The sequence below is a fragment of the Microtus pennsylvanicus genome, chromosome 3, assembly GCF_037038515.1.
Source record: "Microtus pennsylvanicus isolate mMicPen1 chromosome 3, mMicPen1.hap1, whole genome shotgun sequence".
In the NCBI taxonomy this organism is placed as follows: Eukaryota; Metazoa; Chordata; class Mammalia; order Rodentia; family Cricetidae; genus Microtus; species Microtus pennsylvanicus.
This window is the reverse complement of record NC_134581.1, coordinates 61,983,600-62,271,957: the sequence shown is the minus strand read 5'-3', so window position 1 is coordinate 62,271,957 and position 288,358 is coordinate 61,983,600. Positions and strand designations below refer to the sequence as shown.

Below are 288,358 nucleotides of genomic sequence, written 5' to 3'. Positions count from 1 at the left end.
GACTCTGCACAGCTGCGGCTGGGTTGCTGCAGGTCTTCACACTGAGTCCCTAGGGCAGCGGTTCTCAACCTTCCAAATGCTGTGACCCTTTAATATACCTCATGTTGTGGTAAATTATTTTTATTGCTACTTTATAACTGTACTTTTGATACTGTTATGAATTATAACGTAAATATCTGATATACAGGGTATCTGATATGTGATCCCTGTAAAAAGGTCATTCGATCCCCAAAGGGGTCTTGACCCACAGGTTGAGAATCACTGCCCTAGATGGTTAGACAGAAGCTCCCTTGTAGCTGAGGTTGTGTGTGTGAATCGGGTTCCAGCAACTAGATACATAATGATGAACTTTGGAAGATGGAGCTGGAGGTTGCCTATGGCTGCTTTGGGCTGCTTTCAGCCAGCAAAACTGACCATGGACATGAAGCAGTGTTTCTCAGTTACCTGGGTGCTGGGAAGCAGGGGCAACAGATCTTTGATGTTTGACAGGCTAAAGCTCTCTTTGTCTTCAGCCTCTCCAGTTCTGGGAATTGAGGTGGGTGCTACTCTTCCTGGTTGGAAGTGTATTCTGATCGTCTTACCTCTGCCTTCGAAGTGCTGGGATAGCATGTGCCACCGCGCCTGGTTTGATGTGGTGTTGGGGAACTGACCCAAGAGCTTTCTGCACAGTAGTTTCTCTACCAGCCGAGCTACACCCACACCCAGGAAGCATGGTCTTAAACTCAGCAGTTCCAGTGATCTCTCCGACATACTCATATTCCTTTGGCTACTGTAACGAGTCACCATGAACCCTTACAGTTCTGCAGACCAGAAGCTCAGAACCCTTCTGCTAATGTCAAGGGCTAAGCAGAGGTCTGCTCCTTCTAGAATGTTTTAAAATTCCTTTATTCCCCTTTAATTCTCAAGGGAATTTTTAAAAAAATCCACGTTGATACTTTCTGCAGGCTCTAGATGCCACCCACACTCCTTGGCTAATGGCCTTTTCCTCCAGCTTCAGCCCAGCTCTCCTTTCAGTCCCTGTTGTCCTGCCTCCCTCTTCCAGGAAGACTTATGATGAGATTGGGTGCACGCTGGATGATCCAGACAGGGTCTTAAGACTTCTTACCTACCAGACAGGCACGTCTAACCTTCTGACATCACAAAATTGACGATAATGTCCTCTATGAAGTTCGCATTCAAGAACCACATAACCTACTTACAAAAAAAAATATTTCAAAAATATCCCATCATGTTTTAAGTAAGTCTTGTGCTGGCAACATTCATAGTTATCTTTGGGCACAATAGCTTATGTTTCACACTGGACAAGCTTGAATCTCTTTTGCCCTATGAAGTGGTTCCACAGGCTCCAATACTTCCAACATGGATGCCTTAGGGGACCGGTCCTCAACCTACACTGGTTCATTCTGTGGTATTCTGTGCTCTGGAAGGCAATGCTGGAGACCCAGCCTCAAGCTCCTTAAGATCCAACAATCTTCCTCCTCCTCCTCTTCCTTTGGGGGAACAGGGTCTCGTGTAGCCCAGGCTGGCCTCAAGCCTGGTATGTAGACAAGAGTGACTATAAACTTAAGACCCCCCTCCCCCAGCCTCCCCCTGTCAAGTGCTGGAGTCATCATGTTAGGAACTGAACTCAGAGCTTTGGACATAGACAAGCACTTTACCAACCAAGCTACATATTTCATCTCCTCTAAGACTTTTGAAAGCATCCAATACCCTATAGTTAAATCCTTTTTATTTGAAATTCAGTGGCTTCTATTCTGAAATTTTGTTTTCGTTTTTGTTTCTCAAGACAGGGTTTCTCTGTGTAGCTTTGGAGCCTATCCTGGAACTCACTCTGTAGACCAAGTTAACCTTGAACTCACAGAATTCCGCCTGCCTCTGCCTCCCAATGCTGGGATTAAAGGCGTGCGCCACTACCACCCAACTCTTCTTAAGTTCTTTGTTCCTCCCTTGGGGCCCAACCTTGATCAGATTAGAATAAAAGTGTAGTTCACCTACTGGCTCATGGCTTACCCTCTACAATAGCAAAGAACCTGACGTAAAGAAAGGCTGCATGGAGAAATTAGGTAGGAGGGGCAATAGCTTGGAACAAGTTATCTTGGGCTGAGTATGAAGCTCTTGGTGCAGCAGAAGCAGGGGATTAGCCCGGGATAGGAAAGCCATCACAGCCTCACTAAGTACCCCCAAGACTGGACACATGCCAAATCATGTGTTCTTCAGCGTCTAGGCTTGTACCCAAAATGTACAAATAGCATGCAACCGACCCAGTATACAGAAGATTATCAGAGGTCGAGTCTAGTAAACAACCAATCAGCAGCAGGTCAGCTTTCTTCTTCAAAGCTTGCCTGTGTGTGTGTGTGTGTGTGTGTGTGTGTGTGTGTGTGTGTGTGTGCATGTGAGCATGTGTGTATGTACATGATTGTATGTGAGCATGTGTTCTAAAGCCCAGAGGAAACCTCAGGTATCATCCTCAGAAATACTGTCTATCTTCAATGAAACAAGGTCACTTTAGATTAGATTAGGCTAGCTACTCAGAGAGCCCCAGGGATCTACCTGTTCCTGGTTCTCCAGCACTGGGATTACAACTATAAGCCTCGTGGGGATTGAACTCAGGTCCTCAGACTTGGAAGGCAAGCACATTACCAAATGAGCTGTCTCCCCAGCCCCAGGATGAACATCTTTTGACCAAGGGCAGGAGAAGAAATTGATAAGATGTCCTCAGTCCCTTGTATCACTGTATGCCTGAATGTATGTCAACTGAAACAAGTGTGTGACCCCCAGAACCCAGAAGGACATGCCTAAGCCTGGGGGTAGATAGAACAAAGAAACTGCTCCCTCTGTGTACCAGATGGAGCTGGGGAGATGGCTCCCCAGGTGAAATGCTTGTCTTGCAAGCATAAAGAGTTATGATTCCCCTGAACCCATGGACTCTCAGTGCTGAGGAAGTTGAGGCAGGAGGATTCCTGGGCCTCACTGGCTATCCAGTCTAGTCCTCTAGGTGAACCCTAGGCCATTGAGAGACACTGTCAGAAAAGGTGAGCAGCACTTGAGGAGTGGCAGCCTCCCTGTCACACGCACACACACACATACACACACGCACACACAGGGACATACACACCTGGACATCCACAGTCACACATAGAAACGCACACTCACAGAGGTGTCAGATGTATTCAGCAAACTGAAGAAACGTTGTCACTTTAGATAACATGGATGACTAGATGGCACTCAATAGGTGAGCCACACTTCTCTCAAAGGCCACCTCCTCTGACGGGCAAGCACTGAAGGAAGACCCCCAAATCAGAAAGCCTGAAGGTTCTGCTCATGTACACATCATGTACACATCAAGCGGACCTCTGCCCTCCTTCGGCTTCAGCCTTCCTTATCCATCCAACATCCTCGTGCACATGGTAAAATGAGGAAAGAATGGGGCACAGTGAGAGATGAGGAAGGTCAAGGGAGTGGGGTGATAGAATCTGGGGCTGGGGCAGGAAAGGGGCTCCGGCTGGGGAGGGGAGATGGGAGGTCAGAGGTGTCAGTAACGAGGTCCCAGCAGCCAGGCCTGGGCACGGAGAACCGACCCTCCTCCTTCCCAATGTCAGTACACTTCAAATTAATAATTAAAACGCTTCCTGTCAGATACCAGCCGACACATAATTAGAGCAACTCTGGGCTTCAGGCGACAGAGGTGAAAACAGCTCTCATTAGAAAGGGACTTTCCTGAGGATCAGGAAGGTGAAGGTGGAACCCTCCTCCCAGATTCTTCACCAGGGCCTCCCTTCTGTCGACACAGGGATGAGGTTTCCTTTCTGGCTGCGGAGAGGCGGTGGACCTTGATGTCTCCACCTGTCCCTGGAGGGCGGATGAGATGCCATCCTAGACAGATCTGAAAGGGGAATCTCCAAGAGCTAGGCAAGAAAGCGGGCACCTAGGAACTGCATACAGCTTCCAAAGGCCAGCGGGTCGCGTCTGTGGCCATGTGCAGATCCCTAGCCAACACCACGACCCGTACTCAGGAGTTGCTACTTTGACCCTTCCAGCCATGGCTACTGGAGATAGCTGAGCCCAGCCACCAATTCTTCAGGATTAAGACTACCCAAACCCCTCCCCACCAAGTCATAGCACCCATGACTTCCTTCTAGAATATAGTCTTCCTCCAGTCCTAACCTCCAAAGCTGTGGGTTCCAACCTATCTCAGCCCCTAAGGATCATAGCCAGGACTTGCTGTCCATGGCTCTAAAGTCCAATCTTCAGTTCTTCCAGAAGCCTGGCTTGTCTCCCCACCCCCTCAAACACTAGCTCCCGAATCATACTGTCTTGAGTCACACTGTCCGCACTCCAGGCCTAGACACCTATCCCCACTGCAGGTTGGGTAATGGAGAGACCTGAGTGCCTACCACACAGGGCTTCACCAAGTGGGGCCACCTTCTAAGAGCTGAGTAATGGGAGGGAGTCTGTGCTCAAACTACCTATTAGAAAAAACTCATTTTAAAGCCATGTTGTGCGACTTCATTGAAGTTGCCTTCATAAATATTTCAGAGGTGTTTATTAAGAAAACCACAGGAGCGGAGAGGAGGTTGGTGAGGCTGGGAGGGGAGACGGCTGATGGAATTTCAACTGTTGCTGCCACCAAGTGACACCAAGACCTGGCCCTGGTGGCTGCCAAGGGGGAAAACCCTACTTAGAGAGGGCATTGGCAGCTCAGACGTCCCTACTTTCGTTCTTTGGGTAGAGCAGAGTCCCAAGGACACAGTATTGAGCTGGGGCAGGTACCCCCTGGGTCCTTCTCAGCTTTGTCTCCAGTGACGTGATAATCCCATCCTTCCTCTGAGCTGAACCACACACAGCAGAGATGGGGACGGTCCTTTCAGACTAGCTGATGTTCCCAGAATGTTTTATGCTCTCCTTGGTCCTTCTCTCTCACACTCCTACCCAGTGCACGCACCTATCCAAGACCACCACCGCATGAGAACCCTTACAGGACCCAACAGAGCACCATCCCTAAAAGACCCTAAGCCCAGGGCCTGCTTCATTCCACACACAGGCAGGGAGGATCCTCCTGGGGCCTGGAGAGGTCAGTAGCCTGCTGGAGAGGTCAGTAGTTCCTCCTTAGAGGAACGACAGGAATGGAAGTCCAAAGACCGTCTTTGATGATGCTCCACTCCTCAAGAAAGCTTTCTTCCCCGAGGCCGAGCCAACAAGGCAATTAAACTCCAAGAGTGTAGAATCGATCTGCAGGTCAAGAAATGACATTGATTCGTGTGCTGGTTCTCCTGGGGCCATGGCTGCTTCTCTCAGGTGCTCAGATCTCTGACTGTCACCTTTGGCTGAGCAGTGGGCTTTCTGCTCCCTCCAGCCACTCTTCAGCTCCCACTATCTGACTGTGCGTGCGTGTTACCTCTATCAAGTTCCCTAATGCCTCCTGTTTGCCCACCTCTATCAAGTTCCCTAATGCCTCCTGTTTGACCTGGCTTTGCCTGACTCTATCAGGGCAGATCTGCCCATTCATACTGGAATGTGCCGGTCATGTGGCCCCAGGAAGGCTCTGCCCATTTCAGTCCTTTGGGGAAGAGGGGTGCTTGCTGACCCCATTTTCCAGCAGCAGCCTACAAGGACACAGAAAGATCAGTACTCAGCTCCTGCGGGAACAGCGCAGGTGATCCCATCACAGGAAGCGGGAGTGGGCCATCAGCCTTCTGGCGCCTTCTCTGGTAAACAATAATAATAATAATAAAAAGAATTATTTGCAATTACCATGTCAGTTGTTTCTGGGTAAATAAAGGGCTTCTAAAAGATTTCTCAAGCAGCTTATTCCTTTAAGTAGGTTAAGGGCCCTTCGTAGTCTCATTTGCATTATTCATTGCTGGGAAATCCTTTTTTTCATGGAGATTGCAGAAGTAAACTCCAGCCACAGTCAGTCGGTTCAGAGAACTGAATTAATGTGGTCTGGGTCCATCTGGAGAAGGGTGGAGCTGGGGGGTGGTGCACAGTCTAGACCAGCTGCTGGGGCGGGGGCGGGGTGTCTCTGGGAAAACAATAGGCAGCCCTTTGTGTGGCTGGGAAACACTGAGTGCAGAGCTGGGTTGGGAAGGATGGGGGGAGAGTATAGAACCAGAACAAGCAGAGAAGGGAGGGCAGGTGCTGGATGAGCCTGGGTGAATGCTGAGAGACACAGTTCTGTGAATAAGAGACTTATGAATCCGAGCCAGGCTGCTTCAGCCACTCTGCCCTCTTGTCCTTCATGATCACCCCTCCATTCCCTCGGTATTGCCCCCCAGATGGAAGGAATATGGTCTCTCTATATACTGCTCCAAGGTCTGAGTGCTCAACCCAGGCCACTAACACACTCTCTTGCCAGGCTGACCCAGATCTTCCTGGACACAGCCCACAGGACCCGCAGAAGAACAGAAGACAGACACCAAGGAAATCTGCACTCTGGCCATGCCTCCCAGGGCATTAAGGTCCTGAGCCTAATCTCCTAAGGAGGCCAAGCCACCTCTACAAGCTGGCCAACATCATTAGCAGTGACAAGGACTTGGATGCAGTTGCAAAAAGCATAGAGACATGGGACTGGAGAGATGGCTTTGCCATTAAGAGCACTTGCTGCTCTTTCAGAAGATTGAGTTCAATTCCCAGCACCATCCCTCTTCTGGACTGTGTGGGCATCAGGCACAACAGTGGTACACAGACATACGTGCCAGAGGAACAAGAAACAGTGCATCCACTGGGCTGGAGAAATGGTTCGATGGGTAAAGTCCCTGCTGTGCAAGAGGAGGACCTAAGTTCAGATACCCAGAACCCACATAAGAAGCTGGACATAGGAAAGCATGCCTATAACCCCAGCCCTGGGAGAGGCAGAGACAAGTAGGTCCCAGGAGCTTGCAGTCTAGCCCCAAAGAGCAAGTTCCAGGTTCAGCGAGAGATCCTGCCTCAAAAAATAAGGTGGAGAACAATTAAGGAAACTACTCTGAAACCACCCTCTGCCGCTTGTGCATGCATGGCTAAACACACCTACATGCACACGAGTACATACATACATATAGTTACAGACACACACACACGAATGCATTGCTTCATTAGTAGCAATTCCACTGCACTGCTTTAGCAAATAAGGCTTTGTAAACAGGTAGGCCTCTCTTCCTTACCTCCAACAGTAGGAGCAACACAGTACAGGGACTTTCATGGCGGGGATATAGTAACACAGGGCCTGGATGTAATTAGGCCAAACACCTGGATCTGGGAGCATACTGACCTTGAACCATGAACCTTGATGGCAAGTCTGGAGCCTAAGGAGGAACTAGGCCTGCAGGAAGTTGAAGGGGGCGGAGGCCAGTTGGAGTGGTAAGAGCCAGAGAAGAGAGACACTAAGCTTAGTCAGTCTGGCTAGTGTGGGTCTATAGTACAGTGGGGACCCCAAGATACTCTGGAGTAGGGCCACCTCTATGATAAGGGTCAGGAAGAGAGAGAAGGCTACTTCCCTAATAGTGTGGGCACAGGCTCACAGACTGACAATTGCTTACAGGAGGGAGACAGATGGTTCCTCCCCATGCTGAGCATACAGTGCTGGAGAGAGGAGGGAGCCAGAATCAGTCACGTGACTGTGCACATCTGGAGGCCCAGGAGGGTGACACGAGAGAGACCCAGAGGGAGGAAGTAGAAGTGGGAAGGAGACCCCCATCTGCTATCAGAACGCTGAAGGGACTTGGCCATCACGCATGGCACCACATCCCTCTTCTCTCCAGGGCCTGGATCTGACTGGTGACAGGAACGTGGGGTTTCTGCTAACCTCCTGGGCCCCACAATGCATTTGACCACTTCTGCTGGTCTTCCTTACTCCAGTTTTCTGAGCTTCTGGCCACTGGAAAACAAGGATCCCTTGGTCAGCTACCATGGCGACAGAACAGCTGGCTTGCCTTGGTGCCTCCTCTCAAAGCTCAGGGGTCTCTCTCAGAATTCCATTTTGCATTAACTTGCGAAGTCTGGTTAGAGCCCCAAGAGGAGAACACGCATCAGCTGTTCAGCAGTGACCTCAACCAATTGCATCAGAACTTCTGGGGACGGAGCCCAAGCACCAGTGTTACTAAAACCTCCCTAAGTGATTTCAGTGAGCAGCCAGAGTCCGCTGGACTTAATGGGGCCTGGAGCTTTGTCGCTGGCGCATCGTGTTCAGGATCAAGAAGGTTGCTCTCTTAGGAGTGGATACATATGAGCTCAGCCAGGGCTTCAGTCTGGAAAGGACAATAATAAAACGTGTTTTGAGGAGGGCAAAGGGAAGTTTGGGGGTGGGGATGTTTTGCAGCACAGATGTTTGGGAAAGGTAGGAGGCAAAGATCACAACCTTTCCATCTAAGGGTTAGGGTCTGTCTACCCCATGAGATCTAGATTTCCCCCTGCTCCAAAACGCCCTGCCTCATTTGTGATGAAATAATGTCATCGGAAGACCCTGGAGCTGGTGGAGCCAAATGGCAGGTTATGAATGCCTTGGGATTTAGTGCGGGCAGATGATTGCACTTCCCCCAGGCATCTGAATCCAAGATGCTGATAAGCCTTCCCATCAATTATGGCCAAGAGTTCTGCACTCAGAGCCCAGCCTGATATATTCAGGCCAGAGGTCTGCATCCACATATCTAGTGGGTGGGTAGACATATTTGCCCAGGTTCAAGAGCCCAGAAATGGACACAGCTCCCCAAAAAATGCTGAAGAGTTCAGAGCAATAACAGAAAGAGGCAGCCACAAGTCCTGGACACTGATTTAGAATCTACTTTGCTAGTGACCCTGTATTCTCCTCTTGCACGGGCCCAGCTGGAAAGGCAGCTCAGACAGCAGGCAGCTCCACCAGCGTTTCAGATGAACTCAGAGAACCAGGGATGTAGCTCCTCAACAGTGCTTGTTTGGCATGCGTGGAGCCCTGGGTGCTATTCCCAGCACTGTATATGGTGGTTACAGTGGCGCACACTGTAATGCCAGCACCTGAAGGCTAGAAGCAAATTCAGAAGTTTGAGGTCATCCTTGGCTATACAGTGAACTTGAGACCAATCGAGGATACAAAATGTTCTGCCCCTGCAACCCAAATAAAATAAAAGGTGCCTAGCAATCCCATGTGCAGAACCTCATGGTATTGAAACCTGTATTAGTTGTGTCCAAAGTACAGGAACTGTACTTCTAGATCAAGCACTAGGAGCTACCACCTCTCTGCTTACAAGGAATGAAGGAAATCTTTGCTAGAAGCTAGATACAAAATAACATCACTGTCTATTCAGCTACTAAGTTCAAGAAGTAGGGCTAATTCACCCAGAAAGCAGCCAGATGGTACCCCTGGGTGGGGCTGTTGCCTGCGGAAGGACATAAGGGAACTTTGTGGGGTTCCAACATTGTTCTAGATCTTGATCAAAGTAACAGTGACACTTGTGTAAAGAATCCTGAACCCACATACTGAGGAGGAGCAAAATTTAGATGCCGGATGTGTCGAGTATCAGTGGAAAGAGAAAAGAGGAAGAAGGAAGAGACTTGGGAAATGGTAAAGAAATTCAGGAAATGTTTCAGAATAACTATGTCACCTGGAGAAAAGTCTGGAAGAAAAGCAAATTGTAGCTGGTCAGTGGTGGCGCACGCCTTTAATCCCAGGACTCAGGAGTCAGAGACAGGCAGATCTACGTAGACCACCCTGGTCTACAGAGCAAGTTCCAAGACAGGCGCCAAAGTTACACAGAGAAACCCTGTCTCAAAAAACAAAAAAAAAAAAAAAAAAAAAAAAAAAAAAGAAAAAATAAATAAAAAATCAACCATTTGCCTGAGTGGAGGACAGTGGGAGAACAGCCCAGTTCTCCACCTCTGTGTTTGCCTCTGTCCTATCAGCGCCCAGCACGCCTACGAGGCACCCCAGCCTGGCGCCTGCTTCTCTACAGAGCCCCTTGAGGAGTTTTGGTTTCTCAGGACAACACTGGCTTCGTGGCGCAGCTTAAGACTTGGCTTCACTGGCTGGAGAGGTAGCTCAGTGGGTAGAGTGCCATACAAGAACAAAGGCCAGAGTTCAGATCCCCAGAACCCTCATAGAAGGGTCGCCTATAATCAGTCTCCTGGGGCAAATGTCCTAAAAGCCTGGCTGAAATGGTGAGCTGTTACCCTGCCTCAGAAGATAAAGTGGAGCGTGATGGAGGACGACAGCAGATGCCAGCCTTGGGCCTCCACATGTGAGCACGCACAGGTGTGAACACACATAGACACACACGTAAGGGGGGAGGGGCTTTGCATCTGGAGCTCTAGAAATGGCTCTGCTCGGAATCTCCGGAGTCTCTGCTCATGGACTCCCAGGTTCCCATTCAATATCCACATCCTGGAACTGAACAAGGCCAAGTGCTACTCTGGGAACAGCCCATCCCAAGCCATCATTCAACTCTATATGCAAGCAGAACCATCTGTAACAAGCTATTAGAAGAGCCGGGGACTCAGGGCCCTGTCCACACCATTCCGACTCTTCCTGTTCCCTCCCCATGCGTGACTGAGTGGCCAGATCCAGGTTACAAATGGTGTGAGGGGCGAATTCCGGTCACACCTCCAGCCAGGCAAGCGAACCCTTGCTCTGTCCTCTCTTTAATATGAATGTGACACCTGCAGGCTACAGCTTGTCTCACTGTGAGAATTATTTCTCCATTAAAATGCAGGAATTGGAGCTGTGCCCAGGAAGGGCAGCTAAAAATACTGCTCTCCAAGGCACCTGCCATCAGGGGCCTCAGTGGCCACTTCCCTCACCCTCAGCTTCCAGGCCCATCCCACACCCGCTAAGTCTCTCCTCAAGCACAGGATATCGTCACATCTGACCCTCACCTCAGCCTGACAGGAAGAAAAGACACCAGCTTTCTCTCTTCATGCAGATGGGAAAACAGGGGCAGATCGTTGGCCCAGGGTCGCTGCACATCCCACCAAGTCAGCAGTAGCGTGGCAGGGAAGTCTCAGTCAGCCGTCACAGGTGCCCAGCTACTTTCTCTATCGCTCTTGCCCGAACCTCACAATGAACCTCCGAACCTCCAAAGCTGTTGTCCAACCCCAGGTGGGACTGAGGTCCAGGGAGGGGACCTCACAAAGGCACCGAGAGTCAGGGGAGGCAGAGCTTTGAGATTTCAAAACCCACCTAAGAGCACCAGTGTAAGACTTCAAACAAGGCAGATCTTTTTGTTACCGGAGCCTTCAATTTTATAACAAATCCTCCAGTTTAGGTTGTTACTGTTTTAAGACAGGATCGCAGGTAGCCCAGGCTGGTCTCGAACTCAGAACGTAGGTCAGATGACCTTGAACTCTGATCTCCCTGTTTCCAGCTCCTGAGTGCTTAGAATATACATGTGCAATACTATGTCCCGTTTACACAGTGCTGGGCATCAGGACCACGGCTTTATACATGTTAGGTAAACACCCTGCCAACAGAGCTACACATCCCCGGTCCCAAATCACCGAGTTTGTAAAGAATGTCACCCGCTTTTCGTGCAGGACTCTTCACCCTATTCAGTAAAGAAATCCTCAGTGTTGAGATTTGAGGGATATGGTCATGGTAGTTGTGGAGCAGGAGTAAAAAAAAGCTCAGTAGCCCGAGCCCCACAGCAGCGCAGCCTCCTATCCACGGCTCGGGGTACTCTGACAAGGCCTCGTGCTGAAGCTATTTCCCGAGGGAAAGGGATGCAGGACATTTTGCAGGCTCCCCTGTCCCTGAACCTGGTTCCCTGGAAATTAGTTTGTCCTCCAAGTTCACTATCCCCTCAGACCTCCTAAGTGGAAGGTCTCCAGAAGTGAGCCCAAAGGTCAATATCCTGCTCCGTGTCACAAAGCAGAGCCAGATCCTGGGCTATTCCACATTCCACTGGGGTCAGCCAGGAACGGTGTGCATGCTCATTCCTCTATAGCAGCTGCTTCCTCCTGCCTCTCTGCCTCTTAGGGTTTTTTTATTTGATTGGTTTTTGTTTGTTTTTGTTTTTCTCCTCAACTTGACAGAAGCATGAGAAGAGGAACCACAGTGGAGAAAAAGCCTTCATGGTAAGGTAGGTAGCCCTATCCCAGCCTGAATGCCCAGGACGGATTCCTCCCCTCTAGCACCAAGCCGCCCTACTGTTCGCACACATCACAGGCAAGAAGCTATTGAAAGACAAAGGCATTTATTTCTCCCACAGTGCACCCCGTTAACAGAGTCCCAGATTTACTTCTTATTTTATTTTTGTTTTGTCTTTTGAGATGGTTTCTCTGTGTTGCCCTTGTTATTCTGGAACACGCTCTGTGGACCAGTCTAGCCTCAAACTCAGAGATCCTCCTGCCTTTGCCTTCCGAGTGCACCCTGACGCCTGGCCAGAGTCCATGTAGATTATCCTCACATTCTTTAGTCCTGGGGTGGGAGAGATGCCTTCAAGGGGACACCAGAAGTTCTGCTCTGCAAGAAGCCAGGGCTGTCAGAGACAAGCCAGCTACAAGCCCCAGCTCCAGAATAGCACCATGGTAAGGAGCAGTCCTTTCTTGTCCTCGGGGGCTCCAGCTGTTGAGACGGTCCCAGTATGACATAGGCTGCTGCCCCGATCCAGGTCGGCATGGCTGTGGCCACTTGCCTTTCAGTCCACATCTAGAAAAATTCTAGAAACACCCAGTTCTCCAAGTATGGCAAAGGGCTGTGCTCTCTCCTGGTTTCTGCCCCTACTCAGAGACAGTGTGGGCTGAGAGTGAGGTATCCAGAAACTGTGGGCACAGATGGGTACAATAGGGAACCATTTTCCAGCTGGAAGCTGAGGTCTCGAGGGAAACGGACTCTGATTTTGCTGTAGGACCTTGGCACCCAGTTCAGCACTGATCCCTATGATGGCCCTACAGACGTTAATTTAACTAAGAAAGTAAAAGTAACAAAGATTTCAAACTTGGGAAAGCAGAGGGATGAAGGCTGACCCTCTGAGGGGCTCTGAGAACCAGGGCAACCAGTACCTGCTTCCTGTGGGGAGAATGGGCACAGCCCAGGGCAGCCAAGGACACCATGCAAGGCAAGTCTGTACGTGGTCCAGCACGTACAGCTGCAAGTATCACTGTACCTGTGTGTGTTGAGGAGCGATAAGTGAGCTGTATCAGGGCCTTGGGAAAAACCAAGAGATGACTGTGCAGCTGGCTTCAGATAAAGATGGCAGGGGTTCATCTGAATCGTTAGTTATGTGCCTTGGAGACCAACAGCAGTTACACAGTCTGTGTGACTTTGGAGGAGCAAGGAGGTGGGGTGGTTTGTGTGTGTCCATAAGACATAAGGCCGAAGGAAGGCTCATGTGTGGTGTAACTGGAGAAACAAGGCCACCGGATGACTCTAGAGGAACAACGAGGTGGAGCGGTCTGTGTGTCGCGTCCTTAAGAAATAAGGCCGCAGGATGGTTGCGTATCGTGTCACTGGAAAAATAAGGCTGCAGGCTGATGGGAATCGAGTCCATCAGAGAAATAAGGCTGTGGGTGGCCTAGGTACCACATCCTTTGAAGAATGGTGTGGAGCAGAACCCATGCGTTGGGGGTGGGGCTCACACTGAAGTTCAACACAGCCAGAGAGTAGGTTCCCCACCTGGGAAAGGCAGCAGCTCCCAGTCAGGCTATTTCTTGTCCATCATCTGCATTTCATGGTAGGATGAAAGAAAAAGGGGAAATGCGTTAGAAGCTGGAAGTTCTATTCCTGGGAATACATCCAAAGTCACTTACCCAGGTCAGGGGTGTGTGCCCCTAACCTGTGCACAGGACAGATAGAATAAGGAGTGTGTCTTCTTACACTGCTATGCTGGAGGCCAGTATGTACACAGGAACCAGGTAAGACAGTCACTCCACACACTCCCTCCTACTGGCCTGCTTGGTCCATCTGACTCACCCTTCAAGGCCTGGCCCAATTCCCTCCCCTGGCAGGGCGCCTCTTCCCATCCTAATGACCTGGAGAGTAATGTTGCAGGGAACCTTCTCCCTCTGACCTTGCCTCCCTATGGAAGAGCATTCAAATCTGACACCCCTGGCCCTGCTCCACATCCCAGCTTGCACTAGCAGTTTAGAAGGCTTTGGGTATGTGTGGCCTTGCTCTTCTCCCTTCCTTTGGGTTCTGCCTATGTCCTCAGGAAAGGAACTGTCATATCCTGTGTCTGCAGTCATCCATCTTGGACACAGACTAAAGTCAAGGTTCACCTATGGGGTTACTCTGGGTAGCAACTCTCTTCAGCTGATATTCTCATCAGCAGGGCTTCACTCTTCTGCGCTCACTGTTTCCCAATGACAGGGGGATGGATCTCTCATTTCCTAGGCTTCCTAATAAACCCGCGAACGTGAGTAATGATGACTGCTGTACCGACTGGCCACCTCCTATGCACCAGAAACGTGGCCGCCCAGACGAAAGCTACGTTTCTAGGCTCACCCGAGAAACAGGTCACGTGACTAGGTTCTGTCCAATGGGATGTATCTAAAGTGACAGCAGCTATTTTTGGCCAAGCCCTAGAAAGATGTTCCCTGCCCTCCTTCTCATCCCTTGCCTCTGGAGGGGGCATGGCAGCCACGGTAGCAACCCCTTGGACCCAGGGATGGAGGCTTCATGTTGCAGGGGACAGAATCCAGGCCCCAGGCTACCTGCAGCTTTCAGACCATCAGACAGGAGAGGCAGAACTGCCTGGTATAGGTAAGCCTGTGTCTGACATCTGGGTCCTACTGGAGCAGCTGGGACCAGGGTTCCTCTACCCTCCACTATCTCAGCAGGGGGTGAGTGAGTGCTGTTCTTCTTGGGGGGACACAGGTCAGCAGCAGAAGGGTGATGATGGCTGCCCCACTCCCCAGCTTCCTACACAGACACACAAACACACACATTCCATTTCAGGTAATAATATAGCTTTACCTTCTTTGTTTTCAGAGTGTTTCAGAGGCCGCAGAGCTGAAAAAAAAAAGGGAAGGAGCATGTGATGAGAGAGGAACCCCAGGGAGGCAGGCAGAGGAAGAAGTAAGGGTGAAGACACAGAAGGAATGGGATGAGATGGGCAGGCTGGGGGCACCATCACAGTGCCAGGGGAGGAGCCCCTGACAGCCATCCCAAGCCTCAGTCCCACCTCCACTGTCTCTGAATAAGTCCCGTGTGTCTTTTCTCTCTGAGCCTCTGTTTCCTGTTACTACAGACAAGCACCCGTGCCCAGACAAGCTGGAGATGGGGCAGCACACAGAGCCCAGATCATAAATGAGGTGAAATAAGGACCAAGGGAGGCTGGCATGGTTGCTGGTGCCTCCAGAGGCCCAGGGTCACGTGGCCTAGAGGCTAACTCTCCAGCCCATCCTCTCTCCCTTCCTCCCTCCCCCTGCCAACATCTGTCTCTAAGCATGAGACATGGGGCCCGATCCCAGGCTCATCGCCACGCCTGCCACACACACACACACACACACACACACACACACACACACACACACACAGGCGCCAACAGGTGGGTGGTGATTTACAGCAGCCCCAGGCATCGCTCCCGCCCTTCCTTCTACTGGGTAGGGAGGGCACTAGTGTCAACTGGAGCAGGCCAAGATGGTCCGTGGAAAACCTGCCTTTCTCAGCCTGGTTACTCCTGGTCCTGCAGCTCTGGGGCACCAGGACCTCAGTACCCGCCCTAGGACCAGATCTCAGCCAAGGACCCCCTGCAAAGCACCTGCCTCTCTGGGCTCTGGAGAGAGCTTTGGAACAGCTCTCAGGTGCCATTAGAATAGGGCCAAGATGGTAGTTTACAGGTGAGACCTGGAAGCCCAGAGCGAAGCACTTCACCGAAGTTGCACAGCCTAAGAACAGGGCAGCTGTTTGCTGGATCACGACAGGGCGCCACTGCAAGCTCTGAACAAGACATCAGCCGTGGTACTGCTTTCTATAGAGATTATCTCATTTAACCCAACCCAGAAAAGCCTAGAGACCTGTTCTCATGCCCACATATGGGAAAAATAGGCCAAAGAGACAGTTATTTGCCGAGGGCTCCTTTGTTTATTATAAGAGACTGCCTCTCTCCTGAAGCCCTCCTCTCCTCCCACTCCTAGAAAGTTCTCAGTTGGTATAGTCCTGATGGACAGGTTAGGGTAGGCAGGAGATGCCTGTGGCAGTCCAGTACTCTACCTCCGGACCCTTTCTGGTTTGGGGGCTCCATCAGAGGGTATTTCATGCAAATCTCAGAGCATGAAGTCCTGTTCTCCTGTCCCTGGTGCCTCCCAGTGAAGAAGGCCAGACTCACCTGTCTTGGAGCCTTCTCCATCCCCGTCCTGGTCCTCAGCGCCTAGAAGGATGAATAACACTTTCTCAGTGTTTGCATTCCCACACTTCCACACCTGGCTGAGCAAATGTGACTTCTGGTCGGAATGCTTGAGACCAGAGCAGAGCTGAACCTAGGACAGAGCGGAAGGGCCCAGCAGAAAGTCCAGCACTCCTCTGGCCAGGGACCATTTATCCAGCTTTCTACACACTGGGCCTAGCGCTTCGCATACCCACTCACTTGCCACCAGTCGACATCACCACATCTGCCCCCCACTTCTGTTATGTTTTGTATGTGTGGGTGTATGGTGTGCGTATGTGCACATGTGTGTACATGCGCACCAAAGCCAGAGGTTGGCATCAGGTGTCTTCCTCAATCACTCTCCACCTTATCTGAAACGGGGTTCCTCACTGAACATGGAGCATGCTGACTGAGCTAGACTTGCTGCCCAGAGAATATCAGCGGGCCTCTTGTCCCCCTAACCCCAGTGTTCCAGAAGCAAGCTGCCACGCCAGACTTACGAGGGTGCTGGGGACCCAAACTCAAGTCCTCATGCTTGCACAGCAGGTCCTTTACTGACAATCATCTCCCCGTCTCTCCATACCCCACTTCTGTCTGTCTGCGCATCCTCTACCAGCCTCGTACAGCCCAATTAACCATCCAAGTCACAAGCATCACTTACCCACACCAGACCAAACTCCCCGCACTTCCTCCTCAAGCCTACTCTCCTTCCAGCCTCTACTCCCGTCTGCTCATGTGCCACCCACCAATGTCCACCCACTAATACCAATTCGTAACCCCCTCCCCCAGCAGATAGTAGTATCCGAGGAAGACACACACTCTCTTGACACACAAGCTAAATGCTCACAAGGCCCTGAACCTTTTCTCACTCACAGACACACTCATCCCTTGCCACACTGCATGCAGCCTTACACACTACCATCTTCATGACACATCACACTCTTGTTTACACCCATCTGCCATGTTCACGCACGGACAGGCAGGTTTTACTGATTCACAGAGGACAATTAGCCACGAGGACTCAGGCTATGGTCCTCTGTGTACCCCCTTCCTGTTCATTCTGTCACAGACACAGCAACTGCTGTGTTTGAAAGTCTGTTCCCTCCCAAATGCACACTGAAATCAGCTGCCATCCAACAGTGTCAAGGGGCGTGACTTGTGGGCTGGAGAGTTGGCTCAATAGTTAAGAGCATTGTCTGCTTTTGCAAAAAACAAGATTCTGTTCTCAGCACCCACATGGCGAGTGTAATAATAATCTGTAACCACAGTTCCGTGCATACATGCAGGTAAAACGTACATACGCAAAAACTTTAAATTTAAATTTTAGATTAATTTTATTTTATAGAGGTGACACTTCTAAGGGGTGACTCTTGCAGATGGCACTGCCACTGTGACCTTTGCCCTCTCATTTTCCACCATCTAACAATCAGCAAGGCCTCAGCAGATGCTGGTGCCTGGATATGGTACTTACTTTGTGCCTGTGTCTGTGTGTGTTGTATTCGTGCATGCCTGTTCACATGTGTGTGGTTGCCCATGTGGGCATGCACGTATGCGGAGGCCCAAGGCTGACAGCAGGAGGTTTTCTTAATCATGCTCCCTGTTATCCATTAAAGCAGGGTCTCTCAATCGAAACCAGAGCTTACTGATTTGGCTAGTCTAGCTGATCAGTTTGATCAGGGGAAGGCCTTTACTTCTTCTTCTAAATGCTGGAATTGCAGACAAGCTGCCATGCCCACTAGATATTTAGGTGGGTGCTAGGGTTCCAAACTCCAGCCTTCCTTCTTCTATGGCAAGTGATTTCTCTGTTCTCTGCTACCTGGATACGATACTCCAAGCTTGAGAAACTCAAGCCAGTAAATTTCTGTTTTTTATTCGATCCTGTCTCAAGTATTCTCTTACAGCTGCACCCAAGAAACTAAAACAGTGACTTGCCTTAAGACATGTGGACATGTATGCACATGTGCATACCTGCATGTACACACACACACACACACACGCACACGCACACGCACACACACGCTTACCTTCATTCTCCTCTTCGCAGCTCTGCTTGATCTTTCTCCAGCACACAAAGGCCAGGGCCACCAGCAGTACCACAAGGCAGACAGAGAGCCCCACAGTCACCCACAGAGCCTCAGGGGGGAATGTCATAGGCTGCCCTGGAAGAAGACAGAAGGATGAGACCATCTTGTTCCGAGGTGTGAACAGGGGCTCCTAGTCACTGTGCCCCACTGAGATGAATGAAGCTCACTCAGGCTCCTGCGGCCATAGCTCCATTCACCCTACCAAACCCTGCCACTGTGGCTATGGGTGATGGAAACATGCCTCAGAAGGGAGGGGGTGGAGCCAACAAGACTGAAGGTGACTAGTGACCACGGATAGGGCCCCACTGACCAAGGATAAGCTTTCTGTCTTCTAAGAGTGGCTTAAAGATCTCTAAGCTGAACAAGCATCCAGTCTCCCAGCTTTTCTGTGTGATGTCACCACAGGGAGTCCCACTTCAGCCATTCTCTGCAGAGATCCTGACACCTGCTGGCCTCTGCCCATCCCCTGTCATTTTCCCTTCCTAGCAGGGGTTCCCAAATTCCCCATCTGGCTTAGGAATCATCTCTCCAGAGGCTTCCCTGGTGGTTGCATTCCCATCTGGCTTACATCATCCTGAGGGTCTGACATCATCCTGAGGGTCTTACATCATCCTAAGGGTCCAACATCAGCCAGCTACAGCCCTGGAGCCAGGGTGTGGCCTGTTTTTGACAATCCATGAGCTACTATTCGCTTTTATTTTGTAAAAAGTTACAAAAAGAAAAGAGAAAGAAAGGAAAGGAAAGGCAAGAAAGGAGAAACACAGAAGAACAGAAAGAAAAGCTTCAGGGCTCTGGAGAGGCGACTCAGCTGGCAGACTGCCTGCTAGAATACAAGAAGCCTGGGGTTCAGTTCCCAGCATGACATAAACTAGCCATGGATTCCCATGCCACCTGTGCCCCAGAACTAAGGAGGTAGAGATGGGAGAATAAGAAACCTAAGGTCATCCTCATTGCATACTGAATGCAAAGTCCACTAAGACAATGAGATGCTGACAATAATAAATAAACAGACTAATAAACAAACAAACAAAATCAGCAGCTTTCAGAAAAGTGGCACGTGGCCCACAAAGTGGGCACATGGCCCATAAGGTATTCATTCTCTGTCTCATTACAGAAAGTGTGACTAGTTCTAAACACAGATAAGGGCTAAGCCACTCAAGGACTCGTACAGATCTGGGGGAGCCTTACCAAGGGAACATTCACGTGCAGCTCTGAGGCTGCCCCCGTTGGATACCTCAGGTCAAGAGAATGAGTGAGGCCGAGGAGCTCAAGGTGGGGCTGAGGCCAGCAGCTGCCCTAAGCACAGCCCACAGGACTCCAGCATAGATGCCACCCTCGCCTAGAGCCACACTGGCTGCTGGGCAAAGCCTTGGCCTTGGAGGGGGAAAAAACCTCTAACAAAGACAGCTGATTCCTTTTGCCCTCTGGGGGCAGCCTGCAGCCAGGGCATCAGCAGCCTCTGGAGTACACAGGCAGCGGGGCCCTGCACCTGAACCTGCAGAGGCCCAGACCCAGAGGAACTGGGGTAAGTCCTTGCAGCAAATACGCGTTCCATAAGTATGGGCTGGGGGCAGGGCACGCGGCTGCTCTGGACCCTGGAATCTGAAGAAGCCATCACCCAGGAGAGCAGGAACAGGAGCGGAAGGCCACAGCGAAGGCCGACAGCTAGAAGGCCAGCCCAGAGCACTTATGAGAGACCCCTGGAAATTTCAAGATAGGGTTCCTGCAGCAATGGACAGGGCAGAGCAACAGAAATGCCCAAGGGACTCCATGCCTCCCTGAAGAACCACAGGCAGCTAGTGGTTGCTAGGGGAGGGAGAGACATTTTCTTCAGCGACAGAGCCCCATGACAAAGTGCCCAAGCTCCTCTAAGCGATCCCGCACATGTGCCCCTGTAAGCAATCCTAACCAAAGTCACTGTGTCCCAAAGAATAGACAGTAAATGGGAGGGGGACACCAAGATGGGTCAGCTGGTAAAGAGTCTTCTGGGACTGCCTGATGACCTAACGTGCTAGCCCAGAGCCTTTGGGGAAGGGGAGAACCGATTCCCAAAAGTTGTCCTCTGACCTTTGTCTACACACACAGTAAATAAGGCTTTAAAATAATGAAAGTAGGAGGGGACTAGCTGGGCAGAAGAAGGGGATCAGCAGGAAAGAAAGCGGGACGTGAAATGGTATTAAAGGTGACTATCATCAAAATGCATTATACACACGCATGAAATATCACAAGGAATCTATTCAATATCTAATTAGTATAAGCTAATTACTCAAAGGGAAAATCTCCCCGTGCTCGCCCCTAAACTGCCTGAAACACTGCCAGACTTCCTTCGTGCCTCTAGCGAAGGACACTGTCAGCTGGGGCTCAGACCTATATCTCCAGTTCTCGCTCCAGAAAGCCCTCTCCAGAGAGGCCTGGCACAGCATTCAATGTCACTCACCCCCATCAGGTGGAGGGAGAGCAGCTAGAGGACTGAGCTTCGAAATCCCAGAATGCTGTACAAGGCAGAGCTGCCCGAAGCAAAATGCAGGCCAAGGGCTCCAAGGCAAGCCAGATCTGTTCTAATGAAAACAGGAGGCCAGCCGCGGGGAGGAAGGGAAACTGGGCTAAGAGGCCAATGCTGGATTCAGATCCCGGCTTGTCTCTTGCTGCAGAATGTGGGAAGCGGGATGCAAAGTGGTCCTCGAATAGAGTTTGGAGAGGGTGGGGACCCTCCAAGCTATGGGCAAATCATGGCCTCTATCACTTGTCCAATTTTCTAAGTGGTGTCTGGCCCCCCAAAATGTATGGAGCCACTGTGCTAGTCTCTGGTCTTGGGAGGAGTCCCTTTTCACTGGGTCTCATCTGAATTGTGCTTGGCAACACAAGCCCAGATGAAATTCTTTCCGTGCTAACTACAAAGGTGTAAAGAATGTTCTCTGAGGTGGGGCGAATGCTCTTTCCACATGCAAGTCCTTGCTTCACAGGGTCAGTGCACAGAGTCCAGCCCACCTGGTGCAAGATGCCATGAGTCCTCTGTCCTCCCTGTCTCACGCCACAGTTCTTGGTCTCTCTTGTGAACAAAGTGATTTAGTGTGTGTGTGTGTGTGTGTGTGTGTGTGTGTGTTCCCACGTGTGTGTGAGGGTACCCACAGAGGCCAGAAAATGGCATGTGACCGCTCAGAGCTCTAGGCATTTGAGAGCCACCTGATCTGGGTGCTAGGATGTGAATTCTTGTCTTCACAATAGAGCAGTCAGTGTTCTTAATCACCGAGCCATCTCTCCAGCCCCGGTGAAATATTTTTTTTCCTATGGTGTTCTCTACAAGGTCAATGTGGTACTTAGGACATGAAGGAACACAGGAAGTGACTCCCTTAGATGACGCATAGACTGGCTCCCTACAGACAAGCCTAAGGTTTACCCAGACACCAGCAACCATTGGAAGTAAAGAGCTGGGTGGGCTGGGGGTGTCGGGCAGAAATTGTGGGATGAAAAGACAAGGACCAGTGATGGACAACCTGCTCTCCTGATCTCAGAGATGTAGGTGGTCCCTGGGAAAGCTCGCACGCCCCTGAGGTAGGACCTAGGGAGCTAGACCTAGCACACAGACCTACCAAAGCACTGAACTGGGACATGTCAGGGACAAATACAGACGGTGACTGCCTACCTTGGTAAGAAGATGAGCCTAAGTCCTCTTTACAGCCTAAAGCACTGGAGGTGCCAACCTGGGCTAGAGCTGACCTGGAAACCAGAGATGAAGTGACTTCTCCAATATTAGAGGTTCAATCTGGCATTGACCACATGGGGGCAGTAGAGACAACTCTGGCTATCTAAGGGCCCAATCTACACAGGGAGGGCTGCCCTTGACCCAGGTGAGTAGGCTCCACCTGGGAGGCCCCACAGTCTCCCAGGGCTTCACAGTTGCAATTCCTTCACACACCAAAGAAGTGTGCGCTGGAAGCAAGACAAACACTCTTGTCTCTAAGCAAGCCTTGCGGCTGCTCCAAAATTCTACCCACCCTCTAGATTCCAGGCAGGTACTTTGCGGTCCATGTAGTAAGAGGCGTAAGAGCTGTGGGAAGCATGTTCAGGAGAGCAAACGCTAGAAATGATTTCCATCAGTTCAAGGAAACAAGGACCTTAAAGACGTCTCACTGGGGAAGCTCTGGGAATGTTTGAAATCGACACCCTAATGAGTGTTTTTATACTGATATTCAGGTTAGGGCCTAGAGAGGAGGTAGCTGCTCCCTTAGTCCTTCCCTGGCTAACCTTCTCCCCTTACCTGTGATGGTGACTGAGCCGTGAGCATCTTGCTGCAACACGGGGTTGCGTACCAGGCAGCTATAGGTACCATTAGCACCCAGCACCACTCTCAGCACGCTGTGGACATCAAACAAGCCCCGCTCATTGGCCATCTGGGATGTGGTCACATTGTCAGTCAAGGGCAGTCCCTGCCCATCCTTCCAGAACACCTCAGCCTCGGGATAGCCCTGGTAGCTGGAGCACGTGATGGTCACCATGTTCCCCGGACGCAGGATCTTATTGGGCTCCAGGGTCATGCTGGGCTTCGAGTAGGGGGCTGGAGGGTGGCAGAGGGGAGAGATCAATAACGGTCAGGTCAAGAGATACAGTGGAGCAAGGACACATGGGCTGTTAGCTAGGACAGCCTGGGGTCCGATGGTGGGGTCAGCAGGGGACAAGCGGGTGGGCTGCATGCAGACTGGGTAAGGGACGGACAATGCTCCCTCCTGGTACTGAACTGCCACCTGCAGGCTAGCAGCAGCACTGACAAAGTCCCGGATGTTCACAAAGCTGCCCTCATCGGCTACATACGTGTGCGCGGTATCCTCAAGAACACATGGCCCTAAGCCAGCAGGTCAGGGGAGAGTGCTGGACCCTGGGATAGTCCCAGCCCTGGTCCCAGCCCGTGGGGAAGCGGCACACCAGCTAGTTAGTGCCCGTCAGTTACCCGATGAGGTTAAACTGTGCCAGGCTGGAGCCAGGCTGGGGGAGGAATGGTCTAGGGTGGTGTCACTGTCCAGCAGGGCCACCACGGATCTTCAGAACCTGGACCTCCAGAATCATGGAGACAAAGCAGTAAGAAAGGACAAGGCCTCTCCAGCTGTTCCGCAGCCTCTTTGACCATCCCAAAATCCAGGCCTTGTTCCTTCCCATTCTCTAGGCAGATCGTTTCAGATCTGACCTCCACAGCAGGCTGGCCTCGTCTGACAAGAGCCATCCCTGGGGTCCAGACTTGGGCAATGACATTGTCAAGCGCTCCAGCAAGAGCAAACCCCTTCCCCATCAGAAGTTCTGTGGCTCTCCTGTCCCGTGGCTTTCTGCTGACCTAGATGCATCTCCATCCTTTCCAGAAATTTCTATAGCCTTGGAGCTGGGGGGTGGGGTGGTCAAGAAGGCCTTTGCTCAGTGACTCCACACTACTTGTGTCCTGCCCATTTTCTCCTATCACTCTCAGCTATCTCCATCGTCTGGGAGACTGAGGATAGGGAACTAACTTCCTTTAACTTCAAATGCAATCGACGGAACTATAACCTCTCTTTAAGGTGCCACTTGAAACCAAAAAATAAAAATCCATGGGGCTTCTAGGGGTTGTCATGGTGACTGACCTGTGCACATGTTACTGCACCACCAGGTTGCGTACCAGGCATCTGTAGGTGCCATTAGCACCCTGCACCAGCCTAAGAATGCTGTGCAAGTCAAATAAGCCACAGTCCTTGGCCAGCCAAAAGGTGGTCACATGATCAATCAAGGTGATCCCTGTCAGAACACTGTGGCCTCAAGGCACACAGGATTGTCACCTCGTCCCCAGGTCGTTGTGGGGCTCCAGAGTCATGCTGGACTTTGAGCCGAAGGCAGGAGGGCAGCAGAGGGCAGGGGTTAGCAGCATCATCAGTGCAGGAGATACAGTGGGAGAGAGGCTGTTAGGACACGAATGAGATCTGTGGGGAGCAGTGTATGAGAGGCCGCGTGCAGAAGAACGGAGCGTGGACGTGGAAGGCGACCCCCTCGCCACACTCACCTGCCACCTGCAGACTAACAGCAGCGCTGTCAAAGTCCCGAATGCTCACGAAGCACGTGTAGCTGCCTTCATCGGTGACTCGGACTCGCTGCAGCCGCAAGGATGCGTTGCCCTGTACCAACAAGTCAGGGAAGAGTGCTGTGCGGTTGGCATAGGCACTGCCTCGGTCCTGGCCCTCAGTGAAGCTGTGTACCAGCTGTTTGGTGTCTGTCAGCTGCCAGATGAGGTTGAGCTGTGACAGACTGAAGCCAGGCTCCAGGGAAAAGGAGCAGCGGAGGGTGGCATCAGAGTCCACCAGGGCCACCACAGGGTCTTCAGAGACCTGGACCTCCACAGCTCCTGGGGGTGAGTCAGAGGGCAGTTAGAGTGGGATTTTCAGGGTCTCTCTCCTTCCCCAGCTATCTCTAGGCTTTGCACAACCTTCCTTTTAGGTCTGTGGCTCAAAGAAAGTTACACATCGGGCTGGAGAGATGGCTCAGCAGTTAAGAACATTGCCTGCTTTTCCAAAGGTCATGAGATCAATTCCCAGCAACCACATGGTGGCTCACAATCATCAGGAATGAAGTATGGTGACCTCTTCTGGCCTGCTGACATACACGCAGACAGAATATTGTGTATATATAATAAATAAATATTTAAAACAAAAAGAAAGTTCCACATCTATGCTCCTCACCGTCAGCAGCTATTCCATCAACAGGAATTAGGAATGCGACAAGGACCGAGACCAGGTCACACCCTAGAGCCTGTTTACATCCTAATAGAAGAGAGAGGCAGTTTGTGATGAACAAAGATAATTATCAGCTTCCATTAGACTATGGGGTGGGGGAGGGTTGGAGAAGTGGGGCTGTGGCCGTACCTCAGTGTTAGAACTCTTGCCCAGTTTTAGATCCACTATGTCCCAAAAAATGAGAGAAAGAAGAGAGAGGAGGGGGGGGGAGAGAGAAGAAAAACAAAAAGAGGAAGTACTATAAAAGAGAAAAAGAGAACAAAAGGGACTTGGCGCCAGGTCCTCTCCACCTGCCGGGTCATTTGCATTTCCCACAATTACATACTATTTGGATAACAAGGCAGGGGTGCCTATAAAAAGTGAACACCTAACGTCCTCAGTGATTTTCTTTGGGTGAGAGAAATTCATGGGTGCTTTTCCTTTGCTTCACTTCCTAAACAGACATACAAGAAAGAACACCCCTGTCTTTAAATGAAGTGCAAAGCATGCGCTCTGTGAAACACAGAGCCTATATAAGTGGGCGCCAGGAAGGGGAGTCAGCAGACAGAAAGGCCCCGAGGTAGGGGTCAGTGAGAGCCTAAGGGAAGGCAACCCATCGGGAAAGCCCTCTGAGGGGGGCAGACAGGCTTTTGAGAGACTGGAAGAAGCCTGGGGTTTCTGCCTTCGAGGGAACAGCATTAAGGAGAACAGTAGTTTTTAAATGTTATGTGGGCAGCAAAGCCCGAAGCTTGCCCTGGCTCCTCTACACAGGGAGACTATATTGTATGTAGAAGGGTAAGAGGGGAGTGGTCAGGGGCCACCTCAGAGGTCCTCATAAGAAGCGATAGTGAGGGCTGGAGAGATGGCTCAGCGGTTAAGAGCTGCTCTTCCAGAGGTCCTAAATTCAATTCCCAGCAACCACATGGTGGCTCACAACCATCTGTAATGATATCTGGTGCTCTCTTCAGTCCTGCAGGCACATGTGCAGACAGAACACTGTATACATAATAAATAAATAAAAATGTTTAAAAAAAGAAGTGATAGTAAAACCAGCCAATGATGGCGCACGCCTTTAATCCCAGCACTCGGAAGGCAGAGACAAGTGGATCTCTGTGCGTTCGAGGCCAGCCCGGTCTACAAAGTGAGTTCCAAGAGAGCCAGAACTGTTACTCAGAGAAACTCTGTCTCGAAAAACAAAAAAATAAAATAAAACTGTGGTAGTGATCCAGTAGAAGAAAGGGCACGTGAGGTGGTTAGCACAGGAGTCAGCTACAAGGATGACTCCTTTACTCCCAGCACCATGAGGCAGAGGCAAGAGATCTCTGTAAATTCAAGCCTGCCTGGACTATATAGCAAGTTCTAGGCCAGTCAGAGCTCCATAGTGAAACCTTGTCAAAAGAAAAAAAAAAAAAACCAAAAACTGAAGAGTGGCCATAGAACCAGCCAGATCTGAGATGCAGTCAGAACTATCAATATTTGCTGATTGATGACGGGAGAAGGAATGTGTGGTGGTTTGGATGAGAATGGCTCCCACAAGCTTGTATGTTTAAATGCTCCATTCCCAGCTGGTGGAACAGTCTGGGAAGGGTTAGGAGGTGTGGCCTTGTCAGAGGAGGTATCACTTGTCAGAGAGGTCTCTAAAGCCCATGCCATCCCTCACTCTGCTGTGTGCTTGTGGATTAGATGTAAGCTCTCAGCTGCTGCCCAGTGCCTGCCTGCCTTCCTGCTGCCACATTCCCCGCCTTGATGACCATGGACTCCCCACCCCCTACACTGTAAGCAAGCCCCCAGATGGAATCCTTCTTTTTAAAGCTGCCTTGGCCATGGAGGCTTTTGTCACAGCTATAGAAAAGTAACTATGTAACAGAATGTAAATCATCCTGCAGGAAACCCTGAGTTCCCAGAGAAAAGGGCCCTGGGGCAGGTGCCGCTGTGGTCACCTGTGCCCTCTGTCCCGTGGGCTTCCCGGCAGCTTCCCTGCCAGGAACCTCTGTTTGCCCGTCATCTCTGCTTCCGCAGCTCTGAGAAGTCAGGAAGGGTCTGGGGAATGGACGGAGGGATTAGGTGAGAACTCTGCCCACAGGAAGCAGGCACACTCAAAATATGTGAAGCACAGCCTTCAAAGGAAGCTAACTGAATGTAGCACCCACAGAGGGCTTAGAAAATTGTATTCGTTCTGTGGTTAGTGTTTTATTAGGCATTCCACACTTTCTCAGTACATGATGTCTAGAGGTTGAAGCTGGGCCTGGCTATTTTTCAGTAATCCCATGAAATCTTAGGCCAGTTCCCATCCTTGCCAACTAGACACCAAGGTGTCCCTTGCAGAGGACATCTGGGACATGGAAATTAAATCACCCAAAACCCTTTCTTTCTATCAAGAAGTGAGAATCAGGCTGGGTGTGGTGGTGGTGCACGCCTTTAATCTCAGCACTCAGGAGGCAGAGGCAAGTAGATTTCTGTGAGTTTGAGATCAGCCTGTCTACATAGTGAGTTTCGGGATAGACAGCCAGGGATACATAGTGAGACTCTGTTTCAAACAAACAAATAAAAACAAATCAAAAAAGAAGTCAACCCTTAGTGGCAGAGATGGGTATTGCCTCCTGTGACCACTAGATGGCACCAGACACTCGGCTTTGTTTTCTCTATGGGTTGACGGACTATACAAGTAGGGCATTTACACAGCCAGGTACTATCCGGGAAGTACCTACCTTCATCATGGAGACTGAGCACTGACTATATAGCAAGCATCCATCCCCTCCCTGAGGACAGACCCTACCTTCTGAACAGGAGGACAACAAGAAATAAACAAAGGAACCATACGTCAAGTGGAGGCAAAAGCTAGGAAGAAGGTGATGAAGCACAGGGACAGGGAGGGAGAGAGGGCTATGCTTTTATGCAAAGCAGCCAAGGAAGCATGCTGAGGATCTGCCATCTGAGCAAAGGCTTACAACAGAATACAGAGCGGAATCACGCCTCTGTCTGAGGGTAGAAAGTTCTGGGCAGAGGAAGCCCTAGGCACAAGGGTCCTGAAGAGAATTTACACAGTGCGTTCAGGAACCTGAATTATCATAGTACACAGTGCTCAAGTCCCACTTCCCAGATGGAAAAGTACAGACTAAGGTGAAGAAGGTTGCCTGTGAATCCCAGAGACGGAAATCAGTGAGATTCTTCACGACAGAGCCAGCCTGGCAGTAGCCCAGGAAGGAGTAGGCATGGTCACACACCATCATGACAACGATCTTTCCCCTCACCTGTGAGGCAGAAGTACAGCACTCCCAGGGCTGTGCGCATACACACACCCACACTGGGGCCGCCCCATCCACGCAGCATCTTCCTGTCAGGCAGCTGACAGCTGGGCTCTCCGTGGCGGATGGCTGCTCCTGCCTGTGGAAGAGGAAGAGAGGCCTTTGTCTCCAAAGTTCCTCCCCAACACCTTCCTAATTCCTTAGAACCATCCAAATCCAAGAGGGAAGAAGTCAGGTAGCCAGCAAGACAAGGTTGATGAAGCTTGGGGTCCGGGCTGTGCCCAGGTCACTTTGGCTGGTGGGAGAGTAAAAGAGAAGGTTTTAGAGAAACTTGGGGTTTAATCTGAAAAGTACACTCTACCCTAAAGATAGCCAGGAGCCACTGAAGGTTCTGGGATAGATAAACAGCATTGTGAGGGCTAATTTGATAGCATCTGCAGAATAAATGAGAGAAGCCAACCAAGGGGCAAAGCAGGCGTGGATAGAAATAACTGCATTTAAGAGTGTGAGAAATGAGGAAGAGAGCAGTCAGCACAGTTGGTTCGGAGCCCTCATCCCCGGGACAGGAAGTGTGGAACATTTGGTCTAGGGTGTGTTAGGATAGGAGCATGTGTGCAGAAAGCCCAGGGCAGAGTTCTAGGAGCAGCTGGATGTGTGGATGTGGAGTTTGGGAGGGACATCTGCCAATTTAATACATGTACCAAGCAACCAAGACCCAGCAGAAATGAAGGGGGTGGCAGAGCTGTGTCAGTCGGACCTGAGCCAGAGCTGGATCTGTTGCAATAGATCCAGGCCTGGGTCAGAGGGGTCCCAGACTTCCCTGGGTTCAGCATGTACCCCGGCTTCCCTCAGGTGCCTGACTCAAGCAGGCTGCATGCACCACTTCTTATGTCCCTCACTGTTGCCTGCTCAAGCCATGCGACCCACGTCCATCTGTCCCACCTAACGATGATTAGCAAGAATATGAACATTTCATACACCCCCCCTCCGGCCATTCCTAGTGGCAGATTGCATCCTTGGTCACATTTTTTTTTGCAAGAGAAACAAATAAATACATACATAAACCCAAACACATGAGTTTCTTAATGTCAAATCATCTGTCACTGAGCAGAGCTGAAAGGAGCCCAATCCTTCATGGAGCAAATCCTATCTACAGCCAAGCATCTTGTCTAGCCTCGGGTACCTGGGGACAGCCCTTCCATCCTGTTCTAGCCTATTGTGCACCCCTTCCCCCACTCCCGATGCCAGGAAGCTGCACAGAGGGAGTCCCTCAGCCAAACCCAGCATCCTGGCTAGCCACCCGCTTCCCTGGCTGTCGACAGCCCATTGCGGAGAAGCCCTGGGCAGCCACTTCCTTTCCAGGTGCTTCCGGTCCAAAGTCTGGTGGCTTCAAAGCCTCCCTGTCTGGGTGCTGAGTCAGCAGCGCCGAGCAGCTCCGATTCATAGCGGCATCCTTGGGGACACCACTTCCTGCCTGATAAATGGGCCACAGTCAGCCTGCAGGAAAACCTAGCAGGCAGCTGCCTGGACTACTGGCTATGTGCCATAGGAAGCTAAAGCCCACAGAGTTGCCAGTTGTCTTCTGTCCTCTTTTACCCCCTAGATGGAAGCAAAGCCTGGGAGCTTGGACGTGGCTCAGTCGGTTGAGGGCTTCTGAAGCTCTGGCTTCAACCTCCAGCCTCTCCCAAGCCAGGTGTGATGGTACATGCCTGTAATCTTGGCACTCTGAGGTGGGGGCAGGAAGATCGGGAGTTCAGGGCCATCCTTAGCTACATAGTGAGTGCTAGGCCAGCCTGGACAATAAGAGACCCTGTCTTAAAACAAAAACAAACCCTGAGTTGGTCGGTGCTTCTCGGGCCCCATGTCTTTCAGTCCTTCTCACTGCTGCTTGTGCCTGTCGTCGAGGGCCACCTCGGCCCTCGTCACTGACCCCGTAAGCCCCACATATCATCCCCACCTAACTCATTCTCTCAGGTGCCTTCGCCTCAGTCCTAAAACAGGAATCAGGCTCATGTCCTCCCCGCTGACAAATCCCCCACAGTACGCACAAGAAAAGTCCTACATTCCTCTACCTGATACTCAAGGCTCTTCTTGGGATGTCTTCCCATGCTTCAAGCTACTTTCTGTTACTGGGGTTTACCCTAAGGATCACTTGTGAATGTCTGCTGAATAAGTGGGGAGCCAGGAGTTCCCTCCTGATCAGACTAATCATGTGTCCCCAGAGCACAGCTGTCCCTCACTCCAGAGGGTCCATGAGAGGCTTCCAGAGTGGACGCCAAGCTTACTCCCTTTCGTTCCTTTTCTTCATTCTGAACCCAGGAAGTCCACCACTGTAATTTCAGCCTAGAAACTCCATTGAGCCCCTGCCAGAAAGACTACAGAGTGCCCTGGCCTCCCGGAGACACTGTAAAGACCAGCCACCCTCACCTTGAAGCTACTGCAAGCTTATTGAAACCCAGCAGAATCAGGACCCAAGGATACTCTCAAGACATCACCCAAGACTCATTACCCCGTACATTCAGAACAGCAAACCTGACTGCTTATGAGCTCTGGGCCAAGATACCTTGGACCCACGGGTACTCGATAGGGATTCTTCTCCCACCATATCCACTGGCATCACTCCAGTCTCTTTTTAAAAGATTTTTTTTATTATTATTATTACTAAAAGAGTGCTGGATCCCCTGAAACTGAACTCAGGTCCTCTGCAAGAGCAGCAACCCTTAACCACAGAACCATCTCTCCAGCCTGATTTGTTTGTATGTGTAGCTGCATGTTTGTTTACACATGTGTGGGTGCAGGTACCCACAAAGTCTAGAAGAGGGTATCAGCTCCCCTGAAATGTGGCTTACAGAGAGCTGTGCGCCACCACGTGAGTTCTGGGAACCGAAGTCAAGGTTACCTGCAAGAGCAATACATGCTCTCAACTACAGAACCACCTCTTTAGTCCCACCCTATAGTCCACTCCACACCCCACTAACCTCCCATAGAGAGGACAGAAGGCAGAGTCGCAGAACTCTAAAAATATCAGCTAAGTTCCTAGATCCAGATATGTCTGAAACAAGCTGCAGACCTAGATGGACCAATCTTCATCCAGTTCCAGCTAAGTTTCTATCCTATGCAACTGAAGGACAAAGGTGGCTCATCTGTGTGTATGCTCTCAAGTAGCAGACCCTGGGACAGCAGGTGGGTATGCCTTTCAGTAGAGCCCACTTTAAGATACCACGAGGGCTGCTCAGTGGCACCTGAGAGCCATCACAGTGTCCACGTGCATCCTGAGGGTCTGGAGCAGCTCTCCAGGTAAGGCTGGGAAAGGTGAGACTCAGCCCCGTCTGCTGCCTTTCAAGCAGACCTCCTTGATATGAAAGCAAATGAAGACCAAGGCCTCGAAAGCGGGAGGAACTGAGTTTGATCTTCAGAACCCAGCGGGAGTAGCAAGCATGGTGATAGCTGCTTGTAATCCCAGGGCTGAGGAGATGAAGACAGGAAGATTCCTAGGCTCACTGGCGAACCAACCCAGCCTATGTGGTGAGTTGTGGGCCAGTGAGAGCCTGTCTCAAAAAAAAAAACAAACAAACAAAAACCAAGGTGGATGACAACTAAGGAACAACAGCCAAGGCTGTCTTTGGCTTCCGCAGATAGCAACCACACAGGCACACAAGCCTGCACACACATACACAATGGCAGAAAGTGAGCCCAGGGTTTGGGGTTCGTAGCTCTACCACTTCACTGCAGTCTTAATAAGGTCTCCCACTGTGGTGGTTTGCATGAAGATGTCCCCCACAGATCACATAGTTGAACCGTTGGTAGTTGTTTGGGAAGGATTAAGAGGTGTAGCCCAGGAGAGCTGGAGAGATGACTCAGTGGTTAAGAGCACTGACTGCTCTTCCAGAGGATCAGGGTCCAATTTCCAGCACCCAAATGGCAGCTCACAACTGTTCTGGAACTCCGACACCCTCACACAGACATACATGCAGGCAAAACACCAATGCATGCACACACACACACAAAGACACACAGAGACACACACAAAGAGGTGTGGCCCTGTTGGGGGAGGTGTTTCACTAGGGGCAGGCTTGAGGTTTCAAAAGACTGGCACCATCCCCAATGTGCTCTCTGCAGCCTGCTTGTAGCTCAAGATGTAAGCTCTCAGCTGTTCCTGCTCCTACCACACCTTCAGTCTGCCTCTGCCTCCGCTTCCCAAGTGCTGGGATCAAAGGCGCGCACCACCATACCCGGCTCTTATGCCCTTCCTTTTATAGGCTGCTTTGGTCATGGTGTTTTTATCACAATAGAAAAACAATGACTACACTCACCTTTCTTTAACAACAACATGAACAAAAAGTACAGGGCTGGAGAAGGCTCAGTGGTGAAAGCACTGGCTGCTCTTGCAGAGGACCCTGATTCCCAGCACCCACATGGCAGGCCACAACCATCCAGTTCCAGATGTGACCTCCTCTGGTACCAGGCACACATATGGTGCACACATATACATGTAGACAAAACATTCATACACATAAAATAGCTAAATCCTTTTTAAAATTCTGTAATTGCTTATACCCATTTATGGCGTGCAGAAAGAAGTGCATGCCAGAACATGTGTCCGGAGGTGAGGGGACAACTTGTGGGGGTCAGTTCTCTTCCTTCACCGTGGGGGTGCTGGGGACTGAACTTGGATCCTCAGGTTTTGAAATAAGCGCCTTACCACGCTGAGCCATCTTGTTGGCCCAGGTTCCTCTCTCTGAGTTCAATGTTTATAAAAGAAACTTTGCCAAACCTGATGGACCTTCTTCAATATTTTAATCCTTATGGTGTACTAACTATCATGCAACTCACACTGAAATTCATGCAGCCATGTTACCATAGAAGCCACCAATTATTTCCTTAAATCTGTTCTCCCCTTCTGTAGCATTTAGTCAGGCATAGGACCACTCAGCTAAAGACTACAGATCCCAGACTCCTTTTCAGCTGGGTGTGGCAACATGACCCTTTTCTGGCTAATCAGATCTCAGAGGAACTAATATGTACAGTTTCTGGGTCGTGTCCTTAAAGATGGAGGGCACCCTCTTTTTCTCCTCCCCCTTCCAATGCATGGAATAGAGAAGTGGCAAGCCTGTAGGCGCACACTGCCAGGGCAACACCCTGCACTACAAAGCAGGAGGGCAGAGGGTCCACGGGGCTATGGCTTCAGCCCTGGAAATAGCCAGATGGTCACATGGGTGAGAAATAAGCATCTGTTCTAGCATAAGTCACTGTTATTTTGGTCTTTCTTACGGCATCTGAATGAACTAATTTAAGGAGTCCTCTGTTTGTCTCTTCTTTCTCTCTCCACCCGAGGAAAATTGCTAGTGCTCAGAGCCACAAAAGAAACCGTCCAAAGTCGCTGTCTCAAAATTTGAGCTACAGTCTCAACAATCGCCGACGATGTCAGAAACCAGTTAAGAGATATTTCAAGGATGGAAGTGACCCAGGGATTGTACAGAAGGAGAGAAGAGTAACGCTTGGGACAAGTGGGTGAATGCGGGCCCGCAGACTAGGATGTAGAGGAGATGGAGAAGCATGTTTCAGGGGAAGAAGAAAATCAGATTGAAATTAAACTAGGTTCATCCACAGCACAGTGAGAAGCAGGGGAAGTCATTCACACACTGGTGAACACAGAAACCAAAGCTGGGATCCCTGAGGGAGACCAATAGAATGAGAAGAGACTCTGGAGCAACTGCAGAAGTGATGGTTAGGTACCAGAACAGGGGACCTTTCCCTGGCCACCCTTGCCAGCTTGTATGTTCTCTCTGGAGACAGGAACCAGCTGCCCCCAACCAGAGGCAATCTGCTTGCTTTGAGGCAGCTCTTATTGGTGGAAAATGCTTCCTTACTCTGAGCCAAAATCTGTCTCCCAAGACAGCCTATGTCGGTTCTCAAGAAGTCCCTACGACCACACAGAACAAGCACGTGCCCTTTTTCATGGCCCTGCAAGTATTTGTTTTCCTTGACAAGGTCACCACTGGGCAGCTGTGCCACACAATTTGCCAAAACAATAGATTATCAAATGTGCGGCTCAAAACTATAAGTCCTTGAACTCAGGGCCACCTGCCCATGCCAGGCCACCGCTTCTGATGAAGCTGGAGAGGACTGGAACTTTCAGGTTCTCTGTGTTGCTCTGTTAGTTCACTGGGTCCACCCAACCCCTCTTCCCAACTTCCACAGCTGACTAAGTTGGCTGGTCAGTAAGCCTCTGGAATCAGCAAACCTGTCTTCACCTCCCCCGGTGCTGGGGCTGTAGGGGTACCCCTGCACCTGGCTTTTACTTGGGTTTTGGGGATCAAAACTCAGGTCATCATGTTTGTAAGGCAAGCATCATCTCCTCTGACCCTAAAATACCACATTTTCATAAAAAAAATATAGGGCAAAGGTTTGGGGGAAAATGGATAATATGACCAGTTCTTTGGTACAGGTGTATACAGGTGATATTGGCATGCTGGATTAGCAATTCCTTGACGGCTTTCAGGGAGGCCTAGGAAGGATTGCGCAAGAGAAGGGGACATTCCTATCTGGGAAAGGAGGTGGCAGAGAAGGTGATGGAGGAGTGAAGGAGTGAACGTCACGGCATATTCTGGGAAGACGGCGCTCTGGAAGAGGCTGTGGGAAGATGAGGCAGAGGTCACTTAAGGATTCCAGGTTGCTTCTGTACAGTGGGGAGCTGGGATGCTGTGGCCCACACCTCCGCCCCCTCTCCCCATGTTCTACCCCAGACTGTCTTGAAATATCCCTGACAGCTTCTTGGAGATAGTGATTTTAAGTTCGTTCAGCATGGCTACAGCCAATCCCAGGGGCCAGATACAATTCAAACAACAGACCACCCCTTTTTCACCTGACTTGCTCAGATCCTCCTGGGTATCTGTGCTTCCCTTCTTTGGCAACGGAGTAACACACACACACACACACACACACGCCAGATACAACTCAAACAGACCACCCCCTTTTCACCTGACTTGCTCAGTTCCTTCTGGGCATCTGTGCTTTCCTTCTTTGGCAACGGAGTAACACACACACACGCACACACACACGCACACGCACACACACACACACACGCCAGATACATTTCAAACGGACCACTCTTCCTCACCTGACTTGTTCAATTCCTCCTGGGCATCTGTGCTTTCCCTCTTTGGCAATGGAGTAACACACACACACACACACACACACACACGCACGCACACACACGCACACACACCTCTGAAGGGCGGATGCTTATTTTCTCCACAGCCCTTAATGAGTTCCTCTTTTATTCTCAATGGCTTCTTCTGATACCAGGGATCAACCCCCTTGTAGGGAATCCAGCCTGTATGATACTGGAAGGATGTGGCCCCAACCTCAAGCCTGGGCTTGTGACCTGATCTGACTCAGGGAAGAACCCTTGCCCCACCCCTATTTCAGGGAAGGGAAGTGAGCCAAGCCATAACCAATCAGAGTCTTTCCTCAGCTTTTCTGCAGGAACCCTCAGTAAAGATTTTCTTACTGAAGTTGCTAGGAAGAATATGGTTTAGGCTGCTAGCAATCAAGTTATTATCTATCACCAATCTGAAGGAACTGATCCAGGGGCTGTGGAGATGGCTCAGTGGATAAAGTGATCCTCACACAAGCATACGCATCTCAGCTTGACACCTCCATGCAAGCAGGATGTGGTGGCGAACCTACAATCCCAGAGCTGGGAAAGGGCCCCCTGGCCAGTCAGGCTGACCAAATTGGTGAGCTCCAGGTGAAGTAAGAGACCCTGTCTCGGAAAGCAAGGTAGGTAACAACGGAGGAAGACACCAAGGTTGACTGCTGGCTTCCACTTACACACACGCGTGTGCCTATACACACACTTGCACTTAGATGAACACACTCATATACATAGACACGGACTCATAAAACATGCACCAATCCACCCCCTTCCGCGGAGAACCCAGGCTTGCTCATCCATTGGAGATAATGGTTCAGCTCCAAGGGAGCCTTAACTGACCCAGCTCTGCCCACCTCCCCACGTTCACTTCCTGGGCTGCTTCCAGTGTCTACAGTACACGACCCTCTTTCCTATCACATAAGAGATTGTTTTTATCGCTGCAGTCCCTTCTTCTGAGATGACATGGCTAATACCTCTTTACCCTGAAGGTGCCCTTGACAGCAAAGCCAGAACAAAGTCTGCTGCTCGACCGTGCCTGATCAGCACCCCAGAACCTCCCTGAGTGGCAACCATGTGTGCTTCCTTTAATTTTGCATCCGTAATCCCAGCAAAGGCTTGGCCCATAGGGAGCTCAGTGCTCTCTGCTCAATGATGGATGAATGGACAAACACACCTGTGCTTAGATGGACAGACAGAAGGACAGACAGATGCTTACAAATGAAGAAGGGATTTAGAAGCTTGATGGTGAACCCACCCCCCGAATGTGGGAATGAGGGTCAAATCCACTTTGGTTTTCTACTTGATCACATTCTATTTTTGTTTGTTTTTACAATGACTGTGTAATTCTTCTGCCATAAGCAAATGGAAAAGAGAAAACAGCAATATCAAAGATGTACAAAGCTTTAAGTCCTGGCTCTACTGCTTACTTGCTAGGCTCTCATTCTTATTCCCTAAGAAGGGTCCGGGTCACTGATCCCTGCTGAGATTACAATTGCATGCTGGACTGGAGACATCACTGAAGGTCTGGTGGAAGGGAGCCTTAGTGTGGCTTTGGAGTTGGAGGTTCAAATCCATACTCTGCCATTCCCATGTGACTTTAGGGATAGAGGCTAGTCCTCAGTGTGCTCATTCATAAAATGGGAGTAACATCCTCTGTCCTCACAGGGCATGGCTGAGTAAGACGATGTAAGCTGACCTAAGAAACACCAGATGCTCTGTAAGTGGGCGAGGGACCTGGGCAAGGGAAGAAGGGTCTCTAGAATTCCCTGGGGAGATGCTTCCAAGATGGCTTTGTTTTCCTGACAGTGAGTCATTTCAGGCCTTTTGTGTCCATGGCTACCCACTGGATACAATGCCCCAGCACTGTGATTCCACCCAACAGAACAACCCGACTTCCTCTCAAAATGAGTGTGTGAGTCGAGACTGCGGCCAGCCATCAGAACTGCCTACAAAACGGCCTAAGGTCTTTCCAGCATCCTCAACCCATTTCCCCCTGGGCCTGCAGGAAGCACACAGAAAGAGGAGACAGAACCCAGGACGGGGTGACTGGCCTCCCCAACCACATGATCGCGACCACACAGACATCAAGGCTCCAAACCCAGAGAAGGCAAACCACAGGCCTTGGTAGACAGTGTATTCATGGCGAGGCATGCGCCACAGCGCTGGCCCACAGTTCTCACTCTTCTGCTCAGGGAGAGCCCCTCGAGTGATGAGCATCTTCTAGGACCCAGCAGTCACTTAAAGCAGTATGATGCCACCTGCAGAGGTGGGAAGCTGACCTGGACACTCACAAGGGGGCACATATGTGCACAAATACACACCACCAGAGGCTCAGAGCTTAGAAAAAAATGTGAAAGTCATTCTGGACCGGCCAGAATGGGGAGGAAAGAAGAGATAGGAACATAGGAGCCCAAATCAGAGGGCAGATCCTAGGCCAGATGCTGGCAAGCCATGAAACATACACCTGAATTCACGCAACATCTGTGGAGCCCTGCCAGGTGTCCATCTAAACATGTCTGGCAATGCCAGCCCAGACAGAAGTCAGGCCAGACTCCAGTAAGGGTCCACTTGTAGTCCATTCAATGCTTTTCTGCCTCCAGATCCTTTCTGTTTCTGCCCTGAAAGAGGCTCTGGCTAGCAGAAAACTCCCTCTCTCTGAGCATGCCCCATTGCCTCTACCAGGGCAGGTCTCAGCAGTGTAACAGGCTCTGCCAGTCCTGAGGTGGAAGACCTTTGGAAATAGATGTGGCCTGGGGCCCATGGCCAGGTTCACATGAGAATGTGAGCCCAGAAGGGAGGCTGCTGCCAGCAAGGGTGACTAATGAGTGTTGAACTAGCTCATGAATGCCCTCAGGTCTTCATTCCTCACCTGTTAGCGGGGATTCCCAGGCCGCTTTAACTGCCCAGGGCACAGCATAGGCTCAGGAGTAGCCCTGGGTTTAAATCCTGACACAGAAGCCCGGCTACAATCACAACGAAATGTCAATGACAGTGACTACCTATTGAGACTCATCTATAAAATAGGACTGACAATTCCTAACCCACAAAGCTGCTATGGGAATAAAGACAACAGGGAAAGACCAGTTAAAGTGTTTAAATACCAAATCAGTGGTACATTTTATTGTGTGTGTGCGAGTACTGTGTGTGCACACGTGATGCAGACACACTGGTGTCATGGCACACATGTGGAGATTAGAGGACAACCTTGGGTGTCCGTCCTCGCCTTTGACCTTGTTGGAGACAAGGCTAGCTTCTGGGAGTTATTCAGTCTCCACCCCCCATCTCACCACAGCAACTCTGGAATAGCAAACAAGGCCAGCTTTAGTGGCTTGTGGGAATGCAGAGTCAGGTAGGTCCTCAGGTTTCTGGGGCAAGCACTTCCCTCTGAGCAATCTCTTCAGTCTGCTTATTGCTTTTTGAGTCAGAGTTTCCTATATCCAGGTCTGACTTCAGATTTGTTATATAGCTGAGGCTGGCCTTGAACTCCTGATGTTCCTGCCTCTATTTCCCAAGTGCTGGGATCATAGGTACACATCCTCTGCCCAGCTTCACAGAGGTAATTATTGTCATTACTGCTATTACAGCCACAGGCATGAGCTTCTGCACCTCTTCCCAGCCAAGATCTCCTCTATAGGGCTATCCATCTAGGCACTGGAGACCGTTAGTCCTTCTGAGTGCTCTTCTTTGCACCGAGACCCCACCATCACCAGATTCCAGAGGAGCCAACATACAGTTCGACTTCACCTCTCGGTCTGGCTCATTCTATTTTCCTTTCCCTGTGCTTCTCCCAGAAACTGAGTTGTAGCATCAAGAGTTCCAGCCCCAAACTGGGTGGTGGTGCTGCATGCCTTTAATCTCAGTACTCGGGAAGCAGAAGCAGGCAGATCTCTGTAAATTCAAGGTCAACCTGGTCTACAAAATGAGTTCCAGGACAGCCTGGGCTTTTTCACAGGGAAACCCTGTCTCAAAAAAAATAAAAATAAAAAATAAAAACAAAACAAAACAAAAAAACTGCTGTCACCCCAAGACCAGAGCCTCTTCAGAAGCAAATATTCCAGTATTCCCCAGGGAGGGCTAATGCCAAAGTTACGAGGGGTGTGGGGGTATCTTTCCCAACACCACAGAGACACTGAGAGGAGAATGGGGGCTGCCAGCTGGAAGAACTAGTCAGAACTGGAGGGCACAGGCAGGTCTCTTCTCCAGTTGAGAGCACCAGTGTGACAAAGATTAGGTCTCTGACAGCATAAGAATATTCTATCAGGGTCCACAAGTCTCTGTGGTCAGGTCTGTTCTCTCCCTGGCTCACCAGATGAGTTCTCTCCGCCCCAGAGGACCCCTGGCACATTTGCTGGGGTCTAAAATGAGTCAAACTTGAAGCTGCCCCTGGAGTGGCAGAAAGAGCCAGTTCTGAAGGCAGACAACAGATTGCCCTCACCATTTGCCCATTGTACGTCTGTGGGTATGTGACTTGCTAGGCTTGCATTTCTTCTTCTCTTCAATGATGTTAAGATAATCACATGATGTTCATTCTGCATAGTCCCACCCCTAAATCCTGAAAATCCAATGCTCCTGCCCTGAACACTGCAAGAATGGACGTACAGGTAGTGGCAAGGGCTGTATATGTGGCCCTCTCCCATTGTGTGGCCATGCTGAGTCCCTCTCCCCAACCAAGGCCCTCCTTTTGCTGGTAGATTTCCCTGACACTCCTGCCCCAGGGTGTGGAGAAGGACAGCAATCAAAAGTCCCCACCCTCTCAGAGGATAAGCTCCTGGGCAGTGACATCATCCTCCCTACCCTCTTCCTCCTTTTCCAACCCTATGACTCAGATTCACAGCTCAATAGTCCCCATGTGGTCATAATCTCAGAGGATTTGGGTTGTTTTCTGCCCATGGCTCAACCCAGAAGCATCGGGCTACAGGTCAGTCACTTAACACTTTCTAGGATCTGGGTGGTGGTGGCGCCCGCCTTTAATCCCAGCACTCGGGAGGCAGGGACAGGTGGATCTCTATGAGCTCGAGGCCAGCCTGGTCTACAAGAGCTAGCTCCAGGACAGGCTCCAAAGCTACAGAGAGAAACCCTGTCTTGAAAAACCAAAAAAAAAAAAAAAAAAAAAAGCAAAAACAAAAACCCACTTTCTAGTTTCTAGGAGTCTCTCTGAGGATGTGGAGTCTCTCTGAGGATGTGAAATGGCCAACTCACAGTCACACTGCATCCCAAACTGGATTTCTCATCTTGGTGTCCAACCCAAATCCCGCCAAAAAAATCGAGGCTTCCACCTAGAGGTCAGCTTTGGAGGAGGGTAACTCCTACAGAAAGCATAAGGTGTGGTCTCTCCAGAGTAAGGATGCCGGCCCCCCAGAGGGCTGTTCTGAAAGGCCACCACTTCTACAATGTTCTGAAGGTAAACATTAAAGCACCCAGCCTAGCTGCCAGGCACCCAGCTGCCAGGCCGCTGAGCATCTTGGACATTCAGGTGCCCTGTTCCTATGAGGTGCCTGGACAAGGGGGACAGGGATGGAAAAGAAAACTGGGACAAGAATTCCAGCTCTCTCCTGAAACCCGAGGCTGGCATGAAACCAGGCTGCTTCCTTCTCAAGGCGCAGGGTCCACCCTTTGGCAGCACAAGTCTGGAGTGCATATGCAACACTCTGCACGCAGGAGGAAGCCACCATGGATGCCGGGGCCAGTCATGGGACCAATGAACTCATCACCAGGGCTACTCCATACATGGACAAATGCCCTCTCTTTTCTGTCCCTTTGCCTCATGACACTTGGTGGCAAAACTGATGTTCTCAGGACTAACCTAAAGCGATGACGTAATGGAAATCTTTCTTTCGGACACAAGTCTCACGTATCCCAGAAGAGCTTTGAACAATGTACCCTAGGATGACTTCTGAGCCTCCTGCTTCTGCCCCCAAGCACTGAGATTTCAGGTATGAGCCACAACAACCAGTTTATGCGTTGCTGGTTGCTGGGGATCTAACACAGGCTTCGTGCATGCTAGGCAAGCATTCTATACACTGAGCTACTTCCCCAGTCACATGATGAAAATGTCAGTGACATCAGGACACACTGTGTCAGCTAAATGTGATGTATTTGTAATACCAGGAGACATCCATGGGCCACAACTAGCCAAGAGCTAGTGCTTCAGAACTCCAGCTACCAGGAAAATGCACACATGCAAAATAGTCTCATTCCCAAGCAAGTTGGAAATATAGGCCACCACTCCATACCGCTTAGCTCCCCAGCCCTCCACTCTTGCCTGTCATTCAATCAGCCCAGGTTTCAATTCAAGTACACGAATTCAAATTCCCTATTTGCAGGTCCCCAAACTACAAGGAATGCTGTTGCTCAGCAGCAGCCCTGGGGACTTCTGGGCAGTCAGAGGGGATGAGAAAGGAGGCTCAGCTAAATAAATAACTCTCATACAGGTCAAATGGCTCCATTAGTTTCTCAAACTGAAGAGCTACTGCACACACTTAAAGGAAAAGGACTTGAGCCTGGCATGGTAATGCGCGCCTTTATCCCAGCACTTGGGAGGCGGAGGCAGGTGGGCTTCTGTGAGTCAAGGTCAGCCAGGTCTACACAGTGAGACCCTATCTAAAAAAAAATTAAAAAGGACTTGGATTTTAATTTAATCAATATTCATTTAAAGATTATCCGCAGTCTGAAAAGAAATCGTTTTCACAATTAAGTCAGTGCAGTCCCAACACATACACAAAAACCCCAGATGCACATACACAAACTTCTGATTTAGTATTTGCTTAATAGTTCCCTTCGATGATAAGCTCTCAGGTCTGAGTCATCCATCATGCATTTCTCATTAAGGCAGGTTTGGTTTGAGGGGGAGAAAAAAAAAAAAGAACCTTTTCTGCCAGTTCACTGCCTTAAGTTCCCAAATCTGGAATTGGTTGGCTCAGCCCTAGTGAGGAAGGGCCTCGGGGAACTGGATTCAATCCTCTGTCCTCTTTGTCCCATCCTGGACCTTCAGCTTCTTTCCACCTTCCTCCGGATCTCCCCTCCGTCCTTCTCATTTACCTAAGACATCCCTATTTGCACTTCAATCTTTAATTTTGGGGAGAGCCTTCCCTGAACCTGTTCCCGAGTGCTTTTCTGCAGCATGTAGAAGCCCGCCAGTCATCGCCACCTTCACCCTTCAGAACCAAGCACAGGGGGCCACCCAACCTCGTGCTCCCCTCCCGCTCAGCTTCCCTTCTCAGAGCTGGCATTCATGGTGTTTTCCTCCTCAAAGTCGGGGGAATGCTTCCCTCCTAGTCTTGGCTAGCAGCTTCCTTAAGCTTCCAGAACCATCAACCCAGTGACCTACCTGCCTTCATGCCCACTCCACACCCAGGGCCTGAACAGTCACCCACCCAGTCCTGGGCCCCACAAGTCCCAGACTCCGGGAGTCTTCAGATCCCACAAGTCCCAGCGGGTCTCAGCCCCAAGGAGGGAGCGGCCAGGCAGGGGTGCTCTTAGCTCCTCGGGGCCCTAGAGCCCTAGCGGTGTCCTGGGATCAGGGAACTGGTGCCTTATGGGAAAGGGCCGCGGGATCCCAGCTCCAAGCACCCGGCGCCCCCAGCGCGCGCGGTGCAGGCGCGGCCGCACACAAAGGCAACCCCAGCCCGCGCCGCCCCGCGCCACGCAAGCACTCACCGCGCAGCGCCGACTCCCGGGACTCGGGGACACGGCGGGGCGCAGCCCAATCGCTGCTACCATGGGTGTCGCCGCCGCCGCGAGGCCCGGCCAGACTAGGGCCGAGGGAGGGGGGCGGGAGCGCGAGGGGCTGGATTGCAGGAGGAAGCTGCGGCCCGGAAAGGCCACCCGGGTGCGCCCCAGAGGCAGAATTGGCCCCGAGAAAGAGATCCTACGACGTTGAGGCCAGAGCCCGCCTGCTGGGCAGGGCCCCGGGCCTGGGCCCGCCTCCAACCCGGACCCCAGCTCGACCCTGACCGGGGAAGACCTGGTGCTCCAAGAAGGGGTTGTTGGACTACTCACTGCCCATCCCCCACGCGGATCTTCACACTTCCAAGAGCCAAAGTTTCTTTTTCGGTGAGAGAGGACAGGTGACTGACCATTGACCACTCCCATCCTCCAAGCCGCTGGCTCCAAGCCCTGTTGCAGTCCAGCTGTCCCATCTCAGTCCTGTATTTCTCCCCCTCCGCACCAGGCTGGCACCGCGGCTCGGAAAGGGTTAACTCGACAGTGAAGAATTCCAGAATTGCCGGGAGCTCTCTATAAATACAGTGCTGTGGGCGCCTGAGCCAGCCGCAAGGCAATTTCCACTGAGAAGGTTTTCCTCTTTTTCTTACACCAACAGACCGGACCAACCCTGCCCCCAAACCCCCAACCATGCTCCCAGCCCTATGCCAGCTGTAGGCCCGACCAGGTTCCAAAGGGAAGAGTAAGCCTGGCTGGCCCCCACGCTCCATCTTTGCCACCTATCCATTCCCACCCCCTTGGACCAAGTCCTTAAAAGATCTAGCTTCAGCCTGCTACAAGAGGAAGGCAGAAGCGTGTATAATCCTGCCCGGAATTTGCCAACATCACTACACCTGTGCTTGGATCACAGACAGGAAGTAGCAGCAGTGTAGAGGGCCTTCTAAGGACTCAAGTCTAGGCAGAGAGCTTTCCATGCTGGGCTCTATAGATCTTCCCCCAGGGCCCCCGCCAGGTAGATATTTCCATTTTACAGATGGAAAAACTGAGACTTGAGGGATGAAGAGACACTAACCTTGTGCTGCTGCCAGTCTTAGCACCAAGTGACGGCAGCTCTCAGAGAGGGCTTAGGGAATATGCATGAATCCATGTGAGTCTCCTTGTGTCTGCTACTATTTTAAGTTCTTCACGATTTATCTCATTTAATCTTCAAAATTCAGTGAAGGGGATGCTGTTATCCTCATTTTTACAGATAAGAAGACTTAGACACAATGAGATTTTATAGTAACTTATCTGAGGACACCCACCTATTAAGGGAAGAGTCAAAATTATTTTACGTCTCAGAATTTATGTGCTGAGGTCAGGCATAGCTTCTCTATGTTTCTGAATACAAATTTGGTATTTCAAAAAATGCATGTGCATGTTCCAACCTGTATGCCACAGCTCTCATGTGGAGATTATCCTCCTCTCTGTCTGTGGCCAACAGAACGGTCCTTGATTTCCACCTTGCTTAAGACAAGATATCTTTGTTTTTCTGCTGTGTGCACCAGGCTAGCTGGACCATGAGCTTCCCAACTCAGCCATGAGAGGTGATGAAGGGACAATTTATACTGGGGAGGCTTTTCTCAGCCTTGCTCTAGAACACAGTCCAAGAGGGAAGAAAATAATGAACACTGGTTCTCAGTTCAAGGGGCTCTGACACCCGGGAAAGGCAAACAGCTTGAGCAAGGTATAAATGGTCTCAAGGACCGTTCTGTTGGCCACAGACAGAGACACCTAGGGTGACCATTCTAGCACCCAAGAGTTTCTCAGTTCAGAAGATGTGGCTTTGGTATTTCCAGGAGGTTGAAGTTGAGAATGTTTCCTACAGTGTCCAACCTAAAGCAGAGGCATCCAGGATAGAGGGTTTTCTCCATACATTCTGTCTTCACAAGCATCCTCCCACTCCTCACCTCTGTTTCCTGGGCTAGCACTGCAATGATTCGAATGAGAATGGCCCCATTGCTCATATGTTTGAATGTTTGGTCCCCAGTTGGTGTAATTGTTTGGGAAGGATTTGGAGGTGTGGATCTGTTGAAGGAGCTGTGTCACTGGAAGTGGGTTTTGATGGAATGCAGGTAATCCTCAGGAATGGATGAAGCCTGAGACTCCCTTCCGATATTGCTGTGTGAACTGTCTCAATTTTTCCCACGCCTCCACGCTGGTCCAGAGAGGGAAAAGTTGTTTATGTTGGGGCATCAGACCCCAACAGCCATGGTGTCTCTTCACCCCTGTAGAAAAGTAACTAAAACAAACACAGAAACGCATGATCCAAAAAACCTCCAGTTTTGCCTTAAAGTCCCTAAGGAAGTGAGAAATCAATTCTGAAAGACTCAGATTAAGACAGATAGTCCTTCAATGCCTTAGCTACCTATACAGCCTGCAGGCTCTCTAGACTCAACAGTACAAAAGTGAGCTATCACATGTCCTTGAAACCTGTTCCTTAGAAAACCAAGAAGGACCTGAGACTCAAACCAGGATTCAATCAACACTGTTCTTATATCGCCTTGCATTCAGAACCCAGACAGGCATTAAAGGGTGCCCCCCCAAACATTTTCAGAGTCTATCCCTCCCCCAAATACCTTCTTCCCTGTTCACCCTCTTCTGGGTCCCCAGTGTTCCTCACTGGATTGTTGTAGGGTGGGATCTGTTCACTGATTCTCCTGACTCTGCTCATCAATTCTCATTTGCCAGAGATTTTTCTAAAATATAAGTTCTCCTACAATGTTCCTTTTCAACCTGCAGCCCTTCCTTCTGTTCTTATTTTCCCTTAGGCTGCTAATTGGCTAATATTTATTCTCCTCTTATTCCTTAAAATAGGATACAGTTTTTGTTCTCTGAAGTTCTAAGTCAAGCTTGTGGATGTAGCTAGGTTGGCACAATGCTTGCTTACTGTACACAGAATCCTGGGTTTAACCCCCAACATTGTATAAAAACCAAATGCCAGCACTGGTGTGAGTGGGGGATCAGAAATTCAAGGACGTCCTATGCTAGGTATCAAGTTTGATTCCCACCCTGGAATACATGAGATCAGAAAAAGAAGAGGAGGAGGAGGAAGAGGAGGAGAAAAAAAAGAAAAAAGGTTCTATGCTTAGTTATAAATGTTTCTTTTCTCAGACTCCCTTGCAGCTAGGAGTGAGCATGTGACCCAATGCAGCCAATAAGATGAAAGTGAAACTCTCTGATTAGGATTAAGGGGGAAAAAGTTTGTTAAAGTAGTAGGCTTGTACTGGGGGGGGGGTTAGTTTCTAAATAATTGAAATAGGATTATACCATAGAATCCAGAAATTCCACTTCTGAGTTTATCCCCCCCCCCAAATTGAAAGCAGAGTCTCAAATCAATACCTACATATTTATGTTTTAATAGCACAATTCACAGTTGCCAAATGCAAACCAAATTTCCACTGATGGTTAAATGGGCAAGCTAAATGTCATTCCATACTATGAAACCCACTCTCGTTACTTTTCTCAGATACTTTCCTTGAGAGCTTGAAAGGTGATGAAAGCTTTCAGAAATAGATCACGTGGGATGTTTACACTCTTTAGAGGCAAGCCTTTGAAAGTGATAATGGGATCTCCTCCATGTACTTACCACCATGATGTGCTGTGCCCCACAGGCTCAAAAGCAATGGGCCAATTGACTATGGTCAGAAACCTCCAAGACTGTTAGCCAAAATTAACTATATATCCCAGACTGGCCTCAAACCCCAATCCTTCTGCCTCAGCCTCCTAATGGCATGTTCTACCACACCTGATGAACCTTTTCTCTTTATAAATGTCTCAGATGTTTCTCATGGTAACAGAAAGATAACACACCAAGACAGATATTATGAGCTAATGGCGGAACTAAGAAATAACTTCCTTTGGCATCACATTCTTCAAAAGGACAAATATCTCCCCCATCTATTTAAATTTGCTTAAACCAAATGACTTTCTTTACTTAGCTTTAAAGTGAAGGCTATGAAGATGTTTCTGGCTCTTTATAATAGCTAAGTGTCCCAACTTTGTTTGTTTGGCTGGTTGGCCTCAAACTTGCTATGTAGCCAGAGATAACTGTTAATTTCTGATCCTTCTGCCTTTACCTCCTGAGTGATAAGATCATGGATTTGTGCCATCAGTTTTATGCAGAGCTGGAGATCAAACCCAAGGCTTTGTGCATGCTGGGCAAACACTCTACTGCTGAGCTACATCCCAATCCGGAAGTAGCCCATCTTTAAAAGCCTCAGTACTCAAAATATATTCGTTTTTTTTTTCTGCTTATATAAGAAAGAAAAGTCAAGCCTTGGCAGTGCCAGAACCCTAGGCTTTTTCTAGAGAGTCACTGTGACACTTAGCCAATACCTTGGCCCTGGCCTCCAAGCTCAGCCTGAAGTTGTTTACATTTTCAGGCCCCACATCCTCAGAGTTTTGTCAAGGGCCACCACTCCACCCTGTCAACTCAAGTAGGGCTCACAGGACTGCCCTCCAACATCCAACCCAGACCGAGGCAACCACACTTCCCCAAATGACCAAGACCAATGCAGGGCTGGAAAGAGTAAGTGGCAACCACTGCAGGCTCCTTTCTGGCTTCCTATTGCTGGGAACTGAATCTTGGAACAGGCTTCAAGTTTCTAGGTCCAAATGCTTCCAGATGGTAGCAGCTGTGCTGAAGGCAAAATAGCAGAAGCAACCCCATGAAAGAACTGATCACCCAGAGGGGATCATCTGAGACACTCCACTCCACCGCAGTACATACACTCAAAACAACAAACTAGAACCCAGCTCGTGTAACTATCTGCTGCCTTGTGACTCACTATCCCCTCTCCTTTCTTGTTCACCCTCTTCTATATCTTTCCTCCTTCCCCATCCTCGGTGAAATCATTCATTCAACCCTCTCTTGCTTTCCCCAAGAGTTTTTCAGAGCCCAGACTGATAACACTCCCCCTACCAGGAATCCATTTTAGACTCTCCTAGAGGTTCTATTGCTGGAGGTTTAGGGCACCCTCCAAATCAGAGGCCTAGGACAGTGTTTAAAACACAAAAGGACAGGGGTTGGAGAGACTCAGCTGGCTAAGAGTTTGCTGTTCAAGCGTGAGGGCTTGAACTCAATCTCCAAGTTCTGCCTGAAATGCTGGGGACAACATTGTGCAGCTGTAATCCCAATGCTGGGGAGATGGAGGCATAATGGCCCCTGGGGTTTGCTGGACAGCCAATCAAGCCTAAGCACTGAGCTCCAGGTTAAACAGGACACCTAGTCTCAAAATATAAGATTGGAAGCCAGACATCATAACCCGAGGCTTTTCTATCCCACCCAGCCCTGTAGCCATTTCTAAATAATTACTCAGAGACTTAATATTAACTATAAATCTTTGGCCAATGGCTTAGGCTTATTATTAGCTATCTCTTACATTTAAACTAACCCATTCTAGTAATCTGTATATCGTCACATGGCCCATGGCTTACGGGTGGTGCTCTGGCATGTTGCTCCTTGGAAGGCTGCTGACATCTCTCGGACTCAGCTCTTTCTTCTCCTGTATCTCTGCTTGGATTTCCTGCCTGGCTCTATCCTGCCTTGCCAAGTAGCTTTATTTATCAATCAATGAGAGCAACACATATTCACAGTGTACAGAAAGACATCCCAGATCAAGACATGGTGGTACACACCTTTAAACCTAGCACTGGAGAAGCAAAGGCAAACAGATCTCTGTGAGATCAAGGCCAGCTTGTTCTACATAGAATTCTAGGCCAGCTAAGGCTACAGAATAAATTTATATTCAACAAAACAAAACAAAAACAAACAGTTAGAATTTCTATTTCTGTGAAGAGACACCATGGCAACTCTTATAAAGAAAAATATTCGATAGGGGCTGACTTACAATTTCAGAGGTTTAGTCCATTATCATCATGGCAGGAAACATGGTGACATGCAGCCAGACACGGTGCTGGAGAAGGAGCTGAGAGCTCTACATCTGGATCCTCAGGCAACAGAAGTGAAAGTGACATCAGGCCTTCTACGCAGATGTTTCTTATACTGACTGCCTGTTCCCAACTACCTGGCAGCCTTTTCCTAAATTACCACACAGAGGCTTATATTAATTGTAAATGCTTGGCTGATAGCTTAGGCTTATTTATAACTAGCTCTTGCATTTTAAATTAACCCATATGCCTTATTTATACTCTGCCATGTGACAGTAGCTTTATTAGCGTGGTATGTTCATCTCCCGTTCCTTCTGTGTCTGGCTGGCTACTCCTGATTCAGTCCTTCTTCTTCCCATCATCCTTAGTTTGGTCACCCCACCTATACTTTCTGCCTGGCTACTGGTCAATTAGCATTTTGTTATACCAATTCGAATGACAAATCTTTACAGCATAACTTGAGCATCTGAGACCTCAAAGCCCACCCCCACGGTGACACACTTCCTCTTACAAGGCCACACCTTCTAACAGGGCCACCCCCTATTAGTCAATCATTCAAATACACGAGTCTATGGAGGCCACTCCTATTCAAACCACCACACAAACAAAAAATAAAGTAATAAAACGAGGTTAGAAAGTGATTGTAGAAGATAACTGATATTGATCCCTGGCCTCCATAGGCATGTGCACACATATACATGTACAACCCCAAGCAAAAGCATACATACACAAGCCTGTGCACACACAAATACAATCAGACCAAAATGAAATCCATATTATAGTCCAGAGGCGAGGCTTCCTTCCATCTTATAGCTGTCAGTTTCTAGCAACTTCAATATATGAATACTGAGTTACTCGAATAGGCTCCTTGTTTGACCTGAAAGTGAGAATCTTCCTTGATTTCGAATTCTAAGGGGGTCTCACTTACTTCACAGTGGCCTTTCCCTTTTTCTGAGGTTTGGTCCATGACAAGATCCAGAAAGACAGCACAGAATAGAACAAGAACAAGACCAAGTGTCTTGGAGAACAGAGGTCTAGTATATGAAGCCGACAATGATGATCCTCTTACAGAAGTGGATAAGCCACAGGAAATCCAGAGATTCTGAGCTCAAGCTTGGTGCTGGAGCTCCAGGGCTAATACTGGTGTGTGCAGAGTAACAGGGTCCCTTTGAGTTAGCTGTTTCCAGATAGGCTTGAGATACCGTGCTGGAGCATCTTTAGGCATCTTAGCACAGCCCTGACCCTCAAAGGGAGGCACCAGGCTATCCCAGTAGGAAGACTATTCCTAGTCCTCCCTACTGGACCATTCCTAACCTGCTGGTCCTCACACACTCTTCCTCCTGCCCTCATCTCCCACCAGAAGTGGGACTTTCTGCCCACTTGAAGTTACCACAATAGACGCGGGGCATTATTGCTTAACTGCACCTCCCACTGTTGTGGTTAGCAGTTGATGAATACAATCTTATGTTTGTTTTCTTAAAACATAACTCTTAGCACATTAGTGGATTTGGCATTTCTTCCTCTTTCCTCATTTCCCACGAGATCATCACAAGCATGCCTTCTAAAATTCTCACAGTCATTCTTTCAGAGGAAACACAGCACTCTCCCAGGCAAGCATTGGGCCTCTACCCTCCCGAGGGAACTTTAATTGTGGTGGACTGTTCTCTCCTAGCTCTAAAAGTCTCCCAGTTAGGAAAACGGATGTAGCTCAGTTGGAGCACTGCTTGCATGAAGGTTTCAATTCAGTCCCAAGCGCTGTATAAACCGGATCGCTAGCACACCTGTAACTTTGGCACTTGGCAGGAGGATAAGAAGTTCAAGGTCATTTTTGGCTACATAGCAAGTTCAAGGACAACCCCATTTCACAAAAATGTCTCTACTCAGTCTCTCAATACACTCTTGGGGTCTGTATTGCTGTCACAATGTGGCTTCTCATTATCCCTCAACATTCCTACCCCGCCTGTTTCCTCTCCCCTCAGGGAGGAAATCTGTCATTGACAGTTGATAATCTCACTAGCTGGATAAATTCACTGTCTTCAGGTGCTGTCTTAGTTTACTTTTCTATTGCTGTGACAAAACACCATGACCATTGGAGCTAGTAAAAGAAAGCATTTAATTGGGTGTACAGCTTCAGAGGGTAGAGTCCGCTGTGGCTGTGTAAAGGCTTGGTGGCTGGAACAGCAGAGAACTCACATCTTATTCTGAAAGCCAAAGGCAGCAGTGCCTGGGAGGAGCACCTCAAAGCCCACCCCCAGTGACACCTCCTCCAACAAGGCCACACCCCCTAGTCCTTCCCAAATAGCTTCACCAACTCCTGACTACATAGTCAAACACATGAGTCAAAGGTAGTCATTCTCATGCAAACTGCCGCAACTCCCAAATTTAGCCCTGCTCTGCTCAAATATGTATTTCCCAGGGTTCTCGGTTCTGTATTATTCATGTGACTTACATTTCAGCATTTTAAATTTGTTTATTTATTTGATAGGGGTCTAGATATATAGCTCTAGTCGATCTTGAACTCATGTAGCCCAAGCTGGCCTCAAACTCACAGTGATCTTACTCCCTCTGACTCTTGAGGATTACAGGTGCGTGCCAATATGCCTTTTGGCATTTTAATCATCTCCTGAGGGTACTGGGGTTGGCAAGACGGTTCGGTGGGTAAAGTGCTTGACACCAAGCCTGACCACCTGGGGCTGATACCCTAGACCCACATGGTGGGAGGAAAGAACCGACTCTGGCAAATTGTCTTCTGAGTTCCCCATATCATGGTATACATGCATACTAGTGCATGCACTCTGATCCAAATACACACACGCTTGCGCACACACACACACACACACACACCACTAAACAACTAAATAAATACATAAATATATAAAGAAAGAAAGAATTTCCTGAAGGCAGCGACCCTGGTTCACCTCCTCCATTCCCCACATTCCACCCACCCTTCCCTTCCCCCACACTAATGCCACAGCTACCCAAAAGTTCACACTCTGGAGGGAATGCCCTACCCTTTACAGGTGGAGGATAGGTAATTCAGCAAACTGGAGATCAGAGTACTAGGCTGTAGCGCGAATCTAATTGGTCTTAATAATTAAAACCCTGAGTCAGTTATCGGGGTAAATGCTGAAAGACCAAAGTAAAGAAGTTGGCCACTAGAGAGACCTTACTGAACCCTCAGACCAAATAGGTGAGATACGGTCTCCACCTCCCTAGTGCTGGGATTAAAGGTGTGTGCCTCCCAAGTACTGGCATCAAAGGCATGAGATCCCAAGTGCTGGACTCAAAGGTGTGTGCCACTACTGCCTGGTTTCTATGGATAAGCTAGCTCCACCCTCTGATCTTCAGGGAAGCTTTATTTGTTAGAGCACAAACAAAACATCACCACACTAGGCTCACCTCTCAGGCCTGCTATGGAGGAGCTACGTGGCCAGGGTAAAGAAGTGGATTGACTGTGCTGGACCACTGTCTCCTTTTCTTTTTTGCTTTCTCCCCAGACTTGCCTACAGACTGTTAAGTCACTGGCCTTTTCTCACCAAGAGCACCAGGAGGGTCTTTTCCTTGGCCCTAAAGCATGAGACCCAAGAAGCAGGGCAACACAGTGGGCAGGCAGCCTGTAAGGCCAGGAATAGATGAAATTTATTTCCAACTTTCACTCCAAATTCTTGCCAAGATTGACCAGTATGCTTGCTCCTGTGAGTCCCCTAGTGGTGATAGGTGAAAATGCAACTGAAGAGGGTTTTTCTCACTCAAACTGAGGCTGCTAGGTCAACCTCTCAAGCCACTGGAGATTTCCGCACTCAGAACACCGCACTCACTTGCTTTCTCCTTCTAGTTCCTATGCTGGGCTCTTCTCTCCATAGCCCCTTAATGTTGGGGAATCCCGGGACTGAATACTCAGATTTCTTTTCTTTGGGGGTTTTTGCCCACTCCTTTGTTGTCGTCTGATGACTTTAACTGAAATCACAGAGGTTTCTCTAAGGAAAATCTCTAGCTAAGATCGAGCCCTTGAGATTTGCATATTCAAAGGCTTACTTACATCTTCACTTAACTTCTGTCTCCCAGAACTTTCACCGTGCCAACCATGGTTCAAAGACAGAAGAAGCCATTTGCGGTGTGTCTTCCCTGCCTGGCAATGGCAACCCCATTTTCCCAGCAGCTCAGACTAAATACTTTGCCCTCATTCTTGCTTTTTCTCTTTCTTGGCAAATCCACATTTACCACTCTTACTGTAAGACTCTTAATGGTGAAAAGGTGTGATGATCAGCATATAGGTCTTGACCCATGAAGGGGTGTGATGATTAGCATACAGGTCATGACAATGAAGGGGTGTGATGATCAGCATATAGGTCATGACCCATGAAGGGGTGTGATGATTTGCATATAGGTCTTGACCCATGAAGGGGTGTGATGATCAGCATATAGGTCTTGACCCATGAAGGGGTGTGATGATCAGCATATAGGTCTTGACCCATGAAGGGGTGTGATGATCAGCATATAGGTCATGACCCATGAAGGGGTGTGATTTGCATACAGGTCATGACCCAGGGCCAATGAGAACCTTCCTTACATGGGCTAGACGGAATGGAAGAAGATGGGTAATAGAATGTGAAAAGGGACATTGATGGACCAACTGGTAGCTTCTTTTCTTTCTTCTCCTCTGTTACATATAAGGCAAAGCCATCATCTATTGAGAGCAAATAAAATATAGGTTCAGAATGGCAAGACATGAAGATTTTGGGTAACGGCTCTAAGAAGCAGAAGAAATTGATATCCCACTATACATTGCATGTTTGTTTTGTTTTGTTTTGTTTTTTTCTGAGACAGGATCTTGCAGTTCAGCTAAGGCTGGCCTCAAATTTATTATCCTCCCTCCTAAGTCTTCCAACTAGCGAAGTTGATAGGCGTGTGTCACCATCCCATCTCATGGCATGTGTGGTTAAAAAATGTTTTATATGTGTGGGTATTTTTCATCATGTCTTGTGCCCAGGATGGCCTGATCGCTTGCCTAGCATTCAAAATACATAATGCCTTGGATGCAATCTCAGCACTAAAGAAAGTAGCAGGGGGTGAGGGACACTCTGTAATATATAAAGACAAAATCGGACAGTGGTGGCACACACCTTTAATCCCAGCACTTGGGGGAGGAAGAGGCAAGCAGATCTCTTGGAGTTCGAGGCCAACCTGGTCTACAGAGTAAGTTCCAGGACAGAGAAACACCCCCCTCCATATATATATATATTAGCAATGATAATGAAAAAAGAGCCTTATAGGCTGACACTTGACTAGAACAAATTGAAGATTAATTGAATCCAGTGCAGCAGCAGTCCACAAAAGCAAAAATCAATGAATAGAGACGGCATTAATGAAGATGCAATTACATGATAAATAGATATAACAGAGATTTAAATAAGTTTTTTTTAGATTTATTTTATGTGGTAGTTTGAATGTAATTGGTCCTCATAAGCTCATAGTGAGTGGCACTATTGGGAAGTATAGCTTTGTTGGACTAGGTATGGCCTTGTTGAAGGAAGTATGTCACTGTGGGGGTGGGTTTTGAGGCTTCCCTATGCTCAAGTTTTACTCAGATTACTTTCTGTTGCTGGAGGATCAAAGACTAGAATTCTCAGCTCCATCTCCAGCACTGTGTCTGCCTGCATGCTGCCATGTCCCACCATGATGATAATGAACTGAACCTCTGAACTGTAAGTCACCCAATTAAATGTTTTCCTTTATCAGAGTTGCTGTGGTCATTATGTCTCTTCACAGCAATAGAAACCCTAAGACATTTGATATGTTTTAATGTTTTGTCTGCATGTATGCATGTGCCTGGTGCCCATAGAGATGAGAAAATGTTATTAGATTCTCTGGCACTAGAGTTACGGATGGTTGTAAGCCGCCATGTGGGAACCTAACCTGGGTCTCCTACTTTTAACTACTGAGCTATTCCCCCAGCCCAGGTTTTTCCCCCCAAAGATCTTCACGGGTCAGTCAGGGCCAGAAAGAGGAGTAGAACCTGGAGTTATTAATTAGAGCTCTGCTCCAAAGAGCTGGCCAGGCCTTCTCTCTCCTGCCCCTCCCTCAATCTTGCAGTCACCAGTCACAGACCTGGAGCTTAAACTGTCGAGAATGAATGAATAGAAATGAACCATCAGTTCTAGTCTGACAAGTATGAAATATAAAAAGCAAGGACCAGTAGATAACTGGGTGTCATGCCTGTCATCTCAGCACCGCAGAAGCCAAGAAGAATAGAGTGACCCAAGTGCAAGTCCACTGAACTATATTGTGGGTTCCAAGGTGGCCTGAGCTACAGTGTAAGGTCCTTTCTGCCAACAGCAAAGCCAGAAGAGCAACAGACAGGTGACCAATAGTATAAATGAGAAGAACTGGGTGAATGAATAGGTCTTCAGCCTGGAAAGAGCCATAGCTATTTCAGTGAACAGAAGACCATTTTTTTTCCAAGGCAGTGTTTCTCTGCAGCTTTGGATCCTGCCCTAGAACCAGCTCTTGTAAACCAGCCTGTCCTCAAACTCACAGAGATCTGCCTGCCTCTGCCTCCCAAGTGCTGGGATTAAAGGTGTGTGTCACCACTGCCTGGCCCGAGCAAAAGAACTTACTAAAAAATGTTTTCAAGTTGGAGTTGGAGATATAATTCAGTTTGCAGAGCACCCGGTTGTCCTGCATGAAGCTCTAGGCTTAGTGCCTAGCAGTAAGTAAATCATATGTATTGGTAGATGCCCCTAATCCCAGTAGTCAGTGGGTAGTTACAGGAACATGAAAAGTTCAAGGTCCTCCTCAGCTGCGTATCAGGTTTTAGGTCAACCCGATATACATGAGACTCTGACTCCAAAAAAGCATTTTTAAGTGAATTAATATCTTGAGAGAGAGTTAAGAGGAGCTTGGTAGTAATGGGAAAACAGGAAATATTGACGTTTATAAAATGAATTACCTATCTGGCCTAGACCTGTAATATCAGAACTTGGGAGGCAGAGGCAGAAAGAGGACCAGTTAGTTCACATAGAAAGCTCCAGATCAACCACAACTACATAGTCTGTGTCTCAACTTTCCTGCCCCCTTACAAGTAATTAACATAAAATTTAAGGGTAAATATGAGAGGCCAACAATATAATAAGAGACAGGGTTTGGAGGTACGTGTCTACAATCCCACCCAGAACTAGAGAGTTGGAGGCAGTAGATCAGGAATTCCCGGCCAAAACCAACAGACAAAAAACAAACAAGCAAAGCATCTGGGCATGGTTGAAGACCAGTTAAACGTCTGATGGTAAAACCAAAGACATCTCTCAGAGTGCATATCATGAGGGACTAGGGAGATGGCTCAGAGGGTTAAGAGCTCCTTGTCCAAGCGTGAGGGCCTCTCACAGGCCCACATTCTGTTGTTTGTCTGTTTTACATAAAAACAATGGGATTTTATCCAAACAGAATAAAGAACTAAATTAGGTTATTTTGGGGAGATAAATGAAACTGGAGGTCATCTTATCAAATGAAATAAAATGGCCTCAGATAGCACATGTTTTTTCTAATCTGTGGAGCCTAGATTATATATATGCAAACAAAAACCAAAAAAAAAAAGAAAGAAAGAAAAAGAGAGAAAAGAAAGACAAAGACAAAAAAAGAAAAGAAAAAAGAAATCCTATAGAGCATTTTCATTTTAAGAGATGCATATAAAATAGTAAGAAATGAGGCTGGAGAGATGGTTCAGTGAGTAAGAACTCTTGATGCTCCTGCAGAGAAACTGAGTTCAATTCCCAGCACCCACATAGGGTGGCTCACCATTGCCAGTAATTCCAGTTCCAGGTGATCCTATATCCTCTTCTGGTCTCTGCAGGAACCTTCACTCAGGTGTAAACACACACACACACACACACAGTTGAGAAATAAAAATAATTCTGTAGTTGGGAGTAGCGGCATATGCTTTTGATGTCAGCATTGGGAGGCAGAGGCAGGTGGATCTGTGAGTTCTAGACCAGCCTGGTATTCATAGTGAGTTCCAGAATAGCCAGAGCTACACAGTGAGACCCTGTCTCAAAAAAATAAAATAATAAAAAGAAATCTTTAAAAAAAAATAGAAACAATTGGTAAAGAAGGCACACAAGTTTGTCTTTTCTTTCTGCTGAAACTGCATTAGGATGATAATACAGTGAATGAAACTTGTGCCACAAAGAGAATGGGAGTGAAATGAATACAGAAAGCTGAAGAGGCTGAAGAGGAAGCCGACACTCCCAGTGTAGCCCGCACATTTGCGGGTAGAGAAGAGGTGAAGCGGACATCTTTCCTTAAACAACTTCCCGGTGACAGCTGCCCCTTGCCCCCTCTTCTCACACAGAGTTCAAACGGATGGGATTCAGAAAGAAAATAAAGGTTTCTAGGTGGATGTCCTGGTTTCATTTCTGCTGCTGTGATGCAATATTCAGTCAAACAGCAACTTATGTAAGGAAGGGTTTCTCTGTCTTACAATCCCAGATAATAGTTCATCGTTGTAGGAAGTCAAGGCAGAAACTCGACATAGCTAGTCTCATCATCTCCAAGAGCAGAGAGAGAATACATACACATATGTCTTCTTGTTCTCAGCTAGATTTCTCCACGTGTGTGCAACCCAGGACATGTTGCCTAGGGTGCTGCTCACACTGGGCTGGGTCCTTCCACATCAGTTAACTTCTCCTGCCCCTCAACAGGCTAGCCCACCACCAACGATTCATAGTACCCATCACGATGGATACCTGTATTTCAGAATAAAGCTTCTCCTTTTGGAGGCATTCCCTGTGTAAGCAGAGTATAGTCTTTTCTGTCAAAGGATTAAACTAGACAAAGATCCATTTTAAACAGTTGTAGCAGGCCAGAGAGGTAGCTCAGAAGTTAATAACCCTTGTTGGGCTTCCCAAGGACCTGATTCAGTTCCCAGCACCCACATGGCAATTCACAGCTATCTGCAACTCCAATTTTAGAGGATCAGATGCCCTCTTCTGGCCTCCATAGGCACTAGGCACACATGTGGTGCACCTACATACATATAAAATTAAAATAAATAAATCTTCAAAAATTTGTGAAGAAGTTACTTTGCAGAAATTCATATCTCACCAGGGTCAGCTCTTCTTGGAATCAAAACATGCTTGTTTGATTTCTTCCTAGAAATGGCACTGTGTTGTATTAAGTCAATCACATAAGAATACAAGGCAGAGTTCTGACCACGCAGGCAGGCACAGGACATTTCTCCTTAGGAATAAAACCCCGAGGGCCCCCTACTGTGTGTGCTCACTCAGTTGAGTATGGCTACAACCTTTCTGCAGAAATAAAACATTTTTCCTTGTCAAAATACTTTGGACTGCCGGGCGATGGTGGCGCACGCCTTTAATCCCAGCACTCAGGCGGATCTCTGTGAGTTCGAGACCAGCCTGGTCTACAAGAGCTAGTTCCAGGACAGGCTCCAAAACCACAGAGAAACCCTGTCTCAAAAAACCAAAAAATAAAAAACAAAAAATAAAACAAAATACTTTGGACTGTGTAGTTATCTTCTTGAGACCCTGGATCCACTTCTTACACCACCACCATTTAACCCCCAGTGCTACTCTTTCAAAAATGACAAACCGTGTTCAGACAATCTCAGGGAGGCATGTTCTTTTTGGTGGCATAAGACAGAAAAATAGACAGACTCATAGAACATATAAGAAATGTATACCGTCATCCCAGGCACACACACACACACACACATACATATATATATGGTATATATATATATATATATATATACCATATATATATATATATGGCTTCTCTTTTAATATTTATTTATTTTGTATACAATATTCTGTCTGTGTGTTTGCCTGAAGGTCAGAAGAGGGCACCAGACCTCATTACAGATGGTTGTGAGCCACCATGTGGTTGCTGGGAATTGAACTCAGGACCTTTGGAAGAGCAGGCAATGCTCTTAACCACTGAGCCATCTCTCCAGCCCTTGTTTCTCTTTTATAAATATAAAACAGCAATGTGATTGACAGATGTGTGGCTGGGGCAAGTCTTTGAGGCCACTGGTAGTGGGACCAGGATTTATCCCTACTGCGTGTACTGGCTTTTTGGAGCCCATTCTTTTTGGAGGGATACCTTGCTCAGCCTAAATATGGGGAGAAGGGAAGACCTTGTTCTGCCTCAAAGTGATGTGTCTGACTTTGTTGACACCCATGGGAAGCCTTACCCTCTCCGAGGAGTAAATGGGGGTGGGGGGGGGTAGATAAGAGGAGCAAGAGGAGGGAAGAGAGAGGGAACTGGGATAGATATATAAAATGAGAAAAGATCATTTTAATTAATTAATTAAAACAATATAAAACAGCAAATGAAAACCACTATACAGACAGTAAGTAAAAGCATTGCACTGAAATATTTTTAAAACTTCTAGTCCAAGAGAAATAAAGAATATGGAAAATGGAAAATCTTAATTAGAAAGATTTTAAAGTGATAGCTTATAACATGAGGGTCGGCTTGTTGGGGTTTATGTCCTGCCCAGTTCCCACAGCCAGTAAGCCCCAAGGAAAATCACACAGAGAGTCTATATTAATGATAAACTGATTGGCCCATTAGCTCAGGCTTTATATTAGCTCTTATAACTTATATTAACCCATTATTCTTATCTATGTTAGCCACATGGCTCAGTACCTTTTTCAGCGGGGTAGGTCACATCCTGCTTCTTCTGTGATCTGGGCAGGACTGGGAGGAATGGGCTTCCTCCTTCCTAGAATTCTCCTGTTCTCATCGCCCAGCCTCTACTTCGTGTCTGGTTGACCCGCCTATACTTCCTGCCTGGCCATTCAGCGCTTATTTAAAAACATGATTGACAGAATACAGACAATTCTCCCACACCAATAGCTCACCCACAGGATGGCAGAAATTGCTATGATAAAAGAACAATTATTGAGTAAGAAATTGCTTAGAATTTTAGGCATAACTGCTAAAGTTAGAAATGTCATAAAAGAATTGGCAGATAAAGGAAATCTTTTAGAATAAATCAAAAAGTAAAAGTGGTGGTAATTGTGAGATAAAAGATAAAATAGAGAATGGATTCAGAAAATCAAACATTTCAGAAAGAGAACAAAGAACATGGAATGTTAGGATCCATCTTGATTGTTAGACATTAATTTTCAGATTAAAAGATCCCAGAAGTATTGAGCAGAAGAAATGGAAAAACATTAAAGGCTAGTCAGTCTAATTTCACACTTTTATTTACTTTGCATGCCTGTGTGTGGGCACACATGCGCTCTAATGTGTGTAGGACAACTTGCAGGAGTTGGTCCTCTCCTCTCACCATGTGGGTTCTGGGGATCAAACTCAGGTTATCAGGTGTGGCAAGAGCTTTTATCCGCTCTCCAGGTAAGATAGTGGCCCAGTGAAGGAGACTTAGGGTAAGAAACAGAAGCATCCAGTGTCTGACTTTTTATGTAGATGCTGAGGATTTGAACCCAGATCCTCATATTTGTGCAGCAAACACTCTTTGTTATTGTTTGTATAATTCATTTTTAAAACTTTTGTTTTTAGTACAACCTGATCACAGTTTTCCCTCCTTCTATTCCTCTAAGACTCCCCTTCTACCTCCCCTCTCCCCAGATCCACTCCTCTCTGTTTCCCTTCAGAAAAGAGCAGGCCTCCCAGGGATGTTAACTGAACACGGGATAACAAACTACAGAAAGGCTAGGCACAAATCCTCATATCAAGACTGTGAGAGGCAACCCAATAGGAGGAAAAGGGTCTCAAGAGCAGGCAAAAGAGTCCAAGATACCCCCCACTCCCACTATCAGGAGTCCCCAAAAATATGAAACTAACAACCACAACACACACATATATATTTTGGATATTAGCCCTATATCTGTTGTAGAGTAGATGAGAATCTTTTCTTTTTCTGTATGCTGCTGTTTTGTGCTATTGATGGTATCCTTGGTCTTACAGAAGATTTTCAGTTTCATGAGGTCCAATTTATTGATTGTTGATTTTTTTTAAGATTTATTTATTTGTTACATATACAGTGTTCTGTCTGTCTGTATGCTTGCTGGCCAGAAGAGGACACTAGCTCTCACTACAGATCACTGTGAGCCACCATGTGGTTGCCGGGAATTGAACTTGGGACCTCTGGAAGAGCAGTCAGTGCTCCCAACCTCTGAGCCATCTTTCCAGCCCCTTGATTGTTGATCTTAGTGCCTATGCTCCTGGTGTTCTGTTCCCTAATCTGTCTCCTGTGCCAGTGCAGTCAAGGTTATTTCCCACTCTCTCTTCTATCAAGTTCAGTGTGTCTGGTTTTATGTTGAAGTCTTTGATCCACTCGAGTTTTATGCAGGGTGATAGACATGGATCTATTTAGATTCTTCTATATGCCAATATCCAGATAGACCAGCACCATTTGTTGAAGATGCATTCTTTTTTTCCATTGTGTATTTCTGGCTCCTTTATCGGGCATTAGTAGATCTGTGGATTTATGTCTGGGTCTTCAATTTGATTCATTGATTAATATGTCTGTTTTTACGTCAATACCAGGCAGTTTTTACTGTTACATCTCTGAAGTATAGCTTGAAATGAGGGATGGTGATATCTCTAGAAGTCCTTTTATTGTTTAGGGTTGTTTTTTTTTTTTTTTAGCTATCCTGGGTTTTTTGTTTTTCCATATGAAGGTGAGTATTGTCCTTTTCAAGGCCTGAAAAGAATTGTGTTGGAATTTTGATGGGAATTGCATTAAACCTCTAGACTGTTTTTGGTAGAATTGCTGTATTTTTTTTTACTATGTTGATCCTAGTAATACATGAGCATGGGGGATCTTTACATCCTCTGATGACTTCTTTGGCTCCTTTCTTGAAAGACTTGAAGTTTTTTTTTTCATACAAGTCTTTCACTTGCGTGGTTAGAGTTACTCCAATGCATTTTATAGTTTGTGGTTTATTGTGAAGGGTGCTATTTCCCTGATTTCTTTCTCAGTTCATTTGTCATTTGTGTATAAGAGGGCACTGAGTTTTTGAGTTTACCTCACTTCACAGTAAGCACTCTTACCCACTGAGCTATCGCTCCACCCCAGGTTTGAAATCATTTAATAGTTCTCCAGTTGCTCTAAGGTGCATCAAGCCTTGAAATGCAGAGCATTTGCACAATAGCCCATTTCGGATCATTATGTATCTACTTGAACTGGGACCCACCTCAGACAATGCAATTGCAATCTCCTGAGCCTAAGATCTGAAAGTTGGTGTGCCTATTTCTTTAATGCTGGCATTTTATTCACGCTCCCCAGTTGATTCTAATGTGTAGCCACAAAAGATCATTTCATTATTGTAATTCTCACAGCTTCCTTTTATTCAATTCTCACCCTGTGGGCTTGAGTGAGGTTTCTGGTAAACCATTGTGGGAAGGAAATGAATAAGTTTGAGACCTGCTATCTACAGTGGGTATGTAAGTGTCTGGTTTTTATTCTCTGTCATGGCCTAAGTTTCCATGTGGTAACTTGGTAATGTAGTAACTTCCTAATGGGAAGATTAGGGTTGTCACTTACTGCTGGTGCCTCTGACTGTACATATACATGCTACATTCAGCAGCAAACTGTTCCCAAGCTGGTGTGGCAAGCAGACGACTGGATGTTATCCAATGTAACCTTTAAAAGGGGATTTTTTTTTCGAGGTTGGATTTATCAGCAGCTATGGAGCGAGTCCTGGAACTCACTCTGTAGACCAGGCTGGCCTTGAACTCACAGAGATCGGCGTGCCTCTGCTGGGATTAAAGGCGTGCGCCTCCACCGCCTGACTAAAAGGGGATATTTTAATTTCTATAGATATACTCTTATGTCTTTCATTCAATTGTGTCCAAATCTCAGCAAGGATTAACCCCTAAGATCCAACCCCAACCATAGAGAGCCTACCCTAGCTGTTACACTTCTCTGCCTCATCCCTACATTCGTCATCAGGTACCCAGAGTTCTTCTTAAAGAAATGATAACCATCCCATGCCACTGCCAAGTGAGTAAACATTATCCTAACTTCAACAGATCTTGAATGGAGAGGTTGCCCAAGAAGGTTACTTTACTCAGACAACATTCATGCTACACGGAGAGGGCCATTCATTACAAGAGACTGTCTTCCTCTACATCAGTGGTTCTCAACCTGCCGGTCATGACCCCTTTGGAGGGTCGCCTACGGCCATCAGAAAACACAGATATTTACGTGATAATTCATAACAGTTGCAAAAATTACAGTTATGAAGTAGCAAGGAAAATAATCTGGTGGTTGGGGTCACCACAACATGAGGAACTGTATTAAAAGGGGCACAGCATTAGGAAGGTTGAGAACCAGTGCTCTAAGTGGTGTTTCAGTCATCCTCAGTATATTCCCTGTGGGTTCAAATTCTGCCATGGTGGCCTGTCAGGTGGGAGCTGAGAAGTTGCTCTCCTTTCTTCCTTTCTTTTTCTTTTCTTTCTTCCTTTTTTTTCTTTTCTTTTCTTTTTTTTTTCATGACAGGTTTCCTGTGTAACTTTGACGCCTTGTCCTGGAACTTGCTCTATAGACCAGGCTGGCCTTGAACACACAGAGATCTGCCTGCCTCTACCTTCTGAGTGCTGGGATTAAAGGCATGAGCCACTACTGCCCAGCTTTTTTTTAAATTTATGTTTACCCTTTTTAAAAATATTTATTTATCATATACAGTGTTCTGCCGCCATGCCTCCATGTGCCTGCATGCCAGAAGAGGGCATCAGATCTATAGATGGTTGTGAAACACCATGCGGTTGCTGGGAATTGAACTCAGGACCTCTGGAAGAGCAGTCAGTGCTCTTAATTTCTGAACTGTCTCTTCAGTCCTGTTATTCTCCTTTCTATGTGCTGGTTGTCTTATGAAAATGGTCATAGTGATAATCACATGAGATAATATGGAAATGCTTTGTTTGTTTGTTTTTTGTTTGTTTTTGGCTTTTTCAGACAGGTCTCTGTGTAATAGCCCTGACTGTCCTGGAAGTCTCTTTGTAGACCAGGCTTGCCTTGAACTCATGGAGATCCATCTGCCTCTGCTTCCTGATTTGCTAGGATTAAAGGCGTGTACCAATATATCCTGCTTGGAAATGCTTTCTCAACTGTAGGAAGGTTCGACAGATAAGAGGCTGTTAGAATAAGCTTGACGTTCTAGATGGGAAGTGGGGATGTGTAGAGCTGACCTGTGCTATTCATGGCTCGGTACTAGTTTTCAATGGTACAGAGAAGAGGGAGGAACATGGAAGGCTGGTAACCCAGTTATTAACAGTTTATGAAGGCAGAACCATCCCTCCCTCCCTCCATCTGTGCTTCATTCCCTTTCCCTGTAGAGACAGCAGTCCCTATACTATGGCCTTAGGGGAGGAAGACACATGCCCCTTCATGTTTTAACCCAAGGGATAAATATCTCTTCTCTCAATTCCTGGAGACTAAATCTGCAAGAGACAGTGAAACAAAATGCTATTGCTAGAAGAGAATGTAGTGGAGAAGCCCACCATCAGGCTGTCTGAGAGAGCGCATTGAAGGTTGATGGTCGTGTTTTGTTGGGAAAAGGTTCAGGCAGTGGGAAGAGTGAGGCAGTTGGTACTTGGAACCATGGATACTAAACTTCTTGAACTGTCTTCTATATGTTCTAGGCTGAGGCCTTCCCTTACCTGAGACAGGAAGACAAGTCAATGAACTCCAGACTGCAACTTACTATGAAGAGGAGAAAATGCATGCTAGGCTACAAGTCTACTCAGAAGATAACAAGACAAGGCAGGGCCATGCTGGCCACTCTCAGCTATTCGCTGTCCAGCAGCAATAACATTGAGATGATCTCAGTATCAGAAAAATACAGAATGTGTACACTGGTGACCACAGACACTAGTAATTCTGACATAAGAAGTATGCCAGGACCAATGGTGGGAAGAAAACTATCAGAGCTTATTTTTCTTATTCTATTATTTTTGTGGTGCCGGGAGGGGGGTTGAACCTAGGACCTTATGCATTCCAGCATAAAGTCATTTCCCCAGCCTCTCAGGGCACAAGTATGTGTACGTTGCTCTCCCCAGGAAAAGTATCTTAGACAATACTACCTCATGCCAGGTACTTTATTAGGCACTGGGTCAAGAGTACATCCTTATGGAAGTTTAGAGAAGAAGTCATATGCAAGTGAAATTGTTCCATGAATAAATAGCAGATCCCGGCTGCAAAGAGATAGAAGGAACAATGAGTATGTACATCGGGGAGGCTTAACTGAGCTAGAGCAGCTAGTCAAGGCTTCTCTGGCTATGAGATTATTTCACTTTCATTTTAAAATTGGGTCTATCTATCTATCTATATATATATATATATATCTATATATCTATAAATAGATAGAAATACAGGTATAGATAGTCCCAAAATGTCTCCAATGTAGTTTTGTTAGGGCAGGCATACTATGTATATGTGAGTTCTAGTTTCTACACAACTCTAAAACACTTGGTATTGCCAGGTTTTAAAATGGCTAAATGAATGCACATGATACATTACCTCCTTTAGGTGCTCATTTTCATAGTAGAAGGAATGATACCTAAAGGACAAGAAGATAGAATATTGTGGCTTTCACACATGCCTCCCCAAATACAACGAGGCTTTAAGGTGGGAAGAAGCAAAGCAATGACAAAGAACAGACAGGGAGTGGGGTGTGGGGTGGTTAACACTGAAACACTTGCCTTCAGGAGACTGTGTGCATCTGGCAGTGCACACATCAGCCATAACCAAAGTTAACAACAAAAAAATAAATGTCTGGGCTGCAGAGGTGACTCCATTGTTAATAGCAATGATGCTCTTCCACGGGACCCCAGCTTGATTCTGAGCACCCACAAGGCAGTTCACAGCCATCTGTAACTTCAGTCTTAGGAAATCTGATGCCCTCTTCTGGTCATTGTGGATACTGGATGCACATGCTGCACAGACATAAATGTATGCAAAATATCTATTTACATAGAATGAAAAAATGAAAAGGTAAATGTCCTACAGACTGCATAAAAATCAAGGAATAACCAGGACTGCTGGTGCATGAATTTAATTCCAGTACTTAGGAGGCTGAGACAGGAGAATTGCAAGTTTGAGGTCAACCTACAGAGCAAGACTGATTTCTTTTCATTTCTTTCTTTCTTTTCTTTTCTTTTCTTTTTTTTTTTTGAGACATGGCTTTTCTCAGTGTAATGGCTTTGGTCGTCCTGGACTTCATTTGTAGATCAGGTTGGTCTTGAATTTATAGAGAGCTGCCTCCTGAGTGCTGGAATTAAAGGCATGTGCCACCACTGCCTGGTGTAAGACTGAATCTTAAACTACCACCCAAAACAAAATAAACCAAGCCAAACAAACACATGAACAAAAACCAATTGACAACTGCAAACCAATGAAACAATCAATCAAAGAGCTTGGACCTGTGGATCAGCATATTCTCCTGCACCAAGAATTTGATCTTGGGAAACCTTGACACCTTTTGCTCTTCCTTGTTGTTCCATATGTTTGGATTCTTCTCTGAAATAAATTCCAAACATCAAGGAAGGTCCATTATCTAAAACTGCAGACACTAACTGATGGAAATCATGGGGGGTAGCTCTAGCATTAGAAGCCCAAGTCCTTATCATTTCCTTTACATATGCAGAGTGCAAGCCAAAATTAACAATAGCTTGCTTAATTTTTTTTTTAGATCATTCATTGCTATTGGCGTTCATCTAGCTTCTCTGACTCCCTTTGAGCCTTTAGAAGTTGACACTTTATCAGAATTAAGTATAGGGTATGCCGCTAAAACCCTGGGTAAGCCAGTTCTAATAGCTGGTGTTGGCATTGTATCCTGTCCTTGTGCCTTCTTACTCTGTTCACCAGCTCCAATAATTTCTTCAATCATTTCAAGTCTTTTTATTATTGTCTCTTTTGAATCCTGAATCTCTTGACCTGCATGAGTTTCTAGTAAAGATTGTATGGTTCTTAGGAGTGCCATGAGATGGGATGGTGACACATGCCTATCAACTTCACTAGTTGGAAGACTTAGGAGGGAGGATAAGTTTGAGGCCAACCTTGGCTACACTGCAAGATCCTGTCTCAGAAAAAAACAACACAACACAAAACAAAACTAAACAAACATGCTATGTATAGCGGGAGATCAATTTCTTCCATTTCTTAGAGCCGTTACCCAAAAATCTTCATGTTTTGCCATTCTGAACCTATATTTTATTTGCTGCCAATATTTACCATATTGCAATGTATATTTGTACAGTGTTTATATTTGGAGGTCATTATCCTCATTTGTTACACAGTTGTTTATTGTCTTAGTCTTTAAGTTAGATAGATATTGAGAATTATATAGATTAATAGTCATCTAAGTTTGTCATTTATAATTAGACTAATCAGGTTCTTTAGATATGTAGAGATTATACTCAGTATAGATAGATAATTGATGTGGGAGTGTCATATATCAATCCGTTTATTTCATTGGTTAAGCAATAAAGAAACTGCTTGGCCCTGATAGGTTAAAACATAGGTGGGAGGAGTAAACAGAACAGAATGCTGGGAGGAAGAGGAAGTGAGCTCAGACTCAACAGCTCTGCTCTCTGGAGAGATGCCATGCTCCCCTCTCCCGGGTAGACGCACGCGATGAAGCTCCGACCCAGGATGGACATAGGCTAGAATCTTCCAGGAAAGTGCACCTTGGGGTGCCACACACATGATTGGAAATGGGCTAGTCCAGGTGCGAGAGTTAGCCAAGAAGAGGCTAGATATAATGGGCCAAGCAGTGTTTAAAAGAATACAGTGTCCGTGTAATTATTTCGGGGTATAAGCTAGCCAGGCGGCCGGGGTGCTGGGGACGCAGCCCCACCGCTCCTATTTACAACAGATAATCTTCAACCTCTTCAAAGAGCTGTAGAAAATGGCCTTTAATCCAACTCAGAGTTTTGTGATAGTGAGACACAATTGCTCCTGGCAGCACCAATCTATTCCCGAGAGAATGTTGAGCACCAAAGACACTCCACCTGGAGCCTTTCTTTTTGGCAGAACTGGCCTTGGGGCAAAGAAATGCCCATACCTCAACCACTGACAGAGATACAGAGCGTGCATCAATGGATAAAACAGGACTGTCATATCCTGCCAAGACAGGGTAAGATAGTTTTGAAAAGTTGCTTGCCTTTGAAAATGGTATGTCAGTTATGTTAGCCCTTAGCCAAAGTTGGTTGCTTCAACGCTGCAAACATGACTTTGGGTGATTGCCCAGGTAGCTAGTTGTCTCTGTGATTTGTTGCATGTTTTGGAAGTTGTTTTACTGAACTTCCTAATTACCCAGGTAACATTATTTCCCTTCTCAGATCTTCGATGGGGTTGAAGACTATATAAATGTAGTTACTTTTCTCTCATGACTTGGCCAAGTTATTTATTATACAAGACCTAAGCTAGTTAGAATAGGATATTTGTACTTATTGTATATAATTTTATAGTAGATTTAGAACTCTCTTACTTAAACAAAAGGGGGAAGTGTTGCGGGAGGTCCTTCCGCTCCTCCAGCCTATAGCCGCTGAGATACCAGCCCATTGGGGCGTGGTCTCTCTCCCTTTAAAAAAACAGCTACTTCCCTTCTCGCTCTCTTCGCTTCCTGCTCCGTTTCTGGCGACTAGACTCCTTCCTGATTGCGCAGAGGGCTGTTGTCTGGGACGGTTATCTGTAAGTTTTTTCCCCTTTAAATAAATACCACCCTATTAATCATAATTCCAAACTGGTGTGGCATTGTTTGTGACTTCCGCCTTCATATACAGTATTCTCTCTGCAGGCCAGAAGAGGGCACCAGGCCTCATTACAGGTGGTTGTGAGCCACCATGTGGTTGCTGGGAATTGAACTCAGGACCTTTGGAAGAGCAGGCAATGCTCTTAACAGCTGAGCCATCTCTCCAGTCCTAAAATTGTTTTCTTTAATAAAAGAAAAAAAAATCACACTCAGGTGCAGGCATGAAAGCCCCTTTCAGACATTAGTTCTCAGTCAAGTTGTGGTTGTCTCAGGAAGTTACTGGAGATTGAGAGGGGGATGTAAGCGGTTATAGTGATGAACCCAGGACTCACTTCATCCAAACTTGACCAAGAGGGAAAAGTAGAATGGGAGGAAGAGAACTTGGTGGGATCTGTGGATCAGCAGTCTCGGTGAAGTGAAAGTGTAGGTGTCATTTTACAGAGAGTAGAGCACTATGCTTTCACGGTCTCCTTTGAAGGGGATGATTAAAGTGTTTCAAGTGAAACCTTGGTTAGTTCCAGTGAGAAGGTTGCTGAAAATGAAAAGGTAAAAGAACAGAGACGCCAAAGTACTGAAGAGATTGTCCACACGATCGTTGAATTCATATATGGAGTTCAGAGGCAGTGCAAGGAGCGGGAAAGGGCAAGGAAAAGATGACATTGATTGGAAGGTCAGATGACAGCAATCAAGATGAGTCGGACAGTATATATGAACAGAAAAAGATCTGTGCAGGACGAAGAGAGAAACCATTAGGAAGTCCAAGGTCACCTCTAGGAACTCTACTTCCATTTCCTTTTGACCAGCCTTCCAATGGCCAACTGAATCAGTCAAACCAAACCAAGGGAAGTCCAGTTGGGAATTACAGGCTTCCCCACAAGGGGGCGCTACCAACACTGGCAAGAAGACTTCCGAGGGAGTCCCTGGAGGCGGTACTTGTTACAGTTTGAGCTCTGAAGGTCTCTAGGGCTCTTCTGATACATTACAAAGAACTTAAAAATCCTGCAGTTGGAGTTTTCTTAGTGTGTATAAATAATTACTGGTTTAATTTTTAGACAGGGTTTCACTCTCTGAAGTCTAGCCTGACCTTGAACTTGCAGTGATTCTCCTGCCTCAGCCTCCCAAGTACTGGTGTGAGATACTATGTCTGATTTCAGCTAGTTTGTAAGCCATACACAACAACAAAACCCCTATATTTCTAAATTCCTTTAACAAAGCTACCGAATCAATAGGAGATTTTAGTTATGTATTTTAACCAAGAAAGGAAACCGATACTACTGCTGTCAGGTGGGCCTTGCTGACATTTTCTTCTAGGTAAAAGAGTTCTCTATAACGGAGTGTTTTTGAGAGCTGATTGGTAGCACTCATAGTTAGGAGGTTTCTGATTCACTTTTTGTAGTCATGACATCGCGGCAGTGGGGAGGGGAACTGTAGGCTGGAGTCTGAGCTGTAGTAGTGTCATGATCAACATTGGAATCTTGCCACACACCAGAAATGGCTCAAAACATTGCACATAAACTTACCCAGTTTTTCTTATCACAGTCTTTTGAGGTTGCAATGATCATTGTCTCTATTTGACAGATAATGTCAAGAGAAATTATTAGGCCGCTTGGGCAAAGATGCCTAACTCATAGAACCTAGTGATACAGTAAGAACAACCCTGAGAGCTGGAGAGGCAGCTCATTGGTTAAGAACACTTCCTGGGTTAAGGACCCAGGTTCAGTCCTAGGCTCTCATGTGGATGCTTACAACCATTTGTAACTCTGGTTCCAGGGGTTCCAACGCTCCCTTGTGGCCCCCACAGGTACAGCATGGTCACACACATACATGCAAGCAAAGCATTCATATACATAAAATAAAAAAAAATTGAAGTGAAAAAGAACAAACATTCTTGAATCTCAATAGTTAACTCGAGAGATGCTATCTGTTCTGTGCAGGTGGACATGAGGGTTCAGCTTATTGTGTTAACTCAAGGATCTAAGTGGATAACATTTCCTGTTGACATGCATTTTCACTATCATAATCATTACTCATTATTACCAAGGCAAAGGAGTTTGAAACCCTGGAAATGAATGCTTCAATTGGAAAATGATGCATGCCACATCTCAAATTTCATTGGCTGAGTCAGTCACATGCCACTCCCGACTTAAAGAGGGCAAGGAAATGTGCTTCTAAAATAAGCCTGCCAGTGAAAATAGACTGCCTGGTATCAACGGTTATGCTTGGAGATCTTGAGCAAACCATGCCATCTCTTAGCCTCAGTTTCCCCTTCTACAAATGATAATTCTGTAAGGATTTCTCATTGTAAGGATAAAATAGGTATGTTTGTTATGGTTTCTAGGAGGCAGAACGGTTGCATTCAACCAAAGCTTCCATCAGCTAAGAATCTTGGCTTCACTAGAGGCAGCCAGGATAATTGTCCTTACAGGATGTCAGCAGAATGGCCTTTGTTCAGACAAAAATACCTGCCAGCCTTTTATTGCGCGCCAGCACACACACACACACACACACACACACACACACACACACACACACACACACACACACGAGGTTTTGAACAGCTTTTCCTCTGTGAGCATACTGCAGTTGTAGCATTAGCCCTTTAGCCCTTGCTGGAAGGCTCAGTCTGTAACCACCAGTTTCCTGGGAAAGCTGGAGAGATTGTGAGGGTCTCCTTCCTCCAGATTCTCTATTCAAAGGGTTAAAGTCAGGTCAGTAGACCAGCTCACCGGTTCTCATGTTTAAGTCACAGACACGCCCGAGGACGCCTGTTGTGACTCACTCCTTTGCTAACCACAAGTGCTGAGGGTGGTACAGAAAACAAATTAGCAAGCCAGCTCCTCAAACCTGTGCTTGTGTGTGCGTGTGTGTGAGCAAGCCTGCCCGTACTTGGAGGTCAGGCCTCTTCTGGGTATCTGCCTAAGTTATCCTCCACTTCAGTTTTCGAGGCAGGGTCTCTCTCACTGAAGCTGGAGTTCATCCAGGTACTCCGGCTCTCCACCTCTCCTGCCTGGGATTACAGCGGTGGCCCTGTGGACACCTTTTTCCTTTTATGCTGGGGAATTCAGGTCTTCATCCTCGTGCAGCAAGCATTTTACCGACTACGGCATCTCCCCAATATCTTCTTTCTCCAAAGGCGACATTTCTCTAATTTTCATGCAACATGGCTAAACTCCTTTTTTTTTTTTTCTGACCCCTTTCCTATGAGTCATTAGACTCTTTCTAATCGCTGGTAGACTAGACTAAACTGTGAACCGAGTGGAAACTATTACGGGTTTCTCTACCAAAGATTCTGCTATTAACTTGATACATGACGACTTCCTTGTAGAATTGTATTTATGGCCCTACAATTAGACTAGTTAACTTTGGGCCCTCAGAGCCTGTGAAGCTAAAATAAGGCCAAAGGGGGGTGGGGAGGGCATAGGTAGGGAGAAAAAGGAGGACACTCTAAGGCAGAGGGAACAGATGTCCGCGCAGGAAGGCACAGCAAGCGTGTAACACTGTCTGGGAGGGAAAAAAACAGGAGGCAGAGAGGTTGTGGCCAGACACCTCTAGTGGTCTCTGGTCAGAGTCCAAAAGGAAGAACAGCAGGTTTTTCATAAGGGACAATGACGGGAAGCTTAAAAGCGGGGTCTGGTGTATCCATTCTGAAGCTTAGAGCGGTAACGCATGAAAGGCAGGATGGGTGGAGGGCAGATTTTGTTTTCACAATGCTTCCTCTCATTTACGGGCACTAGGATTCCACCAGGTGAAAACTGTACTCTCCCGTGTTCTCCTCCGTCCTCCCCCGTGGGAGAGCGGGCGGGTGGAGTCCCCGCCTCGCCCCATCACGTGGCCAGAAGCGCCCTTTGCACGTGACCTCCCTTGCGCTAGGCCAATCAGCCTCCGCAGGGGCGGGGACTTCGGGCGAGGGCCTCTTCTCGCGAGCCTTGCCGCCGGAGCTCCTGGACCGCCCACGGCCGCCAGCGGAGGTCTCGCGAGGCTTAGGCGCTGCGGCGGTAGGAGGAGGACGGGGAAGGACGGAGCTCGGCCGCGGCAGCCTCCCTCGCTCACTCCCTCGCGCGCTCGCCCGCCCCCTCCCTCCCTCCCCTCCCTTCCCCGGCCCCGGCCCCGGCCCATTCGCTGCGCGCTCTCCGGCTAGGGAGGATGTCGGGCTCTTCGCTCCCCAGCGCCCTGGCCCTCTCGCTCTTGCTGGTCTCTGGCTCGCTCCTCCCAGGGCCAGGCGCTGCTCAGAACGGTAAGCCGAGGGGCCGGGGGAGGCCGGGCGGGGGCGCCTGGCTCCGGCAATCAGAGGGGCCGGGCCCGGGCCTGAGGGGGCTGCCGGAGCCGGGAGCGGGCGGCCGGGCTGAGGCGAGGAGGCGCTTCGTCGAGAGTGGAGGCGTCGCTTGTGGTGCGAGCCCGGGGCGCTGGAGACAGGTCCGCGGCGTGGGGCTCTGCGCTCACCAGGAGCTGGAGTAGCGGGGGCGGCTCTGGAGAAGGCGGCGGGAGACAGGCGTTCGAGTTCGAGCCGGCGGAGGGGTGTTGGCGGCGAGAGAACCGGGTTCCGCGGGCGCTGACACCCGGGATTCTACTGGGGCTCCGGAACCCTAGTGACATCCTGAAAAATGGGAGGCGGGGGAAGCTGGGGTGAGAAGGGTCCTGAAGAAAACCTAGCGGAGCTGACTGCTTGAGTCTCTAAGGAGAGGGGTTATAAGGGATTAGGGGAATCTTGGATTGGGGGGTAGAGGGAAGGTGGGCGGAAAGATGATGGAGTGGGTTGACTGCAGTGGGGGACCTGGAAAAGAGAAGCAGCAGTGTCTCCAAACGAGCGGGGGGAAGAGGGCTGGGTTTTGCCAAAGAGGGTGGAGTGCTGGGCATTCTAGGGTAGCGGTTGGGAAAGCAAAAGGGAGTTTCTAAATAAGGAGAGGAAAATGAGCAGAGGATGGGGGAAAGCATGAAAACTGAGGTAGAGGAAACATCAGAGAAGTAAAGGGTGCCTGGGTATAGAGGTGGGTGTGGGGGAAGACGAAAAATAAGGGAAGGGAGTAAAATGCAGGAAGTCGGGGGTGTAATGTTGCTTTGCAGCGTGGTGGATACATTGGAAGGGGATGAGTTGTGCCAAATGCTGTGTGGTGTTGGTTCGGCCATTAATTAGGGAGGGCTGGGGCACAGTCTCATCCGCAGTGGTGGGATTGAGGGCAGCTGAGCGTTGGCAGCGAAATGGAGTTAAGTGGGCTTTTGAGATCTGAAAGTTTCAAGACTATGAATAAATGTTATTTCTGAGGGGCATGGATGTGGCCTTTGGGATGTGTTCATAGTACAGTGGAAGTGAGAATGGAGTTTTGAATTGAAGCGTTTTAGAGGGTGAAAGATAATAGACACCGTGGAGCAAAATACGACAGATTCTGATTGACAGCATTGTCACAGAAACAAACTTAAAAGGATAATGAACCTATTTCAGCTATTGTGGAAACAGCTGTTAAGAGATTTAAGGTTTTTTTTATATGAAAAAATTTTAAGACGTGGATTAGGGATAGGGACCCATGAATTTGTTTTAATCTCGGTATTCTTCGTTGTTACGCTAAAACAATTAAAATTGCTCTTGTTTGACCTTAAAATGGCTTTCATTAAAATAAAATCACTCAGAGTCAGTGGAGTTGAATGTTCTGAAGAGAAACCAACCTTAAATGCTAGAGGTTACCGTGAAAATATATCACAGTATTGAAAAAAATCACTTTAAGTATCAAATTCCACTAAGGGGATTTTATGCGCTATGGCTTTGTTTCTGCATGGGTCAGAAAGGAAACGTTTTTCTGTCTCACACCGAACATCCTAAGAATGTGGGTGGGCATCCCCACCCCTGCCCCCACTCCTTCCTCCTTAAGTGGAAAGGTCTGAAGGGAAATGGTAGCGTCAGCCCGATTGCTTGCTCTTTCAGTCATCTGTGTAATAACAGTATGAGTTAAACTCAGATTTCAGTTATGTGTGGAAGAGATGTTTAATCTCAGCTGGCATAAAATTGTTTCTGATGATTTATAATACGGTAAATTGTAGTTTCTTATCAACTAAGTCTAGGTTTTTGGATAGGCCTAAAAGACTCATCTGGCTGCTCTCAGTGGTAACATGTTCTAAATACAGCATAGTACAGCTTTTCCCTTGAAATGAGCTTGGATTTAGTCATGTGACAAGACTGGTAAAGTGAGGATGAGCCCGTAGTTGATCCTAATGAATGTAAATTGAATTCAGGAAAGAAATGGTTACTTTTGAGTTAATATGGTTAAGGATGCCATTTTAAAGCTTTCTGCACTGTGTCTCAGTGATAATATTTAAGCTTCTACTGATAATAGTCCTGTAATAGTCTGATTTCATGTCCTATAAAGGTTTACTCTTTATACAGTGTTTCAGAAAGAGATACCGTGTTCCATATAATATTGATATGTTAGACATACAGATTATCTATTTAAAATAATGCTTTGGAAAATCAGTGGTAGAGTCACTGCTTCTGAGTCAAAAATGTGGCAGTTTAGGTTAGGCATGTAGAACTTTTTGAAAAGGCTTCAGTTTTCATTATTCCCAAATGAAGAATTTGGTTTAATTTAGATGACCCACAACATCTTTTTTAACTCCACAAGGAATCTTACCCATTATTGCCACAGGGATTTAAGTAGATTTCATTTTCTATATAAATATCTAGACTTGTAAGACCACAGTTTCAGGTACCCCCTTTTTTGTATGTTTCACCTACCAACAATACAGTTGTAAGGCATAGATTTTAAATATTCAAAAATGTTAGGTTAAAATTGAATGTTAAACTAAGCAGTATAATGTGATCTAAAGCACAAGCTTTGAACACACTTACAGCCGTTATTTTGTTTGTTTGTTTGCTTGTTTTTGTTTTGGTGTGCGTGCGCACGAGGGCTTGGTTGGTCCTAGGGCGCAAACATTTGTATGTACTAGGCAAGCATGCTGCCATTGAGCTATATCTTTCCAAGAACTGGGTTTAAACTCTGATTCTTAGAGCCGAGTGATGTGAGTAAGGCAAACCTTAGTTTGAGCTGTGAAAGGGGGATTACAGTGTTACGCCCTTAGGGATGATGTAAGGATTAAATGAGGCGAGTTGGATTTCAATTTGGCAATATCTCAAGTCTCAGTGACAGTCATTATCCTTAAAAAGTAGTATGATTGTACTGGGCAGTGGTAGCCTTTAATCCCAGCACTTGGGAAGCATAGGCAGGCAGATTTCTGTAAGTTCGAGGCCAGCCTGGTATACAGAGTGAGTTCCAGGACAGGTACAAAAGCTACAGAGAAGCGATGTCTTGAAAAACAAAAATTAAAAATAAAACAAAACAGATTAAAAAGTTGCATGATTGTTTTTATTCTTGTGACTATTAAACACTTGTTAAGGCTCGTGTCATCAGGAATATAAATAAATAGGTCATTTGAAGGTCCCTTACAGAGATTTATGCCAAACATGTGGCTGCAATTGAAGTTCTGGTGAGGAAGTCCATATTTCCATTTGATTGGGAGATTTTTCCACGACCCCAGGAAATAAACACGTTTTCATAATGGCCAGGTGTTGCCTTTTCATAGAATATCATTGTTGTAAGAAGTAAAATGTACCTCGAAGACACTCAAGAGGTTTACAGATGTTAGCTGAATGAATGAATGTGAATGGCGTGTAAAAATGTAATATGTTCATCTTGAAATTTATCAGATTAGATAAATAATACTGTTAAGTGGGAGCAAATAGAGAATCTAATTAATTTTATTGTTAGCAGCTGCATTTGAAGAACCCATTTTGTTTAGGTGATTCTTGCTAGTTGTGAACATCATGCTCATAACAATGCCAGTATCTGCACTAGGTGATTCAGGAATCTCTGTCAAGTGCTGTTTGCTTCACTTGTGTGACAGTTTGCTATTGACTATCTTCCCTCTTAGCGAGAACTAAAATGAAGAGCAGAGAGATAAACCTTATCAGTTGTAGCCATGGCATAAATAATATGACAAATGTCAAGTAACAGATTTAAATGTAATTCAACTGTTATTTGACCAGAATATGGAACCTGCCTTTGAATAAAGTCTTTCCTAAGGAGATCATATATCTTTAATCTTTTCATTGACTGAATGAAATACCAGACAGAAATTTGTCCAGGGCCTGGGAGGAAAGGCCGTGTGGCTATATTAGAACATATTTCTTGGCTTGTTTTATATAGTTATTGAGTCTGTATTAGAGAGACAGATTTTTGTGTGTATGTGTTGACAAACAGAGCTTAACCTGTGAGTATGCCAAAGTTTAACAGAAAATGAAAGAAAAATCCTTAAATATAAATGTGCTGCACAGTTAATTTACTTGCTAAAAGTTAAGATTATTTTGCATGAGTTTTATTTTCCTGAGAATTAGCCTGTTACAAGAAATTTCTTGCTTCTTTTTCAATATAGTTTTGCCGTGAAACATTTCCTTGTCGGCTCTAAGGCAGTGGCTTTTGGGTCGCGACCCCTTTGGGAATCAAATGACCCTTTCACAGGAGTTTTTGCATATTAGATGTCCTGCATATCAGATATTTACATTATGATTCACAACAACAGCAAAATTATAGTTATGAAGTAGCAAGGAAAATAATCTTATGATTGGGGTCACCATAATGTGAGGAGCTGTATTAAAGGATCATAGCATTAGGATGGTTGAGAACCACTGCTCTAAGGTAATGTTTCTGTACATTCATTTTAATTTTGTTAAAAAATTTTTTTAATGGCGGTGAGATTAAATTTAGGGTTTCACACATGCTAGGCAAACCCCTGGTCTTATTTGTTATTTAAAACTTTCTTGGGACGGTTCATGGCTTCTCTTTCAAATGTTCAATTCTCAGAACCTACATAGCAATTCACAGGGATCTGTAACTCCAGTTCCAGGGGATCTGGCATCTTCACACAGACATATGTGCAGGCAAAACCCCAATGTACATAATAAATAAACATTTTTTTTAAAAAAAAACTTTCTACACTTACTTACCTGTGTGTGTGTGTTTCTATGTATATGTGTGTGGGCATTCATTCTTTGGTATGCCTGTGCAAGTCATCTTCCATGTAGATGATCTTGGAGAGTGAATTCAGGCTGTTAGTCCTGGTGGTTTGGTGGCAATGCTTTTACCCTCTGAGCCATCTCCAGGTCTATTTTTAAAATAAGAATTAAACTGGACTTCAAAGGTGTGACTTACAAAAATGCTCTGTGAGTTTGGATGTTTTTAATTAAAGTGTTCTTTGGAATTGGGAGCTAGGTAAACTGTTTGTTTCCCCTTTGTCTCATTTTGCTTTGTATTTTGAGACAGGTTCTTACTGGGCAGCCCAGTCTGACCTTGAACTCAGACCCTCTTACCTTTGCCTGAGTGCTAGACTGTAAAGATTTTTATGCTTTGGGAAGGAGATTGGGTGCTGTTATCTGTGAAAATGAAACATAGAAAAATGAGTGGACATTTTGGATACTAGATAAAAGGTGTCCAGTGAAATTTTGATAAATAGTTTGATAATAAAATTACACAGAGAAACTTTGGAAAATGAAAAAAAAGCTTTGTGAAATAATTTCTGATTTTTTTTAAAAAGATTTTTATTTTTATGTATACAGGGTTCTTCCTGCATGTATCCTACCTACAGTACAGGACACCAAATCTCATTAACAGATGGTTGTGAGCCACCATGTGGTTGCTGGGAAATGAACTCAGGACCCCTGGAAAAGTAGCCAGTGTTCTTTACCTCTGAGCCATCTCTCCAGCCGCCAATAATTTCTGATTTTTAAACTCACTGTTTAACTCATTGTTTATAACAAGGGCACAATCTGGACAGGATCAAAAATAATGAATGAGGTTTTGAGACAAAGGAAAAGCCAGAAGGTTACAGTAGGACAAGAAAAATGTTGAATGTATGGATCTTCATTTGAGGAACATTTGGAGCAATAGAAGCTGCTGGAAAGAATTGTAGAAGAGGGACTAGAAAAATGACTCAGCAGTTAAGAATATCTACTGCTTCTGGCAGTGGTGGTGCATGCCTTTAATCCCAGCAGATCAAAGGAGGCAGAGGCAGGTGGATCTTTGTTTGAGGCCGACCAGGTCTACAGAGCAAGTTCCAGAACAGCTAGGACTGCATGGAGAAACCCTGTCTGGGGGCGGGGTGGGGAGGGAATGAAAAATTAAAAAAAGGATGCATAGTGCTCTTCAGAGGATGCCGGTATCTCACAACTGCTTCTGACTCGTAGTCTAGAGAATACAAAAATCTTTGGCTTCTGTGGGCATATACCCCATAAAAATAGTAAGAATAAATCTTAGAAAAAGAATAGTAGGGACATTTAAGTAAATTGACACATCAAAATTGTATAAGTGGTGCAGAAGCACTTCCTGTGAACAAAAACAATTTACATAAATGAGCAAATGACATTGATACTTTAATTTTTTAAATTAATTTTAATAATCTTAGACCATACATTTTAAAACTCACTTGTGAGGCTTTTAAGAGTACTTTTTTTTTAAGTTCTTAATTTTAGTTGATAAGCATTAGTTTTAGGAATACAGAAAACTTACCTATAAAAATGAATTGATTATAAACTGGTACGTTTTATAGGCTTATATACACAAATAAACTCACTTATTTAAAAGTGATCATGTGTAAAAACATGTCTAAACTTAAAAGTGAGTATGTGACTTGATTTTCTAGTGGACTTTTTGTTTTCCTTTTCATACATACAAAGACAAGACAAACTGTATTTTAAACCTAATTAATTAGAGGTTATTTTGAATAGATTTCGCATAACTTTTAATTAGTATGTATGGAAATGAGGTTTTCTGATGTTAAATTTCCCAAGTGTCTACATTTTTGGTCAATATAGTAAGTTAGGGGACAGTATTTACGTTCCTCAGTACCTGGTGGCTTTTTGATTTGTTTCTTTAATTTTTTAAAAATATTTATTTATTTGTCATGTATACAATATTCTGCAAGCCAGAAGAGGGCACCAGACCTCATTACAGATGGTTGTGAGCCACCATGTGGTTTCCGGGAATTGAACTCAGGACCTTTGGAAGAGCAGGCAATGCTCTTAACCACTGAGCTATCTCTCCAGCCCTGTTTCTTTAATTTTACACACTAAAAACAAAAAAGCTCACATCTGGCCTGTCAATATAATCTACTTGATGGTAATACCCTGTGCTGTCTTATGCTAATAAGTACTCATTAGTATCATTGCATTTCTGAAAAACAGTTATATGTTTAAAAACTAAGCCTTATTAAACAATGTCAATTTTTAGTGTTTTATGCCTTTTCCAGATGTGTATCAGTTTGGATATCATTTGCTTTCCTTTGTATTAAATATTATTTCAAATCAGATAGACATACGAGATGATGTGAAATTACTGTGTATATTATATAAAATTATGTTGCAAAACATTAAATATCAGATTACACCAACAGTTTTAACCACATTCTGGTGTATCCTCATATTTTAAAAATGATTAAACAAAATATATGTCAAAACCTTTCCTGATAGAATGATGATCATTGGTGCTCATCTAGAAGAGTTACAAGTAAAACTATAAGAATGCTGCATGTTTGGCTTATTATTAGTGACTGTTCTTTCCTTCCCTCCTGTCTTTTGTTGGTTTCTGGGTTTGATGTCTCAGCTGTCTTCCAGTTCTAAAAATGACTTAGTTCTGCTGAGTTTACTGTGTAGGTACTGCCTCTAATGGGTTTTTATAAGCTTTTAGAAACTTAGTTTAGGGAAGATGATAAATATTAAGACATGTATTGTTTTGAAATCTGACTTTCTCTGAGTATACTTCAAATAGTACTTGTAGTTTTTGTTTTAAGGAAGGCAGAGCAGTGTCTGTAATAGTGCAGAAATTGCCAGTGTCTATTAAAAACAATTAAGAAACAAACATTCTTGCCAGATAGGTATTTTGTATTTCTTTTCGTTGAAAATTGTTTGGCTAATGAAGAGACAATGAAATGACACTTAACTATGATTATTGTTTAGTGTTATCCTATGAGGAAGTCTGTTTTTGTATATGACTTCTTTTCAACAATTATTTATATATCTAAAATAGGCTCAACATTTCTTTGTTGTGGGTGAAGAAATTACATATAAAACTGAAATATTTTGTGTGTATGCACATGTGTATATATGTATAGTGTACATATATGAGCACTCATGTGCCTCTGTGTTTGTGTTGAGGTCAGAGAACAACTTGTAGGAACTGTCTACTTCCACCAAGTGGATTCTAGGGATTGAATTCAGGTTGTTAGGCTTAGTGTAAAGTACCTTTACCCGGTGAATCATCTTGCCAGTCCAAAACATCATAGTTAAAGGACACAGTTTATCACCTTGTTAGGTCTGGTTTTTCTTTCTCATTTTTGTTAGAATTGTAAACATACAACAATAACTAAATGTAGTGACACATGCCTATAATCACAGCAGTTGGGAAATGGAGGGAGGACAATCAGGAGTCTAAAATCTTCCTGGGCTATGTAACTAGTTGGAGACCAGCCTGGGCTCAGAAAAACAAAATCAATCAGCTCAACAAAGAAACCAAAACTAAGAGAGCATGTACTAAAGTCCCATGTACTAATTTAGTTTCAGTAGTTGTCAGCCATATCTTTGTTACTTATTAACTGGAAATATCTAAGAAATGGCAATTTTGTGTTACAAACTAGAATTTTTCATGATCTAAAATACAGTTAGGATTTAATTTGTAGTAAAACGGTGTATTTGACTCACAAGATGTTGAAATAACTCTAGGATTGTAAGAATTACTGTTGGTAGGCATGTTGGTATGTTTATAATCCCAGAACCCAGGAGGTTGAGACAGGAACGAAAAGAGTTTGAGACTAGCCTAATTTACACAGCAAGACTCTTTGTCGCCAAATGTGTGTGTGTGTGTATGTATGATTGTCTGTCTGTCTATATGTCTTTGACTCAGAAGAGAAGTTTATTAGGCCAATGAGATGGCTCAGTGGGTAAAGTTGGTTGCTACCAAGACTGGCAATCTGAGTTCAATTCCCAGAACCAACTCTTGCAAAAACTGTTCTTTGACTTCTTCATAATGTACACTGTGATATGTAGATGGAAGTTTCTGTCCCGCCTGATTCTGCAGCTGTTCAGTCCCAAAGAAACACACAGAGGCTTAATATTAACTATAAACTGGCCTGTTACCTCAGGCTTATTATTAACTAGCTCTTACAACTTAAATTAACCCATAATTCTTATCTGTGTTTAGCCACGTGGCTTGGTACCTTTTCTTCAGGGCAGCATTTTCATCTTGCTTCTTTTGCATCTGCGTGGTGACTGCAGACTGAAACTTTCTTCTTTCCAGAATTCTCCTAGTCTGGTTGCACCGCCTATTCTTCCTGCCTGACTACTGCCTAATCAGTGTTTTATTAACTCAATACGAGTGACAAATCTTTGCAGTGTACAAAAACATTATCCCACAGCAGTCCCCCCTTTTTTCTTTTCAAAACAAGACCCTTAATCTAATCTCTCTTGTTCAGCTTTTTTCATGACCATTATCCGTAACAACTTGTAACTAACATACCAAACAAAGAAAACCATCTGTAATCCATTTTTTTAAAATGTGGGTATAGTCTTCTAGGCTACTTCCTGCTTATTGGGGTGCTTATAATCTTATGGGGACCCAAAGAAAATTTAGGATTATGGTCAAGTCCTGAATGGAGCATTCTATGAGTCTGTATCATCTCATCCAGCAGTCTTGAGGCTGTTTTGGATGTAGATCTCAGAGGAAAGTGCAACAGAGGTGTTCTACACGTAGCCTCTCCTCCGTGCATGCAGCCACATAAATAATATAGTAAAGTTCACAACTAATGCAGTATATTTAACACCTGGTAAAGTATCACCTCAGTTGATTTAACAGTTCATTAATGGGTCATGACATTCAGTTTGAAAATAATATTTTCAGTAGAAATTGTGGCATCTTGAATACTGTCTTTATTTGCACTCTTTCAGGACATCAAGATTCCTGTATATTTTGGAGTATAATAAAACACAGATGAGACTTGTGTTTAATGAATAATGTATTTGTATCTGTGCATACTACTTAAAAATCTATAAAGTTTCTAGGGCATAGACTACTAGATTTTAAGCATTTTTTTCTAAAATATTTACAAAGTTATAAATATAATCTCCATCTTTCCTTTATAATATAAAGAAGTGATGAACCCTTCCTAATCAACAGTAGTAGAAGGATAAATATGCATTTTTAAGACCATAGACTCCATTTTCTATTGTACCTTTTGAAAAAAGAAAACTCAAGAATTCTAAAAGTATAGGATATGTGTGCTTTGTCCTTCCTTTTAGGAGTTTTCTTCTGAATTCCCTGAGGGAGTTTTCTAGATTTTCAGAATTGAAAGAGTCCTGAGGTTAACCTGTTAACAAATGCAGGCTTCCCTTCTTCAAGGTTGTCTTTCCACCTTGAACATTTGCAATGGCTCTGACCCACAAACTATATATTCATTGTTGAGCAGCTCTGTTAGGAGGGCTCCTTAACGGAGTTGAAGCCTCCCTCTCTCCTTCCCTTCGGGTAACTTCTGTCCACTCTGTGTCCTCCAAGAGAGTGTTGGAAGGATGAATCTTCCACCTTCTACCACATCTTCTCTCACCAGCTGTTGATTCCTTTGCTGAAGTGATTTCCAGAAGGACTTGTTAAATACATTGTCTCTACATCTAATGAAATCCAAGGTGTAGCTATAAAAAACTCATTTTCATTTACCCTCATATGTATGTAGAGAAGGCAGATAGATCCTGTATCATTTTATGTAAATGATGCCGTAACTGAAAACTTTACAGAGATGGTTTGTGCTGTTGCCAGCCGACTAGAAAACCTGTTCCTTTGCTTTGTGTTGGTAGTTTGTCCCTGACTTCACCAACCCACTTCCTTTAGTGTGTACCAGAACAGGGAATTTCTGAAGTACTGTCCCAGAAACACTGGTTGATCAACACCAGTGTTTGGAGTAAATACACGAACAAAGCTCAACACTGTAAGTTATTTTATAGTTACATACACCTAGTGTGGGAAAAGCACTGGATCTGGTTTTGTGTGTGTGTGTGTGTGTGTGTGTGTGTGTGTGTGTGTGTGTGTGTGTATGTGTTTTACCTTGTCCAAAGAGAAAAGCTTGTCAGCCTTTAACTTCTACGTGAAAGGTGACATCTAAGATATGTGTGTATCAGCTTTTTCTCAAAAACAACTTTGGGAAAATAGTGGTGATGGGTGATGTTGAACAATGGCATTTAGTTCAGGAGATCTCTAAATGTGGCTGTAAATTTGGGGGTAATTTGGCTTTGTATATTGGCTCTTTAAATTCAGTAGTTCTCAACCTGTGGGTTGCGGCCCTTCTCTCTAGGGGTCACAAATTAGATATCCTGTGTATCACTTATTTACATTATGATTCATAACAGCAGCAAAATTATGGGTTTGAAGTAGCAACTAAATAATTTTATGGTTAGGGGTCACCACAACATAAGGAACTGTATTAAAGGGTTGCAGCATTAGGAAGATTGAGAACCGCTGTTTTAAGTGAAATAAAGTTTTTTCCTTTTCCTTTTTTTAAAAAGATTTATTTATTTATTTATTTATTTATTTATTTATTATGCAATGTTCTGCCTGTGTGTGTGCCTGTAGGCCAGAAGAGGGCACCAGATCTCATTATGGATAGTTGTCAGCCATGTGGTTGCTGGGAATTGAACTCAGGACCTGTGGAAGAGTAACCAGTGCTCTTAACCGCTGAGTCATCTCTTCACCCCTCAAAGTAAAGTCTTTTAATGCAAAAAGAAGAAAAAATATATTTTCAGGTATGGAGACATTTTAGAATTATTTTAAAAATTTATTTATTATATATACGATATTCTGCCTGCATATATCCCTGTGGGCCAGAAGAGGGTACCAGGTCTTGTTACAGATGGTTATGAGCCAACATGTGGTTGCTGGGAGAATTGAACTCAGGACCTCTGGAAGAGCAGCCAGTGCTCTTAATCTCTGAGCCATCTCGCCAGCCCCCTAGAATTTTATTTACTTTTTTTTTTTTTTTTTTGGTTATTCGAGACAGGGCTTCTCTGTGGCTTTGCAGCCTGTCCTAGAACTAGCTCTTGTAGACCAGGCTGGCCTCGAACTCACAGAGATCCGCCTGCCTCTGCCTCCCAAGTGCTGGGATTAAAGGCGTGCGCCACCACCGCCCGGCTATTTACTTATTTTTAAGCCCCTTTCCACTTCTTGACTTCCATTGCAGTCTGACTTGGAACTTTTCATCCTTCTTTCTCTCCACTTTTTACCCTCCTGCTGGAATTACAGAAGAATGCTTCCTCATTCAGTTTTTTTAAAAATATTTATTATGTAGTGTATTCTGCTTACATGTGTGTACACCTGCACACCAGAAGAGGGCACCACATCTCATTACAGATAGCTGTGAGCCACCATGTGGTTGTTGGGAATTGAACTCAGGACTGCTGGAAAAGCAGCCAGTGCTCTTAAACTCTGAACCATCTCTCCAGCCTCCTCATTCAGTTTTGTGGATTGTTTGCTTGTTTTTTGTTTTTATTAGACAGTGGAGTGTTGCTATGTAACCAAGGCTGGCCTCAAACTTGCAGTAATCCTTCTTCCTTAGCGTCTTAAATATTGGGATTACATGGATGTCCCTTCATACTTTTATTTATTTGTTAAAAATTTGTATATTTCTATTTTATGTGTATGTGTATTTTTCCTACATGTGTGTTTGTGTACTGTGTGCATGCCTGGTATCCAGAGAGTTCCTTAGACCTCAAGTTACTGACAGTTGTGAGCTTCCATGTAGATGCTGGGGATCAGTAAGTGCTCTTAACTGTTCAGCCATCATCACAACCTGTTTTTGTATGCCATCTTAGTCTTGAACAATCTGATGATTTTCACAAGGCTTTTATGAGTACTATCAGCACATACTGTTACTAGTATTTTTCTGGTAAAGTAAAGGATTTTAAAAGTTGGGTTTTTCATCCTCCTATTTGAATTTGGTTCTGGAAAGGTAGTGATAAAGTGAAGCAACAGTACTTTGAGTACTGCAGTGAAAACAACTTTTCTTCCAGTATGTTTAGTTGTCCTTAAATTGGGTTTGTGCTCCTTGTGCTCTATCCTCCCCACCCCAGCGCACCTCTTATTTTTGTTGGTGAAGGGGTTCAGGACTAGAAGCGCTGCTATCTTCTGAACTGCGTGTTCACTGGGTTGCTGCTGCAGAGAGGTAGACAGACATATGGGCACCTCCAGTTTGTCATTGCAGAATTACCTCCTTTCATGAAAAGGTCTTAAGTGCAGGACCATTTTCTTCATTTTAGGTGTTGCTGCCTGTAGGGGGAAATGCAGTAAAATGTCCTCCCTTCTTTGGCAACTGTCAGATAAATTCTTTTCAATGTATATTTGAAGGAATGTGGTAGGTTTAACTTTATATTTTTAAATTATGCAAGTTTAGCCAGTTTGGGGACCATTAAAGGGCAGAAGGAAAAAATAGCACAGCAGTTCCAGCATTGAAATTATATTCATTAATGCTGTATCTCAAGTCTTTCACCAAGGGAGATAAGTGAATGGCCTTAATGCAAAACCAGGAAACTGCTACCTGGAAAAGAGTGAGTACAAAGAGGTTTCAAATAGCTGGTAGTGAACTGTCATTGAATTACCCTTAGACGAGCAGCATAGTGACCACATAACAAAACAATGGTACAGTAGCAGTAGTGTTACTGTTTTCTTATTATGGTTGAACTGCAAATAATTAAGAATATCTTCTAGACACATTTAGGAGAGAGTGTGTATAATTCTGCATTGATGGTAGTTTAAGATTCAGGAGCTAAACTTAGGAAAAGGGAGCACTAGGGGCATGTGGTTGTCTATTAATACCTTCAAGGTAGCAGTGTAAATGAAGTAAGGGAATTAAGCAGTCTCCAAAGATGGATGGGCCATATGAAAGAGCAAAGGCCTAGAGCTTGGGGAAGATAAAGAGAGGTTTAGTATTTGATTTTTTTTAACGAAACTAGGAGAATATAGTTATTGGTACTTTGTCAGACTCATCATAAGTAGGGCAAAGGGCTGCTTGAAGGGGGCAAAACAAATCAGATAGTGCTTGTTTTGGAGTTCAGTAGGAGAAAAATAATAAAAATAAAATGGGCTTTCCCAAAGTTTTAAAGGGTCAGTAATTAGTTCTAGTTCTACAGGTCTATGCCTAAGAATTCAAGAAAAATTTATTAGTTTGTAGGAAAATCATAGTACATAAAGCAAGATTTTAAGTATAACCTTCATAAGCAACTTATTTGTTCAGTTATGTTGTAACTTGATTTTTGTGTGTATATTAAAGAAATCCTGTGTGTAGTCTCAGCAAGTAGTAAGGAGGGAGCAGAAGGATTAGAAGATCAACGGCATTCTCGTTTTTGTATATGGAGTTAGAGGCCAGCCTGGTTTACCTGAAACTCTGAAACAAAACAAAACCAATCTAAAAAGTCATCTACAGTAGATTAATATGGGCAAAATTACGTTACATTGGATGCTTTGTATGAGAAAATACATCTTAGATACCATGCATTTGTATTTGGGTTACATTTTAGTTCTCTGTCTTCAGCTACCTTGTTTGGCAGAGTCGTTTTTAAGTTCTGTGAAAACTAAAGCTGTTTTCATGAAGATAAGCAGAGGACCTCAGTGAGCTCTACCCACACTCTACTAATTCTGTCTTTTGCTTGCCTAAAATACTTTAAAATTCAGAACAGCATTGCTTGAGTAGGTAACAAAGCTGTTTCTGGGACTGTTGGTTCAAAGCTTGCCCTTTTTCATAAAATGTTTAGATGTTGGAACTTGCCATATATCTGTTACTGACTTTGCAGAAAGAAAAGGTTTATACAAACATGACTGATCACACCCCTCTCCCTTTTGAGGGTACAGAGTAATTTTTACTTGCTAAAATATAACCAACCATTTAATCTAAAGAATCAGAGTAAGTGGAGTTAGCTCTTGGAAGACTAGGGATGTAATTTCTTTACAGTTAAAATTAACTGTAAGAGAAACCTTGATTTCTGAGAGTTTTTTGTTGTTTGTTTTTTTGTGGTATTGGGCATTGAGACTAGAGAGGATTTGCACTTGTGCAAGTGTTTTTCCCTGAGCTGTATCTCTAGCCCATAAGAGTTTGATTAATAAGGTCTTTTGAGTAGCGGCGTGTCACTGTATGTCAGTACTCTTAGGATTCTTCTGGGAGCCTGGAAGAGGATGGTGAATAAGGAATAAGTAACATGTTTCCAGAAAGATTGGAATTAGGCATAACTTGAAGCATAACCACAGCTGAACTTTCACATGGTTTTTGAAATTATTTATTGCAGTTTTAAATATTTAGTTAAATAGTGTTTTTATGAAACTGGGAAATTATGCTATAAATTTGTTGTCTACACTCAAAGACAGTGTTATAGAAGAAACAAACCGACACACTAATGATAACTGTAAATGTAACACGAGTAGGAGTTCTGTTAGGAAAGGTCATCCTGTGAGGTGGTGAGCTTGAGAAGAAAGGCACTGCACAGAGTAGAGTCTGAAATTTTCTTTTTCCACGTTAATTCATATGTCATTTTAAGAAATTAGTGTAATATTTAGTTTATAAAGTTTTGTGAGAGCAAATGATAATGTATAGAAAGGTACTTAAACTGCTCTATGTTTTGAAATGGCATATTTATATGGTTTTTAAGATTTAGGGCCTCACTGGCCAGTGGTGGCGCACGCCTTTAATCCCAGTATTCGGGAGGCAGAGGCAGGCGGATCTCTGAGTTCGAGGCCAGCCTGGTCTACAGAGCTAGTTCCAGGACAGGCTCCAAAGCCACAGAGAAACCCTGTCTCAAAAAAATAAAAAAAAAAATTTAGGGCCTGGTAGTTATGGTCTTGGGACATAATATAAGCAGTACTATTTGATCCACATACACTGACCCTCCCGGGCTTGCTTTTCATCCTGTTAGACATGCAACTCAAGTAATACTAAAAAGTTATCTTAGCCAAACCCACACTGCAACACTGATAGTTCAGAGAAAATGATGTATTAATGAAGAGAACCAGATTTTTTTTCAGTGTTTGTGTTTTGAGTCTCACTATGTAGTCTGAGGCTGGCCTAAACAAATGATGATAGTATAAGGTTGCACATTTTATATGGTTCTTGATAGACTAATAGACTTGCCATACCAAATGTGTGCTAACTGATACAGTTGTGCTGTGATGGTGACTTACATTCATCAGGTAGCATCATTGTTAATAAAGTGATTTTTTTCTTTTTTCTTTTTCTTTTGGTGTTGGTGGGGGACAAAATAAATAGTTCTAGATGAAAGCTAGTATTGACTTCACCTCACACAAGAATTTTGTTCCTAAAAAAATGAGTGGTGATTAAAACCAAGGAAGTATACTTGTATTTAAGACAGTGAAAGTTCTAGATTTCTAGCAAGTTTTTCATCTTCTTGGCTTTCTTTCAAAGCTGTGTATAACAATTCTTTGTTGTGTAGCACCCCCCCCCCCCCGCTTTGTAGCATATTGAGGATCCTTGGAGACTGTCCTCAATTAAAAACACAACCCACAAATTTCCAAAATGCAATATAAAAGAGTGGGTCCCATTGAGAATAGCTCTCTTTTGTCCCTGTATTTTTAAGTATATGCCCATGTAAGAATCAACATTTAGTCCCCCACACAGACACTTGTCAGAGCTATACTTTTTCTAGGAACAGAAAGACAAGAATAGTTGCTGTTGGCTTGTCTTTATTCTCTTGGAGAACGGCAGTGAAGTAGGAATTGCAAATTCATTTACCTTTGGATCAAAGATAAATGCCATTTGGTATATTAGAAAGTGCTTACTTTCACTCAGAGTATAAGTTAGACTTAATCCTGACTTTTGACAAATTCTCTAATCTTCAGCCTTTTTTTCTGCAATAGTTGTTAGGCACAATGTACATTTCATAGGATGGTAAAAATAACATCATATACGTAAAGTATACCTGCACAGTGTCTGACACAACATGTGCTTGATAGAATTTCTCTTTGCCATTGATAGTGCTTTTTGTATTGTTTTGTTGAATGCTAGCTATGAGTTATATAGGAAAATTATTAAGAAAATTTGAATTTTTAATATAGGGAGTGTTAGTCACCTTCCTATTTGTTTTTAAAAAAGTTAAATATAGAAGACAGGAGCTCATGTAGACTAGACTGGCTTTGAATTTATCATGTAGCCAGTGTATTTTAAAATTTTAACAACAGAATTTTTCTGTTTTAACTTTAATAAATAAGACAATGATCTAAATGATAACAGCAGTAGAAACTTTATCCCAGTTTTCATATCTCTGTTGTTCATTTTCTTCCACAGTATGACTTTTGAGTCCTATTAAAGAGTTTTCTGTACCTTAGTTATATGTATATTTTATTTTTATAAAGTATTTTTCCTCTTGTTTTTCCTATTTAGATTTTATTTCCCCTTTCCATACTTAAGAAATTCTTTTCTTTTATCTTTCATTATTTCTAGATAAGAGTTCCATTTTTAATTTTTATTTGGCTATTTTAGGTAGAAGGTGACATTGTATTATACTTGTAACAGACATTTAATTTGCATCTTTGGATGCTTTGAGTAGATTGTGACATTGTTCTATGTATTTGTAATGTGCAAGCATTTAGTTTATTTACATCATTGGGTGTTTTGAACAGGAATGTTAAGGCATTTTATTTTTTGTTTTCTACTGGGTTTTTAATGGTTTCTTTCTTGGTATTTTTCTAACATGCTTTTCTAATCTTTTAATCCCCACAGGGTCATAATGTTCATATTCTCAGAAACAGCTCAGCTAGTCTTCGAGGCGTAGTCACAAAGAAAATTAATTCCTGATGGAACTAAGGACCTCAAGGCAGAAAGAATTCCAGGCAGGCTGCTAGAAGTGAATATTGATTGTGAGCTATGAGGTACTTGCTATGGGCTGGTCAATTTTAGTGTTTCCCTATAAGGTTATTATATCCTATTCCTATGAACTGTCCTGTGTGTAGCATATAATTTGCTACTTAGATATAAAAATTTAGTTATGGGATGGGGTGATATTGGTGAGTAACCCAGTTTCACAGCTGAAAGAAGAAAAGGACAAATTCTTATTTTGCATTAGAGGAAAGAAAAATCCACCAGAGTGTACAGAGTGGTACTTCTTGTGCAAATAACCAGAGCTGAGTTCTTTAACATTTGTATTTCAATATCAAGTATTTGTATTTTAGCATCTTTTCTAAGCAAGAATGGAAGCTATATGGAATGTGTTTTAGTGGTAGTGAGGTGTCATTTACCCTTCTGTAACATAGTATCTTTTTGTCACTGAAAGAGCTCAAGAATTGTATCAAGTCTTAAACTCTTAAAATAACACCACTGGAAAAACTTGACAGACCTGGCAGCTAGGTGAGCTTTAGGTAACCAGATATACAAGCTTGCCATTAATTCGGTGCATAGAACTCTAAGGTTTCATCGGGTTGAACTTTTAGAGTAGAAAGAACTCACCGGGGATATTAGCAAACAGCAAGGATGAATCCTCCTGCATTGAATAGTGGTGAAACAAACTTTCAGCATGGCATTATTTCACTTTTTCAAGACAAAGGAGAAAGGTTATTGGATTTCTAAAAATTATTAATGCAAACATGAAAAATTCAACATGGAACTTGTAACAGGGCAATTTCAACTGCTTAAAGTGAAATAATTGAACTTCTCTCCTTTCCCCTCATTACCACTCCATGGTAATAAACCTTTGCAGTGTGTTGTTATTTATATACGGTGATACTTTATATTATATGTCACAATTTATACTATTATATATAGTCTTTTGAATACAGAATTGGAGTGACTTTTCATTTATATACAGTTAGGGCAGTTCTAGTATACATTTGTTCTTACCCCTGAAGGAAATGAGTGCATCCTTGATACTGAAATTTGCCTCCTGAGAGGGCCTTTAGTATCCCAAGAAGAAAGACTTCATTTAGTGGAAAAGAACACACACACACACACACACACACACACACACACACACACACACACACACTCTTAGTTGTACTTTTGGGTAGAAATTTAAATGTTTATTCACACATAAGAACTTAGCTATGTGAATAATTTGCGGGGGTAACTGCTAATTTTTGGCAAAAACATTGTAGAAAATTTGCTGTTTCTTTTCTAGAGAAACAGTGTTGTTTTTTTTTTTTGCTTATGCAAATAATACTGGTTATAAATGATCAGAACTAAAAGTTCCTTGGTGTTTGTATTTCTATACAAGTATGTCTATATTTTAGCAAGTCTGGGATACTAGGTAAGTAATAAAACTTGACCCTCTACCTCATTGTAGAGGCATAAAGAGATTCTAGTGTGGCGGTAAAGTAAGGAAGCCCAAAACAAGTGCAAATAAGTAATTAGGAAAGAAAAATAGATGTGGATAGTTGACTGGCTCTGGGGATTCTCAAGGGATTAAGGAGGAGCGGCAGGTTTTAGTACATTTAGGATATTAGTGAACAAAGAGTATTTAAATATTGTGTAGAGTTTTGCCACTAAATCAGAATCTGGGCACTAGGTTTTTCCTCTAAATGCTAAACCTTTAGAATAATAACTGTTTTGTTTTTTAATGTAACAGAGAATCTCACTTTTTGTTTTTTAAATAACAGAGTTTCTCTATTTAACAGTCCTGGCTGTTCTGGAACTCACTAGGTAGACCAGGGTGGCCTCATACTCACTGAGATCTGTCTGCCTCTACCTCCCAAGTGCTGGGAATTAAGGCATGCACCACTTAAGGTGTGTGCCGCCACTGCCCAGCTGAATTGTTAATTAGATAAAAGTTTATCTGACATAGTGTTCCAGAGTTTGAGGAGTTGGACTTTTTAATTGTAGAAATGGAGAATTTCTTTGAAAGCTTACTCTAAAGTCTTTGGACAAGGATGTTTTATACCTTTGGTTTATGATCTGTTTGGCCAGCCTTGATGTCTTCATAGACGTGGTCATAGGCATATTTTTGCAAAGTCATTGATTATATACTTATGTCCATGGTTGGTTGCACTTTGAACAAAAGGATAAGCAAACCCTTTAAAGCTAAGGCAGAATCTATAGAAAAACATGAAAATAATTTCATGCAGTAGATTGAGTACATTTTGTTTTACATTTTGGTGATACTATAGATTTAATTTGAGGCCTTGCACATGCTAGGCAAACACTTTTATAACTGGTCTGTGTCCTCACACTTCCCTCTTTAAAAAAAAACTTCAAAAACGAGTGCATGAGTGCTTGCTTGAACTTGGTTATATGACAGTCAGAGGCAAGGTGAGTACTTCTACCCACTACGTCATCTATCTGGTTGGCCTTTTTTTTAAAAGTTTACTTTATATGTATAAGTATTTTACCTGCATGTATATATGTGCACCAAGTCTGTGCAGTGCCTGAAGAGATTAGATATTGGATCTCCTGAAACTAATAAGAGTTAGAGATGAGCCCGGTGGTGGTGGCACACACCTTTAATCCTAGCACTCAGGAGGCAGAGACAGGCCGATCTCTGAGTTCGAGGCCAGCCAGGTCTACAGAGCAAGTTCCAGGACAGGCTCCAAAGCTATAGAGAAACCAGACACACAGACAGAGTTAGAGATAGTTGTGAGCTGCCGTGTGGGTACTAGAATCCAACCTGGGTCCTCTGGAAGAGCAACCATTGCCTGTAACTGCTGAGCTACCATCCCATCCCTATTTGTTGTTGAGACAGAGTTTCAATCTCAGCCGAGACTGGTTCCAGATTTACTTGGTAATCCAGACTAACTTCAAACCACAGCAACGACTTAGTGTCCTAAATTGGAATTACACATGAGCTATCATGCCCACCCCGTAGTCCCTATTTTGCTTCTTATTTTTGATAAAAGATCTTGCTAAAATACTCAGGCTGGCCAAGTAGTTCGGATTCTAGGTCTGTGCCTGGTGAACCAACCAACCTGACTTTGAAATCTAATAGTATCCACATGATAGGAGAGTACAGAAGAATATTAAGTCTCTGCTTGGGAAAGGGCAGAAATAATATTTTTATCCCATTGTAATGGGAAGAAAGTCTTTGTAAGTATAGTTTGGCAACCTTCTGGGAGATATACCAGTAAGAACTAGATGGAGATCTAACAAAGTTCTAGTTTACTGGCTAGTAACACTTGTTCAAGAAAATTGGAAATAATTGGTAATGCCAACCACTCTTTAAACTCTTATGCCTGCCAAGATTTCTGTAGTAAAGACAATCATGGATGAATCTAAGGTTCCGTGAGAAGAAAGCGGTGTACACCATGTCAGTCATTCTAAGATTTGGATTTAACTTCCAATGTTAGATAACTAGTTAGTTCTAGTTGTCCACAGTAAATAAGTCATTGCTGTCAGGCTAGTATTTGTAAACTCTAAAATAGGGCTGTGAGAATGAGCATCCTATCTCTGTAGTATAAGAAAGTACTGTTTTCTATGCTTGTTTGTGTCAGTAACACAAGATAGTTGGACTTGCCTGAGGAGAATCAGTTCCATTGCTTTAAGAATGGTTTTCCACGGTGGTGGCACACTCCTTTAATCCCAGCACTCGGGAGGCAGAGGCAGGTGGATTTCTGTGGTTTTCTCCATGTTTCATTTTGTTCATTTGAATTAATAATCAGCATATTTAGACTCAAGGAAGATAACTCTTAGAACATTTTTCAATTCATTTAAAAATAAAATTTATTTTTAAAAGAATGTTTTTGGGCTGGGCGGTGGTGGCTCACGCCTTTAATCCCAGCACTCGGGAGGCAGAGGCAGGCAGATCTCTGTGAGTTCGAGGCCAGCCTGGTCTACAAGAGCTAGTTCCAGGACCGGAACCAAAAGCTACGGAGAAACTCGGTCTCGAAAATTCAAAAAAAAAAAAAAAGAATGTTTTTGGGTTCACAACAGAATGAGAAGGTATAGACAATTCCCTTCCCATTCTTGTCCCTTTACACACATAGTCTCTCTTACTGTAACATCCTCCAATAGGCACATTTGTTACAGTTGAGGAACCCCAATTCATTATGATTAAAAGTCCATAATTGATTTTGGGATTTATGCAGATGTTTTGCATTTTATGGGTTTTGACATAATTTTTTAAAAGATTTTATTTTTTGTTTTTTATTTATGTATATATGTGTCTGTGTGCCATATTCATAGAGGTGCCTGCTAAGGCCAAAAGAGGGTATCTGAACTCTTGGAGATAGAATTAGAGGCAGTTGTGATCTTCCCAGTGAGTTCTGGGAGCTGTACTTCAGTCTTCTTAAAAAGGAGCAAGTACCGTTAATCATCGACCCAGCCCCACATAATATGTGTGTGCGTGGGGGGGAGGTGTAGTGGCTTCACTCCTGTAACTCCAGAGCCTGAGTTTGCAGAGGTAGGAAGATCATTAGAAGTTTAAGACTAGCCTGGTCTACATTGTGAATTTAGGCCCACTAAGGCTATATAAAATATTGTTATTTTAAAAAGGAAAAAAGAATTAATGAGGGCTGGGGAGTTGGCTAAGATAATAAAGTGTTTGTTAGGCAAACATGGAAACCTGAGTTTAAATTACCAGTAGCCAGGTACAAGCCTGGTGTGGGAGTACCCCTCTGTAGTGCTGGGGAGGTGGAGTCAGGCAAGATCTAGCTCATTCAGCCAGTTGTAGCAGCTGAATTGAACACCTACAGATTTAAATTTGTTTTTTATTATCTCATGTGCATTAGAGTTTTGCCTGCATGTATATCTATGTGGAAGTGTAGTATACTCTGAAACTGGAATTACAGGCAGGAATGAGCTGCCTTGTGGGTGCTGGGAATTGAACCCAGGTCCTCTGCATGAGCAGCCAGTTCTCTTAACCACTGAGCCAACTCTCCAGCCCTGAACACCTACAGATTTAGCAATAGACCCTGTCTCAAAAATTTAAGGGAGAGACTGATAGGGATCGACATCCACTGTTGACCTCAGGTCTGTATGTATATATATGCACACATATATGCACAGATGAGCATACACCACACACACAAAATAATTAAGACTATAGCAGTGATACAATTTTTATTATAAATATATTGATATGATTAACATGGTTATATATAAATATAAAATGTATTTAATAAGTTATTTACATACAACTATGTAGAGTGATTATATATGTATACAGTCACATATGTGTGTTCCAGTATTACAGGACCAGAGAGTAGATCCACTGCTCTAAAATCCTCTACACCTATATACCTCCTTCCATTTACCTCTTGGAATCCTCTGATCTTTTTACTGTCTCCATAGCTTTGCTGTTCACAGTGTCATTTAATTGGAATCATTCTATGTAATAGCTTTTTCAGACTGACTTCTTCCAGTTTTCAGTACACATTTAAGATTTCTCTGTCTTTTAATGCCTTGGTACCCCCCCCACCCCCCGTGCTGAATAAGCTCCTCCCCTCCCCTTCTTTTTCTTGCTCTGTAGACCAGGCTAGCCTTGAACTCAAAGATACTCCTGCCTTAGCCTCCATAGTGCCAGGTTTAAAGGCCTGTGCCACCACTGCACAGCTATGTTTAATTTTCTATAAGTGTGTTAAATTTTAAGGAAGTGTTACTAATTGACTGTAGATTTAAATAACACATTTTGTAAGTAGGATCTGTTTAATTCTTTTAGCAGTGGGATGAATATATGATAAATTCCTATTTAATGAGTGTGAAATTGTTTTATTCAAACATGACTTGCCATGTTACTGAATGAACTGTAATTGTATACATTGTTGAGAGTTGAGAAGAAATACAGCTTTTTATAAATAGTATACTATGCCAAATATTCTTGGAATCTTGCTTAATTTCATCATCTAAAAATAGTTGGCACTCTAAAGCATAAAGTTGTGGTAAAATTTGATATTTTGATATTATTGTTAATGTGGTCTTTTACATAAAGGAGACAATATTTTTTCATTTTATATTGAAAAGGAGGCATTGTTTTTTTAAAGGTTGATTGTGTTTAGAGGGGTCAGATGTGTAGCGGTCATAAGACAACATTGTCGAGTTGGTTTTCTCCTTCTATCATGGTGAACTGAACTTGGGCTTGAGTAGTAAGCACATATTCATGTTGTGCCATCTTACTGGTCCATTATAACTTACTCTTAACCATTCAGAGTAAGCCAGGCTAGTAATCCCACAAAGACAGGAGGATAGCAATTTCAAGGAAAGCCTGGGCTGCAGAATGAATTCATGACCAGGCCAACCTGGGCAACTTAATGAAACCCTTGTCTCAAAAATTTTTAAAAAGGAAGAAACAGGCCCAAGGATATACATCCCAGTAGCATAGCACTTCTATAGTATGCATGAGGTGTTATCATCTATCTCCAGTACTGCAGCCCGTCAGTATTATTGTTCAATTTCAACGTAACAGTTGATAAAGTCCTGTTGAATAGACTCAGTTTTTAAAATCAAGAGGCCATGGGAGCCTAGGAGGGGAAAGGAAACTCCATTCTGTATCATTATTGAAACAGAGTCTCCTGGTCAGAAGCCTGTGTCACATCATTTCGCTTTTGTTTGGGACAGGGAGTGGGGGAACACATGTATGTGCATGTTACACATATGGAGTGTTCATATATGTATGCAGGTGCATTGTATTTGTGCATGCATGTGGAGGCCAGAGGTATTGCTCCTCAGTCTGCGGCCACCCTCTGTTTAGCCCCCCCCTTTTTTTTTTTTTGGAAAGGCAGAGTTGTCTACTAGTCTAGGCCTGGCTGGCTAGCAAGCCCCAGAAACCCACTGGTCTCCATCTTCACAGTGCTAAGATTTCAAGCATAGATCAGTGCTCTGTTCTCATTTTGAATTTTTCTTTTTTTAAATGCACATACACATATACTTAGCAGATATTAAACTTACGGGCTCCTCATGATTTTGTAACATTCAGTTACTTTGCTTTAACATTTGAATCATTTCACCAACTTTCTTTACTTTTGAGAAAGGGTTTGTGTAGTCTAGGCTGCCTCTATCTTGAGTGCTGGGATTCCAGGTGTGTACCACCATGCCCAGCATATCCTGTATTTTTCAAAAATCATATTTAGTTAATCTTTGCAGAAATATAGATGAGGCCAAGAAGGTAGGGAAAAAACACGTAAATATTCCAATACCTGATGAACTTTTTAAAATTACTATTTAAGATAGAAGTTACGGTTTCTCTAGATGTTTCCCTGAAATATTGTTTGTTTTTCTTTTTCAGTCTTCTTTAGAGTGTAGGAAGGAATTTGTTTAGCCCTGGGTTTTAGGCTGAGTTTCTATGTATTTTCTTTCTTACAAGTTGGGATGATTTGCCGGGCATGGTAGTCCATGTATTTAATATCTGCACTCAGGAGGATGTCTCTGGCTGCAAACCTAGCCTGGTCTACATAGCAAGTTCTAGACCTGCCAGGGCTACATAGTGAGATCCTATCTTTAAAAAATAAAAGCTAATAATTTTATCATGTATTCTACTCAGGTGAAGTTCAATAATGTTGTTTCCTGTTTAGATCAATAATATGCCTTATATTTAGTCACAGGCATCAAGTACATGAAAAGTAGCAGAAAAATGTAACTTATTATTAAAAGTGTTGTCTAGAAAGGTAATTCCCATTTTAATGCATTTTATCCTGCAGCGAACTTCTCGATCAGTGAGAAAGAACAACCACCACACAAGGATTCTTCTCAGATCACGCTTTACTGGAGTACCCTTGGTTGAGGGAGCAGGAAGCGAGGGGCAGGAAACGAGGGGGCCCCAAGAGCACTAAAGCAGCTGCTTATATAGGGAATTGGCACATGGGTCGCCCCGTAATTGGCTGCCACCATCAGCTGACACCAGACTGCATCGGGATAGGCCCAAGGACCCTTATCCACCTCGCATGTGGGAAGCGGGGGACACGCAGCTCCCAAAGGCAGAGCCAAAATATGGAGTTGTTTATTTCCAACAAGACAGGATGTCGGCGCCATCTTGTAATGGCGATCCTGTCCGGCTCACTACATTATCCTAGTGAAAGTATTCTGTATTTAGGGGTAAATCTTTGTTTTAGAAAGAAAGACTATGTAAAAAGTTCCATTCTGTATACCTTTTCCATTCTCCCTAACTGCCACCTCTGCTCATGGCTTCAACTACCCTAGAGCTGACCATCTGCTAGTCTCCTAGTGCACATTCCCACCTGCTTCTGCACTTTAGCTTCTTACTACTTCTGGACATCTCAACAGGCTAATTTGTCGTGTGTGTGTGTGTGTGTGTGTGTGTGTGTGTGTATGTGTGTGTATGTGTGTGTGTGTGTGTGTGTGTGTGTGTGTGTGTGTATGCCTCCATACAAACCTAAGACTCCCTTTACTCCATTATGCTAGAATGTTCTATTCAGTGGTCATCAGTCAAGTTCATCTGATTCTGTCATATAAACATTTCTCACATCCCTGACATTCTTGACACCTCCCCAACTATTTTTTAAAATCTTTTTTTTAAAAGATTTATTTATTATGTATACAGTGTTCTGTCTGCTTGTATGCCTGCAGGCCAGAAGAGGGCACCAGATCTTATTATAGATAGTTGTGAGCCACCTTGTAGTTGCTGAGAATTGAACTCAGGACCTCCAGAAGAACAGTCAGTGCTTGTAACCTCTGAGCCATCTCTCTAGCTCCTGTAGCCAGCTACTATTATTTAGTTGAGACTCATTTTCCCATTTGGGTTATTGAAGGAGATTCAAAACTTTTCTGATATTGTTCTTTATTTTTGACATATTTTGTGCTGTCATCATTCAGATCAGAAACTTTATTCATGGAAAGGAATTTCAGGCTGTTCTTCAAAGTCTACAAGATGCTTTTCATTATTATTTTTTTTTTGGAGTAAAATCAACAACTAGCAGGTACTTGGGGTGTAATAGCACTCAAAAAAGGATGACCCTTTGCCACCTTTCTTTAGAACTGGACATCCCTAACTCTTTTTAACACTCACTGCTCTGCTGTTATTTCTCTCCAAGTCAGTCTTTCGTCTGCAGTGACAAGGCTCCACTCAGATTTTTATCACATTTAAACTGCACGTACTGGCTTTGTGGGAGCCTAGGTAGTTTGGATGCTCACCTTACTAGACCTGAATGGAGGTGGGTGGTCCTTGGACTTCCCACAGGACAGGGAACCCTGATTGCTCTTCGGGCTGACGAGGGAGGGGGACTTAATGGGGGGGGGAATGGGAGGCGATGGCGGGGAGGAGGCAGAAATCTTTAATAAATAAATAAAATAAAAATTAAAATCTTGGTAATGACCATTATTATTTGTATTGTATTTTGATGAGTACTGTGGGATTTTTTTTTAGATTTTTAAAAAAATTCTTTCACCGTTTCATAGATGTGTACAATGTTTTTTAATCATATCTACTCCTGATTTCCCTCTCTTGGTATCATCCATGTCCCTATCCCACCTTTTTACCCCCCACCCCTAAACAATCCTCTGAGTCCAGTAGGTGCTTCCAGCTGGAATGTTGACTGATGTTGTTGACGTGCTCTTGTGCAGATAACCATAGGTGCACTGACTCATGAGTGTAATAGCTATATCATGTCCAGAAGACAGCATTTCTCAGCACGCCTCCTTGTCCTCCCAGCTCAGGCAGTCTTTCCATCTTCTCTTCTGAATTGCTTTTTTTGGAGGTCATGATAAAGATGTCCCATATAGAGCTGATCACTCAGCAGTGATTCTCAGAACTTTGACCACTTGTGAATCTTGACATTAAGTGCTGCTGTCTATTGCAGAGAGAGTAGCACTGATCTGTGGGTATAATATCCATTTAGTACAACGGTAGTAGGTTCCCCTGCCTCAGGACCTATGATCTCCTCAGCCATGGGACTTTTTACCAGGTTTATAGTGTGAATTCTCTCTTGTGGCACAGGTTTCAAGTTTAGTCAGAAATCATTTGTTTTCTCCTATGACTTTCATGCCACTCTTGGGCCAGTGGGTGTATCTTACCTGGCAGGTTCACCATTCATGGCTTTTCTCCTCTAGCTTCTAGCACTATGAAAGCTAGTCAGCAGGAAGCAAGTTTTCAAGTGAATAACAACTAGATTTCTTGATGACCTGTAGACAAAAAGTGTGTTGTGTCTTTAGCAATAGGGTTCTATTCTATCTAGTTATGGTAGACAACCAGGACCAATAATAATAATAACCTGTGTTGTTTTGGAGGCCTCTGGCTTTCCTTTGGCCAGTATGTTATAGGGCAGTCTCCCACACCTGGCACTGAAATTTTCATTTGATACTTGTGTCTATCCATGCAAAGTAATTGTGTCCTCCCCCTTCTCTCTATATGTGTGCATGTATGTATGTATATATGTAATGTGTATATGTATGTATTCAATACATATATACATATAAAATTAGCTTGCAAAGTAATGGGCTTTCATAGGAATTTTCATAGTACCTTCCAGCAGTATGAAAGCTAGCCAATAGGGATGAAGTTTCCTGGTGAGTGCCAGCTTGATTTCTCCATGTTCTCTGACTCAAGTGTCCTCCGCAGTAGGACCTTACTGTCAGATTCTTGGATAACTAAGAACATTGGCGCATTCTGTAATGATGAACACTTTTTAAAATGTTTATTTGCCATTTTTATTTCTTTTGAGAACTCTATTCAGTGCCATGACCCATATTTTTTGAGTTGTTTGTTTTTTGATGTTGATTTTGATTATATATATATATTTTGGTGTGTGTATTTTAGATACTAATCCTCTGATAAATAGCTGGTGAAGATTTCTCTCATTCTGTAGGCTGTCTCTTCACTTGATTGGCATTCGCCTTTGCTCTACAAAAGCATTTTAATATCATAGTATCCTAATTGTTGATTACTGGCCTTATTTCCTATTCCTAAAGTCCTTGCCTGTGGAGTATCTTGAAGTGCACTCTCTGCTTTCTTTCTCTAGCATTGTCAAGAGTTTCAGGTCTTCTGTTGAGGTCCTTGATCCCTTTGGAATTGGCTTTGTGTAAGATGAGAGTTAAGGATTTAATTTCATTCATCTACATCTCAGTTTTCCTGGCATCTTTGCCAAAAAATCAGGTGGCTGAAGCTGTGTGGTCTTATATCTAGGTTCTTTTTGGGGGCAGGAGTTGTTTCAAGACAAGGTTTATCTGTGTAGTTGTGGCTATCGTGGAACTCACAGAGATCTTCCTTGCCTCTGCTTCCCTAGTGCTGGGATTAAAGACATGTGCCGCCATATCCACTTATGTCTAGGTTCTTTATTCTGTTCCATTGAGCCATGTGTTTGTGCTAATACCATGGTATGTCTCTGTAGTAAAACTTGAAATCAGGTATATAAATCGTTCAACAGCATTCTTTTTGTTCAGGATTGCTTTGGCTATCCTGAATTTCTTTTTTCATATGAATTTAAAAAGATTGTTGGAGTTTTTTTTGCCCCTATTTTGGTGAATGTCACTGAAAATTTGATTAGGATTGCATTGAATCTGTAGATTGCTTTTGGTAAGATTTCACAATATTTTTACAATTTATTAGCATGAGAGGGTTTTTTTTTTTTTTTTTTGAGACAGGGCTGTAGAAGGAGCTGTGGGCCTGCTTTTTGTCCTGCCTGGCTTCCGCACGGCTAGCTTTACACCCAAAATAACAACAGACAAACTGTATTCTTTTAAACTCTGCCTGGCCCATTAGTTCCAGCCTCTTATTGGCTAATTCTCACATCTTGATTAACCCATTTCTAATAATCTGTGTAGCACCACGAAGTGGTAGCTCACTGGGAAAGATTGAGCATGTCTGACCTGGCGGCTGGCTCCATAGCCTCTGTCTTAGAGAGGAGAGGCATGGCGACTGCCTCACTTCCCTCTTCCTCCCAGCATTCTGTTCTGTCTACTCCACCCACCTAAGGGCTGGCCTATCAAATGGCCAGGGCAGTTTCTTTATTAACCAATGAGAGTAACACATAGACAGATGACCCTCCTCCATCACAGGGTTTCTCTGTGTTGCTTTGGAGCCTGTCCTGGAACTAGCTCTTGTAGACCAGGCTGGTCTTGAACTCACAGAGATCCGCCTGCCTCTGCCTCCCAAGTGTTGGGATTAAAGGCGTGTGCCACCACCGCCTGGAGAACATGAGAGCTTTTTATTGATTAGTGTTTTCTGAATTTCTTTTTTTAATATTTTACAGTTTTTATTTTTAGAGTCTTTTGTAGTTTTGGTTAGGTTTATTCTGCAGTTTTCATTTTTGTTTTTGAGGTCATTGAGAATGAGATTTTTTTTCCCTGATTTCTTTTTCAGTTTGTCATTGGTATATAAGGCAGCTACTGATTTTTGTGTGTTAATTTTGTGTCCTGCTATGTTGTGCAAAGTGTTAACAGTTCTAAGAGTTTTGAGTTTTTAGGGTCTCTTATGTATGGAATATGCAATACTATCTGCAAATAGAGATACTCTGATTTCTTCCTTTCTTGTCTGCATCCCTATTATTTACTTCCCTTGTCTTACTACTCTAGCTTAAACGTCCAGTACTATATTGAATGAGAGTGGAGAAAATAAACATCTATTCTATGCCTTGTTCTTGCTTTTAGTAGAAATGCTTTCGAGGTTCTCCACCCACCCCCATTCAATGAAACATTGTAGGCTTGTAGTGTATAGCCTTCATTATGTTGAGATGTATTCCTTCTATTCTGAGTTGTAGTTTTTTTTTCTTCAGGAGATCCCTATCCCTCATTCCCCCGATCTCACTGTGTAGCTCTGGCTGTCTTGGAACTCACAGTGTAGAGCAGGCTGGCCTCAAAATTTACAGAGATATGCCTCCTTCTGCCTCTTCAGTGCTGGGGATTAAGGCATGTGCCACCACACCCAAGCCTTTCAAGACTTTTAACCAGATAGAATTTTTTGTTGTTGTTGTTGTTATTGTTATTTTTTTTCCTGACTCTGTCAACATGCAGTATCTCAGATTTTAAGCGACAAAGTTTAAAAACTGTTCTTATACACTTGGAAAATGAGTCTTCAGCAAACAAATTATATTGCAGGTATGTTCTCAGTTTATAGATTAATAAATTGAAAAGACAAGACACACCAGGGATGGCAGCATTTGTTTTTAATCCTTACCCCTCTGGAAGCCAAGGGAGGAAGATCAGGAGTTCAGAGCCAGTGCTGGCTACGTTGGTAGTTTGAGGGCCATCTGAGCTGTGTCAGACCCTGTATCAAAACCAAACATACAACTACAAAGCGAAAGTCATGGCTTTGGAGTCTTTTGTTTTTACTTTTGGTCTTGGAACATAAACTCACCTTCTGGAAGAACCTTTATATAGTTTTTAAAATAACTTTGTGGCTTAAATTCTCTTACTTTCCTTCTGTTTGAACAACTTGGGTTTGTAGCCGTTTAAGAGTATCTTAGACATTAAAGTTTGGTCCCTGGACCAGATGTATGTATTAGCATCAGAATTTGAACATATTCTCTCAGGCCTCACTTCATATTGACAAAGTCAGGAACTCTGGGGTTGGAGTAAGCAGTCTGTTTTAGTAAGCTCTCCAAATGATTTTGATACATGAAAAAGTCCAAGAATCACTGCTCTCCAGTTTTATCATCTAAGGAAATTTTGCCTTTGGTCTATAGCAACAAAATTTCTGTTTAGAAAAAAGTTCAGTAGCTGAAGGAGAACTACTGTCACCTAACAGCCTAAAAGGTGAATAAGAAATTTCCCACTGTACAATGTAATTGAGTGCTGAATGTTTTAAAAAAAAGAGAAAGCAGTCGATGGTGGCAAAGGCCTTTAATCTCAGCTTTCCAGGGAGGCAAAGGCAGCTGGATCTCTGAGTTGAATGCTGGCCTGGTCTACAGTTCTACAATGTACGTTCCAGGACAGCCAAGACTACACAGAAAAACCCCATCTCCAAAAAGCAAACAGAAACCACTCCCGTCTCTCTCCTCTTGAGCCCCCCTACTCACGCACAGGTTTGCTACTTCTTTGAACTAAATATTTTCCTAGATTATCTGATCAGTTTGAACAGCTGGTGTTATGCTCACGGGATTTGTTGTGATGGCAGAATGAGATGAATTGTGTGGTGTTGGATTTTTTTTTGTTTTGTGTTTGAGGCAAGGTCTCCGTAGCGCCAGCTGGCCTCATAGCACTCCTCCTACCTCAGTCATCAGAATTCTAGACTTCTAAGTGTGAACCATCAGATCCATCATAAACTGTACCTTTATGATTTAAAACTGATTGTAAGAAGTTGTCAGAGACGTTGAACTTGTTATTAGAAGTTAACACTGTAGAAAGTTATGCCTCACAGAAAAAGTAGTGGAGATGAGCTTTTTAAAATTTCTCATAGTTTCTGAGAATGGTTTGTTTAGACTTTGTTTAGACAGTAAATACAGGGACAACTTCAGTGGTACTTTACAGTAGAGGGTTAGGTTCCACCCTGAATACAGCACAGTAAGCTGGAATTTATAGCTGAGGAGAATGGTGGGGGATTCAGAACAAACCAACCTAACAGGATTCTTTTATTTATTTGTTTGTTTGTTTGTTTATTTATTTAAGATTTCTGTCTCTTCCTCCCCACCGCCTCCCATTTCCTTCTCCCTCCCCCAATTAGGTCCCCCCCATCAGCCCGAAGAGCAATCAGGGTTCCCTGCCCTGTGGGAAGTCCAAGGAACCCCCACCTCCATCCAGGTCTAGTAAGGTGAGCATCCAAACTGCCTAGGCTCCCACAAAGCCAGTACGTGCAGTAGGATCAGAAACCCATTGCCATTGTTCTTGAGTAACAGGATTCTTTTTAAAAAACAGTTTCTAACTATGTAGCCCTGGCTGTCCTGGAACACATATGCAAACTGGCCTTAAAACTCAAAGAGATCCACCTGCCTATGACTGCAAGTAGTGGAATTAAAGTCGTGCCCCCTTGCCTGGTTTTAAACAGAATTCTCCTGAAGATAGACTAGAGTGGTCAAACCTTACCTGAGGCCTGGTAGAGGATGCCTGATCATGTATTGAGGGTTGGCAGATACTGAAGACAGGTGTATTTGTTGCTGTTGTTGTTAAACTGACAGCAGAATTCTTTGCTAAAAGTGAATCTTGCAAGGGTGTACACAGATAATCCTAAAAGAATCAGAAGCATGACTTAATGTTAGTCATGCAAAAAATTAGCAAGTTGGTATATTCAACCTTTATAGCATATCATTCACATTTTGTTTTCAATAAAACCTAGCCATAGGTAAAATAAAAAACACCAATGATAGCCTTTGCTGGAGAGGTTGTGGAGAAAGGGGTACACTCACCCATTGCTGGTGGGAATGCAAACTTGTGCAACCACTCTGGGAAGCAGTGTGGCGGTTTCTCAGGAAATTCGGGATCAACCTACCCCTGGATCCAGCAATACCACTCTTGGGAATATTCCCAAGAGAGGCCCTATCATAAAACAAAAGTATATGCTCAACTATGTTCATAGCAGCATTGTTTGTAATAGCCAGAACCTGGAAACAACCTAGATGCCCTTCAACGGAAGAATGGATGAAGAAAGTATGGAATATATACATATTAGAGTATTACTCAGCAGTAAAAAACAAGGACTTCTTGAATTTTGCATACAAATGGATGGAAATAGAAAACACTATCCAGAGTGAGGTAGCCAGACCCCAAAAGAGGAACATGGGATGTACTCACTCATATTTGGTTTCTAGCCATAAATAAAGGACATTGAGCTTATAATTCATGTTCCTAGAGAAGCTAAATAAGAAGGTGAATCCAAAGACAAACACATAGGCATCCTCCTGAATATTAACCTTCATCAGGCGATGAAAGGAGACAAAGACAGAGACCCACATTGGAGCACCGGACAGAAATCTCAAGGTCCAAATCAGGAGCAGAAGGAGAGGGAGCACGAGCAAGGAACTCAGGACCGCGAGGGGTGCACCCACACACTGAGACAATGGGGATGTTCTATCGGGAACTCACCAAGGCCAGCTGGCCTGGGTCTGAAAAAGCATGGGATAAAACCGGACTAGCTGAACATAGCGGACAATGAGGACTACTGAGAACTCAAGAACAATGGCAGTGGGTTTTTGACCCTACTGCACGTACTGGCTTTGGGGGAGCCTAGGCAGTTTGGATGCTCACCTTACTAGACCTGGATAGAAGTGGGTGATCCTTGGACTTCCCACAGGTCAGGGAACCCTGATTGCTCTTCGAGCAGATGAGGGAGGGGGACTTGATCGGGGGAGGGGGAGGGAAATGGGAGGCGGTGGCGGGGAGGAGGCAGAAATCCTTAATAAATAAATAAATTTAAAAAAAATTAAAAAAAAAAGAGCTAGTTCTGGGACAGGCACCAAAGCTATAGAGAAACCCTGTCTCGAAAAACCAAATTAAAAAAAAAACAAACCTAGCCATAGGATCAGCTGAAATTTATTTCTAAAATGCTCTTCATCTACAATTTTTTCCTTTTTTTAAAATTGCTTCTGTTCTCAAAGAGTACCATTTTGTTGGTCTTTTGGGATAAAAAAGCTTTTAAAATAAGCATTTGCATAAGTATGAGAGGGTTTACTTTTTGAGCCAAACCTTTCATTATGCACGTTCTTTGGCTTATAAACAGATCAGAAAACAAGCTCTGCTGGGCTCAAGTACCCTAGCAGCTTGAGAGTTATTTGTGGAATTAAAAAATGAGTCACCTTTCTGCTAGGTGGCCCACCACTATAATCCCCCACTCAGGAGTCTGAGGCAATAGGATGGTGAGGTCAAGGCCAGCCTGGGCTAACATAAACAAAACCTCCCAATAAAGTGGGTTACTAATGCTTCAAAGGAAAAATAGCTTGACAAATGCTTGTGGCTGCTTCATTTCCCCACCTGAACTTGTTACTTTCATAAGGAGAATATGTGTTCTCTCTCGCTCTCGCGCTCTCTCTCTCTCTCTCTCTCTCTCTCTCTCTCTCTCTCTCTCTCTCTGTGTTTCTGAGGCAGGGTTTTATTTGTAGTCTGGACTGGACTAGAATGTTGTACTAACTCTGCTCTTACTGGATTTCCCCCATTGTTCATAATCTTTCAGGTTCAGTGGCTTATATCTCTGAGCAGCTGCCAATTTCTTGTATCAACATTCCTGTGTCTATTGTTTTTTTTCTATTTATTTATTATGTATACAACATTCCTTCCATGTATGTTTGTATGCCAGAAGAGGGAACCGGATCTCATTATAGATGGTTGTGAGCCACCATGTGGTTGCTGGGAATTGAACTCAAGACCTCTGGAAGAGCAATCAGTGCTCTTAACCTCTGAGCCATCTCTCCAGCCCCCTCCTGTGTCTATTGTTACCACTGTATCAAGTCTAGTTTGCTCTAAGAGTAGGAAGGATTGAAGAATTCTCTTACTTTACATTGTCCTGTTTACATTGCCACAGTGGTCCTCATTTTATTTGAAAAGTTCGTTACTTTTTTAAAAAGTTGAATTCTAAGTTAAATTTATCGTGTTTGTGATGTTCTGTTTCTTAGGCTGTTGTGAAAATAATGCTGAAGGTTGCTGTATGCAGCCTGTTCAGCATTTATTTCTTTGGAGGCTTACAATAATAGGTAACATTATTGAGTGCTTAGTATGTGTCCTGTGCTGTTTGTTGTAAGCTGTGTTGTTTTATTTAATCCTCACAATAACCCCCCAAGGAAATTGCTATTATTAGCTCCTTTTTACAGATTAAGCAGATGAAGCTCAGAGAGGTTAGGCCACTTACCTAAGGTTAGACAGTTAGTAACAGGACCCCATGTGAACCCAGGCATTTTATTTGTTAAATTTAATCACTACACTATGCAGATTTATTATCTTTTGGGATCAACTAGATTTCCCAATTTTTCCAAATCAGAAAAGCTAGTTAATTTATGCTAGCCGAAGTCCTGTTGCTATTTTGGATGGTATAATTTTAGAATCAAAGGTAGGCTTTGGCTTATAATGATCTTAATACACTTTTGACATGTTTGCTTGATTGAAAGGCACAGGCTTGAATTTGGAAAATGCTTTGTGATGACTGACATCTCTACCTAGTACTAATGATCAGGATAATCCAAGAGTTCACCAGCATTCCCTCCTTCCCCAACATCTTCTGTTGTCCTATTTGAGGTCTTCAGGACTGCCTTATCCTTGGTTGGAATACATGGAATGAGTGCCTGTGGACTTTTGACCAGTTTGGTGTTAAGTGATAGTGATGCACGGTCTGCTTAATTAACAGTAAAGATAGGTCTGTGACATTTTTATGGTAATCCATGCAGATTTGAAATACTCATTCCCTGTAACCACATTGAGCTATCAGTAGGTCCTGCTCAGTGTTTTTGAGGTAGGTGATTTGAATTTGTCTGTGTATGAGAGAGAAGAGAATAGACAGTTTCTTGAATCTTTTGCCATCATTTTTTTTATTTTGAGATATGAAGGAGAGAACAGCATCTCCCTCCCTCCCTCCTTCCCTCCCCACCCCCTTTTTTGATACTGTCAAGTATAGGCAAGATTTAAAGGCCTGACCTTGGCAGTAGTCAGTTAATGTTACTTGTACCTTGGTTGCCTTGAAGGCAAGTGAGAATTTGGTGTTAAAAATTCCTTTTTCTTTTTTTAAGGTGTATGTGGAGATAGTTTTCTTGAGATTGGGTTTAGCTTGGGTCTTCTTCTGTGTTCCATTTCTCTTTGCACTCTGTTCATATCTACATATCCAGTTTTTCCTGAGCTGAAGAGCTCCTCTTTTTCCCTGCTGCTAGCCCCAGCTGTCATTTCCTTCCCATCCCCCAACCTCAGCTATGCAATTTTTCATTACACTTCTCTGGGTTTTGCTGCCCCCATTTCACCCCACTTTAACACCAGCTTCCACTCCCTCCTTTCCTCCCTAAAATATCTGTATCATTGTTCAAATCACTGCTTCTGATGGTTCCTAACTTCAGGCAGTTGTGTACTTCCATGTTGAGGGTAGTTTGTTTGAAAGCCCTTGGTGATGAAAGGCAGGGCAGTGAATCAGTTTCTGAGCTGCTTCTGAAAGCTAGTTCGTCTGAATTGGACCTAATTTTGGGTTGATGATGAGAATTAGATGATTGCTAATAACTTTCCCTTGCAAATTATGATTTATTTCCCAGTGCTTTACAGAGAAGTTGTTCTTTCTTTTCCCGTTTGGAGAGGAAATAGACATGCTTTTTTGAGAAGTGTTCAGCCATCAAGGAATATTGTAGTTTCTGTGGAGTCAGTACTGTTTGTGGGAAGGAGCCTTGGAGTCAGAATTAACGACACTTTAGTCCTAGGTACGCTCAGGCTTAGCCACTAAAGTGGTATTGGTTAAGTCATTCTAGTGGAGGCTGTCTAGTGTTTTGTGTTCAAGAATAAACCAACTAATTTACTAAATTAAATGATAAAGTATATCTTTAATTTACTTTTAAATGATTACAAAAACTTGTCTAACCTTGTAAGACACATTGACTGCATTTGTAGACAGTGTTAAGATACCATGCTTTGACTTCAGACATACCTGGGTTCTATGCTAGACTCTCTTGATGATGGGCAAAATATTCTTCCCCCACTCTTTCAGTGCAAGGGATTCAAACCCAAGTAAGAGCTTAGGCAAGCACTCTTAGCACTGAACTACACCCCCAGCTTTGTAACACTTAGCATTTTTGGACCATAGTTCAGTCTGTAAGGGTTTCAATAATACCTATCTTATAAAGCAGAAAAGTTGAATGTGGTGGTGAATGACTTTAATACCAGCATTCAGGAGTCAGAGGGGGACTGATTCTTAGTTTGAGGTCAGCCTGATCTACAGAGTAAGTACCAGGATAGCCAGGGCTAGACAGAGAAACCCTGTCTCCAAAACCAAACAAACAAAAGGCAGTATTGGGAATAATGTAGAGTGCCTGCAATATAACACATACTTAGGAAATGTTGCCTTGGATCAGGAAGGAGCTCATGAACCTCCATCCTTGACTAAGGAGTTATTTAAAGTTAATGGCTTCTGGAGGAGAGAAAACTCTTTGGTTTTTTGTTTATTTAAGAGTATGGCTCAGAGGTTAAATAAGAGCCTTATTTAAGAGTATGGCTCAGAGGTTAAGAGCACTGACTGCTCTTCAAAGGTCCTGTGTTCAATTCCCAGCAACCAATTGGTGGTTTACAACCATCTGTAATGAGATCTGGTGCCCTCTTCCAGCCTGTAGGCACACAGAATGCTGTATACATAAAAAAAAAAAAAAAGAGTATGGCCCCTTGGCCAGGCAGTGGTGTGGCACATGCCATTAATCCCAGCACTCGGGAGGCAGAGGCAGGCGGATCTCTGAGAGTTTGAGGTCAGCCTGGTCTACAAGAGCTAGTTCCGGGACAGGCTCCAAAGCTACAGAGAAACCCTGTCTTGAAAAACCAAAAAAAAAAAAAAAAAAAGTATGGACCCTTGCTAGATAGACCACACTCCAATAGATGGTCCCACATCCATAGGCATCTCAAAGTGGAGTGGAGGTCATTTTAAAAGAGGCAAGGGGTGGGTACTGGAGAGATGACTCAGCAGTTGAGAACACTGGCTATTCTAGATGACACAGGTTCAATTCCCAGCACCCACATGGCAGCTCACAACTGTCTGTAGCTCCAGAGCTAGGGTTTCTGACACCTTCACACAGACATACATGCAGGCAAAATACCAGTGGGCATAAAATAAAAATAAATTGTATTATTAAAAAGAGAAAAAAAAGAGATAGGACTGAACCTGGGAGATTAAGGGAATATAGTGAGGAAAGAGTAAATATGATTAAAATAAAATTTTCAAAGAATTAAGAATATATTAAGGAAAGAAAATATTGCCTATTAATATTTATTAATAATAGTGGCTTTAGAATGTAGAAGGTTAGCCCTTGTTTGTGTTGTCACTGTAAGACCGACAGTAGAGTGGACTATAGAGTTTTCTAGCCAACTCAGAGGAAAATAGAGGAACACACAGAAGAAGTGAGGAAGGGCTTAAAGAGATGAGCACAGCAGTTTCTTTCGGGGAAGGTGGAGAAGAAGGTCAGGTGATGTTTCTTCTGTGCTCTGGGGATCTCTCGGGTTTTTTCTCTAATATTTAACCCCTGTATTTTATTTTTCAATAAAAGCACAAAAGAAGCCCTTATATAAATCCCTTGTCTGTTTAAAGATAGTTTCATTCTTTTTTTTTTGTTGTTGTTGTTGTTTGTTTGTTTTTTCGAGACAGGGTTTCTCTGCAGCTTTGGAGCCTGTCCTGGAACTCGCTCTGTAGACCAGGCTGGCCTGGAACTCACAGAAATCTGCCTGCCTCTGCCTCCTGAGTGCTGGGATTAAAGGCGTGCACCACCACCGTCTGGCTTCATTCTTTTTTTTAAGGACTTATTTTATGTATATGGTTTTGCCTGCGTGTCTGTACAATATGTGAATGTGCAGTTACTGATAAGGCCAGAAGAGGGAGGCTGATTCCCTGGATTTTCTGGAACTAGACCCATTTGGTTTTGGAAACCAAACCCAGGTCCTCTGTAAGAGCAACAAATACTATTAACCACAAAGCCCTATTTCTAGCTCCTTCAATTTTGTTGATAAAAGTTTGCATTTTATGATCTACCAATTCAAATAATAAATTAGACTTGGGCTGAATGATATGGGTAGACTTTTTTTTTTTTTTGAGATAGGGTTTCTCTGTGTACCCCTGACTGTCTTGGAACTTGTTCTGTAGACCAAATTGGCTTCAAACTGAGATCTGCCTGCCTCTGCCTTCTGAGGGTTGAGATTCAGATTATGTGCCACAAAGCCTTGTCTAAACCTGACCTACAAGTAGGCATTTGAACTGGATTAGATTAACATTTTTTTCCCTTCTCAGTAGGAAGTCTTGCCTGGGGGTGACAGGACCAGGCTGAGTAATCTGCTTTGTTTTCTGCAGTGGGAATCATGTTTACATCCTTTTCTCGATGCCTTTGAATTGTGTGCTATTGAGATTTGGGATTGCACTGGAATTTCATGGACTCTCTTGGTTTGGATCATCCTTTTTATATTAGCTTGGTCAACGGATTGTTAAGCAGGTTTTAGTTTAATATCTTTGTGCTATTCAGAAGAAAGTAGAAAATAATGCAAGTCCGCTAATAGTTTCTAGGACATTATCGAGTACATAAATATAGCATTTGAGGGATGTAAGAGCTCTACCTTCATGGACAGTACCAGAGAGAGTAAGATGTGATTTATTAAGTTGTCAGACTTATAAGTAAAACAATCTTCACAGTTTTTCAAGAATTTACTAATAACTAGTTTTCACTGGGGATTACACTGATAGTAAAAACATCTTTCGTAATCTCTCCCTTCTATTTGTAGGTGTTGGCTTTTTGACAGTTGGTAGCAGTTCATGAGGCTGACTGAGACATGGTCTTTTAGATCAGTATTTTATCTAGCAGCAAGCTCAGCTCTATATAGAACCTTTGGGGCTCTTTTCTATATTTATTAAATAACTTCTGCATCTGAGATTGACATTTGTTTGGCCTGTTGGGTCTTGTATTAGATAGTTTATTACAAGAAATAAATCCTAGATACAAAGGGGAAGTTTCAAATAGCATATTCAAAGTATAACATACAGTGTAACCTGTTGATTATTGTATTTCTCTACTATTCACTCTGAAAGCTAGTTGAAAGGCTAGAATGAATTTAGAGTCTTGACGTATACTTGAATATGACAGTCAGCACCTCCATAGTATTCTTGGATCCACAGAGTAGGTTTCATTTCCAAAGACAGATACTGCAGTGGTTATACACAGGAATATTTCTACTTACTAACCTCTGTTTTCAGTTAGCTAATTACATCCTTGGCTTCTAGACTATAGAAAAACTTGAATTTTCATTCTCCCTGTCCTCTGGAGTGTTCTTAAGTCTAATATTGGCAGATTCTAACCTGGTAATTTATGAGCCAAGCCACTCAGAATGCCTTCCTCTAAATTCTTGACTTACACCTTAGGGCATTGCCTAATGGGTAGAAATTTGAACAAACCTGGGTAGTGAATGAGTGAGTGCATGGTTGCAGTGTGGTGTTTTTTCTACAATAGGCTCTACTCCAAGTTTTAAAATAAGCCTGGGTGATGATAATAATTTAAAAACTATAGTAACAACAACTCCTTCTGCTGTTACTACCTTGCCTTATAGACAGCAGGTTATGGGCAGGTAGACGTAGGCATCAGCTTTAGCTGAGCAGTGCCTCGAATGCAAGTTGAAGCATAACCTTTACCCTACAGTTTAATTCATTATTGTCAGTTCTCAAACTTTTTGAATTGACTGTTAGCAGCCAGACAAATACCCTTTGTAGGGGACCCTTTCAAGAACCACAAGTATTTTCAGACCGACTGTTTAGGTGATGTTACTAGTAGAATTTACAGGGTCATGAAGAGCATTGTCCCTCTCTTGACTGGCATTGATTGGGTTGCCATTAGTGTTGGTTCAGCTCCTGAGCTGAGCGCAATAGTTGTCACTTTGTCCTGTTCCTGAGGGTCTGTATTCAGATAGGTGAAATAGACGGCTGGGCTGTCTGTTTGCTGTGGGCCGAGGAATGATTAAGAGATGGGAAAAGACTAAACTAAGGATAGTATCCTGCTTGTGAGAATTTTACTGCCCTTCAGCTGAAATTTGGACTCCGAATAACAAGAGAAGGTACCAGCACATTAATTAATACTTCTTCTTGAGGCCTAGGAAAGATACTGGATCTCTAATGAAATGTTTACTCATTCAAAAAGATCCTGACTTGGCATAAAAACCCATTGCCACTTCCTGTTATCTTCCATCATTTGCCTGAGTTTGGAAAGGTAATGGTTTTGTGCTCGATGGAAGGATGCTCTTTCCAAGACCTAAGGCTTTCTCATTCCTACCAGCTGGGCCCATTGCTAAAATGCTTTCCAGTGGGCTTGCTTCTGCCTGGCCAGCACCTGGGCTGCCCCAGCTTGTAATTGGCCTGCCTTTGCTTCATAAGCTTCCCAGGGTGGTTCTTCTTCTAAAAGCTTGTATGAATTGCTATTACTGTCTCTTTATGGTTTAAAAATGAATCCTTTTTTTTGTTCTCTGCAACTCATTTGCTTTTTTCTTTTCTTTTCTTTCCTTTAAATTATTAACACCTGTTGATTCTTTTGTTTTTTTTTTCTGGTTGGCCTGTCACTTCATTCCTGCTCCCCCTCCCTCTAGCTGGGTTTGTCAAGTCGCCCATGTCAGAAACTAAGCTCACGGGGGACGCCTTTGAGCTGTACTGTGACGTGGTCGGGAGCCCCACGCCAGAGATCCAGTGGTGGTACGCAGAAGTCAACCGGGCAGAGTCTTTCAGACAGCTGTGGGACGGTGCTCGGAAGCGCCGTGTCACCGTAAACACCGCCTACGGGTCAAACGGCGTGAGTGTGCTGAGAATAACCCGGCTCACCTTGGAGGACTCTGGGACTTACGAGTGCAGGGCCAGCAACGACCCCAAGAGGAATGACTTGAGGCAAAACCCTTCCATAACATGGATTCGAGCCCAGGCCACCATAAGCGTCCTTCAGAGTGAGTCCAGCACCCTACAGTAGTAGTACTGTAGTCTTTAGAGGTGGCCCAATGACCCTTCCCTTCTGCTTCCTTTCCCTCTATCCCAGTATGATCGCTAACCCTACCCCTTGTCTTTGTTTTTTCAAATCCACGACCCTTCTGGTTGTAGTGTATGAAAACATTTGTGGCATTTTTTTTTTTTTTAAATTTGCCGTCCTTTCTACTTCCCTTATCCCCCAACCCTTCTCTGTGTCTTTCTCCTCAGGAACAAAGAACTTGAGGAAATCCTGACTAACCAAAGTCAGCTGCGCTGGGAAGAGGTGGGGAGGGAGAACTGGGGAAGCAATTTTTTTTTTTAAAGCATAAATGCCAGGCAGTCAAATGAGGGTAGTGTTGAAACTGTTTCTTTCCCTCCTCTTTAATTTTGTAGTAGGTTTCCTGCTATCCTTTTGCTGATTGCTTTTCTGGTGCCTTTCTATTTTTGTTTCTTTCCCCACTCTAACTACTTTTTATTTCCCCTGTTCATTTGTTGGAAGTTCTCTGAATAGCTAGCTGCCTTCACCTCTATGGTTTTAAGTTTGTGTCTGCCCAGCTTTTTGCCTCCCTGTGACTTGGTGTTATCCTGTTCTGTTGATGGGAATGTTGCCATGGTGCAGTGTAGTGGTGTGTGTTTTGTTGGGTGGCATGTAAGCTTGAATATTCCATAGCTCCAGCTCTTTTTCTTTTCTAAAGCAGTGGCATGTGCTTCTCTGACAGCAGCCCTCAATGCAACAGCACAGTTCTTACTGAAACTGTTTTCTTTAAAGTAGCTGCCTGAGATTCTCTCCCTTAGTCTTACTCTGAGGAGGTAGGTGGTCTGAAGCTGCAAATTACGTTGTTTTTTAAAACTATCACACTGTCTTAAAAATCAGAATTCCATCTGATTGCTATTCACAGACAGCTTGACTCTGATATTTGCAAAAAATTCCTTTATCCTATAAACCCTAAGATAGTTAAAAAACATTCTCACTGTCTAGAAAGAAGGAAGAAAGAAAGAAAAGGAAGGAAAGAGAAAAAAAGAAAAAAGATAAAAAGAAAGGAGAAAGAAAGACCTACCTTAAATCTCAACACCAATCCTCTTGAGTCCTTTGTCTGTTGTACAAGTTAGGTTTGGGTGGCCAGTTCTCTTTCTGAAACTCTTCCTGCATGGCAGGAAACAGAGAGCCCACCACAAAATCAGTGCTCTCTCCAGGAAGGGTTCTAATCCTGCATTTGGCTTGTTTATGATTGAGGGGCATTCTCAGTTTCTTGGAAGGGCCTCGTATGAATGGCTCAGTGAGAGACCTATAGCCATTTTTAGTATGAAGAACTGACTTATTTAGAGAGAATGAAGTTCAGTATTTTTTTGTGAAGTTTGGTGATAACAGCAATAGGAGAGGGACTCTGAATATATATATATTAATAGGAAAATAGCAAATTAGTGTCTGTTTTGTATCCACTTGGAAAACAGGGAGAGGGGTCTGAAAGGGAGACTGAGAAGCTATTGCAGTTGTCACTGCTGAATCAGAGAACCTGCTTCTGTGACGGGGAAAAGAAAACCTGTCTGTGAAAATGGGAAATATTAACCCAGCAATTTTTCTTATTCTTTTTATTTTTAAAACAATTTTTCCCCTTGCACGCATCCTTCTCCTGTTCCCGTGCTCCTTTCCTTAAACAAAAGCCGAATTATCCAAATGGCCACAAAGGTTTGTAGATTATAGTCATAGACTGGATATTTGGTAGTTTTATTTCCACTAACCTTAACTTGTAGCTAAAAAGACCATGTCTAGGGGGTATAAAAATAGGTCTTTGGGGTTACCTATGTATTAGTTCCTTAGAGTATATAGTACTTCCCCAAATTACTTAGAAATAATTTTATTAACTTATAGGTTACATAAGTTAAGCTACAACCTGCCTAGCTAATCTCTTCCTGAATATCCACATTAGTTGATTAACACAAATTAGCTATAACATCATGAATTTAACTTTAATTGAATTGTTCTGTAATTTTAGGCCTCCCTAGAAACATTGCTTCCACAGGGAGATTGGACTCTTCTAAAATTGGCATACCAGCCGTACTTTTTCCAAAGGTCTTTGAATAATGTAAACCAGAAGAGAATGGGTCCAGTTTTTAGGCTTTCTTTGCCATATGTTCTTTACACACACATGGTGACTAGGGTAAGGGTCCTACCTGACACTTCTAAAATAGGAGTCAGTGACAGATAAAAATATTTGAATTTTTAAATGTTCGTCTCTCTTGGACTTTTCACTGGGTAGCACTGGGCCACAGAAATAAATGTCTCACCTTCATCTTGGTGTAGAATACAAATGGAGTACTGTAGCCAAGAAACTCAGCAATCAGGAGTCAGGTCACCCCACCTATAATCCTCCTTTGATACATAATCATATTTAAAGCTAATCAACTTGCTCCTAGCTGACTCTCTCCTGGATCCTTAACATTTAAGGGAAAAAGTACTTTCTTTTGCCTTCTAAGATTTCTTGGCAGAAAGTCTACCAGATTGCTTTCATCACCTTCTTAATTTCCCTGAGCTGCAATGACCATTTGCATCGTCACAGGTAAGAGTAGCATTTACTTTGCCTCCTTGTATGTAAACATCTGGAAACTCTTGGCCTCATTCTCAGAGTTCACCCTTTCTCAGTGCAATCTGAGAGGAAGAACCCGGAGATTCCCAAGTGGGACAGAAAGTGAAATTGGACAATAAAAATTTAGTGAAAACTTAAAAGTGTGTTTGAGTTTAATGTTGCTTTTGATACATATACATATATATTTAATTTCTCTTCTGTGGAGTACTGGTTCTAGCTTTTTCTCTTCCGTTTTTGCTTGGTTTTAATTTTTCTTGGAATTGTGATGCTTTCTGCTGATGGTGTATGTGCGCCTTCCATTGCAGGGTTTGCAGCTGTTCTGCTCAATTTATTAAAGCCCGGGTATTGGCTTCTGTCCAGTGTGTCTTGAAACCATGGGACACCACTGCGCTAACGTGTTTACATGCATCTGCTTTTGTCTTAGTGCCTCTATGCCTCCATTATTTGTATATAGAGACCTTGTTTGTTGTTACTAAATAGGACCAGTACTGAATGGAAGATAACCGTTATCCTTTTATCAGAGTTGGAAATAAGTTAGAACCTGTTTGTTAACTGAGGCACTTTCAAGATTTGCTTTATCATACGATTATAAAAGATACTAACATTATAAGCAGAAATGTTACATGGGTTAGGAAGTCATTAAGGCATTACATTTTCCAAGTATCTTGTAACTTCTCCATCTTCTTTTCTCCTCTCAACTATAAAAAGAAGCAGTCTCAGAAGAGGGAGACAGTTTTGTCCTCAAGATTTAGAACTATTCTTTATAAAATGATGAGGGGAACTGCTGTTGAAATATATACTAGAAGTAGCCAGATACAAGGAAGTGGGAAATCAGCCATGGGTATTTGAGAAAGGGGTGTGGGGAAGAGACAAATACTTCTTAATGTGAATGGGGAAAGGTGATTGGTTGAGATTTCACCTGAAAGAAAATGTTTGATCCAAAATAGCAAAAAAGTTGGACCTGGGAAAAGATAAAACACAAACATTATAGTCCTGATTATAATATGGAAATAAAAAATTAAAAGTTCTTTCAAGATAAGCCTTCCAGAGACCATTCAAAGTGATTTATAAATTTTCTGCTTAATCGGTTCTATTTAACAAATTAAAGGTTATTTTTATAGACAAAGTGTTAGCTTAAGTTATCCAAGCCCAGAATAAAACCATAAAGAAAAAAGTCTTCATTTTGTGTTGAGGTGAAGGTTTTGAGGGTCTAGGTGGTGTTCAGAGTTGGGGGCAGGATAGGAAACTCAGTCAGATGTATTTTATAGGGACATTTTTGCCACTGATGGTAATTATGGCCTTGTACAAGTCATTTTACTTTTTCTAGCCCATTAAAGAGAGGAGTAAAGTCTAAGGACTTGCAGTTCTGAAGTTTTTAGGAACTCATATGCCAAGACATACTGCACTGTAGTATAATTGTGTTGTCTTGCAGTGAGTGTGTGTTAAAGTGCAATTCTGAAAAGGTTGTTTTGGGAATAAATATGGGCTGGAGAAAGAGTGGTTCTTTAAGAAGTTACCCTCGGCAAAATTTGAAAGAGTATAAGAGAACAATGGGACGTTTACTTTTAAATCTAGTACCTTTCCTATATGAAGGCCATAGTTGGTTTGCTCTAGGTTAACAGCTTCCAATGTGGGAATAATCATATATGTGTTATGTGTTGCTGTTCCAAGGCCAGTAACTTAGTAAGGAATCTATCACGTAAATGACACACTGCCTTTGCATTCAGAACTGCAAGGTAGAGCTCCATTTTTTTTTTATAGATGCTGAATTGTCTGGTGGTTCTTACTTCATAAAATTGTGGTATTCAAAAACTGTAAGTGAATTGTTACCAGTGCAAGCACATGTAATACTCTCATTCTTTCACGTCTAGGCCAACTGGTCTTCAGGCTGTTGTCTGCGCTAGTGGTCATTTGCTTATGATCATTGTTTTTCCTTTTTTAACTTCCTCCAAAGTGGTAAAGTGAAAGTCCTACTGTAGTCTTGTCTGCCTTCCCTCTTTTTCTAGTCTCCCCGTCCTACCCCATTCAACTCTCAGGCCAGGGCTGCAAACAATGAAAAGCTATGGAACTCTGTCATTGTGTACTCTAATTACAGAGCCAAGAATTGTCACCAGTGAAGAGGTCATTATTCGAGAAACCCTCCTTCCTGTTACCCTGCAGTGTAACCTCACCTCCAGCTCTCACACCCTTATGCACAGCTACTGGACAAAGAATGGAGTAGAACTCACTGCCACACGTAAGAATGTCAGCAACATGGAATACAGGTGAGAGGGACTAACATTCTTAAGAAGGGAGAGAGTATGGATAAGATTACTTGTTCATAAACCTTGATCATTTATATGATGTAATTATGACTATGAAAATGCTACTTAAAAGATAATTTTTGGAATTGGTGAGATGACTCAGCAGTTAAGGGTGTTTGCTACCAGACCTGATAACCAGAGTGTAGTCTCTGAAATCCACGTGGTGGAAGGAAGAACCAACTCTGGCAAGGTGTGTGTGTGTGTGTGTGTGTGTGTGTGTGTGTGTGTGTGTGTGTGTGTGTATACTAAACAATTTTTTTTTAAAAGATGTGGGTGTAATCCTAACACTTGGGTGGCAGAGGCAGGCAGATCTGTGTGAGTTTAAAGCCAGCCTACTTTCCACAATGAGTTTCCGGACAGCCAGAACTATGTAGAGAGACCCTGTCTCCAAAAGACAACAGAAAAGAGTGAAATGGGGTGGGACAGAGAGAAAGACAGACACATTGTGAATTATTTTATTACAGTGAGTTGAACTGGTTCCTAAACCAGACCTCTGCCTCTGTAATGATGTGTTTCCATGCTTCTCTTAAAGGCCTTTCTATGTGTCTTAGCCTCATTAGGAATTTTACGTGTACATGTTGAAGAGATGAATTTGAGAATATTTCTGTAAAAATTTCAATATGATCTTATTTATTTCAATGGACTAAACTCTTTTCCAAATTATGTACTTTGACAAGATGCATTTGGCCTTCTCCTGATTTTATGTATGTGTGTGTGTGTGTGTGTGTGTGTGTGTGTGTGTGTGTGTGTGTGTATATATATATGCATGTATGTATGTATTTTTTGAGACAGGGTCTCTTTATGTGGTCTTGGCTGTCTTGTGTAGGAGAAGGCTGCTTATTCATCCTGGCCTCCCAGAACTGAAATAATCACACAGAAACTGTATTAATTAAACCACTACTTGGTCCATTAGCTCTAGCTTCTTATTGGCTAACTCTTATATTAATTTAACTCATTTCTGTTAATCTGTATATAGCCCCGTGGCAGTGGCTTACTGGCAAAGATTTGGCATGTCTGACTGGCCGCTCCATGGTGTCTACCTCTGCCTCTTCTTCTCAGCATTACATTTAGTTTTCCCTGTCTAGCTCTGTTCCCCTATAGCTCTGCTATAGGCCCAAAGCAGTTCCTTTATTAACCAATGAAAGCAACACATAGACAGAAGGACCTCCAGTCTTGGTCTTCTCTATGTACAGGCTGGCCTCCAACTCACAGAGATCTTCCTGCCTCTGCCTCCTGAGTACTGTGATCAAAGGCATGTACCACTGTACTCAGCATTGGCCCTCTCCCGGATAGTCTAGTCTGGTAAGATATAGGAATCTGTCAGAGATTTCTAAATGATTCTAGTGCGCAGTCATGTTGAAGGCCATAGATGGTCCTCTCACTATGATAATTAAGAAACTGAAACTGAGAACAGGGAATTATTTGCTCAAGGAGTCAGTATTAGTTGAGCCTTAGTTAGAATACAGGCCCCTCGACTTACTTCAGTAGTTTGAGAAGCAATTAAAGTCACCTTTGAAACTCAACTCTTGGAACAGGGGATCTTTCCTGTGGATAGATGTTCTAGTGAATTGTCTTCCAAGAATAATGACACCATAACCTAATCAGGACCAGTCGATAAAGTTATCTTAGGTGAGGGTGGTAGTGTAGAGACACCCTCTGAATAAAGGCATTTGCTGGTCTTAGTTACCTGGAATGCCAGTGATTTGGTGTCTTTTAGAGTGTTGAGAACACTTGGTAACTCATCCTTTAGGAAAGTTTGTTTGCAAAGAGATCTGGAAAAGGATCAGCTAATCTTGCTTGGCAGGATGACACTATATAAAGAAATAGTACTGAAGGGAGACCAGGAAAGGCTGTGGACTTAGCAGCAAGGACATTCTGCAGTATTTCACATCACTTAGATTTCCATGCCCTTTGTTTAATTGATCTACATGAGTTTGTAGGTCCTCATTCCTTTTTCAGAAGGGAAAACTAAGGCTCAGAGAGTAGTAGGTCTTGGCTGCCTTTTAGGTCAAGTATTATAGTTTATTTATTTCAGTACCAATGTTAGATTCCACATCTACTTTGAATTGTTTCTGGAGTACTTTCCTTCCCAACTGTACCATACGCTTAATTGTTGTTGATCGTTTTTTTGTTCTTTACTCTTTGTTCTCTTTAGGGGGGCCTGCCACCCAACTCCCAGATAATACACATGAAGGCTTATTTTTAGTTATGAATGCCTAGTTTTAGCTTGACTTGATTCTTGCCAGCTTTTCTTAACTTAAATGATTACCTTTTGCCTCTGGACTTTTTTCTTTTCTTACTTATGTTTACCTTATTTTCACTCTTACCCCTGACTTCTCCCTTTGTTTTCCCGTTGCTTCCCTCTTCCTTGTTTCTCCTCTTATTTATACTCTGCCTACCAGCCCCATCTACCCTTGCTATTGGCTGATCGGCTTTTTATCAGGTGTTTTAGACAGGAAAAGAATCACAGCTTCACAGAGTTAAACAAATGCAGCATAAACAAAAGCAAAACGTCTTTACATCATTAAACAAATATTCCACAGCATAAACAAAAGTAACACAGCATACAATAATATTCTCCAACACTTAGTGGCAACTTAATCTGTCTCCACTGTGGTTTCTTCTGATGCTAATTGAGAATTTAGCTTTGACTGAATTTTCTTAGTTTGGAAAGTGTTAACCATTTGGAGTTGTTGGTTGGTATTTACTTCATACCTCTTTCAAGGAAGCAGGTATCAGTAATCTTTCCCTGGGTTTTGTGTTCCCCATATAGCTGCCAGCTGTTAAGTAAATGATGTTTCTGCTTGACTTTTTTTTGTTGTTGTTGTTTTTCAAGACAGGGTTTCTCTGTAGTTTGGAGCCTGTCTTGGAACTAGCCCTTGTAGAACAGGCTGGCCTCGAACTCACAAAGATCTGCCTGCCTCTGAGTGCTGGGATTAAAGACGTGCGCCACCACCACCCGGCTCTGCTTGATTTTTAACTGTCTCTTTGCCTCTGTTTTCTTTTTGCCCCAGTGTACTTGATATAGATGGAATAACTGCTTAGATATTCTTGGGCTACTCAGGAAGTCAGCCATTGAACTAGCTTCAGAAGCCTGTTCTACCTACCCTGAAGGGGACATTTTCTGTTTGCGTTAGTTGCCTTCCCAATAGTTAGTCCAAGGGAATGGTTTTGGGAGATAAACACATAGGCATGTCTTTGAGCTTGGGAGTCCCCATCCCCCAAGTTTTCCTTATGGAACTTAGAGTCAGCCAAACCCTGAAGGTATGGCTGTTACTCATTCCTGAAACTCTGCAGTACTTCAGAACAGCTGATTTGTGTGTTTCTTTTGAGAATGTAGATACAGAGTCAAAGTGGGATATTTGTGTCAAGTTGAGAAGATATCTTAACTGTGCTGACATTGGTATGCTGAGTCAGTTCCTATCTGTGTCTCTCTCTCTTTTTTTTGTAATGAACAATAAGATGGGTAAATTCATTGGGCCAGTAATAGGTAAAATTAGGAGTTTTATTAAACATTAATTTCTGCAGTGGAGGTTTGATTAAGTTATGTTCAGAAGAATATGAATCTAGCCCTGTATTAGCATTTATCCTCTAATCTGGGGGTAGTTGATTTTGTTTGTTTGTTTGCTGCGGTTAGTCTCTGTGTGCCTCACCCTCCTGTGTGTAGGATGGTGTGTATTGAGGCTGTGTGAGGTGGGCATCAGCTGTGAGACTTAAGAGGAACTAATATCCTGGCCACACGTGCTTTTTACAGTAATTTTTTTTTGAGGTTTTTCAAGACAGGGTTTCTCTGTAGCTTTGGTGCCTGGCCTGGAACTAGCTCTTGTAGACCAGGGTGGCCTCGAACTCACAGAGATCCCCCTGCCTCTGTCTCCCAAGTGCTGGGATTAAAGGCGTGCGCCACCACCGCCTGGCTACAGTAATTTCTTATCTTGATCTGAGTCCATACAGTTGTTTGCTCTGACTTTGTGTTTGTTCATTTATTCACTTGTTTATTCATTTCTCTACTACAATGTGACTACCAGGTAAGGGCTGAATGTAGAATTGTGTACCAGTCAAACAGTGTATTACATAGAACTTAGTCTGTTATGGATAACAATCAAGCAATATCATAAGTACATGAGTATACATTGTGGATGAGTGCTGTGAAGAACCAAATTTTAGTGTAATGGAGGAGGAGGATATTTAGATGGGCTGGATGTGAGATATAAGCCCAGACCTGACAGAAAAGGACTTAAGTCTGCTGGGTGATAGGAAGAGCAGTAAAGGAGCATTGTATGGAGATTTTGAGGTGGAAGCAGTTGTGGCATATTGAAACACTGCAGAGTGCCTAGCAGAGCTAGAAAATAAAATGATAATTTTTTTTTTTTAAAAGCTGGATTTCTGGCTGGAGAGATGGCTCAGTGGTTAAGAGCACTGGCTGCTCTTCCCAGAGTTCCTGAGTTCAATTCCCAGCAACCACATGGTGGCTCACAACCATTTGTAATGAGATCTGGCACCCTCCTCTGACCTGTGGGCATACATGGAGGCAGAATGTTGTATACATAATAAATAAATAAATCTTTTTTTAAAAAAAGCTGGATTTCAGTGAATAAATGTTCTTTTGGTAGGTTTGGTTGTTTGCCTTTTTAAAAAGAAAACTATGCTTGGGCCTCTTTGTGTGCTGAGTTCCTGAAAGGCATGAAACTAAATCAGATCTTCAGAGAAGCTCAGCAAGGCTGTGAAACACCCCACTTCATTGTCTGCCTGGAACCTCCAGGAGAGCACATTTTTATTGATGGTTTTTCTGTATTTCAGTATAAATTATGCTTAATAAAGCCTTCCATTTTTGATTGCTTGTTTTGTAGTTTGTTTCTCCCAATAAATAATAGCATCTTAAAGTTAAGGACCAAAATCCATTCCATTTCTATTACTGGAACCCAGCAGGGAGTAAAGCATTAATATTTGGGAATGCATACAGGAAGGCTTTTATGAAAAAGAGGTGAAGAACAATTTGGAAAGTATGGTCCCATCTTGTTATGTGTTTGACTTGCCTTCTATTATATTTTGATCATTCCCAGTTACCTCATTTCATTTCTCTCCTTATTTCTGCAGGATCAATAAGCCAAGAGCTGAGGATTCAGGCGAATACCACTGTGTGTATCATTTTGTCAGCGCTCCTAAAGCCAATGCCACCATTGAAGTGAAAGGTACAACCCATCAAAGGCTTCGTGTTAGCCTCTTGTTTCTTCTAAGATACCATCTTATTCTGGGTGCCTGGTCTTCAAATTCTTTTTATTTCTATTTTGAGAAGCAGTGTAATTTATGGCTAATACCAAAGGATTAGGAGCCTGACTGCCTATTTTTAAGTCCCAACTCTATTATGTACTAACTGTATATTGGCAAGTTCCAAATTTCTGTGCTTCTGTTCCCTTATTTGTAAAATAAGGATGTCAGGAGCACTTGATACATTTTGTAGGAGCATTAATTATAATAGACTTACTATATGAAATTACTGTTTCACATGTCAGAATGTTTAAGTGGTATCTTATATAAAACATTGTGTAAACTTTTAAAACATTTTATAGGTGTGACTTCATAGGTCTTCAGTGGACACTAGTAGCCACATTGGTGAAGAAAGTACATTGTGCAAGGCTAATATAAAGATATTTTTTTTTTTTAAGAAAATCCTGTGTGGATATGGCATCTTAAAGATGAGGCTATAGCAGAAAGTTTTGTGGGCAGACAGAACTATATAAATTGGAGCTACTTAGTAGCATTAATCTGTTTTCATGCAATACGTGCAAGGAGAAGCTGAGGCCCAAACGTGAAACTGTTGTGTCCTGTAGTGAGTTTGTGTCAGAGCTAGCCTAGAGCCCAGGTCTTGACTCCTTAACACAATATTTTTCCCATTGTTATAATGTCTAAGAAGAGGCAGAACTACTGTTTAAGGTCCTACTTAGGAAACCAGGTTTTAATTTATTTTATTTTGTTGAGGAAGGACTATAGAAAGACAAACTTGTGGTGGAAGGACAGATTTGGGGAAAAGAAAGGCCTAAACAGTTTCTTAGCTCTTTTTTAAGATATTTGGATGATTAAAAATGCAGATTGAAGAAAAAGTTAGCCATGTTCAGCACCCACTGAATGTGAAGGGAAAGTCGTGTTGTGATGATGCAGTCCTGACTTAGGAGCTGATAAAGGCTCTGTCAGATGAAATTCTGACTTAGGGAGTTACAGTGGTTACAGCAGGTCACAACAGGCTTGATTCCTCTCTGCTTTTGTTTAACATGAGGGAAAACATTTTCTCTATGACAGTAGTGGACCTTCCCAACGGGAAGTGAGCTGAGCTATGTGGGGAGACTTTCTCTCTGTAATTGAAGCCCTGCACATTCCTGTTGAACTCTTAGTACAAAGCCCCAAGCAAGAGCTGTGGGACAAGATAGGTGTATTTAGCTGATGTCCACCCCATGCCTGTGGGATAGTGACACACAATTGTAAGTATTGAACAACTTATGGATTTGACAATCATAATTTATAAGCAGCATTTCAAGAATGCAAAAAAAAAAGTTTTTCTTCTTTGTTTAGCCAGCTTAGATATAGGGTTCAGGACCGGTCAGATGACTGAGTGGTAAAATTGCTTTTGTGCTAATCTGGTGACCTGGTTCAGTCCCCAGAACCCACATAAAGTTATAAAGAAAACACCAGCTCCACAGTTGATTCTTTGACCTCCACATGCTCACCATGTCCCCAATGCACACAACAAACACACAGTAGTAAATAGATCTTGTTTTCTGTTTGTTTTGTTCTGTTGTTTTAAGGTGGGAGTCAGCAGTCCCAGAGGTAGCCTTTTTCATATTTCTGTAGCAGATTTGAAGAAATAGTGAGGAGGGGCAGAACATAGAAGGCAGCTGGCTTAGTGTTTTGAGACAGAAGTTACAACGTGTAGGTTTGGGGAAAGGCTCAGTAAAGTGCTTGCTATTACAAACATGAGAATCTTAGTTTGACTCCCCAGAACTCACATGAAAAAGAGGCATGACTCTGCAATTCCAGCTCTATGGAGGCAGAAATGGGAGGATCCCTGGCTTTGATCCTATCTTAGGAAACTAATGTGCAGAGTAGTTGAGAAAGATACCAATATTGACTTCTAATCTCCACTTGCATGTACACCATTGGGCATGTATCTGCATGCTATTTCATATGCTATCATGTTCAAGTTGTTGACTTCACTGTTAAAGTTTTTTTTACTGAGGAAGACAGGTGATGGTATCCTGGTTTAAAAGACTGAGACATTTCTGTTATATGAAATCCTAAGGTGTTGTCTGTGGCTACATTGGTTAAATACACAATTCATCAACAGTCTGTTAGAATTCTTAAGGAGTTTTAAAGGTTTCTGTATTCTCTTCCTTAACATGTGGATAGAAAACAGTGTGTGTAATATGTTGAGTCTTTAAGGTTGTTGATGATTTAGTCTGATAAAGATTAGGAATGTTGAGTTTTTTTTATTAAAAGTTTAAAAAGCTTTGAATAAACCCAGGATCATATTCTAACCTAGCTTCCAGTTGTGTTTGGGTGTGAAAACTGACTTAAATTTAGAGGGGAGTATGCTTCAATTCCTAACCACTGTCATACATACTGTATTTTATTAGTGTCTCTGGGATAGGGCTGGAAGCAGGTGCCATTTTATACTGTAGAGATGGGAACATCTGCAGAACAGAAAGAGGTTATTATACTGGAAAAACTCAAGATTTGGGGGAGCATAAGTCATCTCTTTGCTGACAGAATCTCTTAGGTTCTTCCTCATGTTTGGAATTAATTGAACCAGCACTTCGGAACAATGAAATTCAGACCATACATAAATATTTGTTCTCTGAATGACAGTCATTTTTCGTCATAATAAAGGAAGGAAATGTTTTTCACTCTAGTCTATAGATTGCTTTTAAGTAATTTAGGATTGAAAGATGGACTCGGTGGGTAAAGTGCTTGCTGTATAAGCATGAGGACACAAATTGGGATCACTAGTACTTATAAAAAGCTGGGTATGGTAGTGTGGACCTGTATAACCCCAGCACTGGGAGATGGAGACAGAAAGATCCCCGGTGGCTTGCAACTAGCAGTTTTAGTGAGTTAGTGAGCTCTAGGTTTAGTGAGACAAACCCTGCCTCAAAAAATAGATGAAGTTATAAAAGACAGTATCCAGTGTTGACCTCTGATCTCCATACATGCTCCTGTGGACATACATTCATGCATAGATCACCCACACACAAATACTCAGATACACATGAGTGAATTCCCAAAAGTAATATTTATTTCCCCATTCTCCTTGTAGTATCTATAGCCCAAACTGACTTTTGTGATCCTCCTGCCTCAGAATCCCAGCATAGCTTAGGTATTTGAAAAGCAACTTGAACAACTGTGGGTGCAGAAGGAACAAGACTGGCCAGGAAAGGGGAAAGAGTTGTGATAATTTCCTGGGTCTGTCTTTCATGGGATCTGCCAAGCTCGTTCAGAGGAGAGCACATTTCTTCTGCTTCTTGACTGTAGAAACTGTGGCTTCCAGGAACTGCATGTATAAAGGATTCATTGAAGAATAGATGTTCTATTTTTTTTTTCGTACAGTTCCTCAATCCTTTGCCCCTTTCTCTTTTTGATCTACCTTTCTTTTCTAAACCAGTGTCTTTTGCCCTCCCTTCTTAGCTTTCTTTTCACGTCAGTATTTTTTTGAGGATGAATTCCCAGGATTTCTGGAAGAACATGTCCTGCTGCCAGTTGGACAAGATACTGTGTGGTGATGATGAGTGTCATTATTGAAAGGAATAAGAATATCTCAGATCCGAATAGCATCTTGAACAAAAGTAGCATTTTCATGATCTTTCATTCTGGAGGCTGCCCAGAGGCATCCTTTAGGCTGCAACTGATGTAAAAGCTGGTTTTGACTCCCATGTTGTGTCCACATGAGAAGTCTTTGAAAGGTTAATCGTAGTATCACTGGGGCATTAATGAGCATCATCTTCAGCTCAGATATCTGTTCCTGCTCTACTCTCAGGGTGCTGCTGACCTTTCATGATAAGAACAGCTCACATTGTATACTTACTGTTTGCCAGACATATAGTAATGGTTGTTTTTCTCCTCTCCTTTAGTCTTCACAAGTGTATGTTGGTGCGGGACAATTCTATATTCTGTCAATTATATTTTAAATAAAAGCTGATTGTCTGATAGCCAGGCAGGAAGTATAGGTGGGAAAATCAGACAGGAAGTAGAGGTGGGGCAAAGAGAACAGGAGTATTCTGGGAAGGAGGAAACAATTTCCTGCAGTCCTGCCAAGACCATGGAAGAAGCAGAATGTGACCTGCCCCGCTGAAAAAGGTACTGAGCCTTGTGGATAAGGATAATGGGTTAATATAAGTTATAAGAGCTAATATGAAGCCTGAGCTAATGGCCCAATTTTCTTTGGGCCTTACCAGCTGTGGGAACTGGGCAGGACAGAAACCCCAACTAGCAGCCCCACATGTAGAATATGTAGTAAGTATTATTTTATCTACTAGCCAGGCGAGAAAATGGATTTTTTTTTGTGGTATTAAATCACTGGTCTAGTGTGGCTGAGTTAACTAGTGGAGCCAGATTTTCACCCAGGCACTCTAGTCCCAGAAGAGTCTAAGCTCCTAAGCACAGACTATGCTGTTGTGTTCAGCACAGTACAATTGAAAAGCCTTTGAGAGTTAGAGGAAATGGATTCTAATCTTGTCCTGTCATTAAACTCATCATAAGCTTGACCAGTCCACTTTTCACCTCTGGACCACAGTTTCTTCTAGTGTTAGATGAAGTAAAATGAAAATAGTAATCTTTAAGGTTCCTTTATGGCTTTTAAGTCTGTGGTACTCTCAGTTGGACACAGGGGAGAGTTTAATACTGAAGGGAATGAATTCTGATCTTATTTTCCACATGGAAATAAACAGCTTCTCAAGATGGGGAGCACTAAACTCAATGTACTTTACTTGTGTAATGTTAGTTCCCAACTTCTAACACTGGTGCCAGAAATGGTTTTATTTATTTAATTATTAGTGGGGTGGTGGTGGACAGAGTCTCTATCCCAGCTTGGTCGCTAACTCCCTGTGTAAAGAAGGATAACCTTGAACTTCTGATTCTTCTGTCTCCCGCCCACAGTGCTCAGATTACAGGCATGCATCACTGTACCTTTTAATGTGCTGGGGATTCAACCTAGAGCTTCATGCATGCGGAACAAGCAGTTTGCTGAGCAATGCCTCTTAATAAGGAATAATTAGACTAGTGTTCTCAGACTTAATTTAGCTCATCTGAAATGTTTATATCGGGCCCTTTAAAGCACTCCAAGAATCCAGTCATGGTAGCACATGCCTGCAGTCTCAGCTACTTGGGAGGCTGAGATAAGAGAGTCACTGTTTGAGACCAGCCTGGGCAACATAGTTAAGACATTTAAAAAAGAAAAAAAAGGGCCAAGGTTAAAGAACCACTGTCTTAGAGTGTTATCTTAGTGGTGTTACAGAATGCAACACAGACCCTAGACTAAACCAGTCTTCACACCAACAAAGCGTCTAGTGTGGAGAAGACTGGCTGGACCAAAACCTATATCTTTGCTTCAGTGGGACCGGTCTCATATTCCTTAAGGCTCTTGGCCTTAAATTAAATCTTAACTGTTTCTCTGCCTTCTGTTAAAGTCTTTATTTTGCTTGTGGCAGAGATAAGATGTCTCTGGGATTGGATAGGTTGCATAAAGGAAGCAGAAAGATTGTTTATGTAGAAAAAATGTGTTTACTTGGAAACAACTCATTTGCTGACAACACCTTTAAGAGTAGATTTTCTTTGAAAATGAGTTCTGTATAGATTAGAAGTTTACTTAGAAAGGTAAATACCAAAAGGTCCTACATGTGAAGCCTTATACCTTTCTCAGATTTATTCTGTTAGTTAATATGCATCCATCTGAACGTGCTTCCCTTGCCTGAATTGACACTTTTCTCCAGCCTGCAACCTGGTATGATAGAGAAGCCTTGAAAAGATTAAATCACATCTCTACACTAAACAGAAGGTGAGAACTCAGTCAGAAGTAAATACTAAGGATAGGCATAATAGTGCATGCCTATAATCCAGAACTTGAGAAGAATAAGAACTGTACCATATTTGAGGCCAGCCTAGTCTAGATTTTATTTTTTTTTAATTTTTTAAAAAATTATTTATTAAGGATTTCTGCCTCCTCCTCGCCACCGCCTCCCATTTCCCTCCCCCTCCCCCGATCAAGTCCCCCTCCCTCATCAGCTCGAAGAGCAATCAGGGTTCCCTGACCTGTGGGAAGCCCAAGGACCGCCCACCTCTATCCAGGTCTAGTAAGGTGAGCATCCAAACTGCCTAGGCTCCCCCAAAGCCAGTACGTGCAGTAGGGTCAAAAACCCACTGCCATTGTTCTTGAGTTCTCAGTAGTCCTCATTGTCCGCTATGTTCAGCTAGTCCGGTTTTATCCCATGCTTTTTCAGACCCAGGCCAGCTGGCCTTGTTGAGTTCCCGATAGGACATCCCCATTGTCTCAATGTGTGGGTGTACCCCTCGCGGTCCTGAAGTTCCTTGCTCGTGCTCCCTCTCCTTCTGCTCCTGATTTGGACCTTGAGAAACTTGAAATATTTTAAATGGCCGGTGTTAGGTTGCTCAGTAAACTAGTAGAGGCTTGGTAGCATCTAGGTATCTTTGATTTCCAAATTCAAAACTTTTGCCTTTTATATTATATGGCATAGTTAGACTCTGGGAGGTTAATCAGTCTCACTTTATATTCAATATCTTCCAGCATATATACAAATAAGAATAATATGAGAAATTGGTTTTGCAGTTTTTACTTATTCATATAATATATTATTTTTTTGCATAATCTGTTCTGATTTTTCTCTCAGTACAGTGCAAAATGCATGCATGATCTCTGGAGTCAATTATGCATTAGATTCTAGCTTTGCCTTTTACTAGTAGCCTAATTGGAGACATCAAATGACTTCCAAACTTGATTTTTCCAATTTATGTAGGTATTATATGGGGTAATGTCTGCTTTATTATTTGGAATAGTTATCTGTTACTTGTTCTGGTGTTACCTGAAGGCTTGACTAAATGAGGCTTAAGGATATATTCTCAGAATGGCTCACTCATATTTGTTTTCACAGGCTCTCCTTCTGAGGGCCTCCAAAACTGACTGTTCCCTATCATGACACCAATGCCCCACCCTCAGAGTGCAAACAAGGGGAAACAGAGTGCCTTTTCTAAGTAGTTTTTAGAACTATCTACCTTTACTTACCCTTTTATTTTGTTAGAAGGGAGTCATTAAATCCAGTCCCAATTCAGCAGAAGGAAAAGAAGTTTTTTTAATTAATTAATTTATTTATTTATTATGTATACAGTATTCTCAGTATTCTGTCTGCATGTGTGCCTGCAGGCCAGGAGAGAGCACCAGATCTCACTACAGATTGCTGTGAACCACCATGTGGTTGCTGGGAATTGGACCTTTGGAAGAGCAAGCAGTGTTCTTAACCACTGAGCCATCTCTTCAGCCCAGGAAAAGAAGTTTTATTTTTTAAATGGCAACATCTGAGAATTTGATTGGGCTGAATAGGCTCTCATTGGTACTCATATAGAGTATCTGGTTGTTTTGCTGTGGATGTACTGTCCTGCCCAGCAGGTGAAGCTGAAGCAGACTTGCTGATTGAGCTGCTACTATAAAAGATAAAGTGATAGGTCTTTGTATTGATCCAAGGTTAAAGTCATTGTTATTAGAGTCATTGCTTTCAGGGATGGAATGGTTTAGCTTGGATTGACTTTCTCTCTTCCTAGTGTAGTAGTGATGCTTCTACCATCTAAAGGGTGAATAACCAGGGTCTTACTCTTCTTCCCTTTTTTCCCTTTTCTTTTTCGCTTTTTCTCCTCCTTCTCCTCCTCCTCTTCTTTCTTCTTCCTTCCTCCTTCTTCTTCCTCATTTTTTTTATTTTAAAAAAAGAAAGGGTTTCTCTGTAGCTTTGGAGCCTGTCCTGGAACTACCTCTTGTAGACCAGGCTGGCTTCTAACTCAAAGAGAGCCACCTGCCTCCCAATTGCTGGGATTAAAGGTGTGTGCTACCTTGGAATACATTTTTATGCAGTAGTCTTAGATAAGATGAGGAGAAAGCAGCACTTGATCTAACCATTGAGCAGTCTTTTTTAATAGTCTTACATCTATGAACACGACTAGTAAAGCACAGTTGGGGTTATCTAAACCAGCAGTAGCCTTTAAGGTCATGTATGTAAATAGAAATTTCTGTAGAATGCCCTTACTAGGTGAATGAAACAGAAAGTGGTACTGTCCTTTTTTTTTAAACATCAGTGCAGTAGTGATGACCATTTTTATCCTATCTGTTGGGACCATTTAATTTTGAGGCCTTTCAGAATTGAGATTTGATAAGAGGCTATGGAGCTATATACCAAATCAACTTTTAGTCTTCTATGTCAGTAGTTCTTAACCTGTGGGTCATGATCCCTTTGGGGGTCAAACAGTCCTTTCACAAGGGTTAAATATCAGATATTTACATTATGATTCATAATAGCAGCAGAACTACAGTTACCAAGTAGTAATGGAAATAATTTTTTTTGTTTGGGTCACCATAATATGAGGAATTGTACTAAAGGGTCACAGCATTAGGTAGGTTGAAAACCACTGTTCTAGGTGGTTTTGATATGTATTTTAGAAATGAGTTCCTGTATTAGTTATTTTTGGTGGTTGTAATCAAAATACCAGTCAGAAACAATGTAAGGGAGGAAAGGTTTATTTTGCTCATATTTTCAGAGGAATTTCAGTTTGTTACAGCAGGGAAGTCAGGGTGAGATAGTCCCATTTGTGGTTTTGCAAGCTTGAGCGTTGACTTGTTCACATTGGCAAACAGGAAACAGTATTTAGGCCAGAACCAGGGGTGGGTAAGCCCCACCCCTAGTGACCTGTTTCCTCCAGCAGACTGTCCTAAAGGCTCTGTAGCTTTAAAAACATTCTCAGAAGCTGGGAATTGAGCATACAAAACATGAAAAAACATGGGAAATATTTCAGATTCAAACCACAACAAAATCACTAAATTCACATATCTAAGGGCATTAGACAGTAATGGTCCAGAGTAGAGACCAAGTCAAAGAAGAATAAAATGAGAGAAAAAAAATTAGCCTGTTTGCTGATATTTGTCTGTCTTAGACCATTCCCATAAGCACCTGAAGATCCTACCTGATAACTCAGCTCTGATGGACACATAGATCTGTAACAGAGTTTAGTCTTGAGCTCCTGGTTTCATTATCACAGTTGCTATTTTCTTTCTCAACGTAACAGCAAACAAACAAAAACCAAGTTTCCTCCTGTGGTCTTCTTACCATAGTAATTGGCATCTATACTACCATCATGTGAATCTCACTCTTGTCTGAATGCCAGGTACTCTTCTGATTGGTCATACATGTTCTTATTTACTGTAACGTGTAAACTCGTAGTGAAACAAGTACATACCTGCCTCAAGTTGTCTGTGTTTCCCTCTCTTATAGTGTTTTTCCCTCAAGATACTTATGACCTATTCCCTAATTTTCAGAACGGTGCTAAAATACACCTAAGCAGAATGGCCTTACTTGACTTCTGTAAGGCATGTCTTGGGCTTGTAGGAGGTACTAAATAAATGTGTCAAGTCAGTAAAACTCAGCTGGAGAAGATGCTAGCTCTTCTGTTCCTTGTTTATCTTGGTTTCTCAGGTAGTGTCTTGGTTGACACATAGCTATAGAACCTTCCTTACCTTGGAATGCTTATTTATTTATTTTTTGGTTTGTAATTTAATTACAACACTTCTTCCTTTTCTCTTCCCTTAGGCTCTTCCATATAACCCTCCCCACTATCTTTCAAATTCATAGTCTTTTTTTTCATTAATTGTTATTGCATGAATATATGTATTTGTATATACATATATATTCCTATATTGGGCTGAGTGTTTAGCACTGGACAACCAATTAGTGTGCTTTTCTCCAGGGAGGACCACCTTTCCAGCACCCAACTTTACTTAGTTGCCTGTGGTTCTTTGTGTAGGGTTGAGGCCTTGTGGGCTTTTCCCGAAAAGGGTTGTCATGTTCGTTGGTGTTATCCTTGTTCAGCTTAAGTTTGGGTGTTTGTGTTGGTGAGACTTAACAGTTACAGCTTCTGATGCTGCTAGGAGACATAATTTCATAACAAATGCTCCGATTCTCTGGCTCATAGAATCTTTCTGCTCCTTCTTCTACTGTGTTCCCTGAGCCTTAGGTGTGTTTTGTAGATGTATCTGTTGGGACTAGGTTCCACAACTCTGCATTATGATTGGTTGTGGTTTTTCTGTAGTGGTCTCTGTTGTAAAGAGAGGTTTTCTTGATAAGGGGTGAAGACTACACTTACCAGGTTAGACCGTGGAAGTAGGATGCAGGAAGTTTGGATATGGAGTTGGGTGGTGGTGGCCCAGTGTGAGTCCTTAATATTTTTTGACTGAAAAAAATTTATGAGAAAAAGTTATCAGTAGACTAAAGAAATGGCAGAGTAGCTGTGGAGAAGTGGAGCGGTAGAGGCAGCCTGATATTCCTTGGGTAGTGAATTTTTCATGGAAAAGTAAAAACAAAAAACACATTTCTTTGATAATACCCAACCTAGAAAGCATTTCACAGAATGGTACCAAAGCAGACTTGGGTTTGGCAGGAACCCAATACAGTTTGGGACCTTACCTATTCCATTCACATTCTAGGTGCCTCTGAAAATTGTAGGCACCAGTCTGCCTGGGAAGCAGTCTGTGTACTGTGGAACTTTGGATTGTTTTTAAACCAGAAAAATGAAGTAGTTAAGGTCATCAGACCATGAGATAATACAGTTCTCCAGGATTCTACAGTTTTAGTGGATATTGGACATCTTACCTTCTTGTTTAAGACTACTGGAACTAGGCAGAATTCTCTCCATTTGATAAGCATAGATCAAAGCACAGAAAGAAAAAAACAAAACCCCAGCTCAACTGGAATTTGGATCAGTGCCTTTTGATTCTCTTTCCAAACCTGGCCAACAAAGAGGTAGCTGGCCTACTTTGAGTTGCATTGCTTTCAGATGTCTTGTCAGGTTCTAGTGGAAAATATAATTAGGATAAAGAAATTTAAATTCAGAGGATTAGCTCCACATTAGGCTTCTTGGATTCTTAAAGCTTATCTGAAACAGGTACTGTGTACTTCTTAAGTGAGTCCTAAAAGTGAACTAGCATAGTCTCTAGCATACCTAGATCTTGAAATTCTCCAGATATTGGGCTTAAGATTGTTATAAAGTGACTAGATATGGAGAGTCATTGTTTTTGTTCCCCTTCCCCAACATGGTCTCATGTATTTGAGGCTGGCTTCAAGTCCCCCCCCCCCACCTCCTAAGTGCTGAGAGCGCAGGCATGAACCACAGCACTCAGTATTATTATTTTTGTTGTTACTGTTAGTTTCTTTTTTAAAAATTTCTTTTGAGATTATAATTATGATTTCGCTCTTTCCTTTCTCCAAACACCCTTTCTTGCTTTCTTTCAGATTTATGACCCATTTTCATAAATAGTTGTTATATACATGTATGTATATTTGTATATGTATATTCACACACACTTGCATAATAAATAAAACCTATTCGATCTGTATAATGTTACTTGCATGCATATTTTCGAGGCCCGACCAATTGGTGTGCCCTTTCCTGAGGAAAGCTATTTCTCCCACTGTCAGCATTCCTTAGTTGGCTTTAGTTCTTTGAATAGGGTGAGAATTTGTAGTATTTTCCCATCTACTCTGGCATATCTGTTGTCCTTGTTCAGCTCATGTTTAGGCAGTCATGTTGGTGAGACTTTATGGGTGTAGCTTCTGGCATTACTATGCAATGCAGTGTCAGCAAAGATCCTTTGGCTCTTAGCATCTTTCTGCTTCCTCTTCTATAATGATCCCCAAGCCTTAAGTGCATGGGTGTTTTGTAGATGTATTCATTGGTACTTGGCTCCACAGCTCTGCATTTTCATCAGTTGTGGTTTTCTGTAACGGTCTATCTGTTGCAAAGAGAAATTTTCTTGATAAGGGGTGAGGACTAATTTATCTGTTGGTATAAGGACAAGTATTTACAGTGCAGCTAGAGCTTATGCTGGTTTAGTAAAATGGTGGTTGAAGGCTCTCCTCCAAGACCCAGAACTTCACTAGCTCCGTGGGTAGTTTGCTAGGTTTCTAGTACCAAGCTTGGTGTCTCCTGTTGAACGGTTGGTTCTTAAGCCTTATTAGAGAGTTAGTCGTTGGTTACTGCTAAGCCACTACTGCACCGTTACGGTTAGCCTGCCTTGCTGGTTGCGTGTTTCATAGATACCATAGCTGGGTAGGATTCTTGATTGTTTTCCTTGTTTGGAAGTTTGCATGGCACCTTCTGATACCATGAAGGCTAGTCCTCTGGGGAGAAATAATCAGTTCAGTTCTAGTTCAGGGGCCTCTTGGCCTTGTGTGTGAAGTATATCTTCAGTGACAGTCACATAACTTCCACTTTTGTGGGGCAATGAAGGGCAGTAGCCTGTATGTTTTGGGAGTCACATGGACAACCCTGACTAATGTCATGCCTGGTACTGGAGTTTGTGTTAACTGATCTTTCCCTTTTGGAGGGAGAATTGTCAGCCCAGATAAGAAAATTTCATTTAAATTATTTATGTATATTTATACAGACTTACCTGTATTAATATTTTTTAAGGTAGTTAATAGTATGATTTCTTATAACTTTTTAGAGTTCCTTACTGCTATTTCATCCTCTTTCCTCTCTAATTAGAGCCCCTCTTCTTTCTCATTTCCCTGATCAAATCACTTGTACCCTGCTATTTCCTCTCTCTCTACTGTTCCCTACCTCCTTCCCCACAGCAGTCCCTTTTTACTTTCCTGGTTTCTATAGTTACTGCAGGATAAGTCCTCACATCTATAGACTTTGAACTTGGAGCTTCCAGTGAAAGAGCTCTTGTGATGATTGTATTTCTGGATCTGGGTGACCTCACTCAATGTGAATTTTTCTAGTTTTTTCCATTTACCTGCAAAGTTCATTATTGCATTTTTATTTGCAGCTGGATAATATTCCGTAATATATATGTACCACATTTCATAATGCGTTGCAGTGGAAGGACATTTGGGTTGTTTTCATTTCCTAGCCATAGCAGATAGAGCAACAATGAATATGGCTGAACAAGTGTCTGTGGAGTAGGATGTCACGTCCTCTGGGCATATGTGCCAAGGAGTTGTACAGCTAGGTCATTATTGTTAGTTTTTTTGATTTCTCCACATTGATTTCCATAGTGGCTGTACTAGTTTTCAGTCCCAACAGTGAATGAGGGTTTCCCTTTTTTCTTATTTTCCCTTCAGACTTTGGTATAGGTTTGTTTTGTTGATCTTTGCTATTCAGACTGGGGTAAGATGAAATCTTAAAGTTGTTGTGATTTCCCCAATTGCTAGATATGATGAATAATTTTTTAAAGCTATTTCTTAGCTGGTTTGTTGTTGCTGTTGTTTTGAAAACTTCTAGTTAGACCCAGAGCCATTTTTTGAATGAGTCTTTTGTTGTTGTTTTGAGTTCTGGGTGTTAATCCTGTCAGATGAATAGCTGGTAAAGATCCTTTCCCATTTTGTGAGCTTCCTTTTCACTAGTTGGTTGTTTCTTTAGCTTTCAGGAGCTTTTTAGTTTTAGGAATGTCCCACTTGTCAGTTGTTGCCTTTAGTTGGTAGGCAAATGGGGTCCTGTTCACAAAGTCCCTTTCCTTTCCTGTATGCTTATATTTTCTCGTAGCAATTTCGGGTTTCAGGTTTCAAGTTTAGGTCTTTAGTCATTTAGAGTTAGGTTTTGTTCAAGGAGATAGGCACAACTCTAATTTCATTCTTCTACATCTGCTTTTTACAGCTCCATTTGTTTAAGATGTTTTCTTTTACTCAGCTTGTTTTTGGCATCTTTATCAATTATAAAATGACTGACGTTATGCATGCTCATACTTGGCTCTCCAGTTTTGTTACATTTATCTTCATAACTATTTTTGTGCCAGTACCATATTGTTTTTATTACTGTGCTCTGTAATACATCTTAACATCTGGAATGGCAATCCCTCCAGTATTGTTTGTTTAGGATTATTTTGGTCATCCAGGGTCTTCTGGTTCTGTGTGAATGATAAGACAGTTTTTGTTTGCTTGTTTAGTTTTGTTTAAATGTGAACATGCGTGTATGTGTGTGTATATTTGTGACTGTGCTGTGGGGAGACTATATATGTGTGGTTCTTTCCTTCTACTATAAGTGCTGCAGGGAATCTAAGTCAGCCTGTCAGGCGTGGCAGCCTTGTTGTTTCCTTTTTGGAGAGAATGCCTTGCCAGTAGCCCTAGACTGCCCTTAAACTCTGTATACCTGCTTCCACTTCCCAGTAGACTTGCCTCAAGTCACGTTTTTATTCTGCTAACAAGACCCTTGGGGATCTTGGTTTGAGGCCTCTGATTATTGTTTTCCTCCTAATTATGCCTAGTGGGCTCGATGTTGGCTTTCTTGGAAGAACTCTGATCCTTGGTTTTTCAGTGATTAAGATCTTCAAGCATGCATCCATTTTTACATATCCTGTAGTAGGCTTTATTTTATGTAGTTCAATCTTTCATTTCCTTAAGAAAATACATGACATTTGACATGCTGTATTCCAGGTGTTTGAAGAAGAAAACTTGGACTGATATAACTGACAATGGCTTCTCTTTGCATGTTTACTGAGGAAAGTTTTGTGCATCTAGGATGACTGAGCATTTTTCTAGTAGGTTCTACACTGGTAGAAATTCTTATACTAATAACTGATATTTTCTTGCTGTTTTACTAAGTAAGGGTAGGGAATGGGATTGGTCCTCTTACCATATTCTGGCCTGAAAGACTCTTTAGATGCACCTTCGTGTTCAGCTTTGATAAAGACTGATGATTGTTATGGGATATTTTGATCACACTCTGACACTTCTGAGACTGCCAATAAAGTTTACTTTGAATCAGAGGGCAGAGCTAGCTATTAGCCCATCAAAATTAGCCGTAGAGGTTTTGGAGGACCTAGAACATTTAGAGAGACACAGGAAGTAGTAGGGAGGGGCTCAGAAAGATCTTGGTCTTTTGGCTCGAGGGAGAGAGAGATAGATGTGGTCACTTCTCTTCTGCCTCTCTGATCAGTCAGGTGTTCTCTCTCTCTGTCTCTCTCTCTCTGTCTCTCTCTCTCTGTCTCTCTCTCTCTGTCTCTCTCTCTCTGTCTCTCTCTCTCTGTCTCTCTCTCTCTCTCTCTCTCTCTGTCTCTCTCTCTCTGTCTCATTTAGAGACAGGGTTTCTCTGCAGCTTTGGTGCCTGTCCTGGAACTAGCTCTTGTAGACCAGGTTGGCCTCGAACTTACAAAGATGCGCCTGCCTCTGCCTCCCAGGTGCTGGGATTAAAGGCATGCGCCACCACTGCCCGGCTGATCAGTCAGGTTCTTACCCCAATATTTGACTCGTGAGTTTTTATTTATAAAGAATAATAGCATTAGAAACAGGGCTCTGAGTTAGAAGGTAAGGCCTTTGGTATCTTACTCAGGTGGTAACAGTTTAACACTTTTTTACAGCTGCTCCTGACATCACTGGCCATAAACGGAGTGAAAATAAAAACGAAGGGCAGGATGCAATGATGTACTGCAAGTCAGTTGGCTACCCCCACCCAGAATGGATATGGCGCAAGAAGGAGAATGGTGTGTTCCTGGTGAGTAGGAGGTAGTCCTATACCTAAATCTCTATGCTTACTGGAGTTTTTCCTGAGGAGGTCTAGACATCTGAACCAGTTACTGCAACAACTGTTTCTTTGAATGTAGGATAACTTGGGTTGTTGTCCAGTGAATTACGGTTTACACTATGAATATGGAGATTAGTCTGTGTCCAGTATTGACAGTGTACATGATTTGCTAAAGCTGTTTGTCTGGTAAGGGATTAGATTGCATATCTTCACAGTGGAACGCAGAGCTAAAGGTAATCTAAATGCTTTACTGTGTTTTTGTTTGTTCTTCAGAAGAAAATGGACCAAAAGATACTAAAAAAGTCAAAGAACTCCCCTCCCCCATCTGTGGAATGATTTTATCTATTTAGTGTGTGTGTGTGTGTGTGTGTGTGTGTGTGTGTGTGTGTGTGTGTGTCTACAAAGGTGAGAAGATGGTGTCAGATCTCCTGGAGCAGAAGTACAGATAGTTCTGAGCTGCCTGTTGTGGGTGCTGAGAACTGAATTTCAGTTCTTTGCAAGAGCAGCAAACACCCATAACTGCTGAGCCATCTCTGCAGCCACAAATAATTCTCAAGCTTTATTTGTTTGGAGTGGGGTTCATCCACCTAAGCGTATTTGTGGAGGTCAACGAGGGTGTTAGGTATCTTCCTTTATCCGTTCCTGCGTGTTGAGGCAGTGCCTTTCCCTGAACCTGGGGCTCATGTTTTCATGGCTAGACTGGAAGTCAGCAATCCTCCTGTCTCCACACCACCTCAGAACTGGAGTTACAGGTATGTGCAGGATGCCTAGCTTATTACATGTGCACTGGCATCAGAATTCTGGTTCTCATGATTGCACAGCAAGTGCTTGGAAGTGTTAAACCATCTTTTAGCTTCTATGGAGCTGTTCTTGATAGTGTTTAAATAGTGCCTTGGGATCTTTTATTCTCTGATTCAGTGATTTCTAACCAATTTCCTTTCCTGACTAGAGAGATTTTCATATATCCACTTCAGCTTTTATGCTTAGATTCTACTTTATAGGCATCTTTTTTTATTACCATCCCTCAGAATCAGAAAGGACCCTGTAGCTCATCTAATCCAACTTCTTTGGAAAAATAACATACTAAACAACATATATTATTGGCAAAACAAGGATAATATGTAGTTTTATTTCAAGTCCTATATATTTCCCACTTTATGACTTCTTAATAGCGAAATGTCAAGTATTGGTGTCAACTTTTGTAGGTAGAGGCCGCTCAGACCCCAATAATCACACAGAAACTATATTAATTAAAACATTGCTTGGCCTATTAGCTCAGGCTTCTTATTAACTAACTCTTGCATCTTAAACTAACCCATTTCTATTAATTTGTGTGTATTAGCATGAGGCTGTGATTTACTGGTAAAGGATCTGCCATCGTCTGTCTCCTTTGGCAGCTACGTGGCGTCTCTTTGACTCCACCTACTCTCTCTTTACATCTCTGTGTGGGTTTACCACCTTGCTTTATTCTTCCTTGCCATAGGCCCAAAACAGCTTCTTTATTAACCAATAGTAATAAAACATATTCACAGCATACAGAGGGGAATCCCACACATTGATTTTGGAATTACACTAGTAAATAGGATCAGGATGAGGAACTTAGGAGATGAAGGTGCTGAGCTGGGTATTGTCAGGGAAAGCCATTGTGTATTCTAAGATGTTGGGAAGGATTATCTATTTCTCTTGTGGTCACTGGAAAGGACATCGCTGGCTTTTGTCAAAATTGGTTGAAATTATTTTGTATTTTCACTTTTTGAAAGATGAAAGTTGGAATTTTGCTGTGAAGGGTGACTTCCTCGATTTTGCTGTGTGCCCACACTCAAAATGCAAACATGCTGTACATAATTGGATAATATGGGAGATGGTTGTCTTCTTTCTATGTGCTATATATTTATATATTTATTGTTAGTTGTGGCTAATACACGGTGAATATGACTAGAGTTCCCCTTACCTGTCAGCTCCCTTCCTCTGTACTAAGGCCAGCTCTTTGAAGCTCTTCCTGCCTGGCTTTTTTGTAATGGCTCCACAATACCTCCCAGTTCTCCATCCTGCACTGGTTTTGTTTTGTTTTTCGTTGGTTTTATTTTGTTTGTTTGTATTAAGCCATATTCTTGAAGTCAGTCATTCCTTTGGATGTCTCTCCTACTGTCTCATACCATTACACACATACTGAGGTCAGAGGACAACTTCTGGGGTTTTGTTCTCTCTTGCCATCCTAGGTTCCAAGGGTGGAACTCAGGTTGACAGACTTGCATAACGAATGCATTTGCCTATAGAACTCTCTCCTTCCTTCTTGAAGCCAGATTTCTTGTGTATTTTGTGTCATGATTTTCATATGGATCTTCCCTTTAGTAGGATATGGGATGCATAGGTATATTAATTAGTAGATACTTGCTGATTTTCTTTAATCCTAGAGTCCTAGAAGAGAAGTTAGGGTTCTCTGACTGCTCCCTCCTGAGAGCAGATTTTTAGCATTGCTTCTGAGACAAGTTTAAAGGCTTCTCAGAACTGATCAAGTAAAGAAGTAAATGTGCTGGCTCTGAAGTTGCCAGACAGGCCTGTGGTTCTTAGACATGCCAGACAATGGGTATCTTTCCCAGCTTCTTACTGCTACAGTTTTTACCCCTGCTGTTTGCAGAAGCATTTGTTAATTTGTCTGTCTGCGGGGTCTACAAGCAACAGGCTTCCATTCAGTCTCGAAGTTGGAGAAGTTCAAAGGATCAACAATAATGGAAATGTGTACCCTGTTTCTACCAGAAGTGTACTGAACTCTGAACTCAGTTCTAAGTGCTCAAATCTTTTGAACAAAGGTGATATCTTATTCCAGCCTTTATCCTGATAAAAATGAGGACAATGTCACCCTCACTTGAGTAGCTCATTTACTCTGACCTGCTTTTCCCTCCAGGACATTTCCAATAGCTCTGGTCGCTTCTTCATCATCAACAAGGAGAATTACACTGAATTGAATATTATGAATCTCCAGATCACAGAAGATCCCGGCGAGTATGAATGTAATGCCACCAACTCCATTGGCTCTGCCTCAGTTTTCACCGTCCTCAGGGTACGGAGCCACCTTGCCCCACTTTGGCCTTTCTTGGGAATTCTGGCTGAAATCATCATCCTTGTGGTGATCATTGTTGTGTATGAGAAGAGGAAGAGGCCAGATGAGGTTCCTGATGGTAAGAGCATCCCAACAAAACAGTAAAGTTGGGGTTGGTTCCTTGGGTAGTTTCCAAGTACTGAAAGAGGAGTATAAGGACTTTGATTAAGTACCAAAAAAGAAAGAAAAAACTTTCATAATAATCTGTGCTCCCCACAATTTTTTGTATTAGCCACCTAGAGATATAATTAGCTCTCTCCCTGTTTAGGTGTTCTCCAAACCCTAGGCCTTGTCCTTCAGGCCATGTGGTGAATGGGCAGCTGTCAAACTCTTTGTTCAGCTCTGTCCTCCTTCAATACAGATCATCAGGCAGATTGAGCTTGAGGAGAATCCAAGTCAAGCCTAGAAGCCACCCCAAGATCACAGGCCACCTGTCCTTTCAGGCAGATTTAAGGTATATAATTGGTTGTCACATGATTACCTGGCATAGTCCCTGTAGGTAACTGTCCCAGCACAGTCTAGACTGTGTTCAGAAAGCCATTAGAAGAAGCCAGACTTTGTTCCTTTTGTTGGTCTCTTTGATAAGTCTTCAAGGCTTTCTTCTGGCTTTTCTGTTTTTGTCCCGTAGACAAGAATGGTAGGGAGGATGTAGCTTACTCTCTAGGTTTAAGAGAACTAAGTGCCAACTCCTTAGCCCTCACTTGAGAGCATGTCCCTCAGCTGGCCCTGAGTTACAGGAGGTATGATGGGAGTAGAACCTCCTCGACCATTATTAGAAAGCATAGGACCAAAGGTCTAACATTGTGGGATATGCTTAAAATTAGGAAAGCTTTGGGAAGGTCTTGTATATTTGCTTATAGATTTTTTTCATTTCTAACCCTGTGAATAGAACAGTGAACTTGAAGCTTTTATCACTAGTATTTCAGATTCCTAAAAAATCCCTCATTTTCACCCCTGTAGGCTGTAATATTATATCAGCAAATAGAAATTGATTTTTCAACTTGCTATGACTACCCTTTGCCTGTCACTGACTAGAAGATGCACCCCAAGCATCTTGATTTCCCGGGGCAATGGTGGTACAGGCTACTATCTGCACTTATGGTACAGTGTCCTCCCCCAAAGTTGATGAATCCATATTGCTAATCAGTAGGATTGCAGTGTGTTGTACTCTCTCCACAACATACCATACCTGTCAGTGGACACCCACTTGAGATCTTGTATTCCCTTGGAGAGAGTATAGCTTCAAAGGCATAGCATGACTTTAGAATCTGAAAGGACATGTTTGAGAACAACAGCCACTTTTTATTTCTTCTCAGCAGCTAAGTCTCTTGTCTGTACTAAGTAGAGTCTAAGTAGAATGAATACTGAGATTGGGAGGGGGTGTTTTGACATTCATCTCTGCAGGAAGACCTGGTGGGCTCCCCTCCTGATACACTTTTCATCAGTGAGCTGTATAGAAAAATGGGAGAGACTTGAGCTGGAAACAGAGGGACCTTTGTCCAGTTCTTTGCAACAAAGAATATCTCCAGTTTCGATTTCTTGATTTTCATGTGCCCCCAATGCCTTTCTCCAATTTTTTTTTCCTTGTTAAATGTTAGGACTTCCAAGGTAGAGTGCTGTACCTGTATTCAGACCTGAGAATAATGGAGGGAGAAGGCTCTGTACCTTCCACAGTGTACAGCTCAGCTGTTTGGGAGTTACATTTCATTCCTAAAAGGGGTCACCATCCCTCAATGTTTCAAACATTGCTAATTAGAAGCCTAGGGACTAGGGATTAGGTAAGTGTTAAAGCCCAAGACCTGGAGTTTCCTCAGCACTGGAAGGGGGTGGGATCCCCAAAAGACCAGAGAGAGCTGGGCAGTGGTGGCACACACCTTTAATCCCAGCATTCGGGAGGCAGAGACAGGCAAATCTTTGTGAGTTCGAGGCCAGCCTGGTCTACAAGAGCTAGTTCCAGGACAGGCTCCAAAGCTACAGAGAAACCCTGTCTCGAAAAACCAAAAAAAAAAAAAAAGACCAGAGAGTTAACTGAGATAAACACAATACTAGCTGTGCCAATGCCACCTTCTTCAATGAAAAGTTACCTAAGAAAAGGCAAAGGTAGGCTTCAGATCCTGGTTTCTAAATTTAAGACAAGGATGGCTACCATTTTCACAGTAGTTACACATCGGCTTAGCCTGTGCCTGTCAGAGATATAAGCCACTTGTGTTAATGTTTCTATCCCAGCATGTTTCAGGTTAGATTTTAGAAATGGTTAGTGGTGGTTTTGCATGGAAGCAGCTAGCCTCTTAAGGGTCCTTTGGTGGTTAAACTGAAGGGGAGGGTGTGGGGGCGGCAGAGCCAGTCTTCTGACCGGCTTTCTGGATGGAAAATAATAAGCTAAATTTCTATATGTAGTGAATGAATTCTACATAAAACAGATGACTGCAGGGTAAGTGCAAAGTAAAACCTCCTTGCACTGGTCTCGGGAGCGTATTATCATGCAAGCAGCTTTTACTTCTTTGTTGTTGGATTGGGTGAAAATTTGGGATTCTGGAATGATTGCAGTGTTCATCTCTCTTTCCTGTCAGCCAGTATGGTCCAGGATCCATTTTCCATCTCCACTTCCTTGCCCCATTTCCAGCATTCTCAGATTTCTCCCTGCTCCATCTCCTCCTTCAGTTTTTGGCTTTTCTTCTGGAAGAGGGGTGTGTGTTGATACTGAATGATTTTTTCCTTATGTTGTAGCCTTTTCTTTGTTAAGTTTCTCCTCAACTTCATCTCAATTCATGAGGATGACAGACTCACAGATATGCTTTCTTCCCATTTACTCCTCTCTAAATTTACTTGTAGATAACGTATATATTTTCAGTCTGCTGAGGATAAATGAAGCTCTAGCTGATACAAACTCAGAATGCTTCAGTGATGAAATCTTGCCTATAAATATGTCTGTTAGCCTATTTCTATGCCCCTAAGAAAACGTGAAGTTTTTGTAGGTCTGGTGTGCTTTTTTCCAAATAGGCAGTTTATTACCAGCATCTGTGGTTGATTTGAGCTTCAGTGAACTCTCTAAAAAGGAACTCGTGTATTTATATTTTCAGTAGTCTGTTGTTATGGTAACTTTCCTCCTGAAGTAGAAAAGCATTCAGTGAACAGTGCAACAATATAGATAAGAACACAGATATAGAATCTAATTAGAAAAGCATGTGTCCGTTTAGATTTCTCACACTGAAAATGTATATAGTTGAGGTTAACTGCTTTGAAAGCAGCTTTGATCCTTGTATCTTCTGAGTACGCAGATCATTTCACAAAGGAAATCACAGTCCTTTCGTCCCATTAGATCTTTTTGAGAACCAGTGCCACATAAGTTATCTCTTAGGTAGGTAATTTACGCATGCACTTTAAGTGTTTTTGGTAACAAGTCACTACTAGAGTCCAGTCAGCTTTACCTTTCATAGAGTACTCGGAGAGTGTGAAGTAGTGCACTCTTCCTTCTGTTATAGCTGGGCTCCTTCTTGGAGCCACATTTGTGTTCGTCACTTCCTGACTCAGCTCAGGGTGCAGCTAGTATGCCCTCCCAGGATTCCTTCTACCCATTGGAGGAGAGAGTCTGGAGTGAACCTGTTCAGTCTTGGGACCCTCAGTTCTACTTAATATTTTGGTGCCCTCGCAGGCATTGCATTAAAGGAGTTGATTTAAGAAAGAAAATACAAGCATCAGAGAATCTTCTATTTTTTCATACTGCGATAATTTTGTAAGTTGGTCAAAAGGACTTCTCTTGAAGTTACTGGTGGAGAAAGTACTAGCACGTTTGAGGGGCAGAGGAGGGAGAGCACCATTTTGTAATTGTGATCTGAGTTCTTTTAGACATAATGAACTGAAGCATTTTTCTGATAGTCTAAAATCTATTAGTTGATCAAAGCTTTGGTAGCATATGGAACTTCACAGCAGGCCAGAGACGCTGGGAAAGAGATGACTTTTTAAAGTGACACCAGATAGGGTCAATCACAGGTACCTTATGAGAAAATAGATGAAACATGGAAAATGATTCAATGGACTACATCTCTCTTGGGTTTAGTGTTAACCTGCTGAGATCAGGCAAAATGTGAGTTTAGAAACCATAATAAATTCTAGCACTTGAGGCAGGAAGATTATGAGTTTGATGCCAGCCTAGGCTAGATAGCAAGTCCTTTTGCTATGGGGATAGGGGGTTAGGGTGGCTGAGGCAGTAATTTACTTGATAGAGGGCTTGCCTGGCAGGGATGGTTCCAGCTTTGATCCACGGTAGTACATGCCTGAAAGCCCAGCACCTAGGAGGTGGAAGCAGGAGCCTAGGTTTAAGAGAACCCTCTTCCATGTAGGGAGTTAGGCCAGTGTGTGGGATATAAGATCCTATTACCCCACACCACAAAAAAAGGGAACACACACCCACCACCCACATTGAGGTGATTGAAGTGGCATAGGGGCTTTGACCAGAATCAACTCTTGGTTGTTTTGAATCTAAACCATCACTTTATGTTGTTTAGTGGGTGCAATATGTTAATTACTGCATCTCAGAGTGCCCTCCCTAGATAATGAGGTGTGTGTCAGGGTGGGGGACCTTGAGGGCAGCCATAGAAGTGAGGGAAGCTCATGCAGACCAATCAGTATGTACACCACTCCATCAGGAGCTCCACACTCATCAGATGGATTCCAGAAGCATCTTGTTTCATCTCCCTCAGTCCTTTCCTCTCATCTAGTCAGTGGCCTTGAGTTATCCCCAGGTAGAGAGAACAGTCTTTGTTTTAGGTGGCTTTGACCTGAGGGTTTGGGGGTATGTTGATATTTGTCGGTTACTGTGACTTCTTTTTTTTCCCCCTTCAATTGCATCAAACCCTTAAAACATGGTGGTAAGTGAGCGATATGCATGCTTTTGGAGTTTGTTTAATCTCCGCTTCAGTCTATACAATGCACAGTTCATAACGTTAACACTTTTCTTCAAGTTTACTTCATTCACTTTCACAACTAATTTGGATTTTTAGTTTGCTGTTTAGTCCTCATTTACTTTATTTTGTGCCTTTCTCTGTAGCTCTGTTCTCTCCTGACCTTCCTGTGGAGGTCAAGTTGTTCTTTTGTCTGGCCTGTATGGGAGAGTGATGCTGCAGGTAGTGGCTCAGCACAGGACCGCGTGTGTGGGGGCATGTCCTCTTCTTTGTGGTGTCCAAGTGGATTTGGGAATGAAAGGGATCCCTAGGATTTAGACACAGTGTGACTCACAGCTGCTCCCACTGTCAGGCATGGCAGCTACACCAGAGACACTGATGCTCACATGCAAACCCTTGCATGTGGCCAGCTTGTTAGGTTCGAAAGTGACAATTAGACACCAGGGTACACTCCCGCGCCAAAAGAAAGGACTGTGGTGTGAAGTGCGCTTGAGTTGTTTAGTGTCCTGCTAGGAAAAGACTGTCCATGCTATTGTGATTTCCCTCTCTCCTGTTTCTTAAAGTTGGGAGTAGATTTGGCTGTCTTGCATTAGAATTTTGTATTTTGGGGTGCACACTAACATTAATCTGTTCGTTCCTGTCTTTCCTTTAAATTCCCAAGGTGCTTAGCTTCTAGCATGTTATCTGGCCTTCCCTGGGTGCTGAGCAGTAGACTGTGGAGAGGGAGGGTTCAGACTGGGCTTGTGTGTCTTAGTACCTGGTATGTCCTTGTATCTTTCCACTGCATACACAGCAAACAGATGTCTTGGGTGTCCTGAGTCCTAGTTTGTTCTCTGTACCTGTTTTAATAGCACTGTTAGTCGTGACTCATGTGGACACTGGTATGTTGCTAGCCTATTGTTTTGCTGATGAGTCATTGGTTTGTGGTTAGTTTATTTATTTATTTTAAACCTGTTTTGCTCCAGTCACTGTGTGCTGGCGGTGGCTTTGCCTCTCCGTTGCCTGAAAGGAACAGGTGGAGCAATGTCTCTGACAGACATTACTCCTGACATGTGCTCCTGCAGATGCCTACACCAAGATTGTAATCTCCATAACTGCTTCATGTGCACCAAGCCCCCTTGTAGAATCCTGCTGAGTTTTTCTAGATGCCTTCAGGGAAAGCACCCAACTGTTTGTTGTACAGAGGGTGCTTACTTGGGTTTTTAAATAACATTTTCTCAATGTATGCATATCTACTAAGAGGAGACCAAGTTGTCAGAATTATGAAGTGTTAATAATAAGGCTTCTAAATGCAAATAACAAAAACTTAAATTAAAAAGTATCTCATGACTTTTCTTGTTTTGGCCAGGGCACAATAGTGAACCCATCTTTTTGTGTAGATTCTTAGAGGGTGTCACTGTTCAGTTCTCTATATGTCACAGAGCATCCTCTGCTTCTCATATGTCTCTTGCTGGCCCAGTTGAGAATGGGTAGCCAAAGATTAGGTTGGACTATTATGGCTTCATCTTCCTCAGTCTCATGCTTCAGATCAGTGACCTTATAAAGATTGTAAAACAGCAGAAAAAACAGTGCCCTCTGGGAAACATCTGAGGATGTGTGACTAAATGTATAGATTATCCACATCCATTTACATTGAAGAACTGCATACATTCTCCACATGAAAACAAACAGCAGGATTTTACAACTGAAATGTTGGTTTGTCTTCTCATCTACTTATGAGTGAACCACTGGAACTTGGGGACAAGATGAGTACAATGATATTGCAGCCTATCTGTCCGCTACAGTTGCAGTTTTTCATGACAAGCATTCAAAGTGTTAACTAAAACCATTGAAAGAACATATCTCCCATTAAAACCGAACCTAGAAGTAACTTCATGAGTGTTTCGCACCTCCAGATGGAATGGCCTTTAATAAATGCTATGAATAGCCATGTTTGCCACTTGCAGTTTACTGTTCTGTTCATTCTATGCAGACTCTAATGGTTTTCTCCTTTCTTCTCTTATATCTCATGGATTATTAAAAACTGAACACTTCATATAGATGATGAACCAGCCGGGCCAATGTGAGTACTTCATTGGATATGCTTTTATAGTTTGATTGATTGTGTTGTGTTTACAATTTACTCAAAAGGAATACTAAAGATTGTAAGAAAATGCAATTCCCTTACAATGAAAGTTTCAGTGTACACATTTTAGGTCTGACATAATTCTTACTGGTGACCTTTGGCTCCTAGGCCAGGTCTTGTTTTCAGCCATACAAGTGAATAGTATACAAAAGGAGTTGAAAAAGTTTATGTATTCAACATGCTTAAACCGATAATATAGAAGTAAGCAGTATAACCAAGTCAACTTCACACTGGACAGTAGAATTAGATAAACTATGGTCTAGTTACATTAATAATTGCTGACAAGAGAGATGGAGCTGTAGCATAGAATAAGTCCAAGGCTACCAGGCTTTCCTAGAGTTTAGAGATTACAAGAAGCCCAAAGGGCTCAGCATGGCTAGTTGCTGGTCATCTGTTTTCATTTAAGAAATTAAGTGTTCAAAGGAGTCAGTCAGTTTCAGTTTTCTAAGTAATTATAGATTAGAAATCTAAGAGAAAAGTTACCTGTGTGTTGTCTGCCTTGGGAGTCTGAAGGATCTATTATTCACTGAAAGTAGGAGGTAAGGAATGTTGTTATGCACAAATTAGAAGTAGAGTTTGCTGATACACCAGGGATGGAAGGAAGTGAAGAGTCTCAGTTTCCATGTGTTGCATTTTTCAAACAATATGACTAGTTGAACTCACACAGTGCAATTTTTCCTCCAAAGGAAAACCAACTCTACCAACAATCACAAAGATAAAAACTTGCGCCAGAGAAACACAAATTAAGCACTACTTATAATGTAAGTATGGACTTCTTTAGAGATTTAAAAGTTCTATTCAAATGAACTGTGCCTTTGCTCAGCTTGCTACAAATTCTTCAATAGTTGGTGTTATATGGTAAGACCTTATTGTTAATTTCAGAATAGCTGACACTGATGGAGCAAGTTCTTTCTGTTCACTGCAGTGTATAGAAAGAAATGTATTTCAGCTCTGTTGACCCACATATTTATATATTGGGTTCATTTCACAATAAATACCTTGCATTGCAGTCTACTTACATATTTTTAAAAAGAAAGTTACATTCGTAGGTAGATTATCCCCAAAGCCCAGTTAGTACCACACGTGATCTCTGCTGAAGCTAAGACAGAAATGGTGGCCATAATGCAGCATGCTTACACACATGGAGATCAGAATTTCATACCACATCCCTGAGCATGCTGTTTGAACGAGAGCTTTATTTGACATAGCTGTGAGTGACAGTGCATATTCTCTTAATGTTCAAATGTTTCTCTCTCTACAGCTCTTTAGGTTTCTGAAAACGGTGGCAACATGACCTGCTAAATTTTCTGCTTGGACCTCTTTGGTCTCTCCCTTTCAAGTGAGCAACACCACAATGACCGTCTAAAAGCATGCCTTATTTAGCCTCTCCTATAAGGGTGACCTAGCCAGGTACATTTTAAACAATGCTTCAGTGTAGAAGGTGTAAACTATTTTGGGCTTGATGTGCTGTGAATGTTGCTTTCCCTCCCTTTGTTAAAATATTTAAATAGAAGTGGAAAGGTCCTCTGAGGATCATGCATGCACCATTTTTTACTTATGCAGCTGTTAAATTGGCAAAGCTCTTAAATGCACTGCTGCCATCTAGTGATCATTTTGTAAAGTACAGCAAAACCTACAGATATATACAGTATATAAATATATATATATATTTATATTTTTGGGGTGGGAAAAATCCAAAATAAAGTAAACGCTTGTTTCATTTTTAAGCTGCTGATACTCATTCCTTATTGTCTGTCAGATGAGGAAGCTGCAGTTCTGGTAATAAAGATGAGGGTGTAAACTTAAGTCTGTCACTCTAAGGGCTTAACCTATAACTTTTAAGAACCTGGAACAGTCCATTGAATGGCTATAATGAATTGCAGTATATATGTATGATTGCTTTCTAAGTGACTATTTTTCTTTTGTCAAATCATGTAAATTCTGAAATCTTTTGCACTGATGTGTTGAACCTTATTCTTGTACATTCGATCAAGGCAACTTTTATAATTTCCCTTTTGTTTTCAATGACCCTGAAATGTTAATAGCATGGTGATATTCTATGCAACTCTAGTTATACTTTTGGTTTGACACTGTATTTTTCACATTGGTTTAATGATTGATGATAGATTTTATAACCTGACTGGGTTCTCATGCGGTACTAACTGTAGATGCATGTACTTGTGTTCTGTATAATTATTGAAGTGCAATGGTGTACAAAAAAAGTGGACTCACCTGTTTTTAACAATAAAACATTGATAAAAGGTGCTTGGATTAATACTCTTTATTCTTCAAATACCTTCAGTTCCTTAATTGCATATGTGTGCAGGGCTTTAGTTTCTCAACTCTGTGTGATCTTTCTAAGTTCCTTTTCCACCTCTTCCACAAATGCTGGAAAGTTTTGATCCATGAGGCATAAGCGTAGAAAGGGACCCAACTCTTCTGCTCCCCATGAAGATTGTTCATAGACTTGAGGCAGCTTCTCCGATGCCAGAATAGTCTGCAGGGGTGCCAAAAGAGGGTGGGGTTGACTGCAGGCGGGAGCACCATCCCAGATAACATAACACAGGGAAACAAGGCAAAATACATAAAAAACTAAAATGTTACTGGCTTTACAAAAGTACTTTTCTACACTAAGGTTTTACAATTTTGTGTTTATGTTATTTTATCTCTGCTTCTCATCTTGCCCTAGGAGCGCTGGGATTTGAGAATTCCCTGGACTGAATTTGGATTATCAGGCTTGCCTGGCAACTCACTAAGCCGTCTTGCTGGCCCTGTGAGTTTGTTTTTAATTTTAGCCTTTCTAACAAACATGCAGGGCTGTATCATTATGGTTTTAATTTGCTTTTCCCTGGTCAGAAGTAATACTGAGCATCAATTCATGTGCTTATTGGACATTCATATGGCTTTGGGTAACATGCAGCATTTAAAAACCAATTAAGGAGTTGGGGAGATGAGCTCAGTTGGTAAGGTGCCAAAATCCATGTGAAGAAAAAGTAGTGTGGTATACTTGCAGTCCTGGCACTGAAATTGATTGTAAGGCTTTTTGTTTAAGAGGTCTCAAGTAGCACAGAGTGGTCTCAAACCCCTTATGTTGCCAAGGGTGATCTCGAACTCCTGGTCCTCCTGCTTCTATCTCTTGAGCACTGGGGTTACAGGCATATGGATAGAACCCAGCGCATCACCAACCCTGAAAACCAATACATAAATTACCAGCATTTAAATATTAGAGTTCAAACTGAAGTCTGACTCTGCTTGACAATTTGAAAGATGTGTTCTCTCTTGATCAAAATGGAGTCAGTGAGTCCTAGCTCTGTTGCGATCCTTTTACTTTCGGTTCTTTGGCTCCTGTGTCTGGCAGATTGCTCACACGAATGCTGTCAGACAATTCCTGTCAGAAAGCTAGCTCCCTTTCTGTGGGTATATTGCATGGTATAGTGCCTGTGTGCAAGATTATTTCTCTAAACAACATGTATCGATAATAGAAAATTACCTTTCTAAACTTAAATTAGGTTTGCAGAGTCTGCCTAAAGAAATTAAGAGAAAACCAAAATATGCCATCCTGTTCTAATTGAGAGCCACTGTTAGCATGCAGCAGTGTATACACTTTCAAATTTAGTATTTTAAAAAAATGGAATAATGATATTTCATAGCTTTAAGGAAAAAAATCAATGTGTTGTGAATATTTCTTCATGCCAATCACAGGGCTTGCTATTAATTCCATTTACTTGTTGTTAGGGAGGTTGCCATGACATACACATGGAGGTCAGAAGACAGTTTGCTGGGTTCAGGTCTTTTCTTATACCTCATGGGTCCCAGGAATCAAAATGAGGTCACCAGGCTTAGAGACAAAACACCTTTAGCCTCTGAGCCACTTGCTGGCCCTGATCAGAGTTCTTTTTTTTTTAATTAATTTATTTATTATGTATACAATATTCTGCCTGTGTGTATCCCTGCAGGCCAGTAGAGGGCACCAGACCCCATTATAGATGGTTGTGAGCCACCATGTGGTTGCTGGGAATTGAACTCAGGACCTTTGGAAGAGCAGGCAGTGCTCTTAACCTCTGAGCCATCTGAGCCAGCCCCCCTGATCAGAATTCTTATATGTGTAGTAATAGGTCATGTTAACCACTTAGGATGGTGAGCATTTATGTTAATGCCATTCTTAATTGTAAATAGTATTATGATAAACATTTTGTACCCATTTGTATAGCTGAAGTGCAGTTCTCAGAAAGTAGAATACTAAACTTGGTTTATATTAACTGGCTTCCGAGAAGTTTGTCCAGCTTTGTATTCACAGGATGACCTGCCCAAAAGGTCAGAGCAAACTTGTGCTGTTCCTGGTCTTGCCAGTGTTGTGTAAGTCAGCTGCTGGGTCACTACTGACACCATTGACAGCCGCGTTCCTTTCTTTTAAAAGCGTAGCACCTTACCCTGATCGGTCACTCCACTCCACAGAACAAAGAAAACAAAAGTCTGCCTACTATTGGGCAGAGTTTTTTTTTACTCTTTTACAGTTTCTGGGTCATTAAGGACAAGAATCTTGTCTTATTTTTCCTGTGGGTGCAGGTTGAGGACTGAACCCAGGCTCTCATACATGATAAGCATTTGCTTTCCTGCTGCCTTCTCTCGAGTTCTTTATCTGTAACTGTCCTTCCCCAACCACATACACAAGCCTCTATTTTCTTTATGTACCACTATTTACACAGTTTAATAGATGCTTTTTAAATGAAAAGACTACTCATCCTTGCTTATTGACGAATATGCTGGGTCTGTGGAAAGCATGAGCTCGCACAGCCCTTGCCTGGTATAGCCAGGATATAGTGAAACAAAATCCTCAGGGGACAGCCAACAGCTACAAATGTGAATGCAGTACACGTGGCCAGGAGCTGTCTGCAAGATCTAAGCAGTGACGTGACTGAGAAAGTCAGCAGGCCAGAGATTCTGAAGGGCTGAGTAGGCTCCCTGGGCTCAGGCAGACTTACCAAGCTCATTGCGTAGCCAGTAAAACTTGTTTATGAGCTGTGGCATGGTCCACGGATTTAAAGAATCGGTAGGAGATGTGGATCTGCAGGCATGGGCAGCTCATATACCGGGTTTTATCCTCCTGTGTCCTTGGTACTGAGGTGTACATGTTAAATGTTCTGGAAATGGTTCCAGGTTCCAGGGCCATCTTTACGAGAGCCCATGTTCAGAAAAACAGCAATAGGTTTTTTTTTTTTAATGCCTTCCTCTTACTTTCTATCACTCCTTAGTTGAGACTGCAGCACTGAAAGTTGGCTCTGTAGGAATTATATAGTCCAGATTTGGCTTGGTATTTGTTTTACAATCATTCACAATCTTAATTCCAAATGAAGATTGATTTATCCTTTTGGGGAGGTGGTGATTTAAGATCTTTATAGCACAGTAAACCAGTCTCCTTCACTTCTGCAGGTAGGCAGGCAGGCTGGGAGGCAGTCTATACGTGCCATCCTGTGTGAGGGCAGGGTAAATGGTAGTAACCTGTCCCCTTACCTTCTATTCAATAACACTTCATGTTTCTTTTCTATAGCAAGAGAAAGAATTGACAGATACAAACTCTTGTGGATTACCATTTTTAGGGACAAAACCCAGCACAGAAATACCTGAGCTAGATGCATCACTGAAGTCCTTCCCTCCAGAGCGCCAGTGCCAGCTGCCACACACACCTGCTGCTCGAGATTCAGATAGGGCTGCAGAGAAACATGCAGTTAGAGGAGGGATGAGAGATTCACTTACTGGTGGTGCACTCTTGAGTCCTCAGCTCCAAGGGTTTGGGGACAGACAAACATATAAAGAGACATAGCTGTTACTCACACCGGGGAAGACAGTCCTGGTGAGGCCTTACTTGTTCCACCACAGCACAGAGACCTAACACTATCTACCTAGTGGTCTCGGGCTGATGGGCAGCTAGGGCCTTGTTAGCGACCATAGTGTACTTCTATCCAGAAGACCCATGCATAACTAAGGACTGTCACCCAAGGAAGCAGGAGTACTGTGTGCTGCCCTGTCCCTATGTACAGTGTGTGTATGGAACCCCTCAGGTTCACAGGAATCACAGAAATGCAAAACAGGGAAACCCTGTCTACGCTGAGACAACATTTTATTTAATAAAATTACATTTGAACATTGTGCAGTTTTGACTTTTTTCATTAAATAAAATTCCTTAGTTCTAGCAACTGTTTGTTTCTACTTTATCCCAGGCACTGAGTGACACAGGATGGGTATTAGATGAACAGGACAGAGGTCCCATCCTCTAGAACTCCAGCCTGGTAAGAGCTAAGCAGAGTGTGCTAAGCCGGGCTGTCAGCTTTGCCCAGGAGTTTAGCACATCCACGGGTCTGGCCATGCTCTGGGAACCTGTAGCCACATTGCTGATCTTGAGGACAAGAGTGTTCCTGCGGTGGGAGGGAACTGAGGATGTAATAGAGAAAGAAGTTCTCTGAGGGTGCTTCTTGTCCATCAGAAACATGTCTGTTAGAAGCAGAGGTTGCTCAGCCTGCCTTCTGTCCTGTGTGGAAGCGGACTTGCCAGTCCGTTACAAAAGATCAGACTTGGAAGGACCCCGCCCTTCCACAAGTAGGGCTGAACACACAATGAGAACTAGTAGATACCAAAATCAAAATGAGAAAAGGCCAGGGCGGTGTGGGATGTGGGCTGGGAATGGAACGGGACTATAGAGTCAGCAGCCCTTAGATGAGCTTGGTTCACATGTCCTTTCTACAGTTTCTTGGTGCTCAGTAACCTTCCCTCTCTGCTGTCAGTGCTTTCCTGGGACACCAATCATTTCAGCTCACACGGTGCTGCCCCAGTGAGAAAGCGGTCAGCCAAAATACCATCCTCTGACACTGAACAGCTGCTGAGGGTGGCCAGACTCCCGAGTCTGGTGGACTCTTGACTCAGGTGGCCACCTCACCAGCAGAGGAGAGGCTTGGTGCACATAGTAACAGACTTCATCCTCTCTGTGCTCACTAAGAGACAAGGTCATATGAACTTCTTACCACCCTCCTCCTACCTGCCCCTGCTTCCAGCCCAACTCTCTCCTATGGTGGGGTGGGTTGCCTCAAGAGCCTTTGGGTTGAGAAACACCTGGTGAGGCCACAATTAACAAAATTACAAGGCTGAGGAAAAGTAGAAACTAAAACATAAGCCAAGAAATGAGTCAAGAACTTTAAATAGAAAAGAATAGAATTATCCCTATCTGCAAAGAAGGGAACAACTACTTTGGACTAAAAAGACACGGTATTGGTAGATGATATGATCCACCCGAATGCAGCGGTGATCTGAACTTGGCCATGCCTCAACTTTTAAAGTAGACTAAGCATTTATGTAGATTTGCATGCCAGAAGTTGCAGGTCAACTTGAGAAATGTTTGGTCTAAGGATTGCTCTAGGCTGTGCTCGCGCTCAGTGGCTTTGCCTTGCCTTCTTTGCCGCTTCAGTGTCTGCTGTTCCTTCTGGGTTCTGGTGGCTCTGACCTTTGCTCACTGGCAGGAAGAGCAGAGCTGAGAAGGGAGCTGTGCTGGCAGCAGTGTTGTGATGGACAGTGTGGGTTTTGTTTTGTTTACCGAGAACTGCTCAGTGCTGCCAGCATTTCTCATTCCCCACGGCACAGAGGATGTTCATGGCTTGCATGAGATCACACAGCTACCACAAAACCTGGCTAGAACTCTAACCCAGATCTGTTCTGATACAACCAGAGCTTATGACCTTTGCATAACATCAGGATGTTTCAACTATCCAGAACACCAAATTATAGATGAGATGAGTCCCTGAAAATAGACTCAGCACTTTCAGGATGTTACCTTAACAGTCTGGGACCAGCCTTTAAAGTCGGCACACTGGTGCCTTCATCTGCTGCTCAGCTCACAGCCACAGTCTGCACGTGTTCCCACATGGTACAGCCATAAGTGGCCTGACACAGGCAGCACACGCTGGACCACAGCACTCTCAGCTCACTCCCAGCTATTTAGAATCTTCAGGCACTGTGCATTGGTCACCCTGGAGATACCGGTTCAGTCAGCGACACCTAACTTCCACGTGTTAACACATTCTGTCACTTGTTTATAAAGGATAAATCACATTCACTTAGGCTCACAAATGTCTTTTGGGTCAGGAAGGCCTGACACCTGTGTGGTAGACACAGGTTTTCCAAGATTCTAACTTTAACTTAGGTTTTAGGCCCAGCACACTGGCACAACCCTGTGGATCACAGGAAGAAGGACAGATCCTAAAACCAAAACCATGACCTCTGTTACTGGCAGAAGTAGTGTCCATTGTTATCGGGGGTGAAAGGCCTAGCTTCCTTTTGAAATGCTCCCTGGGAGCTGCCCTGCTGTGGGGTGCCCCTGCTGTGGGGTGCCCATGGCTCTGGAGGGCATGGGATGTGAAGTCTGGCTGCCAGTGGCAAGTGTCTCGTTGAGGTGCCTTTCAGAAACAACCAGCACTTGCCCAGTGTGGGCCCTTCTTACCCAGCATGCTTTGTGAAGGAAGGGGGTAGAAGCTGACAGTGGTGTCAGGAGCCTGACTCAAGCCATTTGGTCCGACCAAAACAGACAGTAAAAGTGGTAGATAATGTTCTACTGTGATGAAAATGGTTTTGACCTTGAGGGCCCCAAGGAAGGCTTTGAGAACCCCTGTTCTGTGATCACACTGGAATACAGCTAGGGCTCCCTGTCTTATGTCTCCATGTTTAAGCAGCTAATTTGAAAGTATGAACCTTGAATTTAAAAGATCACGCAACATTAGATATTTTTAAACAATTATTTGTGTGTGTGCACGCACACTCCAGCCTATATGAATAAGGAGACTAGGAGAGCATACTGGATCACTGGAGCTGGTGTTAGAGGTGACTGAGTGACCTGGGGGTCCTGACACAGTGCATTACTTCATCAAGTTAGCACTCACCCCTTGCAGCAGTGGGTCCTTCCCTTGGCTTTCGCCTGCCCCCAGTGGGCCTGGGCTCTGCTGAAGCTGCTGGACCATGCTGTCAGGTGCCTGAACGGTGACATACTGGGCCAGGGTCTGCACACAGCTGCAGCAGCGCTCCAGCGCCTCTTCCTGCGACTCTCCACTGAACTGCACACGAAACATGCGGCTCTTGCTCTGTGGAAAATCAAATGCCATCACTGAGTATTGTCTGCTGTGGGGTAAACACTCCCAGTAAATGCTCTCTTGCTTGTTGGAGCAAGTACAGAGAATCCAGGAACTTGTTCCTATACCTTTTTAGAAGCCTTTCTTCATGCTGGAATGCATTTCCCTCAGGCAACTGACACTAGCAAACTCAATAGTCACTCTACTGACTGAGTGGTAGGCCGGTGTTTTATCTTGCTTTCAATACAGATTTTACATCTGATATTTTTAAATTTTTAGGTTAGTGCACAAAATAGTAAGCTTCACAGCATCTAATTCCTTAAATAGAAATATCTGAAAACAATGTACGACAGCTCTGGCTCAACAAAATGTTTCTGAATGGAAAGAGAAGAGCAGGCAGGGCTGGCGATGGCTCTGTGAGTGGCGTGCATGCTGTGCAAACCCGAGGAGCTACACTGGATCCCAGCACTATGTCAGAGCCAGGCCCCGCAGTTCTGCCAGCAATCCCTGCCCTGCCCAGTGGAGGCTGGATGCTCCCAGGATCTCGGCGGCCAGACAGCCTAACTGAAATTGTAAACTCTGAGTTCAGTGAGAACCTGCCTCAAAAAAATAAGGTGGAAGGACTGAGAAGACTGAGCACTGACCTCAGTGAACATCCTATATACGTGAACGCTTATGCAGGAGGGACAGGAAAGGAAGCTGACTGTCATTAAATGAGGTAGTGAGCGTGAACATCCAGGGAGTAGGGCACAGGCAGAGGAAGCTTGTGCACCTCATTAATAATCTCTAGTGTCCTTTATCCTTAGGACACCTGACCGCTACATAAGTCACACAGGGAAACGCCTTACATCCCCCGAGTTACAGCCTCAGGCAAACTGACACGCAGGACAAACCACAAACAAATGAACAAATCCCCCACCCCCAAACCTAGATGTGGCAGTTCATCAGAGTAAACCCCCCCTCCCCCCAAACCTAGATGTGGCAGTTCATCAGAGTAAACCCCCCCTCCCCCCAAACCTAGATGTGGCAGTTCATCAGAGTTACTTCACGGTAAGCTCAAGAACAGTAGTAACATGAAACCATCAGTAACAGTTTCCTTCTCTGGGCTAGAACTCTGTCTAGATGAGTCTACATACATGACATTCCCAACAGCATGGAAATAAATGGCCTTTTTACTATATGTAAATATGTAAACCACATGTTAGTGTGAAAACATTTATGACCTCAGCAAAATTATAAAAGTTCCTGTAAGCAACTTGTTGCTTTCCCCGGATCAATTTATTCTGTTTAAATAAAACTTACTAAAACAGCCAAAGTCTTGACCTCTCGGGAGTGTGCAGCCTGCCCCCCCCAGCTTCTCTCCATATTTCCATCCACTCTACTCTCTGAGTGCGAGTTAACCGCCATCACTCACATGGACAGCCCTATGTATCTGGGTCTGTTAGGAGACGTTGCAGAGCTCTCCTATATAGTGCACAACACATAGATTGTATTTCGTGCATATTTTAAGCTACAGTGCTGTAGCCTAATTTTCTATTCAATGGGTGTATAAAAATAGAAGTATAGCTCATTACTTCTAAAAGCTGAAGCCTATCCCTTTATTTAACTGGCCTCCTACTGACAGATATTCAGGTTACTGCAGCCTTTCCCCCTCACAAACCACAGACAGCGCTTTATAAACTCTGAAAGCATCTCTACTAGAAATGGCTCAGTGCAGACTTTCCTGTGTGCCCATTCCCGTACATCCCGGCGCTGCCGTGTTTATTCATTTTCATCGCATATGAGGTAAACAGATCTTCTGACATGTATTTCTCTGGTTATAACTGAGCTTGAAGATTTTTCTTAAGCTACATACCTAGTTAATTTGTATTTTTCTTTTGTGTGTGTGTATTACTGCCTTTAACCTTTGAGTCTTGAGGTGAATAATTCCCAGATTATCAGGTTATTAGCAGTGGCCTTCCGCGAGGAAAGGAAATGGTGTGTGAGCCACTGGGTTTCTCACTTGGTTGTTTTGGACTCCTCCTACTCCAGGTGCTGTAGGAAGATATCTGTGCGTTCCTTTACCCTTAAGAGTCATGGGCACCAAAACACAGAACTTTGTTCCATCAAGTGAACAGGTACAAACCCTCCAGCAGTTGTGTCTGGGTGGAACACATGCAGGAACCAGTTTAGACAGTTACGGCTTCCTTGGAGGAAAGGCCTCCGATATCTGTGGCTGCCTTTCCCACCTATGAAATCCTCCAGAGGAATCCAAAGTTAACTGTCTGGAGCCAGAAACGCACCTTAGTGTGTGCGAACCCAAGCCAAAAGCAGTATACACCCGGGAGACCAGAAAGATGACAAGTTTTTATCTTCTGTCCTCAGTGCCACTGGGCCAACCAAAAGGTGTGCTAGGACAAAACTCTTGACATGTATCTTCATGGTCACAGTTGAAAGGAAGATCTTACTAGGGACAAAAAGGTTTTTAAAAAAGTTTATTTGTATGCATACATCTGCATGCATACATACGTGTGTGTGTGTGTGTGTGTGTGTGTGTGTGCGCGCGCGCACACAGAGGCCCAAAGAGAGTGTCAGATCTGGAGCTGTAGTCACAGACAGTTGTGAGTGAGTGGCCTGGTGTGGGTTCTGGGAACAGAACTCTACCCTCTGCAGGAGCAGTAAATTCTCCTGTCGGCTGAGCCATCTCAACTCCAAGGAAAACATTTTAGTTAGCCAAGACAGTTTCTGCTGTCAGTCATCCAAGGAATTAAAATATATATATTTATGTGTATATACATATACACACATACACATATACATTATTTTTTCCTTTGAGACAGGGTTTCTCTGTGTAGATTTGGAGTCTGTCCTGGAACTAGCTCTTATAGACCAGGCTGGCCTCAAACTCACAGAGATCGGCCTGCCTCTACCTCCCCAGTGCTGGGATTAAAGGTGTGCGCCACCACCGCCTAGCCTTGGAATTGCAATATTTTAAGAAGTGGTTCTGATGTCAAGTAGAACATTTCAAGTTAGGTAATGTACAGGAAACTCCACCTTCCACAGACCTCTTGAGGACAGAGGAAGTGCGGTTCAGTGCTGGCCTCTGTACTGTCTCCATACACAGCAGAGCAGGGGCTTTTCTCCCAGGACCCGGATGATGTGACACCCCGGTGCCATGCAGAGCTAGGGAGGGTCAGAGAGCGCACGCAGCCATTGCGCTTTCCTGTGAGGTCCTATGACTACACCGCCACTGTCAAGACTTTACCAAGACTCTCACCTGACTCACTGTCTGTACTGTCAGAAGGTTAGGAGCTCAGAAAAAAGCCTCCATGCTGAGGGATCATCTGTTCAAACTGCAGCCTGGACTTGAGGTCCAAGAGGAAAGACACTAACCTACGAGTGCTGCGAGGCCAGGCCTTTAGGTGGCCATTAGATTACAGGTCACTGGGGAGAGGGTGGATACATGCTTGCTCCCCGGTTCTTGCCATGATATGCCCTGTGTCACGCTGAGACTATGTCAGCAAGGAGGCCCTTACCTCATTTGAGCCTCCAAACCTGCAGGCTATGTCAACCTTTTTTATTTATAAAGTATCCTAGCCTGTTATTTCACTATAGCAATGGAAAATTGACCGATACATTCAGAGAACAAGTTTCAGAATATTTGCTTTGAAACCAATAGATAATCCTCAAAGCCCAGGCTAGAAAAAAAAAATCAACAAAACTTCTTTAGTGAGTTACTAGGGTGAGACATGAAGACAACACTGGTTTAGATTTATGCCTTTCACCCAAGTGTCTGCTGCTAGCAAACTGGCCATAATTCTCACGAGTGATCAGAGCTGTTTAAGGGAAGGAGACCCACCTCACAAGCCTACTTCAGTTGTGCATCCTGCCTGAAGAGAGAAAAATACGATGTTTACTCTCTGCGGAATCTATATTATGTTAAGTTTCTGCTACAGGAATGCAAACTTGACCTCTATTTGTCAATGTAAACAATAGTGCATGTTACATAGCACTTAGGAATTAAAAGTGATCCAAAGCAAGAAGCCAGCTAAGACAGACAGTAGAGGCCAACAGTTGTTATGTGACATTAAGGCAACAGAGAGGAGAAAAGAAACATGATTTTGCTAAGTGTCAAATAGTATTCGGTGAGGCCTGCAAGATGGCATCACTTGTTGCCCAAGGTGATGACCTGAGTTCCACCCCTGGGACCCACACACTCGAGGGAGAAACTCAACTCCCAAAAGTTGTACTCTGACCAGGCATTCCCATGCTCCTTGCCACTCAAAAAATAAACTGTTTTTAAAAGGTGCTTGATGGAATGTATCGTGTATCCTGGTAAAGGTCTTAGTAAATAAACGACAACTGAGCAATACCTCTTTGATGTAGAGCTGGAGATGTATTTATGATCTGAGCACCACCGCCCATGTGGTCTGGGAGGGACCAGGGCATCAGCGCAACTACAGGGTGCCAGGGCTCAGTACCCACACAAGTTAGTTCCATGTGCTGTAACAAGAACTTAAGAACTTGACTGGAAGCAACTGGAGAAGAGTGTTTCTCTGGGCCTGAACAGCTGCCAGACTGGGTGGGACAGACACCTCCGGCTACAAAATGGTGCCCAAATATTTGACAAGAATTTCCACATAAAGCCTGAAAAAGCTATTTTTTTTTCTAGAAAAAAAAAAGATTCTAGACAAGAACAGAGTCAAGCACAGCTTCTTGGTGACCATCTTTACTCCTGTAGGCTCTGTGTGCTGGTGGCTCCTTTAGGAGAGGCTTCCGGACTCAGCTTTAGTGGCAAAAACCAAGCAGCTCTTTTAAGAGGTTCTGCCACCAAACACTTAAATGGTGTTTAAGAGCAGCCGGCGGCAAAACTGTATATTATTGTGTTGTCTTTGAATTGTTTGACTGCTGAGAAAGGAGCAACAGCTGCTAAAAGACATTTGATTATGAATGCTGCTGGAATAATCCAACCTATATAATTTGAAAATGCCTTGACTTCAAAATTGAAGTCAAAAGATACGTTACTCTGGAGAAGAGGTTTTACTTTTGTTTCCATAGGAAACGAGAGATTGTGGATTCCTTCTGGGTTAAGAAAAATAGGGTGTGATCAAGGAAAACCCCTGAAAAACCTCCAGTGGGAACAGATGACCCAGGTGATCCAATATTTTAGAGAAACTTCCTAAACTTGCAGTTTCCTCTGAGTTCTGCATCCAGAACAGCTTCAAGACTGCTGGCTGAGATGATCCAGCCTCACAGAATACTCAGTCAGGACTTGACCATCATCCTAAATTTTCTTTAGGTTTGTTTCCATAAGATTATCAGCGCCCTGACTTCTTGAATTTTGCATGCAAATGGATGGAAATAGAAAACACTATCCTGAGTGAGGTAAGCCAGACCCAAAAAGAAGAACATGGGATGTACTCACTCATATTTGGTTTCTAGCCATAAATAAAGGACATTGAGCCTATAATTAGTGATCCTAGAGAAGCTAAATAAGGAGAACCCAAAGAAAAACATATAGACATCCTCCTGAATATTAACCTTCATCAGGCGAGGAAAGGAGACAGAGACAGAGACCCACATTGGAGTACTGAACAGAAATCTCAAGGTCCAAATCAGTAGCAGAAGGAGAGAGAGCACGAGCAAGGAACTCAGGACTGCGAGGGGTGCACCCACAAACTGAGACAATCGGGAACTCACCAAGGCCAGCTGGCCTGGGTCTGAAAAAGCCTGGGATAAAACCGGACTCGCTGAACATAGCGGACAATGAGGACTACTGAGAACTCAAGAACAATGGCAACGGGTTTTTGATCCTACTGCATGTACTGGCTTTGTGGGAGCCTAGGCAGTTTGGATGCTCACCTTACTAGACCTGGATGGAGGTGGGTGGTCTTTGGACTTCGCACAGGGCAGGGAACCCTGATTGCTCTTTGGGCTGACGAGGGAGGGGGACTTTATTGGAGGAGGGGAGGGAAATGGGAGGAGGTGGCGGGGAAGAGACAGAAATATTAAATAAATAAATAAATAGATAGATAGATAGATAGATAGATAGATAGATAGACAGACAGACAGACAGACAGACAGACAGATAGATAGATTATCAGCGCCCTGATCAGGAGAAAGTAGCCTAAAAACTACACCCATATTCCCAAAAAATGCATTATGGATGTTTGTCTTTGTTTAGAGTGTTGGTTACAAGTTTTTATGGATAATGGTCAGGAAAAAAGCTAAGCAAAGGAGATTAGATTCAGGGTCTTGTTTTGAAAAGAAAAAAAGGGAACTGATGTGGGATAATGCGTTTGTACACTGTAAAGATTTACCACTCATATTGGTTTAATAAAAGGCTGTTTGGCCAGTAGCCAGGCAGGAAGTATAGGTGGGGTGACCAGATTAAGAGTAGTCTGGGAAGAGGAAAGGCAGTCACCAGAGGAAGCAAGATGAGAATGCCTCACTGAGAGAAGGTACCAAGCCACGTGGTTAAACATAAACAAGAACTATGGGATAATTTAAGTTGTGAAAGCTAGTTAATAATAAGTCTGAGCTAAGAGGCCAAACAGTTTATAATTAATATAAGCCTCTGTGTGTTTCTTCGGGACTGAGTGGCTGCAGGACCAGGTGGGACAGAATCTTCTGTCTACAGGTTGACAGTGGCTCAGGGTTTATGGGGTTAGCTCATCATGGAGCAGAAGGAGTGGGCAGGCTGACATGGCTGGTCACATGTCATCTGTAGGCAGAGATGAATGCTGTGTTCAGACTTCCCCACTCTTCCTATACTTTATTCAGTCTGGACGCTCATCCCTCAGCCAGCGTGGGTCATGTCTCCACACTGAAAGGTCTACGCAGATATGCTTAGTGGTTTCTCTTCTGGGTGATTTTAGAAACAAGCCAAACTGTTTCTATTTCATTTCACAAACAACACAGATTAACCATCAGAGGTGGGGGGAAGCACTTCAAAATGTGAACCACTGGAAATAATCATTGTTTGCTGATGATAAAAATCACTTTCCTAGAAACTGAAAATATTGTTTTATTAATGTTATATTATTAAAAGTTCAGTAAGGAGGTTCAATTTAGCCTACTCAGGGCAGGCCATGCCACTCAGGTGAACAGCAGCAGGGCACACCAGCCAGAAGAACAGATAGGCAAACTCAGGCATAGACCTCCCTGTTGGGCCAAAAGCCATGGTGGCTACCAGAAGTCCAGCCCCCAACTCAGAGGGAGACTCCTTGCTGGACCAGAGGTCACACTGGCTACCAAAACTCCAAGTCACAAAGGCAGAAGACCAAGGAGAAATAGAAACCAAGAAAGGAAACACCCATCCAAGAAAGACAAACTCAGAAACTGACACCTAGACCTAGATGTACTCCAAACCTAGATACCTAGATGCCAGTCTAAGAACTCAGTCAACAAGAGCCAGGGCAGTATGTCACCCCCAGAGCTCAGCTGTCCTCCTAGAGCAAACCCTGAGTGTTCCAACACAGCTGAAGCACAAGAAAATGACCTTAAGATCAACTTTATGAAAATAGTATAGATCCTGGTCTTAATTGGAGTTTCTATTGCTGTAAAGAGATACCATGACCATGGCAACTCTTATATAGGAAAACATTTAACTGGGGTGGCTTACAGTTTCAGAGGTTTAGTCCATTATCATTATGGTGGGTCATTGGCAGACATAGTGCTGGAGAAGGAGCTGAAGAGTACGACATCTTGATCTGCAGGCGACAGTCTGCCACACTGAACATACCCCGAGTATAGGAGACCTCAAAGCCCACCCCCAGTGACACACTTCCTCTAACAAAACCACACCTCCTAATAGTGCCACTCCCTCTGGTCTTTTGCCTGCTCTTGGGACCCTTTTCTTCCTTCTGGGTTGCCTATTCTAGCCTTGATATGAGGGTATTTGCCTAGTCTTATTTTAACTTGTTATACCATGTTTGGCTGATATCCCTGTAAGGCCTGCTCTTTTCTGAAAGGAAACGGAGAAGGAGTGGATCTTGAAATGAGGGAAGCGAGGGAGAGAGCCTAGAAGCAGAGGAGGGAAGGGAAACTATAGTTGGGATGTTATATATGAGAGAATAATAAATTTAAAAAATAAACTGACTCAAAAAAGTAACTGGAAATATGTCGTGAATAAAGAGTATCATTTATATAACAGTGAGCAAAAAAAGCACCTGTTGGAGCTGGGCTGGATCTGTTGATCTCTGCATTGTGTCCCCTTGTGGTCCTGGATACCAATTCTTATGGTGATTTGTTACAGTATTAAACACTACCTGTGAACTGTTCACGTAGGCTTTCTTGTTAATACATTGTAACGGGTTAGCTGTCAGGACTATGCCCATCTTGAGATACAAGGAGCATCAATGGTATCTGAGATCAACAACTGTACTGTGACAGGGACACATCTGTGCGCCCACTGTGAGAAGGTCCATACTATTGCAGTTTGTCACCCACATCCATGGCAGAAAGAACTGACAAGTTAGAGGTCACTGAAAATCCCTATAGGTTCACAGACCCCTGAACTCTGTGAGGCTCTGTGGGGTCTGTGCTCCAGGCTAAGATCTGCCTATTGATACCTTTGAGCTCTTCTCTAATTCCTAAGGTTTGTGGGTTACTTAAAAATCAGCATCTTCCCCCTAAATTTTATTATTATATGTTGTCAGAGGCTTCTTATTTGTTCCTGGCCACTCAGACCTGAAATAATTACACAGAAACTATATTATTTAAAACACTGCTTGGCCAATAGCTTAAGCATCGTTCTAGCTTAAATTAACCCATTTCTATTAATCTGTGTATCACCACGTGGCTGTGGCTTACCGGGCAAAGTTCTGGCATCTGTCTCTTCTGGCAGTTACATGGCGTCTCACTGACTCCACCTTCTTTCTCCCAGCATTCAGTTTAGTCTTCTCACCTAGCTCTACTCTACACAGGCCAAAGCAGCTTCTTTATTCATTAACCAATAAAAGCAACACATATACAGAAGGAGTTCCCACATCAATTATATGTTCAATGTATGCTAACAAACTGGTTTTCATGGGTTTTTTTTGTTTTGTTTCAGTTTTTGGTTTTTCGAGACAGGGTTTCTCTGTAGCTTTGGAGCCTGTCTTTGAACTCACTCTACAGATCGACCAGGTTTTCCTTGAACTAATAGAGATCCTCTTGTCTCTGCCTCCTGAGTGCTGGGATTAAAGGTATGTGCCACCACCACCCGGCTTTTCATGGTTATTTTTTAAGGGGCATCATCTAGGTGATGAATTTGTAAGTTTCTTTCATGAGGATAATCCTTCATGTTTAATACAGCTAGCAAACAAATAAAAAGGAATTTTAACTTTTAAAGATTTATTTGCATTATATATTTATGTGTATATGTGTGTGGGTGGCCACAAAGGTTAGAAGAGAGAATAAGATCCCCTGGAGCTGATTCACAGGTGGCTGTGATCTGTCCAAGGCGCCATCCCATGGGGGCTGGAGTGTAGTTTATGGTTTGGGTTCTCTCTGTTCACTTTATGCATCCCACATGTTGAACACAGGCAGGCTATTGGGTGTGCCAGCAAGCACCTTTACACACTAAGCCATCTTACTGGTCAGGGACTTTTTTGTTTGTGTTTTGTTTTGAGACAGAGTTTCTATGCTCTTGGCTGACTTGGAACTCACTATGTAGATTATGCTGACCTTGAAGTCACAGAGATCAGCCTGCCTGTTTCCCAAATGCTGGGATTAAAGGCATGCAATCACCACATCCAGATCTTACTTTTTAATATTACACTAAGAAAAAGTAAAAATACACATTCAATGGAATTATCAAAGATACCCTTTTCAACATCTAACTAACCAGGCAGGTGCCAAGCCACCTGCCCCCAGTGCTCAGAGCAGAGAAGCTGCACAACCCAGCGCCATAGCAACCAGTCAGCCTGCTTACTGGGCAAACCTTTCTTCAACACATTATCTTCCCATCAATGGTCCCCTTACCCCGAGAGGCTCCCCATACCCAACCCTGCCAAACACACAGCAATAGGAAGAGTGGGCATTATATAAACATGGCTGGCCACACAGCTCTGTGTCATCATCTTGCCTTTATCGTTGTTCCAAACAGAAGACAGTCCATGCGCCTCACAATCTTCAACCAGCTCTTGCTGCCCACGAGCGAAAACCCTTCCTGAAACATGAATTAGGTGGGGTTAGCGACAGAAGCAGCAAGGGACCCTGGAGATTCGGTGACAGGCTGACTTTACCTGCATGCCCATTCATAAAAAGGCTCCACTATCTCTTAACTCATAGCGACACCTTTACAGGACGGATGCTCTCTCAACCTCCAGGGAAACAGCAGACACATCAAGCCTTGATTTAGCGTGCCACTTCCCCAAGCTCCTGGGACACAGGTGCTGGTTTCACCTCTCCAGACTCAAGGGCATTTCTGCTCTTTCTCCTGGCTCCTTTATCCTTGCCTCTTCTGTACAACCAGGGCACATCTCTGTTTCATTCTTTTCCCACGACTAACCACACTCACAGGGCAGGTGTTAATAATCTGGCTTTTTTTTCCTGCTAGCAATTTACCCTTCTCTGTTTCCTCAAAGAAACCAATATCTGAGGTCTCCAGGATGGCAGTTAACCAAATGCTCCTTTGCCCACACCTCCCACTGAACGTGACCCCACCGACTCCTGATTCCCCTTCCCTATGTTGCCCCATGCCCACAGGAAGTAGTCAGACTTGAACTGGTGCCATATATGCAAGAAGACCACAGCCCACATATATCCAAAAAGGTTGGAATGTTGGGGATCTCCAGGTAGGGGCCCCATTCCACGCTCTGGTCTCACTTCTCCCATGCCAGACCCTGCCCCTGAAAAAGCCCGCCAAAAGTCAGCCTTTTCCCGGGGCTACTCAAGACCACACCTGTCTTGTAAGACGTGGTCACCATATTTGCCATGTGATTCCTCCCCTGCCTTCCCAAGAGTCACCCAGGAGTTGCTTTGCTCGACTCAGATTAGACCTGGATTTACTAATTTGGCCCGATGTGACTGATTACATCGGCCGCAGTGTTACTACCTGGGGATATAAACTTTTCGCTTCCTCTGAACAAGCTGGTACCTTCTTAATTCACACCCATGGAAGCAATGCCACCAAATGCTAAGGTGAACGCCTCACCAGTGCCAAGTCCTGGCACTCATTTGAAAAATGGTTCTTGACCTCTTTGTATTAAAATGATACCGAAGTAGTAAACTCACATCCACACTTGCTGTAAAACACATTTCTATGCCCAGATTTACTCAAACGACCTTCTATTCCCCTGACACAGGCCTCACAATTCTCGGTTTTGAGTTCATCAGACCCACTTTTAACAGCATGGTGAGATTCCTCATCATAAGAACCTTATTTTCCCAATAATGGAGAATATGAGGCCATGTGGGGTTTTTTTTTTTTTTGAGTATTCAGTTCTTTGTTTACATCTGACAGAGGGGGAAAAGGAAGAAAATGGCAGAAAGGGCAGCAGAGGGCACACAAGTTTCACAGAGTGCCAAGAGGGTCTGGCGCTGTCTGCAGAACAGACATCAAGGACCCTGCGGTCTGCAGCTCTTAAGCTGCCTGCACCTTGCTAGGGAAGCAGCCTGAGGTGGAATGTGTTCAGCCTGATTGCCCAGACAGCGAAAACTCCCTGCGTACAGTCTCTTTACCTGAGAAGGTCAAGAACTCAAAGGTCAAGGCAAGCAAATGAAAATGCCCTTGGCCATTCCAGCCTCCCCAGTTTGCTCTTTCTAAATCCCTAGAGATTAAACTTTTCCACTTCCTTAGAAAGTCACCAATAGTTTCTCTGTTAAAACAGGACAAAAAAATCAGGCAAAACATTTATGGTTTCTTCTTCAGACCTTCTCAGGCTGGCATGGTGGTCCATACCTGAAAGACTCAGGAGTCCTGAGTCGGGAGGATTGCCACAAGTTTAAAGTCTGCCCAAGTTCCATAATGAGACTTAGTCTCAAAATAAAAACAAAACAAAAACTCTCAAATTCGTAAAAAAAAATGTAATTGTGACACCCCAAATAATAAGCTGTTGTTCTAGGTGGCAGGCTGTGGAGACGGCAAAGAGTACACATTCGTGCAGTACTTAACGGGGACAGTTTGATAATTCTGATAATGCTGATCATTTAACCTAATAGTGAAAGTGTTAGGGACAATTTACAGGTCAGTATACACTCTTCCTGACCTGGGGCATGGATGGGATAGGCATTACTGCATTAAATTTGATTGCATTTTATTTATTTGGCAGGAGGGACAGGTGGAGGGGTGTCATCAGGAAGTGCAGAGGTAAGAGGACATCCTGCAGGGATCAGTCCTCTCCTTCTACCACGTGTGTGGGGACTGAACTCGTGTTTTTAGGCTTAGTGATAGGTACCATGTCTCGTCAGCCCTTGCTGCAATTTAAAAAAGATTTTATGTGTATGAGTGTTTTGCCCGCATGTATATATGCACATCACATGTCTGCAATGCCTGCACAGTCCAGAAGAGGGCCCTGAATCACCTGGAACAGGAGTTACAGTGGGTTCTGAGCAGGAAACCAAACCCAGTTCCTGTCAGAGCTGTAAGTGCTCCCCACTGCTGAGCACCCCCAGCTCTTCACTGCTGAGCCCCCAGCTCTTCACCGCTGAGCCCCCCAGCTCCTCACCGCTGAGCCCCCCAGCTCCTCACCGCTGAGCCCCCTCTCCCAGCTCCTCACTGCTGAGCCCCCCAGCTCCTCACTGCTGAGCCCCCTCTCCTAGCTCCTCACTGCTGAGCCCCCTCTCCTAGCTCCTCACTGCTGAGACCCCAGCTCCTCACTGCTGAGTCCCCCAGCTCCTCACTGCTGAGCCCCCCAGCTCCTCAGTGAGCCCCCCAGATCTTCACTGCTGAGCCCCCTCTCCCAGGTCCTCACTGCTGAGCCACCTCTCCCAGGTCCTCACTGCTGAGCCCCCTCTCCCAGGTCCTCACTGCTGAGCCTCCTCTCCCAGGTCCTCACTGCTGAGCCTCCTCTCCCAGGTCCTCACTGCTGAGCCCCCCCAGGTCCTCACTGCTGAGCCCCCCCAGGTCCTCACTGCTGACCCCCCCCAGCTCCTCACTGCTGAGCCCCCCAGCTCTTCACTGCTGAGCCCCCTCTCCCAGCTCCTCACCGCTGAGACCCCAGCTCCTCACCGCTGAGCCCCCCAGCTCCTCACCGCTGAGCCCTCCAGCTCTTCACCGCTGAGCCCCCCCAGCTCCTCACCGCTGAGCCCCCTCTCCCAGCTCCTCACTGCTGAGCCCCCCAGCTCCTCACTGAGGCCCCCAGCTCCTCACTGCTGAACCCCCCAGCTCCTCACTGAGCCCCCAGCTCCTCACTGAGCCCCCCAGCTCCTCACTGAGGCCCCAGCTCCTCACTGAGCCCCCCAGCTCCTCACTGAGGCCCCAGCTCCTCACTGAGCCCCCAGCTCCTCACTGCTGAGCCCCCCAGCTCCTCACTGCTGAGCCCCCCAGGACACCTCCTCACCTGCATTTTTAAATGAGAAACAAGTCAAGTGCACACCAAGTGCACTGTGTGTGCTGTGGAAGGCAACAACACTCAGCTATGGAAATGAAAACTCCATCAGCGCTGTGCAGCCGAAACAGAATCTGAGCCACATATGGAACTTAAAATTTCCTAGTCATCATTTTAAAAATATACCAGCACAAGTAACTTTAATATTTTATATATTGTTAATAATTTGATTATATATTATTTTTATATAAATAATTTAATAATTTATTTAACCTAACATATGAAAATGTCAATATGTAGACAAAATAAACAGTGAAATAATATATTTTTAAAGTAATTAAAATTGGTCTGTGAAATCCAGCATGTTTTACACTCACAGTGGGTACTATATATGTTTTCTTTATTATTGGTGTGTGTGTATATGTACACGCGTGCAATGGTGCATACATATGTGGAGGTCAGAGGGCAGTTGACGGGATGTTTCCTCTCTGTCTACCATTTCCGATGCCCCAGGGGTCAAGTCCAGGTAGTCAGGCTTGTGCAGCAAGTTCTTTCCTGCTGAGCTGCATCCCAGCCCCAAAGGATGCTAACTATGTTTTGCTAGTTAATTTGAAATGTAGTCCTAAAAACAGTAGAATTTAATAATGTATTTTATATCACATCCATTTTTAAATATATAGATTAAAATGAAATAATAATTGAAAGCCAGCTTGGTTGTTGTTTTCATATCCAGTCTGCCTGCACCACAGAATGGAGAGGCCAGTCTCTGCCTCGTCTGAGTTCCCCTTTCTCTTTTCACACTCTGATCACCTGTACTTTGTTGGGCTTGGGCAAAGTATCCCAGAGGCCCTTTGGCTAGAATGGCACTGGATTCCAAGGGGCCCTGCAGTCACGTCTCTGTGAGGACAGAGCACACAATGGCTTTCCTGCAGCTCACTTCCAGAATCGAGTCACCATGTGGTCCTTGATCCCCCAAATCACACCTAAGGCTTGCCATGGTGACTCGTGTGTATAATCCCAGCTTCCGGGAAGCTGAGCCAGAAGGATTGCCCAAAGCTCAAAGTCAGCCTGAGCTATACAGTGAGGTCCCAAGTGAGTCCCAAAAAATAACAATAAAAAGTCTCGATAAACAAAGAGGAAGCCATCAAGAGGGGTAGCAAAGGACCCAAAGATTTGGATGCTGAGGCCAACTGTGAACAAGCGAAGTCCAAGGATGGCCAGAACACCTTTGCCCTCGCCCTCCCAGGTGTCCTTCCCTCACTGAACCCGTTTCTTCAATGGCTCAGATGCACACTCCCTCCCCTCTCCAGGCTCTCACGATGTAGCTCATACTGGCCTCTAAGTTGGGGTCCTCCTGCCTCAGCCTCCCAAATGCTGAGATTGCGGGCCTGCTTCTCCACCCAGCCTCAGGTGCCTCCTGGCTCTTTGCTGGCCAGTGTCAGCCAGTTGCTACCCAGGAGGATGTCATGGCAGGTAGGGTGAGTGGTACTGAGCAAGACAAATAGCTTTAAACCCATGCCAAGTGCGACTTCATGAGCTCTGAAGTGAACAGGGCACTTCACTTTCGTGAAAATGACAGAACATTCCCACCTGCTACAAAGCCCCTGAATCTGAGGACACAGCACAGGAGACTGTGGTTACAAAAACAGCCGAATGACTAGCCGCTGATAATCCTTTCAGCCCCAAGCTCCGGGTGCCAAAGGTTTCTTGATGAAGGGGAAGAGGCACTCAGGTGCCAGGTGATGTATTTAAAAATGAGATCCTGCCTGAAGCTTCAGGGGTGTGTGTGTGTTTCTATCCACTTCGAAAGCTCTGGGTTTATGAGGTTCAGATTACACTGAAAACAGGGTAAATACCCATAATAGCAGAGTCTTTGCAGGGCACAAAATGTGAGGGAATAAAAAGGAAGCGAGAGGAACTAGGGACCTAAAAACGTGCGCTTTCAACAGTTAGACCAATGGATACTTATTAAGTTAACAAAAAGAGCAATGCGATAGGCAATCAAAACAATCTGTAACTGAGTCAGAATTAGGTTTTAGTCTAAGACTTGAATGTGGATATTTGTACTGCACTAAAAAATCTACAATGCTGCAACAGAGAAGAAACAATGGTTTAATTCTCAAGGGGCTACCCCACACTTTCCACAAAAACAAGCATCACATCTCAGACTGATGATCACATCCAGGCTGAAACTAGACAGTAACCCCTGGGTTTGGATGCTGTGCCTGGTATGTACCAGAAACACAGCCAGCTGGTCTCATGCTGAACACAGGCAATTTAAAGGCAAGGCAAATAAAGAGTAAACAGCACCCACTATCAAGGTCCACTATGTGACACTGACCACACCAGTCATCGCTGCCACTCATGGGACCCGAGTCAAGAGGCTGGGTCATAAAGAACCTGCTGCAGGACCTGTCGCACATGCTCACTCCAACAAAGCCACCTGCTACGCTCTGTGAGTGGCCTCAAATGTAACTGCAGGTTGGGCCAATCAGCTCTCTCTCTCTCTCTCTAGCTCTCCACAGGGCCCCGTGTCCACAGGCTTTCTTCCCAAGTGCCTTACAAAGCCTTTATCCTTCCTAACAAAGCCTCAAGACAACCAGAGGACCCTTGCACTGTTAGAGTTTCCCAGACTACAATCTTATTTCCTTGTTTATTCCCAAGTGAAACCTTTCGCTTGGAGATCTATTTTCTGCTTTCACTTTTGAGACATGGTCTCATCACATAGTCCAGACTGCCCTAAAACTTGCAACCCATCCCCTGCCTTCATCAAAGATTCAGTTTTTGTATCATATGATGTAAATTTTCAAACATGCATACCGGAGTAGAGAAAAATGGTACAATGAGGTGATCTGACCAGCCTGGGCTACGTAAGATCCTGTCTCAGACATTAAAAAAAAAAAAAGATTTAGGGAGTGGTCTCCTGTGCCCATGCATTCAAGGCTACTTCCCACTTTCTCTTCAGTGAGGTTCAGTGTGGCTGATTTTATGTTGAGGACTTGAGTTTTGTGCATGGGGACAGATATGGATCTATCTGCGTTCTTCTCCAGGTTGACATTCAGTTATGCTTTCACCATTTGCTGAAATGCTTTTTCCCCATTGTGTAATTTTAGCTTCTCTGTCAAAAATTAGGTGTTCATAGGTGTGTGGATTAATATCAGGGTCTTTGATTTGATTCCATTGGTCCTCCTGTCTGTTTTTATGCCGATACCAAGCTGTTTTCAGTACTGTAGCTCTACAATAGAGCTTGATGTCAGGGATGGTGATGCCTCCCACTCCTGGGCATATATACCCAAAGGATGCACACTCATACCACAAGGACATCTGCTCAACTATGTTCATAGCAGCATTATTTGTAATAGACAGAACCCGGAAACCTAGGTGCCCCTCAACTGAAGAATGGATAAAGAAAATGTGGTACATTTACATAATGGAGTACTACTCAGTGGTAAAATACAATGACATCTTGAAATTTGCATGCAAATGGATGGAACTAGAAAAAAAAACATCTGGAGTGAGGTAACCCAGACCCTGACAGACAAACATGGTATGTACTCCTAAGTGGATATTAGACATAAAACAAAGGACAATCAGCCTATAGTCCATGACCCCGGAGAAGCTAGGTGACAAGGAGAACCCTAAGAGAGACTTACATGGATCCCTCTGGGAAGGGGAAACAGACAAGATTTCCTGAAAAAAAACTGGAAGTGTGGGGGGTGGGGAAGGGAAGGTGAAAGGGGAGGGGAAAAAGGGGAGGGAAGAGAAAAACACAAGGGAATGGGATGTTCAAGAAGGGGGAAAGACAGAGACGGAGGGAAAGGAAAGCAGTATCTTGACTGAGGGAGCCATTAAAGGACTAGCAAGAAACATGGCACTAGGGAAATTCCCAGAAATCCACAAGAATGACCCCAGCTAAGACTCTAAGCAACAGTGGAGAGGCTGCCTAAACCGGCCTTCCCCTGTAATCAGATTGATGACCATCTTAATTGTCTTCAACCAGCAACTGATGGAAGCAGATACAGATCCACAGGTAAGCACTGGGTCGAGCTTCCAGAGTCCAGTTCAAGAGAGGGAGGAGTGATAATATGAGCAAGGGGTCAAGACCATGATGGGGACACCCACTGAAACAGCTGACCTGAGCTAGTGAGAGCTCACTGGCTCTGGACAGATAGTGGGGGAACCTGCACAGGATCAAACTAGGCCCTCTGAATGTGGGTGACAGTTATAATACTTGGGCAGTCTGTGAGGCCACTGGCAGTGGGACCAGGATTTATCCCTAGAGCTTGAACTGTGGCATCTTGGAGCACATTCTCTTTGGAGGGATATCTCGATCAGCCTAGATACAGGAGAAAAAGTCTTGGACCTGCCTCGAAGTGAAGTGTCAGACTTTGTTGACTCTCCATGGAAAGCCTTACCCTTTCTGAGGAGTGGATGGGGGAGGATGGGGGGAAGGGTGGGGTGAGAGGTGGGGAGGGAGTGGAAACAGGGATAGCTATGTAAAATAAGAAAAGATTGTATTTAAAAAGTTCTTAATAATAATAATAATAATAATAAAAATCCCCCAAAACCTGAAAGTTAAAAAAAAAAAAAAAGGACAGGGTTGGAACTTGCTCTGTAGATCAGGCTGGCCTCAAAAAAAAAAAGGCTGGAGAGATGGCTCAGTGGTTAAGAGCACTGCCTGCTCTTCCAAAGGTCCTAAGTTCAACTCCCAGCAACCACATGGTGGCTCACATCCATCTGTAATGAGGTCTGGTGCCCTCTTCTGGCCTGCAGACATACACACAGACAGAATATTGTATAAATAAATAAATATTTAAAAAACAAACAAACAAACAAAAAAACCCCAAAGATTTATAGATTTTATTTTATGTATGTGAGTGTTTTGCCTGCATGTATCTATGTGCATCATGTGCTATGTCTGGAGCCCAAAGGTCAGAAGAGGGCATCAGATCCCCTGGAACTGAAGTTACAGATGGTTGTGGTCACCATGTGGGTACTGGAAATCAAATCCAGGTCCTCTGTAAGAGAAACAAGTGCCCTTAACTCCTGAGCCATCTATCCAGCCAATCCCCATCTTAAAAATCTTTAAAAATTAATAAGACAAAAATTGAGACTCACAAAGAAAAGGGAAACCTGCTGAGCTTGTAGTCTTACAGAGATGGGGAACATACTGAAGCGGCTGGAAGAGCCGACTGCTCTTTGGCAGAGCTTCAGGAACCTGCCCCAGGGATGCTGACAGCCTTCCCGGAATGCAGAGCCTGTTCAGGACACAGCACACCTCAAAAATGCTGCTGAATTAGCCGCAGGGTGAGGCCACTCTACACCCACCTGAGAGGATCAAAACAAGTTTCCAGGTGGTCAAACTAATAAGTCCTTTAACTACTTGCCTAAAACCCCCAAAACTCTTTTAAGGGGTACAAAGAACAATTAGCACTTCACAATGAAAGGATCATGTCTGACCAGAAATCACCAAATTAAATATTAGTGTAACATGCTAATAACAATTATTCAGTCAAAAAAAAAATGAATCAACAACAAACTGAAATTGCAGTGCTGATCCCACAGACAGGGAAGGATGTTTAAAAAGCTACATGTGCTCAGCATTGAAAACAAACAAACAAAACATGACTGTGGTCAAGATGGCAACAGATATAAGATCTAACATATATGTGTACACACGCACACACACATATATACACATACATATGCATTTTGCTGGCCTCCTCTGAGGGTAACAAGATATTTATATTGATGGTGGGGGTGGAGGGCACCCAGATGACTTTCAGTCTATGTAAATTAGACCTCAATAAAGAGAAGCTGCCGGCATCTTCCCCGATCCTACGCTGTCATTTAAAGGACAAGTAGAAGGCCCTGAGTAAAGCAGCAGCCGGTGCAGTGTGGGTGAAGGCAATGTGGCTGCAAGTGCAGAGCACCCCACATGCTGTGGTGCAGGCTGAGCAAGGAGCCGCAGTTTCTCAAAAAGGCCTTCCTGTTATGCTAAAGGGTTTTAGAGGTCAAACTGATACCATTTTTCTATCTTCTGACAATGTGATACAGTAGTTTTTAAGTTTTAAATACTAAGCCTGTTGGCCGAAATTTGTCTTCAAAATTACTTGTTGTTCGGCTCTACAAGCAGACAGCAGAACAGGAGCAGACGGAGCCAAGCCTCCCAAGCATCAGAACTAGACCCTGTGCTCCCAGCGTACAGCAGCGCAGAACATTGCTTCCTTCGGGCCAAGAGAGAACGCACAGAGCGTGCAGAAGCAGGTGCTCAAATGCACTGGACCAAAGACTTCTTTCCACAACAAAATGAACATCTGTCGGTTGTAGCTACATAGCACGTACTCTTCTTTATGTGAACACCTTCCTTTTCCTTTGGGAAATCAGCTGCCCCCATTCACAGGCTCCAGACAAGGCTGGATTCTTACCTGCCCTCGCTCCAGAGACAGACAGGTGGCTGTCAGCGTATGTAACTGCTTCTAGCCCTGGCTCTTTGCTGAATTCCTAACCTCAGAGAATGAGGGAGAGAGGCCACCTTCAGAAGGCTGAGGAGACCAGAAACCTTCCATCTCTCCTTCCTCAGACTCATTTCGGAACTGCTGTTTTCCCTTGTACAGATTTTCCATCAAGCCCTTTCATCCATGCTGACGCTGCCATCTTCCTTCTTGATTTACTAAAACAGCCTTCGCCATCTTTCACGGGCCTCTTATGTCCTCTTGCCAACCCCTCCGATCTTATACAACTTCAAGAGATAATGTCTCTAAGATGTAACAGGCTTCGAATCTGTCGATCGTTTGCTGTTTTTCTTAATAAAAATAAAATCTCTTATATGACCTGCGAGGGAATACACAGGAAGAACGGAGTAGATGAACTCTGCACACCTGACTCGTAAACGGGAGATGTGGAGATCAGAAACTTCCATGAAGTCCCAGGAGTCTTCTCACCCTGACGCCTAAGACAAGGAAGGGTCAAGGTCACAGAACAACACGTCTAGTCCTGTTCTCAGCTCCCAGAAAGGAATGAGGATCTAATGGGCAGTCTCATAAAACACCAGGGCGTTGGCTTGTCAGCATCTTCCAGCACATTCCCTGAACACGACTTCGCTGGTATTGAGCCCTCTACCTACACATTCTCTAATAGTCCTGTGCGATAGTAGTTTACTTTCCGCAGGCGTTAGCCTGAGACTTCCTTACCTCCTGGGGAGACCCTCTCCTATCCTGGCTCTGATTTCTATGATTTAGCACTCCCAGGGAAATCGAGTTTTCCTGCAGACTCCTAAGATCATAAAAGTCCACAGCAGGTTGTTTTCAGGCTAACTGTGGGTGTCTGTCTCAGACGCTCAGAACACTAATAATCAGAATGCTAATTGTGTTGGTAGCTTAAAGCTATAGAAAGTGGTCTTTATGTTCAATTCCTTCTTAATAAAATGAATTGGGGGAGGGGCTGGGAAGATAGCCCAGACAGTAAGTTCTTGCTGGGCAAACAAGAAGGTCTGAGTTCAGGTCCCCAGTACCCAGTTAATACAGACAGACAGACAGACGACAGGTCTGGTAGCATGCAACTGTAATCTAGAACCAGAAAATAAAGACAGGAGGATCCCTAAGACTTGCTGGTCACACAGGCAATCATCAGGTTTAGTGAGAGACCCTATGCCAAAAAGGAAGGTGGCCTCCACATGGACACATGTCCAACATATGTGTATACATACATACATACACATAGACAAGCACATATACACAAAATAAACAAAAAGGATTATGGGAAAAGATAAAAGTAGATATTATGTGCCCCCAATAACATTTCCTATTCATGAAAAGTTGCCCACACTTAGCTCATTGGCTGGGTGTCTTAGACAGGTTTCTGTTGCTGTGTTAAAACACCCATGACCAAAAGCAACTTGGGGAGGAAATGGTTTATTTCATCTTACAGTCCGCAGTCCATCACCCAGGGAAGGCAGGGACTTAGAGGCACGAACTGAGGCAGACTCCATGGAGGAGTGCCACTTACTGGCTTGCTGCTCTTGGCTTGCTCAGCCTGCCTTCTTACAGCACTGAGGACCACCAGCGAGCTGGCCTCCCACATCGGTCATGACTCGATAAAGGCAGCACTTGGGCCAGCATGGTGGGGGCATCTTCTCAACTGAGGTTTCCTCTTGCAAATTGATTCTGGCTTTGCCAAGTTGACATAAACTCGCTAGCACACTGGGCATGCCACAGGCATTTCCTTCTCACGGTTCTGGGCTGAGACATCTGGAATCATGAACTGGCAGCTCCGCGAAGGAGGAGTCAAGGTTTACTTCTTGGGTGGTGGAGAACCACCCACTCACTGTGCTCACATGGTCTCTCTTGGCGCATGCTTGAGAGAGTTCTCTCTTCTTGCAAAGTCACTAACTTCACTAGGGATTTCCTTTCATGACACCATCCATATCTAGCCATGTGCCAAGGCCTGACCTCCAAATGCCATCACACTGGGCTTAGAGCTTCAGTATATGCTGAGACCTGGCTCAGCTCATAACATTCCTTAAAAGGCAACTGCCAATATACCTTGAACAATTGTAACTTTAGCAACCCGGTAAAAACACAGATCTAACTATATTTGGTGAAATGTAGAAACATTAAATTTAAAAATATAATCATAAGAAATTGATTCAAAAAAAGAAACTCCAAGACCTAACTTCATAATAATACAAGTTGTTTTAATGTATTTATATTTTAAAGATAATCTAGTCACCTCTAGACCCTCATGCCCCCGTCACACATGGGTGCTGTAAACCCAGTCACAGCAAAAGACCATGTCCCCCTCCTGCTCTGAACCTGCTCTTCAGCCCCTGGGGCCCTAGGTGGTCCACCCTGGACCCCAGCCCACCTACCTCTAGACCCTTATTCCCCTGCTGCTTTCTGCAGATGCTGCAGCCCTGGACCTAGACTCAAACCAGTCAAAAGCCCCACTCTCTCCCCTCCACTGAGGCCCCTGCCCCTTAACGTTACCCCCAGAAACTCTCCAAAACACCTGTTTTGTGGCGTGTGGGCATACATCAAGGCAGAATGTTGTATACATAATAAATAAATAAATCTTTTTTTTAAAAATATTTCTTTATTATGTATACAATATTCTGTCTGTGTGTATGCCTGCAGGCCAGAAGAGGGCACCAGATCCCATTACAGATGGTTGTGAGCCACCATGTGGTTGCTGGGAATTGAACTCAGGACCTTTGGAAGAGCGGGCAATGCTCTTAACCTCTGAGCCATCTCTCCAGCCCTAAATAAATCTTTAAAAAAAAAAGTCCGTCATCACGGTCCACTCTGTCTCTCTTTCACTTGTCCCCGCTTAGAGGCAGCCTTTCAACACCCTCCCAATAAGTGTCTTTGTGTGGTGTGATTCTGCGGTATTCCTTGGCCTAGATCTACCAAAGTACCTTCTGCTGCTAAATCCTAACAGCAGGAGGAAAGGGTCCCAAGTGCAGGCAAAAGAGTAGACATTCCCCGACGCCCACTGTTAGGGGTCTCATAAGAATACCAAGCTACACAACCACAACATGTATGCAGTGGACCTACATCAGACCCATAATTGCTTCTGTCTGTGAGGCCCTGGCTAGTTGATTCTGATTGTTTCTGTTAGTCTCTGCTGTTGTAGCAGCCTGCCTCTGCTGCCGACACAGTTAGCTTATGTATTCACCCGACACCAGGTGCCTTTCCACCATCAGCTACGTGACATGTGCACCCCTTCAAAGGGCCTGTCAGGCACAGCTCGCTCTCTTGCCTCTCGCCTTCCTTCTTCCTCTCGTCTCTTCCCTGTTCTCCCTGCTCTGTCTTCCACTCTCTCCTCCCCCTCCCCCTATAAGCCTCTTGCACCAACTCTGCTACATCAGATGTGCTTGCTTAGTGGCATACCTTGGCAGCGCCCTCCAAAAGGTACCCACCTCACCTTCCTCTTTTTATCATTACACCTTCCCCACCTCACCCCCGCCACCAACTGTGGAGAGCTACACTTCAGCAGCCTTACCACATTTAAAGAGTTCTCTTCAATGGCTTCCTGTCTAAACCGTTTCTTTTTGGGGAGTGGGAAAAATTTTGAGGGGAAAGGTGGTCACTGAAGCCTTCTATGTCTCTCATTCTCAACTGAGTCTGCAGTCACCCACTGCAAAAGATGCTTCCTTGCCTTTCTGGTCAGCAGCAGCGCACAGCATGGGCGTGGTTCTGGCTACAGCATGGCCATGGCATCACCTGCAGTCTGACATCTCCAGCTTTTCTAGGGACACTGTGTGCTCTGCAGACTCCCCTGCCGCTGCTGTCTCCACCGAGGGGTTGCATGGTGGCATGTGCCGTCTTCGGTCACAGTCATGCTTCAGGTTTTCATCCCCCAATACACATCTTTAAATAGTAACTCTGAATACTTATTGTCCCGAACCTCCAAATACAAAGAGTAGCAGATTGGATTATTAAACAGGACCTGTCTTTATGCTGCCTCCCAGAACCGCATTTCATCAGCACAGACGGACATTGCCTCAGGGTAGAAGGATGGGAAAAGGTATCCCAAGCAAATGGGCAAGGAAACAATCAGGCCTGAGCGCTCTAATGCCAGAGAAAATGGACTTCAGAATGAAACTAATCAGAAGAGATCTTGAAAAGATCGCTTCATACTCATTAAAAAACAACCATCAAGAGGACATTGTAATTCTAAACATTTATGAACCAAACACAGGTACACTCAATTTCATAAAACAAATACTATTAGGTATAAAACCACAGATTAACTCCAACACAGAGAACAGTAGGTGATTTCAGTACTCCACTCTTACAATACACAAGTCATCTGATCAAAACCAAACAAACAAAAAACAGAAACATTAGAGTTAAATGAAACTATAAAGTAAATGAATCTAACAGACATCTGTGGAAGATTCCACCCAAACATTAAAGAATACACATAATTTTCAGCAGGTTATGGAACTTCTCCACAATGGATCATGTGTTAGGACACAAAGCAAGCTTCAACAAATTTAGGGAAATCAAAATAACATCCATTGTGAGCACAATTGAATATAGCTAGATACTAAACCAAGAGAAACTACACAAAGTCCATAAATTCTTAGAGAGTAACAGTGAAGTCATTGACCAATGAATAGGTCACTAAAGAAATTAAGGAAATAAAAAAGAATTCCTAGAATTTGAATGAAAATAAAAACACAAAATGCCAAAATTTATAGGATACAATGAAAGAAGTTCTGAAAGAGAGGAAAGTTCATAGCACTAAGTGCCTACGTTGAAAAAAAAATCAGAAAGATTTCAACTAACTTAATGATGCACCTTAAGGTCATGTAGAACAACAAATCAAACCCAAAATAGTAAATAGGGAGAATTTATTAAGATTAGAACAGAAATTAATGAACTAGAAATAGAAAAAAATACAAAGAATTACTAAAACAAAGAGCTTTTTTTTGTTTTTATTTTGCTCTGTTTGGAAAGATAAGAGAGATTGATAATTTTTTTTGCCAAATTAATCCAAGAAAAAGAAAATGCAAATAAAATCAGCGATGAAAAGGGAGACATTACAACAGACATCAATGAAATTCATAAAAGCATAGGAACCATATTTTAAAAACCTATATTTCACAAAATTGGGGGGGGGAATCTAAAAGAAATGGATGTAGTTTTAGATGCATAAGACCTAACAAAATTAAGCCAAGACAAAATAATTTAAACAGATCTATAACCAGCAATGGATAACCAGACTGGAGCAGTAAAAACAGTCTACTGAGAAACAAGCCCAGGGCCAGTGAATCTCTGCAGGGCTCTACCCGACCTTCAAGGAAGAACTAACACCATGTACTCACTTATTTCCTAAAATAAGAAAGAATACTTCCAGGCTTAATGAAGACAGTACTACACTAATACCACAACCAGAAAGAGATAATGACTAAATAAAAATTAGACTGATCTCCTTTATTAAATAGATGGGAAAATTGTCAATAAAACATTTATAAACCGAATTTAAGATTATAGCAAAAAGATCACCACTGTGATCAAACTGGGATTATTCCAGAGATGAAGCAATGGTTTAACAAATGTAAATAAATAGAATCCATTACGCAAATGGAGTCAACAACAGAAACACATTATCTCAACAGATACAGAAAGGGGTTGATGAAATCGGACACCCTTCATGACAGAAGTCACGGAGAGGCCAGGGAAGGAGAAGGCATACTGTAATATAAGAAAGGCCACATACAACAAGCCTTAGTCAACATGATGGTGAGGAGAGCAAAACCGAAAGTGTGGCCACTAAGATCAGGAACAAGGATGGCCACTCTCAACTCCTCTTCAATATAGTGCTGGAAGCCTTGGCGAGAGCAACAAAACAGGATGGAATAAAGACACAAACAGAAAAAAACATTGTCAATGTATAATACTATTTTATACACAAGACTCTAGAGATTCCACCAAAAACTAGAAAGTGGCAAGATACACAAAATCAGCTCACAAATCAGCAGTCTTCCCGCATACCAATGATAAACAAAATGGAAAAAAAAATCAGCGAAAATCTTTTATAGCGTTATAACACTGAAGAGAAGAAAGAGGAGGAAGAAGGATGAGGAGGAAAAGGAGGAAGAACAAGAAGAAAACAAATGAACACCAACCTTGAAATAAACCAAAGACAAGAAAGAACTCTACAATGAAAACTTTAAAACATCAAAGAAATAGGAAAAGACACTAGAAGATAAAGAGACCTTCCATGTTCACAGATAGAATTAATATTGTGAAAATGACCATCCTATCAAATGCAATGTACATCAATGCAACCCCAATCAAAATTCCAGGGTCATTCTTCACATACATAGAAAAATCAATCTTAAAATTTATATGGACGTGCAGAAGACCAAGAGTAGCCGAAGCGTTTTGAACAAGAAGAACACTGCAGGAAGCATCCCCATACCTGACTTCAAGTTAGACTGCAGAGCCACAGTGATCAAAGCAGCAGAGTTGGGCACAAAAGCAGCAACATAGCTCAATGGAGCAGGACAGAGGCGGACCCAGATAGAAGTCCACACAACTACAAAGACGCCAAAAATACACACTGGAGAAAAGACAGCATCTTCAACAAATGGTGCTGCCTAAGGTAAGAACAAGTGACAGTTGAGGGCTCAACACCAAACAAGACATTTATACTGCCCCCTCTAAGGCTCAGGGATCACAGTAGAAGAGTGGGCAGTAAGTACCTAAAAGCTTAGAGAGGAGACTGAAGTATGTAAGAGCCAGAAGGTAGGGCGAGGGCTATAAAGTGCAATCCTCACACAACCATGCAATCAGGATACAACTGCAGTTGCCTGTGGTGGGCCCAGAAGACCTGCCCTGTCATGCCCTGAGGCCCTACCCTTTACTACAGAACTATTGGTTACAGACAGATTCTGGGAGAAGAGCAGTCATCGTCTTAGGCTGTGTACCCACTGCTGAGCCCACTATAGATGGCCCTTGATAAACTCAGGGGGTCACAAAAACAAACTAATAGATGTAAGAGTGATACAGAGATTCACAGGGAACACGGGCAATAGACAAAGGCAGGAGAGAGATGGGGGAGCGTGAGGTCGGTTTGTACTATGCACATGTGTAAAACTGTCAGAGAGCACATTTAAGTAAAAGAATTATTTGGAAGTTAAAAAACATTTTTAAAAATAAAAAAGAATCTGAGAAAGGAAATGGTGGTAGCCTGGTAGCTCCCATCCAAGTCCATCCCCCACCCCCAATAGGATCCTGGCAGGTAGCCCAGGCTGGCCTTGAACTCAACAGTCTCTCAAGTGCTGAGATTACAGGTATGCATTACCTTGTCCACATACAGAAAGAGAGAGAGAGAGGAGGGGGGATCTGAAGAAAGAGGAGGAGGAAGAAAGAAAAGGGGAGGGGGGCTGATGGGAGGGAGGGGCTGAAGGGGAAGGGAAGGATTGAGGGTGAGGAAAAAGGTGGATTTTTAGCCACTGGTACTCAGGTTAATTCTAGTTATAGAAAACAGGCATCCCTTTTGTTTCCACATTGCAAAGTATTTCTTCCTAGCTGTTCTTTATATTTTATAATTATAATTAATCTGTATTTATATTCTAAATTTTGCTGTTTACTGAAATCACAGCAGAGCCTTTTGTCATGCTACCATGTCTTTGTGAGGATTATCATTTTCAATGTCTACCATATGGACCCAACAACTTTGAAGAAACCCTCACTTTGCAAAGGGGACAGCTATGGGCGCTTATAACTTTATTGCAACGAGAAGAACACCATGAACATTTGAGAATCTCTTCTTTTTTGAGGGGGGGAGGCACTACTGGGGACTGAACTTGAGGCCTTGCATGTTCCAGGCAAGTACATTACCAATAAAGCTCTACTCTCAGCCCATGTTTTGTTTTTAATATATTTTAAATTATCTTCATGTCATTTTAAGAAGCAAAACGGGGTCAAAGGTTAACAACTGTATGGTAGCAGGAAGGTCTTTGACAAGCAATGAGAAGGTGTCGGAGAGAAACCCCACACTACGCCTCAGGCACAAATGAGCACAAGGGCGCCAGCACTCTCCTAGCAAGGCTGCATGCTAAAATTCAATTTCTCCATATTAAATGAAAGAAAACATTTATTCTACTTATTCACTCAACAAGCAGTCTTCTGTGTGTGAGACAGCAGCAAACTTAGAGAACATAACAGAGGCTGACCTCAGGGGCTCTTAGCTTAGGAAGAAACAAGCAAACAAACTCCTGACTACAATGGAAATTAGTGCACAACTAGGCAAGCATAGGAAGCTGCGGGGATGCGCAGAAATGGCCCTTGCCTTGACCGCAGGTGCTTAGGACCCACTTCCTGAGAAAGCGATGCCCAGACTCTGCTGATACCTGCCTGGACAGCTCTTGTCATATTTCCCCCGCCTTTCTGTGCTTCTGGGCCTTGCTTTTGACACAGCAGTCTTACAGCTTTGTCAATTCTAGTGAACTCTTGTTATAACGAAAATATCAGCATCACCTTATGCTCTGACCGCTGTTGGCTGTGAAGATAAAATATGTGGTATGCACACAGTACAGTAGCTATCTGATATTTGTTTTTATGAAGAGCGGGGGAATAAAAGGTAAAAGCACGCTGCTTTGGAAGAGTAAGTCCTCTCTCAGCCGTGCCACCCAGGTGCCCTCCCTACGCCCAACCCTGAGGTCACATTCTTGTTAAGACCCAACCTGCACCTAATACATATTCAGGCAGCTATGGGCATCTGATGTATTTTTAAGTAAGTTATACACACATTGCTGTAGGCAGTATCTTCGTTGCTCATTTTAGCTGGGTTATACTTCATGAACTGAGTTTCAGGCATTTATACACACAGGAAATGAATGCTTCAGTCTGAACTAGCATTCTACCATGAGTTCCAGCTTTCAACCCTTGTTTATGCTGTTTTCTTCATATAAAAGTCTGGATGGCTTCGTACAGCAAACTATATCAATTTTTCTTATTTATTCTATGCATCTTTCCTGTATCGATCCTTTATTCTACATAGCATAAGGTTTGGCTTGGTTTTAGAAGCAGTCTCACTATGTAGCCCAGGCTGGCCTGGAACTCACAGTGATCTGTCTGCCTCTGCCTCCAGTGTGTTGGAATACTGGGGTTAAAGGCGTGCACTCCTGCACCTAACTTTAAAATGTAGGTTTCATTTCTAATTGAGAAAGTCTTTTTTTATTGTGTTTTCCCCCCACCAAGACAGGGTTTCTTCGCGTAGCTCTGGCTGTCCTGGAACTTGCTCTGTAGACCGGGCTGGCCTTGAACTCAGAGATGTGCCTGCCTCTGCCTCCCCAGTGCTGGGATTAAAGGTGTGTGCCACCAACTGGCTAGAAAGGCTTCCTTCCTCTAAGACCTTTTTTTGTTTTAGTTTCATTACAGATGTCATTTGATACACCAAAGCTTTCCATTTTTATATGGAAACTTTTAGAAAACTCTCCCGTGGAGCAAGTACACAAACCTCCCAGACCTATATTGCTCTCCAGGTTCCAAAGGAAAGTCACACCTGGCATGACCATTGGTCTCCCAAGTACACAAAAGCATTTATAAAAGCCACTCATGAATTTGCATCTGCTCCCTCACTCCAACTGTAATAATGCCTGGATATTATTCTGATAGAAACACATGCATGTGTGAATTAAAATCTCACTCTTATCAAACCAGTTACATATGCTCTGCTCACACGTCATGTTGACTTCTTGTGGCATTCCTAAACTATTAAACACAACTCACTCACTTCTAGTGGCACTCAGCCACTTGACATCAGCATCATAGGCACCGTTTTAGATTTCGTAAGCAGCAGTGAGTCTAACAGCACAGCAAACAAGCTGCCTTGGTACAAAGGCCACCTCTCGCCATTTCGGTACAGCTTAGACCATAAGAAGTCAGATCAACAGCAGAACCAAGACGACACGCAGATTTTAAAAAGGGAAGGGTCACAGTGAAGAACCCTTCTCCTCAGTTCTTACTACCTTCCATTGTTAGGAAATGGATGCAATAGAAGACCAGATTCAAATCAGCTTCTAGCATTAACAAGGAAGCCTCCTTGCTGGTTAGTACGGAGAGGACTCAGTAAGTAAACAATGGGTCGACAATGCTCTATGGAGGCCTCTTTACCAAGCAACTACACCAACATGGAAATGTTTACTCACAAAAAGAAAAGGCCTTGGGGTATTTATTATTTGTTATTTCAAAAAGGATGTGTGTGTTCTCTGTATGAACCAGCGCTCTCAGGCAGATCTTCAAGGTTCTCCCCAAGAACAAAAATCTAAAAGAGGCTCTTCAGGCTAAGAACATGGCTCCCCCATAGTTACAACAGCCAAGAAATACCCAGAAAATTTCCTGTGAACTTTAGGCAGTGTAAGGCGGAGAGTGCACCTGACTGACGGGAAAGAAAAGACAAAATCACATACAGGGCAAAGGGTAAACAAGAAGAGGGTGCCAACTATCTGTGTCAAAGGTGGGCAGAAAAAGGCCCCACACGGCAAATACCACCAAAAGCTATTTCTACAGGAACCTTAGTGGAGTTAACTATTGAGACAAGCAGTTTAAGTACACACAGCAGGACCTCAGAATATGCTACAGACATAGTTTATTTGAAAACTTATACAGACTGTTGAACTAATTTATAGAAAAATTTAAACAATTATATACATGAAGATTACTACAAACAGTGAATACCAGGTCACTCACAAACATATGTAGGCCATTTACTGTTATTTTAATAGCTGTGCAAGGCTAACTCAGGTGAAACGAGAAATGAAGACGAATAGCAGGAGTTTTCCAAGCGGAGAAAGGGGGTGCTGTTTGCACAGACGGCAAATACAAATGTCAAAAGGAACAGAGGGGGAAGGCATGGGCAAGGAAAAGAAGGTGCAGCCTGAGTAGAAAGCAAGATGCAAGTTCAATACTGCAGGTGTGCCACCTGCCCAAGAGGACCCAGCCGGGGCTACAGAGAGACCCTGTGTAAAACACAAATCTAGGTAACACAAGGTCCAGGGTTTTGTTTTGAAACGTACACTAAAACAGAGGCAAATGGATTGTCCGTGTTCATGCCCCTGTCCAAGTGTTCACACAGCGTAATCGATGCTGTAGTAAGTTAAAAGTAACGTAAAACCATTCCAAGCCTGCCCAGTGTGAAAACTGCGCTCTTCTCTGTCCAAACTCCTACCAAACACACTCCTGAGGGGAACCTGAAATAACTTATTTCTGAAGAAGCAAGCAAAGGCACGTCTGTGACTGCTCCTAGGCAGCCGCAAAGGAAAGGAAGTAACTGCTGGCTGTGGGCAAAAGGCAGGGCTGGGGTCCTTGCCAAGCAAGCCCGGAGAAGGAACACTGGCAGCAGGCAGGACAGCACTCCCTAATGGCCAAAGATAAGATGGTGTCTGGACAATCCACTGTACAGATGAAAATCTACATCAACATCACACCAAGGGTTAGAGACAGATGTTAAAACAGAAACATTGAAATATTTCTACAGAACAATCTCTTAATAAGATATGAAGGGCAGGAAGAGGACTGGAGAGATGGCTCAGCAATTAAGAGCACTTGCTGCTCTTGCAGAGGACCCAGGTTGAGTTCCCAGAACCCACATGGGGGCTCACAACTCTCTGTCACTCAAGTTCCTTCTGGTCTCTGTGGGCAACAGATATACACACGGTGCACATAAATATATGCAGGCAGAACACTCAAACACATAAAATAAAAAGAGCTTTAAAAAAAACCCATGATGAACGTAATTGACAAATCCAACTACATACAAAATTAACACTTATATGAAAGCTACCATAAACTAATTGAAAAGCCAGTTGCAGGCTGGGAAAAGGAAGAAGCTAGCAGAATGGGTACAGAACCAAGACAGAACAAAACACAATTCAGAGGTAAGGAGACCTGGACTACCAAGATGAAAAGATGCCAAAGATCATTATTATCAGAAAAACCAAGTGGAAAAAGATGACATTCCATTTACCACCCACCCAACACTGCAGCAGGGCCTTGAGCTCCTAGGAAAGCCCACCCACACACATTCCGGGATAGCTACTGGATGATTCTGAATGAACCCAAGACATGACGCATCACTTCAAATTCGTTCACATCTCCCCTCCGTCCCTTTCTGCCCTCTTCCCTGTGTGGGTATGTGCCTATGCGCATGTGTGCCTGTGAATGGACATTTTAGTTATATCTGTAAAGGAAAACAGTCAGAAAGTCAGACTTATTAAGGAGAATTTATACACAGTAAAATTCACCTTCATGTACAGTTCTGAGTTTGACAAACTACAGCTGTGCACCAAAACAGTCAAGACAACATGCTCATCATCTCTCCAAATTACCTGCTCAGACCCTGTAATCAACCTCCACCCTGCTCCTCCCTGCTGCCAGTCACTGTCTCTTCTGCCCTTCTAGTTTCCCCCTTTCCAGAATGTAAGGCAGAGGGAACAGCACCCTCCATACTAAGAGTCTGGCTTCTTTTACTTGCAAATGTGAGTGGGATTGACCCCTGCAGCCGGTATCAGTAATCCCAGATACTGAGGAGAACAGCAAGGTGGGGCTGCTGTTCTCTATCCCTTCACTGGCTTACCGATTTGAGGGGATAACACAACCACAGCCAGCCTTTGAGAAGTAACGCTTGCGTGAAAATACATTTTGATTTCTTTTGAATAAATATCTAAGAGTCTTTCCACCTAAGAGCATTATTTAACTTTAAAAGAAACTGCCAGACTTTCTGCCAAAGTAGCCATACTATTTTGTGTTCCTAACAGTGAAAGTATAAGAGTTGAACTAACTGCATCCTTGCAAGTAAGATTGGAGTTCTGTCTAATCCTGACCACTTTAAAGCTCTGTAGTGGTGAAATTCAGTAGCACTGAAACACACTGGCCAACATTAATGAATGTCGAAGCTGGGTGGTAGATGAGATGGCCTTTCTTTTCACTTTATGGGTTTTTTTTCCTGTTTGAAATAATTTTGTAACCAAATATCTTCAGCCTTTAAATCTTTTTGTAGTTCTTTATAAATGGCTTTAAAAAGTCATTTAACTTCAGTCTCAGTCAGTACATGCCTTCTATACAGATCATCAGTCATGAATGGTTTGGGGGAGGTAACTGTATTCTGGCTAGGACTTCACAAAGTCATACCATTTCAAATATTGATGCCATGATAAAATTTTAACTAATAAAATTTAGCCAAATGAAATCTAAAGCTAATTAGAATGATAAGGTGAGGCTACTGCAGAAATTTAATCTTCAGGTTGGACATTTTTATTCTCTTCCACGGGACTTGCTATTTAAGGCCACGGAGGATGCGAGGTGTACGAGCGTTTCATTCTGCACACTTAAATCTCTGACTCTCCTTGCTAAGACCTTCACCCTCAGAGCTATGCTCACAGATCCTGTACGTCTCTCAGATCTTGTGAATATTTACAAAAGAACACGCATTTAGTATAATATAAACCACATCAGCAGTAAGAATATAATCTTTATTTCACAAGAAAGCAAACTTGACATATACAGCTCTCATCACAGAGCTGCCTCTCAGGCCCTGCTTTCTGCAGAACACAACCTGAGACCAGCTGTGTATTTTTCTTTTTCTTTTGTGACTGCCAGCTCACAAATAATGACACAGAGACTTATTAATTATGAAAGCTCGGCCTTAGCTTAGGCTTATTATAAACTAGTTCATATAACTTTTATTAATTCATATTTTCCATTCTCTGTCCTTCTATGTGGCTTGTTACCTCACCTCTGTACCGCCCACCCTGCTTCCTCTGCATCTTGCTGGTTGACCCTCCTTTGTTCCTCCCAGAGTTCTCTCCGCCCGGCTACACTCTCCTGCCTAGCTACTGGCCGCCCAGCTTTTTATTACACCAATCACAAAAACACATCTTCATACAGTGCACAAATATCCCACAGCACAGCTGTCTCTCCTCAACAGTAAAACTGGCAAAGACCCTTGAGATAAAGTCTCCCTGCCATTAAAGACCTTCCTATGAATTATGCTTTTCCCACCCTTCCTTCAACAGAAGGAAACTTAGGATAAAGTGCACCTTATCCTAAATTGTACTATGAGTTTCCAGATGGCACATACAAACAAACCCGTTTTCTTCAAGCTCCAGTTAATAGTGACTTACTCAGCTTGCATAATATATCGCCATGAATACATTACAGAAAGACAAAGCTTACCAATGCAAATTTGGGGCTGTCTTTTTTTTTTTATTATTTTCGATTTTTCAAGACAGGGTTTCTCTGTGTAGCTTTGGAGCCTGTCCTGGAACTCTCTCTGTAGACCAGGCTGGCCTTGAACTCACAGAGATCCGCCTGCCTCTCCCTCTCCCCCCTGCCCGACTGGGACTGTCTTCTTGCTTGAAACAGTTAATTTGTTTTCCACAGCATCACACCTTCTTCACACAGATGCATTTGTCTAGCGTATTGATCTTCAAGGGCACCTGCATGGATGTGGGACACATACAGATACGCACGCACACATACACACACACACAACACATGAAACTAAAAGCATTACTTTAAAATGACACAAAATGAAGGCAGAAATTCTAGGCTTTCATACTGCTTAAAAAATTACAACCTCAGGTGGTGGTGGCACACCTCTAAACCCAGCATTGGGAGGCAGAGGCACATCTCTCTGAGTTTGAGGCAGCTTGGTCTACAAATCAAGTTCCAGGACAGTCAGGGCTGACAGAGAAATCCTGCCTTGAAAAACAAAACCAACAACAGCAACAACAACAGAAAACCAAACAGAAACAAAAATACTTCAGTATGTCAACTGATAACAGTTCATGCACATATATTTAACTATTGTCCAAATAGAGAGGGAATACTGTTATGACCTCAACCACCCCACCTAACCTACTGCCCATACATTCTACAACCACAGAGATAATTCCTGTTTTCATTGTTGTTTTAGTTTGAGCTTTGCTTCTTAAGATTTATTTTTTTAGGTATACAGGAACTTTGTCTGCACGTATGCCTGCAGACCAGAAGAGGTCACCAGATTGGGAGCATCATGTGGGTGCTGGGAAATAAACTCAGGACCTCTGGAAGAGCAGCCAGTGCTCTTAATCGCTGAGCCATCTTTCCAACCCTGGTCTGAGTTTTTAAGGTAAGATCTCACTCTGTAGCCCAAGTTGGCTTCATTCTCAGGAACCTCCTGCCTCTGTCTCTGAGTACTGGGATTATAGGTTTGTACCACCACGCTTCAGTTCTACTTTTCTTGTGAAAATGTCCTTCTGCTCCCTGTTCACAGGTGCACACACATGCACACACACACACCTCCCTCATATATCCACACTTCTTTCTACACTTGTATGTCTAGTTTCTCTGGGGAGATGTTTATGTAATCTTTTGCATGTATTCTTGGGAAGCAAAGAGAAAAGGGTAAAGCAAGATGGAGATGGGTTTTCATTTTCCTACTTATTAGACACACTGTCCGTGTCAGGTACAGAGAAGGCCAGGAGAAAGCATTCTGTTACAGCACTTACAACCCAGAGAAGCGGACAGCTAAGTGACCCATGGCATCCAAGAAGAGGACTGGCATGGTGCTAAGGATAACACCGCAAGGGGGTGGGTCTGCTTAGTGAAGCCTTCAATTGAAGGCTAATTTGAAGAAGAAAAAAGTCCAGTTGAAAGATTTGCTAAAAATGTTGAGACTTAGCAACTGGGTGAGGAGTTCATAAGGGGTCATTATATTGCTATCTATATTCCTGTGTACGCTTGAGAGAACTTTGATAAAAAAGGTTTTTTAGACATTAAATTGTGTCTTAAAGAAGCTATCAGCAATACAATAGAGTGCCAGGCAGAGAAACACTGGAAGCAAAGATGAGAAGGCGACTTGCAGTTTCTGGGGAGCCTCGCGCCCCACTGGGAGGAGGCAGGGTTTAGACTGGTGCAAAGAGCATCAGGCCACAGAGGGCCCTCCCTCCACGCCTTGTCCTACAGCAACTGGAAGCCACGAAAGAAAGGGTAAGCACGAACATGATCTGATCATACTTGCATTTTCCAGTGGTTACTCGGACATCAGTACACACGAGGCTAGAGACTAGGGAAGCGACCAGAGGACAGTCATTGCCGTGGCCTGGACAGGACACAGTGAGGGCCTAAACTGCGCTATTGGTAATGGAGATGAGGGGACAGCCAGTGTCACAAACACTTAGTTTCAATATGATTAATTAAAAACTATGTTGTTCTTTGTCAACCAAACTAGAAGATTTAGCAAGAAAAGCTATATATTAGACATTAAATAGAAAAACCAAGTTTTGGTGCATAGATACTCAATTTTGTTTTGTAGAATATTCACTGGACTTCACAGCAATCAAAAATGTTCTTCATAATGCTTGTCCTTCATAATTTGTCGAGCCCAAGTGAATAAAAATTCATCTTAATTAGTTCAGCAGTGTAAACACCTCCTAGTGGTTTCATGAAAGTACCCACGCACCTGCTGTTGTCACATGAGAGTTTAGGTACCTGGCAGACCAGTGATGTGGTGGATGGGGTGGAGGGGTGAGGCTCACCTGAGCACCACACAGCGGATAAGTCAACAGCCCAAAGACAAGAAAGCATGCAGTCCCAAATAAACCAAAAGCTAAACTGAACCCCGCATCTCAAGCTCTCTCGGAGCATTTCCTGCAGACTGGATATCTCAGAGGATTTGACAAATCCTCACCAGGGACATCTATCCTCAAGATTACTAGCGCACAACGGCTCCCTTGTAACAGCTTGAGAGCCTTCTCTTAGCTTTTATACACACATCCAACATCGAGGCAAATGACTTTCTAATCCTTTACTGTATTAGGGAACAAAATAGCCCATATCCATTCATATAATAATTTCCTGTGATCTCTTGGGTTTTTTTCTTTTCACACACTGGTTTCATGCCTTTATTTGGTCATATTTATCAACATGAAAATTTTTAAAAATCCACACTACAGTGTGAAAGCTGTTTCTTCAGTTAGAAATGTTGAACAAGGTAGAGACTCATTTACTCTCCTTGGATATTTGAGGTTCCTGTCTCATCACTGACAACTGCTGAGGTCGGGGAAACGTTAGGATTTGCCACCCCTGGTGCTCAGGCAGGTCGACCTACTTAGCAGCTTAAGCGACTATTTTTTGCCTGATTGTTGTGGCAGGAAGAAATAAAACCTTCTTCGCCAAAGACAGGCAGAAGAAGAAAACAACCCAACTTAAATTACAAATTTAGTGTTCAATAGATCCTCTAACTATCTACAGCAAACAGGATGGAGACACAAATGATCTTAGTCACAAGGTTGTGTGTATTGATTCAGAAACTTAATGAGAAAAAGTCACATCAAGGACTTCTACAGTGTTGTCACAGGTACCTAAAAGGCTCTCGAGCCAAACTGGAAAAAAAAATGCAAAGAATGAAAACATTCACAACACCATATGGCTTTGTGTGCTTCACAAATCCTTAATAAAGCATGCCTGTTTAAGAGGCAGGGCCAGTCACGTTTGGGGGCCTAGGATATGGCTCAGTGAAGGGTCTCCCAAGCAAGCATCAAGAGTTCAAACACTGAGTGTGGAGGTGTGCATCAATCACAGAAGCTCCTTGCCAGTCAGCCTCGCCAAACACATGAGCCCTAAAGTAAGGGGCCCTGTCTCAAAGACAAGGTGGGGAGAGATGAGGGAAGACCCCTGACATCAGCCTCTGGTTTCCTGCATATGCACCAAGCCCCTGCATGCACACATACATATATTCACACGCACATACAGCACATCATCCACAAGACAGATTTTTAAAAACTGTATTTTCATAAGCCACATTTGGTTCGGCAATTTGTTTTTATATGAAATAAGGGAGTTTTCAAAATTAACATTCAAAGAAATTGATAGCTACATGGCAGTCTTGGGAATGCAGACAGACATTTACAGTAAAACATAAGGATGTGTGCGCTCTATCGTTGTGACTCGGGCTTCCTTCTGCCTTTACATCTGGTTCTCCTTTCATCTTGGCCCTCTCTCTTAGTCAGGGTTTCTATTGCTGCACCCAAATCCCATGACCAGAAAGCAAGTTGGGGAGGAAAGAGTTTATTTGGCTTACAATTCTAGATCATAGTCCGCTATTGGAGGAAGTCATAACAGGAACTCAAGCAGAGCAGGAACCCTGGAGGCAGGAGCTGATGCAGAGGCCATGGAGGGCTGCTGCTTACTGGCTTGCTTCATATGGCTTGCTCAGCCTGCATTCTTATAGAACCCAGGACCACCCACCGTGGGTTGTGCCCTCCTCTATTGCTCACTAACTGAGAAAATGCCTTAGAGCTGGATCTCACGGGGACATTTCCTCAGCTGAGACTCCTTCCTCTATGATGACTCTAGCTTGTGTCAGGCTGACACACAGAAACAGCCGTACAGCCCCCGTGTGAAAGCATACGGAAGGCCTGGAGAGGCTCTGTTCTCTGTCCAGTCACAGATGTAACAGGGTGGAGGGGTAGGGCTCAGCTGAACACCACACAGCAGCTAAGTCAACAGCCAAAGACAAGAAAACATGAAGTCCTAAACAAATCAAAAGCGAAACTGAACCCCGTGTCTCAAGCTCACTCAGAGAAGACTGGACATCTCAGAGGATTTGACGTCTGGGCCTGAGGAGACTCAACTCTCTGTTCACTCACGGATGATCAGTGACAGAACATCAGCAGTATTAATTACTGTTGTGTGACATTTATTCCTTAAAATTCTACCATACAAGTAGCACCACCGATACAACAGAGAACAGCTCAATATTTTGCCTAAAGTTGAATTTCATGACATATGAGAAGTTCAGAACTTTGCTATTTCCATTCATAACATGGTATTAGGGTCAAACAATTACAACGAAGGATAAACTGAACTGGCAAAGAGACTATGAGTCTATGCTCACATCAAGTAAATGGATACAGAAGGAATTCAGACCTTTATTCCAGCAGAATCTTGATTTTTAAAATATAAAAATAATTAACAGGAACAGAAGACAATTTGTCAAGGCAGCAAAACAAAACTTCTATAGGCCGAAAAAAAAAAATCAATGGATGCTAAAATTAGTGAGCAAGAGAATATTGAGAAGGCTGTGAGATGGCTCAGCAGGCAAAGTGCTCGCCGAGCAAGCCTGACGACCTGAGTTCAGTCCCCACGACCCGTCATGGACGGAGAGAAGCCACTCTCAAAAGCCGGTCTCTGATCTCCACATGTGCACGATGACACAGTCACACACAAGTGACACATATGCACACATATCACCACCACCAAATAAATAAACGAAATGAAAGGTGGGAAAATAAGATTTGTATCTCGCAGATTTCCTCCTCAGAAGATACTAACTGTGATGGGAGATCAAACGGCTATAGAATGGGAGATACTAGATGCCACCTTAGCTAAGTGACCAAGGTCAGTGGCACCAACAAGGCGTCCAGTACCTGAGATGAGGAACCAGAAAAGGCTGAGCAGCTCTTTCCTATTCAGAGGCTTTCAACAGCACACCTGGACAGGGCTCTTTGAAGGTGTCAAGGTCACAAAAAGCAAAGACCAAGCAACTGTCACGGACTGGGAGAGCCGAAGGGACCATAAAAATGAAATGAGTGCATATGTGCATGAACATCACGTCAATGTACTCACTCCATGGATCATCTGATACCCAATGCTACTCAGATCCTAAACCTGACAACAGATAATGAAGCAATGCTTAGCTCTGAGCGACGTCTGTGGATTAGTTACCATGGGCAGCACCTGCGTATTCTGCCACCCACAGCCAAGGTGAACTTCCCACTTCAGTTAACCTCACCTAATCATTTCACAGGTATGCCCAGAGGCTCCTCTCAATTCTAGATCAATCTTAGCCACCTCAGACAGCTTTCCTACAATATCACGCTTCACTATTTTAAGATAATCCAGATAAAACTAATCCTGCTGGACCCGATGCACAGTTGAATGCTATGGGAGGTGAGACTCCGATTTAAAAATGTGGGTTTTTTTAAAAATACAAAACGATCCCAAATGCTAATAGAAGCAGGTCTCTAGAACCCTGCCAGGGTACTATAAAATAAACTTCTCATGCCATCTAATTTGATAAGAATGAAAAGGGCATAAATTAATCCAAGAATTATGCTGTTATAGTCAAAAACAGTATGAAAAACATGAAAACATTTTTATTTATTTTTTATTGTATATACATTTTATTTTAAAGCATACTATTTAATATTATTTAGTATATTCACAAATCATTGAAATCATCAGACTTCCAGTTCCAGAACATTAAATTATCACTCCATTAATGGCCATTCCCAGTCCACGTCTCTTTCCAGCTACTAGCAACCAGTAATTGATGGTGTTTCAGTGGATTTGTGTATTCTGGACATTTCATAGAAACAGAACGACACAGCATGCAGTGTTGGGCTTGTTTGTTTTGTGTGACATATTTTTTTTCAAGATACAAAAGTTTGTTAGCACTTTGTTCTTTGGCTGAAAAATTATATGTATGAATAAATCATATTTTGTTTGCATTCATCAATTGGTGGTTATTAGGTTGCCTTTTCTTTTGCCTATTATGAATAGGAATAGGAACAATACAAGTCCTGGGAATAATGCTGCTTTTAGTAGTCCATACAAGCAAGTTTCCTAAGATTCTTAGAGATTACACAGAGGAATGCATTTGCCAGGCGTCATAGAAAACCTATGTTTTACTCTCTTAAGCAACCAATCTTTGAAAACATTTTTAAAAGATGTATTTTATTTTTAATTACGTGTAGCATATGCGTCTGTACGTGGCCTGTGCATGTGACTGCAGGTATTTGAAAAAGGACGTGAGATCCCCGAGAGCTGGAGTGACAGCAGGACACAGGTTCTAGGAACCACACTTGGGTCCTCTGCAAGAGCATCAAGTGCTCTTACCACAGAACCATCAGCCCCACGGTTAACGTCATCTTTAAAGCTCTGATATTTAGGATGTTTTGTTTTGAATTACGATATAAATGGAACGATGACTAGTAAGTGACAGGCTACTGCAAACTTCAGGAAACATACAAATCAAATAGAATGTAGCCTCAAAAGAGGCAGTTTTCTGTACAAGCCACAAACCCAGTAAACTAAGTAAGAGCTCTAAAATAAAGACACAAACATTGGCAAGGATGTTTGACTCCAGTATAGCAGTAGGTGAAAAAGGAAGAGGAACGTCAAGTGTCAGAACCACCTGCTTCTAAAGCAGCATCGCAAAGTTACAACTCATTTTAGGGAGACAAAAAGAAATGAAACAGCCAATATCAGTGTCTTCCCATTCTTAAGATTTTCACACTAAACACAAAGTATAAAAAACTGTAGTCCCTAAGAAAAGGAGAACCAGAAGTACACACAAAGGTCAAGACGTGAGTGCTACAGAACACGCAACCACGGTTTTTAAAGTAGAGTGTGGAGATAAGGCCCTGAGCCATTACCCATCAGTGAAGCTAGATATAGACACTTTCTTTCCACAGAACACTTAGCAAAGCAAGGTGTGGGTCAAAGATCAGCATTCAGCTACCCAATTAGAGTGCCTCCGTATCCTGATTACGGGGATTATTTACATCCCCATAAATGTTCTTGATTTATATTTGATCATATACATACTCTAGCCCACTCACACTAGATTGCCCATTTAAATTAACAAGTCATCTAAGATACCATGAGTTACTATGCCTCACAGAAAGTTGTACAACTTTTAACTGTTACCCTACAATGGGAAAATGAATACTTAAAGTGATTTTAAGGACGAGGGAGACAGCACAGTTGGTAGTGATTGCTGCACAGACATGGGACACCAGCTTGTCCCTTGGCCTCACATAAAAAACAAAGAGGGGTGAGACAGCATAATCTGAATCCTGGGGCTGGGGAAGGGAAGGACAGCTACCTGCCTGGTTTACCAGTCGGCCAGCGGGAGGTCCTGACGGATGACTCCTGAGGAATGACACTTGAGGTGGTCCTTTGGCCTCCACACATACAAACGCGTGAGTGTGCACATGCAACTACGCAGATGAGCAAAAGGTATTTTAGTTAAAAGGGAAAAGGGGGGGAAAATGGAGAAACTATTTAAATCTTAAAGGGTGGGGGAATTAGACCAGTCAGTAAGATGTTTGCCATGCGGCATGAGATTGGGAGTTTGCTTTGGATCTCCAGCCCCAGGTAAAAGTTAGGCACAGAGGAATGTAGCATGAATAATAAAAATCCAGAGACGAATATTGGTGTTCAAACTGAAGATCAGAAAAGCAAAGCAGACAACCACTGGAGAGACCTTTTACCTCGACCAAATCTTCAAACTGAAAGGGCGAGATCCTGTCTCCATGAATCCTCAGACTCCACACTCCAGTGAGTTCCTGTCTCTGCCCTGCCATATGGCTCCTGGCTCCACCTCCCTAGTGCTGGGATTAAAGGTGTGTGACTCCCAAACACTGGGATTAAAGGTGTAAGCCACCACCACCTGGATCTGTTCCTGGATCTACCTTGTGTAGCCCAGGGTAGCCTTGAACTCACAGAGTTCTGTCTGCCTCTGTCTCCTGAGTCCTGGGGATTAAAGGTGTGTACCACCTCTCCCTGACTTTTAGAGGCTTAGTTTTGCATTATGGTCTCAGGCAAGCTTTATTTATTAAAATACAAATAAAATATCACTACAGAGCAGTGCCTTTAACTGTAGTAGGTGAAGGTGAAGACTGATTTCTGGAGCTTGCTGGCCTGCCAATTGAGACAGACAGACAGACAGACAGACAGACACACACACACACACTACAGCACAGGGCAAAAAGGCACCTTAGATGGTATTTCTCCTAACAAAATTAATATGCTAAAACAAATGTAAAATAGGAAAAATGACATCAGTGCTAGGAACCGAAGTCTTTCATGTGACAGAACTGCTGAAGAAGTTATGGAAGTCATGGTAAGATAAAGCTAGATACAGAAAAGATGTCCAGAGTTGACTAGTGACTTGGTCTTGGGGAAGGGAGTCCAGTGAGAAGGTAATGTGAGGAGATGCTGGCAGGGACACTGGTAAGAAGAGCTAGGGAAGGGGCATGGGAAAAGTAAGGAGCTCCCCATTTGCAATGACAGTTACCTGTAGTGTCACTGTCTGTCATGAACACTTGATACAATTGTGTCCTAGGATGTTCAGAATCCAAGATATCAAGAAAGAGTCTATGCAGCTGGGTGCACACCTCTGATCCCCACACTCCGGAGGCAGAGGCAGGCAGATCTCTGAGTTAAGAGGCCAGCCTGGTCTACAAAGAGAGATCCAGGACAGCCAAGACTACACAGATAAACCCTGTCTTGAACAAAATAAGCCTATGCTAGAAACAATGGGCAGACACGAAACATGGATAAAGATCTACAGCGTGCAGCTGGCTTCATTGTTGGAAAATATTCTTTTCAGAAGGAATAAGACAAAGTTCTCTGCTATGTCAGGCTCTCAGTCCATTCTTCAGAGGATTTGGGCTGGGGAGGAACATAAATGTATATTAGAAAAGTCTCTTTTGTAATATTTGAAAGGAAAATCTCTTAGTGTCTAAGGGCAGTGAGGTTACTGCTGATGAACTTGCCCACAGGTTTCTCTAGCTATGATGGATGAGGTGAAAGGAGGAACGGGGAGAGAAAAGAGCTGTACGCAAGAGCACAAAGAGGAGGAGAGGAAAATGCAGAACCATTGTGGGTCTGCACTGAGAGTCTGCAGCAGAAGCGGAAGAGGAAACATAACAGTCACGCTTTGTCATTTTATTTCTTCTTCCAGTGCTGAGGACCAAATCCAGGGCCTTGTGTCTGCTTGGCCCTTACTCTTACCACTGGGCTAACCTGCTAAAGTGACAGCTTTTTAAAGCCACGGAAGCACATCAGATCTTGAGCAACAGAGTAAGGCTAGCTGAGAACAGAGAAATGCAGAGCTGGGAGAATTAGGGAAAAAAAACTAGCAGAAGTAAAAACTGTAACAAACATAACCTGATAGAAATATTACTGGAAGATTTCACACAAAAAGTGTATTTTGATGGTCTATCGACATCAGAAGTGTTTGTCCGCTCCCATCCTGGTCTGTCTTCTGTGGTTATAACAGGACAGCTGAGATCAGTAGTGCACATGAGCAGAAGTCTGTGTGGACACACGACAGATGCTGGGGAGCACAAGGGCGGGGGCTGGGATTTTCTTGGTTTCGCTCTGTGGCAGAAACGTGAGGAGGTCACACTCGCTTTACAATCACACCTGTGGGAACTGATACTCCCTGCGAGAGCAACTAATCCGGGAGGGCATTAATCCATCAACTGGAGTTCTACCGCAAGACCTGAACACCTTCCCTGATGCTCTGTACCTAAAGTTTTCAAGGTGAAAGCCTGGGCTCCAGAAGCCAGACTAAGCCAGGCTCAGTCACCGTCCCCAGTATGCCAACTCTTTGGCACTGTGTGTGTGAAAAGCAGACAGGAGATATATTCCATATAGCCATGCTGGAAAGAGGTACAAATCCCGAGGATCCAGCGGGATCTATCCCTACCGTAGTGACATGGGGTTTAGTTTAAACAGTAGGACTGGGGGAAGGAGTCGAGCTGTCCAAGTGTGATCTAGCGGGACATCACCTCTGTCTGGCTCTGCAGGGCGATCTGAAGAAGTCCTAAGCACTTGGGCCCCTCAGGAGACAGCTTCAATACCTGGGTGCAGCCTCCTCATCATGGACAACTGTCCTCATCTGGGATGTTCTACTGTTCTTGGAGTCCAAGGTGACTTTGATAGGTTTAAAGTAACACCTTGTCCCTGAGCCTCTTCGGTACTTAAGAGGAATGAGATCAGTTTGATAAAAAAAAAAAAAACTCCATAGTGACCAACAGGCCTCTCTCTGTGTAGGCAAACAGGTAGAAGAGAAGCAGAAATGTCAGGCTCTCAGCCTTACTTTCTCCTTGTGGATCCAAGTGAAGAGTCAATACTTTTTAGTATAAGTAGCTTCTATTAAATATCTGTTTCAGGTCTACCTCATGACTCTGCAGCACTGAGGACCAAGTCTCAATGTGTGCTTTGGTGGGGACAAGCCAGATTCCAACAACAGAGGCCTTACTATTTGGCTAAGATAAAAATCACAGCCATAAGGAGGAACCACAACATAGCTACCAAAATGGCTAAACTGAAAACAGAAACTTTCAGGGATGGATTGCCAAGAATATGGAGAACTCTCCCCGTGACTCACAGGAAAGTACACTAGGCACAATACTTGGGGAGGTTCTGCAGCAGTATCTACCAACACTGAAAACAAGTACGTCCACCACCTTGGCAGATGGTGACCCTGGAGTTTGCCAGATCCACGCATCTCAAAGGATGCTCACACCTGCTGGCCTGCCCTCAGTATTCTTTAAAATTTTTACTTGTTACTTGTGTGTGTGTAGTGTGTGTGTGTGTGTGTGTGTGTGTGTGTACCACAGCATTCACGTGGGGGATGGAAGATGACTTTTAGGAGTTGGTCTTCACCTTTCACCTTGCTGTGGCAAAGTCCTTTGTGGTTTCTGCTGCCACATCACTGTGTATTACAGGCTAGTTGGCCAGCAAGCTTCGGGGCCGATTGTCCTCTTTGCCTCCTATCTTGCTAAAGGAGTGCTGGGATTACAGATGTGTAATCCAGCTTCTCTCACCCCATTTTATTCTTTACGGGTATTTTGCCTGCGTGTATGTGTGTGCACTGTGTGCTCACAGAGGTCAGATGAGGGCATCAGATTCCCTGGAACTGGAGTTATAGACAGTTGTGAGCTGCCATGTGGGTGCTGGGAATCAAACCCTGGCTCTTTGCAAGATCAGTTAGTGCGCTTAACCACTGGGAAATCTCTAAAGTCCTCACATCCAGCTTTTTATGTAGGTTCCAGGTTAGAACTTGGTTAGTGATTTTACCTGAGAGCCAGCTCAGCCCACATCAGCATTTCAACAACTGTCCTGAGTATTTGCTAGGATCGATAGGGCAGCCATTTCACTCTAGAGTCAGCCTGGTTAGTATCAAGAAAACAACACATAACCAAAGACACATGCTGAAACGTTTATAATAGTGTTACTTGATAGTTAAAGACTAGTGATTACCCAATCCCCAGCAACGGAAAGGGCCAACACTGTGACAGAGTCAGAATACAGAGTCAACTGCATACATCAACTTAGACGAGCCCCATCGAGGGTGCCAACTCAGACACAGCCGAGTCCTGTACTAGCCACTGCACATAAAGTACAAACACTAGGAAAGCTACTCTTCGCTTAAGAGCCACAGAGATGCAGCTGTCACCAACTGGGAGACGGAATTAGTAAGGCTAGCCAGCATCCCCGTGAACACTGTGCTTCATCAGCCATCCAGGGGAAGAGAATTAAACCACAATGGCGTGGCACGGGCAGCAGACACTATCATTTAAGCAAGCATGCCTGGTGAGAGCGCAAAATCCTCCAATCCCTTTAGAAACAGTTCAGTCAAACACTCATTTCATATTTGATCTGGTAACCCTACACTTAGGGGTTACCCAAAAGAAATTAAGGTAACACACGAGAATTTGCATATAAATGTTCTCAGTGGCTTTATTCATAATTGTCCCAAATTAGAAATATTCCAAATACCCACCCACAGGAGAAGAGGGCAAACAAAAGGTGGCTCACCGTAAAGTAAAATCAATAACAAGACACGTTCAACCAGGCAGTCACCTCACTTCCGAGACAGCTGCTTGAACTGAAAAAGGAACTTAATCCCAATTCCAGGGCACTGAGTGTACTTTCTTCTTCTACCCCAAAACGCCACAGTCAGCATCAGGGAGTGCCACCAGCAAAGCCACCATCTTCATCACCAGTTTGGAAGGCGTGCTAGGCAGGCACATGAGAGACTGTGGTCTGAGGACAGCTGGGTGCTGGAGATGAGTGAATTAGTGAATTCTCCTTGAGTTCACAGATTATACCCCTCCACTATGACTGGACTGTGTGAATAACTTAATTCCAAAAATTTGTGCTAAATCTTCCTTCTTTAGAAAAGTCTCAGACAGAGACAGGAGGATTTAAAAAAAAAACTAATTGAATTAAAACAGCATTTGATGGCCACAGGGCTCACTCAAATAGGAACATAATAGTTCTTGACGGTAAACAGAGACATCGATTTCTTTTTGAAGAACATTAGCACTGGGAGGGAAATGTAGAAAGGAGCTGAAAACAAAACGCCATAAATTCCATCAGTTCTAGGATGAGTCGGGTTTCCCAAGCAAGCAGAATTAAAATTGCCCCAAAACTATTTCATCTCTAAGTTGAAAACAGATTTCACTTAAGCGAAGACAAACAAGGTGGGTCAGAGCTAACTGGAATAGAAGGAGTGGCTGGAAGCAGTGGCCAAGGCCTCGGGAAGTGATTTCCCACCGGCCAGAGTGTTGGCTTGAGACTCAGGCTTCACAGTTTCAGAGGTGAAGAGGGCAATGAACACAGTGTGTTTTTAAATTTGGAGAAACAGCCCAAAGAAGTCGCAACTTATCCCATTTATTTATTTATTTTAGATTCATTTTTTCTTGTGTGTGAGTGTCTTGCCTGTTGGATGTGCACTGTGTATGTACGTGGTATCCACAGAGGTCAGAGGAGGACGTCAAGAGTCTCTGAAGCCGGAGTTATGAATGATTGTGAGGCACCATGTGGGTGCTGGGAACTGAACCCAAGTCCTCTGTAAGAGCAACAGGTGATACCTTCACTCTGGTCCCATACCCTACTTTTTTTTAAAAAATGTTTATTTATTTATTATGTATACAATATTCTGTCTGTGTGTGTCTGCAGGCCAGAAGAGGGCACCAGACCTCATTACAGATGGTTGTGAGCCACCATGTGGTTGCTGGAAATTGAACTCAGGACCTTTGGAAGAGCAGGCAATGCTCTTAACCACTGAGCCATCTCTCCAGCTCCCATACCCTACTTTTTAAACACATGGGTTTGTGATGCAGGACAAGATGATAGCCCACTGAAGAGACTCTGCACCAGGCAGGGAGAAGCCATGCAGGACTGAGCAGACAGAGGTGAAGTGGGCAGCAGGGACAAGCTTTTTACTTAAGCGTGTCTGGGAAAGTACACAGCAACGCACAGAGCTCTGTTTCCAGAGCGCCACATTTACAAGTCTCTCCAGTATAAAAGGCTCTTGGTGCTCAGTCAATATACACTTTGTCCATGCTGCGAGAGTAGACAGACGGAAGAGACCTAAGAACAAAGCGCTAATTCTCTGGGTGTGTCTGTGTTTCTGCACATACACGTGTGGACAGATCTTTAAAAAGTTCAACACAGAATCACCACGTGATTTAGTGTGTTAGAATGCTGCTGTGCCGAAAGTACCTGAGGGAAAAATTAACACACGAAAGATCCATTCCGATGCAGCTCAGTTTTGATCCACAGCGGCCTGGGGTTTTTGGATAAGTTCTATCCTTAAAAGGCACACGTCCAGTAACCTGCTTCCTCCAACCAAGCCCTACTTCCCACAGTGCCATAGCTCCCAATAGCTATTCAAAAATTTAAACCACCAATGACTTAGGTCATTGATGTGAGCCCTTATGAAGGCCAGAGCTCTCATGATGTAGTGACTTTGGCAATGCCAACAGACACAGGAGAGCATGCTTTATTAAGCTCCTACGTGTCTTTCAATCCAATCACACTGACGGTCAGGATTAAGCACCGCCTTCGGCAGTTCTTATGAGTGTGTGCTCCTACACCAACAGAGAGCAGAGTTGCAGAGAGCGTGTCCACATGTCTGCAGCAAGCATTGCTCACGATAGGCAGAAGGTGGAAACAACCCAATGTCCAGACAGATGAATGTGTATACACAATGGAGCCTTATCCAGCCTTCTAAGGAAAGGAATATGACACACGCTACAACATGGACGGACCTTAAAGACTGAAGTGAAATAAGTCCTCTCAAGAGGACAAAAATGTATGATTCTACTTATATGAAATAACCTTGAGTAATCAAATTCACAGACAGAAAGTACAGGGCACACACCACAGTGAGGGGCAGGGAGGGGAAGTGACTAATGGGTTCGGAATTGAAATTCTGCAAAGTGGAGAGTTCTGGAGATGGACGGTGGTGATGGCTGCACAGTATGGTGTATTTGCTGTCACTGACAGATACGTGTAAAAATAGTTAAGACAGTAAATTTTATGTATAGTTATCACAATTAGAAAAAAATATTAAGGCTCCAAATAGCCAAGAGAGAATCTGTCTGAAAGCCAAGCCTGGAGGTGGAATCCATCTGAGGCCAAGTGTAAGGTGGAATGAAAACAGGGCTAAGATGTTAGTCTTCTTGCTATAGCAACCCTTTGGCATAGATGACGATAGAATGGCCCCGGTAGATTATTGTCATAGCAGGAAGCATGGCGGCATGCAGGCAGACATGGTGCTGGAGAGGTGCTGGAGAGTTCTACATCTGAATCCACAGGCAGTAGCAGAACTAACAGTGACACCCTTGTCGGGCTTGAGCTTCTGAGACCTCAAAGCCCACCCCCTCATGCCAGACCTCCTCCAACGAAGCCACACCTACTCCCAAGGCCACACCTCTAGCAGCGCCACTCCCTACAGACCTAAGGGGCCATTTTTATTCAACCACACAATAAATACCATACATTTCCATTCATGCCAACAACTAGATTTCATCCTAAGACAAATGTGACCAAAAATTTCCACAGATGCCCTGTCCCTACTTTTTATGAGAAAAATTCTAAAATTCTAAAGCAATTCAGTTAGTAAGAAGGCAGAGGGTGTATAAACCTAGTATCAATGACCATAAAATTACAACTTAAATATATTATAATCTAATGTGTTTGCTATGTTATGTTTTTATTCTGTAGATATGTAAAAATACTATCAATAAAGTGACAAAAATTATTCCTTAAGGAGTAAAATATTCTTTAAATATTTTATTCAAATATTCTTAGCTTTACCACACTTATTACACACATATGTAATTTTGAAAGTCAAATACTTCCATCATAAAGATTGACTTCAATAAGAACTGAATAGTTTATTATTTTTGTTTATTGAGACAGGGTCTCTCTGTGTAGCTATAGTTGTCTTAGAAGTCACTATGTAGACCTCTTGTCTCCTCCCACCTTATATCCCTCTCTCTATTCAGCCATACCCCTTTCCTGTCTCTTCCTCCTAAATGCTGGGATTAAAGGTGTGTGACTCCCATGTACTGGGATTAAAGGTGTGAGCCACCACCATCTGGCTCTGTTTCTCTTTGAGACTTGATCAGTCTAGTGTAGCCCAGGGTGGCCTTGAAATCACAGAGATCCCTCTGACTCTGCCTCCCTAGTGAGGCGGATTAAAGGTGTGTCCCATCACTCCCGGGAGGCTAGTGGTTTATAACTGCACTCTGATCTTCAGGCAAGATCGTTAAAACACAAACGATCACTACACATCTCTTTAGCCCTATAAAGCAGAATCTTAAAAGGTTGAATTTAAACAGTGGCTCTTGCTGTCAGACTGAAGAAAGCAACATTATCAGTCCAAGTCCAGCCTGAGCTAAGAGTGGAAAAAAAAATAAAAGCAAGCAGACGAAAGACTGGGTTCTCAGAAGCAGAGAGTAGGTAGAGTCAGGTTCTATACAGGTAAGAACCTGTAGAGGTTCTATAGCATGGCGACCAGTTAGATGCTCACAATCTGCTAAGAGAACACATCTTTATGTATGTTAGTGCGTATTTGCACATGCACGTGCACACCTCCATTACTCTCTAATTTTATTTTTTTGAAACAGGTCTCTCACTAACCCTGAATCTCATCATTTCAGCAAGGCTAGCTGGTTAGCCAGTGATGGGCTCTGCCAATCTCCACCCGCCAATTCTGGGCTTACAGCACACAGGCATGCCTGCTTTTATATGGTGCTGGAGAACTGGCTCAGGTCCTCTTGCTTTCGTAGCAAGGGCTTTTGCCCATGAAGTCATCTTCTGAGGCCCAGAGAACAGGTTGAGATATGAGTGGGACCCATGTCTCTTCCTGAGACACCGGACAGGTTAGACATTGTCAGACACACGGTTAAACACTGTAAAAACCAGTATTAATGTTTAACAATAAGTTAGAAATGTTTCTTCCCTGAAAATAAGTAAACCCATTGCAAGCTATTGGTTTTCTTGCTGCTCCAGCTTCCTTGGAGAAAAGGACTGTCAGTGGAGCCGACTGGTGATATTTTGTTTGTGCTATAGTAAATAAAGCTTGCCTGAGGATCAGAGAGTGGAGCGAGTCACTAGTTAGCTATAGGGGCCAGGCAGTGGTGGCACACACCTTCAATCCCAGCAGAGTCAGAGGGATCTCTGTGAGATCCACGCCACCCTGGGCTACCCTCGATTGATCCAGTCTTAGAGAGAAACAGAGTCTGGTGGTCATGGCTCACACCTTTAATTCCAGTACTTGGGAGTCACAACGTCTATAACCCCAACACTAGGGAGGTGGAGACAGGAAGGGATATGGCTGGGTGGAGAGAGGAAAATAAGGCTTGAGGAGACAGAAGCTCAGGGCATTCAGTCTGAGGACTTGTAGGGACAGGAGACCCCATTTGGTCTGAGGATCTCGTAGAGGTAAGAACTAGTGGTTGGCTGCTCTGTTTCTCTGATCATTCAGCTTTTACCCCTAATATCTGACTCCAGATATTAGGTCTTAAGACCAATTATTATTAAGACCAATCAGAAATCACGCTCCAGCAGGACAGGTCAATCCACTCTTTATTCCAGAGCCAGTCATTTCGAGCATTTCAAGAATGCCTTGAGGAAGCTACATGAAAATCACAGCTGCCTGCTTCTAGCTTCTGAGGGTGCAGCCCAGCCATGGCTGTTTTAATAATCTTGCCCAGGTCCTAGCATGTAATAATTTCCACCCAAGTCAGAGGTGGAGCACCTCTCCCAGTGGCCCTGCACAGGGACTCTGTAACTGCTGCAAAACAAGCTGTTCAGCCATCTTGGTGAGCTGGCTGGCAGACAGCCTCCCTTGCTACCTTACGCAATTTTAGGTTCAAGAATCTTCTCTAAGTGGTCTTTCTTGCCTACTTTTCTGAAAAGGCTGAGGTAGTAGGACAAAAAGAAGTAGCAGCTGTGACTGCGCAGAGGCAGCTGTAATGCCAGAGTGGTTGGCAGTCACGCTGCACAAGAAGTAGAAAAGACAGTTACGTGGCCAGCGACATCAGAGGTGAGCCCTCAAGGCCACGAGCTGTCGTGGGTAGTGGGAGCAGCAGCAGAATCCCAGTTCCTAGGTCCAGAAGCCACTGCCTAAAGCTTCCAGAGCCTTCACAAAGCTCTAACACTTGCCCGGGACTAAGGGTACCAGTACCAGAGACCTACACAAGAGCTCCAGCACTAGAGGGCGCCATCCGCTCCTGCTGCTCCTACCTGTAAGCGGCTCCTACTTGCTGCCACCAAATACTGGGTGATAACAAAGGAAGGGCTTTTTATTTGTGCAAGATTTGTATTCCCATAGAATACACCCCCAGCCAGCTGATTAGCAATTTTCAACACACACACACACACACACACACACACACACACACACACACACACACACTATGCACGGTTATGCGCACGGAATCTCTAGCTATTATAAGTCCCTGCTGCGAGAAATTAAGGAAGATATAAATAAATGGAGAGTTAAAAAGTGCTCACGGGCTCACTCGACAGCAGCTAGTAAATTCTTCCCAAATTGATTTACAGATTGAAAGTAGCTCTGAACAAACCCAGCAGGCTTTCTGGTGGGAAAGCTCAATCCAAAATTCACATGGAAATGCAAATAACCACACAGTCAAAACAACTTTGAAAAAGAACACGGAGGAATTAAAAATACGATTGAAATCACGCAGTACTGTACCCTGCGTCGAATCATTGCAGGGCTAGAGCTCCTCGTACATCTCCTAGCAGGGGTTGTTTTGGATTTGGGAAGCTTGGTTTTGTAACTCCGGTGAAAAAGAAAAAAAATCACTTCGTCTATGACAGAAAGATTTTAACAAGCCCTGTGAAATGACAGATGAACAGACAGCAAGCATGAGGTGGTGCCCTGCAGCTGAGGAAATCACGCTGCATTGACACCAGCATTCAGAAGAGCCATGACTGACAGGAAGAACTAGCCAGGTGTCTTCACAGCAGCTGCAGAGCCAATCGCGTGCAGGTAGAGCTACACAGGCTGCTACTTTTCAAGGCGCCAAGAACGCAAAGCTAGCTTTGCAGAGCTCCTCACGCTCACTGATGACACCGTATTTCACGAAAGCGGAAAAAGTGAACCATACTAACACACACATGTGGGATCCTACCATTGTATTATAACAGAACCTGGAAGGAAGTATGCACAAGTTAAGGTCTTTACTTACACTTGACCTGCTTGCTTATTGTGTTTCTCCTTACTAGAGTGATTGATACTCCACAAGGATGGGATTTTGCCCATGCTGTGTGCTCTGATATTTCCAGCTTCCAACAACAACAAAAAAGTAAACTGCTGAATAATATTTGTTAAATGAATAAATTATATCCATGTAAATATTTGTGATATGAATTTATGACATCTATATAGACACTATGCCCACAAAATAATGTAATAGTCTCACATAACCTTCTTTTTCTAAGACTGTTTCTTTGGTTAGATTTGCATTGTTGTGGCAGTGCACGCCTTTAATTCCCAGCACTCGGGAGGCAGAGGATCTCTGTGAGTTTGAGGCCAGTCTGGTCTACAGAGCTAGTTCCAGGACAGCTAGGGCTGTTACACAGAGAAACCCTGTCTTGAAAAATCAGAAAAAAAGTTACCTTCTCTTTATTCATACTGTTTATACTACACAGGACCTGAACTTCCCAGCAGAGTGATAAGAGACTGGGTGATTTCCCTCCCTCTCTTTGCTCTCACTGGTCTCTAACGATGTAGACCAGCTTCAGGCTGTGCTCCAACCTACAGTAATTCTCCTGCCTCTGCCTCCTGAACACAGGAATCACACGCATGTGGCACTGTTTATGTCTTTATTTTACCATTTCCTAGAATGCATCCATCCTCAGAGTAGAAAGGACAAGGCTTCTTTAGAAAGCCACCATCCTGTAAACTAATTATAGCACGCTTTGCTCTCTTTCCGCTGTCTGACTCTGGTTTCTTCTCTATTGGAAAAGACTCCACACAGTCTTCTCTACAAGTTAGCTTGTCTTCTACCAACCTTTCCAATTACAAATCCTTTATCATACTAGTTAACCAAAGTCCTTTGATCTACTTTGATCACTAGATCCAGAACTCCTTCAAGGTAGGGAGCAATCAGTATGCTTCTGAATATCCCACTGTTAAAACACACTAGAAGATCTTTGGTTGGCGGGACTTAGTGAGTTTCAGTAAGACCGAAGAAGCCTGAAGGCACAAAAAAATGACATGAAGCTACAAACATGGAGACAAAAGTGCGGACTGGACTATCAAGCACTGTAACCTACCAGGAGTGTCTGTCCTTGGGAAATGAAGAAATGACCCGATACAACGACGGTGAGAACGAGAGCCCCAGCTTCTTCACTGGATTCAAACACCTTGAAGAAGAGAGAAAAATGTGAGTTACAGGCAACTGTGAAGTCATCTGACCGACGCAGATGCTGGGATGTGGGACCAGGGTCCTCTAGTACAGCAGTGAGTGCTCTTAACCACTGAGCCACCCAATGCAGATGCTGGGATGTGGGACCAGGGTCCTCTAGTACAGCAGTGAGTGCTCTTAACCACTGAGCCACTCGACGCAGATGCTGGGATGTGGGTCCAGGGTCCTCTAGTACAGCAGTGAGTGCTCTTAACCACTGAGCCATCTTGAGCCCCAGTTCACATGGTTTTTATATCTGGCTACATCCGTGTTGCTGCGTGTGCACACAGGGACATGGGTGTGGGTAGACACAGACACATTTTCATTAGTCTAGAACACCACTCTACGACTATGCCATCATCTTCTCATACAATATATGAGGATCACACTTTCCTTTCCTTCAGCTCCACCCAAATCTCTCCCATCTCCCTACCCACCCAACTTTATGTTCTTTTTGTTCTCGCTCTAAACAAAAACACAAAAACAACAACAACAACAAAAAAACCCCAACACCACCAAGAAACAAAAATCAAACAAGCAAAAGATCATGCCTGAGGAGGAAAGGGTTTATTTGGTTTACATTTCAAAGCATTGCTCATCATCAGGGAACTTAGGGCAGGCACCTGGAAGCAGGACATGACGCCATGAAGGGATGCTGCTTACCAGCGTGTTCTCCATAGCCTTTTCAGTCTTTTTTTAATTTTTTTTTATTTTTATTTTGGCTCTCATACATTACATCCTGACCAGTTTCTTCTCCCCTCATTCCTCCCAGTACTCCTCCCTACCTCCCCTCCCCTCTCTCCTAGACCCACTCCTCCTGTTTCCCTTTAAAAAAAAAACAAAAAAAACCAGGCCTCAAGGCCGGATGAGGCAACCCAGTGGAGGAAAGGGTCCCAAGCACAGCAAAAGAGTCAGAGACATCCCTACTCTGTCAGGAGTCCCGCAGGAACACCAAGCTACATAGCCATAATGTGTTGTGTAGAAGACCTAGCTCAGACATACAGGGTCCACGTAGTCCCACCAGTGTCTGGGAGCCCCTATGAGCCCTGCTTATTTGATTCTGTGGGCTGTGTTCTCATGGTGTCTAAGACCCCTCAGGCTCCTACAGTCCTTCCTCGCCCTTTTCTGTGGGGTTCCCCTGGCTCTGCCTAGTGTTTGGCTTTCTGCTTTCTTATAGAACCATCTCAGGGATGGCACCAGCCACAATGGTCTGGGCCTTCTTCTCTCGATCACTAGTTAAGAAAATGCCCTACAGGCTTTCCTACGGCACCATCTAATGGAGGCAGTTCCTTAGCTGAGGTTTCCTCCTCTCAGATGAGTTTAGCTTGTGTCAAATTGACGAAAACTATCCAACAGCTGACCCCTCGTCAGCCTGACCCGAACGCACTACAGATATCCTTACCTGTTCATCTCCAAGGTCACACACTAATATCCACATCACAATATAAAACATTTTTACAAACTCAACTCCCACAGTCTGTACAAATTAAAACCTTTAGAAGTCAGTCTCTTTAGAAATCCAAAGTTTCTTCTAAAACCTAAAATCTCTTTAGAAATTCAGTCTCTCAACTGGGCTCCTATAAAAAAAATAAGTTAAATACTTCCTTACTTCAAGAGAGAAGTGCCAGGACACAGTCACAATCAGATCAAAGTATAAATCACTCAGTATCCAATGTCTGCGAGTCACTTCTCTGGTCCGGTCCTCTGCAGCACACACTGCGTGTCTTGCAGGTTCCACTGCATGGAAGCTGCTGTTCTCGGAGGGCATCCCATGGTTCTGGACACTCTCACCAATAGCCTCTCCTGGGCTCTCTTCGTGGTACCAAGCCTCGGTTCCTTTCCATGACCCCTTCAATCCTGGGGCTTCAACTGCTTTCGAGGCTGCACTTTCTCCAATGGCCTAGCCTGGCCTCTCACAACGTGCCAAGCCTCAGCTGCTTTTCATTAACTTTTTTTTTTTTTGCCTTCAAAACCAGCACCACCTGGGTGACTCTTACACTGAGGTACTTGGCGGCCTCTGAAGATACACTCCCCAGAAGATGTCACCCCCATGCTTGTCTTTTTCAATCACCACTAGTTTCTCAGCCCCAGCTGACCTGCATCACTTGTCCCAGGAAAACAAAGGCTCTACTTCAGTGGTTCTGATCTCTTGTCAACCACAGCTGACTCTTCTGTCCCAGCTGATCAGAACCACAGATTCTCAACCAAATTAGGAAAGAGCCCTGACTGAGCCTTGATCTCTCTCAAAGGGCCCTCTAGCCCAGCAGTTCTCAGCCTGGATCCCAAACGGCCAATCCACAGAGGTCATCTGAGACCACTGGAAAACACAGACACTTTAACTGTGATTCGTAACAGTAGCAAAACTGCAGTTAAGAAGTAGAAATGAAGATAATCTTCTGTTTGGGAGGAAGTGTATTAAAGGATCGCAGTGTTAGGAAGTTGAGAACCTTCACCAGCTCACCTGCCAGGCCTCTGACATTTGATTGCTATCAACATTCTTATCTTCCAAGTTCCCACAGAAAAGCTCACCAAACTTTGAACACTCCATGGCTTGACTAGCCCCAAACTCCAAAGTCCTTCCACAGTCCTCCCCAAAACAACATGGCCAGGTCTGCCACAGCAACACCCCGTGATCCTGGCACCAACTGGTCTTAGGGTTACTATTGCTGTGGTGAAACACCATGACTAAAAGCAAACTGGAGAGGGAGGGGCTATTTTGACTTACATTTCTGTGCCACTGTTCATTATCAAGACAGGAACTCAAGCAGGGACGAAACCTGGAGGCAGGAGCTGATGCAAAGACCATGGAGGGGCAGCTTACTGGCTTGCTCCTTGTGGCTTTCTCAGCCTGCTTTCTAATAGAACCCAGGATCTCCAGCCCAGGGATGGCACCACCCACAATGGGCTGGCCCCTCCCCCTCAATCACTAATTAAGAAAATACCCTAGAGGCTTGCCTACAACCCAGTCTTATGGAGGCATATTCTCAAATAAGGTTCCCTCCTCTCTGATGACTAGTGTCAAGTTGACATAAAACTAGCCAGCACAGACACTAAGACCAAAAAAAAAAAAAAACCAAAAACAAACCCAAAACAAACAAACAAAAAACTCAAAAAAAGGCTGGGCTTGTGATGCAAGCTTTTAATCACCACACTCAGGAGGCAGAGGCAGGTGGAGCTCTGTGTTTGAGGCCCGTTTGGTCTACAGAGTGAGTTGCAGGACAGCCAGGGCTACACAGAGAAACCCTGTCTGGAAAAAAAAAACAGAAAAGAAAAGAAACCCTGTCTGGGTAGCAGAAGGGTGGGTATCAAAACAAAGAAGCCACAAAACAGCACTGAGTTTGTTTTGTGTTGGTCAGCTATTCCTGAAGTACAGTTGATACACACAGTGAAACTCCACTGGAGAAAACTGATTTCCCCTTTGCCAGCCAGTACCAATTGCAGATAGCTTCTTGATAAAGGGGTGGGCCCCATGTTCACTACCCCATCTGGCTTGCATCTGTGCAGGTTCTGTATGTGCTGCCACCGTCTCTGTGCATAGGGTCACTTGTCCCCAGCAGGTAAAAGCACTCACAGGTCAGCCTGGACCCTCATAGGCCTGTGGTGCCAGGCGGGTAGGTCCATTATGATGAACAAACATGTAGGTGGAGAAATGGGAGAGGAAGAGAGGCAGAATGGTTCGTGTGTTGTGGAAAGAGGCAGAACAGAAGAAGCAAGCATGGTGAGGAACAGCCTGGTATTGGTGGTCTGCTTGCCACCTGGGGCCAGGGAGACATCCAGGCCAGGGCTGCTGCCTAGAGCCATGTCTTGGTTGGTGGTCCCACCACAGCTAGGGTCTGTGTTGATATCATGCCTCATGTTGCCACCAAAGGTCACAAGGATGCCCAGGGTCTGGTCAGCCACCTGAGACCATGCTGGTGTTCAAGGGACCTGCTGCCACTGGGACCATATTGATCTGGGTAACTTAAACTGCCATAGGGGCCATGGTGACATCCAGGCCTGAGCTGCTGCTAAGGGCCATGACTTGGTTCATGGTCTTGCTGCAGCTGGAGTCTGTGTTGATGTTCATGGCCATGCTAAGCCAGTCCCACCCTTCACTGGCCCCGGGATAACTGGCTCTTTCCCTTGTTGGACACTGGAGTGGGAGAGCTGGTCCCACCCATCACCACAGGTGTGGGAGAGTGGCCCCTGATGGCATGGGCGGAGGAGAGCTGGCTCTGTTCCTTGCCAGAGGGGAGTGGTCCCAGCGGCCTGGGATGACCAGCTCAACTAGCACCTGGGGCCTTGGATTGGTACACCCAAAACCTACCCCATCTATGACCTGCTGTAGCTCCTGATGAGACTGGTCTTGCAGAATGATAGCCGCAGGCTCTCCAGGGGCAACAGCAGACTATATGAAAGAAGTCTCAGTGGTAATGGTGTAACAGAGGCCAGAGGCCATGAGCCAGACCAAGGTCTCATTACAATGAACATTTGAGGATAGGGCTAGGGGACAAAAGGGTATTCTATGTGACCTACCATGGCTCCCAGTGCTAGTAGGACAAATGAAGAGGTGCTGGAGAGATGGGAAAGACAAAGGCTTGAAGTAGGTTTTTTTAATGTTCTGTTTCAAATTAATTTGGGGGGGATTATTTTGGGGAGGTGTTGCAGGGATAAGGGTTGGATATAGAGGTAGTAGGAGGTGAGCAAGATTGGGGTATGTGATGTAAAATTACCAAAGATTCCAATAAAAAATTATATTATAAAACGAAGTCCACAGAAATGACCAAGTATATAATAGACTAGAAGACACCCCAACCAGCATGGCCTGACTGACATTTAGTACTTCATACTCTAAAGTACAACATACAGCACAAAATATACTACAACAGCATCACAAAGTACATTCTTTAAGAATGTTCATAAGATTCACCAAGACAAACCATATTTGTCATAGGATATTACTTTATAAATTTAGACTTCACCAAAACAGGAAAGATACGATACAAATTAATTCACAAAATTAGTAGTATTTCTATACACTAAAAACAAACTAAACATGAAATAAAGAAAACAATTTATTTAAATGGCTAGAAAAACAGAATGTTTGGGACTATGTTTGAACAAGCAAAGGAAGGAGCTCCTCGCTGAAAACTGGTGAACGAGACTAAAGATACACAGATTAGTGCAAAGGCATTCCACGTTCATGCGTCGGGAGCATTAGTGTTGTCTAAATGTCCATACTACCTAAACAACCTACAGATGCAATGAGGCCCACATCGAAATAATAGAAAGCAAAGAAAACTAACCTTTGGTATAAAAAACAAAGCTAGAGGCATTATACCACTATCCCTCATAACCGCAGTAACATCCACAGTGTGCTAGCTCCAAAACAGACACACAGGCTGAGCGGAAGTACAAGAGCACAGACAGAAGCCTGTAAACTTACAGTCAGCAGGTCTACCCACACCACCAACAGGAGAGTCTTCTCAAGACAGTCAGTGCTCACTATCCAAATGTCCTTAGAGATGCCCTTGCTGCCAGAAAAGACATATTACCAAGTCTAGTCAACTGTACCACTGGAAAAATAAAACTTCATTAAACAGAGGAGGGAATACAAATGGGTTAAATATGAAACCCACAACTATGAAAGAATTAAGAGAAAACACAAGAAATGTTCTATGTGACTGAGAAGATGGGTAAGAGCATTTGCTGTGCAAGTATGAGGACGTGGGTTCAAATCCCAGAACCAACATAAACACCAGGCATGTCTGGGCACACAACTATAACCTTAGTGCTGCAAGAGACAGAGCTTGCAGGCTGTCATCTTAGTACAGGTTCAGTCACACTAAGTACACACCCACACATGTACATACAATCTCTCTTTCTCTCTCTCCACTCCCTCTCTTTCTCTCTCTCTCCACTCCATCCCTCCCCTGTCTCTCTCACACACACACACATGAACAAAGGGATTTGGAATAAGAACCTAAAAGCACAGACAACAAAAGCAGACATAGGCAAATGTAAACATGCAACTAAGAGCTGCTGCACAAAAGTGAAACAATTAACTTACAGAGTGGAGGGAAATACTCACAAATGACCCAGCTGATCAGGGGTCAGTTACACAGAGCACACCAGGAATTCAGACAATCAACAGCAGACAGAAAACAATTCAGTATAAAAGTGGGCAGAAAGTCTGAAGAAACATTTCTCAAAATACACACACGGCAAACAGGTACATGAAATCCTTAACATCCTTCATTGTCAGGGAAATCCAGTCAGTACCCTAGCGAGGTATCACCAAACTCTAACAAGAATGGCTCTCATTTGACGACCCGGGAGCCTGCATGGGACTGACCTACTTCCTGGGCACTGTCACAGCTGTGTAGCCTGGTCTTCTTGTGGGACTCCTAACAGTGGAGGCGGGAGCTGTCTCTGACTCTGTTACCTGCTTTTGGAACCCTTTGCTCCTACCAGGTGCCTTGTCCAGCCTCAATAGAAGAGAGGGTTCCTATCAACTTAATATCAACTTCTGGGAGATACTGATGGAAGGCCTGCCCTTTTCTGAAGGAAATGTAGGAGAGGAGGGAGGGAAACTTTGGTCAGGATGTAAAAACAAATATGAATACAAAGAAAAAAAGAAAACTGGCTATCACCAAAAGAATAAAGCTGATAGAGACAAGCAGAAGGCAAACCTCAAAGAACTAAAATGAGAACTCCACTCATGATCCGGCAATCCCACGGCTGGGTACACACCCTAAAGGAAATGAAATCAGCTTCGACAAAGAGGTGGTGTATATGAACAAAATAAGAAACTAATAGGAAAATGAAGTATTCTGAACGACAAAAGCTGTGCGGTCAATAACTGAGATTGCAGAAAAGAAAATCCCATCACCTGTTCCTGATTTCAAAATCCAAAAACCCAAAAATCAAGTGGAACTTTTCAGACGACAGGGCATCTGTGTGAAACTGACAGCTAATATGGACACTTCATGGTGACAGTATCACCTGAGAAGCGAGATGAGCAACCACTCTTCATTAGCCAATGGTCGTGATGGGGAGTTGTAACTACTGTGAAAAGACAAGAAGCAAAAGCACGCAGACTATAAAGGAAGAAGTCACATTTAACCACAGATAGTGACGGGCTACGTGGAAAATCCAATGGACTGTCTAGAGTGAGTGAATTTTGAAAAGTTGCATTTACGAGATAACATATAAAAACAAAACATATTTATATACACATATTCTATCCGGTTGCTGTGGTCTGGGTGTACACTGTTTTCCGTAGGCACGTTCATTTGAATATCTGATCTCCAGCTGGGGTTGCTGGAAGAGACAGGTCACCAGGAGTAGGCCTTGAGTTTTAGTAGCCCGGACCTGCTTCTTGTCTGTTCTCTGGTTCCTCACTGTGGACACTGTGTGCCCAGCCACTCAAGGCTCTCACCAGCATGCCCTCCTGGCCACAGGGAACTGCACAGCCCCTGAACGACAGCCTGAGTGGGCCCTCCATCTCTTGAGTCGGTTCTTGTCGGGCAGTTGGTCTCAGAAAGAAGGAAAGTAACTAATACGACAGTAAGAAACTGGACTTTAGTTCCAAAGGCACCCAACTTTATAATATCATCAAAATATAAACTACTGAGGGATAAATGACAAATCTGCGAAAGGATGGCACATTACAAGTGAGATAAACTTAAATCATAAATACATGGAGAGAGCTTTGCTCACGGACAGGAAGGTTTAGTGTTATTAAAATGCTGGTAGGCAGGCTAATAGCTGAAGGTGTCCGTGTCCTAATACCCAGAACCTGAGAGTGTTATCTTACACAGCAAAAGGGACTTTGCTAATGTGATTAAGCACCTTGAGATAGGGAGATTATCCTGGATTATCCGAGCGGGTAATCACGCGTGTCATTACGGGAAAGAGGGAACCAGCCAGAGAAAGGGAAATTGTGATTGCTGCTGTCGAGGCAGAGGCCAGGCAGGAGGCAGGCAAACATGGATCCTTCCGAGAGCTTCTACACAGAGTTTAGTCTTCCCCACTTTAAATTTAACTCCATAAAATATCGCCTTAGATCTCTGACCTGCAGAGCTATGTTACATGATGCTGTTTTAGGTCACTAAATCTATGGTAGTCTGTTACAGCCACAGTTGGAAACGGTAATAGGACAGATCTTCTCAGACTGATCTAGCCAATCCAAATCAAAATTCCGAGTCTGCGAAGTGGTTCAGCGGGTAAAAGCACTCGCTGCACAGCCCGATGACCTGAGTTTGATCCCCAGAACGCAGGTAAAGGCAGATGGAGAGAACTGACTCCTCCCCGAAGTTGTCCTCTGACCTCTAGTCATGTGCTGTGGCGTCACATGACAGTACTCTCACACGTATGTACATACAAAACACAGTAGTAATTACAAAAATTTAAAAATTAATCTAATTGTGTAAACAGTCCACTAATTCACACAGACACTTAAGAGTCTAAAGTACTAGAAACATGTATCAAGCATTTGAATTTAAATTTAAAAAATTTAAGCATTTATTTTATGTGCATACATGAGTGTGTATACATGCACAGATGTGCACGATCACGTGATGGTCAGAAGAGTGTTGGTCTCTTGAAACTACAGTTACAGTGGCTGAGAGCCGCCGTGAGTGCTGAGAACCAAACCCCTGCAAGAGCAGCAGGTTCTCACCTACTAGACCGTCTCTCCGGCCCCATCTAAGCATTCAGATAAACCAGTTAACATTAACGAGGCACCCACCATATACAGACCCTTATAAATTATTGGGAAAGAAAAAACCAGGAAAGCCCCTGACCTTAAGCTTCATTCATTCAGCCAATATTTGCCTAAATCTATTAGATGCTAAGCATTGTTCAAGACGAGGAATATCATGGAACAAAACAAACATCCTGCCCTCATGGAGCTCCGTGGCACAGACCCTACAGCAAGGGGACAAACAATGACAAAGGCGGAGTGTAACTGGAGACGCACTAACGGTAGGTAGGGGAGCGGTCCATCCCAGGTGTAGGCACAGGAAGGGCTTTGTCTATAGGGAACTGACAAATACTCCAACTGAGCGATCCACCTGGTATTATCAGTAATATGAATCGCCAATTCTTATCCATACCTGTGATAAATGCAGCCTTTGTTGGTCTGAGTCCTAAATGCTGTTGGCCTTTGGATGAGGGTTAAGGGAAGTCAGAGGCACCTTCTGCCTGCGCGTCCTTTATCCTCTTTACTGATGTCCTATCCCTTTTAGGTGAGGAGTGCCCCTAGAGACCCTGTTCTAGCATCTACTGTACCCTGTGCTGTGTTTATCAACAGCCTCCCTCTCTTCTGCCTTCACAAGAGGGTTGCCATACTGTGATTGACACTCCCAGGGTCTTCACCACTGGGAACATGGCGATTTTACCTAAAGAAGGGTAAAGCTGTTGGCCTGGCCTTGAAAACGGACTTTTCATTCTTCTCTACATCTGGTAATCCTGCCAGCAGCTACGTAGACTACTCCGTAGCATGTATGGAACTGGCGATGGCCAGGTGTGGTGCACGTTTACTGTCATGAATCAGAGCTCCATCAGGGTCTGTCTCGCATGCTGCCTCCATACCTTCCTTTCCCCTCAGCACATCAAACGCCATCTCCTATGTTGTCAAGGTGCAGCCTGGTGCACAAAAACATCTCCCTTGGTGTTCTTTCAATTGGTGAATCCGTATCCACTTCTCCCACGGAACCATCTTTTTATTCCCTGCGGCCTCTTGTGTCACACAGACACAGCTGCCGTGAGACCACTGCTTCTCGCTCTGCAGACAGAACTAAGTTTGATGTGGCCCTGTCAAGAGCAGCTAAAGGGGCCCAGATGAGGTGACGGTGGCTGTGCTGAGCTACCCTCTCTGGGTCCTGCACCTGGCCGCTGACTAAACTCTGCCCGTAATGTCTAAGTCCTTCCAACTTAACTCCTGCCAGCCTGTGTTGACCAGAAGCCTTCTTGCCCATGCTATAAACAGTTGGATAACATAGATTTTGTAAGTCACACAGAGCCGTTTATGTGGGACAACCCGAGAAATCACTTTTTACTGAGAAAATCGTATTTCTCGTATGAAGAATGTGTGGGAACTGACATATCCCACACATGTCCTTGTGATAGGCAGTTTCCTGACAGACGGACTGCTCACACAGATGACCAGCATCGCATGGGTCTACCGTGGACGCTGGCGCTATCCGAGCTCACAGCACAGTAGCAGGAGGGGTCTCCAGGACACAACGCAGCTTTTTAATAAATAAAGCTTGCCTGAAGATCAGAGTGCAGAGCTAAGAAAGTCACTAGAGTCCAGGGAGTGGTGGCACACACCTTTAATCCCAGGACTCAAGGAAGGCCACCCTGGGCTGTGAGATTGAGTCTAAAAAGAGGAACAGAACTCACAAAACAGAAGTTGGAAGTCACCTGCCTTTAATCCCAGCACTAGGGAGGTAGAGACAGGGGTGGTATGGCTGGGCAGAGAGGGTTATATAAGGCAGAAGGAGACAAGAGCTCACTGCAGTCTGAGGTCTGGTGGAGAGCATTGCAGTCTGCAGTCATGTTGAGGACAGGGTCTCCCTTTGTCTGAGTCTTGGGAGGGGTTAAGAACTCTCTAGAGGCTTGGCTGCTTTGCTTTTCTGATCTTCAGCTTGAAGCCCAATATGTCTCTGGGTTTTTATGATCTATGCTACACATACTTTTTATTTATGTGTTTCTGTCATATTTGTGTGCATGCCCACAGACGCCAGGATAGGGTGTCAGACCTCCCGGAGCTGTAGTTACAGGTTGATGAGGATGTTCAGAACTGAATTTATGTCTTCTGCGGGAATACTAAGTGCTCTTTACCACTGAGTCACCCAACTAGCCCCCAAATTTGTAACTTTTTATTACAGAGTTCATATGTTTTATAGTGATAAATGATGAAATAATATATTATTTATAAAAATTTTATGTATATATACTATGCCAAACTTTTCTATATATTTTTCCCTAGCCCACATTTTTTCCAAAATTTTGCACATCTCTCCCAAAGACTCTCCAGTCTGTGGCCCCCACGACTCACATCTACACATGAAAGGTAGTCTCACAATGAACAGACAGCACGGGGATCGTCAAATCCTCATTTTAGGGGACCTTTTGGTATTTATAGCTGTGTCTAAAAATTCTAAACACTGGGCTGGGTGGTGGTGGCTCACACTTTAATCCCAGCACTAGGGAGGCAGAGGCAGAGGCAGGTGGATCTCTGGGAGTTCGAGGCCAGCCTGGTCTACAAGAGGAAGTTCCAGGACAGGCTCCAAAGCTACAGAGAAACAATGTCTCAAAAAAAAAATTCAAAACACTGAAATGAAATATAATAGTAAGATATAACAACTTTGGTTAAATGTAATTTTCAAGTCAACATTTTACTAAATTTGAACAATATCTTATAACACTGAAATAAATTTATCTCATTCTGTAGACCATTCTGGTCTCAAACCCATACCCATCTTCCTTCTCAGCCTTCCAAGTATTGAGATGACAAGTTTGGGCCACCATGCCCAGGGAAATATATTCTTTAAAAACCACTAACTATTGGGCCATCAAGGTAGCTTGGGGGTAAAGGAAACTGCCACAAAAGTTTGACTCCTGGAGCCCGGATAAAAAGTGGATGGAGAGAACAGACTCCCAAATTGTCCTCTGACCTCTACACACACATCATGGCCGTGCATTCATGCACAGACAAACAAATTGTTTAAATTTGCCAAATGTTTTAAAAGTAAAGAAAAATCGTGGTTTTATGAGTAGTTGCCTAAATCATAGCTTTTAGAGATATATAATTTTACTAAATAGTAATTCTATTCATTAGCAAACAAATAATTATGTAAACTATGTGAGCCCAGAGCCAGGGATCACAGTTAAACAGCTGACAGCAGTAACGCACACTGTCTGCATGGCTGCGAGCGTTTCACTACCCTATCCTCTAATGTGCACGGTAATAACAAAACTAAACATCTCCAGCTGGCATAAGAAATGAATATCTAATTAATTTCATATTTATTCCTGAAAATGACTTCATCCCTTGGGGAAAGAAAGTGTCAAAAATGATCCTATCTGGGTATCAAATATTCTGGGTACAACATTGAACACAGCAAATGGTTGTCTAGTTTGTAAGATAATGCTAAGAGCCAGGAAAGAAACAGAGCAAATGAAAAGGGAAGACAAGAAAGGACACGAGTGTCAGGACGAATAGAAGCTGAAAGGGAGCTCCAGGTGGCGTGCCAGGAACCATGGCAGGAGGCTCACGATCACCTAGATCTCTATCTTAGGGTGCCCAAAGGCCTCTGGGAGCACTGTACTCATATGTACAGGTACAGACAGACAGACAGACACAGACACACACACAGACACACACACACACACACACACACACAACCACAAAGCATGACTAGGGAGAGGAGAGTGGGAGCTACGCAGGTATCAGAAGAGGATGCCAAGCTGGCCTCAAACCCACAGCAGCCCTACTACCTCAGCCTCTCAAGTGCTAGGATTACAGGTGCGAGTCTGTCATTTTCAGAGATCTGCTATAATCCCTCATTTACAAACTCTATATAATAAGTTCATACAGTTTTAAAATGTCTAATTTAAGAAGTTCTCCAGGAGCCGGGCGATGGTGGCACACGCCTTTAATCCCAGCACTCGGGAGGCAGAGGTAGGCGGATCTCTGTGAGTTCGAGACCAGCCTGGTCTACAGAGCTAGTTCCAGGACAGGCTCCAAAGCCACAGAGAAACCCTGTCTCAAAAAACCAAAAAAAAAAAAGAAGTTCTACAGGGTTCATGGGGGAAAATGGTAGCTGGATTCTAACCTGCGGTCTTCCTTTTCCCAGTGCAATCCAAACACCAATTACCTTCCTGGAGCACAATTAAGATCAGCAGTCAAGTGTTTCTAAAGAGTGGGCCGAGGTCTCCAGGGTCAGATAAAGGAGCAGGCAAAATGCCTTCCTCTCTAGAAGGGGAACTGTGAGACTCTGAGCATGTAATCCTGGGGAAAGACAAAATCGCAGTGCCTGGGTAAGCCTTGCCCTACAGAAGGACAGTGTGCTCTCAAGTTCTCTCCATCTCCCAGGCTCCAACAACTACTTCCTACTCCTCTGCAGGAGGATGAAACCCATCATTTCTGTACAATTAATATGGGGGGGGGGAGGACCCAAAATAAGGACAATCTAGAGGAACAAAACAGTTCCAGGAGACCAACAGCCTGAACAGAAGTAATGATTACTAATAACATTAAGTAAAGTCTTGGAGTTAAACTATGCTTTAAGAAAAGAAACATTCAATAGGTAATTGAAGAATTGCCTGGACAGTGAGGTCAAATTAATGGTCAAGAAAGGAATACTTAGAACTGCAGCGGAAAACATAAAGAGGAAGAAATTATGAGTGATCATATAAGACACGGGGACCAAGATTCAGAGTGAGAAAAAGAAATGTTGGTGACAGGGTGGGAAACAGACCAAGGGAAGATGCTGGCCAAACAAGAAAAAAGATAATCAAGAATTGGACACATCCCAGTGAAATTCCTAAATCCAGGCATACAGAAAGCAGTTAAGACACAAGGACAGTTTAATGTTTAAGGATTCTAGAGAACCCATTTTTTTTAAGTGACAAGTTAAGAGGAAGAATCAAGCACTGACTTTACTTTTGCTATGTAGGATAACCATGGAATTACTAAAGACAAATATGAGCTGGATGGGGCAGATAACCATCCAGAAAATAAAATCAGAACAATAATTACGTGATCAAAATTTTACAAATTCTAATTTATATATGTAGACATCATATATCAAGAGCAATGACATAAAGAGAAAATTAGACATAAAACATCCTCCTAGCAGAGGAAAACCAAACCACTCTAGCTGGTCTCAGTGAAATCAACTTGAGTTTGATCAACTTCTGGATCCTTCCTAGTACTAACTCACAGAAAGGGCGTGCAAACAGTCAGAGGAAGCTGCTCCATAGCTGCCCTGTTACCCAAGATTTTATTCAGGGTCTTTTAGCTTCCGCAGTGAATTTTATTTTATTAATTTATTTTTTAATTTTATTGAAGAATGACTTCAGTATTTTGAGGTTGATCACACTGACTGTAGATCACCTTCAACAATATGGCATTTTTACTATATTAATTCTGCTACTCCATTGTTTGTCTTTTAAATTCTTTTTATGGTGTTTTATCATTTTTATTAAAGAAGTTTTTCACCTTCATTTTTTTTTGAGGCGACAATGAATGAGATTGTGTTCCTGATTTCTTTCTCAGCAAGTCTGCTGTGAATTTTGTGTCCTGCTACTTTGCAATATTTGCTTACCAGTTCTAAAATTCTTCTGGCAGTCTTTAAGTTTTTCTAAGGATGGGATCATATCATTGGCCACCATACTATTTTTTTCTACCTGAGTTTATATTTAAAATTATTTAGAGTAAAAACCAGCACATGAGTGACAGAGAGGTGCTGTACAAACGTAAGGACCTGAGTTTGGTGCCGAGGGAAGGCCCAGGTCCAGCGGCACACCTGTAACTCTAGCCCTGGTGGGAAGGGGGGGGGACACTGGACTCCGAAGCTCACAGGCTAGCCAAACCCACAAATTACAGGCTAGTAAGAGACTGCCCCCAAAGATAAAGGCAGAGAGTGTTGAGTTAAGACAGTGGACATCAACCTTGGGCCTCATGACCATGCACACATGACCACACCAACAACACTAATAAGAACATAATGCTATCCCCCCCACACCACTCGGCATTATATTTCCATGTTCTCTGATAACTAAGGGAACCAAGGCTAAGGAAGGCATTCACCTTACTATAAAGATCAAGGACACCATGTTTAAGATTTTAATATAGTGCCCACATTTTACAGAGAAATTCCAATGTCATAGCACTTAACATAATCTAGGTATGGTGTAGGCTGCTTATTTCTGACTCTTTAGAAATACCTTTAATGACTGGAATTTCAAGTTAACATAATATGGAAAGATCAAAGAAAATGCTACCTCTAGTGATCAAGTCATAACCAAAAAAAACCCATTTATTGTAAGGTGTTGAGAGAACAAGGATTACTTTACCATCAATATAGAGCATATGCTGAGAATTGAGGCTGCCCATCACGAGCTTATGTATATAACATAATCAGAGAGAAGCTTAAACACGGACTAATACAGACTCTTTTCATGATTTAATGCATATTAAATTATGCAATCTTCACAAGAGAAATATAAAATGAAGTAGAAAAGTCAAAAGAAGTATACAAAAATATCAAAAATTTTCAAATGTACTTATTCTAAATTATGGCTAGCTGAAGGATGAAATAAATTAATCTTCAGATTAGTGACAAATTAAATTATGTACCTAATTGAGGGTTCTGCTTTCAGCCTTTAAGACCTCTCAGAAAGTGTCACAGCTCTCTATGTTGTCCAACTGCTGATTGACACATTATAAAATACAAACCCTGTGCAGATGTGCTATGTAGGCATGCCAACTGTAAGTCCTTTCTACAGATTTCTAGAGTATATTGGGCTAAAGAGCATGGTCTTGTCACATACTATAAATGGTACAACTTGCCTTTTTATTTTACAGAAATACAGTTTCAACAATAATAAGACCAGTAACCCAAAACCTTCCCCATAAACCCCTAAAAGTAATGATAAACATAGTTTTTTATTTTTGAGATTACAAAATAAAATAAGTGTACCATGGCATGAGACATAATTCTCCATCTTTTGCCACATACTTCTAAGAATAAGATTACTGGTCATGAAATTATATAGGCCTCTAAACCTGGTTTTTGGAGTTAGAATATCTCCACTCAAGAGGCTGGAGAATCAGGAATTCAAGGTCATCTCTGGCTGTTGTAGGCGTGAGGCTAATCTGGGCCGTCTGAGACTCTAACAACAACAATAACAAAAAGAAAAAAGTCTTAAAAGTTCCTCAGGCTGTGCTGCGGCAAAGCTCAGATGGCAAAGCCGTTGCTGTGTCAGCATGAAGACTGGAGTCAGATCTCCAGAGCCTATACTAAAGTTGGGTATACACACATCGCACCTGTAATCCCAGAGTACAGAAGAGGGAGACGGAGAATCACCAGAGCAAGCTGGCTAGTCAGGCAAGCAGAGCTGACAAGCTTCATATTCAGCTAGGGACCCTGCCTCGGGACATGAGGTGGTGAGTCTTTCTGGATCCTGCATGGGAATGTACATGCATGCAGGATCACACACCACAAAACATAAGATAATCTGCAGAGACTAATAAATCTTACAAACAACAACAAACACCAACTAAAGCAGGTATGGGGCTGCATGCCTGTAATCACAACACTTGGAAAACTGAGGCAGGAGGATCACGAGGTCTTCTATTATATGAGACTCTGCCTTTAAAAAGAGAGAGATCAATAGGTAAATCACCACCACCAAACACCAATTAGGCTGGAAAGTGGTCATTCCGTGACACATTTAGGTTTGGTAACTCTCATAATTTCCTTTCAAATTTTCTACCAATTCACAAAGCCAGGGAAACACCTAACTTCCAATATGCAAAGTACATTTTTTACATGAAAATTAAATATTTTACATTTTTGGTTGTGATCCTAGCCTTTAATGGCTGAGGCATCCCTCCAGGCCAGGAATTAAAGATTTTAAAGCAAGCTCGGGAGCAGGGCTGTCACTGGGAACTGAGGCGACCCTGGGTACTACATAACCAGGCAGCTGGGCTGGGCTGGCCAGCCTCCTCAGCGCTGCAGCCTTAGTCGTCCCTAAGAGAGCTTTACAGTGTGTGGTGGGTAGGAAAAATACAAACAAAACCAACCAAACAACCAACCAAAACTGAGGAGTTTGGGTACTTGTGGGCCTCCCTCTAAACTGTAACTTGTAAGACTCCTTAAACCGCCAAGCTAAAAACACTCTCTCCACTATATCTGTCCAGTAAGTTCCCCCTTAAAGAATGTTATGCAAACACGTCACGGCCTCCATGGAAACTATGTCTGCTGTACAAAATTAAGCTTTTGTTTTTGAAGAAAGAGAACGAAGTCTGACCCCAAGGTAGAAATATGTATTTATAAACTAGATGTTTTGGAACAAGTAATGATTTTGTCATAAGAAAAAAATGTTGGAACATCATTTACAAGGTCCTTTCTCAAAGTCCAAGGTACGCTACAATGTGTGCAGCCTATGACCCATTTAGACACCACCACAAGTGTGGAATACGTCTGTGCCAGCCAGGATGTGCCGGAGCACACTACAGACACTGACACGCCTCTAAAACGCCAAAGACGCGCTTCTAGCTCACTGCCCACCTGTGCTTCCTGTCTCTCTCTCCCCCACTGCCTGCCACACTACAGCGCGGGCAAGTGTGCCAAAGGAAGAGCAATCAGGCACTGGTTCGTTAAGCTTCTGCCCATGACGTATCAACTGTGCTCACATTTCACTGCCCCAAACTAGTCCCATCCCGGGCACACGCACCGTAACAGGGGCCAAGTGAAATTATAGAGTATTTGGATAGTACTGACAACTACCACTTCATAAAAGTCGTTACTGGAGTCAGGTAGACCTCGAATCAAATCGCAGGCGTACCACTTACAAGAATAATTACTTTTTCCATCTGTAAAGTAGAAATAGGACTCACTACCGTGCAAACTTTTGCTCAGCTCGTTAACTGGGTCATGGTCCCAGAACTGAACATGGAGGTAGTGAAAAAAATCTACCAACAGCAGAATGTTTCTGAATACCAAGAGCCGAGAATGGTTCTAAGTCGACCGCACAGTGACTCTGAAGTTTCGGCAGCACTCATCCATGCTGCGTGATGGAACTTCATTGCAGCCTTGTTACTGAACACACAACATGGACACTGTGTCCTCCGTGTGTACTTACGCCACACACAGATGGATACCGCTTGAAACACCCAGGCTAGAATTTGAGACCACTGTGTGTGATGAAGTGCAGTGTTAACTGCGCATACAAAGTCTTCTGCTCTTACAGAAATGTGGTCAGCAGTGGGAAACTGCTACAATTTTAGTGCTTTCCCCGTCAGCCCTCAGCACACCCCTAGTTTATATTACATTAGAATGCTTGCCTGCTGTTTGCCTGGGGGGCAGAGGCAGGTGTATCTCTGTGAGTTCAAGGCCTGTTTGGTCTACATGGCAAGTTCCAGAGGACCCAGGACTACACAGAGAGACTGTGGGGTGGTTTGAGCCAGAATGGCCCCCATAGGCTCATATTTGAATGCTTGGTTTCCGACTGGTAGGGTGATAGGAAGGGTAGGAGGTGTGGCCCTGTTAGAGGGGATGTGTCACTGACACCAGACACAGTGTTATCTTTCTGCCTCTGTCTTGTGGATCAGATGTATGCTCTCAGCTGCTACTGTTCCAGGACCTTGCTTGCCTACCTGCCACCATGGCTTCCTGCCATGATGGTCATGTGCTAACCCTCTGAAACTGTAAGCCAACCCCCAACAATTAAAAGCTTTCTTTTATGAGTTGCCTTGGTCATGCTGTCTCATCCTGGCAATAAAACAGAAACTAGGAGAGAGCCTGTCTTAAAAATCCAAAATTAAAAAAAAAAAGTTGTTTGAGGGGCTAGAGAGAAGAATCTTGAAGAGCACCTCAAAGTTTGGCTCCCAGCACCTATGTTGGGGAGCTTACAATTGTCTGCAACACAATTCCCAAGGAGAGCCAAAGCCCCTGACCTCTGACCTCCATGGGCACCTGCATTTACACACACAGACACTCACATGCACACAAACAATACATATACTTCAATTAATTTTAAAAATTGCTGTTTGAAGGCTGGAGAGGTGGCTCTGCAGTTAAGATTACTGACTATTCTTACAGAGGAACTGGGTTCGATTTTCAGCATCCACATGGCATCTCATAGCCATCTGTAACTCCAGTTTCAAAGGAGCTGATGCCCTTTTGGCCTCCGTGATCTCACACACGTATATAAAATAAATCTTTAAAAACTGATGTTTGAGTTGCTGGCTTGGGTTCCATAAAAATTGTCATAAGGAAAAGTTCATTAAATGAATTTTGGCTTGGGACTAAAACAGAATTTCCGACAAGTTTTAAAATGGCTTTAAACATAGTTCTGCCATCTTGTGCTACTTACTGATATAAAGTAACCTTCTCATCACTGACAACTATAAAACCAAAACATCAACTCTAAAACACACCAATGGTGCGCTACATCCTACAATTAAAAAGAAAAATCTGCTGACATTTAATTCTATGTGCAAAATTAAACAGGCACACCAAAAGAGTTGCTTTTAAATAAGTAATTTATGATTTATCATCAGTAAATGTTTGATTTCTATTATCTAGTTTATATACTTATGCACCCAAAGTTGCATAAAATTACTTGGTCACGAAGGGCTGGAAGTAGAAAAACTTAAGGAGCCCTGCGTATAGAATTTTCAAAGACTAAAAGGACATTGTGAGGTTAGATGCTCGGCAGAACGCTTGGCTTTGATTCACCCATTCAATAAACTTTATGGGGCATCAGTCAGGCACCATGCCCGGAGTGAGCACACAGTATTTACACACTAAGTAACAGTTAATTTTGTTACCTCACTAATCCATTTTCTGTTGGCATGATGAAATCCCCGAGACTGGGTACACTGTAAACAGACTCCGTTGGCTCGTGGTTTTGGAGGCTCAGAGTCCAAGACTATGGGGCTGCATAAGCCTGGACCCTGGTGAGGCTCCCCTGGTCATAGTATAACACAGTTTAGAAGCAGAAAGGAAACATGACTGAGTATAGAAGGCACCGGAAGCACAGGGCTATGCTGTGAGATCAGCATTAATCCTTTCTGACTATGGTGTTAATTACCATGCGTGATGACCATGCACTAGACCTCCATCACTAGACCAGGTTTCCAGCACACCGATCTTTGGGGGACACATGTACAACAGTACTGTCATTATAAATGCCTTCTGAGTTCCAACCACAGACGCAGAAATAAGCTGTCAGAGTCAGAGGCGTGTTAATTAACTGCCAATTAATCTCAGATATTCGTTTTCCTTTTATATGGTGAGAGGACACATGGCCTTGTGGCATACAGCAGTAATCTGTGTGGGTTTAAGCTCTGTCTCCCATGTTGTAAGGTGAAGCAACATACGGTGTTTACAGAGAACTCCTTAGGAGACCATACTCTGTCCACGTCATCCCTCCTTCAAGCTTCTAGAACACTGGTTCTTTCTTAGACTCATCCAATGTCTTGGTTTCTTTTCCCAGTGCTGTGATAAAACACACAGAGACAAAAGCAACAGAAAGAAGAAAGCTTTGCTGTGGCTCATGGGTCCGACACAGCAGACAAGTCATGGAGCATGAGCTTGGGGTAGCTGGTCACGCTGCAGCCAGCCAGGATGTTGAAAGCCGTGAATGTAACCCAGGATCCAAGTTCATGAGACGGTGCTGCCCACATCCAGAGTAGGTCCTCTCACCCCAGTCAACTGAAGAAAACCCTCCATGGGCATACCCAGAGGCTAGCCTAATCTAGATAACTCCCACAAGTATGCCCAGAGGCTATCCTAATCTAGATAACTCCCACAAGTATGCCCAGAGGCTTGGCTCAAGGATGTCTAGAGCTGACAACCTTAACCATCCCAACAGCCATGGATGGAGAGCAGAAGAACAAAACAAAGGAAGACTCGGTTCCTGGCACTGGAGTTACTCCAGCTGTCAACTTAAGATGAAAGATGTTTGTCTTTCTGGGTCTGGGTTACCTCACTCAGGATGATTTTTTTTTCTAGTTCCATCCATTTGCTAGCCAATTTCTTTTCTTTTTTCTTTTTCCCTCCATCCCTCCGTCTCTCCCTCCCTTCCTCTCTCTCTTTTGAGACAGGGTTTCTCTGTGTAACAGCCCTGGCTACTCTGAAACTTACTCTGTAGACCAGAACTCACAGAGATCCGCTGCCTCCCAAGTGCTGGGATTAAAGATGTGTATCACCAGTGTCGGGCCTGTACCCCATTATTTAATTGGTTGTTTTTAATTGGGTCTAGAGTCTTGAGTTCTTTATATAGTTTGGATATTATCCCTTTGTCAGATGTGGAGTTAGTGAAAAACTTTTCCCATTCTGTAGGCTGCTGTTTTTGATCTATTGATAAGTCCTTTGCCTTATAGAAGCTTTTCAGTTTCAGGAGGTCCCATTTATTAATTGTTGAACCGACTATCTTCTGTTAACCAAGCAAAGCTTCCAGTGGAGGAACTGGGACACCAACCTAGCCACAAAACATTCAACCTACAATTTAGCCTACCTGCAAGATGTGCTTGGGAAAAGGTGGCACAGAACTTCTGGGAGTGACCAACCAATGACTGATCCAACTTGGAACCCATGCCACAAAAAGGAGCCAAGCACAACCCTGCCTGGAGGGCCAGGAACCAGAGACTAGGTAGCCCAGATACCTAAGATAGAACCAAACACGACTGGGAAAAAAGTCAATAAAATGATTCCTAATGATAGTCTGCTACACTTATAAACTGGAGCTTAGTGTCATCATCAGAGAGGCTTCATCCAGCAACTGGCGGGAGAAGATGCAGAGACCCTCAGTCAAACATTAGGTGGAGCTTGGGGAATCCCATGGAAGAGGGGGGAGAGAGGATTGTAGGAGCCAGAGGGTTCAAGAACGCCACAAGAATGTGGCCCAAAGAATCAACTAAGCAGGACGCATTGGGGCCACAGACTGACGTGACAATCAGGGAGTCCTCTGCATGTATGTTACAGTCGTGTAGCTTGGTGTTCTTTGTGGGACTCCTAACTGTGAGAGTGGGGATTGTCTCTGATGCTTTTGTCTGCTCTTGGGACCCTTTCCCTCCTAACGAGAAAGGGTTGCCTCGTCCAGCCTTGATACGAGGGTTTGTGCCTAGTCTTATTGTAATTTGCTACGCTGTGTTCAGTTGTTACTCCTGGGAGAGGTGTTCTTTTCTGAAGGGAAACGGAGGAGGGGTGGATCTGAGGGAAAGGGGGTATAGGGAAGAGGGACTGACGGGAGAGGAGAAAGTAGAAACTGTGGTCAGAATGTAATATATGAGAGAAAAATAAATAAATAAAATTTTAAAAATGGATGCTTCTTAAGAGAACAGTAACTCCTGACAGTAATTGTACATCTTCAGGAGAAAACATATCAACACAGAAAGGAGCAGCATGTGGCAGAATGAGGAAGATTAGGGCTTTAGAACCTATCTTTTCACTTCCCTTGCCAACCTTTGGTAAGCATTTAACTAGCCAGGTTTTGGCTTCTTGTCTAAACCATCTGCGACCCAAAGACTCATGAGCAGTCCGTGTGATGCACATGGAAAGAAGGGCATGCAAAGCCTCTGTCTGCCTTGAGGAACGTGGCTCCAGTGGTCCACTCTCCCTATTCTAACTCAACACTGGAATACCCAACAGTCACAGCTACAGGATGGCGTGTCTCAGTCCAAAATTAGCCACAGGACCACATACATAACACTGGTCCCATAAAACAGTAACGTTTACTGACATGGTACTTTATAGTTAGACAGAGATGTTAGTCTAACAACAAAATTATCTAACAATGCTCTCCTAAGAATTTAACTATATAGTTAAGGTCAACGTGATATTTCAAGACTGTGTGAGGTCAGGTGTGGTGGAACACCCCTGTAATCCCAGCACTGGAGGAACTGAAGCAGGAACACTGAGACCAGCTGAGGACACATGGTAAGACCTGTCTCAAGCAAACAACAAAAAGATGGACTGAATCCCAGTGACAGTTCCATAGCTTCTCCAGGGAAACCATCAGTGGTGAGGTCATGACCTATGGAGGAGAAAGACAAAGGGGAAGCAACCAAAAAGGCCTACTGTGGACTTCCTTTCCAGGCTAGCATGAAGTAACAGGGGTCAAATTTACTCTCCTGCCTAAAACGACAAAAATGCAGAGTAAAATTTCAAGTTATTGGGTACAGGAAATGAAGGATAGGATTTCTGAGAAATTACAAGAAATGAAGTGAGCTCTCCTACCATGGTCCGCAAAGAGCTGTAAAATATAAGTAGGAAGAAGACAGAAAAAGGCAAATTATAAAGGGCCATACAGATGTCAGTAATGTCTCTCACTGCCTGGAGAATTTCCATGGTGAAGTGCAAAAACAAAAATAAAAAACAAACAAAACAAAAAAAAATCCACAAGCCCAGGCAGGATCTGGGGAGATCTCCCTGAGTTTTAAGAGATGGAGCTGTATGGCCAAGGAGACCAGAGAGGCAGGAATGCATGGGAGAGAACACCAGCGCACAGCTAGAGTGGACACAGTCCACAGCACAGCTCTGCTTAGCACACACGGCTGGGGAAAAGCCACCTCCAAGTATTTAAGGAAGCACTGCCTAGAGTCATACAGAGCACTGAGCATTGCCTACTGCTCAGCAGCGAGAGCAAAGACGCTTCATTTATGGGCCAATGGGTAGCGTTCCCTCAAGAATTTTCCTTCAGGAGTCGGTGAGGGTTAGTCCTAAACCAAGTGCTCTGCTGACCTTCACATGGTTTAAAAACAGACTCGAAAGAATGCAACTGTTTCTAAGTAACTTATCCCGTGGGGCGGGTGGAGGGGGGAGGATGTTGCTGGAGTATTTATAGGAACACGAAATTTTCCCTGGATGTAACAACTTAAAATTCACAACAATAAGAACCTACAAAAAAAAATCACCCAATATACAAAGAAACACTGCTATTTTGCTATTACTTTAAAGCAATTTTCTCGAAATTTTACTGACTCTTAAGTTGTCCTTAACAAAAATCAACTTAATCGTGTTCACCTTACACGCTACTTTGAAAACCCCTGAAATAATAAAAACATTTCTAAGGCGAGCAACACCTTAATTAAAAGCACAAGCTTTACAGACAAAAAAACTAGAGTCTGAATTACTCCCAACTTCTTCCTAAATGCTTAGAAAAGCCACAGAATGTCCTTCGGTTTCAGCGGATTCATCTGAAAACAATATTGGCTTGGGACTGTAGTAAGAGACAGGCACAGGCTCACGCCTTTGATCCCAGCACTTGGGAGGCAGAGACAGGCAGATCTCTTGTGGGTTCAAGGCAGTCTGGTCTACATAAGTTCCAGGCCAGCCACACGTTCAGACAAACATCACTAAGGGTTTACCATGTGGCAGGGAGCACAGCAAGCGGCCTCGAAACACACTCTACATGGAACGCACATTAAAAGTTCATCTCAAGTACAAACTTCGTATTCCATCTCTTAGTTTCTAAGTAGGGCAATTATTTTAAGGTTCTCCTACAAAAATGAAAGGATCACTTATTTTTTTTTCTTTGAAAAAATAACCTAAGAAGTTGTCAGGTTCAACCCATTAAGGCGTGTCTAGGAAATACTGAGAATCTGAAAAACATGGTAAAACTTTAATTGAACAGCAATCTGCAATTAACATTACCTTTCAAAATTCTCAAATTAACAGAGCAAATTATAAAAATGGACCAATCTGTGATGATAATTTTCTGTCAGAAAGGCTGGGACAAAAATCAAGATCAAGTTTGTATTTCATTTGCTTAGATGATGACATGTGGCTTAAATATTAACCCCATTAATAAAATATTTGCATACCCATTTTGAATCTTAGTCATACTTTTATATATTCAGTTTATTAATTGCACTCCAAGGCTGCTCACTCCACTCAAGGTCTTGCAAGTCCCTCCCTCTCAAAGCAACAGCAGTGCCCGGAAGCTCGTGGCCGTGCCCGTGCCCGTGCCCGTGCCCGTGAGCTCGCTGTGACGACAGGTCTCATTCCCCACAACACTCTATTCTGATGGAGTCACAATTTGCATCTTAATAAAATCCCTCCAGGACGAATATGAACACTGATGCCTGAGTAGCAAAGCTGTAAACTGTGGTGGGTTTGGGGGTTTTATTTTGTTTTGTTTTGTTCACTGTTACAAAAAAGTTGATTTGCTGCTAAATTGTGTGCCCTGCAATAACAATCCGGAGAAGTAAATGGAGTCAGCATGGCAGACTTCCTCCGTATACCACAAACTTTAAGTCTCCTCTACCTTGACCTTACTTCTCAACTGGGACTTGTAGTCTGAGAAGTCCTGCACTATTCCTCTCCCTCCTAGGTAGACAGTTTTGTCAGCACGTGGCTACTGTGATGAGCATCCTCTTTGAAGCTGACTAACAACACATGGGATCAAGAGAACAGAGTTGCTCCATAAAATAAAAAAAAAAATCAAAATGGGTTTATCCATAGTTGGAATTTAAAACATTCCATTTGAAAAAAAACCTCCTAGAATGATTTTATTATAGTAAATTTCTGTGTATCACCTAACACATAGTTTTATTGTAGGTACCACATGTTTTAAAAAGAAATTCACATGGATTTGGAGAGTACAGTATTATTATTATACAATAGTCACAGTGCCTATAAAATAGAACAAATCTTGCTCCTCTTTCATTTAAAAGAAAGATATGACAGACTAAGTTGAAACTGATCACAGCGGGCAGGATGGCTGGGCACAGAGTCAAAGCAAGGTACAAAGGTCCAGTTTTCAAAATCCCTGCACACGCTGACTTCATCTCTTGTCACTATGGCCACGGTGTTATGTCAAACATTTGAGCACGGCTGAAAAGTGCTGTTCCTTATAAGCAATTATGAAGAGCTTTGCAAAGAGAAGGTAAAAACTGTAACAACTGTTGACACCTTAAAATGGTCAAAATGGCCATGCTCTGGGTTGCAGTATAAGAGTTACCTGGCTGAATCGGAGCCAGTGCACCCAACACGGAGAAAAGGATTGAAAGGGATTAAAGAGTTGCTAGGAGAAATTATCGAGGAGCCTACGGAAGCAGTCCTGGAAGTTAAATATGTCCTCCAGCATCCCTGGCCTTTTATAAGATCCAATTATAGATCCGTCACACTTGCATTGAACTCCTCCTCACTCCATTTTGCATTTTTGGCCTACATCTTCTTTTAGGATACAGAGTTCCACAAGAGCACAACAAGGTGTTTAATGATTTTTTTTAAATGGGCCTAAATATATTGATTTCCAGTTTTAGAGTACCGTTTACTCTAATATTTCAGCAAGTCATGAATAATTCACAATGCCCCATTTCTATTCATATCCCCAGCCAAAGCTCTCAAAACTGTGCACTTGGCTCTATTTATTCACCTATCAGTCGCTTTTCAATCCACTTCTGGCTGGCTTCTGCTCCCTTCACCCACTCAAACGCCTCTTTGGCCATGAACAACCCTTCAGGTGACTAAATACAATTTTACCTGACAGCATCATTTCGCAAACTTAACATGCATTCTCTCCCTCCTGAGAGAACGCTCCTCATTCTCCTAGGCAATTTGAAACTCTCCAGCCCTGGTCTCTCTGTGAGGCTCTGACACTTCTATCTGACCGGCAGCTGTTGCACTAACATGGAAACAGATCCTGGGATCTCTTCGAACCTCGGGACTGTATCACCTCCATGATGCTAACTCACACCGTCACATACCCAGCCCAGATCCGCCTTCTGAGGCCAGAACTGAGTACAGCTGGCACCCATGGTGCCCATGGCTGACTTCTGAGACCAGAACTGAATACAGCTGGCATCCATCGAGCCCACGACACTCAACATGTGCAAACCTGAAGTCTTAGATCCTCCTGCTTCCCCTCCAGTGCATCCCATTCCCCTCTTGTTGCTTCTGCCAGAAACCAAACCCCTTTACCCTCGCTGCTCACATTCAATCAGTCGCCAAGCCCTTTCATTTCTTTTTTTTTAATATTTATTTATTATGTATACAATATTCTGTCTGTGTGTATGCCTGCTGGCCATAAGAGGGCACCAGACCTCATTACAGATGGTTGTGAGCCACCATGTGGTTGCTGGGAATTGAACTCAGGACCTTTGGAAGAACAGGCAATGCTCTTAACCTCTGAGCCATCTCTCCAGCCCCCAAGCCCTTTCATTTCTATCCTCCAAAGTCTACGTCCTGTTTCCCATCTCTGCTCTCACCCCCCTCTTCCTGCAGGCCTGAGGTGGCATTAGCTCCTGTCTTCCTGAATTCACCGATATTGTCCTCTAATTCCATCTACAAAGACAGAGTGATTTGTCAAAGGAGAAAATGATTGAACCCCTTCCTGTGGCTTCCCTGTGGGTTCTAAGATAATAGTCACGAGACACCTAGCCTCCTCTCCAGACACGGACACCACTATCATTCCCTTGGTTCCCTAGGCGCCAACCTTTTGGCTTCTCTCTGCATGTTAGAGCTGCTAAGATCTAAGGTTTTCTCAGGTGTGGCACCTTTCCCATGTCATACCTTCCACCTGGAATATATATGTCTCTTTTATCTAACCAAGGGCGATCCAAAACCAAACACCTCAGTATATGTGCACAATGCCTTATGAAGTAAGACTATTTTTATTCCTGTTTTGTCTCTACTAATTTCAACATGACCCCAAGATATTATTTCTGTATATATATTTTTCTGTAGTGTATAAATGAGATTCAGAGAAGCCAAGTAATCTTAATCCAGAACATGGAGACTCAGCACCAAAGCTGGACTTCAGGGGCTAGCAGTGTAGCTCAATGGGTAAGGCACATGCTCGGCACCAAAATGCAAACAGCTAGACTCTAACTTTAGTCTTGTGGAGATGCTTGACTACCAAAGAGCATGACGACTGAGCCACGGAGGGCGTAGTTATCCCTGCCACAATTTACATCGTTATCTGGGTAAGTACTATGTTCTCAGAAAACCAGGTCCAACGAGTCAAGACACACAGCTTAGGGATGGGGCACTTAAGATTACCAAGCACTGTAAAAATGTAAACAAAACCATGCATGAGGGAAGGGACCATTTAGGCCTTGCTCCATGCTAAGTCCCTAGCAAACTGAACAGTGTCTAGCATACAACCCATGTCCAATCAGAATTTGCTGACTGTGAATGTTTATCTCACCTTTGCATATTAGTTTGAGAATGAAATCAACCACAACTACGCCTCCTATTCCTACTCAGACAAAAGTTTGCTAGGTTAGCAATCACCCCCTCCAGTCCTCATAGGGGTGGGAGGGTGGGGCACTGGCCCTAGGTGCCTGCTGGCCAGGGTCCTCCCTCCTTCCCTGGGGCTCTAACAGAGGAAGTCCTTTCCACTCTCTGGCCTCACCTTCCATGAGGGCGAGGATGCTGCAGCACCTTCCGAGCTAGGCCCAGGTGACTCTCGGGTGTCCAAGAGCATGAAGCGGCCATAGCGCTTCAGAGGCCACTGGGAGACTTCTCCTGGGAGGCCGAGGCCCGAGCGGACATTTCCCGCCTCAGCCATGCCTGCCCAGGGTCCTGGAAAGCCCGCCTCCACGTGACGCCTCACGACTATCGGCTGGCCAATCAGGAAGCGCGGAAGCTCAAGACCCACCCGAAAGAGGAGGATGCCTTTACCGGAAGTGTGGTCTTCACTGGTTTTTGTTTGCTTGTTTACTTTGGTTTTTGTTTTGACGTTGGGTACCCAAGAGAGACTGCCTGGAAGTGAGACTGTTATGCCTACAATTTGGGAGATTTCAGCGCCAGCATTGGGAGACTTCACCTCCCTCAAGGCAGCCCACCTCATCATTCATCAGCCCTGACTGAGCCTTGAGAATTTCCCAAACTGGCAGACTTCCTGACCACTAAACCCTGGGATGAGGCTATTTAGGGTGTCTCCGTCCTCACAGCAGTCTCTCAGATCATGCACCTCTTCACATCCGAACCTCAAATCCACCACAACCATTCAGGAACCATCGCTACTCCCTCACCATCCTGTGCCCCTGGACATATCCCCTCCTTTCTTCACCTGAAGAGAGGAGCAGCCAGGCAGCAAAAGGTGTGCCTCCATCAAACTGCAAGCAAATGACGTTTCTGGGTGATTTATAGCCGGCAAAACATGCCCACGTCTGTTAGTTCATTTATCCTCCCGACAACCTTGTGTTGAGTTACAGAAACACAACAGGGATTTTTTTTTACCCGACCGCTACCCCCAACCCCAGAGAACTGATGGTGGCAAAATAAGGTCCGGAGAGCAGACATTACGTTATCTATGGACAAAACCGGTGAACGGCGCTGCTAAAGCAGGACTATAGGCCCAGGAGCCTCTTCATATGTCTGCTCCACTCAAGAAGAACGTACGTGTTTATACAATCTGGGTCAAGCCAGGACAATGGATACAGAGAACGGAGACTACGTTAACCAAACACACAGTAAAAATAAACTGAAAACGTTATCGTTTTTAAAGTTGAGTTTTGTTTTCTTTCTGTTTTGAGACAGGTTCTCATTCTGTTGTAGCCTAAAGCGGTCTCAAATGTGTGGTGAGCCTGCTTCAGCCCCCTGCGTGTTGGGGTTATAGCTAGGAGCCATCAAACCTGGCTCCATGCAAACAGGTTTTAAATTGCACAGCAAATGTCTAGAGAATGGTTGGGAAGGTAGTCGTTTGTTCAGTGCAACACACCAACTAGCTACAATGTGCAAAAAACTCTGCTAGTCAGCACACCCGGTTACAGAAACGGTTCTCCGTTTTTAGGATGCACACCTAGCCTCTGGGCCCTCAGGATCTAACAAGGAAGAATGGAGCAAGGTGCAGACAGTCATTCATCTAAGGTCATGTGCCGGGCGAACAGCAAAGCCTCCAAAGGGTGGGTTCCACAACGGCTCCCATTGTGTCAATCCATTCACAAAGAATTTAAGTATTTATAAGGCTGGGTCACTCAGGAGCTTGATGGGCGTAACTAACAGGAAATACTGTGTCATGATGTCACAAGTCTACCGAGAGGGAGCAGCGGCGGTGGCATTTGACTTAGAGCTGGAAGCACTAAAGTTTCCTAAGGAATGATGCAGAACCTGGCCTCCCATGGTGGGGTGGAGGGGGCAGCTTTGTGGGCCAAAGCAGTGTGGGCCTTCCTTGGCAGGCGGTCAGGAGTGTGGGAAAATTGCATAAGCAAGTGATGCTACCTTAGAGGTGGTCCAGGCAGATTAATTTTGGGGCGGGGGGGGGGGATGAGATAAATTGGATTAAAGTCAAGGGGAATTTGCTATGTACCATTTCATTCACCCAGTAAAGCTCACTGAAAGGGTCAGGTTTCAGAAACGGCTTCCGAAGGTCCTGAAATGACACAGCTGTACTGTGCTTAATGTCGTAGCAAAAAGTCAAAAGCTGGGTTTGAATCTCGGGTCTACGGCTTGTCAGCTGTGTGACCTTGGGGAAATCACTCAACCTCTCTATAAAGGAGGGCCATTAAACAGCAGCCTTACGGGATCACGGCAAGATGAAATAGGAGCATATGGGAGGAAATACTTGGCAAACTGTGAAATGATACATGTGTTGATCCTTTCTGCTTCCAGGGTTAAAGTGACTTTCCATGGGCCGGCTACAGGCAGGGAGGATGGGAACAGGAGCCTGACATTGGGTCTCTGGGGCACTCACCTTCCAGGCTGGGGTTGCGGCTGCTGTCAGACACCCTTCAGAGAACAGATGGCGCTCACAGTTGGGACCCTGTCAGTGCCCAAGGACACCCAGAGTCCTGCTGAGTTCCCACCTGCAAGCTCCCTTCCTAGACAATACACCTGCATCCAGATTCTGGGGCCATCAGCATCTGCCAAGAGCAGGTCATGTCTGCAGAGGGAGATAGACGATGAAGCCATAGCCTGATGCATGGGAGCTTGCACAAACTTACACTATTAATGAGAATTCCTTGAACACCCAGGTGGCCTAAGCACTGTAGAGAGTAAAACCCACTAGGCGTCTACCTTCTTCTAAGGCTTGCACTAGTGTGTGTGTGTGGGGGGGGGGGGGTCAGCCCATCGAGCAAACCGTTGCATCTCCTTAACAGCTACGTGTCTTCTTTTCTAAAGATACAAGTGAAATGTTTATTAAAGTACAATGGAAGTTTGTGTTTTGTGCTGTTTGTTTTTATTTTTGAGATGGGGAGTCACTATGTAGCCCTGCCTGACATGGAACGCCCTATGTAGACCAGACTAGCCTGAAACTCTCACAGATCCCCCCCCCCCCTGCGCGTCTGTTTCCTGAGTGCTGGGATTAAAGGGGTGCACCACCACACCCAGCCGACTAGGTGAGTTTCAGCACCTGTGTACATTCATGGAACTACCCAAAATAAGACATGAAACATGTCTGAGATCCTTACATTCCTTCCTCTTCCCAGTTAATGTCCACCTCACAACATAAACAACTGGTTTGGTCTATTTTATCACTATAGCTTGGCGTTCCTCCCCCTGGACTCCACAGACATGAAAGATGGTGAACCCACTGTAACTACCATTTTCTTTTCTTTTTTGAGACAGGAGCTCATGAAGCCCAGGGTGACCTCTACCAAAGATGACCTTGAACTCCTTCTGCTCCTACTACCCCCACCTCCCAAACGTTGGTATTACAGACACACATTTCCAAGCCCCCTGACTTAGATCTGCTTCTTTTGTTCTTTGTAATTTCATTTTTAGGCTTTCTATCAACAACTTACTCTTTTTTAGTACCAAACAGCATTCCATTGTATAAGTAACTCACAGTTTACCTTTAAAAAAAATGATTCCAGGGCTGTGGGGATTGAAGCCAGGGCCTCACACACGCTAGGGAAGCATCTACCGCAGACCTACATGCCTAGCCCGTGCTGTGACTATCTTCACCTGAACCCAGTTTTCCACTGGGTTTTATTTGTTTTTGTTTTTATGAATGCCTCACACAAGTATATTTTCCAGAATATGCTGCCATTATCCTAGTGATCTCTAAACATACAGTGAAGGATGATTGAGGAAGACAACCGTCATCAACATCACACCTCAGTATACATGTTCCCCCACACAAGTCTGCCCACACACATACATACCACCCCCCAAGAAATGATTCATTTCTCATGTAGATAGACTGGCTCATCTTTGGGATGAACAAGTGCCCACACCTAGAGCGTTTGTCCTTGAGATAAGAGGATAAAAGAGGGATGAAGAGTAAGGGGCAGGCACATCCTGTGTGTTGTGGGAACAAGATGTGCTTCGACTTTTAGAGAGTAATAAGTTATTGATTATGTCCCAAGAATCCATTTGTCTCTTTTCCTCCTCTCTCCTTGGGTGGGATAATGCTGAGATTTGTGTAATGCTGTTTCCCAGCATTCCCTAGTGGGATTCAGCTCCAGCTGGGAACGATTCTTTTATGTCTAATTCCCTTCTTCCCTCCTTCTCAGTGTTTCCTAGGATCATCTCCAAAATAAATTATTTGTACTTGAATCCTTGTCCCAGGATCTGCTTCTGAAACAAACTAAGATGGCAACAAACAAGACCGAAAGAACCTTAGATTTAGTTTTAAGACGACTGTAGAAAACGGATGGTACAAGAGCTATCCAGGAGAGGGGGCATCATTCTCAATCCAAAGACCCTCCCATGCCTAAGTAACAGCAGAATTTCTGACCTAAAGTACTGAGTGACAGGTGACTGTTAGCTAACACATCACCCTGCTGGACAAACTCATTCCGGTGTAATAAACACATAACCTCCACCCCCCAGACAGGGCACCATTGACAGACTAGAGTTTGAGTTGGTAAACCAATGATTTTATTGTATCTTCTTGCAGAGCATGGATGAGGGGCTATTTACAGAGATGTGGGTGATTCCCAAAGCATCCACACCACTGAAAAGTCCCAGCCCATGATGGATGAAAATTTCCCACAGCTGAATGGATGGAGCCCCATTCTTTACCTTTTCACAATCTGTGGATTCTAGCATCCCCACACTCCCAGTCCATGGGACCATGAGCCATCAGAGCAGAATTACCAGCAGTTATCTGGGAGGTGCAGAAGGGAAGTGTCTGAGATAGCAGGTGAGAGTCTAATATCCCATCCTGCTCCTCCTCTTATGAGGGGATCTCAGCAATCTACAGGCCCCATTTCCAGGGCTGCCTGCAGAAGGTCACAGCTACTCTGATGAAGAGAATGATTATTTGACTTTGGAGGCTAGCTCTCTACAGTACCTCCTCTTCTGAGATGGTTACCAGACAGGAAAAAATAAATCCCACAGATATAAAGAAAAAAAGTATTTATTTCATTAAACACTGTTTTCAATCCTTTCTGTGTGCAACTATTTTGCAGGTGATATTTGCTACAGAGAGGTGCTGGTTGCTTGAGAAGTTGGCATGATTGTCCAAGCTGTACTGCAAAACTGTTTGTAGAGGAATGCATGTGGGTTTAGTGGAGTGCTTGCCTAGCATGCTTGAAGCCTTAGGTTGAAGCCCTAGCCCTGCAAAAGTTGAGTGGACATGGTGGCACAGGCTGTAATTTCAACACTCAGGAGGTAGAGGCTAAGGTTATATTTGATTACATGGTGAATTTGAAGTCAAGCCTATACGCAAGACCTTACAAAAGAAAGGAAAAAGGGAAGAGTGGGCCTGGATCTGCCGAACTCTACAGGAGCAGGCCTGAGACAGCAAGCTCCATGGGAGCGGGAGGGGATCCAGACTGGGGACATTTGTGGAGGCAGGACTGAGCTGGCGACCTGGGCCAGAGCAGACCTGGGACATTGAACTCCACAGCAGCAGGTACAGGGGAACAACTGCTGAGTGAGTGGGCCAGAGCCAGAGACTGCTGCTGGCCAGGCGTGAATCTGAGACCTTTGAGGGAGTAGACCTGAGCCAGGACTCCTGTGGGTCTGGGCGTGAATCTGAGACCTCTGAGGGAGTAGACCTGAGCCAGGTCCTCTGCAGGTCTGGGCATACCCAAGTCTGGGACCTCCAAGGGAGAAAAATCAGAGAGCCAGAAACCTCCGCAGGAGCAGATCCAGACCAGGGACATTTACAGAAACAGGTCTGAGCCAGCAACCTAGACCAGAGCAGGCCTGAAACAGCAAACGCCATGGGAGCAGAGCAAACCCCGGGAGCACTGAACTCAAGACATTGATCATCAAAAAAATAAATAATCCAATAAAAAATGGGGTACAGACCTAAACAGAGAACTCTCAACAGAGGAATCTAAAATGACTGAAAGACACTTTAGGAAATGCTCAACATCCTTAGCCATCAGAGAAATGCAAATCAAAACAACTCTGAGATTCCATTTTACACCAATAAGAATGGCCAGGGGTTTTGATCCTACGTAATGTGCTGGCTTTGTGGGAGCCTAGCCAGTTTGGATGTTCACCTTCCTAGATATGGACGGAGGGGGGAGGACCTAGGACTTACCACAGGGCAGGGAACCCTGACTGCTCTTTGGACTGGAGAGGGAGGGGGAAAGGAGTGGGGGGAGGGGGAGAAGGGTGGGGGGAGGGGGAGAAGGGTGGGAGGAGGGGGAGGGAAATGGGAGGCTGGGAGGAGGTGGAAACTTGTTTCTTTTCTCTCTCATTTTCTCAATAAAAAAAAGATTAAAAAAAAAAAAGAATGGCCAAGATCAAAAACACTGATGACAACTTATGCTGGATAGGTTGTGGGGTAAAGGGAACACTCCTGCATTGCTGGTGGGAATGCAAGCTGGTACAGCCCCTTTGGATATCAGTATGGTGATTACTCAGAAAATTAGGAAATGACCTTCCTCAAGACCCAGCAATACCACTTTTGGGTATACATCCAAAGGATGCTCAACCATGCCACAAGGACATGTGCTCAACTATGTTCATAGCAGCATTGTTTGTCATAGTTGGAACCTGGAAACAACCTAAATGTCCCTTGACCAAAGAATGGATAAGGAAAATGTGGTACATTTACACAATGGAGTACTACACAGCAAATAAATAAATAAATAATCACATCTTGAAATTTGCAGGAGAATGGATGGAGCTAGAAAACATCATTTTGAGTGAGGTAGCCTAGACCCAGAAAGACAATTATCAATGTGGTTTTTAAACATACAGCAAAGAAAATCAGCCTACAAATCACAATCCCAGAGAACCTAGACAATAATGAGGGCTCTAAGAGAGACATACATGGATCTAATCTACATGGGAAGTAGAAAAAGACAAGATCTCCTGAGTAAATTGGGAGCATGGGGATCTTGGAAGAGGATTGAAGGGGAGGGGAGAGGCAGGGAAGAGTGCAGAGAAAAATGTAGAGCTCAATAAAAATCAATTAAAAATATAAAAAGGAAGGAAGGGAGGAAGGAGAAATAGTTTTAGAATCTGATCATGTCCTTCTCAAAACAGACCAGGAACTCTAGACATCCCTTCTCCCTAGGATATTAAGTTGGCAAAGGCAAAGATGCCTTCAGTGTCCTCAGGTCCCTGGCACTGCAGGATGACAGATATGTGCACTTTTGCTCTGCCTGCTGAGTCCCTCGGCTGCAACACACAGAGTCTCTGAGAAGAGCAGGGCACTGTCCATGGCAGCGGGTGTTTTCCAGAACATCCCTGTTCTCATCAATATAGCCAGATGATGTGTCTCCATAATGTCAGAGCCCTGGCAGCTGTGTGTGAAGGGGATGCTCCTGTGGAACTTCACGTTCACAGTTAGAAAGCAATTATGTTCATTTCTACGCTGTCCTTCATCGGCAAAAGCCAGCCATCCTGTTGCAGGTAATTGAGGGGACTTCAGTGTGACACCGACAATACCGACTTGTTCTCAGGCTGCTGCTCATTGGCACAACATGGAAAGAGATCAAGACTGACGTCTCCCATTCACTAAAGCCCCGAGAATAACAGGTTGGTTAGAAACATGTTTGCCAGCTGGTAAATCTGGGAGCATGCTTCGCAAAGAGGAGCTGAAAACAAACCCTACAGAAAACTACAAACCCACACCTTGAAATGGACTGTTTTGTTCATATTGGAATCAGAGTTCCTGGCATGGTTTTCCTCTTAGTGAAGGGCTGTAGATATGAATATGGAAGAAATGGATGATTTAAGACACTTTGCACTAACAAAGGGCAAACCTGGGGAAAACTCCTTTCCTTTCCAATACCCAGAAGTAGTAGAGCAAACGGGAAAGTCGAAATTTAACATCTTAAAAATCTTATCCTGGATGTCGTTCCATTTGGGACATTTCTAACTGTGACACCTGCAACCACACTGCCAAACCGAGGAATGTAGACCCCTCTAGAAAGTTATTCCAATTTAATGCATCGCTTATTCCATGCTCTTTCCTTCCCCGGAGAAATCATTTTACCCACCTCTGTAGACAGGGACAGTGAGATCAGAGACAGATGAAACCATCATGAAGAAAATCCTTATGTTGAACAGTGACTCAGCAAGAGCCTTCTGAGCTTCATCGTTGAGATAATTTGAATAATTCAGCAGGCAGCCAGCGAAGGCACACCTGCAGCAGATGTTAGGTTAGGACTGGAGGAAGCTGGGAGGTCAGCTGTAGGCGGACCTCTGGGAATGGCAGGGATACTTGCACTGTTCACCTGCATGCAACACTTTATCTTGGAGGGCATCCCAATATACTTTAGAATGAAAATCCCTTTTTTGAGAAAATTCTCTCTATATATGATATTTTACTTATTAATACACATATGTACCACAGTGTGCATTTGGAGGTCAGAGGTCAATTTTCCCAGTACATTATAATTGTAATCCTTAAAATAATGACTCTCGTGCTGTGTGAATTTTATTACAAGAATTAAGGGTCCATTTTTCTGCACCCTCCATTTAATAAGTCCTCTACAGCCACACTGGGGGCACGTAGTTTCAGAGCTTACAGGAGACAGGGTGAGCTTCAAGCCAATGATAGACCAACTCAAATGAAGAAGATGGCACTTTTGAGGATGACACCCAAGGTTAATCCTTTGGCCTCTTTACTCAGGTGCACAGGAAAAAACACACCTATGCGCGTGCACACACACACACAAAGATATTAATAAAATATAAAATGCTTTAAAAATACATGTACAGACTTTTCTTGTCACCGTTCCATAAACAATACAGAAGCAGAACTATTTACATTGCATTAGGTATAAGTCACCTACGAATGGTTTAAAGCATCAGAGAGGATTTGCATATGTGAATGCTTCAGCGGTTTATCTAAGGGGCTGAGCAGCTGGAAGGTGGCATCTGGGTCTCAGTGACTCTCCTCAGCACGGGACTTGCACACAGTTCCTGAAATCTGCCAAATGCCAGACTATCTCTTTATACCCACGCCAGTTTGCTATCCCGATGGACTATTAAAAGCTATTCTACTTCTAGACCAAAAGACCCTTACCAGAAAGGATGCCTGGGACATCTTGTGTCCCACGACACATGGCCAGATCTGTGGGGATCCCCACCTGGGTTCTAGCTGAAACCTGTTCCATCTGCCTATGTCACCCTGTCCAGAGGAGTGGGTTCATGTGAAGGATAATGCCAGGCTTCCTCTGGGGTTGAGAGGCATGGGAAAGAGACATTAAATGGAGAGGAGAGAGCAGGGCCTGCCAACAGTCAGGTTCTGCTGGAGAAATCAAGAACTGAGCCTGAGCCGGGCGGTGGTGGCGCACGCCTTTAATCCCAGCACTTGGGAGGCAGAGGCAGGCAGATCTCTGTGAGTTCGAGGGCAGCCTGGTCTACAAGAGCTAGTTCCAGGACAGGCTCCAAAGTCACAGAGAAACCCTGTCTCGAAAAACAAACAAACAAAAGAAAGAAAGTCCACATCCATCACTTTTATCTTATTCGAAATTGCTACTCAACACTTGTCCACAGTATGGAAAACTCCATGTTCCCATAACCTCGTTACAGTACTGACCTGTGATGGTTGGAATGAGAATGGCCTCGAAGGCTCATATTGGACTGCTTAGTCACCAGTTAGTGGGACTGTTTGGGAAGAATTAGGAAGTGTGGCCTTGTTGGAGTAGATGTGAGACTAGGAGTGGTCTTTGAGGTTTCAAAAGTTCGTGCCAGGCCCAGTGTCTGTCTGTCTGTCCATCTGTCTGTCTCTCCGCCTGTCACCTACAGGTCATGATGAAAAGCTTTCAGATACTGCTTCCTGCCATGATGATAACCCTCTCAAATTGTAAGCAAGCCCACAATAAAATGCTTCCTTTTATAAGAGTTACCTTGATCATGGTGTCTCTTCACAGCAATAGAACAGTACCTAAGAAACGGCCCATTATTATTTCTGACGTATATTCTCTTAATCATTATCTCTCTCGCTAATCATCACTTTATAGGTACACTGTTTTGTCGTTCCCCCCACCATGTGAATTACTTATTCATCTCCTTTGCTCATTTTCTATTGGTTGTTACTTGTGTAGAGCAGCTCTTCATACATTCTAGATACTATTTTAACACCTATTAATTATATTACAAATATTTTCTCATTTTTCTGGTACTTCGGTTTTTCAAACAGCTCTTTTCCTTTGGCAGTTGTATACAGGTGTACAATACCTTCCTTCTATCTACTCCGAACTCTCCCCTCCTCCTCCAGACATGCGCTCAATGTCCCTTTTCCACCTTCATGTTTCTTTAACACACTCAGACCAGTAAGTGCTGTCTGTGTTCACGGATCCTGCTGGCTTGCTCATGTGCAGACAAGCACAGCTGGGGTGAGTTCAAGACTGTGACAGCTATGACCTGTCCAGAAGACAGCATTTCAGAACACGCCTCCCCATCCTCTGCCTCTATGTTCTTCTCAGGCATATTTTATTTTTATTGTGATCCAACTTTTTCTCTTTACTGTGATTTTTTGTATGTGTGCACATGAGGAGGAGTGTGTGTGTGTGTGTGTGCGTGCGCTTGTGCATGGGTACAGAGGGTAGATATTTTCCTCTATCAATGTCCACCATGTTCTTTGAGGCAGAGTCTTTTAATGAACTGGAGCTCACATTTTTTGGCTAGGCTGGCAACTGGCAAGCTCCAGCAATCCTATGTCTGGCCCCCTTAGTGCTGGGTTGCAGGTGTGCATAGTACCATGTGTCCATTGCATGGGTGCTGGATATCTGAACTCTGGTCCTCTTGATTGCGCAGCAAGCTCTCTTAACTGTTGAGACATCTCTCTAGCTCCTGCCATGGTTTTTGAACAACTGTCTTAGGAAATCTCTCCTGTGGAAGTTTTTCATGCCATTGACTTATTTTCCGTTTTCATAGCCTTATATTTCAGTTTTACATCTAAGTCTTTATTACAGTTGGAATTTATTTCCAAACACAGTACGAGACAGAGCTGTTTTCTGGCCAGCAAGCAATGAGAAGAAGCTTTTCTTTGCATTAAAAAAAAAAAAAGCTTCTTGGGTGACAACTTGGCATTCTGCTTAATTACATTTTAGTCCTTGAAATGGCAGAGTGGTAGAAAAAGAAAGAAAAAAAGCCAGGGATATAGAGAAATTTCACATTTCATCAAATGTAAAGACCTTATTTGGGCAAAGCAAAGCAATCATATAAAAACCACTTGGAAAGTTTGCCACGGGTCTCGGCTGTCCACAGGTGGCACATTAGTGAGTGTTTTTGGATTCCCTTGTGTCCATTAGCCAGCTGAAAGAGGCTCCGGGAAATTACCAAAACTACAGAAAAAGAAAAAGAAATACCTTCAGACGGAGTCAAATGTAATGAGAAAAGGTTTGTGATAAGAAACTACATTTCAAAGTCCAAGTTCCAGCCGTGGGGAGGTTCTGCTGCTCGGAATAGCTGCTTGGCCCATAGTCTTTTACTACAGGCTGAGACCCCACTCTGTTCCATGGACCGTCCTGGGAGGATGGGAGCTGTATAGATGAGTCTCTCTCCTTGCCTGCTTCCTTCTAGGCAAAAAGACATAAGGAAACAAATCTCTTTTCTCTCAGATAAATATGGAAGTGGTCATAACATGTCTTTCAGAGCTGGAGAAATAAGTAAATGATTGGCAGGGGATGGTCTAGGAGTTGTTCCTGGAGAAGCCAGCATTTGAAGCCAGAAGGGGACGAGACAGATGAGGCAGTGGGTACGGGTGCCTTCAGAGGACATTTCAGCCAGAGGGAGCTGAGAAACGGGACACATGAGAGACTGACGACCCCAGGGGTGGTGAGGGAAGCCCTCCTCACATTAGCATCTCCTGATATTCTCTCATTGCTGTCTGTTGCTGCGACAAAACCCTCCAACTGAAAGTGACTTGAGAAGGAAAGGATTTATCTGAATTATGCTTCCAGGTCTCAAGCCAACCCCGAGGGAAGTCAGGACAGGACCTCGAGGCAGGAACTGTTGTGGAACACTGCTTATGTTGAGGTTCCCTCTTGCCATGTGACTCTAGGTTATGTCAGATCGACGACACAATAACAAACACACTCTTCAGTTTGAATTTGTCTTAGTTTTGAAAAGGAATCACACTTTTGACAAAGAAGACAAATTCAGGTTGAAAGCTATCATCTTTTACATATGTACCTCGGTGGCTTTTATTCATCTGATTAACAATTTTTGTTAACCATTCACCGTGCCAGAAGCTAGAGATAGAAGGAGCTTCTGTGCGAAGACAGTCAGAAGCACAGGGGTTTTGCCTGGAAAAATCAAGGAAGAGATACGAACAGAAACTTGATAGGAAAACAGGCTTGCCAGGGAGAGACATAGGAAGGACCCTTGTCCAGCCAGTGGCTGTGGGATGCTACAGAAGTGTCGCCCCGCCCCTTCAACCTGAGACCAGTTCAGCTACAATGATAGCAAGGCCAGCCTTTAAAGGATGGTGGCTGCCAAGTGGACTCCTCCTCAGTCGATGGCCTATAAAGTAGCCAGACACGTAGGGGCTTTACCCAATATAGGAGGCATTGGAAAATAGATTGGCCAATTGGAATGGGTCCCTCAAGAATTTAGAGAATGAAAATTGGATGCTCTACTCTTCGAGTAGAAGGGTGACAAAGCCAACATTAAGAAAGAAGAAAGAAGCTGATTGCGATGCTGGTGCCTAGGGTTCTCTTGAGGCCTGAACAGTTTTGTGACACAGGAATCCTGTCTCTGCGTGTTCCTCCTACAAAAGTCTCCTTTCCTCACCAGTGGCCAAGCTCTGCACCTCTTATCACACACGTATACAGCGTGCACGGAACAGAGACTTGAGCAGCTTCTGACTTCAGGTCATTTGGGGCAGTTCAAGGTTAAGTGTAAGCGGGTCAAAAGAGTTAACATTGACAGAGCCATTAGTATAGACCAGGAGCCATTCTACCCCAACTGTTTCACAAGTACAAACCTGGCTCGTCTTCAAGAGTCCCCATGAGGTATTATCAGGCCCACATTAGCATTAAGGAAACCCAGGTCCAGAGAAGTGAAAGGGTGTCCATTTGCACAGCTGGAAAGCGAGAAAGGATTTGAACTCCATTTGATTCTAGGCTCCTCAAGCTCAGCCCGTTTCCTTCGGTAAGGTCAGAGATGATGCTATGGAACTGGGGAGATGGCTGAGTTGATAAAACATGCTTTGCAAGCATAAGGACCTGAATGGGATTGTCTAGAACCCAAGTTTGGGGAAAAAAAACCCTAATAACCCAGGCGTGGTGACTGTACTAGACTGGGGAAGCAGAAAATGGAACTTGCTGGCTGACCAGCATCTATTTGGGGAGCTCCAGCCGACGAGAGAACAAAAAAGCTGAGGTTGTCTCTGGCCTCCACCCATATGAACACCCGCACACTTGTGCACCTGCGTACTAACACACGCACATGTACAACACACACACACACACACACGCACACAAGCACAGATGCTATTGTGGAAGTAGGTGGGGGACAGACTGTGAAAGCCCTCATATGCTTTCCTAAGGAATCTGCACAGTTAACAGGACAGTCCCTCATTTATCTACTGAACATACAGTATTTCTGTTTGAAGATCTCATTGAGATACAGGACTCTGCTTCTAGAACCACTGGAAGGGCGGCAATTGAAGAATCCTGAGACAGGGAGTGGGCGACTTGGGTGACTCAGTCTGATTTGCCTTTCAGAAAGATCCTGCTGACAGCAGTGAGGACAGTGAGCTGGCCCTCCTGCCCTTAGAGGTGGGCCGCTAGAGTGGCCCGGGTGAGGGGTTTGATATGGGATGTAGAGAAGGGAGGAGAGCCGAAGAGGCTGGAAGATGTATTTAGGAGAGAGGATCCGCAGGACTGAATAGACTGGATGTGGAGGAAGAAAGGTGGGGATCTTAGGCAGCTTGGACCTGAGCACTTCTCTGCACACTCGAGGGCACACCTCACACCCATCTGTTGGCACACACGTGCACACACAGAGGGAGAGTTAGGAACTGACGGGAGCGCACGTCCACCCTAGGGAAGTCACGCATGGTCGCATTCGCCAATGCTCTCCTCCTATTCTCTACCAGAGACAGTTCTTAGCCCAGGGTGTGCTGCCCTACTCCACACGCGTCCTAGGCTGAACTCACAGTCCTCCAGTCCCCACCTTCAGAGCGCTGGAATTCCAGACACGCACCACCACACCCTGCCAGACAGGTTTAATCGTTACAGTGACCCGGGCCTGCTAGTGACCTTTACCGCTCAGGGACCAGAGATGCTAAACATTATTCAATTTTCAAAAAATGTTCTGCTTCCAATACTAATAACATCACTTCTGAGAAATACTGGTTGAACTTTATAGTTGAGAATCCCGGGTTTGAACCCAGCTGGGGCAAGGTGGTGTCTCTGAGCCTTAGTTTCATCACTTGTAAGAAGTATCTGCCTTCTTTTTAAGCAAAACAACTGTATGTGTGTCTGTCTGTCTGTCTACGTGTGTGTGTCTGTGTGTCTATGTGCATATTGTCTGTGTCTCTGTGTGTCTACATACATGTGTGTGTGTTTGTGTCTCTGTGTGTATGTCTGTGTCTCTGTGTTTGTCTCTGTGCATGTGTGTCTGTGTGTGTCTCTGTGCATGTGTGTGTATTTGTGTGTATGTATCTGTATGTCTAGTACATGTACGTGTGTGTGTGTTTGTGTGTGTCTGTATGTCCATGTCTCTGTGCATGTGTGTGTCTCTGTGCATGTGTGTGTATTTGTGTGTGTCATCATATGCTACATGCATATGATGGTGGCCAGAGGACAACCTCTGGTTTTGATCCTCACCTTTCACAATGTTCAAGGCAGCCTTTTGTCTTCTGCCTGGGAACTTCGGGGACTCTCCTCCTAGGAGTGCTGGATTACAGCTCTGAGAGCCAGCTTTACATTGGTCCTGAGAATTCACTCACTGAGCTCTGTCCCTAGCCCTGTTATCTGACGTTTTAGTCAGGGTTACTGTTGCGGTGACGAAGCACTATGCTGCAAGATGGGAAGGAAAGGGTTTATTTTATTACAGTTCCGTATTGTAGTTCATCATCAGAGTCACTCGGGGCAGGAACTTAAACAGAACAAGAGGGAGGAAGTAGCTGATGCAGAAGCCATGGAGGAAGGCTGCTTACTGGCTTGTTCAATCGGCTTTCTTACAGCACTCAGGACCACCAGCCCAGGGTATCCCCACCCACAATGGGCTGGGCCTGCTCCCATCAATCTACTAACAAGAAAGTGCCCTCCAGGCCTGCCTACAGCCCTATCTTATGGAGGCATTTCCCAGCTGAGGCTCCCTTCTCTCAGATGACACTAGCTTGTGTTAAGTTGACGTAAGAACCAGCTGGCACATCTGCCTTCTTGCACGGATTCAGCAAGGTCGCACAGTGCCTGGCATACACGGGGGTGGGTTTTAGATGGACACAGATGGATTGCTGGGGAATAAAGAGTTCATCAGGTGCCATGGACACACAGTGGAGAAGCAACAGCATGGCAGGGTCGCTGAGGAGGAGGCAGCGCCCACAGATGGAGGAGGGGTTGACTGCTTTTCTCATCCTTTGAGGATGAGCTTTCGCCGTAGGAGCCTACAGTCAGGAGGCTGGGAGCGGGTGGAGAGAAGGGTGTACGTGTTGGTGTAAAGCCCCCTTCCTAGCTGAGCTGGGATCCGAACTCAGACGGCTTTGCCGTAGGAGCCATCTCCCAGTCCTGCTGCCTTCTGGCTAGGACTCAGGAGGCGGCTCAGTGCCTGATGCAGACGGGGGTTCATGGTAAGAATAGCTTCCTCCCTGTTAGCAGCAATGTCTTTTCTCGGCTTCCTTTTATGGGTCGTGAACCAGTGTGCTAATTTCCGAGAAACAAATGGTGTTCCCACCCTCTCATGATCCCCGGCGCAAGCCTAGCCTGGGCAGTCCACTTGAGGGCTGTGTGACTGACAGCAAACTGTCCCTCGAAATAACTCATGAACAGCTTGTAGAGGTTGGGCTGTCAGAAACTCCAGCTCAGAAAGAGCTGTTGCCAGCATTAGTGGCTGTCAGCTTGTTATATATAGAGACAGGGGCAGTGTGGATGAGTGGATGGTTCAAGCCCAGCACGGGGGTGAGACAGTGGAGAAGCCAGTGGCTCCTTCCATATGCCAGAAAGCAGAGCTGCTGATCATCCTTCGAAGGCATTTACAAGCTCCTTAGTTGCTTGAGTTTTTTCTGTGGTCTCTTGAGATAATGATACGCGGTCCTCGGCATCAGTTAACTCCCCACTCTGTGTGAAACCCTGAGCTAGATACCTTATTTACACGCCTTCTGAGCTACAGTTTAAGTGTGGTTTATCTTGAGGGTTCACACGTGGGCAGTTTGATCTTCCAAGTGGTGGTGCAGAGGTGGTATATTCTTGTAAGAGGTACATTCTAATGGGACGGGATTAGGTCATTGAGGCTGCGTCCTCAAAGGGATGAAGATGTTTTTATTGGGCCCTCAGCTAGCTTCTGAGTGCATGAGTTGCTAGGAAAGACTGGGTCTGATCTCTGCTCCTTTTTTGTCTTATAACCCCCCTCTGATGTCCTCCAGCTACGATTCCATCCCTCTCATATGATGCACCCAAGGAAACCCTCACCAGAAACTAGCGAAGGCCACTGGATGTTAGATTTATTCCCTTAAAATACAAGCTAGATAAGTCTCCTTATCACCCAGCCTCTGGTATTTTGATATAACAGTGAAAAACAGATTAATATACTCTTAAGTTTTCACAACTGATTTTAGAGGCAATTCTGAGTTCATTTTATAGGCAAGAACATGGAAGGTTGGCAAGGTAGCTCTACATATAACCAAGCTCGTTTTGATACTAGTTTGTCTTGTCCCCAGTGAAGTAAAACTTCTCTTAATGCCACAAAGGACTAGGGAGGCTTTGGGTGGATTTTATTTTTACTTTCTTGAGCCCAGCTTCTGTTAGTATTTGATAATGATGGCCCTGCTCTCCCTTGAACCTCTGTCTCTGGTGGTAGAACCTACGCTCTGGCATGCTGATGGGCTACAGATTTATGAGATACTCTGAGCTGATGGTGACTAAGTAATAGGCTGTGCTCATGGCTCAAGTCACCAGTACAGTGCAATGGCAAGTGATACCTCCCACAGATTTGTAACTGTACTATATTATTCATTAAATATTTTTATATCAGCCCTAGTTGATTATGAGTTTGAAGCTGACTTCAGAATGTTGGCTTTGTTCTACATATTACTAGTACGATAAGGACTAGCAATAGCACTTTTTACTTCTTTCTTTCCTTATTTGTTTTTCTGAGTGTGAACATAGGTATGCCACAACACAGAAATCTGAGGACAACTGTGGGGGAAGGGAGGCAGCTCTCTCCCTCTATCATATACACGATAGGGATCAAACTTAGGTCATCAGCCTTGGTGGCCAGCACCCTGAGTGGGCTGTGCCTGGACTGAGATTAATCATGATGATGAGTCAGAAGTGGAGATGAGACATGATATGGCCAAGGAGGCTCAAGCATCAGGAGCTGGTGCTTATTGAGACAGGGTCAGTATGGCATAGATGGGCGCTTGGCACCGCTACTGCCCTGTGTCGCCATGCAGGGAACCAGCCTCGGAGGTCAAGCTGGGGCCACCGAGGGAGGGCAGAAAGCAGCACCCTCAGGTCCCTGAAGGCCACTTCTGAAGAGAATTGGCCCTAAGCTCATCTCACCTCTGGCCTTTTCAGTTACAGGAGCCAAAAAACTACTCCCTTATTTTTTGAAAGAGTTCAAACTAAGCTTTCCATTTCTCGAACTGAAATCCTAAGGGACAGATTACTAAAACAGGTTTAGAAAAATAAAGTCCATCACCCATGATTCTGCTAACTGGTTTTGTTAGTATTTTAATGTGTTTTTCCAACCTTCCCTTTCCACTGTAGCAATAGGGTTTTCTCACGGTTGAGATGAGATGGTTTGTAAAATTCTGCGCGTAGTTCAGTAACGTTAGGGATAGACACATTGCTGTGGGCCACCGCAACTTTTCCATCCTGCAGAGTGGAAGCTCTACACCAGTTAGACACCCCCACTTCTCCTGGCTCTATGAACCATTTTAATGGTATTATGTTGTATGTAGCTTCATTGACAGTCATTCCCAGTCAGGCATTGTGGCTTGTTCCTTTAATCCCAGCATTTGGAAGGCAGAGGCAGGCTGGTCTCTGTGAGTCAATCTGGTCTACATGGAATTCCAGGACAGCCAGAGCTACGTAGAGAGAGACCTTACCAAAAAAAGAAAGAAAAGAAAAAAAAAGAAAATGAAAGAAAGCCATTGCTTCTCCTCCCTGTCTTTGTTACTGTTGTTGTTTCCATGATAAAATACCCTCTTTACAGAAGCTGTGTAAGGAAGGACTTATTTCGGCTTACAGTTTGAAGACAGAGTCCCTCATGACCGGGAGGGCACAGCCGGTCACATTGCATCTGCAGCCTGGATGCAGAGAGAGATCGATGCTGACGCTCAGCTCCTTTTCTCCTTTTTGTTCAGTTCAGGACCCCAGGACACAGGCTGCCACCCGTATTCAAGATGGGTCCCCCTTTTTCTTTCCAGCCACACCCTCATAGACACACCCAAAGATGTGTTTCCAGGGCGATTGTAAATCTGATCAAATTGACCAGATGAATCATCAAACCTCCTCCGCTGGGTACCTTAGCCTGTACGAAGACGTTTTCATTGCCTCCTGTGCTTCAGCTGATCATCCCACAGGTAGCACTGGCCTGAGGCAAATTTTATGATAATTTCTTAGTTTGAGTTTCTGGATATTAAGGCGAATAAATTCATTCAAGGCACAAGCCCAGTGTCAGACACAGACAGTTACACATTCTCAGGGGATGGTTCTCCCATGCAAGCAAAGACGGCTTCCTTGATCCTATCCTTTGTGGGAGGTTGGGGTGGAGAACACTAATTTAGTCTACTGTGTATATGCCATCAATGACACATTCATCTGCGCTCAGCACTCACCGGGATCACACAAATGAACAGCGCCCCACTGTGACCACCTGTGACTGGCTCTGAGGGCTTTCACCGTGTGAGAGAGAGATGAACTGGAAGTTCTGGGAGTAGTGAAGGATTCTAGAGGCAGTTCTGAGCCAGGGATGAATGGGCTCCATAGAGGAACTTCTACTGTGTTCCTTCCCTCGCTGTCTCTCTTCACTTTCTCCACCCTACTGCAGTTTGGGAACACCATCAAAGACACGGCTCATTCACACATTCCTTTCTACCACAAGAAAGCTGTGCCAAAGCAATCCAAGGAGACAGATCCTGTCATCTGCTAACCCGAGGGCAGTTGTGGTGCACAGTTAGAGGTACATGGGGTGGTGATACCAGCTGTTACATTATCACAGTAATTAAGCTCTTACCTATCCGCTGGGTTGGAAGACAGAGGAGATGCTTTGCTATTCAACAGCGCTAGCATCTGAAAGCTACAGGGCCAGTGGTAACCATAGGGACGGCTGAGTTGGTTGTCTATTGTCACCTACCGTAGAAACCTAGAAGGAAAAAAAGTAGCAAGCTTTTATATCAGCCTAGTATCACATCGGGACACACTGTGAAAGCTACGGGGCCTGCATAGCGATGTTCAAAGTTATTCTCATCTTCGGTAGCTAGAGGACAAATTGTGCTCAAAAATCAGGCCAAACTTTGATTGCAAGAGTGGCAAAATTACCAAGGAAGATGAGGACTGGGTATGACTCAGAGGTAGAGAGTACTCGCCTGTGTGAGGACCTACGTTCAGTTCAGTCTAAGCACAAAAAAAAAAAAAGGAGCAGAAGGACGTATAGGACGTATACGGACGTATAGGATGTATAGTCTTAACAAGTTCCCTAAGCGCCCAAGTGAGGGTTCTGGTAAGGTGAGATCAGGATCTGGCAGGGGATGAAGCTTTTTTTAAGTGGATGCCTTTAAGACCCTGTAACCAGGCTGGAGGGGTGGCTCAGTAGTTAAGAGCACTGGCTGTTTTTGCCAAGGACCCCGGTTCAGTTTCCAGCACCCACATGTTGGCTCATAGCCATCTGTAACCCCAGCCCAGGGGATCTGACCCCCTCTTCTGGCTTCCACAGGCACCAAGCATGCATGCGGTGCACAGACATACCTGCAGGCAAATCACTCAGACACATTTTTAAAAAGTTTTGATTTTTAAGAGAAAAAAAACCCTGATCCTTCGGAGCCAACAGCCAACAGATGTGCCCCTCCCCCACACAGTCATTTGTTAAGATCACTACCTCCTACTACCACCTCTCCTTGCCTTTATACCGATAGCAAGGGTCACGCTTCAGCACGGCTTCAGTGGGGCAAGACTGGACTAAAAAGGACCATTAACCAAAAGAGCTGCAAGCCATGCTTCACAGGTGGGAAAATATGTATGGGCATGGCTTCTGAGCTTGCTGGACCAAGGATGGTGACCACAGGCTAGGTAAGGAAGATTTCACGATACAGAGATGCCCTGCATTTGTCAGGGCTTTCTAGAAAAAACAGAACTGATAGAAGGAATAGATACTGTACAAAGAATTTGTTCCACGGGCTCACACAGTGATCGGGGCTGAAGAGTACAGCGATGGCTGGGTGCTGGAGAGGTTGCGACTACAAAGCTCGCTGACAGTCTGGAGCTGAAAACCTAGCAGATTCCCACAGAGCCAACGCAATCCATGAATCCGAAGAATCTGGAGTGTGAAGCCAATGAAGAACGGCTGCTGTGGGGGCTGCAGAGAGTGCTCAGTGTTTAGAGCACTGCTCTTCCAGAGGACCCAGGTTCAATTCCCAGCACCCACATGGTTGCTCACAACCATCTGTAACTCCAGTTCTGGGGGATGTGCCACCATCTGTCCTCTGTTGGGCACTGCATGCATGTGTTACACAGACAAACACACAGACAAAACACTTATACACACAACATTAAAATAAGTAAATTTCCTTTTAGAAAATAATCCAGCAGGAGGGACAGACACACTCAACAGGAATAAGCAAGATAAGGAAACAATGCTGCTTCTATCCCAGCCCTCTTCATATCCACTGCCCAAAGGCACTTCCCACTCTGGGGGAAGGTCTTCCTACCCAGAAATGGAGACCCCAGAGGTGTCTCTTAGTCACTTTCAGGTCCAAGATTACCCAATCAAGATTACCCAATCAACACCTACCTCTGTGATTTTGGATTAACATCCTGGTAAGGCTAGCTGGACCCGATGCTAATGTAGACTAGCTCCTTGAAGCCTGGCACCTAGATGGTCTGTGGAAAATAAAGTTGAGACATCTTAGCAGAGCACCGAGGAGCAGTCAAAAGCCTCCGAGCGCCAAGCGTGCCAGAGTGAATGCATTATATAAAGCAGAGAACCTTCCAGTTGATCATGTTCCCTGGGAGATTTCAGCGGACACTTTTCTCATTAAAGTAACAAGGGATGCGCTGGTGAGGTTGCTCAGTGGAGGCTGTTTTTGGTCCAGGGTTAATGGTAAGAGATGTTCTGCAAAACCAGGGTCCCTGGTGTCACTGAGATGATAGAATTCTGGAATAGCACAAATCAAGCGACAGTGCCTCACCTGTCAAAGTCTGGGTAGGTGTAATTACCAACAAGACTGCAAGGAAATCAAAGCCCGAAACCTCAGGGATCCAGAGCAGTGCTGTTTCTAGGGGTGAGAGATGTGGGTAGCCAATGAGAACACTGCTCTACCTGTGTAACCAAAAGCAACCAAGGGAAAGTGAGGAGAAGGTCGATGACAATGGGAAAAGGCCGTAATTCCCCCATCAAATTCCCAAGCCCAGGCCAGGGTCCAGGGACTGGATGTAAGGGATGCGTGCTACTTTAAGAGAGGTTCCTACAGTGTCCTCACTCCTTCTGCCATCAGGACCTGCTGTCCTCACTCCGTCCCCAGAATGGTCCTAGAGACACTTATCAGAGTGGCGTTAATCCTGGGAACATCTAGATATTTTGAAAGCTGTTGGACATGTGCCTGAGCTGACATCAATACCCTAGGACAAAATACTGTCATTGTCCATTGCTTACAGTGGGGGAGCTTTCTAGAAGTAAGTGTTACATGAAACTCATTTTTCCAGTTCTTGATTGCATAGTTGAGATGGACCTACCTAATAGTAGGTTTCCTGGCTTGTGAGATAAGAGGCACTGCAGTATGAAAAGCAAAAATGGAAGTTTCTTAAGCTACTTCCCATGTAAACTGGAGTGAGACTGTATCCTTGCTGGAGTTGAAGGGATTAACACCATTCTTAAGAGCTTAAAATCTGTTGGCGAGTTTGTGGGTTAACATAAAAAAGTGGTAGTCGTAATCTCAGCTACTGTGCCAAACTAAGTATTTAATTTTTTTAATGTAGTGATTTTTACTTTATGAATGTTTTGCCTACATGTATATAAGTGCCCTGTGGGCATACATGCAGTGTCCACAGAGGTCAGAAGACATTGTTGAATCCCTTGGAGTTACAGGGATGGTTGTGAGCCACCACATGGATGCTGGGAACACTCCCCAGGTCTTCTGCAAGAGTAGCCAGTGCTCTTAACCACTGAGCCATCTCTGTAGCCCCCAAACTTAAATGTTCTTGCTAAACAGATCACAACCTTTGGTAACTGGTGGTGCCTTTTGAGCTAGTGAGTGTGCTATTTTCAACCTGTTAGTCTGTAGGTCAAGAGCAGTTTGTAATTGTCTAGGACCAAGAGCAGTGATCATGCATTGCTCTAGAGCCACAGGAACTCCTCCGTTCCCTGTCAACATAGCCCTGCCACAAACAAATACAGCCAGAAATATATCTTCTCGGTGTTCTGGAGAAATGTATGCTGGTCCACCATATGGATAAGATCACATTAATCACATCTAGGAGGGGGAGCTGACAAGTGTTCTGAACGGCACTGGAACCAGAGAGTAAATGAGAACTCCTACAGAAAAAAAATTGAGAGGCCGCCCACACCAATGAAGTAATAATTTAGCTGCCCAACAGTGTGGAATATGCTGGAATAGTCTCATCAAGTAAAGGGGAAATGATTGTGGTTTTCAGCCCTAGCATTAAGAAGGGACCCAGTCACACTTGGAAGGTTGCTGGATTCTGGAGACAGCGCAGACCACGGTTGTAATACAGTTCAGTTCTGTGTGTCAGATGAACCGGAAGGCGCTGGTTTCAAGACGGACTGGAGTGAGTTCCTCAGCACCTTAAGGCAGTGCTATCCGTGAGCTCACAACATGGTGTCAGAGGATAAGCACGCTGCACAGAATCTCTGAGAAGTTCTTCTAGGGCAGTAGCAGCACAAATGTCAGGTGCTGAGGAAGGTCTGGTATCCATAACAGAGGCAGCCACCATTGCAACAGTAATTCTTGGTGGGGAATGAGCACGTGGCCATAGGGCATCTGGGACTGCGTGTCTAGAGCTGACCTTCTTCTAGACTGTGTGTCTAGAGCTGACCTTCTAGACTGTGTGTCTAGAAGATGGAAATGGATCTTGTCACTTCCACAAAATCATAAGCGTGGGAGCCACAGCAGCAATCCACCATAACCTAGAACTGACACATTTGAAACTGTGTAACCAGGTAATGTACTATGCCTACTAAACAGTCCAGTTTGTGAGTGGAGTGCTTTGATTGGTTGAGGTGGGCCAAAAATGGTCTCCTGTGCCATCCCACCCATTCTGGGCTGTAATCTTCCTAGAAGGCAAAGCTCTGGGCAGAGCTCTTGCTCACTGACATTGGCAAAGAGAAAAGGTGGTCAGGGACAGGAGTATTACTGTTATAAACAATGGAAGATGCAGAGTTCCCAGAAAGGAAGCTGATGGAAACAGCCCTTCAGCTGAGCCTTATCAGGAAAGATCCAGAATCATGGCCTGAGGGGGGGAGTGAGATATCCAGAAGAGCTTACTTGGAAGAGACCACACATCATGGGGAATGTGAGGTCAGCACTAAAGGGAGAGAGCCTTAGGTTCCTCTCAGATCCCAGAATACTCAGAGAGTTATAGTGGCACCATAGACAGCATGGGGCCTTGAAGGGAGAGGGAGCCTTCGATGCCATAGGACATCTGATTCATAGGCAGTTTCTGATTCTTAGGGCTTTTTACAGGATTGGGGGGGGGGAGGGTAAGTTCCACACTATGTGACCTGCCTAGCCTCTATGCCATGAGTCAGGATGGAGACAGGCACTAGATAAGAGTCACAATTCAAAGCAGTCTTGGGTCTAGGCACCAGGAAGCTGGACTTGAGCACAGTTGCAAAGCAGAGGAAGAAGTTTCAAGTCTTTGTTAGAGCTTCAAGGTCATGGCTCTGTAGTTAGGGAGAGAGAGGAAGGGGGGAGGTCGAGAAAGGGAGGGGGACAGAGCTGCACTGAGGAGGCGGGGTGGCTGATGTGGGGGAGAGCAGAAGACAGAGGATGTGTGGTCTAACAACATCCTGTTGTACGGCCATACTCTGTTTATCTCTCCATCAGCCGATAGGAAACCGTGCCTACATACTTTCTGACTGCTACACAGACTGCTGCTCTGAACATCCATATATACATTTTTGTTTGAATGCATGTTTTCATATTTCTTGGCTGGAATTGCCATGGCACGTGATAATTCTTTTTAACCCTTGGGAATCCGCCAACCTTTTCCTTGTTTGCTATTCCATTTTATGCTCTCACCAGGAACGTACCATCTTAGTGAGTACAAAGTGATGTCTCCATTTGGTTTTGACTTTAATTTCCCTGGTGGCTGGTGAAGGGTTCAGTTGTCATACTTGTAAGCTTAAGTATGCATTAAAATCCTATTTGTTATGTTTTATGTCTCAATATTGTAGCAGGCACACCCAGAATGCTTTTCTTACCATGCTTTGGTTAGAGTATGTCCCTCAGAAGTCATGGCTTGGAAACTTAGTCCAAAAACTCGTATGTTAAAGGTATTTGGAAGTACAACCTGTAGGAGGTTACTGGATTAATGAAAAATTAGATCATTGCATTTATAGATAAATAGGTCCCCAAGGAGTTTGACTAGCTCTCATGAGTCCCTTACCACGTGCTGAGTGAACTACTCTGGGACCCTATAAAGGTCTCCCCTGCAACAAGAAGAGCCTCCCCAGATGTACACCCTCGATCTTGCTTTCCCATCCTTTGGAACCATAAGAAAAAAAAAGTTCTGTTCTTTATAAACTACCCGGTCTCTTCCAAACATGGTGACTTTTGCCTGGAATCCTACCTCATGGGAGGGGGAACCAGGAAAATCAGGAGTTCAAGGCTTAGTCCAAGCTTCTGTTTGGCCTGGTTAAAATCCACTTCAAAATGAAATAAATGCTGCACTGGTTAGTTTGTGACATCTCGATACACATTAGGGCCCTCTGGGGAGATTCTTCATCTGAGAATCTCCTGGGTCAGACTGGCCTCGGGCCATGTCTGGGGGGACTGACTTGACTGTTGATTGATCTGAGGGGGCTCATCTCATCTCACCGTGGGTAGTGCCACCCCTGGCAGGTATAAGAAAGCAGGCCGAGTACAAGCCGAAGGAAGCAGGCCAGTAAGCGGCTTTCCCCTCTTGCTCCTGCTTCCAGGTTCCTGCCTTGAGTTCCTGTCCTGTTCCCTTGGTGACAGACAATGAGTTGTCCCTTTCCTCCCCAAGTTACTTTTAATCATGACATTTCCCACAGTAACAGAAAGCGAATTAGGACAGGACACTTGGGACATGGCTCAGTTACTGAAGTGCTTGCCAGGAATACATGATGACCTGAGTCTAGATCCCTAACACCCACAAAAGTGTCAGACACAGCGCTGCATATATGGTGTTGGGCTGAGGGACAGAGAGAAGCGGATCCTGGAGCATCAAGGAAGCAGGGGCACAGGGAGCAGTGGCGGCCATTGTTCCAGTCACGGGATGGAGGACGGCCTGCACGTCCGAACCAGACCCTCTCGCCAATCTCCTGTTACAGCCGTAAATGGAACTGAACAGGCCCCGAGTGGCCCTGCTCCTCTGCCTCTTGCAGAGTTTCTACCCTCGGATTGGACAGTGGCTTCTTCAAGGCAGCCCCCGTGGTCCCCTCAGAATGCAATTAGGATGATCCAGCTGGAGACAGTCAAGTGTGTACTTTCACAAAGAGACAATCTGGATTTAATTAGGGAGAGGATTCCACTAACCCATTATTCAATCAATTGAAAGGCCCTCTAACCTGAAGATTTGGAAATGCAAATGAAGGCAGATACAGTCGGAGTGATTTTTAATATCTGCGCATCCGAGGGCCAGATTACAGCTCTCTCCGCATGCGCAGCCAATTCTCTCCAAACCTTTCCCCAGTAATTACTGTAAAAAGCTTTGAGATACCTTGAGCATAATCACAGTTCCGGGAAAACACATTAGACAGCACATTAATTACACCGACTGCCGAAAATACAGGGGGCGGGGCAAACAATTCCGTAAGGGTTAGGGCTGTGGGACAGCCCAGATGAAACAATGTACTTCTGCCCAGAAAAACTGCAAAAGCAGGGCATCTGGGGAGACCGTCACCTAAAACCCACATGGTCACGGGAGAACACTGCTGACGGCCTGATGGTCACGGGAGGATTCAGCAAAGCTGCTGAGCACAGCTCGGGCTAAGGCAAGGAGGAGCACAGCCCGATCCCGCAGGAGCGTCTGCTGTGATGGGGGGCGGGGTGGGGGTGAGCCATAAAAAGAGTCATGCAGGGGCCGGGGAGGCAGTTGGTAAAGTACCTGCAGAATAGGCATGGGAACTTGAGTTGTTCACATAAAAAGCAGCAGGGGTGCTGAAGACAGGTCCCCCGAGCTCCATGCTAAGGAAGGAATGCTGTTTAAAGAATAAAGTGTCGAACCATACAGGAAAACAACCAACATCAATCTCTGTGCTCCACATGCACACTCACTTCGTTTTGCACACTCACTTTGTTTTGCACACTCACTTCATTCGAACACTCACCTTCGTGTACATATCCCCATCACATACACAGACGCAAAGCTTCATGGAGTTTTAAGGCAAACCTCACAAAATGTCATCACAAAAGGAGCCTTAGGGTGGTGAGACAGCTAATCGGGTTAAAGGTGCTTGCTGACAAGTCTGAGGACTTGAGTTTGATCCCCAGGATCCACGCGATGGGAGGAGAAAACTATCTTTGCAAGTAGTCCTCTGGCTTCCACACGTGTCATGTGCCTCTGAAAAAATAATGTAATTTTTTTAAAAGAGAGTTTTGATATACTTGCGCATGAACTGTGCGCCGAGGACTCCGCTGGCTATGCTGGGAAATCTTCTGTTCTTCTCTCACTCATCAATTCCCGTCAATTCCCGTATGCCCCTCAAGACTTAGTTCAGGAGTTAGCTGGTGGAGCGGTTAGCCTACTCTGGAGATCTCCCTCCCCCTGCAAGGCCGTATGCTGACCACGGACCTCCCTGTGAAGGAAATGAGACCTTATTCAGCACCAGCCATCCTGTCTCGTCCTTAACCTCCATCCTCCTCAACAGTCCTCCTAGATTCAACCAGTGACCAGGCGGTACCGTGTCGGATCCTCATGATGTCACGTCTGAGGTTAGACACTGTGGACGTCTGTGGACAAGAGCCATTTCCTGCCTCTCAGAGCACGTACTCTGTATCTTTTAGGTGCTGTTCTTCACTAAGGGCACTCAGGTCTTAAATTAAGGAGAACCTGTCTCTCCAGAAGGGCCAGCTAGGGAGAATGGAGCAAGGCAGAGCAAGAGGAACAACTCCACCACCTAAAGTCTCAGGAGCACGTAGAAACTGCTGGAGTTTCAGAGTTAGGACGCCAGCCACAGCTCCTCACACTGCCCGAATCGTGAGGTGGGCGAGGCTCCTAGGAAAGAATGCTCCTTCCTTGTCGGCCCTCATGAGTGTCCAGGCTACGTGGACCACAGTACTTCACTTTTGGGGAGCTGAGCTGGCATCTGTGCTGGGAGAAATATAAAGTAGGCTGGAAAGAACATTCACAACAGGTGGGAGGTCTGGACTCTATTCCGGGGCTGATTATTACCCCTGACTGCTGGGGACATGCTGTTTAAAGCTCTCTAGTTTAACTTCCTCTTCCGGTAATGGGGATGAAAGAAAGACATCTGACTTGCTAGATGGAGTGGACCTGCACCAGAAGGCTTCTTGTATTCCTTTCCAAACCTAATGTGTATTGTTTTATACCTTTTTATTCTGAAATGCACCACCACAGGGAAGAACAGAACATGAACAGAGGCTTTAATCATTCCTACTGGCCACGCAGGTCATCAGTGCAGCTCACGGAAGATAGTATCTACAGCTCTGCTTCTTATTCACAACCCCGTTTCCTCCCTAACAGGTACGCTTACCCTGGTAACCATGGCACTCACATCCTACCGAAGAGTGCAAGTCTGTTTAGACACAGTAGCTCAGCTTGATAGCCTTCAAAACAGAATATAGAAGGAATCATGCAGAAGATATTCATTTGAGCAAGGCTTATTTTGTTTAAAATTATGTTTATGAGATTTAGCTGGTTCATTTTGTTGCTATCTACTGTTCCAGTGTATGGACATACCATAGTTTATATATTCTACTATTGGGAGCATGAACCCAGTCTGCAGATACCACAGGCAATATTGGAACTTTTGCCTTCATACATTCTTCTAAGAAATTTTGGGGTCATTGAGTATGTTTGTCTTCAACTTCATGAGCAAATTATCGAAAGTAGTGGTGCCAATTTACATTCCCATAAACAATGCAAGAGAATCCCTCTTTTACCACACACTGCCTGTGGTGATTTAAATAGGTATGGCCCTCATAGACTTATGTGATGTGGTATGTCCTTCTGTATATGTGTTGCTTTTATTGGTTAATGAATAAAGCTATTTTGGCCAATGGCTTTGCAGAGTCAGGCAGAAAATCCAAACAGAGATATAGAAAGAGAGTAGGCAGAATCAAAGAGACACCATGTAGCTGCCAAAGGAAAAAAACATGCCAGAGTCTTAGAAACCTTACTGGTAGGCCACAGCCTTGTGGCGATGCACAGATTAATAGAAATGGGTTAATTTAAGATGTAAGAGCTAGCTAGGAATATGCTAGAGTCACTGGCCAGACAGTGTTGTAATTAATATAGTTTTGTGTGATTATTTGGGTCTAAGCAGTTGGGAAACAAACAAGCAGTCTTTGCCTACACTCATGTGTTTGAATACTTGGTCCGTAGGTAATGGCATTATAGGAGGTGTGGCCTTGTTGTAGGAAGTAAGTCACTGTGGAGGTGGGCTTTGAGGTCGCATAAGCTCAAGTCTTCCCAGTGTGACACAGACTCCTGCTGCCTGCTGATCAAGATGTAGAACTCTCAGCTCCTTCTCCAGCACTATGAATATCTGCATGTTGCCATATATACCATGATGATAATGGACTAAACCTCTGAAACTGTAAACCAGCCCCAATGAAATATTTTTCTTTATAAGAGTTGCCATGGTCAAGGTGTCTCTTCACGCAATAGAAACCCTAAGACACTGCCCAATGCCAAGTGCTGTCAAGTTTTTAAAAGCTTCATTCATCTGATAGCTAGAATCCCACTGTGACTTTTCTTTGAAGAAAAGATTGGATCTCTTTCTTTTTTTTTTCCAAAGCAGGATGACAGTGCTTTATTCTTGAATATTTTCATTGTTTGCAAAAACCCCTTCAAAAAAGAAAAGGAAAAGAAAAAAAAAGGCAAAATACTTTTTCCGGGACCATTCCCATTGTCAGTTCTCTGATCCAGATCTGAGTTACTGGACAATCTCATCTTATCTACTCAGTTATAACTGGATTGGACAGTTGAGAAATTAAATTTAGGACTTTGAAAGTAATGTATATAAAGAGATGTTTTCAAGCCAAAGTTTCAACTGTTCACGTTGAAAATATTATTAATTCATTAAAAACCTAAAATACTATTTTAAAATTTATTTTTGAAAAATTATTATTAATTATATAAAATCAGAAGAAGCAAATAAATTTGAAGAATAATTGTTATCTTTTATATTTCACTCAACTGACTGTTATCATTATTAATTATAAGTGTAGAGTATATGTAATTGAATTTTCCACATATATTAATAAATTTAAATAAAGATATGTATAGGTACTATTTTTATTTAACAGTAAGAAAATTCATAAAAACATGACTCTATAACTCACTTAAGAGTAGCAGTCTAAGCTGGGCGGTGGTGGCGCACGCCTTTAATCCCAGCACTCGGGAGGCAGAGGCAGGCGGATCTCCGTGAGTTCGAGGCCAGCCTGGTCTACAAAGGGAGTTCCAGGACAGGCTCCAAAGCTACAGAGAAACCCTGTCTTGAAAAACAAACAAACAAACAAACAAACAAACAAAACAGGCCTGGGAAACATAAGATCCTGTCTCAAAAAAAAAAAAGAGTAGCAGTCTAAAGAGAAAGTAATTTATGAAGAATGGATCTCTTTCTTTAAATATATTTACCGTTGGAGCTCTGTGATGGTCCTGGTTTTCCTATTTTATAAACTTTTCATCGATCTCCCTCCAAACTGCCCCCGACTCATTGCTTTATTCCAGCCCCCAACTTGAGGAGGCGTTCACTGGAAACCCACAGGCCATTCGAGATCTGGCTCTACCACTCTGAGCATGTAGCCAAAGGACACTTCATTCTACCACAGAGACACCTGCTCAACTATGTTTACTGCTGCTCTGTTCCTAATAGCTAGAAGTCGTAAACAGCCCAGATGTCTTTCAACAAAAGAACAGATAAAGAAGTTCATTGAAAAAATGAAATCATGAAATCAATTCACAGGTTACAATTCAATGGATACAACAAGAAAAGAATCATCCTGAGTGAGGTAACCCAGACTCAGAAAGACAAACATGGTATGAATTTGCTTATATGTGGATATTAGCTGTTAAGTCAATGGTGACCAAGCTACAATATGTAGAACCAGAAGTTAGGTACAGAGTAAGAGACTATCAGGGGGAACAGATAGATCTGCCTAGGAAAGAGAACTTGAATAGATAGATATGGATGAGGGGCTAGAGTGGGAGGAGGAGGGGAGAGAGAGAGAGGAGGAAGGGAATATGGGGTGGGAGCTAAAGTCAAGAGACATTTGATGGGTAGTATGTAAACCTAACACAGTAGAAGTTTGCATATATATAATGTGTGTGTGTTTTCACACACACACACACACGGATTTAGGTAATCTCTTACTCTGTACCTAACTACACAAGTCAGTGAACATGGAGAAATCAGAGTGGTGCCTCCATAGAGCCTTTACTCCTACATTGGATCATCTCTGGTGAGGGAGATACTCTATACTCTACTAAAGGAGAAATATAAGCGCAACACCAGCCACAACCCCTCTGATCTACAATGGTGTCCTGCCCGAAAAACACGCTAGTGCAATGGTGGCTAAAGCTTGTGGGAGCAACCAAACCATATCTGATTGACTCAAGGCCCACTCCATAGGACGGAGCTCGTACTCAGCACTGCATGGGTGGTCAAGAACCTGAGACTAGACAGCCCAGGGACTTAGGGGAAAACTAAACGTTACTGTCCTAAAAAAAGGGAGTGATAAAATGACTCCTAATGACAGTCCACTGTATTCATAGATCAGTGTATTGCTTGCCATTGTCAGAGACGCTTCCTCCTCAAACAGAGGTAAACAAACAGAGATTCAAAGCCAGACGTTATGCAGAGAGTGAGAGACCTTGGAACACTCTCCATCAAATCCCTCCCCTCAGGGCTCAAAGCCTGAGGAAGAAGAGGCAGAAAGAGTGTAATAGCCAGACAAGGTGGAGGACACCAAGAAAATAAGACCCTTTCAGTCAATATGATCTCACACCTCAGAAGGCAAGGACACTGAAATAGCATGCACAGGGTCTGCACCAGTTGGGGTGCTAGAGCTGAAGGGGTAAACGGACACATGTTCCCATCCCTAACCCAGAAGTGATCTCCAGTTAATAACCACTTTCAAATGAAAATTTAGTTTCCTCCAGGGGAGTCTCACTGAGGAAACAAACTACCTTTAAGGGTGTACCCGCTGCAGGCCCAGCCATAGATGGCCAACAGAAGGCAAACTCAATGGTATCTTTGGAGGTTCCTTGTCTCATAATGTCTTTCAAGGCTTTTCTTTTTAATTTTATCTTTTTAATATATATATATTCTTCTCTCTTTATACTCTATAGGTCCTTTGTGCATAGATTATGACTTCCAGTTTAGTGTTTTTATGGGATTACTGTGTGAATAAGTGGGTCTCTTGTTTCTTGTGCCTTCTCTTGGGCTCTTTTCCTTCTGTTTGTTTGGCCCAATTACAACATGCTAGTTTTTGTTTTATTATATCTTATTTTATTGTATTTTATTATAAGTTCATTTGTTTTTTTTAATAAGAGACAGAAAGGGGGGTTAATCCAGAGGAAGGGGAAACCATAATCAGGATATATTATGTGAGGGAAAAAATATCTATTCTCAATGAAAGGAAAAACACATTTTTACAAAAGCATATCATCTTTATTCTTACAGGTTTCTGTGAGTTCCTTCTTAGGGCAGAGCGTGTAGACAATGTCTGTCTCCTTGCTGTGCCTCATCTGCCCACATCTGCCACCATCTTTTAAGAGCAAAGATCTTCATGTAGAACAGTCTTTTACACTTAGTTCTGCTTTGTATCTTATGCAATTTTTTTCTACCCTAAGGTAGAAATTTTAAAACTTTTATTGTTTGTCTTTAATTTGTAGGACTCCAACTGTTGAGAATTTTCCAGACCATCTAAAATTTATTTCCATCAAGCAATATGGGAATATGTTTCTGCATGGATGCTTTCTTATTAGCAATGTGACCTCCCGAGTATTCTATCCAGTTATGCTTAGAAGTTATATACAATCTATTCCATTTGTTCAATTCCCAATCTTTACACTAACACATTTTAAAAATTATGTTTAGATTTATTTGTGTTGTGCATATATCTCTTCTAGGAGAAGTTCTCTTAAACTTTTGGAGTTCTGAGACTCAAACCCAGAGCCATGGGCATGCTAGGCAAGCATTCCATCACTGAGCCACACACTTATCCTTTATCCCGTTCTTTTATGAACACTTAGGAAAAATTACTTTTCATATTTACATACAAAATTTAGAATCTAACCTATGATGTTTAATGAAAAAGTATTGTGGTTTCAATTGGATTTGTACTGAAATTATTTACTAACGTAGGAAAATTTAATATTTTTACAACATTGGCTTCCAATCCATGACCATAGCCTATTGCTCCTTGTTTTTTTCCTTTTAAAAATCTCTCAAGTTTTTACAGTTTTCCTCATTGACATCTTGTGATAAAGTAGCTATCATCCTTGGGACCATATCAATGCCCTGTGATGCCAGAAGTTACCCACGTCCCTCTGTCCACAGCTACAGTCTCCCTGCAAACTTCAGCCAAGTAATCAAATACAACAAGGAACCCTCCTCTTTCTAAACCTTTCGCACCCACCTACCTGTTCCTACTTCTTTTCTGAACTAGCCCAAACACCAACCACACACCCGACATCATCTCAGCGGTAAACAGAATTCCACGGGCGCCTTCACCCTCCTTGCCGGTGACTGACTGCAGAGACTTCTCCTTGGAGCTCTCTTTACAGTTGTGCCTCTCAGGGTAAGGCTTCCGCTCCAGAAAGGCCACACTCATGATAAGGTAGTAGTTTCTCAGTCTCCAGGTTCAGTGATGTCAGTAACTCTACAACTTCCCTAACCTACACTTCTTGTCTGACTGGTTAGTTGGTTAGACACAAGCTAGAGTAGAGTTATTTGGGAAGAAGGAACCTCCATAGAGAAAATTTCTCACCAAACTGGCCTGTGAGGCATTTTCTTGATGGATGATTGATGTGGGAGGGCACTGACCACCTTAGTGGTCCAGGGTGTAAGAAAACAAGCTGAGCCAGCCATGAGGAGCAATCTAGTTAGAAGCACTCCTCCATGGCCTCTTCTTCAGTTCCTGCCTCCAGGTTCCTGCCTGGAGTTCCTACCCTGACTTCCCTTCATGATGGTCTGTGACTGGAAGCTGAAATAAACCCTTTTCTCCCCAAGCTGTCTTTGGTCATGGAGTTTTATCACAGCAATAGAAACTCTAGGACACTGTCTAATGTCTGGGAGTGACTATAAGGGGACAAGAATGGACATTGACAAATGTCACCTCTTTCCACGCAAAGCAGGTTCACACATACAGACTAACATATTATCTAGGCCTATGGATTAGTGAGTCAATTTAGATATCATATCTTCTCTCAGCCTGAGATTGCTCATTTGGGATAACACTTTTCCTGGCAGACAGTGTAGATCAGCTGACTTAGCACCTGTTATAACTATATTTTCTCCTACCTTACTCTAAAACAAAATGTAACAAGTGAAGTTCTTTGTGTGTGTATGTGGGGGGTGAGTATGTGTGCAGGGGTGCACTTGCCTGTGTGTGCATGTGGAGACCACAGGTCAACATCAGATATCTTCGTTTATTGTTTCTAGTCTTTTTTTTTTGAGACAGTCTCTCTCCAACGTAATTTACCATCAACTCTGATCTGAACTTACCATTTCAGCTATACTGGGTTACCAGAAAGTCCCGAGGGTCCTCCCCAGCACTGGGGTTACAGTGAACCCCCCACTCACAGCTTCTACGTGGGTGTTAAGGATCTGAACTCAGTTCCTCCTGCTTGCACAGCAAATGCTTTAGTTACTAAGCCATCCCTTAAGCTCACAATGAAATCCTGCATCCCACTCCATCTTGCAGAGAGATGGAGCCAAGACACGACATAGCTCTTGCAATGAGATATGGACATTCGATCACAAGGGGATCTTCCTTTCCTGAACACAAAGACAATGGCTAAAAAGGACCAGATACCGCTTCTTACTGCTTGCCTTCTGTCTCCCTCAACTTCCCTTCTTTCTGTCTACAACTTGGCTGGGTTGCCTAGAGGTACAGAATCTATCCTACCCAGTTTAAGGAACACACACACATGCACGCAGACACGCACACACACACATGCATGCACGCACACATACACAGGTGAGGTGACTAGATACAAGAAGCGCAGTTCCTCATAACGTATAGTGCTAAATTTCCCAACATGATCTGTTTCTAACGGGAAAACAAGCCCCTCACTCTTATTCTTCAGTTTGCAGTGCCTTGCACGTGCAGGGTGAGCTCTCCATCTCTGAGCCACAGCCCTAGCCTCTGCTCCTTGTTTAAGTGGTAGGATCTTCTAATGCTGTAACTAAAAGCATTCCCCGGGTCTGGAGATGTGGCAGGGATTTAAAACCCAGAACCCTATAAACTATGTGTCATGGTGAATGTCTGTAATCCAGGCACTCCAGAGGTAGAGGCAGGAGGATTAGAAATTCAAGGTCAGCATATGGCTACCTAATGACATAATGCATTGAAAGTCTGACTGGGATACATAGGACCTTGTCTCACTAAATTAACAAAGATAGATAGATAGGTATATAGGCAGGTAGGTAGATAGACAGACAGAGCTCTTTTGGCTCTTTGGGGTCCGGCCAATCATCTCCCAAATAAACACTCAGAGTTATCATTTCTTATGAATGTCCAGCCTTAGCTTGGTTTACTTCTAGCCAGCTTTTCTTAAATTATCCCGTCTATCTTTTGCCTCTGGGCTTTTATCTTTCTCTATTTTGGTAAACTTTACTTTTTTCTCTGTGGCTTGCTGTGTAGCTGAATGGCTGGTCCTTGGAGTCTTCCTCTCCTCCTCTTTGTTGCTCCTTGATCTTCCCTTCCCAGATTTCTCCTCCTATTTATTTTCTCTGCCTGCCAGCCCCGGCTATCCTTTCTCCTACCTAGCTATTGGCCATTCAGCTCTTTATTAGACCAATTAGGTATTTTAGACAGGCAAAGAAATACAACATCACAGAGTTAAACAAATGCAACATAAAAGAATGCAACACATCTTTGCATCATTAAACAAATATTCCATAGCATAAACAAATGTGGTACATCTTTAATATTCTACAACAGATATCCTCCCTAATACACTACATTATAGGGTTGTGATCAGAAGGACATTCGTTTCAATGTCCCATTATGTCTAGTGTTTAGTGATCACTTAATAAAGAGAATATATTATTACGGACCTCTGCGGTGAGTTCATGCATGAAGAAAGACTAGGAACTACTGAAGGCCAGATCCAAGAAAGTGGAACTGGACACAGAGTGGCCTCAGTACAGAATGAGATGAATACAGACTAAACCACATTAGATAAGCTGGGTCTTTATCACAGGGTGTGTGAATCAATAGAAACTGTTCCAACTATTTTATGCAGAAAGAGACTTAATACAAAGAAAGAGGTAGGTGGTTAGGATCTGTGGTATGGAAGTATTCTTCTGCAGGCTAATGATTAAATGACTACATCACTACAGTGATCAGTATCTACTAGTGATACAGTGATCAGGACCCAGCCCCTGCTTGCACTGCTGCAGACCCCGTGACTGAACTGCATCCTACAGAACTGTACACTAGCCATCAGGACTCCATCTGCAGCTCCAACCGCGATGGTCAGAAGCAGCAGTAAGGCAGCCTCGCTCACTTCTTATTTCCAAATAACCCTTGAGTGCATAGATTTGGTAAATGCTACCTCGAAGGCAGCAGTCTACATGCAAAGGAGTATGAGAAACTCCATTTCTAATGTCCCTAGCTAGAAGAAAGAAGGATGGAGGATGCAGAAGGGATGTAGGGAACAGACAAGATGAGAGGGAGCCAAAGAGCATTTGGGGGGCAGAGAAGGGATGGGTACAATGCATTTGTTTCCTGTGATTTTTTTTCCCAGTGAGGAAAGGAGACCAACACATGAATATTTTCTAATTCTTGATGCTTTTGCAAGAATCAGTTCTGACAGGCAGGCTGACAGCTTGTGGGAGAAGGAGAAAGGCAGACCACATGTCCACATGGGTATCATTCTCCTAGAGAAGCAGAAGCAGATAAGGATGAGCTTGGGGGAGACACACTAAGTGGGCAGTGGTGGAAGTCATATGTTCCCCTCAATTGATCTCCACCTTATTGTTTGGGGCAGGGTCTCTCTCTGAACCCGGAGCTGATGGATTCAGCAAGACCAGCTAGTCAGTGAACTTCAGGGCTCCTCCTGGCTCTCCCTTCTCAGTGTTAGGACTACAGGCATGCACCCCACACCCAGACCTTTTAAGTGTGTGCAAGGAACACAAACTCAGGTTATGCACATGTGACAAGCACCTTACTGACTGAGGTAGCTCCCGAATCCCATAATCTTAAAATAGCTGTCAAAATATCAAAACAAAACAAAACTAGAAGGTAAGCTAGTCTAACATAACAAATTATTTTGGGGAGATCATTTAGTAGAAATAATTACATAACATCATTGAAGTAATTTGAAGAACCAAGAGATAACAGAAGGATGGCAGTTACCTTAAACTAATATATACAATCATTACTATTCTAGGCTATAGGGCTTTCTGTAGAAAACAACAATGGGATTTTTATGAAATAGTGAAGTATCAAAATAGTCAAGACCTCCTGAGCAGCACACGGTATCAGGAAAGACTGAGGGCTTAGAAAGGAAAAAAAGGGGGTAGGGACAGTAAGGCAGTCACTGATCCACCTTCTAAGAAGGATTAAGGGCTGGTGTGAAGGCTCAGTGGGTAAATTTGTTTGCCATGCGAGTTTGAGTTCAATCCCCCACAACCCACCTAAAAAGCCAGAGGTAGTGATACACATCTATAATCCCAATGCTCCTATGGCGAGACGGGGAAGGGGAGGGAGAGCAGACTCTCGGGAGCTCCGGCCTGGAGGACGCAGGACGGCAGAAGCAACAAGAGACAAGCCTCAAACACAAGGTGGAAAGAGAATAATTCTCGAAATTTGTCCTCTGACTACCACACATGTTCCATGGCCTGCTCACCTTGCCACCCCATAATAATAAACCAACTAATTAACATTTAAAACAAAACCACTGTCATTAAAAAATATTATGCTTATACATCATGAAAATAAACTTCAGAAAGGCTAAAAGATCTAATTGTGAAAGTCAAAATAAAAAAAAATGTAGAGGAAAACAAGAGAGTGCATTGTATATCACCTTAGGGTAGGAAAGTATCTTAGATTCAAGGGAAAAGATTCCATCATAATATTTAAAATAGATAAGTTCAGCCACATTAATGTGCAAAACACATGACAACTGAGAAATCAAGTTATTGTTTGGGAGGCAGCTAATACAAAGAACACCTACGAATCATAGAGAAAGGACCAACAATTCATTGTTGGTACGGTGGTTTGAATAGGAATGGCCCCCATAGGCTTATAGATTTCAATACTTGGTCATCAGAGAGTGGTACCACTGGGAGGGATTAGGAAGTGTGGCCTCGTTGGAGGGAGTGTATCCCTGGGGTTAGGCTTTGAGGTTTCAGAAGCACAAGCCAGACCCAGTGTCTCACTATCCTCCTGCTGTCTATGGATCTGGATGTAGAACTCTCAGCTACTTCTCCAGCACCATGTCTGTCTGCATGCCACAGCGCTCCTTGCAGTGATGATGAAACTGTAAGCCAGCCCCAATTAAATGCTTTCTTTTATGAGCTGCTGAGGTCACAGCAACAGAACACAGACTAAGACAGGGGATAAGGAAGTCAAATAGGGAAGCCACAGAAAAGTAAGATCCAAATGGTCAGTAAAAAAGGAAGAGATAAACAGTTCATAAGTAAACAGATATATGAGAGATTAAGAGAACATGAAACATTATTTCGCACCTTACAGATGGGCAGAAAAATCAGAACTTGATATGGCAGGGAATCCCATATAACCACCTAAACTAATACACTCACACTCTAGAAATCAACAGCTATTCTACTGACAACTAAATAGAAACTCTCGTCCATGTGCTTGGAGAAACAGGCACAAAAATTGTCATCTGTGGAGCTGGAGAGATGGCTCAACAGTTAAGAGCACTTGCTGTTCCTGCAGAGGACCCTGGTTCCATTCCCAGCAAACACATGGCAGGTGGCTCACAGCCACTGGTAACTTCAGTTCCAGGGGATCTGACACACTCTTCTGGCTTCTGTGGGCACTGCACACATATGGTACACAGACATGCAAACACATAAAATAGAAATTGTAAATCTTTTTTAGAAGAAAGAAAGAAAGAAAGAAAGAAAGAAAGAAAGAAAGAAAGAAGGAAGGAAGGAAGGAAGGAAGGATAAAGAAGACAAGATGTTAAATATGGAGGTAGAGTAGTAGGTACCTTGATGTTTGCTAATTTTTTCTTTTTTCTTTTTTACTTCTTTTGGTGCCCAAACTACCTCCTGACTTTAGGTTAGGATTGCGGTTGAAAAAACATTGAGGTCAGGCTTCTGTCTTAAGACCTCACTTGCCGTCACAGGCAGGATTCTTTGTGGAAGGGAGGGCGAAGGCACAGCAGTCCTGATCAATGCACCATGTTGTTTGTGGGTGTTGTGTACAACTAGAACCTGGGAGATTTAATCAGGCCCTTACTTCAGGTCCAAAAGATATCATCCCACTGTGTGAGTGCGTATGCATGCTGTGTGCATGGGCGTGAAGGCCAACCTCAGGTTTCACCCTTCAGGAGCTATTCATATAGCTTCTTTGAGACAGAGTCCTTACCAGAGCTTGCCGACCCTTCAGGAGCTATTCATATAGCTTCTTTGAGACAGAGTCCTTACCAGAGCTTGCCGAGTCGGCTGGGCTGACTGGGCAGTGAGCCTTATAGACCCACCTGTCTCCACCACCCCACCCCCTCAGCTTGGGATTGAAAGTGCACACCTAGGTGTCCGAGTTCTCCCCGGTCTGATATCTTTTTTTTTTTTTTTTGGTTTTTCAAAAACAAGGTTTCTCTGTGAAGCTTTGGTGCCTGTCCTGGAACTCACTCTGTAGAGCAGGCTGGCCTCAGACTCATAGAGATCTGCCTGCCTCTGCCTCCCAAGTTCTGGGATTAAAGGCGTGCATCACCACTGCCGGGCTGATAGCATATTTTTATAGAGCTGGCTGATCATAAATGTCCTTAGTTGGGGTTCTATGCCCTGTCTGGAATGTCCTGTATCTCTCCTTGACTCTCAGGGAGGAGCAAGCCAGGGATTAGGGAACATCTCTGGGCCCTTCCCGCCCTCCCTTGCTGCGCCTCCCCTTGTCCCACAATCTTTCTGTCCTTGTCCATTTCATTATTTTTAACTTTATATTATGAAACGTCAGAGCCATAAAAATGTAGAAAGAATGGTTAAAGGAACTCTCATAAATCATCAACCGTTCCGACAATTATGAATATTAAATGCTTGCCAATCTGATCTCATAGATCTCCCTGACGCTTTTTGTTGCAGCATTATAAAAGCAAATCCCAGGCACCATTTTATCTCAACCATAAATACTTCAGCTTTAGCAGATGACTTTTAAAAATGACCATAACACCATTATCACACCTAAGAAAATGAATAACAATCCCTCCGTATCTTCTAATACAATAACGCAGGCTGGCTTTCAGACCGGAGCTAAGCCCCAGCCCTGCTACCCACAGCCCATGGCCTGACATCCACTCTGTGACTAATGCCACTCCAGTCCCAGAGAATTGCTTCTCTGCTCTGCTTACCCTGGGGCTGTCCGAGAAAAGGTGTCTCCTTCCAAATGCTGAGTAGACATTAGAGCTGCTCCGCTTCTGAGCTTGGAGATGGGTCCACCGCTGCGAGCCTGTGGATTTCGGTAGCAGAGCACTTCGGGAGAGAAAGACAATTAATTAACTTGTCAAACCTTTCTCTCAGAAAACGTGAATGCACTATGTTCTTGCATAATGAAGTGTCGACCCTAGTCATGTCGGAAGACCATTTTCCTGCTTCCCTTTATACTCTAGCGTTTTGGAGACGTCCGTGAATTAACAGAGTGTAGTCATATGCGGTGGCTGAGAAGTGTTTCACAAAACCAAACAATTCATGGTACTCTCTAACACGCCACATTTAGAAGCAATGTCAACTCTTCACAATGCCAATGCTTATACTGACAACCACTGCATATTGACAATTGGTGTAAACTGTGTGTACGTTTGTGCTAAGTGGGTACACTTATGTGCGGAGAGGTCAGAGGTTGACATCAGGTCTCTCTCGGCTGTCACCCACCTTGTTTTCTCAGACAAAAGTTTTCAGTAAACTTGGGGCTCACCGGTTTGGCTGCCAAGGCTGGTTTCCCCATGGTGGGAGTATAGATGCAGGCTGTTGTGCCTAGCTTCTTATATAGTAGGACTTTCCTCTGTGGGACCACCGACTCACAAATGACAACACGGAGACTTCTTATTAATTCTGTGAGCTTGGCTTTTAGCTTCAGCTTGTTTGCAGTAACTAGCTCTTACAACTTAAGTAACTCATAATTTTAATATACATTCTGCCACGTGGCTCTTTTTTGAGACAGGGTTTCTCTGTGTAGGTCTGGCTGTCCTGGAACTTGCTCTGTAGACCAGGCTGGCCTCAAACTCACAGAGCTCCACCTGCCTCTGCCTCCCGCATGCTGGGATTAAATTCAGTTTCGCAAGTATGACTTATACATCCTCCTCCCACTTCCTCTCTCTGCCCGGAACTCCCGCCTATCCTTCCCTGGGGCGCATTGATTTGGCTATATTGACTGGTTAGCAAGCTTTAAGAGTCCTCTCTCTGCCTCCCCAACGCTGGGAGTATAGATTCATGATGTTGTACCCAGCTTCTTACATGGTAACTGTGGATCTGAACTCACGTACTCGCTCTTGTACAACAAGCATTTTACCAACTGAGCATTCTTTTCAGCCCCAAATTGAAATGATTTTAATAAAAATATTTCAAATATAACTAAATTTTTTTAAAATTTCAGCATTAGCTAAATAATATGCACTTAAACTTTTGATGTTAGCTTATCATGGCTATGATTTTAGTTTTCCCTCTTGGCTCAACAGGGTAACTTAGGCCAACATTTGGCAAGCATTTTCAGTAAAGAGCTACATATTAAAGGGTTGAGGTTTTGGGGTCACATAGGGCATGCAAACCTAGAGGCTTCTTTGTGTTTGATTTTACAATCTTTTCAAGATCCATATGTCAGCCATAATGAGGTACCTGTCATTGAAATGAGTTTGCTGCCAGTCCCCAGCAGCTTGCTGCAGAAAGCAGCCAGTCCCAAGCAGGGACAGCGCACGAGACCATGCGGGACATCTCCAGGTCTCCATGTGACGGTGGCAGGCGGGCGGGTGAGAGAGACAGATACAAGGAGAGGCATGCCATGCAGAGTGAGGTTGGATTCAGGGGGTTATGGAGTAGGAAGGGAGAAGGGGAGACGAGGAGAGAGAGAGAGAGAAGGGAGAGAGAGACAGAAGCAGGGGAAGGGGAGAAGTGATGAGAGAGGCAGAAGCTGCCAGCTGCCTCTCTGAAAGGAAGACAGAGAAGAGAACGAGCTCAGGCCGGAAGCTGAAGATCAGCTTGCCTCAGCGGATGGGGGAGGGAGTGGGCGTGGCTTGTCTCTTAAAGAGACAGATCATTACAGTCATAACGACAAAGATGCCTAGAATAATGAGTGAAGACGATAATAAGATATATATATGTATGTATGTATATATATATATATATATATATACACACACACATATATATTTATGGCAAGGATATAGAGAAATGAAAATGTCCAGGGTAATATAAAAAGTACAGCCTCAGCCTGGCGGTGGTGGCACACACCTTTAATCCCAGCACTCGGGAAGCAGAGGCAGGCGGATCTCTGTGAGTTCGAGGCCAGCCTGGTCTACAGAGTGAGTTCCAGAATAGCCAGAGCTGTTACACAGAGAAACCTGTCTTGAAAAAAACAAAACAAAACAAACAAACAAACAAACAAAAAACCTAAATAAGCGAAAGGAAGGAAGGAAGGAAGGAAGGAAGGAAGGAAGGAAGGAAGGAAGGAAAGGGTTACTTCACCTTTCAACTCTCAGGCCACACTTCATGACTGAAGAAGTCAGGAGCTCCAGCAGGACCCGAGGCAGAAACTGAAGCAGAGACAATGAAGGCGCACTTCTAATAGGCTTGCTTCTCAGGCCTTGCTTATCTGGTTATATACAACTGAGGACCACCCGCTGTGTGCTGGGCCCTCCCACAGCAAACATCGGTCAGGAAAATGCCCCCCACACTTGCCTACACACCAATCTGATGGAGGAACTTCCCAGGTGACCCTAGATGGTGCCAAGTTGGCACAACCCTGACCAGCTCACCAGCTTTGCGGTGATGGAAGTGTTCCAGAACTAGATATGGTCACAGCTATCCAAGTCTGTGACCACGCCGAAGCTCTGCTGAGTGATACACTTTCAAAGGGCAGAGTCTGTGATGCAAACTTAGACCTTAACAAAACTGTTATTTAAAATCCATGAAAACCATTTTCAACATCAGGGCTGGATTTAACCTGCAGATGGGTTTGCCCAGCTCCTGCTTTAGATGGCAAACCGCTCTTGGGAAACAAGGAAACAACCTAGGTTTCTAGTCTGCACCCAGTCTCTGTCCACGTAAGGAGCTATTCTGCCGTGTCTCATTTCTAGTTTTCCTTCACAAGTCATGAGGTCTCCTTTCCAACAGCCCTGCTGTCATGCGTGACCCTCTAGACCCACTGGTCCTTCGGTATCCATTGTTTCTAGCTCCACGTGAGTGGTGGAAGGAGCATGGGAAAGAGGTCCTCGTGCAGCTCAGCTAAACACATAAACTGCAAGTTGATCTCTATCACCATGACGATTCAAGAGTGGAAGCCCCAAACTTCCAATATAATCATGTCACTTGGGTGACAATGGCAAAAGAGGCAAGGGTGCTTTGGCTGGCCATGGTGGTGGAAGAGGCCAGTCCTGGTGCAGTTGGTGCAGCCCACACTGCAACGAGAAAAAAGGAGACGCCATAGAAGCAACCCCTTTTTGTTAGCAATTATGCTATTTTCTCTCATTCTTGAGTTAGCCTGGAAAATGAGTCTCCACCAGGATCTGGGCAAGCAGGAGACTGCAGTAATATTTAGAGTTCTATTCTGTGATTTTATAGAACCGCTGAAAAGGTCAAAAACATTTCTTTAAATGTCAATGGCCTGAGGGTCCAATTACCCAGGGGAGGACATTCTTGGAAGAGGAGCTTTGTGAGGCTGGCAGGATGAATGCTGTGGGAAGAGCTCAGGGAGTTGGAAGCCAAGGGGTAGCCCAAGCTTCCAGGAGACGGCATCCTCAGTGGACTCGGAGGGAAGACAGCGTTCTGCAGACACCATAGATGCCGAGTTCCCAGAAGACGGCCCAGTAGAACTGCCCTCTCCAGACAGGGCTTCATGTCCCTTCTGTCCCTTTCTGGGAAACGGACTCCCCTCAACTCCAAACTGAGTTCCCAGGGTCCTGTGTACACAATTGTGGGACAGACTGGAGAAGATTGATGTGATGGTGTTAACTGTCAACACGGTACAACTAGAATCACCTGGCGGGAGAATCTCAAGGAGGGATTACCTGGAGCAGGTTGGCCGGTGGGCAAGCCTCTGACAGACTGTCCTGAGCACTTTAGCTTGAAGATACACAGCACCTTTCCCTGGTTTGGGGACGTAGACGGTGTAAAAGCAAAGAAAGGTATCTGAGTACTGAGCATTCATTTTCTCTCCGCTCTTGACTGCGCTGTGACCAGCAGTCCCCAATGTCCTGCTCCTGTGACTTCCCCGCAGTGGAGGACACTGGACTGCGGGCTAAACTAAACCCTTCTTCCCATAAGTTGCTTTTGTCAGGATATTTTCTATCACATCAGCAGAAATGAAACTGGGACACCCAGCATCTGCCTCCTAGACTATGTGGTCAACCTCCTGAGCAGGTACGGGCAAACTTCATGAATGGGGGTGCCTCCCAGAGAACACATGGAAAATGTAGGTTCCCAGGCCACCCTCTATAGCAATGTTGTGTCAAAGATCTTAAAAGCAATGACATCTTTAAATAATGTGAAAGGAAGCCATTTTTATAGGATAAAGATGGTTTGCTAAAATGCACATCCCCCAGAATGCTGTATGAGAAGAGGGGGACCCAAGCATGGGCCCCTCAGTAACTTGCCCACATACATGACTTTGAGGATGATTTTCCCCAGGCCTCCCTGCAAAGATCAGTGCCTTTGCCTAGAGTCTCGTGTCCCTTGCAAATGTCTCCTTTGGAAAGCTGAGGCCATTTCACTACTCCAAAGCCCTGAGCAGGTCTTTGAGCAGGCCATCCTCAAGCAAGTTAGCAGCCTCCGTTATTGTTATCCAGCATGTGGGAAATGTCAGGGAGGGCTTCTGGCCCAGGCCATCTGTTTCCCTCTGTCTGTCTGAGCATGTGCTCCAATATGTATCCTCCTGGTGGATCTGGTTCATCACCACAATCATCATACCACCAACCTGTAGTTCAGAGGTGTTTCCCCAAACAAGGAGGAAGCTGAGATGGGCTGGCTGATACCTACCCCACTCATGATCATGGCCAGTGCCTCAGAAAGGATAGCTGGTGCTGGCCCAGGAAGACGCAGGCACAGGCCACAGCCCCACAGACCCTGTCTTCAGATTCTCCCCAGGTGGCCTGAAGCATTTAGAAGCCAGTGTTGACACAAGATGAATATGACCACCTTACTCTGGGAATCAATCTTTCTCCTAAGGAACAACAGTGGATCTTCAAGCTATCACCAGGGTCTTTCTAGTCTCCCAGGGAGCAGAGGGTTCTGAGAGTCTCCCCGAGAGATATGTGTGGGCCTAGCTAGAGAGGGATTGGGACTCTCTTCTCTAGCCCACAGCTGGGGGACAGCCCAGCTTGTCTAACCTGTTATAAACAGCTCCTGCTAG

At 44.1% G+C, this 288,358-nt stretch overlaps 3 protein-coding genes across 10 annotated transcripts; 1 reads left to right on the top strand and 2 right to left on the bottom strand.

The window, feature by feature from the left end:
* Positions 1-12,118: 12,118 nt before the first annotated feature.
* Cd276 (CD276 molecule) lies at positions 12,119-43,639 on the bottom strand. 3 transcript variants are annotated; one of them, XM_075965719.1, is made up of 8 exons: positions 43,459-43,639; positions 28,308-28,440; positions 24,351-24,689; positions 22,593-22,889; positions 18,275-18,409; positions 16,212-16,253; positions 14,858-14,893; positions 12,119-13,604 (listed from the first exon to the last, which is right to left on the bottom strand). In XM_075965719.1, exons 1-8 carry the CDS (start codon positions 43,549-43,551, stop codon positions 13,582-13,584), a joined length of 1,098 nt encoding a protein of 365 aa, XP_075821834.1. In that variant the 5' UTR covers positions 43,552-43,639; the 3' UTR covers positions 12,119-13,581. The 3 variants fall into 3 exon arrangements, with proteins under 3 accessions (XP_075821834.1, XP_075821837.1, XP_075821836.1); XM_075965722.1 differs by lacking the exon at positions 43,459-43,639 and adding an exon at positions 43,117-43,443 and having other exon boundaries at positions 28,308-28,596; XM_075965721.1 differs by lacking the exon at positions 43,459-43,639 and adding an exon at positions 43,117-43,443.
* Positions 43,640-72,742: 29,103 nt separating this feature from the next.
* Positions 72,743-153,279, top strand: Nptn (neuroplastin). Of its 6 annotated transcripts, XR_012910009.1 has the most exons (10): positions 72,743-73,029; positions 114,864-115,211; positions 119,911-120,079; positions 125,213-125,307; positions 140,727-140,860; positions 143,796-144,069; positions 149,038-149,113; positions 150,932-150,953; positions 151,703-151,777; positions 152,278-153,279. XR_012910009.1 is itself a non-coding variant. In XM_075965716.1 (9 exons), the coding sequence occupies exons 1-8, from the start codon at positions 72,939-72,941 to the stop codon at positions 151,761-151,763; spliced, it is 1,182 nt and encodes a 393-aa protein (XP_075821831.1). In that variant the 5' UTR covers positions 72,745-72,938; the 3' UTR covers positions 151,764-151,777; positions 152,278-153,279. The 6 variants fall into 6 exon arrangements, 5 of the variants coding, with proteins under 5 accessions (XP_075821833.1, XP_075821832.1, XP_075821831.1 ...); XM_075965716.1 differs by lacking the exon at positions 149,038-149,113 and having other exon boundaries at positions 72,745-73,029; positions 150,944-150,953; XM_075965714.1 differs by lacking the exon at positions 149,038-149,113 and having other exon boundaries at positions 72,745-73,029.
* A 66-nt stretch (positions 153,280-153,345) lies between these two features.
* Positions 153,346-242,860, bottom strand: Rec114 (REC114 meiotic recombination protein). Its single transcript, XM_075967772.1, has 6 exons — positions 242,705-242,860; positions 214,485-214,574; positions 170,172-170,255; positions 159,938-160,135; positions 156,638-156,724; positions 153,346-153,513 (listed from the first exon to the last, which is right to left on the bottom strand). The coding sequence occupies exons 1-6, from the start codon at positions 242,858-242,860 to the stop codon at positions 153,355-153,357; spliced, it is 774 nt and encodes a 257-aa protein (XP_075823887.1). The 3' UTR covers positions 153,346-153,354.
* Positions 242,861-288,358: the final 45,498 nt, after the last annotated feature.

Coding starts and splice junctions, on each gene's coding strand:
- Cd276 (XM_075965719.1), bottom strand. CDS start 43,551: ATGGGAGTGGTCAATGGTCAGTCACCTGTCCTCTCTCACCGAAAAAGA. Junction 18,410..22,592: donor CGGCTCAGTCACCATCACAG/GTAAGGGGAGAA, acceptor GTCTTCTTCCAG/GGCAGCCTATGACATTCCCC. Junction 14,894..16,211: donor TGGAGAAGGCTCCAAGACAG/GTGAGTCTGGCC, acceptor TTTTTTTTTCAG/CTCTGCGGCCTCTGAAACAC.
- Nptn (XM_075965714.1), top strand. CDS start 72,939: ATGTCGGGCTCTTCGCTCCCCAGCGCCCTGGCCCTCTCGCTCTTGCTG. Junction 73,030..114,863: donor GCCAGGCGCTGCTCAGAACG/GTAAGCCGAGGG, acceptor CCCTCCCTCTAG/CTGGGTTTGTCAAGTCGCCC. Junction 115,212..119,910: donor CACCATAAGCGTCCTTCAGA/GTGAGTCCAGCA, acceptor CTCTAATTACAG/AGCCAAGAATTGTCACCAGT.
- Rec114 (XM_075967772.1), bottom strand. CDS start 242,860: ATGGCTGAGGCGGGAAATGTCCGCTCGGGCCTCGGCCTCCCAGGAGAA. Junction 214,575..242,704: donor CATCCTCGCCCTCATGGAAG/GTGAGGCCAGAG, acceptor CTCTTCTTCAAG/GTGTTTGAATCCAGTGAAGA. Junction 160,136..170,171: donor TGTTTGGAACAACGATAAAG/GCAAGATGATGA, acceptor GATTTTCCACAG/AGCAAGAGCCGCATGTTTCG.